The sequence below is a fragment of the Pongo pygmaeus genome, chromosome 4, assembly GCF_028885625.2.
Source record: "Pongo pygmaeus isolate AG05252 chromosome 4, NHGRI_mPonPyg2-v2.0_pri, whole genome shotgun sequence".
In the NCBI taxonomy this organism is placed as follows: Eukaryota; Metazoa; Chordata; class Mammalia; order Primates; family Hominidae; genus Pongo; species Pongo pygmaeus.
The window spans coordinates 142,774,158-143,052,654 of NC_072377.2; the positions used below are offsets into that span (position 1 = coordinate 142,774,158).

General features: G+C 46.3%; 7 protein-coding genes, 1 long non-coding RNA gene and 2 pseudogenes across 23 annotated transcripts; 7 read left to right on the top strand and 3 right to left on the bottom strand.

The window, feature by feature from the left end:
• Positions 1–13,177: 13,177 nt before the first annotated feature.
• LOC129037031 (uncharacterized) lies at positions 13,178–17,987 on the top strand. Its single transcript, XR_008502721.1, has 4 exons — positions 13,178–13,401; positions 16,776–16,909; positions 17,028–17,181; positions 17,734–17,987. It is a non-coding gene; the product is annotated as an uncharacterized LOC129037031 (long non-coding RNA).
• A 5,272-nt stretch (positions 17,988–23,259) lies between these two features.
• Positions 23,260–45,125, bottom strand: GFRA3 (GDNF family receptor alpha 3). Its single transcript, XM_054488827.2, has 8 exons — positions 44,835–45,125; positions 34,736–35,023; positions 30,064–30,156; positions 28,167–28,479; positions 24,949–25,052; positions 24,653–24,787; positions 24,174–24,262; positions 23,260–23,944 (listed from the first exon to the last, which is right to left on the bottom strand). Exons 1-8 carry the CDS (start codon positions 45,013–45,015, stop codon positions 23,855–23,857), a joined length of 1,293 nt encoding a protein of 430 aa, XP_054344802.1. The 5' UTR covers positions 45,016–45,125; the 3' UTR covers positions 23,260–23,854.
• LOC129037033 (ubiquitin-ribosomal protein eS31 fusion protein-like) lies at positions 37,450–38,235 on the bottom strand (annotated as a pseudogene).
• A 10,384-nt stretch (positions 45,126–55,509) lies between the features above and the next one.
• On the bottom strand, positions 55,510–109,729 carry CDC25C (cell division cycle 25C). Of its 10 annotated transcripts, none has more exons than XM_054488831.2 (15): positions 109,197–109,729; positions 102,202–102,429; positions 100,767–100,861; positions 99,699–99,744; positions 97,268–97,301; positions 97,063–97,152; positions 95,361–95,459; positions 89,091–89,246; positions 62,226–62,372; positions 60,896–60,997; positions 59,757–59,819; positions 57,415–57,513; positions 56,743–56,876; positions 56,272–56,383; positions 55,510–56,093 (listed from the first exon to the last, which is right to left on the bottom strand). In XM_054488831.2, the coding sequence occupies exons 1-15, from the start codon at positions 109,394–109,396 to the stop codon at positions 55,944–55,946; spliced, it is 1,755 nt and encodes a 584-aa protein (XP_054344806.1). In that variant the 5' UTR covers positions 109,397–109,729; the 3' UTR covers positions 55,510–55,943. The 10 variants fall into 10 exon arrangements, with proteins under 10 accessions (XP_054344806.1, XP_054344809.1, XP_063521591.1 ...); XM_054488834.2 differs by lacking the exon at positions 109,197–109,729 and adding an exon at positions 102,814–103,304 and having other exon boundaries at positions 102,202–102,612; XM_063665521.1 differs by lacking the exon at positions 109,197–109,729 and adding an exon at positions 102,814–103,037.
• LOC134739635 (oocyte-specific histone RNA stem-loop-binding protein 2-like) lies at positions 103,357–108,381 on the top strand. Of its 2 annotated transcripts, XR_010126483.1 has the most exons (5): positions 103,357–103,570; positions 104,649–104,744; positions 104,855–104,959; positions 106,312–106,464; positions 106,609–108,179. XR_010126483.1 is itself a non-coding variant. In XM_063665523.1 (4 exons), the coding sequence occupies exons 1-4, from the start codon at positions 103,525–103,527 to the stop codon at positions 108,228–108,230; spliced, it is 357 nt and encodes a 118-aa protein (XP_063521593.1). In that variant the 5' UTR covers positions 103,357–103,524; the 3' UTR covers positions 108,231–108,381. The 2 variants fall into 2 exon arrangements, 1 of the variants encoding a protein (XP_063521593.1); XM_063665523.1 differs by lacking the exon at positions 106,312–106,464 and having other exon boundaries at positions 103,357–103,568; positions 108,119–108,381.
• Positions 109,314–120,971, top strand: FAM53C (family with sequence similarity 53 member C). 3 transcript variants are annotated; one of them, XM_054488840.2, is made up of 6 exons: positions 109,570–110,086; positions 110,173–110,240; positions 112,424–112,653; positions 113,049–113,106; positions 116,052–116,836; positions 117,941–120,971. In XM_054488840.2, the coding sequence occupies exons 3-6, from the start codon at positions 112,576–112,578 to the stop codon at positions 118,196–118,198; spliced, it is 1,179 nt and encodes a 392-aa protein (XP_054344815.1). In that variant the 5' UTR covers positions 109,570–110,086; positions 110,173–110,240; positions 112,424–112,575; the 3' UTR covers positions 118,199–120,971. The 3 variants fall into 3 exon arrangements, with proteins under 3 accessions (XP_054344814.1, XP_054344816.1, XP_054344815.1); XM_054488841.2 differs by lacking the exons at positions 109,570–110,086; positions 110,173–110,240 and adding an exon at positions 109,410–109,548; XM_054488839.2 differs by lacking the exons at positions 109,570–110,086; positions 110,173–110,240; positions 112,424–112,653; positions 113,049–113,106 and adding an exon at positions 109,314–109,548.
• Positions 120,972–123,930: 2,959 nt separating this feature from the next.
• On the top strand, positions 123,931–208,096 carry KDM3B (lysine demethylase 3B). Of its 3 annotated transcripts, none has more exons than XM_054488828.1 (24): positions 123,931–124,233; positions 143,449–143,616; positions 145,857–145,970; positions 148,469–148,574; positions 150,334–150,458; positions 152,273–152,347; positions 156,779–157,378; positions 161,791–163,039; positions 163,949–164,150; positions 168,918–169,132; positions 170,605–170,757; positions 186,338–186,445; positions 188,635–188,762; positions 190,113–190,392; positions 191,757–192,013; positions 195,138–195,404; positions 196,474–196,645; positions 198,022–198,112; positions 198,236–198,366; positions 199,011–199,130; positions 200,832–200,971; positions 201,255–201,431; positions 202,426–202,560; positions 206,692–208,096. In XM_054488828.1, exons 1-24 carry the CDS (start codon positions 124,042–124,044, stop codon positions 206,770–206,772), a joined length of 5,286 nt encoding a protein of 1,761 aa, XP_054344803.1. In that variant the 5' UTR covers positions 123,931–124,041; the 3' UTR covers positions 206,773–208,096. The 3 variants fall into 3 exon arrangements, with proteins under 3 accessions (XP_054344803.1, XP_054344805.1, XP_063521590.1); XM_054488830.2 differs by lacking the exon at positions 123,931–124,233 and adding an exon at positions 132,832–132,870; XM_063665520.1 differs by lacking the exon at positions 123,931–124,233 and adding an exon at positions 139,159–139,300.
• A 1,921-nt stretch (positions 208,097–210,017) lies between these two features.
• Positions 210,018–218,006, top strand: REEP2 (receptor accessory protein 2). 2 transcript variants are annotated; one of them, XM_054488843.2, is made up of 8 exons: positions 210,018–210,310; positions 212,088–212,160; positions 212,457–212,533; positions 215,467–215,587; positions 215,806–215,919; positions 216,278–216,425; positions 216,518–216,648; positions 216,733–218,006. In XM_054488843.2, exons 1-8 carry the CDS (start codon positions 210,279–210,281, stop codon positions 216,799–216,801), a joined length of 765 nt encoding a protein of 254 aa, XP_054344818.1. In that variant the 5' UTR covers positions 210,018–210,278; the 3' UTR covers positions 216,802–218,006. The 2 variants fall into 2 exon arrangements, with proteins under 2 accessions (XP_054344818.1, XP_054344819.1); XM_054488844.2 differs by having other exon boundaries at positions 216,284–216,425.
• An 18,520-nt stretch (positions 218,007–236,526) lies between these two features.
• On the top strand, positions 236,527–240,475 carry EGR1 (early growth response 1). The gene is made up of 2 exons (XM_054488845.2): positions 236,527–237,235; positions 237,924–240,475. The coding sequence occupies exons 1-2, from the start codon at positions 236,929–236,931 to the stop codon at positions 239,246–239,248; spliced, it is 1,632 nt and encodes a 543-aa protein (XP_054344820.1). The 5' UTR covers positions 236,527–236,928; the 3' UTR covers positions 239,249–240,475.
• Positions 240,476–244,925: 4,450 nt separating this feature from the next.
• LOC129037041 (large ribosomal subunit protein uL30-like) lies at positions 244,926–245,537 on the top strand (annotated as a pseudogene).
• Positions 245,538–278,497: the final 32,960 nt, after the last annotated feature.

Below are 278,497 nucleotides of genomic sequence, written 5' to 3' on the forward strand. Positions count from 1 at the left end.
GGTGACAGAGGGAGACCCTGTATCTTTTTTTTTTTTTTTTTTTTTTTTGAGACGAAGTTTTGCTCTTGTTGCCCAGGCTGGAGTGCAATGGTGCGATCTTGGCTCACTGCAACCTCCGCCTCCCGGGTTCAAGCAATTCTCCTGCCTCAGCCTCCTGAGTAGCTGGGATTACAGGCGTGCGCCGCCACGCCTGGCTTATTTTTTGTACTTTTAGTAGAGACAGGGTTTCACTATGTTGGCCAGGCTGGTCTCCAACTCCTGACCTCAGGTGATCCACCTGCCTCAGCCTCCTAAAGTGCTGGGATTACAGGCGTGAGCCACCGTGGCTGGCCTTGACCCTGTCTCTTAAAAAAAAAAAAAAAAAAAAAAAAAGGAAAATGTTCTATATCTTGATTTGGGTGATTATATGGGTGTGCATATGTAAAAAAAAAATTGAAGTATACATGTAAGATCACTGTACTTTTCACATCTTACTATATGTATCTTACACCTTGACCAAAAAAAAAAAAAGATAAAATTAAGCTCTTTTATTGTGTGTGTGTGTGTGTGTTTGTTTGCTTGTTTGTTTGTTTGTTTGTTTGTTTTGAGATAGAATCTTGCTCTGTGGCCCAGACTGGAGTGCAGTGGCATGATCTTGGCTCACTGCAGCCTCTGCCTCTTGGGTTCAAGTGATTCTCGTGACTCAGCCATCCAAGTACCTGGAATTACAGGCGCCCAGCTATTTTTTGTATTTTTAATAGAGATGGGGTTTCACCATGTTGCCCAGGCTGGTCTTTAACTCCTGGCCTCAGGTAAGCCATCGCCTTGGCCTTCCAAAGTGCTGGGACTACAGGTGTGAGCCACCACGCTCAGACAAAAGGAAGCCCTTGTAAGCCAGTGTTGGTAAAGTGAAAGAGTTCAAATAAAAAAAAAAAATGCAGCCTAAAATATAGGGGAAAAAATGTATAAATGAATTGTAAAAGTTTATTAGGCAGGTTTTTTTTTTTTTTTTTTTGAGGAGTTTCTCTCCGGTTGCCCAGGCTGGAGTGCAATGGCGTGATCTTGGCTCACTGCAACCTCCATCTCCTGGGTTCAAGTGATTCTCCTGCCTCAGCCTCCCCAGTAGCTGGGATTACAGGCGCCCGACACCACACCTGGCTAATTTTTATATTTTTAGTAGAGACAGGGTTTCACCACACTGGCCAGGCTGATCTTGAACTCCTGACCTCAAGTGATCCGCCTGTCTCAGCCTCCCAAAGTTCTGGGATTACAGACGTGAGCTACCGCATCCAGGCCCCTCTTTTTCCCTCCCTCCTGTTCTGCCCTCCAAGCTGAGGCTGGTCCCAGGCTGACCCAGGTCCTATAAACACATCTCCACAATACTGACCATGGCTTCCTGACCTTCCTGAGGGGTCAGTTAATGGCAGATGACCACCTCATCCATACTGCCCTAAGAAGAAAAATCATGAGTTCCCATTTATTTTTTATTTTTTAGAGACAGAGGCTCACTTTGTCATCCAGGCTGAAGTGCAGAGGTGCAATCATTGCTCACTGCAGCCTCCGATTCCTGGGCTCAAGCAAGCCTCCAGCCTCAGCATCCTAAGTAGCTGGAGTTCCCATTTATTGAGCAACATTAGGAATGTGTGTGCACGTGCAGGTAAGCACTAACTGCTTTACATGCCTGGTTTCTCTAACCCTTACAACAACACCAGGAGGGAGGGAAATATTATCTCCTCTTTTTCATACAATAGGAAACTGAGGATTTGAGAAGTTAACAACAACAGGCCAGATGCGGTGGCTCATGCCTATAATCTCAACACTTTGGGAGGCCAAGGGGGGGCAGATCACTTGAGGCCAGAAGTTCAAGACCAGCCTGGCCAACACGGTGAAACCTCGCCTCTACTAAAAATACAAAAATTAGCTGGGCTCGCTGACATGCACCTGTAATCCCAGCTACTCAGGAGGCTGAGGCAGGAGAATCACTTGAACCCGGGAGACGGAGGTTACAGTGAACCAAGATTGCGCCAGTGCACTCCAGCCTGGGCAACAGAGCGAGACTCTGTCTCAAAAAATAAAAAAAGAAAAAGTTAACAGCAATGGCACAAAGCCAGTGGGTGATCAAGCCAGGTTTATCCCTAAAACTTTGTTGTTTTAGCCAGCACATTTTCATTTAAATTAACACTTTGTAGTAAATGTTAATGTTCCAAGCTCATAGATGAAGAAACTGAGGCTCAGAGAAATTCAGCAGCTACCCTCAAATTAACCACACAGTTATTCCTTTGCCCCATTAACTCTCTGTTTACTGATCTTTCACATCCCTGTGGACTGCCTTCATGGAGCCTGTCATTTGCTGCCTCAGATAGGAGCTGACTGGGTAAATATCTGGGCCTCCCTATTTCCTATGGTACCTAGTGTGTGCCTGGCTGTGGACATGCTTAGTCAGAGCTTGCTAATTGAAACTAATCCCAGTGACTGCCAGAGCCTCTCCCCAGCCCCTGCCTCTGAAGGCCCCTTGGGCCCAAAGAAGTGTGATGACCTCAGATTGGGCCAAAGGCAATAACCAGAAGCTGCCAGCATCCAGCCTGGGGTGGCAGCCAGAAGCCCCTAGAGCAAGTCTGATTTAATCCCATAATGGAATGTCACTCAGATAAGGCTTTTATCAGCCCTTCCTAGGCTGTGGGAAAAAAGGATCATCCCAGAGTCATGGAGGGATGCTTTCCACTGTCCTGGGGCTTCCCAGAGGTCCCAGAAAGCATGACCCCACTGGAAGGTCTAGAATAAAGTGAAAGTATCAAGGGGCATTTGACCCAAATTTTCAGGACTAAGGTAACAGAAGCGGGAGGAGGAGCCTAGGGATTCCACACATTCAGGCAGAGAGGACATCAAACCCTAATAACACTTAAAATAATAACAGTAATAATGGCTATTATTTATTAGGCATTATGCTAAGCACTTGAATGCATTATCTGACAAAATGCCTGTAGAGCATGTGCCATTTATCAATCTTATTACAAAAGAGGAAATCAGACTCAGATAGGTAAGTTACCTGGCCAAGGTCACGCAATCGCTAAAGTGGGAGAGCCGGAATTTATACCTAAACCTGCCTCTTTCTACTGCCCTCCAGCCTTACCATGGTGCTGATTGCCGGTACGCAATTGCTATGGCTCGCACACTGCTCAACTCCTGAATCTTTGTTTGCCAGGACCTCACACGCTTCCCCTCTTCCTGGAAGAATTCCAGAAAGCTTTATGTAACCACAAGCTGCAGCCACCCCATCACCCCAAAAGGGAGGAAATAAAGGATAAAGCAAGGTGACCTGACCAATTAGGAGTAGAGGGGCCATCCACCCCACTCCTCCCAATTCCCAGGGGCAGCCACACCAAAGGCAAAGTGGAGTCTGGCCTTCTGCCAATTGCTTTCTCTTTCTCATTCCCCCTCCCCCAGCCCAAACCTCTCCTCCCTTACTTCTCATTTTTCCCTAGATCAACTTTTCTTTCCAGGCTCCCACCCCACTGGTCTTGTTCATTCTAAGTACCCACTGTTAGCAATAGTCTGGGAATTCACGTCCCTTGCCAGACAGGAACATATACAATGCAATATTAATAGTAATAACAGCTAACACTTACTGAGCACTTACTATGTGCCAGTCACTTTTCTTTCATCTTGAGCTGGAAAATGCAGGCAGAATGTACAGGAGCTTTTATGTCAATTACAACAAGACTAAGTCAGACAAGGGTAGGAATCTAATATTCCATGAGCTTTCTCTGCATTAGGCGCAGTACCCTCTCAGGAGGCAGAAGAGCTTAGTAACAAAGAACGTGGACTCTGGGCTCAGGCAGACTAGGATCTCCATTACGAACTAGCTGTGCCTTTATACACAAGCTAATTCTCTGAGTCTCAGTTTCTTCATCTATGAAATTTAAATAATAACAGTTCTTATCTCCTAGGGTTGATTAAAGAAATGATGTGTGTAAGGTGCTTAGCAGCTGGCGAGATGGCTCACGCCTATAATCTCAGCACTTTGGAAGGCCAAGGCGGGTGGATCACCTGAGGTCGGGAGTTCGAGACCAGCCTGACCAACATGGAGAAACCCTGTCTCTAATAAAAAAATACAAAATTAGCTGGGCGTGGTGGTGGGCACTTGTAGTCCCAGCTACTCAGGAGGCTGAGGCAGGAGAATGGCGTGAACCCGGGAGGCGGAGCTTGCAGTGAGCCAAGATGTGCCACTGCACTCCAGCCTGGGTGACAGAGCAAGACTCTGTCTCAAAAAATAAAATAAAATAAAATAAAAGATAAATAAATAAATAACTTTAGGGTGAAATAGCTAAATAATTCCAAACTTTATTTAAAGCTCTCCAGACATAAGCAGGAATTATTTTTAATTACATGGTTGTAGTTGATTGGACTTAAAGCTACTGTGCTTGTTGGGACTGATAGGTGAAGGGCTTTCCACACTGTTCTACCCACTCTTGGAAGGATAGTTGGTGGGAGCTGTTAAAATAGAAATGGTTGGATGCAAGCACTTATAGACGTGAATATCTGGGCTTGGGCATGAATGACCACTGGAAGAGCCAGAAGGGGAGCATTTTTAGATTTGTTTGTTTCATGTATTAGTTTGCTAAGGCTGCCATGACAGTACAACAAACTAGGTGGCGAAACAGCAGAAATTTATTGTCTCACAGTTCTGGAGGCTAGAAGACCAAAATCAAGGTGGCAGCATGGTTGCTTCTTTCTGAGGGCTGTGAAGGAGAATCTGTTCCATGCCTCTCCCCATGCTTCTCACAGTTTGCTGGCAATCCTTGGCTTATAGAAGCACCACCACGACCTCTGTCTTAATCTTCACATAACATTGTCTGTGTGTGTGTGTGTGTGTGTGTGTGTGTGTGTGTGTGTGTGTCCCATTCTCCCCCTCCTTTTTTTTTTTTTATAAGGATGCCAGTTTTATTGAATTAGCAGTCCACCCTACTCCAGTATGAACCTCATCTTAACTAATTACTATTATTGGGTTTTTGTTTTTGAGGCAGATTCTGGCTCTGTCACCCAGGCTGGAGTGCAGTGGTGCAATCTCAGCTCACTGCAACTTCCACCTTCCCCAACTCAAGCCATCCTCAGCCTTCCGAGTAGCTGGGACTACTCGGACATGCCACCATGCCCAGCTAATTTTTCTTTTCTTTTTTTTCTTTTTTCTTTTTCCTTTTCTTTTTCTTTTCTTTTTTTTTTTTTTTTGAGACAGAGTCTCACTCTATAGCCAGGCTGGAGTGCAGTGGTGCGATCTCAGCTCACTGCAACCTCTGCCTCCTCGGTTCAAGCGATTCTCCTGCCTCAGCCTCCTAGGTAGCTGGGATTACAGGTACGCGCCACCACACCCAGCTAATTGTTTTATTTTTAGTAGAGATGGGGTTTCACCATCTTGGCCAGGATGGTCTTGATCCCTTAACCTCTGAGGTGATCTGCCCACCTCTGTCTCCCAAAGTGCTGGGATTACAGGCGTGAGCCACCACGCCCGGCCATGCCCAGCTAATTTTTCATGTTTTGTAGAGACAGGGTTTCACCATGTTACCCAGACTGTTCTCAATCTCCTGGACTCAAGTGATTCTCCCACCTCAGCCTCCCAAAGTTCTGGGATTATAGGCATGAGCCACTGTGCCCAGCCCATCTTAACTAATTACATCTGCAATGACTATTTCCAAATAAGGTCACATTCTGAAGTACTGGGTATTAATACTTCCATATATGGATTTTTTGGGGGGACACAATTCAACCCATAATACTTCAGGACTTCCTAAGCTCATAATATTAAACTTTAAAAAAATTAGAATTCAGGCCAGGTGTGGTTGTTCACGCCTATAATCTCAGCACTGTGGGAGGCCAATGAGGATGGATCACTTGAGGTCAGGAGTCCAAGACCAGCCTGGCTAACTTTGTGAAACCCCATCTCTACTAAAAAAATACACACACACACACAAATATCCAGGCATGGTGGCAGGCGCCCGTAATCCTAGCTACTCAGGAGGCTGAGGTGGGAGTATTGTTTGAGCCCAGGAGGCGGAGGCTGCAGTGAGCCGACGGAGGCTGCAGTGAGCCAAGATCGTGCCACTGCACTCCAGCCTTGGGGACAGAGTGAGACTCCATTTCAAAAAAAAAAAAATTTAGAATCCGAAGATGTTTCTTCCTGTGGCCATGTTGAGTTTCTATGTCCATGAACCCCTCCACTCCATCCTTCTCAAAAAATTACCATTTTACTTTCCATCGCTTTCTGGGTTTTTCTGTTTTGTTTTATTTTGTTTTGTTTTGTTAGAGATGGGGTCTTGCTCTATTGCCGAAGCTGGAGAGCACTGGCATAATCATAGTTCACTGCAACCTTGAACTCCTGGGCCCAGGCAACCCTCTCACCTCAGCCTTACAAGTAGCTGGGACTCTGGGCATGCACTACTATGCCTGGCTAATTAAAAAAAGTATTTTTTTGTAGAGACAGGGTCTTGCTCTGTTGACCAGGCTGGTCTTGAACTCCTGGGCTCAAGCAATCTACCTTCCTTGGCCTCTCAAAGTGCTGGGATTATAGGCATCCATCATGCCCAGCCTTTCCAAAGCTTTCAAAATGCTTTTAAGTCCTGTGATAAACATATTGAGAGCTCAACATTTATTCAAAAAATTATTTGTTGATAATTTACAATGGCACTAAGCTTTAAGAAAACCATAAGTGGCCAAGACACAGTCTCTATCCTCAAGAAGCTAGTCAAGTCAATGTCAGAGCATTTACTTTAATTTAAATTTGAGCATTTAAAAAATATTCAGCTTCAGCCGGGTGCGGTGGCTCAAGCCTGTAATCCCAGCACTTTGGGAGGCCGAGGCGGGCGGATCACGAGGTCAGGAGATTGAGACCATCCTGGCGAACACGGTGAAACCCTGTCTCTACGAAAAAATAGAAAAAATTAGCCGGGCGTGGTGGCGGCCGCCTGTAGTCCCAGCTACTTGGGAGGGTGAGGCAGGAGAATGGCGTGAACCCGGGAGGCGGAGCTTGCAGTGAGCTGAGATCGCGCCACTGCACTCCAGCCTGGGTGACAGAGCGAGACTCTGTCTCAAAAATAAATAAATAAATAAATAAATACTCAGCTTCAGCAGCAAACTTTGTTACATTTTCCTGGTCATAGTAACTAGTAAAACATTTACAGACTACATCCAGGTGCTGGGGAAAGAACTTTACATGCACTATTTTATTTAATACTCAGATCAACCACATGATAAAAAGTATTGAGATTTACAATCATAGACTCTCAGAGAGATCGCCTTTTCCCCCTTGTCCCTAGTTTGTTTGTTGAGATGGAGTCTCACTCTGTTGCCTAGGCTGGAGTGCAGTGGCACAATCTTGGCTCACTGCAACCTCTGCCTCTCAGGTTCAAGTGATTCTCCTGCCTCAGCCTCCCGAGTAGCTGGGATTATAGGTGCACACCACCATGCCAGGCTAATTTTTTGTATTTTTTAGTAGAGATGGGGTTTCACCATGTTGGCCAGGCTCGTCTCAACTCCTGACCTCAAATAATCTGCCCGCCTTGGCCTCCCAAAGTGCTGGGATTATAGGCATGAGTCATTGCACCTGACCAGTTTGTTTTTATTTTTTATTTTATTTTATTTTTGAGACAGAGTTTCACTCTGTCGTCGAGGCTGGAGTGCAGTGGCATGATCATAGCTCACTGCAGTCTCATCCTCCCCAGGCTCTGGTGATCCTCCCACCTCAGCCTCCTGGGCAGCTGGGACTACAGGCACATGCCATCACACCTTGCTAATATTTTGTATTTTTGGTAGAGAAAGGGTTTTGCCATGTTGTCCAAGCTCCAAGCTGGTCTCCAACTCCTGGGCTCAGGTGATCCACCCACCTTGGACTCCTAAAGTGCTGGGATTAGAGGCATGAGCCACTGTGCTTGGCTGTTTGTTTTTAAATTTGGAGTACTTTCAGCATAAATCTTCCAACCCCATCCATCCCTAGGTCCTCAGCATCATTTTAGAAATTACATGACTATGTAATGCAACTTTTTGAGAACTTCCAGGTGCTGTTGCAAATCAAACACTTTGGGACTTCCATTATAATGACAAAATATCCAGGAAAACATGAAATGAAAAAGGTTTCTCAACTAGTTTTTGTTCAACACTTTGCTTAATAATTGGTCTGATCAATTCATCAATTTACTGAAGTAAGGGCATGTTTTTGGTATATAAGCTCATTTCAAAGAAGACCAACTGAGTTATTTAAGAAACATTTTTAGGTCTGGTGCAGTGCTGCACACCTGTAATCCCAACTACTTGGGAGGCAGAGGCAGGAGCTCAGGTTTGAGAACAGTCTGGGCTATTAAATACAGTGAGACCCTGACTCAAACAAACAAACAAAAAAGTTGGTTTTGTTTTTTGTTTTTGAGATGGAGTCTCACTCTGTCGCCCAGGCTGGAGTGCAGTGGCATGATCTCAGCTCACTGCAGCCTCTGCCTCCTGGGTTCAAGTGGTTCTCGTGCCTCAGCCTCCCAGGTAGCTGGGATTACAGGCACCTGCCACCACACCTGGCTAATTTTTTTGTACTTTTAGTCGAGACAGGGTTTCTTGGCCAGGCTAGTCTCAAATTCCTGGCCTCAGGTGATCCACCCGCCTTGGCCTCCCAAAGTGCTAGGATTACAAACGTGAGCCACTGCACCTGGCCAAAAAAAAGAAAAAAAAATTTAAGAAGCATTTTTTTGCCAGGCACAGTGGCTCACACCTGTAATCCCAGCACTTTGGGAGGCTGAGGCGGGTGGATCGCCTGAGGTCAGGAGTTAGAGACCAGACTGACCAACATGGAGAAACCCCATCTCTACTAAAAATACAAAATTAACCAGGCGTGGTGGTGCATGCCTGTAATCCCAGCTACCGGGAGGCTGAGGCGGGAGAATCGCTTGAACCCAGGAGGCAGGAGGTTGTGGTGAGCTGAGATCGTGTCATTGCACTCCAGCCTGGGCAACAAGAGCGAAATTCTGTCTCAAAAAAAAAAAAAAAGAAGAAGAAGAAGAAGCAGCATTTTTTTTTTACCTCATAAAGGGTCAAACCACTGCCTCTATTCTAGTCTTGTCTCTTTTGCTTGCAAAGGCACTTATGCTAGCACAGGAAAAGGTGGATACTAGTGGCTGGATGCAGACTACATAGACTCCAAGGACAGGAATTAGCATAGCTAGGCCTCTTAGAACTGAAAAATCACAGAGGTCAAAGTTAGATGGTCTCTCACTTGCATTTCTCTCTGCACATTTCCATATCAGTTTCCCCAGCTTGTCCATCAACCGTGTGCACCAAAATGGCAGTATTAGTTCTGGAGTCTATGTGACTCACCACAGTTGACTGGTTCAGCTCCCAGGAGAGGAATATTGTTTGTCCAGCTTAGGTTAAGTATTCACCCTTGGTCCAATCAATAGTGGCCAAGAAGTCAGGGTCATATATTACAAACATGGCTCCCCAGGTCTAACTTTCTGGCAGGGACAACCATTCTCGGAGAAGTGGACCCTGGGTGACAAACCAAAGCATTATACTAGAGGTTTCTGAGAATATAATGACCTAGTTGACCAGATTGCCTATTTTGTTCCAAAATATTAGTTGGCAGATAAATTTGTGAACTTTTTTATTATTATTATTATTATTTTTTGTTGAGACAGAGTCTCACTCTGTAACCCAGGCTGGAGTCAGTGACACAATCTCAGCTCACTGCAACCTCCGCCTCCCAGGTTCAAGTGATTCTCCTGCCTCAGCCTCCCAAGTAGCTGGGATTACAGGCATGTGCCACCACACCTGGTTAATTTTTTTTTTTTTTTTTTTGAGACAGAGTCTTGCTCTGTCGCCCAGGCTGGAGTGCAGTGGTGCAGTCTCGGCTCACCACAACCTCTGCTTCCCTGATTCAAGCGATTGTCCTGCCTCAGCCTCCAGAGTAGCTGGGTTTACGGGCACCCACCACCATGTTGGCTAATTTTTGTATTTTTAGTAGAGATGGGGTTTCACCACGTTGGCCAGGCTGGTCTTGAACTCCTGACCTCAGGTGATCTGCCCACCTCAGCCTCCCAAAGTGTTGGGATTACAGGTGTGAGCTACCGCGCCTGGCCAACAATTTCAATAATGATTGCTATTTCTTAAACTCCCACTCTAGTGTCTAATTTAATCTTCACAACAACTCTTCCAAGTAGGTACTATTATTTCTGCCTTACAGATGACTTACATCAGCAGCCCCGGGCGGCCGCTGATGAACCTGAGGTTCAGAAAGGTTAAGTAAGAAGTAGTCAGCAGTGAGCTGAGATCGGAACCTGGGTCTGTTTGCTCCAAACCCTGTGCTATTAAGCTCTAGGGGTAGGAGGCTTATACTATTGTGGTAAAGAGCTGCCAAACTAGTTTAAAACCATAATGTCAAATATATTTGTATGGTCTACTAACTTCTTTAAATTGCAGACATCAGTGACTCATATGAGCCCACAGCAACTTGCAGCAGTCAGGGTAGGCTCAAACGAAAAACCTTGTCCCACGGCACAGGTGGGACTCCCAGCCCCAGATTCTAGGCTGTGATAGCTAAAGACCTAATCTGTTATCTGCAGTTGTTCATTCATCAAGGACAGTTTCCTGACCTCCACAGATTCTCTAGTCTTCAGGTTCTCCCAAGTCATTGGGGATTGTGTGAGTTGAGCTCCTATCCCTAACTCCTCCACCTTTGTACCTTCTCCCAGCAAACTTTGGTCTCTGTAACCCCTTTTCAGGTAATAAGAAATGGTAACCCCCAAGTTCAGAAAGGAAAGCACGGCAAGGATTTCTGGTTCAGGGAGAAAATTACCTCCTTTAGACTTGGCTTATTTTCCATTAAGATGGAAAGTTGCAAATCAATCAGGAGAAAATTGCCCTCGGGACTGTCAAGCAGACATCTTTGCTCAAATCAGGCCTTGAATGCATGTGTCAAAAGCACCTCACACTCTCATTCATTGCCAGCCAAGTCTCTGGGGGCAGTCCAGTTGATTTGGGAGCATTCAGTCAGATCTAACATTCATTGCACACATCTTCTGTGTATTGTAGCTGTCAGGCTGGCCATCTGATTACTACTTCCCATTCACGGGTCCAATGAGCAAGGTGAATCTACAATGCAATAAGGAGAATACTTGGAAATGAAAGGCAGAGGCTGGGTGCGGTGGCTCACGCCTGTAATCCCAGAACTTTGGGAGGCCCAGGTGGGCGGATCACTTGAGGTCAGGAGTTCGAGACCACCTGACCAACATGGAGAAACCCGGTCTCTACTAAAAATACAAAAAAAAAAATTAGCCAGGCATGGTGGCGCATGCCTGTAATCCCAGCTACTTGGGAGGCTGAGGCAGGAGAATCGCTTGAACCTGGGAGGCGGAGGTTGCAGTAAGCCGAGATCACAACATTGCACTCCAGCCTGGGCAACAAGAGCAAAAGTCCGTCTAAAAAAAAAAAAGAAATGAAAGGTAGAGCTGCCATCCTCCACACTCCAGGATTCCTGACCTGAGAAGACTGAAGGCAATAAAATTTCCCCAGGTTTTAAAGGAATCGAGGAAGGAACTGTCAGTGAACAGCTACCTCATGCAGGTGTTTGGCATAGATTAGCTGATTTTGTCTTCACAGCATCTCTACCAGGTAGATGCTATGATTACCTTCATTTACAGGTGTAAACAATATTTTAGCTATGGAAAGTAGAATTTTAAAAACATAAATTATAAATAGGCTTTATGGGTGAGCCATTATATTTAAAATGAATTTCTCCTACAGAAGCTACCTAGGAAGAGTTTTCTGGGCAGGGTGGTTTGTGGTTATCTTTTTTTTTACTGCTTTGCCCTACTGTCCTCTGAGATAAACTTTAAGCATGAGAAATTCTAAGCATGTAGATTTTGTGGTCAGACAGATCTGGATACAAATCATGATTCTTTGGGTAATCAGGAAAATGAACTCACTAAGTATTTCAAACAGTGAGAATTTAATACTGTGGCTATGTAGGTGATGGAAGAACTGAGAAGCCAAACAGGGGAAACTGGGGCAACCCAGAGATTAGCAAGAGCAGGAAACCACTGCCATCCCTAGTGTGGGGCCAGATGAAGGAGATGGAGCCAGAAGCTGCCAAGGTTGTGGGTCTCCTAGCTTCTCCTGTCCTCCCACCCTCAATCTGTGCCTGTGGCTCCCATTGTCCAAACCCAGCCAAAAGCCAGCTGACAAGGGAGCCTGGGAAATGCAGCCTGCCTGGGGATGGGATGGGGATGGAGTGTAGGGGTAGCCCACATGTGACACAGAGTATTAGAAGGAGAGCAATGGATCTGAAGGCAGACAAATGATGAGCCCAGCTCTTGCTGGTTTCAAGTTCCTCCTTTTATAACACGATTTCTATCTCACAGGGTTGTTGTGAGAATTAAATGAGTAAATGTAAGTAAAATGTTAGCACAGTTCCTGGCACCTAGTATGGAGGCAGCTACAACTAACTTTCCCCTAGATGGGAAAACCAAGGTTCAGACAGATTAATTTGTGCAAGGAAAAAGCATAGGAAGCTGGGAGATCAGTGTGATCTTGGGCAAGTCATTTCTTTGAGCCTCAGTTTCCCCACCCTACCAACTCCCTGGGCTGCTAAGGGGATTCATTCCTTGGGCAGATATGTACTGAGCACTTGCATCTTCCAGGCACTTTGGGTGCAGGTACACAAGGCAGATCCACTAAGTCCCGCTCTTCTGGGGTTTACAGTCTGGTCGGGAGAAAGATACTGTAGAGAACCTTCTATAGATCACTATATAGTGTCACTGTGATAAATGCCATGAAGCGCTGTGAGGGTGGGTGACACGGTGGTCTGGCCTGGTCTAGGGAGGTCAGGGCGGCTTCCTGTGACTTCGGCTGGACCTGCAGCATGAGCTGGCTGAGCGTGTTGCAGAGCTTGGGCCGAGAGCGCTGGGAACAGCACTAGGGACTCTGGAATGTTTAAACGTTAACCCAGCCATCGGCATCGAGCCCCTGGCCTACCCTAAGCCAGGCCGCGATGCTCGCGCCTCTGAGGGCCTCCCGCAGTCAAGCCGGGACCTCGCCCAGCAAGGACTCTGGGGTTGCCCAGGCAGGGGCGCCCGTCCGGCACCGGCCTCCCGCCCCGGGCCCAGCTCGGGCGCTCGGCCAGCCCCGTGCCCCGGGCGGCCGCTGATAGTCGGCTAATGCGTATCGAATTTTTGTGGAGTTCGGCCCGCGCAGAGAGCGCGCGGAGGCGCTGCCCGAGCCTCTTAACTCCCTTTGCATCGATCCTGCCGTTAATGACATAACCTTCTCCCCTAATTAACTGACAACTGCATTAGGCGGCGCGCCTCCTCCACACGCCGCCCACAGCTTCCCCCACGCAGTTCCGCCCGCGCCGGTGCGGGGCCGGGGCGCAGCAGCTCCACCTGGACTCAACTCAGGGTACGGCTGCCGTGGTGGAGGGGAGGGGATAGTGTTTCAGGATCGGGATGCCCCTGCCATCCATATCAGCTCGATAAACATTTGCCGTTATTTATATTGTTGTTGTTTACCTCTTTGCCACTTAACATACTGTAGCTGTTTCATTACAAAGACCCAAGAGGCAGAGAGTGGAAATTGGGGCTTGGAGAGGTGGAGGGACTTCGGCAATAACCACGAATGTGCAGCAAGCTACTGGGGGAGGCGGGACTCCCACCGTCCTAAGCAGCCTGGGACTCCAAGTTTGTACTGTTAAGCCCTAGGCTACCCTCCAACGTGTAATTTAGACCCCACTAAAGCTATTACATGCGAAGTGCTTAGCAGAGTACCTGGCAGATAATGAGCACTCAATAAATTTTAGTACGTCAGGCTAATTTACGGAAATACTAATTTGTGTTTATTCTCCTTTGCCTCCCCTTTTCTGGATGGCCAGTTCCGTCAAGTGGCCAGGTTTTCTAATTACTTGGGCAGCAGAGAAAGCAGAGGCAGTGGGCTTGGTCTCTTGCCAATTCAAACACAGGAGTCCCAAATTTTGTGTAATTTAAAGGATCATTTATCTCTTACACACACACACATACGTGCTATATGCTGGAACCAGGTCAGGACTTAACCTCAATTTCATTTGTAAAATACAAACACTTCGCCAGCCACAGTAGCTCACACCTGTAATCCCAGCACTTTGGGAGGCCGAGGCCAGTGGACCACCTGAGGCCAGGAATTTGAGGCCAGGAATTTGAGGCCAGCCCGGCCAACATGGCAAAACCCCATTTCTACTAAAAATACAAAAATTAACTGGACCTGGTAGCATCTGCCTGTAATCCTAGCTACTTGGGAGGGGGAAGCACTAGAATCACTTGAACCTGGGTGGCGGAGGTTGCAGTGAGCTGAGATAGCGCCACTGCACTCCAGCCTGGGCAACTGAGTGAGACTCTGTCTCAATAAATAGATGAAATAGCAATTCAAGTGTCCTGCCACTATTCATGAAGCAGAATTGGCATTTGAAGGTGAAGAAACTGAGGCTCAAAGAGGTTCATGGGATTGTTCCCTCATGGTACTAAGACTTCAGGACTGGAAACTCTCTCTCCATGCTTCACCCACCACCTTTTCTTTTTCCCTTTACTTGCTGGGAGTCACCTTTCCACCCAAGTTCCTGAGCTCACATACTGTCTACTTCCTACCCGAGAAATCCAGATTTGACAAGTCCCTAACACCCAGCACTGAAGGAAATATTAGATTAATATATCCCTCAGCCAGCCATTTCCTCTTCCTCTCTGACAAACCCATGAGGCACCACTCTTTAGCAAAAAGGCTCATCATTTTCTAGATCCAAAGACTGAAGCTCAAGATTAAGCAGCTTGCCTGAATTCACCCAGCTGATGGTTTTGCTGAGACTCAAACGCAGATCAAGCTGGATCTGCTTTCCATTGTGTCCTTTAGACTACAATATGCTTTCTTTGACCAGCTAGAGGGCTGCATTCCCTAAGACAATCTTGACATGTAATTCCTGAGGAATTGAGCATATGGTATTTTGTTGGGGAGTTCATTGCTGGGCTCCTTCACCACAGACCTCCCTCTCTTCCCCTATGGAGGGGAGCCAGCCTGAGTCAAAAGGTCTCTTTCAGAAGACACAAGGAGGCTTTGTGATGGAGGCTGTTAAAAGGGCACAGGCAGAATCTCCCTGCGGCAAAGTTGGGAAATAAGGCAAGTCTCCTAAGTGTCAGGCTCACCCCGTTGTGTGGGGTAGTGCTGAGATCACTCCTCTCTGACATCCCACTATCTGATATGCTTATCCCTTGGGCCTCCCTCCCACCCTTCCTGAGAAACATATCGCCCATCTCTGCCTATTGAGAGCTTCTCCTCATCCTTTGATGCCCTACTCCAATATTTCCTCCTCCATGAAGCCTAAGTGATCCCCCCATGCTGAATTACTTGGCCCCTTCTCAGGGGTCTCAGAGCCCCTGGATCACATAAGTACTTCACAGTAGGCACAGAACCTGCTTCAAATCCACCTGCCAATGATTAGCTTTGTGAGCTTGGTCAAGATTTAACCTCTAAACATCTGTTTCTCCAACTAAAATGGAAACAATAGTGCCTGCCTTCACAGGGCTGTGAAGAAGTTTAAATTGGATTAGGTATGAGTAAAGAAAAAATGTTATCTATATATATTCATGGCCTTAATTTCTCCTCTGGGGGAGCTTGGAGGGGAAGAAAGGGTTGTGATGAGGGGCTGCTTTGTGTATACAATACAGAGAGACAGATGGAAAAGTGTTTTTTGTTTTGTTGTTGTTGTTTTTGAGACAGTCTTGCTCTGTCGCCCAGGCTGAGATACAGTTGCTCCATCATGGCTCACTGAAGCCTCAAACTCTTGAGCTCAGGCAGTCCTCCCACCTAGCCTCCTAAGTAGCTAGGACTACTACCACCATTCCTGGCTAGTTCTTTGTTTTTGGTTGTTTTTTTGTTTTTTTTTTTTGAGATGGAGTCTCACTCTGTTGCCTAGGCTAGAGTGCAGTGGTGCATCTCGGCTCACTGCAACCTTCACCTCCTGGATTCAAGCGATTCTCCTGCCTCAGCCTCTTGAGCAGCTGGGACTACAGGCGTGTGCCATCAAGCCTGGCTAATTTTTGTATTTTTAAGTAGAGACGGGGTTTCGTCATATTGGCCAGGCTAGTCTCGAACTCCTGACCTCATGATCCGCCTACCTTGGCCTCCCAAAGTGCTGGGATTATAGGCGTGAGCCACCACATTCAGCCTCCTGGCTAATTTTTAAATTTTTTTGTAGAGACAGGGTCTCAATATGTTGCCTTGGCTGGTGTCAAACTCCCAGCCTCATGTAATCCTCCAGCCTCAGGAAAAGAGGATTTAAGTTTTGCTGTGTATATTTTTCAAAAGAATGTGCAACCATTATTCAAATATTTTTTTTCAAATATTATGGATGCCAGATTGATACCATGTGGAGACAAGACCGTGAAGAGGCTCAGCTTTTAATTTTTTGAGATGGCGTCTCACTCTGTCACCCTGGCTAGAGTCCAGTGGCATAATCAGGGCTCACTGCAGCCTCTACCTCCCTGACTCAAGCAATCCTCCCACCTCAACCTCTCAAGTAGCTGGGTGACTGGGACCACAGGCACAGGCCACCACGTCTGGCTAATTTTTGTATTTTTTGCAGGGACAAGGTCTCACTATGTTGCCCAGGCTGGAAGGCTCATCTTTTGAAAGGATACACATGTAAAGCTCTTAGCACAGTATTTTATAGCTACCAAGTACTCAAATAATGATGTCTCTCACTATTATTTGTTTATGCATCTCTACGATAAAACTTGTCTTCATCTCTACTACAGGTGCCAACCTGTCTTCTGCCCTACTCTGCCAACAGTAGGTGCTCAGCAGGAAGAAACCAAAAGCCAACCAAAGTCTGGGATGACCAGAAACAAATGCCCTAACACTTCAGCTGACCATAGCAACTGGGAGCAGGGTCAGCACTAGGGAGGGGCTATTTGCAGGCATTCTTCTGTGGGGGATGGGCTCTAACATCCTGCTTGTCACTGTTCCCAGCCCAGACACAGGCTCACTTCATCCTCTCACCCACACAGACTGACCTCTGCCCTGGGATGTCACTAAGGGGTGAAGGGGCCATGGATGGCCAGGGATATCAAGCATGCCAAGCCAGAATTCTGCACACCAGCTCCCTGGGACTTCTGCCTGTTCCACAGGGCCTGGCTTGCACACCAGCAGCCCTGTAGTTGGGTGTGTACTCAAAGGTTAACCCTCCCCCCAGGACAGCAGGGTGGGAAGATGAATGACAAGAAGACCTGGGAGTACCTCCGCTCACAGAACTCCGGTTACAGCTGGCTGGGTACAGTGGCTCACGCCTGTAATCTCAGCACTTTGGGAGGCCAAGCTGGTTGGATCACTTGAGGTCAGGAGTTCGAGACCAGCTTGGCCAACATGGTGAAACCCCACCTCTACTAAAAATTCAAAAATTGGCCAGTGTCATGGCAAACGCCTGTAGTCCCAGCTACTTCTGAGGTTGAGGCAGGAGAATCACCTGAACCCAGGAGGCGGAGATTGCAGTGAGCTGAGATCATGCCATTGCACTCCAACCTGGGTGACAGAGCGAGACTCTATGTCAAAAAAAAAGAGAACTTCAGTCACAGTCGACTACTTGTTCTCCCTGCAACACTGCCCTTTCCAGTCCCTGTATTTGCTCACTCTGATCTCTGAAGTGCCCTCCCCCAATATCTGCCTAATAAACTCTACTCATTCTTCAAGGCCTAATCCAAATAACTTCTCTTCCAGGAAACCATCCCTGCAGTCTGAAAGAGCTCCCTCTGACCCTGCAGCCCTTATCCTGGCTTCTGTTGTTATTTAGGATATGGGGTCTCACCTAACATTGGACAAATGCAACGTGGATCAGAGATTGTGCTCGGGAGTCAGGGAGATTGAAGTTTCCTTCCTGGATCAGCTGCTTGTTAGCCCTATCACCTTGCTTGGCCTCACTAAGCCTCACTGTAAAACCGGGAAAATAAAATAGGATAGTTATGAAAATTAAATGAGATAACGCTCATTAAGCCATTAGCATGGTGCCTTGTACACATTAAGCTCTCATGTTAGCTATTATTATTATTGTCTCTGTCTCTCTTCCACCTCCACACCCACCCACAGTATCTCAGATAAGGCCTTGACTAGCTCAATATCTGAAGGTGGAATTTTATTGAATCAAGTCTCTCAGGTTCTAGATATGAGAAGGCTTTCTCCAGAAAGAAGTGGAGATGCTAAAAAGAGGCTGAAGTTTCTAAGAACAAGAGATCCCAGCTGGGCATGATGGCTCACGCCTGTAATCCCAGCATTTTGGGAGGCTGAGGCAGGTGAATTTGCTTAAGCCCAGAAGTTCGAGACCAGCCTGGGCAACATGGTGAAACTCGTCTCTACTAAAAATACAACAATTAGCCAGGTGTGGTGGCCCAGGGTTCGAGTCCAGCCTGGGCAATCCCATCTGGCTTTAGACAGTAAGACCCTGTCTCTATTTAAAAAAAAAAAAAAAAAAAAAAAAGGCCAGGCACAGTGGCTCACGCCTGTAATCCCAGCATTTTGGGAGGCTGAGGCAGGTGAATTTGCTTAAGCCCAGAAGTTCGAGACCAGCCTGGGCAACATGGTGAAACTCGTCTCTACTAAAAATACAACAATTAGCCAGGTGTGGTGGCCCAGGGTTCGAGTCCAGCCTGGGCAATCCCATCTGGCTTTAGACAGTAAGACCCTGTCTCTATTTAAAAAAAAAAAAAAAAAAAAAAAAAAGGCCAGGCACAGTGGCTCACACCTGTAATCCCAGCACTTTGGGAGGCCGAGGCGGGTGGATCACGAGGCCAGGAGATCAAGACCATCCTGGTTAACACAGTGAAACCCCGTCTCTACTAAAAATACAAAAAATTGGCCGGGCATGCTGGTGGGCATCTGTAGTCCCAGCTACTTGGGAGGCTGAGGCAGGAGAATGGCATGAACCTGGGAGGCGGAGGTTGCAGTAAGCCGAGATCGTGCCACTGCACTCCAGCCTGGGCGATAGAGTGAGACTCCATCTCAAAAAAAAAAAAAAAAAAAAGACTCAGTCTGCCTTCATGATTTGTACAAAGTCCTTCAGGGCCTATGCAATAGACCCAGAGCTGCAGCTTCTAGCCTGGAGTTCAGACCTTGAATAGAAAGTCTCCCAGGGGCAGCATCACCCAGAATTGAGCCCACAATTGGAGAGGGAATCAGCCCTATCATCTCACCACTGTTTCAGGCCAGAGAACAGAATACATGGTACCTACAGGTCCCCTCTCAGATGTATGTAATAATGATAGCTGCTATTTACTGTGTGTCCATCCTGTATCAGGCACCATGCTGAGTGTCATGATAATTTCCAGTCTTCAAAACAAACTGGCTGGGTAAGGTGGCTTATGCCTGTAATCTCAGCACTTTGGGAGGCCAAGGTGGGCGGATCACCTGAGGTCAGGAGTTCGAGACCAGCCTGGCCAACGTGGTGAAACCCCGTCTCTACTAAAAATACAAAAAAATCAGCCAGGCATTGTGGCCTGTGTCTGTAATCCCAGCTACCTGGGAGGCTGAGGCAGGAAAATCATTTGAACCTGCAAGGCAGAGGTTGCAGTAAGCCAAGATCATACCACTGCACTCCAACCTGGGCGACACAGTAAGACTGTCAAAAAAGAAAAAAAAAAAAAAGTCGGGCGCAGTGGGCTCACACCCATAATCCCAGCACTTTGGGAGGCTGAGGTGGGTGGATCATGAGGTCACGAGTTTGAGACCAGCCTGGCCAATATGGTGAAACCTCATCTCTACTAAGAATACAAAAATTAGCTGGGCATGGTGGCACATGCCTGTAGTCCCAGCTGCTTGGGAGGCTGAAGCAGAATTGCTTGAACCTGGGAGGCAGAGGTTGCAGCGAGCCGAGATCACGCCACTGCACTCCAGCCTGGGCAACAAGAGTGAAACTCCGTCTCAAAAAAAAAAAAAAACAAACAACAAAAAAAACCTGAGTTAGTATTTTTACTAATATCTAAATTAAATATACATGGAAATCAAAATAAGCACAAATGACTCATGCTTATAAGCTTTTAGAGAAATAGGAAGCCAAAAAATTGCCAACCCAAACTATTACAACTGATATCAGCATTATTTCATACTGCCAATTAGTCTTTTGGCTGAAATTAATTTGCTTTACTAAAAACAAAGCAAAACAAAGACTGCAACTTGTTAAGTTATGTATTCTATTGGCATCCCCACTTTAGATGAGGAAATAGTGGCTCAGAAATGTGAACAACGTTTCCTGAGGTTAAATAGCTGAGTGTGATAATCAGCCAGGCTAACTGAAGAATCCCAACAGCCCAAACTTAGGGTCCAGTTGCCAGACCCGGGCTGCTTCTTCATTAAAACGATGGCTCATGACTTGACAGGGACAGATCTTTTTTTTTTTTTTTGAGATGGAGTCTCGCTCTGTCGCCCAGGCTGGAATGCAATGGAGCAATCTTGGCTCACTGTAAACTCCGCCTCCCGGGTTCAAGCGATTCTCCTGCCTCAGCCTCCTGAGTAGCTGGGACTACAGGTGCCCGCCACCACACCCACCTAATATTTCTATTTTTAATAGAGACAGGGTTTCACCGTGTTGACCAGGCTTGTCTCAAACTCTTGACTTCAGGTGATCCACCTGCCTTGGCCTCCCAAAGTGTGGGATTACAGGCATGAGCCACCATGCCCGGCCCAGATCTTATCTCCTGTAAAAATACTCAAGACCTGGGACAAGACAAGTGCTTGTTAAAGGTTTGTTGAATGAATGAATGAATGAATGATTGGGTGAATTTGGAGATAGTTGTTTAGGAGATAGTCTGCTCCACCCCAACCATGGAGAGACCCGTAATTTAGCACTCTCCATTTACCACTGCTGCCAAAAGTCCTTCCCACCTTGTTGCCCAGAAGTTAGTTTAATGGCATTAACCATCCCAGACAGCCATGACACCATTAAAAGCTTCAGTTCAGCCACTGCATCCTGACCCAGGGTCTTGGCTCTGGGCCCTGGGCTGGAAGAGTGGTCTGGTTGTTTACCAGAAATTTGGACCTTCTTCAGAGAAAAGCATACATGACCTATTAGTCTAATTCAAGTACTTAGCAAGAAATGACTGTACCATTCACACCCCCAGCCCTAGGTTAACGGAGCCAGGGCAAATGGAGAGGACTTGACTGCTTAGAGATCTTCCTGGGAGGGGAAGAAGGAAGGAGGAAGGTCAACTCAGTGTCCCATTGGAGTTTTCAGGGAGGCAGCCTGGCTGAGCATTTCCTGGGGCTGTGGAGGCTACGAGGATACAAGAATGTATATAGAGACTTACAGATTCCACCCACCACTCTGGCAGCTTTGTGTACATCCTAACCACAGTCACCTCCCTCACTGTCTTAAACTTGGCTCAGAGAAGAATGGGGAGACAACCAAATATCCATCAACACAGAACTGGTTAAATAAACTATGCATGTATGAATATGCATTCATATAAGTTCATGTCATACAGCTGATAAATAGAATGATATAGCTCAACTCTACTCATGGATGCTGAACGGTGTCTGTGTCTTGCACTTTGCTATCCAGTGTGTGACCCCACTTATGTAACATTACACATGCCCATAGATTCTCAAGGTCACAGACATGCAGGGAACAGTTTGGACACTTGAGAGTGCGAGCTTAAAGATTTTTCTTTCTTCTTTAGAATTGTCTGTAATGTCCAAATTCTCTACAAAAACACACAATTGTTAACTTTTGTGAGTTTTTACTGTGTGTCAGCCACAATGCTTTTACATGGATTATCTCATTCCTCATGAGGTGGGTGCCATGGTTTTCCATGTTACAGATATGGATAGTAAGGCCCAGTGAGGTTAAGACCAAGGTCACATATTAATAGCTTGTGATTAACAAACTCAAATGTTGCTGGAGGATTAAATGAATTAATGCATGTATTTGCACACAGTTAATGCACAGTAGTACTTGGCACACAGTATGGGCTCCATAAATGAGGATCATCATAATTAGGGCCAGGCACGGTGGCTCATGCCTGTAATCCCAGCACTTTGGGAGGCTGAGGCGGGTGGATCACCTGAGGTCAGGAGTTCAAACCAGCCTGGCCAACATGATGAAACCACGTCTCTACTAAAAATATAAAAAATTAGCCTGGCGTGGTGACGTGAGCCTGTAATCCCAGTTGCTTGAGAGGCTGAGGCAGGAGAATCGCTTGAACCTGGAAGACAGAGGTTGCAGTGAGCCAAGATCATGCCACTGCACTCCAGCCTGGGTGACAGAGCAAGACTCTGTCTCAAAAAAAAAAAAAAGGATTATCATAATTATTATATATCACTTGTCATACTGCACTGCTCTTATGGACTGTTGTTGTCTGCTTCCCTCCTCTGGTGTGTAAAAGGTTTGAACATAGGATCTGAGTCCTTTTATCCCAGAATCTCTTGCACACAAAACAGTGTCTTGCAGAGTCAGCATTCATCAGATGCTTATTGAAAGAGTGAGTGAATCAATTAATAGGCAGATGTCCAGAGCTCTATAAATACATTCTTCCAACTATTATACTTTGCTTGGGTGGGTGTGTCCTTATCCCAATAGGATTACAAATTCCCTGAGATCAAGAACAATCTCTGGGCCAGGCATGGTGGCTCACACCTGTAATCCCAGCACTTTGGCAGGCTGAGGCGGGCAGATCACCTGAAGTCAGGAGTTCAAGACCAGCCTGGCCAATATGGTGAAACCCGTCTCTAATAAAAATACAAAAATTTGCTGGGCATGGTGACACATGCCTGTAGTCCCAGCTGCTTGGGAGGCTGGGGCAGCAGAATTGCTTGAACCTGGGAGGTGGAGGTTGCCGTGAGCCAAGATCGTGCCACTGCACTCCAGACTGGGCGACAGACAGAGACTCCGAGTCAAAAAAAAAGAACCACTCTCTCTTTTCCTCTGGCCCCCATTATGATCTGGAGCAGGCCAATAACCCAAGCAGGTGCTCAATAAATGGTGTGGTTGACTAAGGATCCCCATCTCAGCTGCTGTGGCAGATCCCAGGCAGTATCTGAGAAATGGCTGGAGCTGGGACAGATCCCGGGTCCACAGCCTCATATAAGCTATTTTTTCTTCCAACTCCATGTCAAGAACACAAAGAGGCTAGGAGACATACCTGAAGTCATATAGCAGTTGGTGGTAGGGTTGCTGTGTCTCATCACCTGGCCTGTGTTCTTTCATCTATAACACCCTAGTTCTACAGATATTCAAAATTTGAGAAAATGGAAAAAGAGCAAAGTCTTAAGTCAAAGGTTTAATCATGATCCAAGAGCCCAGAGGGACTTTAGGACAATAATAGGAATAAAGCAAGGCCCACAGGCTCCAGCTCCTGATGCCCAGATGTTCTGCAGGATCCGGGGACAGGGCAGTGCAGGCAGTAGGTTTCCATCCTCCATTCAGAGGAGGAGACAAGGGGGCAGGAGCCTTCTTCACAAAGGAGAATGACTTTCTAGGCTGCCTCAGAACACCCAGTCCTGCCTACCCTAACCCTAATCTGCAATGCAATAGAGAATGGCTAACTTATTAGATTCTGGTGATACTGGTAGTCAAGAGGAAGGGCTCAGAAAGGGGCTTGGTGGAGCTGGTCACCACCAGACGATATGGCTAAATTGTGGTCACCAAGGAGGGGCAGCATGAATCAGAAGTGGAGACGGGGTGGAGGGAATGAGGACTGGATCAATAAGGATCTGGAGGTCATAACCCTTAGCTTCTCCTGTGCCCTCATCTGCGCGCTGCACCTCCTTCCTGCTGCTGTCCTTTCCTCACCCCTTGTGGGCTGCAAGTCCAGCTGGGTGTGGTGGAGGGGAAGAGGGCCCTGGGGAAGTCCAGCTACCATAGGCTCAGGAGCAGAATCAAGGGAAGCGTGCAGGAGAAAAGAGAGGGTACCCAGGGCTGTGGCCTCACAGCAGGGTTTTCATTCTGTGGAAGAAATGGAATGGAGTTAGCTCAGGGGATTTTTTTCAGCCCCTTCACTACCTCAGCCTCAGTCAAGAAGTATTCCCCTTCCCCTGAGGTACCCATTAGAGGTCTCTAGTATTCATGGCAATGAGGAGGTCAGCCCCTCGCCTCTATCCCTTTGTCTGCCTAGTTTGGGTTTTCCCCAGCCGGCCCAGTAAAGGTCTGAGGGGTGTAACAGAGGGGGCCCTACCTGGTGTGCCGTCACAGCAAAGGTAGGGTGTGGCCAGTCCTGGGAGAAGAGGTGGCTGTGAAAACGCATCTTAGCAGCAATGGCCTCCGCTGAAGAGAGGAGAGAAGGCTCATTGGAAGGTTATGGGGGCAGGAGATTTCTCAGGCTCCCAAGGAAGGAAAGGGAATGCCACAGGGACCCTGGGCTATAGGGGAGCAAGTGGGTGGGAGGTGGAAGTGGGATACTCTCTCATTCTGCTTGTTTCTTGAGCTGGAGATGTCCCTGGGTTCCAGACAGGTTGAACAGGTAGCATGGGAGGTTTCTCAGGGAGTGGGAGACAGAAGAAAGGCCTGGGCTGTGGCAATGAAAGCCTATGCTAGGAAATGCTCTGTCTGGTGGAGATGGATGGAACCAGCCTGGGCCACAGAGTTGACCCTTTTCCTTCCCTTGAGTCCAGGTGACTCAGCCCCAGGGGCTGGGAGCAAGTACAGCACACTCACTGAGGCAGGGGTTGTGGGAGAAGAACCCTTCCAGCTGTTCACACTCCTCCTGCAGGTTGCCACTGCCTCGGCAAGTGCAGCTTAAGGCAACACTGGTGTTGACATTGCTGACAAAGTTGGGGGTCATGGCAGTCCCTGTGGAGTGAAGAGGGAAAGGGTAGTCAGGGCCTAGGCTAACCCTGACTTTAGCTCCCACCTTCTTCCACCCATGTCAGGATCACATCCTTTATCTCCAGAGCATTCTGACCCTCAGGCCTAGCCAACATGGGGTTCCCTACACATGCCCCCAGCCTCACCAATCAGCCCCAGGTATGCTCGTAGACATCTGGACTGCTCTGTTGCACAAGTTCCTAGGATGTCCATGGGATGGCAGTGGGTCTGGAAATCCACCAGGCGTGATCTGTAAGAAGCAAAATTTCTTTTTTCCTTTTTTTTTTTTTTTTTTTGAGATGATGTCTCGCTCTCTCTTGCCCAGCCTGGAGTGCAGTGGCTCAATCTTGGCTCACTGCAACCTCTGCCTCCCAGGTTCAAGCAATTCTCCTGCCTCAGCCTCCTGAGTAGTGGGGACTACAGGCATGTGCCACCACACCTGGCTAATTTTATATTTTTAGTAGAGATGGGGTTTCACCATGTCGGCCAGGCTGGTCTCAAACTCCTGACCTCAGGTGATCCACCTGCCTCGGCCTCTCAAAGTGCTGGGATTACAGGTATGAGCCACTGCACTCGGCCAGAAAAATTTCAAGAGTCACTCCTGAGGGTCTGGCCTGCAGCCTTCTCCCGCATGCCCCCTTAGCTTGGCATGCCCATTGTCATGCCAAATCCTCCTCTGCCTTCAGAGCCTGGCCCAGAGCCTCTTCCTCTGTGAAGTGTGCCCCTGTCACAGTTAAATGTACCATACCTTGGAAGCCACAGCATTTCACTCTGAGTTTGGGCTCCACGATCCCTACTTATGAGATCTTGGATAGCTTCTTTAACCTCAGTTTCCTCAACTATAAAATAGAGATGACAGCAGCACTACCTCATGGATTTTTGTGAGGATGAAATAAGAGAATGCATAAGCCAGGCATAGCGGCTCACGCCTGTAATCCCAGCTACTTGGGAGGCTGAGGTGGGAGAATCAGTTGAGCTCAGGAGTTGGAGACCACCCTGAGCAACATAGCAAGACCCCATCTCAGAAAGAAAGAAAGAGAAAGAGAGACAGAGAGAGAAAGAAAGAAAGAAAAAGAAAGAAAGAAAAAGAAGGAAAGAAAGAAAGAAAAAGAAAGAAAGAAAGAAAAGAAAGAGAAGAGGAGAGGAAGGAAGGAAGGAGAGAAAGAGAGAGAGAGGAAGGAAGGAAGGAAGGAGAGAAGCATCGATTTACCTTATTGGGGTTCTTGTGAGGTTTAGATGAGTTAATACATGTTAAGTACTTAAAACAGTATCTAGCCCATAGTAAGTATTTAGTTATTCAGTAAATGTTAGTATTATGATTATTAAGAGCCCTGACTATAAGATAGTTTACCAATGAGGAAAGTGGTAGTCTCAGAGGTTAAGTAACTTGCCCAAGGTTACAAAGAACTAAATAGGAGAACCAAGTTGCAAACCAAGGTTATTGTCAACAAATGTCACTTGAATGAATGATAGCTTCAATTCTGTGAGTGTTTTGTCCTAAGAAGACACAGGAAGGCAGATCAGAATTTCAAATTTCTTGAAGAGAATATTTATCAAATCTATCAAATACCTTACAAATTTCCCATGTCCTTTGATCTGGCAATGGTACTAGTAGCAGCACATCCTAAGTAATAATTACATTAGTGCACAAAGATTAAAGAGTAAGAGTTGGGCAAGCATGGTGTCTCATGCCTATAATCCCACCATTTTGGGAGGCTGAAGTGGGCTGATCACTTGAGCTCAGGAGTTCAACACTGGCCTGACCAACATGGCAAAACCCCATCTCGACTAAAAATACAAAAATTAGCTGGGCACTGTGGTATGCACTTATAGTCCCAGGCTACTCAGGAGGCTGAGGCAGGAGAATTGCTTGAACCCAGGAGCTGGAGGTTGCAGTGAGCCGAGATCACAACACTGCCCTCCAGCCTGGGTGACAGAGCAAGACTCTGTCTCAAAAAAAAAAAAAAAAAAAAGAAGAAGAAAAAAAAAGCAACCTGGCTGGGCACGGTGGATCACACCTGTAATACCACTACTTTAGGAGGCCAAGGCGGGCAGATCAACTGAGGCCAGGAGTTCAAGACTAGCCTGGCCAAAACAGCGAAACCCATCTCTACTGAAAATACAAAAAAAATTAGCTGGGCATGGTGGCGGGCACCTGTAATCCCAGCTACTTGGGAGGCTGAGGGGGAGTATCCCTTGAACCCAGGAGGTGGAGGCTGCAGTGAGCCAAGATCGCACCACTGCACTGACTCCGTCTTAAAAAAAAAAATCAACCTAAATATCTAGCAATAGAGGAATGGTTAAATAAAGTGTAGGGCATCCATACATGGAATATAAAGCAGGCATTTAAAAATCAAATTGTTGGCTGGGCATGGTGGCTCACACCTGTAATCCTAGCACTTTGGGAGGCCGAGGCAGGCGAATCACAGGGTCAGGAGTTCAAGACCAGCCTGGCCAACATAGTGAAACCCCATCCCTACTAAAAATACAAAAGTTAGCTGGGCATGGTGGCACAAGCCTGTAGTCCTAGCTACTCGAGAGGCTGAGGCCGGAGAATCGCTTGAACCTGGGAGACAGAGGTTGCAGTGAGCTGAGGTCGTGTCACTGCACTCCAGCCTGGGTGACAGAGGAGGACTCTGTCTCAAAAAAAAAAAAAAAAGAAAAGAAAGAAAAAAAAGAAAAAAAGAAAAAAGTTCTTAAAGGACAGTAAGTGAAAAAATAAGCACTACCATTTATTGAGCACTTACTCTTCACCGGTACTCTACACCACTCTATATAAATTATGTAATTTAACTCTCACCAGAATCCCATGAGGTCTGCATTATTATCCCAGTTTTTACAGGGGACTAAACGGAAACTTAGGTTTAGTGATGGAATTTTTAGGTTAAGTGATGTGCTCAAGATTGCAGAGACCCAGGATTTAAATTCAAACCCGTCTGACTTCAGATCCTGTCTTACCACTACTCCACACCACCTCCACGGAAAAATGCTCATGAAATATGTGCCGTAAGAGAAAAAAAGTAAGACACAAATATATTCTCAGAATGTTTACTTTGTTATCTGGACAGAAAATGACTGGAAGGAAATGCTTCTCAAAGTATGATAGATTATCTTCAGGTGATAGAATTTTGAATGATTTTTTAAAATACATTTTTATATTTCCTGAGGTTTTATAGCAAAGAAAAAAATATATATCCTTTTTGAGAAAATACTTTCACAAAATATCCAAGGTAGCTTCTTCGTGAAGCAGCTAGTGGGTCCACGGTTCCCTGGGAGGGTCAGACCCTGCTCAGCACACAAACATGGCCACGAAGGAGTGGCGTGTGCCACATCCCTGCCCACCCTGTCCTCCCAAACTACACACCTGCAAAGCGGGTCGGAGAAGCAGAGGCGCCGCAGCTCCAGGCAGTTGGGGGCCACAGGCGGCAGCGCGCAGCTGGGGGCGATGGTGTTGCGCCGGCGCTCCCCGCAGCCCCGGTCGTTGGGGGCGCATGGGCACAGTAGCAGGCCCTGCGCGTGGGGCTCGGCGGCCTTCTCGAAGAAAGTGAGCAGCTGCCTGAGGCAGACGTGGCGCTGGCAGTGGGGCCCAGAGCACGCCTCCCCGTAGGCCTTGCGCAGCCGGTCACACTTGTCATTGAGAGTACACAGCATGGCAAACTTGAGGCAGAGGTCTGAGTCTGGGGGGAAAGGGCATGGAGTCAGTCGGCTAGGCCCTCTGCACGCCTGCAGCCCAGGCTCCACAGGAACCCCGCAAAACCCCTGATTTGACAAGAAGGTAGTGGATATAGTAGGAAAAGAAGGCCTGTCCTGAATAAACCCACTCCTAATCCAGGGCTTCCCCTCTCCCCACAAAATCTACCTGCTGTTCTGAAGCCTTCCCTATCCTACTCCTCTTTTTTTTTTTTTTTTTGAGACGGAGTTTTGCTCTTGTTGCCCAAGCCGGAGTGCAATGGCGTGATCTTGGCTCACTGCAACCTCCGCTTCCTGGGTTCAAGCAATTCTCCTGCCTCAGCCTCCCGAGTAGCTGGGATTACAGGCACGCACCACTATGCCCGGCTAATTTTTTGTATTTTTAGTAGAAATGGGGTTTCATCATGTTAGCCAGGCTGGTCTTGAACTCCCGACCTCAGGTAATCCGCCCATCTCGGCCTCCCAAAGTGCTGGGATTACAGGCATGAACCGCCGCGCCAGGCACAACTCCTCATCTTGACTAGGTAAAATAATAAGAATAATCACTATCATCATCTATATGTATCAAACACCCATTTATCTAGAATTCAGGCAACCAGAAAGCTCAAATAACCATACCTCTTTCCTCAATGCTATGCTGTGAGATCTGATGGTAGAAATCATAACCTAGAGTACCTGCAACATTCTAAAGCACTTTCAGAACTGTCCAAAACAGATGCAGCCAAATTCTATTTTAGGTTTCTGGTTTGGTTTTGGCTTTGTCTGCACCTATCCTGTTCCATTTTAATGTCACCTGCCCATCTTTCATCAATTGATTCATGTATACTCTGTTCCCCATACTCTGAATCTTGGGAAATTATGGTGATATTTCTATTAACAGAATATTCCAGCAGCCACAGCAATCAAGTAATTGCAACAGGTTATTTGCTGATCTTGTCACTAAGAGTTTTTCATGCATGAAACTCTATGCCTTTTTCTCAAAATTCTAATTCTAAAGCTCACATCTTTCTCAAAAAGAGAGTGCATGTGTGTATGTTTTTCCTCAATTAACTCATAGCCTCACTTTCCTGAAAAACATGCATCACAGTCCTTGCCAGACTGATGGCTCCCCACCGAGTCACCCCATGCAGAGTCACACTCTCTTTTCCTGCCCAATACCTCGCCCATCCCATTAGAATGGTTGAAAACAAGCAATTTCCTAGTCTTCAGGGACAAAAAGGCTACTTTCCCAGCTGCCTTGAATGCAAGTAAATACTGCATTTCAGCACAATTTTTCCTGGGGCTGCTGCCACTCCCACCACGCCCTTTGCAGGGGCCTGCCTTGTGGAAACAGGGAGCCCTAATGGGCCCTCTTCAAATGCCTCCCTAATAACTGCTGTCCTTTGGAGACCCCTGTGAGACCAGATCATGCCCCAGAGCTCACACTTCCAGCCTGATACAGTCTTCCTTAGTCACCTGGTAGGCTAGAAACATTCCCCTTATAAGCCCCCCAACTTGTGCCCCTCCCCAGCCACCCTTCCTCCAGGATCCAGCCCCAGCCTCTGGTTCCCAAGCCTAGTTGCCCTCCACACCTGGTTTGAGCATGTTGAGTTTGCTGAGATTCATTTTCCAGGGTTTGCTGGTCACTGTGTCTTCATAGGGGGAGACATTCAGCTCATAGTTACCTAGAGACAAGGTGGGGAGCACCAGAATGCTGAGGACCAGGTTGGGGTAGGCTGGAGGGGCTGAAGTTGCTGGCTCAGACCTCAAAGCCCTGTGGAGAAAAGGAAAAGCACAGCCTCTACCTAACCAGCTGCAAGCTGTGCAAAGATGAGAAAAATGCAGGGCCATAAGGTATAGGCTGGGCTCCACCAATAAGCTGGAAGAATAATAAGAGCTACCATTTGTTAAGCACACTGTGCTGAGCACCACGCTATAAGTGAGATAAATAAATATGCTGAGCACCATCACACTTATGCGATGGTGCTCAGCACACAGTGTAGGGAGGCAAGAGGATTCAGGGAGAAGCCTCTGAGGAAGTTTGGAAAGAGAAGTGATTAGGATGAGGAGTAGAAAACAGGGAACAAGGAGTGTGGTAAACTGTATTATTGTTTCCAATTATTTGTTCCCCACCCCTTGGGAGGATTATACTTCCCCACCTGTTGCCATGTAACTTCCTCACCCCACTGATGGCAAGATTGGCCACGTGACTTGCTTTGGCCAGTGGATTGTGAGCTGAAGTGATGTAAATCACATCTGAGCAGACTTAAGAATCCTCACATGGTTCTGCTGCTACTCTTTCTCCTCTACCAGCCTGGATCTTCCAGTGAAGAAGACAAGTAGAACAGAGACAAGGCCAACTCATAGAAGCCTCCAGCAGATGTGTAACATGAGCAAGAAATACATTTTTGTTGTTGAAAGCCAGAGATTTGGGAATTGGTTGTTACAATAGCATAACCTAGCAAATTCTTACTAAAAATGCAATGGAGTGCTGGGCGCGGTGGCTCACACCTGTAATCCTAGCACTTTGGGAGGCCTAGGCGGGTGGATCACCTGAGGTCAGGAGTTCAAGACCAGCCTGGCCAATGTGGTGAAACCCCATCTCTACTAAAAATACAAAAATTAGTTGAGCGTGGTGGCCCATGCCTGTAATCCCAGCTACCTGGGAGGCTGAGGTGGGAGAATCACTTGAACCCAGGAGGCAGTGGCTGCAGTGAGCCAAGACCACGCCACTGCACTCCAGCCTAGGCGACAGAGTGAGTCTCCATCTAAAAAAAAAAAAAAATGCAACTGGGAGGCTGAGGCGGGAATATTCCTTGAGCCCAGGAGCTCGAGACCAGCCTGGGGAACACAGCAGGACTTCATCTCTACAAAAAATTTTAAAATTAGCTGGGTCCGGTGGCACACACATGTAGTCCCAGCTACTCAGAAGGCTGAGGTGGGAGGATCACTTGAGCTCAGGAGGTTGAGGCTGCAGTGAGCTATGATTGTGCCACTGCACTCCAGCCTGGGTGACAAGTGAGACTCCGACTAAAAAAACAGCAAAAATAAAATGCAATTGGTACCTAGAAGTGGAGTGCTACAGTAATAAAATAATATAATGTATGTCATTGGCTTTGGTACTGGGCAGTGGGTGGTAAGGAAGCTGTTACTGGGGGCTGGAAAGATGGCCGTCTTCATTATGCAGTGGCAAAGCATCTGGTAAAATTGTTGCGTGTGATAACTGGGAAGATTATATGCTGAATGAGTTTGTACTGTTAGGGGAAGCTGAGAAGCAGAAGTTTACTAGTATGTCTTGATTGCTATTGGCTGCATTTGGCAAGGTACTACAAGATATACGTTCAGAAAAGAATTGGCCAGTTCCCAAATGTGGAGGAAAAGATAATCTAGAAATTTCAGGACTTGCAGGATTAAGAAATGCAACTGTGCTGGGCGCAGTGGCTCACGCCTGTAATCCCAGCATTTCGGGAAGCTGAGGCGGGCAGATCACGAGTTCAGGAGTTCGAGACCAGCCTGACCAACATGGTGAAACCCCATCTCTACTAAAAATACAAAAATTAGCTGGGCATGGTGGCAGGCGCCTGTAATCCCAGCTACTCAGGAGGCTGAGGTAGGAGAATCGCTTGAACTCGGGAGGCAAAGTTTGCAGTGAGCCGAGATCACGCCACTGCACTCCAGCCAGGGCAACAGAGCAAGACTCTGTCTCAAAAAAAAAAAAAAAAAAAAAGAAGAAGAAGAAGAAATGCCACTGTTTCTCGTATTCATAAGGTAAAAGATAAAACTTAAAAAAAAATGCTTTGAGTGATAAGGTTGATTACAACTCAGCCTTGGGGAAAAGACCAAATGAGGTATGTGGCTATCATACTGTTTGTGGATATCTCTCAGTTGATTAAGATGGTACCCAATAAGTCCTGCCAGTTGGACAAATGTACTCAGGGAAAAAAGACTAAAGTAGTGGCTCTTTCACAGAAGCCTGATAAAGGCTAGGTGCTTCTAATTAGGTGTAGAAAAAGAGGCATGTCTTGAATTGTGGGAAAGGCCACAGGCACAAGAGATGATAGAAATCAAAGATATAAACAGCAATTATGTTTTCAGAGAGTTGTACTACAAAGAGCTACCAGCGTAGATTAAAAGAGACTATGACTATTTGAGACTTAAAATGCCCCAACATTTCTCAGGCAGGATGCAGGCTGAGAATGCGGCTCAGTCCTCAGGGAGATTGTAGTCCCTAATACCCTTTTCAAATGTGGCCAAAGAGAAAACTGAAAGAGGAAGGACCTTTCCAGAGGGCTGGGCCAAGAGCTCTGGAAAACAATGGATAGGGCAACTACTCCCGTAGAGTAAAAACAGGGCCTTATTAAAGAACAATCCCTATTCCCAGGGAAGAGGACCCTTACATTTGTCTAGCAGGATTTCAGAATTGCTATGAATCAATGTCTGCTGTGTGTCTCCCATTCGTTCATTCATTCATTTATTTATCTGAGACAGGGTCTTGCTCTGTCACCCAGGCTGGAGCGCAGTGGTGTGATCATGGCTTACTGCAGCCTCAACCTCTTGGACTCAAGCTATACTCCCACTTCAGCCTCCCGAGTAGCTGGGACCACAGGTGTGCACCACCACACTCAGCTAATTTATTTATTTTTTTGTAGTGATGGGAGCTCGCTATGTTGTCCAGGCTGGTCTTGAACTCCTGGGCTTTAGGGATACTCCGCCTTGGCCTCCCAAGGTGCTGAAGTTACGGTGTGAGCCACCACACCTAGATGCCCATTCCTCCCCTTTCTGAGAATGTTTGTTGTGGTTATCCTGACCCTGTTCCGTTATTGTATGCTGAGTACGTATAGGAAGCAGATGACTTGTCTTTTTAGTTCGTAAGTTTTTAGATTAAGAGGAGCCACATCCAGACCCAATTTGGAAACTATCATGAGATCCTAGACTTGAAGCCTGATGTCATGTTTGTTTGTTTGTTTGCTTGTTTTTTCGAGACAGAGTCTCACTCTGTCGCCCAGGCTAGAGTGCAGTGGCGCAATCTCGACTCACTGCAACCTCTGGTTCCTAGGTTCAAGTGATTCTCCTGCCTCAGCTTCCCAAGTAGCCTGGGTTTACAGGCACCCACCACCAAGCCCAGCTAATTTTTTGTATTTTTAGTAGAGATGAGGTTTCACCATGTTGGCCAGGCTGGTCTTGAACTCCTGAACTCAAGTGATCCGCCTGCCTTGGCCTCCCAAAGTGCTGGGATTACAGGTGTGCTTGTGAGCCACCGCGCCCGGCTTGATGTCATGTTTGAACAGAGCTTTTAGGGCATCTTCCATAGAAAATAGGTGGGTGTATTTTACTTGCAGAAGGGAGAGAAATGAATACTTTGACAATGGTAGATTGTATTATTGTTTCCAATCATTCTTTGCCTTCCCTGTAAGATTATATATCCTCACTTATTGCCATGTGATTTTTGGTATCTACCTGTGGGGGAAGTATAATTCTCAATCCAGTGATGTCAGGCTTGGCCATGTGACTTGCTCTCTCAATGAAATGTAAGCAGACGTAGTGTATATAAGATCTGAGCAGAAACTTTAAAAATCATCATGTGGTTCTGCCAATGCTCATTTCCTTCTGCCACGAGAAGGGAACATCCCAGACAGAGGCTGCACCTTGAGCCTGGATCACAGAATGAAGAAGACCCATGAAAGAGCCAATACAGAACATGAGCAAGAATTAAACCTTTGTTTTGCAAGTCACTGTTTTGTTACAGCAACAGAGTCCCAGTAAAAGCTGACTAATAAGGGGCCTATGGAAAGAGTGACAGGCAGCTCCCCTTTGGCTCTTTCTGTGCCTTCTCTCTCTTACATCTCCTGGCTGGTTAATGCGTATTCTTTCTGTTAAAGGCTGGACCAAGATGTTACCTCCCCATCTCTCTGAACTTGGTATTTGGAGCCTATTTATGGGTTAAGACTTTTTTCTCCCATCTCCTGTCCATACCCTCTGTTCCAGAAACTCCGCAGGTTGGGCCTCAGCCTGGTTCACAGCTCTGCTAAGTGGGAACTGACATGTTGCCAGGTAAGAAAGGGGGAAGTAGGGAGAAGAGAGGGCAGTGTTATGGGGCCCCAAGGAGATCCCAGCATTATCCCTCCACCTTTCCTGATGTCAAATGCAGAGCTTCATTATCCTCCTCATCAGAATCTACCATGTGGCCCATATCCTGCAGGATTAAAAAACAACCCCCAAGAGCCAGCTTCCCCAGCTTAGTCTACTCTATAATGGGAGCCTCACCAAGGCTGCGGGCACGGTGAACGGTCCAATAGATGTCCAAGCAGGCAACCTGGTTCTTCATGCGCCGGTGGCACATGCAGCCTATCAGAGAGCTGTTCCTGAGTTGCTGTGCTGCCTCTAGGCAGTCGGCAGGGACTGAAGGCTCCTCTGAGGGCAGTGGGGTGCTTACGCTAGAGGTGCAGGAATCCAGGTGGTGGTAGGCAGCACTGCAAGTGGGATCAGCCTGGCACTTCCTCCTGGCCTGGAGACAGCTGTTCATGAGTCGGCTTTCTGTGGGATGGGGGTCTCCTGTAAAGGGAGATACCAGGTGAGGCTCACATAAGATTAGAATAGCTGTCTGGGAATACCAAGTCATGAGGCTGGGAGAGGGATATTCCTGACGAAACTTTGTGAAAGTCTTAGGGTAGCACAAAAGGCCTTTAAGAATAAGTGTGGAGAGACAGAGAAGCCCAGCAGGACTGGATAGTCTGCAGCTGCCACAGTCTGGACAGAACAGACCAGGCCCAACAAGAAATAGGGGTTTGCAGAGAGGCTGCTCAGCCTTCAGGGAGGCGAACGGGATAGTTGTTTGAAGGCGAGCCTGATGACCCTGACAGGCACAGAGGAAGGGGGCCCCAGGCAGAGCCATGCCATGGGCAGGGCAGGGCTAGTATCAGAACCAGAGAGTTGAGAATGGACAAGGGAGTGCTAAATGGGAGTCAGCAATAACTTTGAGTCTCCCATTAAAAATCATTTAAAAATACCTGAAGGTGGAACTGGCTGGGGTTGGGGTAGAGAGCTAATTCCAGAAGGAAAGAAAGGGTAATCTGACCCTGTCTCTTACTCAGAAATACCAAGATTCCTCCACAGCCTGGAAGGAAGCCCCTGCATCCTAGGATTTAGGGTGCTCAACATGGGGTAATAGAACATCATCATCTCCCTAGCTGTTCAAAGATAAAAATCTAGGAGAACTTTTTTTTTTTTTTTTTTTTTGAGACAGAGTTTTGCTCTTGTTGCCCAGGTTGGAGTGCAATGGCATGATCTTGGCTCAACGTGACCTCCGCCTCCCGGGTTCAAGCGATTCTCCTGCCTCAGCCTCCAAAGTAGCTGGGATTACAGGCATGTGCCATCCCACGCCCAGCTAATTTTATATTTTTAGAAGAGACGGGGTTTCTCCATGTTTGTCAGGCTGGTCTCAAACTCCTGACCTCCGGTAATCCGCCCACCTTAGCCTCCCAAAGTGCTGGGATTACAGGCGTGAACCACTGCACCTTAATTCATCTCTTCCTTTCACAGCCTGTGTTCAATCCAACAAGTTCTGTCAACTCCATAACACATCCGGAATCTGCCCACTTTTCTCCATGTGTGTCACGACTTCCTTAGATCAAACACCATCAACTCTTCTCCTTCTTCCCTCTTCTTTCTTCCTTCTCCTTCTCTTCTGCTTCTTCTCCTTTTTCTTTTTTAGATAGGGTCTTGCTCTATCTCCCAGGCTGGAGTGCAGTGGCGCGATCACAGCTCACTGCAGGCTTGACCTCCTGGGTTCAAGCTATCCTCCTACCTCAACCTCCTGAGTAGTTGGGACTACAGGCACACGCCACCACACCTGGCTAATTTTTGTATTTTTAGTAGAGATGGGTTTTCATCACATTGGCCACACTTGTCTTGAACTTCTGATCTCAGATGATCTGCCTGCCTTGGCCTCCCAAAGTGCTGGGATTACAGGCATGAGCCACCACACCCAGCCAGTACCTCATTGTTCTTTATGGATGACTAACATTTCATTATATCGATATGCTACATTTTGTTTATCCATTCTTCAGTTAATGGACATTTGGGTTGCTTCCACCTTTTGGTTATTGTGAATAGCGCTTTGATGAACATTTCATGTACAAGTATTTGTTTGAACACCTGTTTTTTGTTCTTTGGGATACATACCTAGGGGTGGAATTGCTGGGTCATACGGTAATTCTATGTTTAACTTTTTGAGGAACCGCCAAATTGTTTTGCACAGCAGCTGCACCATTTTACATTCCCATCAGCAATGTACGAGGAGTCTAGTTTCTATACATACTGCCAACTCTTGTTATTTTCCATTAAAAAAGATTATAACCATCCTTGTGAGCATGAAGTGGTATCTCACTGAGGTTTTCATTTGCATTTCCCTAATGACTAAGGATGTTGAGCATATTTTTATGTGCTTGTTAGCCATTTGTACATCTTCCTTGGTAATAAACTTTTTGTTGAGGTGTAACACAGAAAAGTACATGAATCAAAAATGTATAGCTCAATGAATTTCACAAATTGAATATACTTGTGTAGCCAGAATCCAGATAAAGGAATAGAACATTATCAGTAACCCTGAAGCCCTCTTCCAGTCACTGTGCTCCCAAATAAACCAGTATCTTCATTTCTTTTTTTTTTCTTTCCTTTTCTTTTTTTTTTTTTTTTTTTTTTTTTTTGAGACAGAGTCAGGCTGGAGTGCAATGATACAATCTCAGCTCACTGCAACCTTGCAACCTCTGCCTCCTGGGCTCAAGCGATTCTCCTGCCTCAGCCTCCCGAGTAGCTGAGACTACAGGCACCCGCCACAATGCCCAGCTAATTTTTGTATTTTTAGTAGAGAAAGGGTTTCACCATGTTGCCCAGGCTGGTCTTGAACTCCTAACCTCAAGTGATCCACCCACCTTGGCCTTCCAAAGTGCTAGGATTACAAGTGTGAGCCACTGCGCCTGTCTTCATTTCTGTTACTTGTCTTCTGGTTTGTTGAAGCAATAGGTCAGATGTTTGCCACAATAATGTCTGTCAGAGTGGCTGGCCATAAACACTCCAGCACCACATTCATCTGAAGGGCACTCCTGACGAAGGTGACTATTTTTGCTATTCTCATCCGCCTTATGGTATTTTAGGACAGCCAGCTTCACCTTCTTTCTTTTATGCTTTTTTTTTCCTTTTTTTTTTTTTTTTTTTTTTTGAGACCAGGTCTTGCTCTGTTGCCCAGGTTGGAGTGCAGCGGCATGACCTCAGCCCTCTGCAATCTCCGCCTCCTGGGTTCAAGTGATTGACCTGCCTCAGCCACCCAAGTAGCTGGGATTACAGGCATGTGCCACCACACCGAGCTGGGTTTTGTAATTTTAGTAGAGAGGTGGTTTCACCATGTTGGCCAGGCTGGTCTCGAACTCCTGGCCTCAAGCGATCCATCCGCCTTGGCCTCCCAAAGTGCTGGGATTACAGGCATGAGCCACAGTGCCTGGCCTATTCTTTTTGGGAGTAGTGTAAGACTTCTTCCTTTTCTTAGGACCACCACGAAGTCTCAACACAAGAAGGGTGGACGCCTTTTGAATGTTGTAGTCAGACAAAGCACATCCGTCTTCCAGTTGCTTGCCAGCAAAGATCAGTCTTTACTGGTCAGGAGGAATTCCTTCCTTATCCTGGATCTTGGGTTTTACATTTCCTTGTATCCAAGGTTCAACCTCAAGAGTGATGGCTTTCTCCATAAAGGTTGTTATGAAAATCTGCATTTTGGTGGTGGCTCCACTGCAGATGGTGGATCGAAAAGGCAGTATCTTTGTCTCTAACATCAGAGATTAGTTTTGCCCCAGTACAGCCAACTGATCTTGGCAACAAAGCAAACAAAAACATAAAGTGGGGAAAGAACAGCCTTTTCAACAAACAGTGCTGGGGTAATTGGCCAGCCACATGTAGGAGAATGAAACTGGGTCCTTATCTCTCACCTTATACAAAAATCAACTCAACATGGATTAAGAACTTAAATCTGGCCACCACGCCTGTAATCTCAGCACTTTGGGAGGCCAAGGCGGGTGGATTACCTAAGGTCAGGAGTTCGAGACCAGCCTGATCAGCATGGTGAAACCCTGTCTCTACTAAAAATACAAAAATTAGCTGGGTGTGGTGGCGGGCGCCTGTAATCCCAGCTACTCAGGAGGCTGAGGCAGGAGAATCACTTGAACCCAGGAGGCAGAGATTGCAGTGAGCAGAGATCGTGCCACTGCACTCCAGCCTGGGCAACAGGGTGAGACTCCATCTGAAAAAAAAAAAAAAGAAGAACTTAAATCTAAGAACTGAAACTATAAAAAGTATAGAAGATAACATTGAAAAAATCCTTCTAGACCTTGACTTAGGCAAGGATTTCATGACCAAGAACCCAAAAGCAAATGCAAAAAAAAAAAAAAAAAGATAAATAGCTGGTACTTAATTAAACTAAAGAGCTTTTGCACAGCAAAAGGAACAGTCAGCAGAGTAAACAGACAACGCACAGAGTGGGAGAAAATTTTCACAATCTATACATCTGACAAAGGACTAATATTCAGAATCTACAACAAACTCAAACAAATCAGCCAGAAAAAAACAAACAATTGGCTGGGCGCAGTGGCTCATGCCCATAATTGCAGCACTTTGGGAGGCCGAGGTGGGCAGATCACAAGGTCAGGAGATTGAGACCATCCTGACTAACACGATGAAACCTCATCTCTATTAAAAATACAGAAAATTAGCCAGGTGTGGTGGCGAGCGCCTGCAGTCCCAGCTACTCAGGATGGTGGTGAGTGCCTATAGTCCCAGCTACTCGGGAGGCTGAGGCAGGAGAATGGTGTGAACCCGGGAGGCGGAGCTTGCAGTGAGCCAAGATCATGCCACTGCACTCCAGCCTGGGTGACAGAGCAACACTCCATCTCAAAAAAAAAAAAGAAAAAGAAAAAAACAAACAATCCCATCAAAAAGTGGGCCAAGGACATGAATAGACAATTCTCAAAAGAAGATCTACAAATAGCCAACATATGAAAAATTTCTCAGCATCACTCATGATCAGTAAAATGCAAATCAAAACCACAATGTGATACCACCTTACTCCTTCAAGAATGGCCATAATCAAAAAATCAAAAAACAGTAGATGTTGGCATGGATGCGGTGATCAGGGAACACTTCTACACTGCTGGTGGGAATGTAAACTAGTACAGCCACTGAGGAAAACAGTCTGGAGATTCCTTAAAGCCTTAAAGAGCTAAAAGTAGGCTGGGCATGGTGGCTCACCCCTGTAATCCCAGCACTTTGGGAGGCTGAGGTGGGCAGATCACCTGAGGTCAGGAGTTTGAGACCAGCCTGGCCAACACTGCAAAATCCCGTCTCTACTAAAAATACAAAAATTAGCCAGGTGTGGTGGTGGGCACCTGTTATCCCAGCTACTCGAGAGGCTGAGGCAGGAGAATCACTTGAACCTGGGAGGCGGAGGTTGCAGTGAGCCGAGATCAAGCCACTGCACTGAAGCCTGGGGGACAAGAGCGAAACTCTGGGGGAAAAAAAAAAAAGCCAGACGCAGTGGCTCACACCTGTAATCCCAGCACTTTGGGAAGCCGAGGTAGGCAGATCATGAGGTCAAGAGATTGAGACTATCCTGGCCAACATGGTGAAACCCCATCTCTACTACAAATACAAAAAATTAGCTGGGCGTGGTGGCGTGTGCCTATAGTCCCAGCTACTCAGGAGGCTGAGGCAGGAGAATCGCTTGAACCTGGGAGGCGGAGGTTGCAGTGAGCCGAGATCATGCCATTGCACTCCATCCTGGTGACACAGCAAGACTCCATCTCAAAAAAAAAAAAAAAAAAAAAAAAAAAGTAGAACTATCATTTGATCCAGCAAATCCCACTACTGAGTGTCTACCCAGAGGAAAAGAAGTCATTATACCAAAAAGATACTTGCACACTCATGTTTATAGCAGCACAATTTGCAATTGCAGAATCATGGAACCAACCCAAATGCCCATCAATCAATGAGTGGATACAGAAATTGTGATAGAATAGAATACTACTCAGCCATAAAAAGGAATGAATTGGCCAGGCATGGTGGCTCACGCCTGTAATCCCAGCACTTTGGGAGGCTGAGACAGTCGGATCACGAGGTCAGGAGATTGAGACCATCCCAGCTAATACGGTGAAACCCCGTCTCCACTAAAAATACAAAAAAAAAAAAAAAAAAAATTAACCGGGCGTGCTGGCGGGCGTGTGTAGTCCCAGCTACTTGGAGGCTGAGGCAGGAGAATGGCGCGAACCCGGAAGGTGGAGCTTGCAGTGAGCCGAGATCATGCCACTGCACTCCAGCCCGGGCGACAGAGCCAGACTCCATCTCAAAAAAAAAAAAAAAAAAAGGAATGAATTAACAGCATTTGCAGCAACCTAGATGAAATTGGAGACTATTATTCTAAGTGAAGTAACTCAGGAATGGAAAAGCAAACATCGTATATTCTCACTGATATGTGGGAGCTAAGCTATGAGGATACAAAGGCATAAGAATGATACAATGGACTTGGGGACTTGGGGGGAAGTGTGGGAGCGGGGGAAGGGATAAAAGACTACAAATAGGGTGCAGTGTATACTTCTCAGGTGATGGGTACACCAAAATCTCATAAATCAGCACTAAAGAACTTACTCATGTAACCAAACTTACCACCTGTATGTACCCCAATAACCTATGGAAAAGAAAAACTATGTCAGAATTTCTCTAGGAAATATGTATTTCCAAAAAGCATATTTGATAATTTTACATGTACAAGATGAAAAAAAAAGCTTTTGAGATTTCAAAAAGTATTTAAGGAAGGTATGAGATTTTATATATTTACCAAAAGGGGAACATGGATTTAAAAAGATTGAGGAATTTCTACAAGTTTACGATGTTACTTCTGGTAGGTACTGAATAAGTGGTAAGTACACAAAGAAAAGTAGCAGATTCAAGTCCTATTGCTGTAACTGGACTAAAAATAATTTTTTTCTTTTTGAGATGGAGTTTTGCTCTTGTTACCCAGGTTGGAGTGCAGTGGCGCGATCTCGGCTCACTGCAACCTCCGCCTCCCAGGGTCAAGCAATTCTCCTGCCTCAGCCTCCCAACTAGCTGGTATTACAGGTATGCCCCACCATGCCCGGCTAATTTTGTTTTTTTTTAGTAGAGATGGGATTTCTCCATGTTCGTCAGGCTAGTCTCGAACTCCCAACCTCAGGTGATCTGCCCGCCTTGGCCTCAACAAAGTGCTGGGATTACAGGCATGAGCCACTGTGCCCGGCCATAAATATTTAACTGTACTAACTATTGAGTTGTAAACATTTTGAAAAGAAAACAATTTCTTAGTTGACACTTTATCAAGTTTGAGCAGTGATGGATTTAGGGGCATTCATCTCAACAAAGAACTTGGGGGCCACGTTAAATTTCATCTCAACAAGGTAGAACCTGTGTTTCCTGGATTGTGAAACACAGGACTTGATCCAGGGCAAAGGTCATAATTTGATCCAGTGTACAAATGTGTTTTTTTTAGTCAGCATAGTTCTGTTCCTTTCTTTTTCTTCCTCCTTTCTCCTTTCCTCTTTTCTTCTTTCTTTTAATCTCTGTCACCCAGACTGCAGTGTACAATCGCCACTCACTGCACTCACTGGAGTGCAGTGGTACAATCGCCACTCACTGCAGCCTACAGTCTCGACCTCCCAGGCTCAGGTGAATTCTCCCACCTCAGCCTCCCAAGTAGCTGGGACTGCATGCATGCACTACCACGCCCAGCTAATTTTTGTATCTTTTGTAGAGATGGGTTTTCACCATGTTGCCCGGGCTGGTCTCGAACTCCTGAGCTCAAGCAATCCACCTCCCTTGGCCTCCCAAAATGCTGGGATTATACGTGTGAGCCACCATGCCCGTCAGTATTTTCTTTTTCTGTTTTTGTGTGTGTGTGTGTGTGTGTGGTTTGGTTTTTTGTTGTTGTCGTTGTTTGTTTGTTTGTTTTTGCACGTTCACAGTATTTTCTTTTTTTTTTTTTTTTTTGAGACGGAGTCTCACTCTGTCACCCAGGCTGGAGTGCAGTGGCGCGATCTCGGCTCACTGCAAGCTCCACCTCCCGGGTTCACCCCATTCTCCTGCCTCAGCCTCCCAGGTAGTTGGGACTACAGGCGTCCACCACCACACCTGGCTAATTTTTTCTATTTTTTAGTAGAGACGGGTATTTACCGTGTTAGCCAGGATGGTCTCAATCTCCTGACCTCGTGATCTGCCCGTCTCAGCCTCCCAAAGTGCTGGGATTACAGGCGTGAGCCACTGCACCCAGCCAGTATTTTCTTAAAGTTGTAATTAGTGGCCAACATTTAAAAATCAGATTTTAGGCCGGGTGTGGTGACGCATACCTATAATTCCAGCACTTTGGGAGGCCAAGGTGGGCAGACTGTTTGACCCCAGGATTCAAGATCAGCCTGGGCATCAGAGATGGCAAAAATCCGTCTCTACGAAAAATACAAAAATTAACCAGGTGTGGTGGCACACTACTACAGTCCCAGCTACTGGGGAGGCTAAGGCAGAAGGATTACTTGAGTATGGGAGGTTGAGGCTGCAGTGAACTGGAATCACACCACTGAACTCCAGCCTGGGTGACAGATTGATACCCTGTCTCAAAAAAAATCAGATTTCAAATAAAACTATTAATTTCCAATTTGTCTTGAAAAATGGAAACACTTGGACCCACATGTAACGGGTGGAGTTGAGTAATGACTGCCCCCTTTTGACAAGTCATGCCTTTTCCAGCTTGTTATAGTCCATACCGCTATTACTTGCCCCACCTCCTCATTTATGCAGCCACTGCCATGTCTATTTCATATTGATTTGTTAGCAACCTGGTTTTGTAACTTCATTTTCTGCTTTTTGGCTCATCAGAGAATGAGTAGCTACAGAATGGGTCAGATCAGGCTATGCCTCAGGGCACAAGATCCTCATTTGTTTCTCATCAATGAGGCCCACAACCCAGGTACCCATTTTATAGTTGGATGAACAAAGAAAAGTAATGTACACCAGGGGATGTAGCAAGTCAAGACCGAGTCAAGGCTAGAACCCAGGTCTCCAGCCTCCTATTCACTTCAGAATGATTTTCAGTACATTGACACCACTTCCCTATGAATCGGAGGTCTCCTATATGCTTGGCTTTAGCAGGCCCTGAGCAGTGATATTTTCCACCCCCAAAGCCCTCTGTTGGTCTGTGCTCTTGAAGAGCACTTGGCTCTACATGGCACCTCCTAGATGACTGTTTTATGGATTTTCAATGAGGCCACTTAACCAGAAGTCATTGCTGTCAAGCATTACTGTGGAAAATAGATCTGTCACCATCACTGCTTCATTAAACCATTTAATGAGAAAGGTGTTTAATGTTTTCCCCTGATCCTGACATGCAGCCATAACCTTTAGGATTAGTGAAATTTCCTGGGCAGTCAAATCAGACTGGTGATGTCTTGCTGCCCTGACTTACTGATGTTGGCAGGTGGACAGACCAGGGTTTTTCCTCCTTCCTTCTATATTTGTCTCAAGGCAGCATTTCTACAGCACTGCCTTGTGGACTGAGGTCTCAGGGCAGTGTGGTGGTCTCTCTGTCTCAGGAGTCCCTCCATTCAGTCTCTGGGCAGGAGCCGCATAGTAAGATTCCACACACCCATACCACTCACGAAGGCCATGGGCCTTCCAGGGATCTCGGATCCCAGGCTGTTCTTCCTTGGCGGAGTGGCCTGGTTCTAAAACCAGGCCTTGAACTACATCTACAAAACATCTATTGTGGATTATTTTTTATCCAACAGGCAAGCCACTGTGCTAGACGGCTTGCAAGGCCTGCAATTACAGAAGGTCATGAAACAAGTCAGTTCTAACAAACTTCTTTTTCTTCACCTGTATCTAGTTTCTTCCTCAGTCCTTAAAGCAGATGGAAGAGTTAAAGCCCACGTGGAGCAAATGACACTCTGTTTCTGATCTGATTCTCCCCGCCTCTTAGAGACGCGGTCTTGGTAGTGACCTGGCTGTGGGTTGTCCTGTGACTGTGTAGACCTACCTCAAAAGAGGGAAGAGGGGGGAAAACGGGGCGAGGAGATGCTGGGGTGGCCAGGCCATTGCTGGCACTCAGTCTACCTCAGTTCGTACACTGTTAGGTGTGACCGCAGCCTCTTGCAGGCACCCTGGGCTTCCTGTTCCAGTTCCCCTGGCTCGGCTCGGATGCACCGGGAGGCTGCTGCGCCCTCTCCGGACAGGTGCCCCGGGCCTCGCCTACACCTCACCTCCCCCTCCCACTGTACCCCCGGCCGGTGCGCGCTCCGACACTCACCGGCTGCGAGAGGCAGCGGCGACGGCGGCAGCAGCAGCAGCAGCAACATCAGGACTACAGGCGGCAGCGGTCGCGGGCTCAGGGGGCGCACCATGGCGAGCTGTGGGAGTCGGGCTCCGCGCTCCCCTCGCTCCTCCCCTGGAGCTCTGCGAGCGGGGCTCCCTCGACCGGCACCTCCCATCCCCGCCTCCCGCCCTCCCGCGCGACGCACACACTCTCCCACCAGGGTCCTGGGCGCCGCCCTCCAACTCCGAAGCGCGCGTCCGCACCACGCGCCTCCAGCGCCGGACCGAGGGACGGCGGGGGTGGGGGCGAGGGAGGGCCGGCGCCCCGGGAGCCGCCGGGCTTGGCGCGGAAGAGGTTGCTCTTCCCGAGGCGGCCCACCTGCTGTCTGACAACTTCGCCTAGCAAGACATTGTGGAAGCTGCCGCTGGAAACTCGCCATCTAGGAGAACCAAGTATTTCTCCAAGAAAAGCACCCTTTCTCACTTTCCGGATCCCACTCACCCACACATCAAAGAACAGACACCACCACAAAAGAGATTTTGTAACAAAACTTGAACAAGCCAACACAAGGACACTTGCATTTCTAGTATTTGTTTTTCTTAGAATTTGCACATCTATGATCTCGTTTTTTTCCCCTCCTAAGTGTCTTCTAGGGTAAGACTGGGTGGTTATTAAGCTCAAGATTCTGCAAAGATGGGTTGCAGACAGGTGGAATGGCTTTGCTGGGGGAGCAGACCTGGGGCATTAGATTCCAAAATTCAGCCCCGATGGTGTCATGAGGGAAGATGGAAGATTAAACTCTCCACTAAATAGCAGAGATTTCCTTGGACTAAAGCTCACTGAGGAAGGTGCCTGGAGAGACCATTTAGGAGCCCATCCTTTTCACGTGATGAGAGTTTCAGAGAGCAAGCTATTCTATCAGGATTAAACAACTAGGTAGAAACACATCTGTGCCCAGAACACAGGACGTCTACCCATAAGCATAAGGGTATTTATTGGGCCTGGGCCTGATTCCCACAAGATCCCAGGATAAAGCCAGAAGCAGAATGGCTTGGAAGAATGAGAACTAAGCAGTGCATAGAAAGAGAGAAGAAGAAGAGGGTGATGAAAGGAAGTGGAGGGTTTCATCCCCTAACCCTCTAACTTGACCCCCTCCTTACTTCCACAGCCAGCCTGGCAGAGGGCCAGCAGGGAGTACTGAGAATCGCAATATAAACCTCTGAGATTTATTGGCTGCTGCTTCTGAATATGGCCATCCTGCTGTGGCCTCTGGGGGGCATTTGCCGATGTAATCAGCCCAGAAAGAGAGTCATTCCAGCTGGGGGTGTAAATCACCCTTGGCAAAGCTAGGAGAGAGACATGTGGCCCTAGATAAGGAAGGAGACTGATGTGGCCTCTGTGCCCTTCCCTCCCTTCTCCTGCCCAGGGGGTGCTGGTTCCTGAGCTGTAATGCACTTTAAATGGAGTTTGTCCTTCGTTTTAATCTATATCTGCCCTGCCAGTTTTACAGAAGAGCTGTAAAAGTGAACATCTGGCTACTCAGCTTTTGTACAAGGCCTGTTTTCCCCCAGCTCCACCCTATCTTCATGTGCCTTTCCCAAGCCCTTCTCTCCAGAAAGGTTAGAGAACATGAAGCTGGGGGGCTACAATTAAAGGCCCCATGGTGTCAGGCCCTCTACCCCATTGTCAGAGAGAAATATGCTCCAGGCACCTCATTTTCTCTCACATCTGCTATTACAGGCAGACAATAGTTTTTTGGGTTTTTTTTTTTTTTTTTTTTTGAAACTGACAATACTTTAAAAAAGGAATTCATAAAGCAAAATGTAACAATTTCAGGCTGTTTGGGATGATAGGAAAGGGCTGAGACCCATGAACCAACAAAGATGTGAGGTGGTCAAGGGGTGTCTCCTTTGCTTTCCCCCTCCTCCAGCCACCAAGCCAAATCAGGTTAGGGGCAGGAAGAGGGTTTGGGAAAGGAAGTTTGCTCAGGGTACCTACTCTGATAGATACTCAGTGTCTATTCCAGGGCTGTCCCCACAGAACAGACCAAGAATGCAGTGTCAAACTGATGGGCTGGGAGCAATGACCAATCCCTCCTGTAACAGGCCAGCCTTTTCATGACAGAAAATAAAGTGCCTAGTGCATATTTCTGTCTGGGTACAGGGGTGGAGAGCCTGATATCATTGGGCCTTTAATGAGGATTGGAGAAGCCTCTGCAAATAAATATGACTCCAAGACTAATATTGACAGCCCTCCAGCACACCTTCTCCACCAACCATGTCCTCTGTGACTGCCAACACCTGCTAGATAAGCAGCATTGCCCCTTGTGGACAATGACAAATGAGCCAGTCCTTTCTACAGAGATGATGTTACTCAGCCATCATTCAGTTCAATAATGGCTTTTGAGACTGATTACCAGCCCAGCTTTATGCTAGGTGCAAAATGATTAAGACACAAATCCTACTCGGGGAGGGTGTTACAATCCACTGATTGCACCTCAAATGCCCAAAGACCCTGTATCTTATTCCACTTTCACTTGTAATCTCAATTTTCTGCTCTTATGGTCAGATTACGTGGATTCTACCTTCTCTCAAGTCCTCTCTCTCTCCGTTGAGCTTTAATTCCTGCTGCTATCCTAATCCAGGATGTTAGCAGTATAATAAATAGTTAAGACCACAGGCTTTACAGACTGCCTAGATTTAAATGCCGACACTAGCTGGATGACCTTGGGCAAGTCACTTAATTTTTCTGTGCTTCCATTTCTTCACCTGTAAAATTAAGGATAATAGTATCTATTTCACATAACAGTTGTGAGGATTAAGTGAGTATAGTATTTAAATGAAGGTGTAGGCTGGGCGTGGTGGCTCACGCCTGTAATCCCAGCACTTTGGGAGGCCAAGGTGGGCGGATCACGAGGTCAGGAGTTCGAGACCAGCCTGGCCAATATGATGAAACCCCATCTCTACTAAAAATACAAAGATTAGCCAGGCATGGTGGCACACGCCTATATTCCCAGCTACTCGGGAGGCTCAGTGGGGCAGGAGAATTGCTTGAACCCAGGAGGTGGAGGTTGCAGTGAGCCGAGATCATGCTACTGCACTCCAGCCTGGGCAGCAGAGTGAGACTCCGACTCAAAAAAAAAAAAAAAGAAAAGTTGTAGCATTATACCTGGCATATAGCAAGCATCGAATAAATATCATCCCAGGTAGCATGCAGGAGTTAATTATTCTGTGTGTGAACTTGGCCAGACCCCACCACCTGACCTGCTGATTTGGAGATGGAAGTGGCACTTTTTGCTCCTTTTGCTGAATATACTACTAGACCAGAGTGCTTGTAGGGATGGAAACAAAAAGAACCATTTTTTATTTTTTCTACCTTGTCAATTTCTCGAGGGCAGGGACTGTGTCATATTTTAGTAACTGTGATACTCAGAATTGACAACTCCAGATGCATACGTTTAAAGGAATTGGTGTTTCCTTAACCTATGCCTGAACAGAACAGGGAGAGAATCCCCCACGCCTCCTACTTTATACTCCCGATAAAGAAAGGGAAATATTCCTCCTTAATATAGTTTGGATATTTGTCCCCACCCAAATCTCATGATGAAATGTAATCCCTAATGTTGGCGGTGAGGCCTGGTGGGAGGTGTCTGGATCATGGGGGTGGATCCATCATGAATGGCTTCGGCCATTCTCTTGGGGATAAGTGAGCTGTCACTGAGTTCACAAGAGATCCAGTCATTTAAAAGCGTGTGGCACCTCCTCCCATAACTCCCTCCCTCTCTTGCTCCTGCTCTGGATGTGTGACATGTCTGCTTCTCCTTCACCTTCTGACATGATTGTAAGCTTCCAGAGGCCTACCCAGGAGCTGAGCAGATGCCAACACCATGCTTCCCATAAAGCCTGCAGAACCATGAGCTAATTAAGCTTATTTTCCTTATAAATTGTTCAGTCTCCCAGGCAAGCATGGTGGTCAGCCAGGCATGGTGGTGTGGGCCTGTAGTCCCAGCTACTTGGGAGGCTAAGGCAGAGGCTGCAGTGAGCCAAGATCATGCCACCACACTATAGCCTGGGTGACAGAGTGAGACCCTGTCTCCAAAAAAAGAAAAAAAAGCTGGGCGCGGTGGCTCACGCCTGTAATCCCAGCACTTTGGGAGGCCGAGACGGGCAGATCATGAGGTCAGGAGATTGAGACCATCCTGGCTAACACGGTGAAACCCCATCTTTACTAAAAATGAAAAAAAAAAATTAGCCTGGCGTGGTGGCGGGCACCTGTAGTCCCAGCTACCTGGGAGGCTGAGGCAGGAGAATGGTGTGAACCTGGGAGGCAGAGCTTGCAGTGAGCCAAGATCGCGCCACTGCACTCCAGCCTGGGTGACAGAGCAAGACTCTGTCTCAAAAAAAAAAAAAAAAAAAAAAAGATTACCCAGTTTCAGTATTTTTTTTCTTTTTCTTTTTTTTTTTTTTTTTTTTTGAGACAGGGTCTCACTCTATTGCCGAGGCTGGAGCACAGTGGTCCAATCATGGCTCACCACAGCCTCAACTTCACATGCTGTAGTGATCCTCCCACTTCAGCCTCTCAAGTAGGTGGGACTACAGGTGCACACCACCACACCTGGCTAATTTTTAAAAATTATTCGTAGAAGTCCAGATGCAGTGGCTCATGCCTGTAATCCCAGCACTTTGAGAAGCCGAGGCAGGTGGATCACCTGAGGTCAGGAGTTTGGGACTAGCTTGACCAACATGGTGAAATCCTGTCTCTACTAAAAATACAAAAAAATTAGCCAGGCATGGTGGCAGGCACCTGTAATCCCAGTAACTTGGGAGGCTGAGACAGGAGAATCACTTGAACACGGGAGGCGGAGGTTGCAGTGAGCCAAGATTGTGCCATTGCACTCCAGTCTGGGCAACAAGAGCAAAACTCCATTTTTTTTTTTTTTTTTTTTGAGACAGAGTTTCACTCTTGTTGCCCAGGCTGGAGTGCAATGGCGTGATCTCGGCTCACTGCAACCTCCGCCTCCCAGCTCCCGGGTTCAAGCGATTCTCCTGTCTCAGCCTCCCAGGTAGCTGGGATTACAGGCACATGGCCCTATGCCCGGCTAATTTTTGTATTGTTAGTAGAGATGAGTTTCATCATATTGGTCAGGCTGGTCTCAAACTCCTGACCTCAGGTGAGCCGCCCGCCTCAGCCTCCCAAAGTGCTGGGATTACAGGCGTGAGCCACTGCACCCGGCGAAACTCCATCTTAAAAAAAAAAAATTTTTCGTAGAGACAGGGTTTCACCATGTTGCCCAGATGGTCTCGAACTCCTAGGCTCAAGTGATCCTCCAGCCTCGGTCTCCCAGTGTTAGGATTACAGGGTATTTCTTTATAGCAAAGGAAGAATGGCTTAATACATTCCCTTCTCTATGGCAGAGGTCACCCAGGTCCTGGGCTGAGACTGACAAGAAGCAATTTCAAAAAAAATTTTTTATGTATATTTTTTGAGACAGGGTCTCCCTCTGTCACTCAGGTTGGAGTGCAGTGGTGCAATCTCAGCTCACTGCAACCTCCACCTCCTGGGTTCAAGCAATCCTCCCACCTCAGCCTCCTGAGTAACTGGGACTACAGACACGCACCACTGCACCTGGTTAATTCTTAAATTTTCTGTAGAGACAGAGGTCTCACTATATTGCCCAGGCTGGTCTCAAACTCCTGGACTCAAGCAATCCTCCCACCTCAGCCTCCCAAAGTACTGGGATTATAGGCTTAAGCCACCACACCCAGCCCAAGAAGCAGGTTTTTTGTTTGTTTGTTTTTGATACAGTCTCGCTGTTGTCACCCAGGCTGGAGTACAATGGTGTGATCTTAGCTCACTGCAACCTCCACCTCCCAGGTTCAAGTGATTCTCCTGCCTCAGCCTCCTGGTAGCTGGAATTACAAGTGCCTGCCACCACTCCTGGCTGTTTTTTGTTTGTTTTTGTTTTTGTTTTTGAGACAGAGTCTCTGTCACCAGGCTGGAGTACAGTGGCCCAATCTTGGCTCACTGCAACCTCCACTTCCTGGGTTCAAGCAATTCTCCTGCCTCAGCCTCCTGAGTAGCTGGGTATTTTTAGTAAAGACAGGGTTTCACCATGTTGGCCAGGATGGTCTCGATCTCCTGACCTCGTGATCCGCCCACCTTGGCCTCCCAAAGTGCTGGGATTACAGGTGTGAGCCATTGCGCCTAGTCTGTTTGTATTTTTAGTAGAGACAGGGTTTCACCACATTGGCCAGGCTCCCCTCAAACTCTTGACCTCAGGTGATCCACCCTTCTCAGGCTCCCAAAGTGTTGGGATTATAGGCATGAGCCACAGCGCCCAGCCTTGAGAAGCAGTTTTTAGCTCAAAAGATTTCTGTTCAATATTAGTTTACCTCCTGATGAATAAATACCAGTGCAAGGACACCAATGCTGAGCACATCTCCTGCATAGCCTCATATTGAGGTCTCTGGGCTGGGGTTTTAGTGCCTGCTCATATCCTTATCTCTCAAGCCAAAGCAAACCTTATGGCCCTAAATTCTCAAGAGCTTACCATTGAGGCTCTTATAGATTTAACACCCAATACAGGGCCAACTCTGGAAAGGCACACTGGTTTTTTTTTTTTTTTAGACAGGGTCTTGTTGTCATCCAGGCTAGAGTATAGTGGATGGATCATAGCTCAATGCAATCTCAACCTCCTGGGCTGAAGCCATCCTCCTGCCTGACCCTCCCCAGTAGCTATGACTATGACTACAAGTGTGCACCACCATGCCCAGCTAAGTTGATTTTTATTCTATAGAGATGGGGTCTTGCTATGTTGCCCAGGCTGGTCTTAAACTCCTGGTCTCAAGGGATCCTCCCACTTTGGCCTCTTAAAGTGCTAGGATTACAGATGTGAGCCACTGCACCTGGCCAGGCACACTGTTCTTTGATGAAGGTTTGGTAACAGCAAAATGAATGAAGTGGACAGGCTCTGGAGCCATACTGTCTTGGGTCAAATCCCTACTCCACCGTTAATTAGCTTTGTGATCTTATTACTTGACCGGGTGCAGTGGCTCACGCCTGTAATCTCAGCACTTTGGGAGGCTGAGGCGGATGGATCACGAGGTCAGGAGTTCGAGACCAGCCTGGCGAACATGGTGAAACCCCTTCTCTACTAAAGATGCAAAAAATTAGCCGGGCGTGGTGGCACACGCCTGTAGTCCCAGCTACTCAGGAGGCTGAGGCAGGAGAATCACTTGAACCTGGGAGGCAGAGGTTGCAGTAAGCCGAGATCGTGCCGCTATACTCCAGGTTGTTAACAGAGCGAGACTCCGTCTCAAAAAAAAAAAAAAAAAAAAAAAAAAAAAAAAAAAAAAAAAAAAAATCGAATCAGAAAAAACAATACAAAAATTATCCAGGTGTGGTGGCAGATGCCTGTAGTCCCAGCTTCTCGGGAAGCTGAGTTGAGAGGATTGCTTGAGCCTGGGAGGTGGAAGCTTCAGTGAGCTGAGATCGTACCACTGCACTCCAGCCTGGGCAACAAGTGAGACCCTGTCTCAAAAAAATAAGATAAAATAAAATAAAAAAGAGTTAATCCCTCTGTTCCTCAATTTCTTTATCTTCATAAAGAAATGCACATAATAATGAATACTTGTCTCACAGGCTTGTAAAAATTAAATTAGTGTATTAAATTAGTGTGTGTATATATATATACTATATATATACACTTATATATATGAGTTTAGAGATAGATATATCTCATACATATGAGATATATATATATGAGTTTAGATAGATAGATAGATAGATAGATAGATAGATATGAGTTTAGAGATAGTCTTGTATGCAGTAAGCACCTGAAAGATGTTAGCTACTATTGTTATTCCTGAAAATAACATGAATCAAATCATACAGTCCCCATACAATGAGAGGATATTACAAGAAATCAGTGGGCTTATATTAGGCCAGGCGTGGTGGCTCACGCCTATAATCCCAGCACTTTGGAAGGCCGAGGCGGGTGGATCACAAGGTCAGGAGTTCGAGACCAGCCTGACCAACACGGTGAAACCCCTTCTCTACTAAAAATACAAAAATTAGCCAGGCATGGTGGTGCGTGCCTGTAATCCCAGCTACTTGGGAGGCTGAGGCAGGAGAATCGCTTGAACCCGGGAGGTAGAGGTTGCAGTGAGCTGAGATCGCGCTACTGCACTTCAGCCTGGTGACAGAGCAAGACTCTATCTCAAATAAAATAAAAAATACCAAAAAATGTTGACTTTGGCGAAAATACAATTTTCCATAAGGAAGATAATTAAGCCTTAGCTTTTTGTTTTGCAACTCAGAATTTCCACTTAAGACTACTGACTAGTGGGCACATGTACATCAATCTCTATCCATGTTGGGACTTGGTTCTACCCTTCTGGGGAGAATTACCAGGAAATGGAAATGACCCACTAGGGTAGGCAGTGAGTTAAGGACCTCTCCTCACACTTCGAAGAGGTGCTTCAAGCAGTTTTCTCTTCTGGCTACTAGGAATTCCTATAGGGGCACGTGTGTGGGTGGGGTGGAGGAGCAGCATCTTTCCTTTGGCCATCTCCACCTAACGTAGCAGCAGCTTTTCTCTTTCCCCTAGACCTTTTGGGCTTTGAGTTCAAGGGATTAATGAGAAGGCCACAGAGGCAGCTTCCTTTTTGACAGACAGGCAGTAGCTAGGAATGGAAGCTACAGACTTCAGCAGAATGGCTTGGAGAAAACAGCAGTGCCCTCTGCTGTGAAGCATGCATGTGACACTCTAGGGCAAGAGCATGTGCAAACCTTGTCAAATAAAAAAATTAAAAGCCAGTCCAACCACTCAGGCACGTGCATGGGCTGCCCTATGGCTACAACCCCCCTTCCCTCCCATTCACTTTAAAAAAGTGTCTCTGTTCCAGAGCCTGGGAAGAGGGTATGTTTGTCTCTATTCTATCTCAGCCTAGGCTGTAGAGGGCTTCGTCCTGTTCCGTCCTGGGCTATCAGTTCTACTAGGTTAATACCAGAGAATGACAATGTTCAGTCAATTCTACTGCCACCCAAGACCAAGTAGGGCCATACCTTACTACAGATAGAGTCCTATTCATATTAAAAAGCTCCAAGAAAGGAAACCCTGGCATACTGCAAAAGAATACAGTTTAAAAATCTTCCTAAAGTCTAATGGATCTTGCTTTTATTCCTATCTTCATATATCACAAATCTCTACTTCCAACCATCCTAAATCCTAAAACTTTTCTTTGTGAGATGTGAAATGGAGTAGAGAAAAGACTTAAAAGTCAAAACGCCCCTGAGGCTATAGATAGGAAACTTTTTTTTTTTTTTTTCTTGAGATGGAGTCTCGCTTTGCCACCCAGGCTGGAGTGCAGTGGCACAATCTTGTTCACTGCAACATCTGCCTCCCAAGTTGAAGTGATTATCCTGCCTCAGTCTCCCGAGTAGCTGGGATTACAGGCAGCCACCACCACGCCTGGCTAATTTTTGTATTTTTGGTAGAGACGGAGTTTTGCCATGTTAGCCAGGGTGGTCTTGAACTCCTGACCTCAGGTGTTCCACCAGCCTCAGCCTCCCAAAGTGCTGGGACTACAGGTGTGAGCTACTGCCAAGAGGGAAACTTTGAGCCCAGCTGAGATCTGTCATTTGCCTTAGAGAATGTCTAGATACCACATGCTGCTAAGTCTGTGGTGCACTTTTAGTAACTCATACCATGGAATGATCTAGGAAAGGAAAGCCTAGGACATTGCTGAAGAAAACTGTTTGAAAGGCTTACCTTAATTCCAGAGCATTGGTTCTTTTTTTTTTTTTTTTTGAGATGGAGTCTTACTCTGTTGCCCAGGCTAGAGTGCAGTGGATTTTGGCTCACTGCAACCTCCACCTCCCGAGTTCAAGCAATTCTCCTGCCTCAGCCACCCTAGTAGCTGGGATTACAGGTGTGTGCCACCATGCCTGGCTAATTTTTGTATTTTTTTTAGTAGAGATGGGGTTTCACCATGTTGGTCTGGCTGGTCTCGAACTTCTGACCTCAAGTGATCTGCCCGCCTTGGCCTCCCAAAGTGCTGGGATTACCAGAGCACTGGTTCTTAAGCCTTACCATGTATTAGAATTAACTGAAAAGGGAGATTTTTAAAACCCAGATTTCTGAGCCCTAACCTCAGAAGTTCTGATTTAAGAGGTCTGGGGTGAGGCCTGAACATCTGTATTTCAAACAAGTTCAGATGATGTTGATGATCTAGGGCCCAAACTTTGAGAATTACTGGTTTTTTGTTTTGTCTTTGTTTTTTGAGACAGAGTTTCTCTCTGTTGCTCAGGCTGGAGTGCAGTGGCACGATCTCATTGCAACCTTCACCTCCTGAGTTTAAGCGATTCTCCTGCGTCAGCTTCCTGAGTAGCTGGGACTACAGGCACATGCCACCATGCCTGGCTAATTTTTGTATTTTTAGTAGAGATGGGGTCTCACCATGTTGGCCAGGTTGGCCTCGAACCCCTGACCTCAAGTGATCCACCCGCCTTGGCCTCCCAAAGTGCCAGGATTACAGGTGTGAGCCACGGCCTAAGAATTACTGGTTTAGTGAAAAGCATGTTGGCCTCAGCTATGAATAAAGATAGTATGTCTGAAGTAGTCTGACTTGGTGATCTCTGTAGACAGATCTAGGAGCAGGCTAGGCTCACAATCACACCTCTCATTCTGTAGTGTTTATTTTTCCATTTTTAAAAAAGAAAGAGGGGGAAACAAAGAAGGAAAATATGAAGAAAGAAGGTAGACAATGCTCTTGCATAGCCAGAAGCCCAGAGAGAAAGAGTTGGCTGGCTTGTGAGAAGACATGAGGACTTGGGAAGAGGAATGCCAGAGTTCCCTGAATCAACACAAATCCCTATGCAACTCAAGGCTGCCTTATAGAGCCAGCTCCAGGACTCTGCCACCAGCTTTCAGCTCTGCTGAAACCTAATCCATTCCCAGGCCTGGATACAAGTTGGCAGCCTGTTGGTTTGCAGAGACATCTTTTAATAATCTTGGGTTTGGCCATCCAGAAGGCCTCTTTCTGCTCAGGGTTTCTGCAATGTCTTTTGGTGACTCGTTAGCAACCAGTGGCTGGAATGTTATCATGGGCTCACGTCCTTCACCAGAAGGGCAATTTGCTCCCGCAGCTGCCGCTCCCCTTCCTGCACTTTGCTCTGGCTTCGACACCTCAGCAACTCAGTCTGGTGGTCCTGATGATGCATGGGGCAGTAGCTCTGTGGTTCACACAGCTCCTGAAAAGTAAGGAACACAGTAAGGGATTCTCTAGACTCCTGAACTCTACCTACAAAGGATAATAGAGATGCTGCTGCTGGCAGTGGCTAAGGAGGAGCAGCAGTTTCTTCTCTGAAGGCTTTGCAGGCCCTGGGAGTTGCGTGTTAAAGTTGGCTCCCTGCATGCCCCACCCTTTACCATATATTCTGGAAAGAAGTCTCTGTAGCCGCCTTTAAGGATATATAGCTCTGGGTAGTACAATGCAGGATACTGGTTCAGAGACCTGTCCTCTTCACGCAGAGAGCGGCACCTTTAGAGAGAACCCAGAGATGGGTGGGGTGGAAAGAAACAAGGTCAGGATCCCAGGGGCCATTCACTGGGGAGCGGGGAGAGGAATAGACTATTGCCAACCTCAAAAAGGACCTTCCAATCTCACTGTGTTTGCAAAAAAACAAGTAGTACCACCCTTCCTCCTTTCCTCCACTGTGGCCTCATTCTCAATCCCTTTTCCTTTATTGTTTCAAACTTTTCAATTTTAGAAATGTCTTCCTTCAACCTCCCTAACATTCTTCAAACTGTAGAATCCAGTCAGTCTCTGTCTGAACTGGTGTGGGAAGTCCAACTCAAAATCCATTTCCATCACCCGCCAGACCCCATTTAGACACTCACATTCGGGGGCCCCTCTCTGAGGAGAATTCACAGTGGAACACGATGATTATTCTCTTCTGGGTGTCCAAAGGGATAATGGGCTTCTTCAGAAAGAAGTTAAACAGTTCTTCCTGACTATACAAGTTTAAGGCTCCCTGTAGAAGAAGAATTTTAATAAGTATTTCCTCAGGGGCTTATAGACAGTGCCAATACTTAGAAATGACTGAGATGCCAACCTGGGATAATGTGGACCAGAAAAGCTGGACTATAAGCACCTTTAGGGCAGGGGTCTAAGTATATCTCTGTATATACCCTGAACGCCTGGCATAGAGCTTGTAGATGGTCAATAAATGTTCATAGACCTGAACCACTAGAAGTATAGGGATCACTGCGAGGAATGTTCATGAATAGTAAGTGTTTGCAAAGTGCTTCAGTCCTTGGATTAATGTTTTTATTTCTAGGTAGGACCCCTTGGCTCCTACAGAAAAGAGGGAGATAGATCTAGGTGGGAAAGGGAAAGTAAGCTGCTTAAGGTATACAGAATTAAAACAATGAGGACCTCAGCCTTGAGGTGCTTCAAATATGTAATCTTTGTCCTGACTCTAGAGTTCATAGGCCCCTTTGTCCACAGACTTTTCTCAGTAAAGAGTTATCTCCAGCCCTCCCCTACTAATGGCCACAATGTCGTCTCACCTGGATGTGTCCTCCCAGGTACTCATATGGATAGCGACAATCAATGACATAAAACTTCTCAATCAGACCCTGGAACTTCCCCGACAGTAAGGCAGCCACCTGGACAGAAACAATGCCTGAATATTCTGCTCACTGCCACTCTGAGGGAGAGAAGGGTCAATGACACAGTTCCTTACAAGCATACTCCTGTTATGTCCACTGTATGTCCAGCCTCCAAAGTCACCCCATATTTGATATGTGGCAATGATTCAGCCCCACTCCACAAAAGAGAATGAAACAGGAAGTGGCCCTTTTAGAGAACCAAAATAGCTGGCATTGACAAGATACCAAGGAAAACCATATTCAGGCTACCCATCTGGGGACAGACATGGCTGGAATCAGGAGATGCCCAAGGACTTCTGCAGTGGCAGAGGCAGCAGCTAGAGATCTTGAAATTGCAGAAAGAAATGCAAAATGGTTCCCTACCCACCATCAAAAAGGAAGAAAGTAAGTCTTTCAGGAAAGGATATGGAAGGGAAAGGTTGATACCTAAAGGAAGGAAGAAACTGAAGTTACTTGTAGGAGTGCAAATTGGTTCAGTCTTTCTGAAGGGAACTTTGTAAATACATATACATAAATGTAATCACACTTTGACTCAGCAATTTCTAACATCTTGAGTAAACAGGAAAAGTACACAAAGATGTAGGCACAATTATATTCATCTCAGCATTGTTTTATATTATCAATATATTAGAAATAACTTCAATATTCAATAATAGGGGTTTGGTAAAATAAATTGTACAGGTCAGTAGAATAGAGCAGCATTATATAGCCATTAAAGTGATAATATAGATACCTTATTGATATAGAAAGATGTCTATAATGTCTTACTAAGCAAATTGCAATACTATACGTTCATCATGATCCTTTTTTTTGTTTTTTGAGATGGAATTTCACTCTTGTTGCCCAGGCTGGAGTACAATGGTGCCATCTCAGCTCACCGCAACCTCTGCCTCCTGGGTTCAAGCAATTCTCCTGCCTCAGCCTCCTGAGTAGCTGGGATTACAGGCATGTGCTACCACACCCAGCTAATTTTATATTTTTAGTAGAGACAGGGTTTCTCCATGTTGGTCAGACTGGTCTCGAACTCCCGACCTCAGATGATTCGCCTGCCTCGGCCTCCAAAAGTGCTGGGATTACAGGTGTGAGCCACTGTGCTAGGCCCATGATTCCATTTCTATAAAACATATGCTAGAATAAAATCTGGGGCTGGGCGCAGCAGCTCACACCTGTAATCCCAGCACTTTGGGAGGCTGAGGAGAGTGGATCACCTGAGGACAGGAGTTTGAAACCAGCCTGACCAACATAGTAAAACCCCGTCTCTACTAAAAATACAAAAATTAGTCAGGTGTGATGGCCGGCACCTGTAATCCCAGCTACTTGGGAGACTGAGGTAGGAGAATCACCTCCGGGAGGCAGAGGTTGCAGTAAGCCGAGATTTTGCCATTGCACTCCAGCCTGGGCAACAAGAGCAAAACTCCGTGTCTAAAAATAAAATAAAATAAAATAAAATCTGGAAGGCCACAGGAAAATATTAATAGTGGTTATCTCTGGTGATGAGATTGTGGATATGGTGACCAAATAATTTTTGTACAAACTGGGAGACTTTTGAGAATGAAAGCAAACACTATTAATAATTACCCTCACTAGTAGATGAAAATGGGATTGTAAAATATAAATGAGGGTGCATGGTCACCCTAATTGAGACCTTAATTGAGACCATTTTTTGTGTGTGATTTTGTATTTTCCTTTCTTTCTCCCTTTTTCTTAAGTAATTATTATTTTTTGAGACAGAGTCTTGCTGTGCCGCCCAGGCTGGAGTACAGTGGCACGATCTCTGCTCACTGCAACCTCCCCAACTGGGGTTCAAGCAATTCTTGCGCTTCAGCCTCCCAAGTAGCTGGGATTACAGGCACACACTACCACGCCTGGTTAATTTTTTTGTATTTTTATTAGAGATGGGGTTTCGCCATGTTGGCCAGGGTGGTCTCAAACTCCCTGCCTCAAGTGCCTGAGATCTGCCTGCCTCAGCCTCCCAAAATGCTAGGATTACAGGCGTGAGCCACCATGCCTGACCCCTCCCTTTTGCCCTTTTACAACAACTATGTATCATTTGTTTAACTAAAAACGAACGAGAGAGAAGAATGGGGGAAAATGAGTCCTTCAATATAGCTTCAGTTGAATAAGGAGCCTATGTGAGTGAACACAGTGAAAGAAATACAAATGGAAATGGGGATTTTAGGGACAGAAGAGACCAGATGGTAGCTTATGTAACCAGTTACCATCTCCAGAAATCTGCTTACTGTTTCTGGGTCGACATACTTCAGATCTTGGTGTTTCCCTGACACGGTTGGCAGCGCACATACCTAGAAATACACAAGAGCTGAAATAACAGCAAGTATTCCACACCCAAGTTTGAGATCAAAGACCCTTATTTTGTCCTTCTTTTCAAGTGACCCTTAAAACCCCAGAGGCCTTCAAAAAAAATCAGTGTCTCTATAAAGTGCATATACATCAAGTCCATTTCTAAGAACTGATCCTAAAGAAAAAATCAAGGATGTGTACGAAGTTTTAGATTTCTCTACAAATATATTCATCTTGGTATCATTCATAAGAAAAAATTGTAAAACTAAATATCTTACAAGAAGGGATTTATGAAGAAATTATGAGCAGCCAAAAAAAAAGAGAAATAACATGGAGCTATTAAAATGAAATGGGCTGGGCATGGTGGCTCATGCCTGTAACCTCAGTGCTTTGGGAAGCCAAGGAGAGAGAGGATTTCTTGAGGCCAGGAGCTCGAGGCTGAAGTGAGCTATGATCATGCCAATGTACTCCAGCCTGGGCAACAGAGCAAGACCTTGAATCTTAAAAAAAGAAAGAAAGAATGAAGCATAACTGCTTATTAATATGAAAAAAGATGCTCCTGATATAATGATTAAATGAGAGGAAAAACAACAGATAACAAAACAATATAAACTATTTTTGTAGAAAAGTAAAAACTGTATTTGTGTGTTTGTGAAAACACAGAAAAAAAATCTGTAAGAATATGTACCTTCTGCAATTACACAGACAGTAGGGGGAAAAAAAAGAGTATATACTAAGCAATATTATACCCTGGTTAATAAAGTTTGGGATAAATTTCTTCATTTTCTACTTTTTCTGTAACAACCAAGTATTATTTACATAATTTTAAAATATGTTTTTAAACAGAAAAAAGGTAAAAAGTGTCATATTTTCCCCTCTGTTCTGGATCTTCCCAGAAGAATAAGAAATACTTTCTCTCTGGAAAGGCTTAGGGCCTGGATCTACCACTAGAGCACTGTCAGGTTATCAAAGAGTACTTGGTGAAGTTGCATATTTACACCAGGCATTCTCTACAAACAGAGAAGATTCAGATCCAAAATGACTCACTGAAATACAGGATGGGTGTAGCCAAACTCACCTTGGAAAAATCACCAATCAGGTGCCCATGGTTAGAATCTTCCTCCAGCATCTGAGTGATATTAATGTCACACAGAGAGACTGTCTTCTTTAAACGTAAGCCCTGAAGATGACAAGATTCCCACCCCACACCCAATCCTCATGTTAAAGGTTTAAAAACCAGTGGATGGAGTGGGCCATGGTGGCGCACACCTGTAATCCTAGCTACTTGGGAGGCTGAGGTAGGAGGATCGCTTGAGCCCAGAAGGCCAAGGCTATAGTGAGCTACAATTGCACCACTGCACTCCAGCATGGGAGACAGAGTGAGACTCCATTTATTTATTTATTATTTTTAATAATAAATAAATATTGAGGCTGCAGTGAGTCAAGATCATGCTACTGCAATCCAGCCTGGGTGACAGAGTGACACCCCAACTCAGGGGAAAATAAATAAATAAATAAATAAGTTGATTTTGTAAAATATCCAAAGATATTTAGAATTTTAATTTTTTCTTTTATTATTATTTTTTATTAGAGATGGGGTCATGCTATATTGACCAGGCTGGTCTTGAACTTCTGGCCTTAAGTGATCCTCCCGTCTATTTAGAATTTTTTTAAAGTTGGGGAGGGTAAAGGACAAAGGCTAAGTTTTTCAGAAGTTGCTTTCCACAAAACCAACCTGCTATATGATGTTGTTTCTGTCAGACTGCATGTAAAACAGCAGTAAAATATCCATACCAAAGTTCCCTTGTATTCTTTCAGATCTTAAGAAAAAGGGTTGGGAAGACAGTATGATGATAACATTTCCCTTTTTTTTTTGAGACGGAGTCTTGCTCTATCACCCAGGCTGGAGTGCAGTGGCGCAATCTTGGCTCACTGCAACCTCCGCCTTCCGGGTTCAAGCGATTCTCCTGTCTCAGCCTCCTGAGTAGCCGGGACTACAGGCACGTGCTGCCATGCCCAGCTGATTTCTTGTATTTTAGTAGAGACGGGGTTTCACCGTGTTGCCCAGTCTGGTCTTGAACTCCTGAGCTCAGGCAATCCGCCCACCTCGGCCTCCCAAAGTGCTAGGATTATAGGCATGAGCCACTGCACTTGGCCTATGACAACATTTCTAAAAGTACAATATAGATATACTTTATATATCAATGTTATATAAATATTTTATATTTATATATATTTCACATGTGGATACAGATGTAGAAAAGACAGAAAGATGGAAAGAACAAAGAGGAAAAAGTAAAAGTAAAGAGGAAGAAGACAAAAAAGGCATAATAAAGCAATCCTCATACCAGAAAAGCAAAGACATGAGATAGAAGATGAACAAGATTTTCATCTTAAAAAGTTCTTACCTTCCTGAGCTTTCCTTGGCCAGAAAAATACTTTTTTTTAACTTTATCTGGTATTGTGTTGTCCTTGAATTTTTCCACCTGCTTCAGTCTTGGCCTGTTCAAGTTCTCTGGCATCGAGGGGGAGCGATATAGGCCGCTTCTGCTCACCTGTTTGGGAATATTAAACCCCCTAGTTCTTACTCCTCCAGGTGTGTCTGCAGACCTGCAGCAACATCTCCTGGGAGCTTCTTTGAAATGCAGATTTCCAGATGTTAGGCCACACCCCAAACCTACTGAATTAAAATCTGCATTTTAACAAGATGCCCAGGTGATTTCTCAAGTTTGAGAAGCCTTGGGTAGGCAACCTGTCTTCATAGGCCCGTTAACATCTTTCTACCTGGACTGCATGATATTCCATCTCCATGGACGTCTTAACTAGCCAAACCAAATTCTGCAGCTGACTGTCTTAGATGCACCAGTTCTTCTAACAGAAAGCAAACACAAGCTCAGGGCCTCCAGTTATGTGACCAAAAAAAAAAACCCAAAAAACGTAAGTCCATTTTGTCTCTGGGATCCTAGGACATTGACAATCAGGATTTAAGGACCTCAACAAACCTAAAGATGAAAAGCCAAGAAGAAAAATAGCAAAAGAAGCATCATGCAAGAAAAAAGGACACACTAAAATCAAATAGCATGCTGACCATTATAGGATGGATACTATGAAACCCATCAGGGAAAAAAAAATGGCTCAAATGTCATGAAGAACTAGCCTTGAGAATTGCTTACACAGGAACAGATTAAAGTATAAGAGGATAGACTGTTGTTTATTTGAAAGGCAAGGTTTGGGTGCTATATTCAGAGTTGAGGGTCTATCAAATGACCTCTGATAACACCTTCCAACTAATCCACAATTCTATCCTCTGTTGCCACATACTTTGAGATCTCTACCTCTCACCTAGAGAATAGGCAAAAGCTCCTTCTCTAAACACTTATCGCACTACCTGTTATGGACTGACTTAGGAGGGGGGCTATACAATAAGAGAGCCATAACTGGAAGGCAGCTTGATGATCAATGGTTTCTGGAAGAAGAAAATAAGAATAACAACATTTTGCTTTATGACAGCTATGGATATTATGTTGTTTATCACACACATGGTCCTATCCCTTGTTCGTGGTACCAGCTGATGGTACAGTCCACATTATACGTACCAATATTCTATACCTTTCCCCTTAGACTCCTTCCAAACATCGCTCTATGTCCCCATCCACCCTACTCCCAGACACTGATGACTGGACCATATTGCTGGTTGAACACATCTATTTAGTGGTCTAGAATAAGCAAAAATAATCTAGGCCAATCAGGTTCCCTCTCTTGGTAGCCTAACTTGGAAGATGGAGAAATAATTAGGCAGTAGCAGGAGCCAAAGCCCAAAAGGAAGAAGCCAAGAGATACAGTCAAGGCCACGAAGCCAGTGATGCATGAATGGATCAACCAAAGGTAGGGTAGGAAAGGAGATATGGTGAGGCACTGAGGAGTAGGGTGCCTTGTCTCCATGACAGACAGGACTTCATATAACTTCAATTTTCCCCTGAGAAGGCAGGGGAAAGCTAGATGAGGATTTCAAAAGGGGCTTCTCTAGAACACACCATAATAACTATGCTAAGAGCCATATTACTAAGAGTTTGGAATTAATTAGCTAATTGAAACTTATCTTTTTTTTTTTTTTGAGATAGGGTCTCGCTGTCACTCTGGTTGGAGTGCAGTGGCACAATCTTAGCTCACTGCAACCTCTGCCTCTCAGGCTCAAGCGATCCTCCCAACTCAGCCTCCTGAGTAACTGGGACTACAGGTGTGCATCATCATGCCCAGCCAATTTCTGTATTTTTTATAGAGAGGGGGTTTTACCATGTTGCCCAGGCTGCTCTCGAACTCCCGGGCTTAAGTGATCCATCCACCTTGGCCTACCAAAATGCTGGGTTTACAGGCATGAGCCACCACGCCCAGTCTGTATCCATTTTTAAGCATTGTATCTAATAAATTTTTGCCCAACTCAAGGTCACAAAAATTGTCTCTGTTTTCTTTGGATTTTTTTTTTTTTTTTTGAGACAGAGTCTCACCCTGTCACCCAGGCTGGGGTGCAGTGGCATGATCTTGGCTCACTGCAACCTCCGCCTCCCAGGTTCAAGTGATTCTCCTTGCCTCAGCCTCTGGAGTAGCTGGCATTACAGGTGCTGACCACCATGCTCAGCTAATTTTTTTTTTTTTTTTTTTGAGATGGAGTCTAGCTCTGTCACCCAGGCTGGAGTGCAGTGGCACAATCTCAGTTCATTGCAACCTCCACCTCCCAGGTTTCAGAGATTCTCCTGCCCCAGCCTCCCGAGTAGCTGGGATTACAGGTGCCCGCCACCATGCCCAGCTAATTTTTGTATTTTTAGTAAAGACGAGGTTTCACCATGTTGGTCAGGCTGGTGTTGAACTCCTGACCTCGTGATCCATCCGCCTCAGCCTCCCAAAGTTCTGGGATTATAAGTGTGAGCCACTGTGCCCAACCACTCAGCTAATTTTTTTTTTTTTTTTTTTTGAGACAGAGTCTTGCTCTGTCACCCAGGCTGGAGTGCAGTGGCGCAACCTCGGTTCATGCCATTCTCCTGCCTCAGCCTCCCGAGTAGCTGGGACTACAGGCACCTGCCACCACGCCCAGCTAATTTTTTGTATTTTTAGTAGAGATGGGGTTTCACCATCTTAGCCAGGATGGTCTCGAACTCCTGACCTCATGATCTGCCCGCCTCGGCCCTCCAAAGTGCTGGGATTACAGGCATGAGCCACTGTGCCTGGTCCCGCTCAGCTAATTTTCATATTTTTAGTAGAGATGGGGTTTCACCATGTTGGTCAGGCTGATCTCGAACTCCTGACCTCAGGTGATCCACCAGCCTCAGCCTCCCAAAGTGCTGGGATTACAGGCATGAGCCACTGTGCCAGGCCTTTCTTCGGATGCTTTATGGTTTAAAGTTTTAGATTTGGAGCTATGATCCATTTTGTGTTAATTTTAATATATGATGTAGGGTATGGGTTAAAGTACTTTTATCTTTTAACATATGGATTTCCAATTGCTCCAGCACAATTTGTTAAAAAGACTGTACTTTCTCCATTTGATTATTTTGTATCTTGGCTGAATTACCAATTACATATATGCATAGGTCTATTTCTCAAATCTCTATTCCCTTGTTTCAATGTTTTAGGTTTCTGGTAGCTAATATAGTGATAATTAAGGTGATTAACATCTTCATATAGTCCAAGGACAAGATGTCAAAAATAAATGATAGCAGAAAACTACTTTCACAAACAGAAACAGCTACTTCAGCGGCCAGGCATGGTAGCTCACACCCGTAATCCCAACACTTTGAGAGGCCAAGGTGATTCCAAGTCGCTTGAGTCTAGTAGTTCAAAACCAGCTTGAGCAACGTGGTGAAACCTTGTCTCTACAAAAAAATACAATAATTAGCCAGATGTGATAGCGTGCACCTGTAGTCCCAGCTACTTGGGAGGCTGAAGTGGAAGGATCGATTGAGCCCAGGAGGTTGAGGCTGCAGTGAGCTGTGATCATGCCACTGCATTCCAGCCTGGGTGATAGTGCAAGACCCTGTCTTCTCTTAAAAAAAAAAAAAAAAAAGGAAAGAGCAAGCTACTTCCTTCCTATACACTTATATGAAAATAAATGTCAACTGATGGCAAGGAATATAAGTGTTAGGCCATGGAGAGATGATGAAGATGGTACTTTAGTTCTGTCTAGCTAGTTAGAAGTTTCCCAGTTCCCAGTAGCTGGTGTGGGAAGATCCTAGGATCATCTGGCTTAGATAGCATTCAACATCTACCCATTTTCAATCTTTAAGGAATCACTAGAGAGTTTCCAAATATGGGAGTTTTTAAACACTGAGAAAGCCAAAAAGAAGGGAGGGAAATTTACTAGATTCAACCTGCAGATTCTATTAAAAGGCTTAATTAAATAATTATTATTTTATAAACTGAATTGAATAATTATTATTTATAAACTGGCCTACACACTCTTGAGTACACATAAGCCAGCCTGGCTTCTGTCTGCACCACTCTTCTGCTCTTGTCAAGGCTATCAACAGCCTTCATGTTGCAGCATCTGACAGTCACTTCTCTAGCCACATTATCTTTCTGAACCTCATGTCGGCTTCCGTTAAGTTAGCTACTCCATTTTTGATGGCTTTAATGGCACCTCCTACTATTTTAGTGATTTTTATTTATTTATTTATTTATTTATTTATGTATTTATTTTTGAGATGGAGTCTCCCTCTGGAACCCAGGCTGGAGTGCAGTGACACGATCTCAGCTCACTGCAACCTCTACCTCCTGAGTTCAAGCGATTCCCCTGCCTCAGCCTCTCAAGTAGTTGGGATTACAGGCGTGCACCACCACCCCCGGCTAATTTTTGTATTTTTATTTATTTTATTTTTTTGAGACAGAGTCTGGCTGTGTTGCCCAGTCTAGAGCGAAATGGCATGATCTCAGCTCACTGCAACCTCTGCCTGCTAGGTTCAAGTGATTCTCCTGTCTCAGCCTCCTGAATAGCTGGGATCACAAACATGCGCCATTATGCCTGGCTAATTTTGTATTTTTATTTTATTATTATTATTATTATTTTTATTATTATTTTTTTTGAGATGCAGTCTCGCTCTGTCACACAGGGTGGAGTGCAGTGGCGCGATCTCGGCTCACTGCAAGCTCTGCCTCCTGGGTTCACGCCATTCTTCTGCCTTAGCCTCCCAAGTAGCTGGGACTACAGGCGTCCGCCACCACGCCAGGCTAATTTTTTTGTATTTTTAGTAGAGACGGGGTTTCACCACATTAGCCAGGATGGTCTTGATCTCCTGACCTCGTGATTCGCCTGCTTTGGCCTGCCAAAGTGCTGGGATTACAGGCATGAGCCACCGCACCCGGCCATTATTATTATTTTTTAATTTTGTATTTTTAGTAGAGACAGGGTTCACCATATTGGCCACGCTGGTCTCGAACTCCTGACCTCAAGTGATCGGCCCACCTCGGCCTCCCAAAGTGCTAGGATTATAGGCATGAGCCACTGCGCCCGGCCTAGTTCTTTATTTCTAGTACAGGCAGCCCCTACACTAGAAGAACTATGATGCTTCTACCTCTGTGCCCTCTCCTCTGCTCCTTCTCAATTTTCTTTGTTAGGCCTCCTTACCTATCAAACCTCTAACAGATGCTGGATTCATCAGGGCTAGGCCCTGGCCCTTTTCTCTTTTATCTCCTCTCTCTACCCATAGGTAATTTCTTCTACCTATGAATTTAAATTTTCACTCGAAGCTAATGATTCCCAAATTTCTATCTTTAGTCAAGTCCTCTGCTCTGACTTCAGAACTTCCAAATTCACATTTGGAAGCCTGATACGTTTTGAGTACCTACTAGGTGACAAAGCAATGAACAAAAGAGTAAAAGAAACAAAGAAGTAGACTAATAAATATACTCTGTACTTTTTCACATAGTGATAAATGGCATAAATCAAAACAAAGAAGGATGAAAAGAAAAACACAGGGGTTGGGAAGTCTGTCAGGAAAGGTCCTTATAAGACATATGCAGAGATGAGACTGAAATGAGGAAGAAAATCATGCATTGCCTTGGGGAAGAAAGTTCTAGGATGAAGGAACAACAAATGCAATGGCCCTGGGTGAGAATAACAAGGCAGCCAGTGAGACAGCCACATTTCGTATGGTACCTTTTTTTTTTTTTTCCTTGAGACAGGGTCTCATTCTCTCATCCAGGCTGAAGTGCAGTGGCATGATCACAGCTCACTGCAACCTCGACATCCCAGGCTCAAGTGATCCTTCCACCTCAGCCTCCCAAGTAGCTGGAACTACAGGCTTGCACCACCACACCTTGAATTTTTTTTTTTTTTGTAGAGACAAGGTCTCTCTTTGTTGCCTAGGCTGGTTGTGAACTCCTGGGCTCGAATGTCCTCTTGCCTTAGCCTCCCAAATTGCTGGGATTACAGATGTGAGCCACCACACCCAGTGATACCATTTTTAGAAACCTCAAAAACTAAACAATACTATAAATCAACCAGACCTAACAGACACCTAGAGAACACTCTACCCAACAACCGTAGAATACACATTCTTCTCCAGTACACATGGCACATTCTCAAAATAGACAATATGCTTGAACATAAAATAAGCCTCGCCAGGCGCAGTGGCTCACACCTGTAATCCTAGCACTTTGGGAGGCTGAGGCGAGCAGATCACAAGGTCAAGAGATCGAGACCATCCTGGCCAACATGGTGAAATCCTGTCTCTACTAAAATACAAAAATTAGCTGGGCGTGGTGGCACATGCCTGTAGTCCCAGCTACTCAGGAGGCTGAGGCAGGAGAATCACTTGAACCTGGGGGGCGGAAGTTGCAGTGAGCTTAGATCGTGCCACTGCACTCCAGCCTGGTGACACAGCGAGACCCCACCTCAAAAATAAAATAAAATAAAAATAAAAATAAAATAAAATAAGCCTCAATAAATTTAAAAGGATTGAAATCACACAAAATATGTTCTCTGACCACAACAGAATAAAATTAGAAATCGGTTAACAGAAAAAATCTGGAAAATTTGCAAATTTATGACAATTAAATAGGCCAGGTATGGTGGCTCACGCCTGTAATCCCAGCACTTTGGGAGGCTGAGGCGGGTGGATCACCTGAGGTTAGGAGTTCAAGACCAGCCTGGCTATCACGGTGACACCCCATCTCTACTAAAAATACAAAAATTAGCTGGATGTGGTGGCGGGTGCCTGTAGTCCCAGCTACTCGGGAGGCTGAGGCAGGAGAATCGCCTGAACTTGGGAGGCGCAGGTTGCAGTGAGCCAAGATCGCACCACTGCACTCCAGCCTAGGTTACAGAGGGAGACTCTGTCTGGAAAAAAAAAAAAAAAAAAAAGTCTGGGCGCAGTGGCTCATGCCTGTAATTCCAGCACTTTGGGAGGCTGAGGTGGGTGGATCACTTAAGGTTAGGAGTTCGAGACCAGCCTGGCCAACAGAGTGAAACCCCATCTCCACTAAAAATACAAAAATTAGCCAGGCGTGGTAGCATACGCCTGTAATCCCAACTACTTAGGAGGCTGAGGCAGGAGAAATGCTTGAACCCAGGGGGCAGAGGTTGCAGTGAGCCAAGATCACACCACTGCCCTCCAGCCTGGGGGACAGAGCAAGACTCCATCTCAAAAAAAAAAAAAAAAAAAAAAAAAAAGAAAGGAAAGAAAAAGAAAATTAAATAACACACTTGTTAATAACCAATGGGTCAATGAAGAAATCATAGGAAAATCAGAAAATACTTTGAGATGAATGAAAATGAAGATACAACATACCAAAGCTTATGGGATGCAGCTAAAGTAATGTTTAGAGAAAAATTTATAGCTATAAATGCCTATAATAAAAAAGAAGATCTCAAATCAATTACCTAAACTCCCACCTAAGAGGAAACTAAATCCAAAGCAAGCAGAAGGAAGGAAATAAAAAAGATTAGAGCAGAACTTAAGAGAACAGAAAAACAACAGAACCAAAAGTTGGTTCTTTGAAAAGATCAGCAAAAATCGACAAACTTTTAGCCTGAACAATTAAAAAAAAGTCTCAAGTTAACAAAATCGAGAATGGAAAGTGGGACATTACTACCAACCTTACAGAAATAAAAAGGATCATGAAGAAATATTAGTGAATAAACTGTGTGCCAACAAATGAGACCACTTAGATGAAATGGACTAATTCCTAACAAGACAAAAACTACTGAAACTAGCCAGATGCACTGGTGTGCACCTGTAGTCTTAGCTTCTCAGGAGGCGAAGGTGGAAGGATTGCTAGAGCACACAGGAGTTCAAGGCGACATAGTGAGGCACCACCCCAACTCTAATTAACAAAACAAAACAAAAGACTGAAACCATGACCAGGTAGGATGTATCCTAGAAATGCAAGGTTGATTTAACATCTGAAAGTCAGCCACCGTACCCCACCATATCAATAAAATAAAGGATAAAAACCATATGATTACTCATCTCTGCACGTTGTGAGGCTAAGACGGGTGGGTTGCTTGAGCTCAGGAGTCTAAGACCAGCCTGGGCAACATGGTAAAACCCTGTCTCTACAAAAATACAAAAATTAGCTGGGTACGGTGGTGCATGCCTGTAGCCCCAGCTACTTGGGAGGCTGAGGCAGGAGGATTGTTTGTGCTCAGGAGGTTGAGGCTGCAGTGAGCCGTGATTGTGCTACTGCAGTCCATTCTGGGCAACAGAGTGAGACTCTGTCTCAAAAAAAAAAAATTGATAGATTAATAGACAGAAAACTAATAAGCATATAGATGTGTTCAACAATATAAATAAACCGGACCTACTTGACATATATAGAATATTCTACTCAAGAATAGAGACTATACATTTTCTAAGTTACATTAAACATTTACCAAGATGTTCTGAGTCATATTCTGGACCATAAAAACCAATCTTAATGCACCTAAAAGGATTTAAGTCATATAAAATATATTCTTGACAATCGAATTAAATTAGAAATCAATAACAGAAAGGTCCTCAAATATGAGGTCCTCAAAAAGTCCTCAAATATTTGCAAATAACTAAATAACAAGCTTCTAAGTAACCCCTACATCAGAAAAGAAACCAAAAAAGGAAATTGGAAAGTATTTTGAACTGAATAAAACTGAAAATGCAACATATCAAAATTTGTGAGATGCAGCTAAAGTACTAAATATCCTTATTTAAAAAGGTCTCAAATCAATGATCTTAGCTCCAACCTTAACTAAAACATGAAGATCAAATTAAACTTAAAGTATCCAAAGATTAGAGTGCAAAATCAATGGAATAGAAAACAGAAAAACAATGGAGAAAGTCAATAAAACCAAAAGATGATTTTTTAGAAAGATCAGTATTGATAAATCTCTACCCAGACTTATCAGGAATAAGACAGAGGACACATATAACCAATATCAGGAATGAGAGACAACACTATAGATTCTACAGACACTAAAACGCTAATAAGGAAGTATTTTTAACAACTTTATGCCACCATATTTGACAACCTAATTAAAATGGACAAATTCCTTCAAAGACACAAACTACCAAACTCACTCAAAAAGAAACAGATAACCTGAGTAGTTCCTATCTGTAAAGTAAGTTGAATTTGTTAAAAACATTCCCACAAAGAAAACTCTAGGCCCAGGTGGCTTCACTGGTGAATCGTGCCAAACATCTAAAACAGAAATAAAACTAATTCTATATAAACTCTTCCAGAAAATTGAAAAAAACAGGGAATTATTTGCAAATCATTTCATGATGCTAGCATTACACTGATACCAATACCAAAACATTACCATGAAAAGCTAAAACACTGAAGATCAGTATCTCTCATGAACATAGAGGTAAAAAAAAAAAAAAAAAATTTTTTTTTTTTCAGATGGAGTCTCGCTCTGTCGCCCAGGCTTGAGTGCAGTGGTGCTATCTCAGCTCACTGCAACCTCTGCCTCCTGGGTTCAAGCGTTTCTCCTGCCTCAGTATCCCAAGTAGCTGGAATTACAGGTGTGCATCACCACGCCTGGCTAATTTTTGTATTTTTAGTACAGATGGGGTCTCATCATGTTGGCCAAGCTAGCCTCGAGCTCCTGACCTCAGGTGATCCACCTGCCTTGGCCTCCCAAAGTGCTGGGAATTACAGGTGTGAGTCACTGTGACCGGCCTTTTTATTGAGACGGAGTCCCGCTCTGTCTCCCAGGATGGAGTGCAGTGGCACGATCTCAGCTCACCGCAACCTCTGCCTCTCTGATTCAAGCGATTCTCCTGCCTCAGCCTCTCGAGTAGCTGGTACTACAGGTGTGTGCCACCATGCCCAGCTAGTTTTTGTATTTTTTTGTAGAGACGGGGGTTCCACCATGTTGGCCAGGCTGGTCTCGATCTCCTGACCTCGAGTGATCCACCTGCCTCAGCCTCCCAAAGGGCTGGGATTACAGGCATGAGCCACCGTGCTCGGCCGATGTAAAAATTATCAACAAAATGTTAGCAATGAAATCCAACAACATATAAGAAGGATCATATGTCACAACCAAGTGAGGTTATCACAGGAATGCAAGGTTGTTTAACATTCAAAAATGTATGCCAGGTATGGTGGCTCATGCCTGTAATCCCACCACTTTGCAAGGCCAAGGCAGGTGGATCACCTAAGGTCGGGAGTTTGAGACCAGACTAACCAACATAGAGAAACCCTGTCTCTACTAAAAATACAAAATTAGCAAGGCGTGGTGGCACATGCCTGTAATCCCAGTTACTCGGGAGGCTGGGGCAGGAGAATCGCTTGAACCCAGGAGGCGTAGGTTGTGGTGAGCTGAGATCGCACCATCACACTCCAGCCTGAGCAACAAGAGCGAAACTCCATCTCAAAAAAAAAAAAAAAAAAAAAAGTAATTAATCACATTAACAGATTTTAAAAAAACCTCATTTGATTATCTCAATAGATACAGAGAAAAGGGCTAGGTAGGGTAGCTTATGCCTGTAATCCCAGCACTTTGGGAGGCTGAGGCAGGGGGGTTGCCTGAGCCCAGGAGTTCAAGACCAGCCTGGACAAAATGGTGAGATCCCCATCTCTACAGGGAAAAAAAAAAAAAAAAAAAAAGAATTAGCCAGGGGTGACGGTGTTTGCCTGTAGTCCCAGCTACTTGGGGAGGCATAGGCAAGAGGATCTCTTGAGCCCAGGAGTTTGAGGATGCAGTGAGCTGTGATTCTGCCACTGCACTCCAGCCCGGGCAAGAGAGTGAGACCATGTCTCTTTAAAAACAAAAACAAAAACAAGAAACCTGTTCCTGCTAAAATCTCCCGGCAAACTAGGAATAGAAGGGAACTTCCTCAACCTGATGATGGGCTTCTCAAGAAATGTATAGCTAACATCATACCCAATGTATAAAAAGCTGAATGCTTTTCTCTAAGCTCAGGTGTAAGGCAAGGGATTGTAAGTAATTTTTAAGATCACAAAGGAGTCCTAAGACCAAAAAATTTGAGAACTCTTATTCTAGGAGAAGGCAAAATTGATAATATAGGAGTGGGGAAATACTGCAGTAGTACATATGACGGAGATGCTTCCATCTGACTCGGTTTTTGCAGTCTTTACAAATGCCTACAAGGCCCTACACGATCTGTCCTTCTGCTAACTCCTCTCTGCCCTCATTTTCTACCCTTCTCCACTTGGTCCCTCCGCTTCAGCCACACTGGCCTTCTTGCTGTCCCATAAACATGCCAAGCATACTCACCTCAGGGGCATTGCACTTGCTTTGCCTTCTGCTGGGAATGACTCATTCCTCCTGACATCTGCTTGTTGGCTTCCTTGCTCTTTCAGATGTCTGCTCAAACGTCACTCTCAAAGAAGTCTCCTCTGACCTATGCAACCTATCAAAAATAACAACTCTCACCCTGCCCCACTCCAATCCAGGGACTCCCTATAGTCTCCCTTTGCTTTTTCACCATAGTATTTTTACCATCTGCCATATTACAAATGTATTTGTCTGTCTGTTTCCTCATGACTAGAATGTAAGCTCAGATACTACTGTATCTCTGCATTAGTGAATGAATGAATGAATGAATGAATAGGACACAGTGTGAAGGGAGGGCTTTAGATAGGAGCAGGGACACTTCATGCTCTGTGGCAAGAGCAACTGCAGATTATATGGGTATAAAAGGAGATTGGTTGCTGTATCTGGTGAGAAAAGAATGCAGTTTTCTTCTGACAGCATCTGTTTTCTCTTCACAATGAAACACTTCAAACTGCATATGACTAAAGTCATCCTTGATCTCATCCTTCCTTCACAGCCTGCACCCAACCCTTCAAGTCCTGTTGATTCTCTATCCAAGATATATATATCTATGTATCTTTTTACTTTTTTAATTTTTTTGAGATGGGGTCTTGCTCTGTCTCCCAGGCTGGAGAGCACTGGTGTGATTGTGGTTCACTGCAGCCTCAAACCCCTGGGCTCATCCTCCCACCTCAGCCTCCTGAGTAGCTGGGACTACAGGCATACACACCATGCCTGGCTTTTTTTTTTTTTTTTTTTTGTAGAGACGTTGCTGAGGCAGGCAGGCAAAATATATTTTGAATGCATCCATTTCTCTGTCTCCATAGTCAACACCTTAGTTCAGGCTACCACCAACTGTAGCTAGGACTAACACAATGGCTCCTACTCTTACCTGCTTCCAACTCTTTTTTTTTTTTTTGAGGCAGGGTCTCCCTTTGTTGCCCAGGCTGGAATGTAGTGGCACAACCATGGCTCACTGCAGCCTTGACCTCCTGGGCTCAAGCAATCCTACTGCCTCTGCCTCCCAAGTGGCTGGGACTACAGGCATGCACCACCACATGCAACTAACATTTTTTTATTTTTAGTAAAGATGAGGTTTCGCTATGTTGCCTAGACTGGTCTCAAACTACTGAGCTCAAGCAACTCTCCTGCCTCAGCCTCTCAAATTGACGGGATTACAGGTGTGAGCCAAGCCACCCGTTGACTTCCAACTCTTAATCCCTTCTAATCTGTTCCCCATCCATCAACGAGAGTGGTCTTCACAAAACAAATCAGACCATATTATTCCCCTGCCTAAAGCCCTCCCTTCAGTAGCAACTCATTGTACTTAGAATAGAATCCAAACACTCACCATAGCCTAAAGACCCTGCGTGATCTACCTCCTGACTACTTATTCTTTCCCAGCTCACATAACACTCCTCTCATTCACACTGACTTCTCAGTCCCTCCAACATGTGAAGACCTTTTCCACCTGGGGCCTCTGTACCTGCAACATTCCTTCTTCATGAAATGCTCCTGCCTCTACTCTTGTCATGTATGATTCCTTCACAATTAGAGTGGCCCTAACTTAATCCCAGCTTGTCCGGGACTTTCCCAGCTTTAGTGATGGAAGCCCCACATCCTAGAACATTCCAGTCCCAGGCAAACTGAGAAAGTTCATCACCCAATTCTTAACCAAATATCTCCCACTTGTGGAGGTCTTCCCTTATTATTCTCCATTTAAAGATTTCCTTTTGTTAGCCTCTATTTCAGACCCCATTTTGTTTCCAACATTACACTTGGACTATTTGCAATTACTAAATTATTATTATTATTATTATTAGAAATGGGGTCTTGCTCTGTCACTCAGGCTAGATTGCCCAGGCACAATCATGGCTCACTGTAGCCTTGAACTGCTGTACTCAAACAGTCCTCCCACCTCAGCCTCTGGAGTAGCTAGGACTACAGGGGCATACCACCGTGCCTGGCTAATTTTTATTTTTTTGTAGCAATGGGGGCTTACTATGTTGCCTAGGCTGGTCTCAAACTTGTCGACTCAAACTATCCTTCTGCCTCATCCTCCCAAAATGTTGGGATTACAAGTGTGAGCCACCATACCCAGCCAAAAGCTAAATTATTTTGTCTGTTATGGCAGACATTTACAATTTGGCTGCCTAACATACTGTTTCAGTAAAATCTCAAGTTAGAGAGGCAGTCCTGCCTCCTGATGAGGAGGCCAACAGGGGACAGATATTCCCTTTTGCATGCCCTTGTGACCAACTAGATATTCCTGCCTGGGATTTTCAACCTTAAAGAAGCTCAAAAAGCAAAGGGTTGGTCCAGACTTTTTATGGTGGCTGCATCACAGTAGAGAATATACTAGGTGGTAGCAAATATCCATGAGCAGCACAGTCTATCTAGCAGCAAGCCTGATCATGTTCCATGGCAGGGTGCCAGTAACGGTGGCATTGAGTGTCTAGCCAGTAAGTGGTGGCATCCTGAGCACAATGTTCCCGGAATAGTATTTTGGCTGGGCCTTACTTTGTTTTCCAGCCTTCCTTGTAATTCTGAGTTCCTCAATACCCTCCAGAAAAATCCTTTTGCTTGAGGAAACTAGAATCAGTTTCTATTATTTGCAACCAAGAACTCTAACTAGAATATCTATTAACTTGATAAAAATTTTTGTTGTTTTGATGCATCCCTGACAAGAATATAAATTCTAGTCTGTTTTGTTCACCATCGTATCACCAGTGCCTACCATACTTCCCAACATGTAACAGGTACTCAATAAATATTTTTAAAATAAACAAATGAATGAAAAATCACTAAGGTTACAACAATCTCCAAGGAGGTCACTGCTTTATACAAGTATCTATTTCCGTTTATTATTATTATTATATTTTGAGACAGGGTCTCACTCTGTCACCCAGGCAGGAGTGCAGTGGCACAATCTCGGCTCCCTGCAACCTCCACCTCCCGGGTTCAAGCAATTCTCCTGCCTCAGCCTCCCAAGTAGCTGAGATTACAGGCGCATAGCACCATGCCCAGCTAATTTGTGTATTTTTAGTAGAGACGGGGTTTCATCACGTTGGCCAGGCTGGTCTCAAATTCCTGATCTCAGGTGATCCGCCCACCTCAGCCTCTCAAAGTGCTGGGATTACAGGCGTGAGCCAACATGCCTGGCCTATTTTTTTTCTTCCATTTAACATCAAAGAGGTAAAACAGTAACAAAAAAAAAATCCCTATCCCTTTTCTTTTTTTTTTCCTTTTTGAGACAGAGTCTCGCTCTGTTGCCCATGCTGGAGTGCAGTGGCATGATCTCGGCTCACTGCAATCTCTGCCTCCCAGGTTCAAGTGATTTTCCTTCCTTGGGCTCTTTAGTAGCTGGGATTACAGGTGCATGCCACCATGCCCGGCTAATTTTTGTATTTTTAGTAGAGACGGGGTTTCGCCATGTTGGCCAGGCTGTTCTCGAACTCCTGACTTCAAGTGATCTGCCTGCCTCAGCCTCCCAAAGTGGGATTACAGGCATGAGCCACCGTGCCCAGCCCCGTATCCCTTTTCTAACCTAAAACCTACTGCTATGCATATTCTTATAGGGTGGGCCATCAATCAAAAATGACTTTATGGCCATGCATGGTGGCTCACACCTGTAACCCTAGCACTTTGGGAGGGTGAGGCAGGCAGATCACTTGAGCCCAGGAGTTAAGACCAGACTGGGCAACAAGGTGAAATTGTCTCTACAAAAATTAGCTGGGCATGGTAGCATGTGCCTGTAGTCCCGCTACTCGGGAGGCTGAGATGGAAGAATCACCTGAGCCCAGGAGGTTGTGACCTGCAGTGAGCCCTGATCACGCCCCTACACTCCAGCCTGGAAGACAGAGTGAGACTGTCTCAAAAAAAAAAAAAAGAAAAAGAAAAAGAAGGAAAAAAAGAAAGAGAAAATGACTGCATAAGAGTTACAATCTAAGAAAATGAGCCCATAAAGGGACAATTTTTAAAAATTTTTTTATTTAATTATTTAAATTTTCTGTCAAGGCTCTATTGTCCAAATATTTTTCAAAGACCATCGAAATGCTCTTTGGGAGGCCAAGACAGGGGGAACACTTGAGCTCAAGAGTTTGAGATCAGCCTGGACAACATAGAAGACCCTGTCTCTTAAAAAAAAAAATCAAATAAATACTCATAGCCCTATGCCACTCTTTCACCTAAACAAAACTTTCAGAGCAGTGGTCCCCAGCCTTTTTGATACTGGGGACAAGTTTTGTGGAAGACATTTTTTTCCATGGATCTGGGTGGGGATATGGTTTCAGGATGAAACTTTTTCACCTCAGATCATCAGGCATTAGTTAGATTCTCAGATTCTCATAAGGAACGGGCAACCTAGACCCCTCGCATGCGCAGTTCACAAAAGAGTTTGCCTCCTATGAGAATCTAATGCTGCCACTGATCTGACAGGAGGCAGAGCTTAGGTGTTAATGCTCGCTGGCCTGGCCCACCCCTCACTTCCTACTGTGTGGCCCGATTCCTAACAGGCCATGGACCTGTACTGATACATGGCCCAGGGGTTGGGAAAACCTGTTCCAGAATATTTCCTGGGGTCAATCTATTTTAAGTCCATGCTTCTATACTGTCTATATTATGCAATTCAAAATGATATTTCTGAGACTATGAAAGATCTTCAATCACCAGAGAAAGATTCAATTATGTTCACTGTACTGTACTAAATTTCATAAAAGCAGATCAACATAACTTAGACAAGTTTTCAACAATGAAGTAGAAAATAAAAGGATTTTTAAAATTAACATTAAATTCAATTTGCTAAGTTAATACCAGCTGAGACTTAACTATATTAATGACAACATTCTGCAAATGTGAAGACTAACATATTTGTAAAAATGATCCTAAATGTTCATTTTACATTGCTCTTTTTTTCGGCAGCCCTAGAAACCTTTTCCCCATGCCAACTATTCCTAACTCACTGTTTTTCTATAGATCTACTGTCCATTATCAGCAAGTCCTCAAAACTGTTTTATGTTTTAGAAGGTCACTGTCAATTCTCCCAACACCCATCCTGCCTTCTTCAGATTGTATCTTGGTTTTGTTTTCCCACAAACCAATGAAATTAAAAATAAAATAGAATTTAATACTATGTTATAGAACATAACTCTCAAAATTTAGTGTATATCAGAATTACCTGGGAAAATTGCTAAAAACAGCTCCGGGGTCAGGTAGATCTTAGTTTAAACCCTGGCTCTGCTGCTTCTAACTATGTAACCATGGGTATCATACCTTATCTCATGACCCAATGGGCTCCCCTCAAAGGGAGACAACAGTCATCTTTCAGGGTTGATATGAGAATGAAATGTGAGTATGGATGTATACTGCTTAGCACACGGTGCCTAGTATACTCTAAGTAGTCAATAAATGGGAGCTCTTGTTATTGCTTGGCTCTCATTTTTCCTTTCCATTCTAGTCTCTGTACTATCTTCAATACTAAAACCCTTTGTATTTTCCACATTCTTACAATGTCCACTGACAACACTTTGGAGAGCATGACTTCACAATACTTCCACTAAGCTTCTCTAGAACTCCACATCAAGCTCTCAACAAACTGGTATTAAAAAAAAAAAAAAAACAACAACTTCATTCTTAAAATAGGAAATTTGGCTGGGCACAGTGGCTCACGCCTGTAATCCCCGCACTTTGGGAGGCCAAGGCAGGTGGATCACCTGAGGTCAGGAGTTCAAGACCAGCCTGGCCAACATGGTGAAACCCTATCTCTACTAAAAATACAAAAAATTAGCCAGGGGTGGTGGTGGGCATCTGTAATCCTACCTACCCGGGAGGTTGAGGCAGGAGAATCTCTTGAACCCTGGAGGCGGAAGTTGCAGTGAGCCGAGATCACACCATCGCACTCCAGCCTGGGCAACAAGAGCGAAACTCCGTCTCAAAATAAAAGGGCGGTGGGGGGAGGTGAGGGGAATTTAAGAAAACAAAATAAAACAATAAAAATAAAAACAACTGCAATCATCATCTATTATTATACTATCCAGAGCTCAAACATGGCATGACCTCAAACTGACTAAAACCTCCCCTAGCTCTCAAACTTTTTTTTTTTTTTTTTGAGATGGAGTCTCGCTCTGTCACCCAGGCTGGAGTGCAGTGGTGTGATCTGCAAGCTCCACCTCTCAGGTTCAAGTGATTCCCCTGCCTCAGCCTCCCGAGTAGCTGGGATTACAGGCGCCTGCCATCAAGCCCGGCTAATTTTTGTATTTTTAGTAGAGATGAGGTTTCACCATGTTGGCCAGGCTGGTCTCGAACTCCTGACTTCCAGTGATCCACCTGTCTTGGCCTCCCAAAGTGTTAGGATTACAGGCGTGAGCCACTGCGCCCGGCCTAGCTCTAAAAACTTTCTAAACCAGCCACTTTATACCTTCTCAGCAACTTTCAATCACATTACTGCTCTTACTTTACTGAGTCCACCTAATGATATCTGGCTTTATAGCCAGGCTTTGAATCATCATTGACTTTTCTGCTGACTTCACCATACCTATTCTTCCTCAACCCCTTGTTCATCCACCATTGGCAATCTTCAACCCTTACTATCATCCCAGGAGTTCCAAAGTCTCCAATCTCACTTCCAGGCCCGAACATTCTTGTAGGAAGATACTTCCAACAAGTGCCATGCATGTCTACCTGATAATGCCCTCATAGGACCTTACAAATATCATCTTACTAGCCTTTTAGTAATTCTACAGTCTCCAAAAGTCAATTATAACCTTCTTCACACACTTTCAAGACTCTCACCTCACACTCTCCTCTGAATCATCAGATTACTTCAATTTTTACTTTGCGGAGGACATCAAGGCCATTAAGCATCCCCTAACCTATCAGCCTTCTTCATAACTCCACATAGTTTAGTCGTATACAATAATTAAGCACTTACACTACACAAGAATAGTTAAGTACTATTAATTAATAAGTATTGCTCTACATGTTTTATGTGTAATTAACTCATTCAATCCTGACAACAACCCAAGAAATTGAACACAAGGAGATCATATGACTCACCTACAGTCATATATCTAAAAGTGGCAGAGTCAAGCTATGAATCCAGGCAGTCTGGCTCCAGAGGCTACTTCTCAGACCACTGCGCTCCACCGACTCTCATGCTCTTAACTTTTCCCACTGAGCCCTTTCCTTCAATAGGGACTTCGAATGGTGGTCAGATAGGGTTAGTTATCCTTGGCTGTTATGTTTTAACTTTTCTATAAAGGAGAATATATTATTTGTGAAATTAAAAATTTATAAAATGACTTACTACAAAGCTGCAGTAAACAGTGTGGCATTGGCATAAAGACAGACACATAGACCAATGGAATGGAACATAGCCAAGAAATAAACTCTTGCATATATAGTTAAATGATTTTCAAAAAGGGTGCCAAGACCATTCAATGAAGAAAGGAGAGTTTTTTCAACAATTAGTGGTGGGACAACTGGATTTTACATTCCCACCAGCAATGCACAAGGGTCCCAATTTCTCCATATTGTAGCCAACACTGCTTTGTTCTTTGTCCCAAAGAGCAAAGTTAAAGCCTTCTCTTATACCATATACACACATTAACTCGAAATGAATCAAAGACCTAAACTTAAGAGCTGTAACTATAAAACTCTTTAAAGAAAACATAGGGAGCTGAGCCCAATGGCTCACACCTGTAATCGCAGCACCTTGGGAGGCTGAAGCAAGAGGATCGCTTGAGGCCAGAATTTTGAGACCAGAAGAGTAACATAGCAAGACCCTCATCTCTACAAAAAATAAATTAGCCAGGTGTGGTGGTGCATGCCTGTAGTACTAGCTACTATGGACACTGAGGTGGGAGGATCCTTGAGGGCAGGAGTTTGAAGTTACAGTGAGCTATGTGATCGCATCACTATACTCCAGCCCGGGTGAGACCCTGTCCCTACTATTTTCTTTTAAAAAGGGGAGGGGGTTGGGGGAGGCACATGACATTGAATCTGGCAATGATTTCTCAGATATGACACCAAAAGCACAAGCAACAAAAAAAGTGGATAAATTAGACTTCATCAAAATTTAAAACTTTTTTGCAACAAAGGGCACAATCAACAGAGTGAATAGGCAACCAACAGAATAGGAAAAAATATTTGCAAATTATTTATCTGATAAGGGATTGATATCCAGAATATATAAAGAACTACAACTCAACAACAACAAAAGAAACAACTCAATTAAAAAATGGGCAAAGGACTTGAATAGACACTTCTCCAAAGAAGATATACAAATGGCCAGGAAGCATATGAAAAGGTGCTCAACATCCCTAATCATTAGGGTAATGCAAATTAAAATTACGATGAGATACCATTTCATAGTCATCAGGATGGATAGTATCAAAATCAGAAAATAACAAGTGTTGGCTATGATATGGGGAAACTGAGACCCTTGTGCATCGCTGGTGGGAATGTAAAATGGAACAGTTGCTGTGAAAACAGTATGAGAGTTCCTTAAAAAATTAAACACAGAATAACCATATGACCCAGCAATTTTACTTCTGGGTATATACCCTAAAAAACTGAAAGCAGGGCCAGGCGTGGTGGCTCACACCTGTAATCTCAGTTACTTGGGAGGCTGAGATGGGAGGACTGCTTGAGCCAAAGAGTTCAAGGCTGCAGTGAGCCATGATCACATCACTGCACTGCAGCCTGGGCAACTGAGTGAGACCTGTCTCCAAAAAAGTAAAAGAACTGAAAGCAAGGACACAAACAGATATTTGTAAACAAATATTCATAGCAACAATATTCACAATTGCCAAAAGGTGGAAACCCAAATGTCACAAAATGTGATATATACATACAATGGAATATTATTCTGCCATAAAAAGGAATGAAATTATGATACATGCTACAACATAGATAAAGCTTGAGGACATTATGCTAATTGAAATAAGCCAGTTACAAAACAAAAAAAACCCTGTATCATTCCACTTATCAGAGATATCTAGAATAATCAAATTTATAGAAAGTAGAATGGTGGTTGCCAGAGGCTGGGAGAAGGGGAAAATGGGAAGTTGTTTTATGGGCACAGAGTGTCAGTTTTCCAAGATTAAAAGAGTTCTGGAGATTGTTTACACAACAATGGGAATGTATGTAATACTACTGAACTATACGCTTGAAAATGGTTATGATGATAAAGGTTATGTGCATTTTACAATTTAACATAAAACTGATTTTTTTTAAGCGAATGAAATTCTGATACATGCTACAACACTGATTACCAACAAAAACATTACACTATGAGATATATGCCAGAGACAAAAGGACGAATATTGTATGCTTCCATTTATATGAGGTATCTAGAGCAAATTCATAGAGGGCAGAAAATAGAATAGTGGCTACTAGGGGCTGGGGAAGGGGGAGAAGATGGGGAGTTATTGTTTACTGGGTACAACATTTCTGCTTGGGGGCCAGGCGCAGTGGCTCACCTGTAATCTCAGCACTTTGGGAGGCTGAGGAGGGCAGATGACCTGAGGTCAGGTATTCAAGACCAGCCTGGCCAACATGGTGAAACCTTGTCTCTACTAAAAATACAAAAAAATTAGCCAGCCATGGTGGGGCATGCCTGGAATCACAGCTACGCAGGAGGCTGAGGCAGGAGAATCACTTGAACCCAGGAGGTGGAGGTGCAGTGAGCCAACATTGCGCCACTTCACTCCAGCTTGGGTGACAGAGCAAGACTACATCTCAAAAAAAAAAAAAAAAAAAGAGAATTTCTGCTTGGGGTAATAAAAAAATCCTAGAGATGGGTAAGTACACTCACAATAAAATGAAGGCACTTAATACCACTAAACTGTATGCTTAAAAATGATTAAAATTGTAAACTTTATGTTTACCATAACAAAAAATGTATAAAAAGAAATAATATATAAATGTGCCCCCTGTATTTGTGTCCTAGATCTCTCTTTTCTGATTCCTGGTTAATATTATTCCTACATGTCTCTACTTCATTATCAGTCCCACAGTGGCTACTGCTCTTTCTTTCCAGCCTTTCTCTTCACTTTAAACTTAGAGTCATTAGCTTTCATTTTCTCCTCTATACAGCTGCCCCAGAAATGTACATTTCTCATCCTGATAGCTTCAACTCCTCATTTAATATTTCCATCTAAATTTCCTCCTTAGCATCTATAACTCAATGTCCAAAACAGAACACATCTATTCCTGCTGAATCCACCCTTCTTTTCAAATTCATTATAGTGTTGTCACCATTTCTCCAGTTACTGAGGGTAAAGTCAAAAATAATATCCTCCCAAACACCTATGTCCCTTTTTCTTTCTTTCTTTTTTATTTTTTATTTTTGAGACGGAGTCTTGCTCTGTCACACCCAGGCTGGAGGGCAGCGGCGCAATCTCAGCTTACTGCAACCTCTGCCTCCTGGGTTCAAGCGATTCTCCTGCGTCAGCCTCCTGAGTAGCTGGGATTACAGGTGCCCAACACCATGCCCAGCTAAATTTTTGTATTTTTAATAGAGACGAGGTTTCAACATGTTGGTCAGGCTGGTCTCAAACTCCTGACCTCAGGTGATCCACCTGCCTTGGCCTCCCAAAGTGCTGTCCTTTATTCAAATCGTCCTGTCATTCATAGCACCTTTTTTTTTTTTTTTTTTTTTTTTTTTTTTTTTTTTTTTTGAGATAGAGTCTCATTCTGTTGCCCAGGCTAGAGTGCAGTGGCGTGATCTTGGCTCAATGCAACCTCCACCTCCTGGGTTCAAGTGATTCTCCTGCCTAAGCCTCCCAAGTAGCTGGCATTACAGGCACCCACCACCACACCCAGCTAATTTTTGTATTTTTAGTAGAGCCAAGGTTTCATACTGTTGGCCAGGCTGCTCTAGAACTCCTGACCTCAGGTGATCCACCCACCTCAACCTCCCAAAGTTCTGGGATTATAGGTGTGAGTCACCGCTCCCAGCCTATAGCACTTTTTTTGTTTTTTGAGACAAGAGTTTCACTCTTGTTGCCCAGGCTGGAGTGCAATGGAGCGATCTTGGCTCACTGTAATCTCTGCCTCCTAGGTTCAAGCGATTCTCCTGCCTCAGGCTCCTGGGTAGCTGGGATTACAGGTGCCCGCCACCATACCTGGCTAATTTTTTTTTTTTTTTTTTGTATTTTTAATAGAGACGGGGTTTCACCATGTTGGCCAAGCTGGTCTCAAACTCCTGGCTTCAGGTGATCTGCCCATCTCAACCTCCTAAAGTGCTCGGATTACAGGCGTGACTCACCATGCCCAGCCAGCACTTTTTTTTTTTTTTGAGTAAGAGTCTCACTCTGTTGCCCAGGCTGGAGTGCAGTGGTGCGATCTCGGCTCACTGCAGCCTCTGCCACCTGGGTTTAAGTTCAAGCAATTCTACTGTCTCAGCCAGCCCAGTAGCTGGGGTTACAGATGCTCACCACCACGCCCGGCTAATTTTTGTATTTTTAGTAGAGATGGGGTTTCACCATGTTGGCCAGGCAGCTCTCAAACTCCTGACCACCCGCTTCAGCCTCCCAGTGTGCTGGGATTACAGGCATAAGCCACTGCATAAGCCAGCCTCCTGTAATTTTTATTACAGTATGTTGTTGTAATTGTTCTATTTTATTATTAGTTATTATTGTTAATCTCTTACTATGCCTAAGTAAAAAACTCCATCACAGGTACATATGCATAGGGAAAAGCATGGTATATATAGGGTTCAGTACTGTCTGCAATTTTAGGCATCCACTGGGGGTCTCAGAATGTATTCCCTGTGGATAACGGGGGACTACTGTATTACAAACTGCTCTTTAAATTTTTTTTTCTATTTTATTGAGGTATAAATGATAAAATTTGTATATACTTAAGGAGTACAATATAATGATTTACGTATATATTATGTAAGGATTACCACAATGAAATTCATTAACACATCCTTCATCACATAGTTACCATTCGTGTGTATGTGATGAGGACACAAACTGCTTTTAATATTTTATTTACAACAAGCCTATTAAGGAGGTAGTTGTTTTATCATGCTCTCCATTTTATAAATTAAAAACTGAGGTCAAGTGGTTGTCTTGTGAACAGTCATACCACCAAGTAAATAAAAGAATGAGGCTGGATACAGTGGCTCACACTTGTAATTCCAGCACTTTGAGAGGCCAAGGTGTTGGCAGCTGCGACTCCAGAGGGCTTGCTGCTGTCATCAAGCTGACTGCAGCAGAGAGGCATGGATAGGGCTGCATGATCCATGGAGCTAGTGGGTGCCCTTCTCCTTCTGAGTTGGGGCAGGAGCTCCCCTGGGTGCTGCTGGAGCTACACAAACTGCAGCTGTTAACCTGGGCCTCCTGTTCCATGGAGCAGGCAGAAGCCCTGCCCTTCTGGGTGGGCTTGCAGCCGCCCAAGTTGTGGCTGCAGATCCCAGCCTCCCTGTGCTCTTGTGGGGGCCGGGAGCAGGCAGGGTCCCTGCCCTCCTGGGTGCAGCTGCAGCCGCCCTCCCAGGTGCAGGACCTAATAGTCTCTGCAGCCTGCCCCCCACCCCCATCCCCGCTTCTCTGCTCTTGGCACCCACTCCAATCTCAGAGTGGGGTTGGGGCAAGTTCAGGTGCTGTTACAGTCCGGGGGCGGATGTGTGTGCGCACCCTCAGGGCAGCACCCTGCCACCTTGGCCCCCTTTAGAATTTGGGCACAGAGAAGCAAAAGAGGGGAAGCCAAGTAGGGACTGAGGGTGGTCAGTGCTGGCCTTTAGGGGCACCTTGGTGTGAGCAGCCTGGTGCCATGGACTGCTGAGAGAGACAGAGGCTCCTGTGTGGAAGGGAGGTTCCTGTACGTCCCCACCTTCAGGACAGGGAGGGCTTAAAGGCTGGGGACTGGGCTGCCAGTCCCGCCCACTGGATGGGGATTTTCTTGCTGCCTTTTCTTGCGGTCGATGAACCAATCAGGAAACACTTTCTCCCCTCTGAGGTCCATAAAATCTCCAGGCTCAGCCAGAGCAGGGTAGAGGATGGAGAAAAGATCAGACAACCAGAGAGGAGAGAAGAGCTATGCTGTCTGCTGAAAGCTGGGAAATCAACAAGTAGGACCTGCCTGCAGAGAGGAGCCACCCACTCCAGGGCCTCCTCTCTGCTAAGAGCTGAATACGGGATAAGACAAACTGCCTACAGAGAGGAGCTGCCCCCTGTGGGTCTCCTCTGAACTGTTCTAACACTCAATAAAGCTTCTCTTCGTCTTGCTCCCCCTCCACTTGTCTGCGTACCTTGACACAGGACAACAACTCGGGCAAAGGCACCACTGGGCACAAAGGTTTCTGGCCAGAAAAGCAACACCCTAAAGATCCCGCAACAAAGGCAAGAGGATTGCTGGAGTGCAGGAGTTCCAAACCAGCTTGGGCAACACACCAAGACCCCATCTCTACAAAAAATTTTAAAAATTAGCTGGGCATGGTGGTATGCACCTATAGTCCTAGCTACTCAGGAGACTGAGGTGGGAGGATTACTTGAGCCCAGGAGTTCAACACTGCACTGCAGTCTGGGTGACAGAGCAGAGCAAGACCCTATCTAATTAATTAAATAATTAAAAAAAAAAAAGCATGAGGACTAGAATGCAACTGTTCTAACTCCACTATACCATATTGACCTTGTGAAATGAATAAATTTTAAAGACAAACCCATAGCCCTACTTGTTTCAAAGCAAAAAAGTTGATTTAGAAATGCTAAATGTAGGCCAGGCATGGTAGCTCACGCCTGTAATCCCAGGACTTTGGGAGGCCAAGGTGTGTGAATCACTTGAGTCCAGGAGTTTGAGACTAACCTGGGTAATATTGTGAAACCACATCTCTACAAAAAATACAAAAAATCAGCCAGGTATGATGGCATGTGCCTATAGTCCCAACTACTTGGAGGCTGAGGTGGGAGGACTGCTGGAGCCTGGGGAGATTGAGGCTGCAGTGAACTTTAATTGTGCCACGTACCCCAGCCTGGGCTACAGAGCAAGACCCTGTCTATCTCAAACAAAAAAAACAAAAAAAACAAAAAACAAAAAACAAAAAAAGCTAAATGCCTCAGAAACTATCTTTGGCATATCAGCATATAGGCTATAACCGACACACTTCAGGTATATCTATCAGTGATATGGGAAAGATAAAAGGAAACAAAAGACTGTATTATAAAATACCTGAAAAGTCATGTTAGGTATATTCTATACATTACCATTATCCTGGAGACATTACTTATCCTAGCTTACTTTGATGGTGATCCACTCAAACTATTGACTGGAACCTGTTCACCAGCAGTAAGAAGATTCCTGTAGTGACCTGATAACCTATCAGTCAGGTAACCCTACAGTCTAAAGATAGGTTAGGCCAGGCGTGGTGGCTCATGCCTGTAATCCCAGCTCTTTGGGAGGCCAAGGCAGGCAGATCACTTGAGGTCAGGAGTTCGAGACCAGTCTGGCCAACTTGGCAAAGCCCCGTCTCTACTAAAATTACAAAAAATTAGCCAGGCATGATGGCGTGCTTTGGGAGGCTGAGGCAAGAGAATCACTTAAACCCAGGAAACGGAGGTTGCAGTGAGCCGAGATACCACCACTGCACTCCAGCCTAGGTGACACAGCAAGACTCCATCTCAAAAATAAATAAATAAATAAAGATAGGTTATCACATCTTGTTGATCTCTGTAGCTCTAGCATTTAGTAGAGTGACTCATACATATTAGGCATAAAATGTTTATTCAAGAATGGTTGGCTGGGCATGGTGGCTCATGCTTGTAATCCCAGCACTTTGGAAAGCTGAGGGGGGTAGATCACCTGAGGCCAGGAGTTTAAGACCAGCCTGGCCAACATGGTGAAACCCTGTCTCTACTAAAAATACTAAAAATTACCCGGGTGTGGTGGTGTGCACCTGTAATCCCAGCTACTCGAGAGGCTGAGGCAGGAGAATCGCTTGAACCTGGGAAGAGGAGGTTGCAGTGAGCCAAGATGGCGCCACTGCACTCCAGCCTAGGTGACAGAGCGAGAATCTTACCAAAAAAAAAAAAAAAAAAAAAAAGAAGAATGAATTGTCAATTATACTAAATTTGGCCTGAGGATGCCTCTGTACTTGAGTCTTTATATACCAAGTTGCAACCTAACTTAGTACTTAAACTAACTGAAAGCCTAATTTAGAAGTATACTCTTGTATCAAAAAGCTGAGTCTCAGGAAAGCACAGCAGCTGAGCTTCAGTCAACCACAAGCAATCGACTGTTTAAACTATGTTCAAATAAGGCAAACTCAAGGCTGTAACCAACTGGGCTGTCTCTGTACCTCACTTCTGTTTTCTGTACTTCATTTCCATTTTCTGTCCATAATACTGACTGACCACGTGGCAAACTGGAGTTTTACTGAACATGTTCTGGCTATGAGGGTTGCTGGATTCACTAGTTATTTTTTTGCTCAAATAAACTCTCCTAAGTTTAATTTGTCTAGTTTTTCTTTTAACAGAATGAAGGAATATGAAGAATGCAAAGATACTACCACAGAACACTTTACCTTTGCTTCTTGATCTTCCAGGGAAAACTCCATTAATTCATCTGAAATCTCTTCTGCCTGGTCTTCTCCTAGGTTTGGATTTTTATCCAATTTTGGAACAGTAGTAATAGGACTGCCCAGATATTTCATTTCGCTGTCCACCAAGTTTCCATTGTCCTATCAAGCATATTGACAACATTAAAAACTATTCAAAATATATCAAAGTTCTAAATGTAAGAGCTAAAACTATAAAACTCTTAGAAGAAAACATAAGGGAAAAAATTCATGACATTGGATTTGGATAATGCCCCCAAAAGCACAGGTAATGAAAGAAAAAAATAGATAAATTGGTCTTCATCAAAATGAAAAACTTTTGTGCATCAAAGAACACCATTAAGGGAATGAAAAGGCAACCCACAAAATGGGAGAAAACATTTGCAAGTCTTATATTTGACAAGAGATTAATATCAGAATATATAAGGAACTCCTACAACTCAATAACAACAACAATAACAATCAAAAGTGACCTGAATAGACATTTCTCCAAAGAAGATATACAAATGGCCTATAAGCACATCAAAAGATGCTCAACATAAGTAATCATTATGGAAATGCATATCAAAATTGCAAGAGATACTGCTTTATACCCATTAGGATAGCCATTATAAGAAATAACAAGTGTTTGTGCATTGCTGGTGGGAGTGTAAAAGGGTGCAGAGGCATTCTATGGATACTAGCATGGCAGTTCCTCAAAAAATTAAACGTAGAATTATCATATAATCAAGCAATTCTACTTCTGAATATATACCCAAAAGAATTAAAAGCAGGGGCTGGGTGCGGTAGCTCACGCCTGTAATCCCAGTACTTTGGGAGGCCGAGGCCAGCATATCACGAGGTCAGGAGTTCGAGAGCAGCCTGGCCAACATGTTGAAACCCCATCTCTACTAAAAATACAAAAATTAGCCGGGCATGGTAGCACGTGCCTGTAATCCCAGCTACTTGGGAGGCTGAGGCAGGAGAACTGCTTGAACCAGGGAGGTGGAAGTTGCAGTGAGCTGTGATCGCTCCACTGAACTCCAGCCTGGGTGACAGGGCAAAGACTCCATCTTGGAAAAAAAAGTACATTAAAATAAAAGCAAGGACTCAAGCAGATATTTGTACACCTATGTTCATGGCAGCATTACTCACAATGGCCAAAAGGTTGGAAACAACTCAAAATGTCCATCAAAAGATGAATGGATAAACGTAATATGATATATACATACAAAAGAAATGAAATTCTAATACATGCTATGACATAGATGAACTTTGAAGACATTATGCTAAATGAAAATATAGGCTGGACGCAGTGGCTCACACCTGTAACCCCAGCACTATGGGAGGCTGAAGCAGATGGATCTCTTGAACCCAGGAGTTTGAGACCAGCCTGGGCAACATGGCAAAACCCTGTTTCTACAAAATATACAAAAAAATTAGGTTGAGGTGGGCAGATCACATGAGGCCAGGAGTTTAAGGCCAGCCTGGCTAACATGGTGAAACTCTGTCTCTACTAAAACTACAAAAAATTCACCAGGCATGGTAGCACATGTCTGTACTCCCAGCTACTAGGGAGGTTGAGGCATGAGAATCACCTGAACCTGGGAGATAAAGGTTGTAGTGAGCCAAGATTGCACCACTACACTCCAGCCTGGGTGACAGAGTGAGACTCCGTCTCAAAAAAAAAAAAAAAAAAAAATTAGCCAGGCATAGTAGCGCAAACTTGCAGTCCCACCTACTTGGTAGACTGAGGTGGGAGAATAATCAGAGCCCAGGAGTTTGAGGCTGCAGTGAGTTTTGATTGTGCCACTGTATTCCAGCAGAGGTGACAGAGTGAGACCTCACACACACACATGAAAGGACAAAATATTATATTATTCTACTTATATGAGGTATCTAGAATAGTCAAATTCACCGAGACAGAAAATAGAGGTTATCATTGGCTGGGCAGAAACAGGGATGGGGAGTTACCACTTAAGGGTATAGGGCTTCTGTTTTGAATAATGAAAAAATTCTGGAAATGAGTTCTGGTAATAGTCTCACATTATTAATATACTTACTGTCACTAGACTGCACACTCAAAAATAGTTAAAATTGTAAATATTATGTACATTTTACTGCAATTAAAAAAAATCACACATAAAACTATCCAATAATTGAACATACTCCAGGTCTTCCCTCCATCCTAGAAACCAAAAACCTAAATAAAACATGATCAACTTAGTGGCCAGGCACGGTGGCTCATCCCTGTAATCCCAGCACTTTTGGAGGCCAAGGCAGGTGGATCACGAGGTCAGGAGATGGAGAGCATCCTGGCCAACATGGTGAAACCCCGTCTCTACTAAAATACAAAAAATTAGCCGGGTGTGGTGGTGCATGCCTGTAGTCCCAGCTACTGGGGAGGCTGAGGCAGTGGAATCGCTTGAACCCAGGAGGCAGAGGTTGCAGTGAGCTGAGATTGCACCACTGCACTCCAGCCTGGTGACAGAGCAAGGCTCTGTCTCAAAACAAACAAACAAACAAAAAATCATGATCAACTTTACCTTCGTAGGATAGAATATGTTAAAATAGCTTTCCCTCAGGGTTGAGATTAGAAATAATAATCCAAATCTCTGGAGTCCATGGTCTATGAAAGGCAAGTCAATGCCTGGGTAAGTTAAGACCCCAGTATTATAAGAGCACAAAAGACACTAGAGAAATTACGCATGGATAATAATCACATGAAATCACTACTAATTATTATTATTTTTATTTTATTTTATTTTTTGATACGGAGACATGCTTTGTCCCCCAGGCTGGAGTGCAGTGGTGCGATCTCGGCTCACTGCAAGCTCCGCCTCCCGGGTTCACGCCATTCTCCTGCCTCAGCCTCCGGAGTAGCTGGGACTACAGGCGCCTGCCACCACGCCCGGCTAATTTTTTGTACTTTATAGAGACTGGGTTTCACCGTGTTAGCCAGGACGGTCTCGATCTCCTGACCTCGTGATCCGCCCACCTTGGCCTCCCAAAGTGATGGGATTACAGGCGTGAGCCACCGCGCCCGGCCCTGGCTAATTTTCATATTTTTTTTTCAGTAGAGATGGGGTTTCGCCATGTTGTCCAGGCTACTCTGGAACTCCTGACCTCAAGTGATCAGCCTGCCTCAGCTTCCCAAAGTGCTGAGATTACAGGTGTGAGCCACTGCACCCAGCCACTACTAATTATTTTTATTTTATTTTATTTTTTACTTTTTTTTTTCAGACAGTCTCACTTTGTCACCTGTCCACTCACTGCACTGGAGTGCAGTGGTGTGATCTCAGCTCATTGCAACCTCCGCCTCCCAGGTTCAAGCCATTCTTGTTTCTCAGCCAGCTGCCACCATGCCTGGCTAATTTTTGTATTTTTAGTAGAGACAGGCTTGCACCATGTTGGCCAGGCTGGTCTCAAATCCTGGCCTCAGGTGATCCACCCGCCTCAGCCTCCCAAAGTGGTGGGATTACAGGCATGAGCCACCATGCCTGGCCTGCTAATTATTTTTAATATAAAATAAACTATTTTACCATGTATGTATGTGTGTGTGTATTATTTATTTGAGACTGAGTCTCCATCTCAGCCGACTGCAGCCTCAGACTCCTGTGCTCAAGCAATCTTCCCAATTATAACTCACTGGAGCCTCAGGCTCTTGGGCCGAGGCGATCCTCTTACCTTGGCCTCCAGAGTACCTGAGACTACAGGCATGCACCACCAAGTCCCAGCCATTCTTTTTTTGGTTGGGGGGTGGGGTAGAGATGTGGTCTTGCTGTGTTCCCCAGCTAGGGAACTCAAAGTCCTGGACTCAAGCAATCCTCTCGCCTCGGCCTCCCAGAGTGCTGGGATTACAGGGATGAGCCACAACATCTCGCCTAATTAGCATTTTCCCTCACCCCAGACTGCTCAGCAGAAAGTAATTTTTTAAAAAATTCCATGAGAAGGCCAGGCGTGGTGGCTCATGCCTGTAATCCCAGCACTTTGGGAGGCCCAGGTGGGTGGATCGCAAGGTCAGGAGTTCGAATCAGCCTGGCCAATATGGTGAAACCCTGTCTCTACTAAAAATACAAAAATTAGCTGGGCGTGGTGCCACACGCCTGTAGTCCCAGCTGCTCAGGAGGCTGAGGCAGGAGAATCTCTTGAACCTGGGAGGCAGAGGTTGCAGTGAGCTGAGATTGTCCCACTGCACTCCAGCCTGGACGACAGAGCAAGACTCCATCTCAAAAAAAAAAAAAAAAATCCACGAGAAGGCTGGGCAGGGTGGCTCACACCTGTAATCCTAGCATTTTGGGAGGCTGAGGCAAGTGGATTGCCTGAGCTCAGAAGTTCAAGACCAGCCTGGGCAAGATGGTGAAACCCCATCTCTACTAAAATACAAAAAATTAGCTGGGCGTGGCAGCATGCTCCTGTAGTTCCAGCTACTCGGGAGGCTGAAACAGGAGAATTGCTTGAACCAGGGAGGCAGCGGTTGCAGTGAGCTGAGATCTCGCCACTGCATCCAGCCTGGGCGACAGAGTGAGACTCTGTCTCAAAATAAATAAATAAATAAATAAATTCTATGAGATATGGATTGCTAATGAAAATGTAAATTCTTATAACTTTTTTAGAAATAAATTGGAGAAAGTATCAAACCTTAAGGCTTAAGCCCAGGAGTTCGAGATTTGCGTAGGCAACATAGTGAGACCCCTATTTCTAGAGAGAGGAAAAAAAAAAAACTTTAAAAATACTGATGCTGTCGGGCATGGTGGCTCACGGCTGTAATCCCAGCACTTTGGGAGGCAGAGGCCAGCAGACTACGAGGTCAGGAGATCAAGACCATCCTGGCCAACATGGTGAAACCCTGTCTCTACTAAAAATACAAAAATTAGCTGGGTGTGGTGGCATGCACCTGTAATCCCAGCTACTTGGGAGGCTGAGGCAAGAGAATCACTTGAACCCGGGAGGCAGATATTGCAGTGAGCTGAGATCACACCACTGCACTCCAGCCTCGTGACACAGCAAGAATCCATCTCAAAAATAAAATAAAATAAAATAAAAAATTTATGCCATACCAACAAGATGAGCAGATTAAAAATTTATACCTATGCCAGATGCAGTGGCTCGCGCCTGCAATCCCAGCACTTTGGGAGGCTGAGGCAAGCAGACTGCTTGAGATCAGGAGTTTGAAGACCAGCTTGGCCAACATGGTGAAACCCCATCTCTACTAAAAATAAAAAAATTAGCCGGGGTATGGTGGCACATACCTGCAGTCCCAGCTACTCGGGACCCTGAGACAGGAGAATTGCCTGCACTTGGGAGGCAGAGGTTGTAGTGAGCTGACATTTTACCACTGCACTCCAGCCTGGGCAACAGAGAGAGACTTCATCTCAAAAAAAAAAAAAATTTATACCTTCAATCCAGCACTGAAGAGAAAAGTCTGAAATGCAGTCAAATATTTATGCTTGAGAACTTACATCATATAATTATTTGTAAAAGGAAAATCTGGATACCACTAAGTATCTAACAATATGGAAGTCCTTTTATAAATTAGGGTCCATTTATTAGAGAAAAGCATCCAGAGCCGGGCACAGATCCGTGAGCCTGTAGTCCTAGCTACCCAGTAGGCCAAAGTGGTAAGATTGCTTGAGCCCAAGAGTTCAAGTCTAGCCTGGGGAACATAGCAAGACCTTGTGTCTAAAAAAATAAAAATAAAAAAGCAATCTTTAAAGAAGGAAAAAAGAAGCCTGGCCGGGCGCAGTGGCTCACACCTGTAATCCCAGCACTTTAGGAGGCTGAGGCAGGTGGATCACCTGAAGTCAGGAGTTTGAAACCAGCCTGGCCAACATGGTAAAACCCCGTCTCTACTAAAAATATAAAAATTAGCCGGGCACGGTGGTGGGCACCTATGATCCCAGCTACTTGGGAGGCTGAGGCAGGAGAATCGCTTGAACCTGGGAGGCAGAGGTTGCAGTGAGCCAAGATCGCGCCATTGCACTCCAGCCTGGGCAACAGAGCAACACTCCATCTCAAAAAAAAAAAAAGAAGCCCAAGACATATTTTTTCCTCCTTAAACTTAAACAAGAAGATCATAGGACATATTGCTCCTCTCTTTTCCTGCTCAAACTTTACTTCTCCAACCCCCTTTTTCTCATCTAAATTTGGCTTGATGATGCCAGTTTAGAAAAATTCAAAGGTTCATAAATCCAGAGCTGCCATCCTATAGCCTATAACACTTCAACTGACCCTTAATAATGATGTTCAATGACTTACCAGCAGAGAAAGAGGAGACACATAAGGCTTTCCTGGTCTCTTTTGAAACCTCAGATTCCTGGGTGCCTGCCACTCCAAGGGCTTCAAAGTGCTGTTTTCCTGCATAAGAAAAACTGCATTAGTTGGGGAAGAGAAGTGTCAGCTGGCCCTGATAAAAACATTTCATCTGATGAAGCCATGAATAACCCTCACAATACACATTTCGCATAATCAAAGTTGACCCTATATCCTGACCCTATATAACCTTGCATTTGAAGATGCAAATTATGATGTGGATTTGATATATGGCATGTAGATTTGCTTTGGAAGATACTAATTTTTGGTTACAAGTAAAAGGAATGGGGTAGGAGTAGGGAGCCTGCCTGGGGAGGGAATAGTGAAATTTTAAAAAGTGATTATTGGCCGGGCGTGATGGCTCACGCCTGTAATCTCAGCACTGTGGGAGGCTGAGGTGGGTAGATCATCAGAGGTCAGGAGTTCAAGGCCAGCCTGGCCAACTTGGTGACACACTGTCACTATTAAAAATACAAAAATTAGCCAGGCGTGATGGCACACGCCTGTAATCCCAGCTATTCAGGAGGCTGAGACAGGAAAATCGCTTGAACCCAGGAGGCAGAGGTTGCAGTGAGCTGAGATTGCACCATTGCACTCCACCCTGGGGAATAAGAGCAAAACTCTGTCTCACCAAAAAAAAAAAAAAAAAAAGTGATTATAGGCCAGGCAGTGGCTCACACCTGTAATCTCAGCCCTTTGAGAGGCCAAGGTGGGTGGATCACTTGAGGTCAGGAGTTTGAGACCAGCTTGGCCAATAAGGCAAAACCCCGTCTCTACTAAAAATACAAAAATTAGCTGGGCCGTGGTGGCACGTGCCTACAGTCCCAGCTATTTGGCAGGCTGAGGAATAAGAATCACTTGAACCCAGGAGGCAGAGGTTGTAGTGAGCTGAGATTGCACCACTGCACTCCAGCCTGGCTGATGGAGTGAGACTCAGTTTCAAAAATAAATGAATAAAAAGTGATTATAAATGGAGATTAGAAGGACAGTATTAAATCAAGAAAAAACTGATAAGAACAGTCAAAAACATGAGTTTATCTTAAGTCAATGTAAGAAAAGAACAGCAGCTATCTTTCATGGTAATGATTTGGGGAAAGGGATGGGAGGCAGGGAAGAAAAAAAGATGTCTAGAAAAGAGGCTTAGATGAAGGGATTAGATACAGAATTATCTTAGTGATGAGGTGGCTCTGGAGACGCTAGTTTTAACTTGGAACGACGGATGGCCTAAGGTTTAGATAAAAAGTACCATGGCCTCCTCGGAATAAGGGCTTAAAAGCTAGACTAAGGGGGAAATAAGAAATTAATCTACACTTGCATGTAAAGTGGTGAAAAAAAAATCCGTGAACAAGTTATGCAAGTTATCCCTACCTGTTAAAACAAACAAACAAAAAACTTCTAAATCCCTTACACTACAGTAAGGGTAATTTTTGTCCTCAAAATGATCAACTGAACATGAGAAATAATGATGACCTACGGCCAAACTTTAATGAGAAAAAACAAAAACAAAGAATTTTTCTCCCCTATAGTAATACAGTTTGCTTGTCTAGCATACGAGGTATAAACAGTTCTGTCTCACTATGATACCAACAAGTTTCTTCACTCAAAAAATTAAACTGCCAATATATCTAGGTTTCCATTAAACACTCACATTTTCTTTATTTGCAGATGAACTACACATTGCATCTCTCTTTCTATGGCCACGGTCCAAACCATTCGGAGTGCTACAAAGAAGCTGTGCCTAAAAAAGAGAGTTTGCTGAGAACATCCAGCATCCTCAAGCCACAGGTGCAATGGAAACCCTCTGCCTCCCACCTGAAAAGCAAAACAAAACCCAAAAAAGAGAGGCTACTCACTGGGCTACATTTCATTAGGTGCTGGTGATGATTCCTGCAAATTAAAACAAACTGCCTGTCAGGTTAGCCCCAAATACTGTTTGATTATTCTTCAGTGGATTGGTGCATCCCAACATTTTTTTTATTTCATTCTAGGAGCCCTATTCCTAGTTGATATGTCTCTTCCAACAACAATACATAGGGTATTCTCTGTGGTAAATATCAAGACTCAAGTGACATCCTGGGGATAAGACCCTCATTTTGCCTGCATAACCACATAACATGTTCCAAAGATGAACGAGTTTTATACAATTTACTAATTTTCCAGCACAGTGTATTGGGGCTAATTTTTTTTTTTTTTTTTTTTTTTCGAGACGGAATCTGGTTCTGTCACCCAGGCTGGAGTGGCGCGACCTCGGCTCACAGCAAGCTCCGCCTCCCGGTTTCACGCCATTCTCCTGCCTCAGCCTCCTGATTAGCTGGGACTACAGGCGCCCGCAACCACATTCAGCTAATTTTTTGTATTTTTAGTAGAGACGGGGTTTCACCGTGTTAGCCAGCACGGTCTTGATCTCCTGACCTCGTGATCCGCCCGCCTCGGCCTCCCAAAGTGCTGGGATTACCGACATGAGCCACCGCGCCCGGCCGGGCTAATTTTTTAAAAAAATTTAATTTCTGGCCGGGCGCTGCGGCTCACACCTGTAATTCCAGCACTTTGGGGGGCCGAGGCGGGCGGATCACCTGAGGTTGGGAGTTCGCAACCAGCCTGACCAACACAGAGAAACCCGTCTCTACTAAAAATACAAAATTAGCCGGGCGTGGTGGTGCATGCCTGTAATCCTAGCTGCTTGGGAGCCTGAGGCAGGAGAATCGCTTGAACCCGGGAGGCAGAGGTTGTGGTGCGCCGAGATCGCACCATTGCACTCACTCAAGCCTAGGCAACAAGAGCAAAACTCCATCTCAAAAAAAAAAAAAAAAAAGGCCGGGAGTGGGGGCTCACGCTTGTAATCCCAGGTCAAGAGATAGAGACCATCCTGGCCAACATGGTGAAACCCCGTCTCTACTAAAAATACAAAAATTAGCTGGGCGTCGTGGCATGTGCCTGTAGTCCCAGCCTCTCAGGAGGCTGAGGCAAGAGAATCACTTGAATCCGGGAGGTGGAGGTTGCAGTGAGCCGAAATCGCACCACTGCACTCCATCCTGGCAACAGAGCGAGACTCATCTCAAAAAAAAAAATAAAATAAAATAATTTCTATCCTCCCTGCATGGATTTCATTATCTATCTGGGTTAGAGCATTTAAAGCAATTCAGCCTGGGCCCAGTGACTCACATCTGTAATCCCAGGACTTTGGGAGGCCAGAGGTGGGGGCTGATCACTTGAGGTCAGGAGTTCAAGACCAGCCTGGCCAACATGTTGAAGCCTCCATTTTTGTATTACTAAAAATACAAAAATTAGCCGGGTGTGGTGGTGGACGCCTGTAATCCCAGCTACTCGGGAGGCTGAGGCAGGAGAATCGCTTGAACCCAGGGAGGCAGAGGTTGCAGTGAGTCAAGATGGCACCACTGCACTCCATCCCTGGCAACAGAGCCAGACTCCATCTCAAAAATAAAAATAAATACATAAATAAAATGCTTGGTATGTGCTAGATACACAGTTTATTTAATCCTTACAATAGGTACTTTATGAGAAGTGCTATTATTGTCTCCACGTTACAAATAAAAAAAATTAAGGTCCAATGAAGTTAAAAAAAAACTTGTCAGAGTCACAACTGGTGAATGAAGTAGTAAGCCAGGAACCCAGACACTGATTCCAGAGCTTACACTCTGTACTTTCTTTCTTTTTTTTTTTTTTTTGAGACGGAGTCTCACTCTGTCGCCCAGGCTGGAGGGCAGTGGCACGGTCTCGGCTCACTGCAACCTCCACCTCCTGGGCTCAAGCAATTCTCCTACCTCAACTCCCAAGTAGCTGCGATTATAGGCATGTGCCACCACACCCGGCTACTTTTTGTATTTTTAGTAGAGACAGGGTTTCACCATGTTGGGCAGGCTGGTCTTGAACTCCTGACCTCAACTGATCCGCCTGCCTTGGCCTCCCAAAGTGCTGGGATTACAGATGTAAGCCACCGTGCCCGGCCACTCTGTACTTTCAATTACTAAGATACAGCACCTTTCACATACAAATAAAAGCCTATACATAAGTGTAGTATACCATTTTCCTTCATTTCCTTATAGATACTTCTGATTATGATAGTTAAAATGAATAGCCTTCATTTTCACAACACTATTTAGATCTGGAAAACTTAAAAACTGTTCAAGGTAAGGAACTAGGCCTCAAAGCCCACTTATACCCAGTATGAAAGGTTTTGTACTCTGCAGAGTCTGCACAGGATAAAATCTCTATGACCAGTGCTAAAAGGCTTTTGCGTGGGGTTCATTTAGCAACAGAACTTACATCCCAGCTAAATGCACTTCCTGAAGTCCTGAAGAATCCAGGTGACCTGCAATCAAATATAAAGAATCAGTAAAAGGAGTTATTCTTGTCCATTCATCCTGTTTTTCCTTCAGATTTTCTTCATTACCAGTAAGCCATATTAATTTCAAGGACTGAGCTTTTGAATACAAAGCCTCTTGATTGGTACCTATTTCATCATACAAGGTACAATTTCACAGAAACTTAAGAATTTGTATGTGTCACTAAAAGAAAAAGTGTTGGGAAACACTACACTGTGCTACCTATGGAGCTTTTTTTTTTCTTATGAGTAGAAAAGAAAGGTTATCACTCAGAAAATCTGAAATTGGAATTCTGGAAGGTTAACTTATGAAACATCCCTTTTGGAATATTTCATATAAAACATATAAAAATTAGTTGACAACATATTTCTTTTTTTTTTGAGATGCAGTCTCGCTCTGTCGCCAGGCGGGAGTGCATTGGTGCTATCTCAGCTCACTGCAACCTCCGCCTCCCGGGTTCAAGAGATTCTCCTGCCTCAGCCTCCCCAGTAGCTGGGACTACAGGCACGTGCCACCACGCCAAGCTAATTTTTGTATTTTTAGTAGAGATGGGGTTTCACTATGTTGGCCAGGATGGTCTCGATCTCTTGACCTCGTGATCCACCCACCTTGGTCTCCCAAAGTGCTGGGATTACAGGCATGAGCCACTGTACCTGGCCAACAACATATTTCTTTATGCTGGTTTCTTTGCCTCTGCTGAGATTAGACTGAGGCACAAAACTTCTCATATCCTAATGACTATACTTTCATTCCCACCATTAATCAGTCAACAAAATATATTCCTACTTGTCTAACATTTTCAAATGCAAAGTAGCTCCTATTAGTGTTATTATCTTTCTCTTCCCATTGGCTTAATCATTCTCAAAAATCCTCTAGTTACCCACAAAATTCCATCTCTCTAGGCAGATTCTTTTTATACTTTCACCACCTTCCGTCTCTATCCTACTTCCCTGTTTTCTCCCTTAAAAGTTATTCTTCCCTTTGGGGCGTTTATCTCCCTTCTCCCTACCAGTTTCATCAAGGTCTGCAGAAATGGTAAGCTGAGTGGCAGTTATCTCCACACTGCTAAGATTCGAAAGATCGAGGCAACGTTTTGGGGTTCCTCTGTTGAGACATAATAGTACATCGAAATTCCCATTAGATTGTTATATCCTTAAAAGTCAAAGATCATGTCATCTTCTTCTTTTTTTTTTTTTTTTTTTTGCGATGGAGTCTTGCTCTGTCCCCCCAGCTCAAGTGCAGTGGCACGATCTTGGCTCACTGCAACCTCTGCCTCCCGGGTTCAAGCGATTCTCCTGCCTCAGCCTCCCAAATAGCTGCGATCACAGGCGCCTGCCACCACGCCCAGCTAATTTTTGTATTTGTAGTAGAGATGGGGCTTCACCATGTCAGCCAGGCTGGTCTTGAACTCCTAACCTCAGGTGATCCGCCCACCTCGGCCTTCCAAAGTGCTGGGATTACAGGTGTGAGTCACAACGCCTGGCCAATCCTGTTCATTTGAAACACCGCTTAATGACTATCAGATCATCTGAACAGTGTCCAAATAAATCTAATTGGTTTTTGGAAATATCTCAGACTGGGCTGAGAAAAATCTCCCACTACCAAAATCTGTACCTTATTTTCTCCTTACCATCATACTGAAACAGATAATTTTTTTTTTTTAATGAGGCCCAGAGTTTATTGGCCGAGGAGGATCTTGACTCCACATTCCCTGTCCTGAGCACCATGAACACAGGCTTGATTTCTCCCTGGCGTCCCTAGTTTTTCTCAGGTACTACTTCTCTTTGTTTGCTAGTTGAGACATGGTATGATCAGAATTCAAAGTACAACTGCAATAACACTAATATTAATACTAATAAAGTGACCGCCTCGTAATGCAGCAGTTTTCAAAGACTTTTCCCAGTTATCACATCATTTGATTCTCACAAGATCCTAGTAAGATAGGAAGAGATTATTATTTCTTTTTTGTCTTTTCTTTTCTTTTTGAGATAGTCTCACTCTGTTTCCCAGGCTGAAGTGCAGTGAGGCGATCTTGGCTAACTGCAGCCTCCACCTCCCAGGCTCAAGCAATCCTCCCACCTCAGCCTCCCGAGTAGCTGGGACTATAGGTGCACACCACCACACTCAGCTAACTTTTAATATTTTTTGTAGCGACGGCGTCTTGTCATGTTGCTCAGGCTGGTCTTGAACTCCTAGACTCAGGCGATCCGCCCTCCTTGGCCTCCCAAAGTGCGGAGATTACAGGCATGAGCCACCTCGCCTGGCTGAGATTATTTCTTGTCACAGAAAAGAAGGTGAGACTCAAAAGGGTTACACAGTCAAGGGCAGAGCCGAGACTTAAAGCCTGACCTTTGAGCCGGGATAACTGAAAACAAACCAACAAACAAACCCAACTGTTTGGAAATAGCAAAGGCAATACAGTGTAAAAATAAAAGTATATTTACCCAGACAAAATGCTTAGGTTTGCAGAATCACCAAGAAATTTGCCCACTGGAGTTCTAGGGACATCTGGACAGACAGTAAAGGAAGTGTCTCTCTCCAGGAGCAGGTTTAACATTTTCCTTTGATTAGACCTAAAACTGGGTCCTGAGCCAGAGCTTCCTTCCTCTCTTGTGGATGAGAAGAGTTCCGTAGACATAGTCTTCGAATTCTCACCAGGAGAAAAACAAAACCTAGCTAGGAGGAAAACGTCATCTATATCGGTACATCACAGTTCCCTCAACTTTTCTAAACTCCTCCATCCTTTCCAGCCAGGCAGATCAGCACTGGAAGAGGGGCAACCCCGAAGGGTGATTCACAGCCTGGCTTCAGGTTGGAACCTGATCTTCTTCACCGACGAGAGGCAACCTTAGGACCTTAAAGATGGAATGAAGAGAGGATTTTGACTTGTTCCACGCCACACAGCTCGAGACTCCTGACTAGAAAGAACCCGGGTCTCGTAACTCGCGATACTCCCCATTCGGCCCTCCCAACCTCTGTCTGTGGGGGCCCGACTGGACCCTAAGGGGGACAATGGGGTCTCCGTGATTCCGTGGCGGAGACGGCTGCGGACTTACCTCAAGCCTGGAGTCTGAGGCTTGCCTACGAGAGGAGGGAAAGTGGATAGGGATCGGACACAGGCGAAGACTCGAGCAGAATTAAAGGAAATCTAGGGGAAAGGAGGCAGTTAACCAGATTGCAGCTCTGCCTTCCGACTGGGTAGGCCAACGTCGGACTCTGCGTCTTCCCTGCGCAGAAGGCCAAAGTTATAGCCTCTGAGCAAGACTATCAACAGCCGCAGGCGTTTGACCATTCAAACCTTCCGCCCGCCCAGTAACCTATCCCCGCTCGCCTCTAAGCTCCGTCAGCCAATCTCCGCGCGCGCGCCCAGGCCCTCATGGCCTATCGTTGGGCTCGCACATCACCCGGGGGCGTGTGCTTGCTCTGGAAATGGTAAGGCTTGCCCCGCCCCATATCCAGAGCAGGATAGTGATTGGCCCACCCGCGTTAGGCAGGCTGCGGATAAGCTCCGCCTCACGGGGAGCCTGGCGCATCATTGGCTCTCCCTCTCACGAATCGCCACACCCTTTCTGTTTTCTTCGTTCCCTCAGCCCCACGAACCCCGGGAGATTTAAACCGCGCCTTACTAGTGATGTACATTCGCTCGGATAATACCAGGAGAGATTATTTTGGGGGGAGGGTGTTGTAAGCGTTTCATTTTCCTCGCTTCTTTCTCGTGCCGTTTTCGCGGACGTTTTCTTCTAAGTTTTGCTGGCCTTCCACGGGAGATGGAGCGTTTGCTGCCGGTGTGGCAAGTGTTGGGGCGAGACGGGTGTGTGTGTTTATGCTGAGAGGCATTAGCCCCTTCCAAGAGCTTTGTTTAGTGTTTCTTTTAGTGTGCAGCATCTTAGAGACGCTAGCTTACGTGGGTAAAAAGAAATTCCGTTGCAGGGAAAGTGGAGGAATTAAATCATCTTGGTATAATCCTTATCGCAATCCAGAGGACCTCAAAGATTGGTTATTAATGAAAATTTGAACATTGACGAGGTGATATTTATAAATGATTGGCCGGGCGCGTTGGCCCACACCTGTAATCCCAGCACTTTGGGAGGCCAAGGCGGGCAGATTACATGAGGTCAGGGGTTCAAAACCAGCCTGGCCAACATGATGAAACCCCGTCTCTACTAAAAATACAAAAATTAGCCGGTTGTGGTGGCACACACCTGTAATCCCAGCTACTTGGGAGGCTGAGGCATGAGAATTGCTTGAACCCGGGAGACAGAGGTTGCGCCACTGCACTCCAGCCTGGGCATTAGAGTGAAACAAAAAGACACTCCTAATGTTAGGGATTTGCTTTTAAATAATCCCGTGCTGGGGGAGGGTATTGATGATACAAGATTGACCCTGAGTGTTGAGTGATAGGGGGCAGGAGGGTCCATCATATCTGTGCTTCTCAAGGTTTAATTTGCACACTAACCACCTGAGGACCTGCTAAATGCAGATTCTGATTCGGGAGGTCTGGGTTGCGGTTGCGGCCCAAGATTCTGCCCTTCTAACAAGCCCTCAGCTGATGGTGAGGTAGCTGGTCCTACGACCATACTTTGAGTGGTAAGGTATTACCCCATACTCCTTACTTCAGTGTATATTTGAAAATTTCCATAATAAAAATGTTCAAAATAACCTTAGAAGCTCTTTAAGATGTAGGCTCCAAAAACGATAATTCAATAGATCTAAAGTGGGGTCATTATCAAGGCCCCCTGGTGCTACCCATGCAGACGGCTTGCAGATCATGCTTTGAGAAACAAAAGTCAAAATGCAACTTGTGTCTGATGTCAGGATCTTGGTGGTTGTAGTGGCTGAGAGGCACAGTGTAGCCAGCTGGTTTTTATCCTAATACCCTTTTCATCTGCAGAACCTGCTTCCCCAGAAAGGAGATGTGTGAAAATTCTTTGTCCTCTAGGATACAGACAGTGAGTGTGGGAGTTAGCACAGAACCTTGCTATGCCAGGTGAGTTTGAAAATCAGGCTGGGGATTAAGGGAGTGTGGGATGAGTTGTTATCTGCTTTGACGACTACAGTATAATCACACTTTGTGGGAAACTGTATACTTCCCTGCAGGTGGGAAGTAGAGACAGACGAAGTTATTCTCCAGCGGTGGCAAAAGCAGATAGATTATGGCAAGTGCACACCTGGCTACCAGTGCTTTCTGCACCAGGTCCTCAAGTAAGTGCAGTTGTGGGTTGTCACAACAAAAGTGTCAACCAAGTGGCTTTAGTTCAATGTCAGGTGATGGAAATATACTAAAATCTGAGCACTCTGACAAAGTTGCAGCATTCCTAAAACAAATTCTCTAAAAATCTAGCCCCAAAAATAAGTTTCTGAGACTTTTCTCAAACGGAACTTATACACCTAGCTCTTAAGCGTATTTTTTTTTTTTTTTTTGGGACGGAGTCTCGCTCTCTCCCAGGCTGGAGTACAGTGGCGCAATCTTGGCCCACTGCAACCTCTGCCTCCTGGGTTCAAGTTATTCTCCTGCCTCAGCCTCCCGAGTAGCTGGGACTACAGGTGCCCGCCACCACGCCTGGCTGATTTTTGTATTTTTAATAGAGGTAGGGTTTCACCATATTGTCCAGGCTGGTCTGGAACTCCTGACCTCAAATGATCCACCCACCTCGGCCTCCCAAAGTGCTGAGATTACAGGCATAAGCCACTGCACCTGGCCACCCTTAAGACTTTTTACAGATGCAGTGGTGTGCCTGTAGTCCCAGCTACTTGGGAGGATCACTTGAGCCCAGGAGTTTGAGGCCAGCCTGGGCAACATAGTGAGACTGTCTCCTAAAAACAACAACAAAAAAACTTTTTTTTTTGAGACAGTTTCTCTCTTGTTGCCTAGGCTGGAGTGCAATGGCGCAATCTCAGCTCACTGCAACCTCTGTTAAAGTGATTCTCCTGCCTCAGCCTCCTGAGTAGCTGGGATTACAGGCATGCGCCACCACACCCGGCTAATTTTTGTATTTTTAGTTGAGACGGGGTTTCGCCATGTTGGCCAGGCTGATCTCAAACTCCTGACCTGAGGTAATCCACCCACCTCAGCCTCCCAAAGTGCTGGGATTACAGGCGTGAGCCACCATGCCCAGCCAACAAAACTCTTAAAAGCTCTACGTTTGTTAATGAGGTTGTTTTCCTAACAAACATTTTCACTGTCTCCTCATGATTCCAGCTGCCTTAGCTAATTGCAACATACTTAGCTAATTACATGTAAGTTTACATGCATACATACAAACTGTGAAGTGATAGAATTATTTTAAAGGGAAGTCAAATATTGTCTTTTATATCTTGATTTATGAGGGTGTTGGAATATATCTAAGTTATCCTTCCCAGAAGAAAGAATATTAGGGAGGTGGGAAGTTTGGTGTTTAATCTGATTTGAAGATTTACTTTTTCTGTTGGATTGAGGGCATTGATCCTATGTCATCCTTGGGGAATCCCTATCTAGGCTCATGATTCACTGTGATAAGCAGTGAGCTGTGTTCCTTCACCTTGACCTCAGTCTGACCCATACATGTTGTTGCCAGGGCACAGTGACAGCCTGGGCTTCACCCTGAAACACTAAACAAGAACAGGAGGTACAGCCATCACTCCTGGGATGCCCAGATCAGACAGTGGAGAAGAGCCCCACATTCCTGGGATCCTCCCAGCTAGCCTCTGCAGGGCAGAGGGGCTGAGGGGTATGTTTTCTATTCCTGGTTCTTTTTATGACTGATAGGCTTAGCCCTACTTCTCCCCACTTTGCAGAGGTTTAGCTTTCACTGGGTGAAAAGGGAAGGTCTGAATCGAGTGCATGTTCCTCCAACTCGGCTGTTCCTTCCTAGGCAGGGAATGAAGAGTCTCTTAGAGCCAATGGATTCCACTCCTTTGGATGACCGGCTCCAGGCCCTGGAGCCCTCAGAATATGGATGGAGAGTATCCTTTGCTGAAACCCATTGGAGCAGGGTCACAAATGGGGTTTGGCTCATGAGGGCACAATTAAGATGCAGTTCAAAGCAGTGGCCCAAGAACAAAAGACTAAAAAGGGGGCAGCAGGGAAAGAGCAGGACATGAGTAAAAAATCCTTGGGAACTAAAAGTGGAATAAGGAGATTTAATTATGGGTAGGAGTGTTGGGCTGCACTGGGAGGCCATTTTATAGATGATGAAAGGGGATGTAAACTTCCTTTGAAATGAGGCCTGAAACTTGACTTGCAGGGTTGTTGTTTTGTTGTTGTTGTTTTGTTTTGTTTTGTTTTGGGTCTCAGTTTCTTTCAATGTTTTGCAAATAAGCCAATGCCTACTTTTAACTCAACCATTTTAAAATAATTAAATTATTAATTTAATTATTAATTAAATTAATAATTTAATTAATAATAAAAAGGTGAACAGCTTAGTGGCGAAAAGCAAGGGCTTTTAGACTGCTTTTTGAGAGTACCTTTGCCTACCATGTGGGCAGTCACTTAACTTCTTGGGCTGTTTCATTTGTCAAAGAGAAGGTTTGTTTCATTTGATGATTGTAAGAAAAAATGAGAATATATATCAAAGTATGTAGGTCAAGTGTGGTGGTTCACACCTGGAATCCCAGCACTTCGTTTTTTGTTCATTTGTTTGTTTTTTTTGAGACAGAGTCTCATTCTGTTGCCTAGGCTGGAGTGCAGTGGCACAATCTCGGCTCACTGCAATCTCTGCCTCCCCGGTTCAAGCGATTCTCCTGCCTCAGCTTCCCGAGTAGCTGGGATTACAGGTGGGCGCCACAATGCCCAGCTAATTTTTGTATTTTTTAGTAGAGATGGGGGTTTCACCATGTTGCCAGGCTGGTCTCGAACACCTGACCTCAGTTGATCCATCTGCCTCAGCCTCCCAAAGTGCTAGGATTACAGGTGTGAGACACCACGCCAATCCCAGCACTTTGTGAGGCCAAGATGGGAAGATTGTTTGAGGCCAGGAGTTTGAGACTACGCTGGGCAACATAGCAAGACGCCTCTCTCTACAAAAATAGAAATAAATATGCTGGGCATGGTGGCACACCCCTGTAGTTCTAGCTATTCAGGAGGCTGAGATGGAAAGGATTGCTTGAGCCCAGAAGTTCAAGGCTGCAGTGAGCTATGATCGCCTCACTGCACTCCAGCCTGAGCAACAGCAAGACCCTGTTTTTTTTAAAAAAAAAAAAAAAAAAAAAAAGTAGCATGGTGTCTGGCACATAAGAGCAATTGTTGGAAACCATGTGTCCCCTACTTCATGGCCCCTAACTCTGCTCCTTTTGCCAAGGGGAAATAGGCAGTGCAAGGTAAATCTCTCCACCCCTATTTTCTCAGTTAGTACTGTACCTCACTTTTCCTCTACTCTTTTTCAGTTTGCAGACTTGGTGGCTCCTGCCTCCTCCCCTCCCTGGCTCAGTGAGGAAGAACCCCGCCACTGGCTCTACTTTCCAGCTGATCACAGCTATTTACCTGTCCCAGTCTTGAGTAAGGCACAAAATATGTACAGAAAACAGATGTCTTTCAGAGGACTTGCTGCTAAGTGTAATAGTGAAGATTACTTGCATTACTGCTACTTTCCAATCAATTAAAAAAAAAAGAAATAGAAAACTTTGTATTACAAAGAGATCACAACACGAACGCATTGTTTAAAGCCTCTCCTTTATCCACTTTTTTGCTTGTCTCCCTAAACCATCTGTGATGCTAGCTGAGACTCGAATTTACATAAGAGCCAGAAACCATCAACCCAACCTCTTCACACACTAACGTCTACATTCAGTCTCTTTAAGAAAGACTTAAACTTTGGCTCATGTGGGAGGTGGTGGTAGTGGTGGAGACTTAATAAAAGGTGGTTTCGTCTTCCTGAAGTGGAAATATAGCGCCGTCAACATCTTTTCCCCATCTGCCTGTTTCCTCCTTCGCTTTCTGTTTAAGGAAAGTGTAACCACCGTACTCTTCTCCACCTCCCCGCACCTCCCCCTCCAAACGCAAGCAACTGAACCGCCTATGATGTCATAATCACAATCCCATTACCTCATCCTGCTGAGGGGGGGCGGAGAGAGAGGAGAGGGAGTGAACAGCCCTGGGCTATCCTGAGCTTTACAAAGTGTTCTGGGTGAGGGCAAATTACAGAACCAAGTGGAAACGTCCCCGCAACCGTTATAAGTCCTGGGTTTTTAAGGTTCAGGCCGATCCGGCAGCTGCAAGAGGGGCTCCTGGGACTCTGAGCAGGCCCTGATCAGCGCTTGGACCACACTTCCCAGTAGCCTTCACGCCGCGGACGGGTCCTTTGCTGGGGGAAGGGGGATTCCTTCGAAGAGGTGGTCGTGGAGGGCGGGGCAGCAGAGCAGGTGAGGGGCACTGTGGCTAATTGCGTGACGCGGCCCGAACCGAGTGGGAGGCTGCAGTTGGATCGATGGAGGGAGGGAGGGCAGGGGCGATGCCTTTGTTTACCTTCTTCCGACATGGCCTCCCCCACGGGTTTCAAGATGTTCCTCCAACTGGGGCCGTCCACTTTCTGCGATATTTTGGAGGGGGTGACTCGTTAGTGAGGAAACCACCCCCATCCCTAAATCAAAGCGCGAGGCTGGTTCCCAACAGCGCTGTCCGAGAGACACTTTGAGAGAGACACGACACGGAGCTGCGCCCTCCATGGGTGGCTTGGGGGGATTCTGCGAGCCGGAGCTGTCCCCCTACTCTCCTCAGGGATTCGTTGGTTCGCGCCAGCGCCTTTTAAGGGCACCGTGGGGCGAACGGAGCGCTCAGAGCTGCTCCGGCCGCGGCCCTAGGAGCTGGAGGAGCCGCGGTAGGTGGCGGAGGGCAGGTGGCGCTGGGGCCTCGGGGCGGGCACCTCAACCGTCCCTCCCTCCTTCCCTCTTTCCCCTCCCCCAGCCCGACCGCCCGCGCGGCCTGGCCTCGCTGGCCGCCTCTGCGGGGAGAGCACGGGACCCGGTGGGGGAGGGGGTGGCGGAGTGCTAAGTCCCAGACCCTCCCCATCCCCTGCGTCTTGAGTTCGCTTCCCGCGGCCAGATGATGGAACCTAGTGGGAAGAAGCGAACGACAGCCCCCCTGAGCGAGCCCTGGAGCGCCCCCCCACCCCCGCCCCGGGGACCAGCGGACGCCCCATGCCCCACCCCGCGGGGACAGGCAGGGCAACAGAGGGAGAGGTTGAAGATTGGAGGGGCCTAGCCTTTTGCTTCTTCAAGGGGGTGGGGGGAGGGGTGTTCCCCACTTGTCACCCCTTTCCCCACCAGAACCATATGGAAGAAGAGCAGGCAGGTCTCCACCTACCTGTTCATGCGCCTCACTGCCTTCCTCATGTTTTCCTTCAGTCTCCCCAGGAGGTGTGGGACTGGGACCTGGGGGGAAGGTCCCCAAGGGGTTTGTGACTCTCCTTCCTGTTGGCCTGACCTGATCCTACCTTGTCTAGGTTCAGCACAACCTCAGCATCCCTGAAACAGGAGTGTCAGGGGTTACTGCCATCCAATAGGAGATGGGGTAGGGGTCTGATCTTTATTTTTGGGGGCTGCTGGTGGAGGGAAAGCCTGGACTGAGAGTTAGGCCTGGTGGGGTTGCTGAGAGGGCCTAGCGGCCTGCTGCTCTGTGAAGGGCTGAGCCCCGTGCCAGTTGTTAAACTGAGAAGTTTTAACTTGTTTAGTGAACATTCAGGGCTGTCTCTACCCTTCAGATACACAAAATGGAAGGGGAAGGAAGGCGGCAAGAGAGGGCTTCTTACACTTTTTTCAATGCCTGCTTGAGAAAGAGGAGGCCCCTCGCGGAGCTGGTTTGCCTTCTTTTGTGTCCTGGTTTGATTCCTTATGGCTTCCGTTCTGTTCCCCCTCTCAGCCTGGCCTGTTTTAGGAAACTCAGGCTGAGAGTATCAGTTGCGTGGTGGTAGTTGCATTGTTCCAATTACCGCTGTGTGTGGCCACATCCCAACAATTAAAATGCAGAAAAACACAAATTCACTGTCTTGACTTGATCCTAGAGATGGCTGGGAGTTTGCTGTTTGTCCAAATGCCTCATGAAAAGCTAGAGAGTTTGCTTCACTCCCTGCTCCTCATAGCTGGTTAGCCTGAGGCCTAGGGTCTCTAGGGTAAAATCCTGCACTTAGGTTCCCTCTCTGGTTGATCTTTGAGGGCAGCAGAGTTAAGAAACCAAGAGCAGAAGTGATATAAGCTTTAGCTTCTCCCGTAAGAATATAGGGGAAGCAGCTGAAGAGAGCTCCCTGGAAGCTAGAATTTTGTTCAGGGTGGTAATAATTATGCATGAAAATGATAGTTAACTATAATGATGATTGACTTCTCTTGCACCTTTCTTCCAGAGAACTCCAAGTACATCCAGGTTTATCTCTTTGCTTTTCCTTGTGGCCTCCTTCTGAGGTGTGAGTGGGGTAGAGATAATTTCCTTTTTTTTGTAGAGTGATCTGCCCCCAAGGTCACAGAAGGAAGAGCCCTCTTGGGCTTTTCTTAGTGTGCAGGTGAGGGAGTATGGTATTCAGCCAGAGAGATGGACCCTATTGTCTTCTTCATCTTATTGATTTCATTACTTCTGACATTCTGAGGCCTTGAAGATTCACAAACTGGAACGAGAAATGGTAGTCTATGTGGACTCCTGATTTTTATAGGCCAGATGGTACATTTTGTACATTTTAATATGTTATATTGTTCTTGTGACAGGTTAAGATTATTCTGCCCACTTTACATATGGGTAAACTGAGGCCAAGAAGTATTAAATGATTTGTCAAAACTCTTAGCAAATTGGATTAATAGTTAGATTTCTTGATGATTTGTTCTCTTGACTAGCTAATGCTACACACATTCTCTGGTAAGCTGTCAGCTTGCTGCTCATTTCCGGGAATAGATAGAACAAAATCAAGACACTGGCTTAACCTCCCCTTTTCCCTTGAGCAAGGCCCCTCAGGTAATTGTGTGGGCTTGAAGCCTGTTCTCTGATACAGTTAGTTTGCTTCTATCAGAAGTTGACCATGAGAAAGAATCTTGGTTAACTGTATCCATGGACTTTGCATCAGATCAAGCTAAAAACTTAGTTGAATAGTCATGGAATTGTTGTTTATAACGTCTGTAGAGTTGAAATGTATTGGAATTACCCTGACCATTTATCTTCCCATTTAATAAGAAAACAAACACTGTATCTATTGGAAAACAATAATATATCAGATGTTTAGGCTGTGGGAGGACATAAAATCCTATGTACTCAGGTCTGAAGCAGAAAGTGTTGCCTACAACCACTGTTCTTCCTTGTTCTCTTATTACTATTTCTGTAGTTTAGGAGAAGGGTACCTCTTTTCACTTCTGACTGGAAGATAAAATACTGGGCTGATCTTGATGGAAATAATCATTTGGGCATCACTCTCTCTCACTTGAGCAGCTGTTTTCTAAGTGGTGCTGGTATTCCAGTTAGAAACAACAGAGCATGAACCAGGTTAAGGGTGGCAAATAAGTTTCAACTTGATTGCCAACTCTATTTTATTTGATATCTGGACTGCCAAGTTCGTAATTTCTGAAGCTGTGTTTAGGCTTAGCTGGAAAGAGCTGTGATCAATTGATGTCTGCCAGAGGCCTGGCTTAAGGGTGCTGTGGTATGTGTGCCATGCATTTTCCATCTCTGGACCAGGTGCATCTCTAATATCACTTGGGGCTGGTCCCTCTAATTGGCAGACTCAGCAGGCATGACTGGAGAGGGAAGTCCCAATGGTGCTAGAATGGTGCTGCAGTGGCAGAAGACGGCTCACGAGTGAGGTCTGGAAGAACAACAGGGAAGACATCCATCATTTGCTCCAAAGTGTGCAAGTCAAATCCTGGGGAGAATCATGATAACCCTGATCACTGAGCAGCTACAGAAGCAGACTCTGGATGAGCTGAAATGCACACGCTTCAGCATCAGTCTGGTAAAAGACCAGTCTTCCTGCTTCTCCACGACCCCCTCCCCCTTTTTTCTGAGGCTGATTGTTGCTATTACTTTACTCTTGTCCTGTGCTGTATGAATCATGGTACTTAACCTGGAAGAGCCCACTAATGGCTCAAAACCCAGCCCAAAAGGAAGGGGGCAGGGATTTTTCCACCGATAGAGAAGGGACAGCAAAACTTGGGTGGAGAAGGGTTTGAGATGTTGGAAGATGTAGATTGTTTGACTTACTAACTTTGGAAAGACAAGAGGAAGAACACTTAATGTCCCTAACATCCCTGTAGCTCATGAATCGCAGAGGAGAACTGAAGAGGGCTTCCTAGAAATGTGTCAGAGTGTCCTGAATCCAAATCATGATGGGTATTCTCTCTTTCTTAGCCTTTGCCTGATCATGCAGACATCTCCAACTGTGGGAACCCTTTCCAGCTTGTGTCTGGTAAGGCATCGTGTGTGTTTGTGTACGTGTGTGTACCCATTCCTCTCTCCACACATTTCTATCATTGGTTTCCAGTGACCAGGGCTAGCGAGCCTACCTCTAGAAATTTCTTGCCAGGGTCAACTTCTGAGATTGGCAGTTGTCTTTCATGTTCTAGCATGAAAGTTATCTGGTTGGTTTGCTCTTATTCTAGCTTTGTGGGGACTTGTATAATCTAATTTTTTGAATAGGTAATACATTCACATGTCAAAATTTTAAAAATAACAACAAAAAGGTTATGCTGAAAAAAGTCTCTCTTACTCTCCTGTTCCCTATCTACCCAGCTTCTACCACCTCCCTAAAAGTATTAGTTTCTTATACAGTATATGTGACTAGAATTTCTTTATATAAAAAGAAGCAAATGTATATATTTATTTCCTTTCTTTTTTAAGTTCTGGGATACATGTGCAGAACGTGCAGGTTTGTTACATAGGTGTACTTGTGCCATGGTGGTTAGCTGCACCTATTTTATTTCCACATTTTTAACACAAAAGGTTGCATACTATGTATTATTTTGTACCTTTAAAAAAAAAAAATGGAACCGGGTCTGGTGGGTCACACCTATAATCCCAGCACTTTGGGAGGCCGAGGCGGGCAGATCACCTGAGGTCGGGAGTTTGAGACCAGCCTGACCAACACGGAGAAACCCCATCTCTACTAAAAATATAAAATTAGCCAGGCGTGGTGGCGCATGCCTGTAATCCCAGCTACTCGGGAGGCTGAGGCAGGAGAATTGCTTGAACCCAGGAGGTGGAGTTTGCGGTAAGCCAAGATTGCGCCATTGCACTCCAGCCTGGATAACAAGAGCAAAACTCCGTCTCAAAAAAAAAAAAAAAAAAATCGCTGGACACAGTGGCTCACGCCTGTAATCCTAGCACTTTGGGAGGCCGAGGTGGGCGGATCATGAGGTCAGGAGTTCGAGACCAGCCTGGCCAACACAGTGAAACCCTGTCTCTACTAAAAATACAAAAATTAGCCTGGCATGGTGGTGCACACCTGTAATCCCAGCTACTCGGGAGGGCAAGGCAGGAGAATCACTTGAACCCAGGAGGCGGAGGTTGTGGTGAGCCCAGATCATGCCACTGCACTCCAGCCTGCGCAACAAAGCAAGACTCCATATCAAAACAAAAAACAAAAAAGGACTTTAATATAGCTAGGAGATCTTTCCCTATCAGAATGCTGAGCATTCCCTTGTTATATATAGCTGCATATTATTACACTGCATAGATGTACAGTGGCTTATTTAATGAGTTTTCTATTGATGTGCATTTAGGTTATTTCCAATCTTGTTTGGATACATAAAACTGTAGTGGGCCAGACATGGTGACTCATGCCTGTAATCCCAGCACTTTGGGAGGCCGAGGTGGGCAGATAGCATGAGGCTAGGAGTTCGAGACCAGCCTGGCCAGCATGGTGAAACCCCGTCTCTACTAAAAATACAAAAATTAGCCGGGCATGGTGGCAGGCGCCTATAATCCCAGCTACTCGGGAGGCTGAGGCAGGAGAATCGCTGGAATCCAGGAGGCGGAGGTTGCAGTGAGCCGAGATCGTGCCCACCGCACTCCAGCCTGGGCAACAGAGCGAGATGCCATCTCAAAAAAAAAAAAAAAAAAAAGAAAAACTGTAGTGAATAACCTTGTAAATATGTCATTTTTTCACATGTGAAAATATATCTGAGGTATAAATTCCTAGATTATTAATTCCTCAGTTAAAGGGCCCCTGATCGTAGGGACATTTAGATGGAGGCATCACTGGTGGACAATCAGAACTCCCTAACTCATGCTGCTCAGCTGTTCTGCATCTCATTTTCTTTTCTGGGATACCTAGCAAGGGAAGTGAGTTGGCAAAAACGTGTTCATTCAGTCTCTTCCTCCTGTTTCTTAAAGACTTGCTGAAAGCCAGGTATTGTGTCATAAGTATAGAGCAGGAACTCATGGTCTCTGCCCTCATAGTGGTTAGTAGAGGGAAGAACTATAGACCAAATACACTCAGTATGAATTTTGCCACCATCAAGTCTGACTTCATATACTTGTCATTTGCCCCAAATATCCAGCCCCTGCAGAATTCCAGCCAGCTAGCCAGAGGAGTTTGGACTAGGCCCTTTGTCCCTTAATGAGCCGTCTCCCAAAAGTCACAATTTTGGTTGGAATACAGTGAGTGAGGATTGTTTCTTTTAGTTCATTTTCCCTTCCTTCTCTTGGTCCCTCCATCTGTTTGGATTTAATAGAAGGCCTAGGGGAAGGGAATCGGAATATGTGGGTGACCAGACACAAAGGAAGATGAGCAGCACAAAGTCAGGGTTTCCCAAGCCCAGGTTTCACTGTCAAAGGCCTTCCCCACCCTGTTTGCCCTCCCTAGGAATAAAAGTGATCTCTTACCTGCCTGATTACTTCTTACTTCTTGGCATTCCTAACTCCTGACTTGGTGCTGTTGACACATGAGGAGAGGAAAGGCCGAGGAAGGAGAGCATAGGCCTGCTTTTCAGCATCCAGGGCAAGCGTGGGGGAGGAGCGGGGGAGAGATGAGCAGGACACTCACAAACGTGTTTGTTTCTCTTGACTTCTTTTACCTTTGAGAGGGAGTGGCAGGCAGTAGATGAAATGTTTTTGATTCCAGGTAGTTGGTCACAATGGAGGCAATAGAGCATAGTGGTTTAAAAACCTAGCCTTTGCATCAGACAGACCTGAATTTGAATCCTCCTTTGGTCTTTTGATTGCTATGTGATTTTGGGAAAGTTATTGAATTTCTCTTATCTGTGAAATGGGGATAATGATAATGATACTACCTACCTCATAAGGTTTTTGGAAATTTTCACATAAAATGCTCCATACATTATGTGGCAAATGGTAAGTTCTTAAAAAATGTAAGCTATCATTAATATTATTCTTATTATAAATGCTTTCCAGAAGGTGCTTCCTGGAGGGGCCTGCCCCACTGTTCCTGTGCTGAGTTCCAGGACAGCCTCAACTTCAGCTACCATCCCTCAGGCCTGAGCCTGCACCTCAGACCACCCAGTCGGGGAAGCTCCCCCAAGGAGCAGCCCCTCTCCCAAGTCCTAAGACCTGAGCCCCCAGATCCAGAGAAGCTTCCTGTGCCCCCTGCCCCTCCATCCAAGAGGCACTGCCGCTCACTCTCAGTGCCCGTGGACCTGTCTCGCTGGCAGCCGGTGTGGCGGCCCGCCCCCTCCAAGCTGTGGACTCCCATCAAGCACCGGGGCAGTGGTGGAGGGGGTGGGCCGCAGGTGCCTCACCAGAGCCCCCCGAAGCGGGTCTCCAGCCTCAGGTTCCTCCAAGCTCCCAGTGCCTCTTCTCAATGTGCCCCAGCCCACAGACCCTACAGCCCTCCTTTCTTCAGCCTGGCCCTGGCCCAAGATTCCTCTCGACCCTGCGCCACCTCCCCTCAAAGTGGCTCCTGGGAGAGTGATGCTGAGTCCTTGTCACCTTGCCCACCTCAGCGCCGCTTCTCCCTGTCACCCAGTCTGGGCCCGCAGGCAAGCCGCTTCTTGCCCTCTGCCCGGAGCTCTCCCGCATCCTCCCCAGAGCTGCCCTGGCGACCTCGAGGTCTCCGCAACCTTCCCCGAAGCCGCTCACAGCCTTGTGATCTGGATGCCCGCAAAACTGGGGTCAAGCGGCGCCACGAGGAAGACCCCCGGCGTCTGCGGCCTTCCTTGGACTTTGACAAGATGAATCAGGTGGGACCAGCAAGACTAGGGGAGCTTAGATGGGAGTGTGGGGGGACTGTTCTGTTTCCACTTTTGAGCTAGCCCCTAGCTTCATTACCCTGCCGCCCCTGCCACCAACAGCACCTCCTTTAGCTCTTAGCTAGGGTGACCTACCATCCCAGCTTGCCTGGGACTGTCCCGGTTTTAGCACTGAAAGTCCCCCCATCCTGTGAAATGCCTTAATCCTGGGAGTTAGAGAAACTGGGGTGAGACCCATGTTAAACCTTCCAACAGGGATCCCAAATTTTCCTGCAAAAGGTACTTTCCCTCCTTTCCAAGAATGCATAAGCTGCAAAAAATTGCATCAGTACCTACTCCTTGTGCCCAAAGCTGGTTTTGCCACTTGCCTGTCACTGCTTCAAAGTGGGTCTGTGAGGGCTGAAGCAAGATGGGCTGCTACAGTGTATTCATCTGTTAGACAAATGTTTTTTGACTTCCTGGTATGAGTACAATTATTGTATGTATGCACTTTGCTCACTTTTTTCATATTATTCTTTCTAAACCACTGGGTTACAAACCTCTTTAAGAATTAATTAATTTTTTCATACAGTCGTCCATCCCATCTGCAAACATTTACTGACTCTGACTAGGCACTGGCAGTACAAAGTAATGAAACACTGCAGATGATGTTCCTGCCCTCATGGAGCTTCTGTTCTTGAATCCAGTGGAAACAATGGGCTCCAAATTTTGTCAGAAAGTTTACAAACGCCGGGCATGGTGGCTCACGCCTGTAATCCCAGCACTTTGGGAGGCCGAGGCAGGCGGATCATGAGGTCAGGAGATTGAGACCATCCTGGCTAACACAGTGAAACCCCGTCTCTACTAAAAATATAAAAAATTAGCCGGGTGTGGTGCCGGGCACCTGTAGTCCCAGCTACTGGGGAGGCTGAGGCAGGAGAATGGCGTGAACCCGGGAGGCAGAGCTTAGAGTGAGCCAGGATCATGCCACTGCACTCCAGCCTGGATGACAGAGTGAGACTCTGTCTCAAAAAAAAAAAAAAAAGAAAGTTTACAAACCTCACCCTAAAGAATTCTTGCCTTCAGGTGTAACTGTCTTCTTTGTTTGTTTGACAGAAACCATACTCAGGAGGTCTTTGTCTCCAAGAAACAGCCCGGGAAGGCAGCAGCATCTCTCCACCATGGTTCATGGCCTGTAGCCCCCCACCCCTCTCTGCTTCCTGCAGCCCCACTGGGGGTTCCTCCCAGGTGCTGAGTGAAAGCGAAGAGGAGGAGGAGGGGGCTGTGCGGTGGGGTCGGCAGGCGCTGAGCAAGCGGACACTGTGCCAGCAGGACTTTGGGGACCTGGACTTGAATTTGATTGAGGAAAACTAAAACTGAGAGGCTACTTCCTGGGGCCACACAGACTGACTCTCTCATGGCTACTAACAAGTGTCGAGGCCCCAAGGCTGGGGGCCGAGCCTGGGAATGGGGGTGAGTGGAGGGCTCCGACTCAGGGCAGCCGGAAATCTTCTCGCTCCAGCAAGCTCGACCATGCCAAGAGACTGGCCGGGACAAGATAAACGGAGCTGGTGGCGGGAGGGACAGCCCCAGAGCAGACCCTTCCCATGGCGGCCCTGAGTGTGAGTATCCCTGCCACCAAGAGAGCAATGGGCAGGGAAGGAAGGGGTCTGCCGACCCCAGCTCGGGGAATTTCACTAGCCCCTTTGCTTCAAAGGGCACTTGTGTCTTAGAATTTGGCCAGGGTGGGGGGTTGAGTCAGCCCTCTCAGAGAAACTGCGTGAGAGTGTGTGCGTGCATGGGAGTGTATTTGTGGAAAGGTGTGTTTGCGTAGCCTTAGGGAAGGAAGGCAATTGCTCCTTAACAGCAGAGTATCATGATACCCCAGGATCTTGAGTTTTTTACAGGATGTTGGGTTTGCTCAAGGAGTCAAGAGGAGGGCACCAAGTTTTCCTTTTTTCTAAATAGCTCTGGAACCAGGCTTGTAATCCATAGCATCACCGACTCTGCAAAGGATTTCATTTTGGGGCACAGCAGGGTGTTTTAAGTGCTGTGACTTCAGCTAATGATCTTTGCTTCAGCCCCACCCCCTCCCCACTAGCTCGATCTAGTATATTGGGGAATGCAGGTGGGGGGTGTCACCATATTTTTTCTGAGCTGGCCTTTTTTTCTCATCAGATTGTCTAGGCTATATTCCACCTGCCTCTTTTGCCCTCTTGAGTAGAGTTGCACACAGCACATGGGCAACTGAAGCAGGGTTGAGGGGCTCTATCTCTCTCTCTCCTCTGCTGATGGGATCCTTTTCCCCTCACCCTCTGCCCTTCTAGGTCATAGACTAGGTAGGAAGGCCCTATATTGGTCCCCAGCATCTACTGAGGCAGACCTGCAGCGGAAGTGGCATTCAGTCCCCAGCAGACATGGGTGAGCTCACCCCAGCACTGCTGTTGGGAAGGTGACTGCAGGAAACCAATTCTTACAAGATCCAGGCCCAGCCTTTTCAACCTGCTTGAGAAGGAAGAAGGGGTGTTTAGCATTTAATAGTTTGCTTGTCTTCCACTCCTGCCAGGAAGTGTTTATTTGCCTCTAATTGGCCCTGAGAGACCATAGGGAGGTTGGGGCTCACTGAGGGATTGGCTGAGGATGTATAAAGCAAAGGCTGTGAGAAGCAGTTGGGAGTTTGGTTGTCATTGGATTGAATTTACTTTTTTGTTTCTCACCCGCAACTTGAGCCAGGACAGCTGGTCCCAGTGGCCGCAGTGATGGGTTTAAGTACCTTGGTAGGGCTGGCACCAGTGGAAACACATACTGAAGCTGCCACCACAATAGCTTGTGAGGTTTTATCCAGCTTTGGTTAGACCCTGCATGACCAAATTTGACCTGCCCTTCTTGTTTATGGCAAGAAGGGCATTTTTCTCTTCAATTTCCAGGGTTTCCTTGGACCCAGTTCCTCATGTAAGGGAAGAAGACCAAGGTCTTTGTGTTTTCTTCCTCATGGAATTGAACCTGACATTTTCTGGATCTCATGCATGTCAGGAGCATCAGTGAGGCTTCAGCCTCCTCGTCTCCACTCCAGAGAGGAGGTGGCCATGTCTTCTTAAGCCTCTGGCCCTCAGAGGCTCCTCCCTATCTCTGGCTAGTTACCACTAGGCTACCAGGTCTCTAGGGGTCTGAGAGAGGCCCTCTAGAGAATCCAGGGAAACTGTGAGCCCAGGAGTTGCCCATCTATGGTTTCATTCCTCGCCTGGCCCTTCTCCCTCTTCAGGCCATAATTTCCCTGGTGCCAACTTCTTTTCCTCCTGGGGCATCCTCATCCCAGGGCTCTCTGCTGCAGATTGGCTGTGCCAGCTTCCAACAGGTCACTGGCAATGCCAGTGAGTTTCTGCAGGCCCTAAGCTGAAGAAGTGAGGCAGTGATTTTGCCTCCATCCTGGTTTCCCCAAAGCCCCAGAGCAGCATCCTTAGGGGAGAAGGTCTACAGTTATCATTATTTTAATTCCATTACTTTCAGTCTGGAAAACTAAGCTAGTCAGAACTGTCATCTTGCTTCCCAATCTAAGAACCTGTGGCCCTGGAACACTTTTCAAGAAGTGGTTCATTTTGCTTTACACAGTAGATCTGTTCCAACAGTTCTGTGTAAACCAAATGCTATTTTTCAATGCATTTGGACTGCTGACCATTTAAAAGCAGCCTATGATTGCTTCTTTTTGTAAAGCAAGCAACCTCCCTCCACTTTAGCTGTTTTGACTATTTGAATTTTCACATATTGGGCTTACCCAGAGTGGAGCACACCTCCAGGACATGTGGCTGACACTGGGTAGATGTCTGCATCTGTGCTGTGTGTGTGGTGTGGTTGGCCAGTAGGTGAGTATCCCTGTGTGTGTGAGTGAAGCCACTCCCCAGGCTGGTGCTCTGCTCCTGTGCCCAGTGACTGCCCAGTGGCAGCCCAGCTGCCCTTCACTCCCACCTGCTGCCAAAGTCCCTGTGCTAATGGGATTACGAATACAAAAAGTGGAAAAAAATTTTCGTAAACTTTGTTTTATATTAAAAAAAAAATCCATAAGTCTGTGTGTGTTAAACATGAGATTCTGCCTCTGTGGCTGTGTTTGAAAAAATAAAGTTTTATTAGAATAATCCATTTTCCCAAGCAACCTTGTGTACTACAGTGTCTTCTTCCCTTCCCCACAAAGACAAGGAAGAAGCAAGGTAGAAGGCCACCTAACTGTTCCAGCCCCTTCCTCTAAGATGTGGGTCAACCTTTCAAAAAGGGGCAGTATTTGGACGCTAGGCCCTTTGCTGGCCATGGCAGGATGTTATACTGTGGCCCAGGCTTCTGCTAAGGCCTTGGTTATTTTTGGCAGTCTGGTTTGGTCTCTCTTTCCCTGGCAGTTATACTTGTCTCCTCCTGCCTGCTGTCACTCTCACTTCCAGCAAGTTGAAGTCAAGTATGAATGCATTCCAGCTCCCTGAGAAATGGTTTATGGTACAGTCAGGAACTTGTCTAGATTGGTTTGTAGGCTTTGGGAAGTAGGGAGAAGGCAGGGTGGGAGACGGCCAGGGATCTTTCTTAAGTTTTCACATGTTACATCCTGGAGAGATAGAGGTTTAGTCATCAGAATTCAGATTCCATAGACCTAGGCAATTTTTCCATCCTAAAAATACTGCTTTTGGAAAATTATCCTAGCTGCAAAGCTTCTCTTTTGTTGTAGAAGACAGTATTTTCCCTAATGTTTCCTTTGGGAGTGTTGGTTTGCCGAAAGAAGCTATGTGGCTCACTCTTTAGACCTTTCTATTCCACCCTTTCTTTCTATGTTGACATTCTTCCAGTGTGTGTGGGTGAAGTGTAGTTGCTTAGAGATCCAGGCAGGAGCCTCTGTCCCTAAGGTTTAGCCTTTCTTTACCAGTTGCGGTGCTAATTTGCCAGGCAGCAAGAAGAGTCAAGTTGCTTAGCTTATGTCCTGGTTTCCTGCTTCAAATTGGTGGCACTCATCATTGAATACCAATGAAGTGTGTGCAGGAGGACAGGATTGACTTGACTACCTGGAGCAGGAATCTTTGCAGGGGTGCAAATACACCCTAGAAAAAGTGAGGGTTGTCACCTGCCCTGGAAACAAAGGAAGGGCTTTGGGGAAGTGGTGGGCAGTGGCATGTGGTTAAAGAAGCTTAGAATTACAGGGGTTTTTTTTCTTTAAAACTGATGTTTCATTTCACCTACTGCTTGAGCAGGGGTAAAGTTTGAACATCTAAAATGACTTTGTCTCCCCCTTTTTTTCTTTTGAGTTTATTTTTGTTGGATTTTTCTGCTATTTTCTGTGAGGCCAAGTGTGATTTTATTTTTCATTCCTGAAGTCTTGTTAATATAGGAAAGAATGTAAACTCCATGAGGGCAAGAGTTTTGTTTTATTCAATATTGTGTCCCCAACACTTTGGGAAGTTCCTGGCACATGAAAAGTGCCGGCCACATTTGTTGAATGCATTTCCCTTTTGCCTTTCCTTCCCATCCCTGAACTTAGGTACGTTTCTGTCTCTCTGCTGTGAGAAACCAGCCTTGGACATTGAGGCAGTAGTTAAATCTCTGTATGGGAGAAAATCCCAGCAGATAATTTTGATAGAAAAATTGCAAGGCAGATAGATCTTGTATGGATTCACCCTTGTTCTCCTCCTACCAACTACAGCTTATGGGCCATGTGCTTTAAGAGGTGGCTCTCAGCCCAGAAAAACATTCTGAGTCAGGCCTCAGGTTGGCTGTGGGAGATGAAAGTTAAAAAGAAGAGGAGGGAGGAATGTTTCCTTGGTGCTCCACAGAGTTGGTTCTAGAATGATTTTCCTATATGTTTTATACTTTAGTAAAAGTATAAAGTCAATAGTTGGTTACCCCTCTCCCCAAGCCTTTGTTACAAGAAAAGTAGGTTAAGGGTGTAGACAAGGTTATGGACAAGAGATAGCTGGGGTAGGCATAGAAGCCTTGGAGAAAGAACCAGCTACCACTCTTTCCTGTCTGTAGGGAAAATCAAAAAGTCACTTTTAGAGCAACATTCATGGGTTATTACTATACCCTTTATCTTTTGTATCCATTTTGTGTATACTCAGTCTCTGCATCCATGAGACCATGGAATGTGCTAGTCCCTGATATTGCCAACTTTAAATGATTGAGGCAATTTCCTGTTGCTTATTGTGGGTAACAATCTAGCCAAAAATCTCAGCATCTCACTTTCTCTGCAGGCTCCTTTTCTAATCAGGAGCTATCAGTCTCCCACACCTGTATTAAATGCATTCAGATAAGAGTTACAGAATTTTCTTTGCCCCCAGCCCCACTAATTCCATGGTAAGATGGAGTGCTACTAAGAGAACCCCTTTACTGCTGGTCTATTTCCAGTTCCCCTAAGAGTTGAATGGAGAAACACGTAGACTTAATAACACTGGCAGACTAGGAAGGGGAAGAAGTTAGGTCGGTTTTAGGAAAAACACCAAGATGTTGGGGGGCACGTTGGCCTTCAGTCAGTGGAAAGAGTGGCATTATACATCCAATGGAAGTAATACATTGGCCAATTGGAAAGGAACCTAAGAAGTGCTGGCAGTATAGAATGGGATGGTGCTGTTATGGGCCATTGAGAAGGAAGACATTGTGTCTCATGGACCAATGGGGAGAACATTTCCTACAAGACAGCAGGTAGGAGCTCATATTTTCAGGACAGGAAATCCTGGGGGTATTGGAGACACTAAATAGCTCAAAACATCCACTCTCTAGGTACCTTGCCCCTCACCCCCTTACCCCGTAAATGTCTTTGGCATCCGAGGAGAGCAAGCTAAAGCCCTCTCATATATACGACTCCCTGAAGGAAGATTGAGACCAGGGATGATGCCATGGGGAAGCTGAAGGACCCGCTCACTTCCCTACCCCGGCCGAACCTGCAATTCCCCTCCCGACCGCAGGGGGCACTGCAGGCCCCGGGGAGATTGGGGCGGAGCGCTGCGAGGGGCCAGGAGCTGCCGCCCCGCTCCAGAGCGCGGGGGGCGCTGTGCGGGGCCCAGGCTGCGGCTCCGCTCCCGGCCACGGGGGGCGCTGCGCGGCGCCGGTGGTTGGTGGTGGCTGTTGGGGGGGGTGGGGGGGAACGGCGGCCGCGGGTGGTGCGGAGGGAGGCCTTGCGGGCGGATCGGGCGCTTGGCGGCGGAGGTGGTGGGAGGCGGCGGGCGGGAGCGCGGGTCAGGCCGGCCCCGGCGATGGCGGACGCGGCGGCCTCCCCGGTGGGCAAGCGGCTGCTGCTTCTGTTCGCGGACACTGCGGCCTCAGCCTCGGCCTCGGCCCCCGCGGCGGCGGCGGCGAGTGGAGATCAGGGGCCTGCGCTGCGCACTCGAGCCTGGCGGGCCGGCACGGTGCGGGCCATGAGCGGGGCGGTGCCCCAGGACCTAGCGGTGAGTGGCGGCCGAATCGGGCACTCGAGGCCGGGGCTGCGGGGCCTGCGGGCGGCCTCCCCGGGGGCCTTTGTGAGGGGGCGGTGGGATGGGGGTGACCCATTTCCGTGCCCCCGGGTCTCCTTAGCGCCCCCCGCCGGCACCTCGGCACCCCGAGCTCTTGCCGGCATGGCTTCCGCGTCGGGTGTGCGCCCCGGTTTCCCCCGGGGGGCGGCCAGGGCGCCCGGAGCTGCTGCTTGCAGCCAGCAGGCCCCGCCTCCTGGGCGACCCTTTTCTCGGCGTTCCCCCCAACACGCCTTCGGAGCAGGCTCTCGAATCTTGAGCTCCCGGGAGCCTCAGAGTTCGGCCAGTGTTGCCGCTGCCCTCTCGAAGACGCGGACCTGTGGTCCCCAGCCTCTCCCAGGAAACCTGCGCCCTGTTCCTTTTCTCCCAGAGCCCCAAGTGGGGCGGGAATGTGGGCAGTTATGGGAGGCACGGAGGCTGCAGTTGGAGCTGGTCGGGGCTTTTTTATCTGGCAGTTACTTCCTCGTCTGAGCTGGGCTCGGCCTGGCGGTCTCCAGAAAGGCCAGCTCTCGGCACTGTCTCGAGCTCTCCTCTCCTTACGCTTCTGGGTGACAGGAGCTGCAGTTGTGGCTGTTTTTGTTAAGTTTGAGATCTTAGTGGCCGAACGGGGCTGCTGGGTAGTGCTTTTTGCTCCCAGCTCAGCTACTCCCCCAACCTTGGGAGAGGTTTTGTTTTGAAACTTTGTGTTTGGGCTTGGCCCTTTTTGAATGCCTTGGTGTGTTTTGTGATTAAAGTTGAAGTTGTTAAGTCATACAACTTAACTAGCATTCGGGATCATGATGTGTTATTCTCGTTAATGTGGCGGTAAAATACAGTGTTTGAGTTTTGGCAAGCCACTTAATTTTCTCATTTTAATAGGGGCCCTAGCTTCTCTGGTGAGATAAGGCTATGAAAAATGGTGTGGGGGGGGGGGCAGGGGGTGGTCTTTTGGAATGTAATAGATCAGCAAGCAGAAAGTAAATTCTCTTGATGAACTTGTTTCTGCAGATATAAACGGGAACGCAGTTTGTGAGATTTGGAAGTAATGTAGGCTTCCGATGTTCATTTTTCTTCCTATTGATCAACGGTGTTAGACTCCTTTTTCACTAATATGCAAGCTTTATGGATTTTTTTGTGGATGGCTTAGGCTTTGCTTCTGCTACTTGGGTTCATTTGCTTTGATCTTTCTTCATGCTGTATAAGAAACGCTACTAGGACATTTTTGAGGCCTCAGTGGGGCAAATTTGCAAAAAGATACTAAAAATATAAGGGGATGGAATGATGATTAAGACTGGGATTTGGATCTCTATTCCTCTGCGCTTTCTTTAATAGATGGCTGTGATGGGAAAAGAAGTGTCCATTTCAGATTCCTTCTACCCCCTTGGAGGCAAAACATACTTAAGATCGACTGTTATATGCATACTTTGACCTAAGGCCTAGTTTGCCCTAGGTATTATTCATTGGCATTTTTTTCTGGTTCTTGCAATGGTCGTCTCGTTTCCTCCATCAGATGAATTGCTAATGAGCTCTGCACCTGAAATGGCTCCCCATTCACTTTGTTGTTTGCTTTGCTCCCTAAGGGCAGAGGATTTTGGAGCTCGGTTCCTTGCTGGACACCCACTAAGCTAAATACTGAATAATTTTACCACTGATCCCACGGAACTGGGTTCTCAAACCAAGTAAAAAGTTGCAGTGATTCTTGGAAATTAAAGCGAAGAACATTACAACTGTGTTGAGGTCTTGCATGGGGCTGTGTGAATGTAGAAGCAAAGGCAGGTTGGTATTTTGAGAATACATTTATGCTTGTCTTACATATATATCCAGGGACATAGATGAGAAAACAGCCAGACCAAAACTCAGAGCCTTTAGATTTTTTCACCAGCTTGCAAAATTGTTCAAGAATTGGTGTTTTGTTGAGGTTCTATTAATGACAATGACCAGTGTAGGATGAGAACGGGCCGTTTTGTTTTTTTCTCATTAAGAGAGATTTCCTTTGGACTGTAGGCATGTGGACCTTTCCAATTTGCACCACACACGGTAGTAAACACAACTGTCTTCCAATCAAAAGTGTTCTTCCCGTACTCAAGGGTGGAGTTTGCAAGCAGCTGGCCTGTGATTGGGCAGATTTTCATTCAGTTATGTTTAAGATGTTTTCAGGCATGCTTGGTTTTGAGTAATGCCTAGCAGGGCGCCCCCTTTTAAGGATGAGTAATTGAGGGTTTGATGAATGAGTTTCTGAAGTGATTGAAAACACATTTCTTAATTTTAGACTCCACGAATATACTCTTTCTAAATACTTTTTGATTCAGATATCCTATAAAATATAGTACTGATCCATTTAATGAAACCTTTTTTGGAAAACAGTAACAAAGCCAAGTGCTACCTTAAGGTGAGATGTGAAAAAAAGGAGTCAGGATCCTGTTGATTGAGAGTTTTGTTGGTAAGGTTCTCATAGGTGGACATCTTCACCAGCAAAAGCCATGCTGACAAATTACTCAGATGTTTAGCCAAGGCATGAAAACAGCTTTTCCCCCCCTTTCTCATGGAATAGTAGTTTTATTTGTGTTTTAAAATGGGCCTTTTTTTTTTTAGAATTAGTTTATGGGTTTTTATGCATTTATCTCTGGCTTTTCTTTCCTAATCTGGTGTCCTCTTTGTGTTCCTAAATCATTATTGGCTCATGTAAGTTGCAGAGACCTTGGGACCGTCACATATATGGGTATTGTAGATAAAATAGACCAAAAAAAGAAACCCATGGATTTTCCTTTTTTTGGTTATAAAAGCAAAGCTTGTAATTTGCAAAATGTCAAACAAAGGTTTACACAAGAAAAACCAGCAATCTCCTTGCTCATCTTTCTTAATACTAGTACAAAAAACATGAAAACATTCAACCGTATGCAAAGAGTTTCCTTTTTTTAGCAAATGGTGTCCTACTGCACAATATTTGCACCCTGCCATTTTTTCTTTCATTTGACAGTATACCATGGGGATCAGTACTTACAGATTTTACTCATCATTTTTGGTAACTACCTTATATTCCATAGAATGGATGTACCATAATTTATTCAGTTATTCCTACTGTTAATGGACATTCAGGTTATCTAAAGTTTTTTTGGCAGTATAGACAATGCTGTCATTAATATACTTGTATACATATTTTTATGTAATCCAGGTTTTATTTCTGTAGTTTAGCAATCCAGGATTGAAATTGTTTGGTTAAGAAGTATATGTATTTTTTATTTTATTACATAATGCCAGGTTATTTTCCAGTAGGTGTATAGCATTTCCTACTCCCACCAACAGTACTCAGAGTGCTTGTTTCTCTTTACCCTTGCCTTCACTGGTATCATCAGTCTTTCTCATTTTTGCCAATCTGATGGGTGAAAAATAATATCCATAATTTTCATGATTATATTTCCTTTTTTTCTGTGTGTACTGGCTTTTTCATTTCTTTTATTTGTTACTTATGGATATCTTTTGCTCATTTGAGAAAAATAGGAGTTGTCTTATCACTCTTTGCAAGTTCTGTGCATGGATATTAACTCCTTCACCTGCGTAGTGGGTTGTATTTTGTTTCATTTGTTTCTTGACTTGTTTTTTTTTTTTTTTTTTGAGACAGAGTCTCGCTGTGTCACCCAGGCTGGAGTGCAGTGGCTCTATCTCAGCTCACTGCAACCTCTGCCTCCTGGGTTCAAGCGATTCTCCTGCCTCAGCCTCCCGAGTAGTTGGGACTACAGGCGTGTGCCACCACGCCCAGATAATTTTTTGTATTTTTAGTAGAGTCAGGGTTTCACCATATTGGCCAGGATGGTCTCGATCTCCTGACCTCGTGATCTATGCCCACCTCGACCTCCCAAAGTGCTGGGATTACAGGCGTGAGCCACCGGGCCCAGCCTCTTGACTTTTTATATGGGTTGCTTTGCTATACAGAAAAATAAGAATTTTATGGTATCAGAATTATCGGGCCTCTTTTTGTTTGTTTTGTTTTTGAGACAGAGTCTTGCTCTGTCTCCCAGGCTGGAGTGCAGGGGCATAATTACAGCTTACTGCTGGGCTCAAGCAATCCTCCCAGGGACTACAGGCGTGCGCCACCAGGCCTGGCTAGTTTTTGTATTTGTTGTAGAGATGGGGTTTCGCCCTGTTGCCCAGGCTGGTCTGAAACTCCTGGGCTCAAGCAGTTGCCTGCCTCAGCCTCCCAAAGTGCTGGGATTACAAACATGAGCCACTGTGCCTGGCCTGACTTTTCTTAATAGTTTAGGATTACTTGACTGGGAAGGAATCCCCATCTTGAACCTATATAAATATACATTAAAAAACTTTGTTTTTTTTTTTTGAGACAGGGTCTCACTCTGTCGCCCAAGCTGGAGTGCAATGACACAATCACAACACACTGCAGCTTCGACCTCCCTGGGCTCAGGTGATCCTCCCGCCTCAGCCTCCCAAGTAGCTGGAACCACAGATGCACACTACCACGTCTGGCAAATGTTTGTATTTTGTATAGAGATAGGTTTTGCCATATTGCCCAGGCAGGTCTTGAACTCCAGGGTTCAAGCAATCTGCCTGACTTGGCCTCCCAGAGTGTTGGGATTACAGGCGTGAGCCACCATGCCCAGCCAACATTTTTGTTTATTTTTACCTTTAGATTTTTGGTCCATCTGGAATTTATTTTTTTATTTTTATTTATTTATTTTTTTTGAGACAGAGTCTCACTCTTGCCCAGGCTGGAGTGCAGTGGCGCGATATTGGCTCACTGCAACCTCTGCCTCCTAGGTTCAACCAATTCTTCTGCCTCAGCCTCCCAAGTAGCTGGGACTACAGGCATGCACGAGATTCGGTTTCGCCATGTTGGCCAGGCTGGTCTGGAACTCCTGACCTCAGGTGATCCACCCACCTCGGCCTCCCAAAGTGCTGGGATTACAGGTGTGAGCCACCGTGCCTGACGTGGAATTATTATTTATTTATTTATTTAGAGACAGAGTTTCACTCTTGTTACCCAGGCTGGAGTGTAATGGTGTGATCTTGGCTCACTGCAACCTCTGTGTCCTGGGTTCAAGCGATTCTCCTGCCTCAGCCTCCCAAGTAGTTGGGATTACAGGCGCCCACCACCATGTAGTTTTAGTAGAGATGGGGTTTCACCATGTTGGCCAGGCTGGTCTTGAGCTCCTGACCTCAGGTGATCTGCCTGCCTCGGCCTTCCAAGTGCTGGGATTACAGGCCTGAGCCACCGCGCTCGTCGGGAATTTTTTTTTTTGTTTTTTGAGATGGAGTCTTGTTCTGTTGCCCAGGCTGGAGTGCAGTGGCACGATCTCAGCTCACTGCAACCTCTGTCTCCCAGATTCAAGCGATTCTCCTGCCTCCAGTCCCAGTAGCTGGGATTACAGGCGTGTACCACCACACCCAGCTAATTTTTTTTTATTTATTAGTAGAGACGGGGTTTCGCCATGTTGGCCAGGCTGGTCTTGAACCCCTGACTTCAGGTGATCCACCCGCTTTGGCCTCCCAAACTGCTGGGATTACAGTCATGAGCCACCGCACCCAGCCTTTTTTTTTTTGAATGGTTTTATCTGTCACCCAGGCTGGAGTACAGTGGTGCAGTCATAGCTCACTGCAGCCTCAAATTCCTGGGCTCAGTTGGTCCTCCTGCCTCAGCTTCCTGATTAGCTGGGACTACGGGTGTACAGCACCATTCTCAGGTTGTTTTTTTTTTTTTTTTGAGACAGTCTTACTGTGTCACCCAAGCTGGAGTGCAGTGGTGCGGTCTTGGCTCACTGCAACCTCCACCTCCAGAGTTCAAGTGATTCTCCTGGCTTAGTCTCCTGCGTAGTTGGGATTACAGGCGTGTGCCACCATTCCCAGCTAATGTTTGTATTTTTAGTAGAGACTGGGTTTCGCCATGTTGGCCAGGCTGGTCTTGAACTCCTGACCTCAGCTGATCTGCCTATCTCAGCCTCCCAAAGTGCTGGGATTACAGGTGTGAACCACCGTGCCACCCCACCTTTTTTTTTTTTTAAGAGATTGGGTCTCACAATTTTGCCCAGGCTGGTTTCAAACCCCTGGCCTTAAGTGATCCACTCAGCTCGGCCTCCCGAAGTGCTAGGATTACAGTCATGAGCCACTGCACTTGGCCTGGAATATTTTTGTAATTGGCAAGTGAGATGAGGGACCTAATTTTTTTTCTGCTGAGTGACCAGTTGTGGCAACACTAATTTTTTTAGGTAAACCGTTCTTTTCTTTCTGTAGGTATAATTAAATGATGCTATAAACGTAGTATCACTTGGTTTTGAGTGTGTATCATAGTTATCTCATGTATCCAGAAGTTACCAGAGAAGTGAAAGCATATCTGCCCTATTTTTTTATCCCTTAATCTTTCATCTGTATTTCAAGGAAAGACGGATTCTAAAATACTCCTTTCCTTTGATTAGAGATAATGTAATAATTGTAGCAATGTCTAGGCTAGTACTATGTTTCTTCTATCTGAGAGTCTTCCACGAGGAGTGAAAGTGTATACCTCCCCACCCAACCTTTCCTCTCTCTCAGGGTAGGGTAGGTAGACTCTAAAATACCTCTCTGTTTTGTTTCTAAATAATGTAATAATTACAGTCAGGTCCAGGATAGTACTATATTTACCATATTTCCAGTGTACAATTCGCTACCTATGGTCAAACATAGAATTTCAGCCCTAGTTGAAATGGGAGTTTGTGGTTTTTAAAATGTTTGTGTCCTTTTATTACTTACAATTCCAAAAGTTAAAACTCTGAGTGATACCTTGATACTTATGCTCTATTTATTAATGTAAATAGAATATGTTTTTGTGATTCTGTGTATGGTTAGAGAACTTTAAATAAAAATGACATTGTACTTTTTGACATTAAGACTATATACTGTTTAATTGTGAGCCCCTCTAAGCACACTCATCATCTTAACTCTCCCCTTACAGCATCAGGTCTGTTTTTGAAACACTGAGCCATGGTTGAGTTTTTCAGACACTCAAGCACTTGGTATAGTTGATTTTTTTAAAAAAGATTGTCTGCGTGTGTGTGTGTGTGTGTGTGAATTTTAATAGTTCTATTTCTTTTCTTTTTTTTTTTTTTTGAGACGGAGTCTCACTTTCACCCAGGCTGGAGTGCAGTGGCACAGTGTAGGCTCGCTGCAACCTCCGCCTCCCGGGTTCAAGTGATTCTCCTGCCTCAGCCTCTTGAGTAGCTGGGATTACAGGCGAGTAGCTGGGATTACAGGCGCCTGCCACCATGCCTGGCTAATTTTTGTAGTTTTAATAGAGACAGGGTTTCACCATGTTGGCCAGGCTGGTCTCGAACTCCTGACCGCAAGTGATCTGTCTGCCTTGGCCTCCCAAAGTGCTGGGATTACAGGCGTGAGCCACCACTCCCGGCCATTAATTTCCCATTTGTTTCTAAGGGACTTGCTTCACTAACTCCCCACCTGCCAAGGGTTCATTCTCTTTTTTTTAATACACAGCTTCCTGGGTCTCTTCTCTAACTTGTTCTAGTTTATTTATTTAGTTCCCCCTCCACCAACAAACTCAAGAAACTCAACAAACTCAAGAAACATGGCATTCTCTGTTGTGATTTTCTTTGCAACAGCTGGGGTGAGTTCTATAGGCTTTGCTTCCACAAGGCCTGGGAGATGCAACACCTGTTGTTGCTTCTCAGTTTTCCACTGCCTTTGACAGGTTGGTGGTTTTTAAGCCCTTTCCACTGTACCATCCCTACTGCCCCTGGTGCGAAAGCATCATCTTTTGCTCTTGATCTCTAGGTGGGTAAAACCTGCCTGATTAGTAGTGACTCGGATAGTGTGACCTCCTTCAGTTTTCTAAGGGCTGAAACTCCTTTTTTTTTTTTCCTTTTTTCATGACTTCAGAGGTAATCAGGCTCTCGGGGACTGATTCTCTCTAACCAAACTCTGGAGACTGAATTGTAAATCCACATGCAAGGTTATTAATTTACAGTGGGAGGTATACCTATCCAGAGATCTGCATAGAGCCCCTTCCTGCTCTGCTCTAGAGACTAAATTACTATAAGAAGGGTCCTCGATGTGCAAAGAATTGGACAAGGGAAATTGGGTGTTGCCAAAAGGCTGTTTAAAGCAAGCAGCCTTGATTTTGGTGATCCTCCACTTTTCTAGTATTTTCTGGCTTCCGTTGCTTTGTTCCTTCTTTAAACTTTTCTTTTAATGCTGTCATCCATTGAAATCCTATACAGAGAAAAGAAAGCCTGCTCATCCTTCAGGCCCATGCATCCTAGGAGCTACAAACCCTATAAAGCCTTTCTGATTACCCAGCATGTTGTTTTTATTCTTTGTTCCTTTAGCACTTTGTGGATACCACTTTCTGGAATATTTATTGTAGTTTTTCTTGTTATAGATATGTGTAGCAAGACGTATAGCTTGTGAAGAAGTTCAGGAAACGCCACCCTAAAATATGCTGCATTGGATCTCAAACTGAAGGCACTTGGGGAGCAGCAGATGGAGGGCTGTCTCTGAACTTACTTCATCTACCTAAAGACATATCTTCCAAAAGGAACTCTAGGCCGGGCGCTGTGGCTCACGCCTGTAATGCCAGCACTTTGGGAGGCTGAGGTGGGCAGATCACTTGAGGCTAGGAGTTCGAGACCGGTCTGGCCGACATGACAAAACCCCGTCTCTACTAAAAAATACAAAAATTAGCCGGGCATAGTGGCGCACGTAATCCCTGCTACTCGGGAGGCTGAGGCACAAGAATGGCTTGAACCTGGGAGGCAGAGGTTGCAGAGAGCCAAGATTGCACCACTGTACTCCAGCCTGAAAAAAAAAAAAAACAACAACAACAAAAAAGAAGGAACTCTTATTGTCATGAATCCCTTCCCTGCTAACCTTATCGACCAGGGAAGATTAATTCCTATCACAGGAGATGAGACTGGAGGTCTATACCACATGCAGACAGACAGCCTTAGCTGTCACCTGTTCTTCTGACGGCTCATTCATTTTTTTTCCCAAAAATCATTAAGTCAGGTGCAGTGGTGTGCACCTATAGGGAGGATCACTTGAGCCCAGGATATATATATACATATGTGTACATACACACACACACACACACACACAATATCTTAAGTGAATAATGTATGTGGTTTACTCTCCCCTAAGTTGCCTATAAGAAATATAGAAATATAATTATTTCTATGATTTTATATTATATAATTATTTCTATAATTTTATTATATAATTATTTCTATAATTTTATAATTATATAATTTTTTTATATACTTTAAGTTTTAGGGTACATGTGTACAACGTGCAGGTTTGTTACATATGTATACATGTGCCATGTTGGTGTGCTGCACCCATTAACTCGTCATTTACATTAGGTATATCTCCTAATGCTATCCCTCCCCTCTCCCCCCAATAATTATTTCTATAATTTTATATTATAATTATATAATTATATAAAAATTATTTCTATAATTTCTATAGAAATATAAGAAAACTTCTCAGTCTCACTGGGTTCTGGGTATTTACTTTTCCTTGTTGTGATGCCCCTTACATGTAACAAATTTGTATTATTTTTCTCTCCTTAAACTGCTGACTGTTTATTTCAATCACCTAACCCTCAGAAGGTAGAGGGAAAGTCTTCCATCCTCCACACTTGCTTATCTATTCTACTAGATGGTAAATTGATGGAGGTCAGGAAACACGGATTTTTCTGTTTTTTCTCTTCTATTCCCTGACCACTCTGTCTAAAAAAAGTAGAACATTTTGAAGCCCCTATTAGGCTGATGTTCGCTTCTGATTTATTACGGAATTTCTACTCCGTGGCCCTGTTATCTTTATAATCTTTAAATTTTTTCTTTTACATGTTTTTATTGATATGGACTCACTGTTAATTTTTTCATCTTGGTATTGGAGTCACATTTGGGACTCCAATCCAAGGTACACTGGCCCTTAGTTTTGTGATTTGCGTATGGGTTGTTTTCTTAGATTTGAAGCATTTGGTGTTTTCTTTCTCTGATTCTAAAGTAATACATGCCTATTATACAAAGTGTAGAAATTATTCTAATAATTTTTTTTTCTTTTTTGAGACGGAGTCTCGCTCTGTCTCCCAGTCTGGAGTGCAATGGTGCGATCTCGGCTCACTGCAACCTCCGCCTCCCGGGTTCAAGTGATTCTCCTGCCTCAGCCTCCTGAGTAGCTGGGATTACAGGCTCCTGCCACCACACCCGGATAATTTTTTGTATTTTTAGTAAAGACGGGGTTTTACCTTGTTAGCCAGGATGGTCTCGATCTCCTGACCTGGTGATCCGCCCCCTTTGGCCTCCCAAAGTGCTGGGATTACAGGCATGAGCCATCGCGCCTGGCCTCATACTGCATTTTTAATTTTGAGTTTTGCTTTTTCATTTAATATGGCAGTTATTCTATTTATTTGTTCTTTTTCTTTTTTTTTTTTTTTTTTTGAGACGGAGTCTCACTCTGTCGCCTAGGCTGGAGTGTAGTGGCACGATCTGTGCTCACTGCAACCTCTGCCTCCTGACTTCAAGTCATTCTCCTCCCTCAGCCTCCCAAGTAGCTGGGATTACAGGTGCCGCGCCACCATGCCTGGCTAATTTGTGTATTTTTAGTAGAGATGGTGTTTCGCCACGTTGACCAGGTTGTTCTCAAACTCCTGGCCATAAGTGATCTGCCTGCCTCAGCCTCCCAGAGTGCTGGGATTACAGGTTGTAAGCCACTGCACCCAGCCTGTTATTTTCCTTTTTTACTAAAAATTATTCATTTTATGGGTGATTTTGATTTTCTTGGTGCTTTTCTCTATTTTCCACAGGTAATTCATGTATTGCTTTTATAACCCAAAAGAAAATAATAAATGCTTTGCAAGGAATTTGAACATAATCTTATGAACGTAATTTTTTTGGCTGAGTAATTTAACTCTTCCCTTTTCGTTGGCTGTTAAAGTTGTTTCAGATTTTAGGCTTCATCTATAATGCCATGGTGAGCATTTTTGTGAATAAAACCTTTTCACTGTTTAGGGTTATTTGTTAGGATTATGGTCCGGAGTGGTATGATAGACACTGAGTATGTACATGTTTAAGATTCTTGATATATAGCAATTAAAAAAAAAAAAAGTCATGCCAGTTTTTACTCTGACCTGAGTTTGCTTATGGAATAAGCATTTATCTGGAGCCCATATTCTGCTACGCATTTAAAGTCTTTATTTCATATAATCCTACAGGCAATCCTTTGAGGTCTTTATTGTCCCTATTTATAGGCAAAGGAAGTGAGGCTCAAAGAGGCTGAAGTGACTTGCTCCAGGCTGCACAGTTAAGAAATGGGAGAGGTGGGATGCAAATCCGTATCTGTCATTCCACAACCCCTGAAAGCACTATATGTGCTGGAGTTTTTATTCAGGTTATTTCCGTTGTTCCATGTACTTCACATTTAATTTATTCAGGATGTTAGAAAGTAGAAAAATTTGGGGATAATTGGTAGAAAGCTATCTCTTGAGAATCAAAGAAACTGTAAAGAGAAAATTATTTTTTATTTGAAAACAGAGGTATTCAACTCATGCATCTTCGCCCACCTTGACAAGATATCCCACAGTTGTGTAACATAATTTTTAACAGAGTTTACGTTTTGTTTGGAGTATAGGAAAATTGGAAAATTTAGGAGCCTTGGAAAGTTATCTTTGATTTCCTTTACCATCTCACAATCATCACCATATCCTGTTATTTTTATCTCTAATTTCTCAAATATACTTTACATTCATACAGTATTCTTTTTTTTCTTTCTTTCTTTCTTTTTTTGAGACAAAGTTTCGCTCTTGCCCCCCAGCCTGGAGTACAATGGGGTGATCTCTACTCACTGCAACCTCTGCCTCCCGGGTTCAAGCGATTCTCCTGCCTCAGCCTCTTGAGTAGCTGGGATTATGGGTGCCTGCCACCATGCCCGGCTAATTTTTGTATTTTTAGTAGAGATGGGGTTTCACCCTGTTGGCCAGGCTGGTCTCAAACTCCTGACCTCAGGTGATCTGCCCGCCTCGGCCTCCCAGACTGCTGGGATTACAGTCATGAGCCATGGCGCATGGCTTATACAGTATTCTTATTGGCTTAGGTCTTTTAACTGGGTTATTACTGCTTCGTAATTGGTCTCCCTGCTTCCAGTTTCTTCCATCCATATCTTCCAACCTGACCCTAAAGGTAATTCTTTCCTCTTTTTTAAAAAAAAAAAATTATAAATACATTATTTTAGGCCAGGTGCAGTGGTTTACACCTGTAATCCCAGCACTTTGGGAGGCCAAGGCGGCCGGATCACTTGAGGTCAAGAGTTCAAGACCAGCCTGGCCAACATGGTGAAACCCCGTCTCTACTAAAAATACAAAAATTAGCCAGGCATGGTGGTGCTTGCCTATAATCCCAGCTACTCGAGAGGCTGAGGCACAGAATCGTTTGAACCCGGGAGGCGGAGATTGCAGTCAGCTTAGATTGCGTCATTGTACTCTAGCCTGGGTGACAGAGTGATACTGTCTCAAATAAATAAATAAGTAAATTCTTTTTAAAAAAGGAAACATCTACTGATGAGGCTAAAATACTGTTCACTCTCTCATCCCAACCCTCCCACTCACAATCCCCTCCCCTCAAATAATCTGCAACTTGCTTTTTTCCCTCACATAATATATCTCAGTGATCTTTCCACATTAGTCTATTAGATAGATCTCATTTTTAAAAGCTCCTATTATTTATTACATAGTATAAGTTGTATTTTAGTTATTCACCTAAGTATAAAATGCTTTATAATTTCCATTTTGATTTCCTATTTAAACTGAGTTTTGAGAACTTCCCCTCATTGTCTTTCTTTTTTCTTTCCTTCTTTCTTTTTTGAGACAGGGTCTCACTGTTGTCCAGGCTGGAGTGCAGTGGCGTGATCATAGTTCACTGTAGCCCTGACTTCCTGGGCTCAAGCAGTCCTCCCACCTCAGCCTCCCATGTAGTTGAGACTTATAGGTGCACACCACTATGCCCAGCTAATTTTTTATTTTTGTAGAGACAAGGTCTCACCTATGTTACCCAGGATGGTCTCAAACTCCTAGGCTCAAGTGATCCTCCCACCTCAGCCTCCCAAAGTGTTGGGGATTACAGGCATCAGCCACCATGCCTGGCCCCCATTATCTTTCTATAGTTTACTAGGTCTCCCCACCACCTTTAAAACTGTCAGTGCTCCTTCAAGGCCTATAGAGGTAACATAAACTCAGATAGGTCTAGGGAGGAACTAGACTTGTGAGAAACAGCTGGGTGACAGACCAAAAGGTGTAGTGGGCATTGGCAGCTGCTGGAGAGTGCACACGCTGCATAAAGATATTCAAATGCACAATATAAACAAACGAAAGAACACTCCTGGCCAAACAACATCTTTGTCGACAGGTTTCAATTTTTCAACCATTAATATACCAGTCGGAGCTCTTTACAGCTTACTTACTATCCTCCTCCTCCTCCTACTCCCAGAACACTTGATCTGCTTTTATTTTTCTCTGCCTTTGTACCTGCTGGAAAGTCTTTCCTTCTGTTTTCTGCCAGAAGGATGCAGCTTGTCCTTTAAGACCCAGTTTGTATACTACTACCTCTTCTGTGAAACTGTTCTGGTTTCCCAAGGCAGATGACTTGTCTAATCTAACATAGCCTATTCAGATCTTTATTATTACCCTGATTACTTCGCACTGTAATAGTTTCTGTACCTCTGTGTTGGGCTCATCTAGGGTGTGAGTCCCTACTGTCAAGTTGCTACCTTATTTACCTTGATATTCTTGGCCCTGTCAAGTGCTTCACTTATAAGAGGCATTGCATTTTTGTTAAGAGTGTGAATAAATGAATAATGTTATTAATTATAGTAAGAATGGCCTTGATAACAGCCAGAATCCAAACTGATGATTACATGACAAACATGAAGCCCCATATCACTTAGATTACTACCATCTGATTTTGTCAAACTTAGGATAATTTATTTTTAAAAAACTTATTTATATGTCACTAAAATGAATATAAATCACATGTAGACCACAAAGAGAAATGAAAGCAAGAGTTTTAACACTAACTTTTCTTAACTAATAAAATACTTGTAATCCTTGGGTCCTAACTGAAGCATGTGTTGTACCATTTGCTACTTTTACTCTGATAGTAGAAATTTAATCAGATTTTTTTTTTAATTTCTTAGCTGATCATGGTTTGTATTAATCAGGCTTTTAAAAAATTATCTCAGTGGGGCATGATGGCTCACTCCTGTAATCCCAGCGATTTGGGAGGCCGAGCCAGGTGGATCACGAGGTCAGGAGTTCGAGACCAGCCTGACCAACATGGTGAAACCCTGTCTCTACTAAAAATACAAAAATTAGCCGGGCGTGGTGGCAGGCACCTGTAGTCCCAGCTACTCAGAAGGCTGAGGCAGGAGAATCACTTGAACCCGGGAGGCGGAGGTTGCAGTGAGCTGAGATCGTGCCACTGCACTTCATCCTGGGCAACAGAGTGAGACTCCATCTCAAAAAGAAGAAAAAATCTCAAACTGTTTAACTGTTTTAGTCCTCCCCTACTAAGATTATCAACCTCCCTTGGTCATCTTTGACTCAATCCAATCACTACCCTTATTTTTGCTAGTTTCTGTCCCTTCTGGTCCTGTGGCCTGGCCACTACCATTAAGAGTATGTGTTCTATGTACTTAGATTTAAAATAGTTCTTATTCTTTTTCTTTCTTTCTTTCTTTTTTTTTTTTTTTTTTTTTTTTGTGGAGACAGGGTCTCACTCTGTTGCCCAGGCTGGAGTGCAGGGGCATGATCGTAGCTCACTGTAGCCTTGAACTCCTTGGCCCAAGCTGTCCTCCCATCTCAGCCTCCTGAGTAGTGGGGACTACAGATGTACCCCACCATGCCTGGTTATTTTTTTCTATTTTTTTGGTAGAGACAGGATCTTGCTATGTTGCCAGGGCTGGTTTTGAACTCTTGAACTGCTGGGCTCAAGTGATCCTCCCGCCTCAGCCTCCCACAGTGCTGGGATTACAGGTATGGGCCACTGCGTCCCACTTGAAATGATTCTTTACTTTGTATGCTCTAACTCTTTCATTTTTGTAGCTAGGAAGCCAAGTACAGTCCTGGGCCAGAAATAAGCTTCACTCTTGGGGGAATATGTTTACATATATCCATAGTCCATATTTACATATATCTACATTCCATATTGCTCTCAAAACAAATTCATATTATCAGATTGGGGCTGTCGTTTGATCCCGGAATGTGTAGTACAGGGTTGTTTCAGATTTAACACTTTATTCCATGTCCTTTGCTCAAGTAAGGTAAGAGATAATTACCCTTAAATTAGGTAAAATGTAACTCCCAAATATTTTAGCTTTTTCCTAATGTTTTTAGGTATGCGATAATAGTATTGAATTCTTGAATATTAACTTTTTAAATATTCAAGTTCTTATGTACAAAGAATAAAAATCATTACAGCTTTAGCCCAGTGACTTATTTTAGTGTTGTTCTTGTATTTGTGTGTTGCTATAACTTAGAATGTTATGATTCCTATGTTGATTTTTAAAGTGGTTGGCAGTTTAGAACTATACATCACGGCACCTAGCCATTGGTTACCATGGAGCCTCAGCCTCTGGTTTTCTGAGGACACCTGGTAGAGTACTGTGTCACTCAGGGTCAGATCCAGTCTGGGCATTGAACATTCCAGACTGCTTTTCATGATTTGCAAGGTCTTGTCTGTCCTCCAGCCATCGTTTCCTCCTGACATCAGTTCATCTTTGTGATGGTAGCACTTCTTTTCTCTGGTTCAAAATTGAAGTCATTTTTTAATTCTCCCGTACTTCTACATTCAGCCAGTCATCAAGCTTTGTGATAGGGCTCTTGGATTCTCATAAGCGCAAGTCACTTCCTTCCTCATGTTATTACCCCCGACTCTGGGGTCATGTAAGAACACTCCCTACTACTCCCCCACCGTATACACACACAAAAAACCTTTTAATGATAGTTGCACGCACACACCCACACCTCCCATTGACAGCTGGATGAAGCCCCAATCTTTTATCCAAGTGTTCAAGATCTTCCACATCTACTCCTAGCCTTTTTAGCCTCATTGGCTACTGCTTCCTTCCCACAGCGTGTTAAATAGGTCCTGACCATCCCAGAGCTTAACTGGGGCTTTTGTTGTCCTCAGCCTCTATCAGTTCCTCTGCACATCTGAAGTGATCTTATGCCTCTGAATACCCACCATACTTTATTTTACCCTATTTCTGTTTATCCTGTGACATACTGTTGCCCAAATAGTGCTTTATAATCAGCCAAAGTGCTTAGAATCTGTTCCTTTATTTAATTTTCACAACCAGTCCATGAGGTGAGAAAGATGTGCCATATCACAAAAGAGGAAACTAAGATTTGAGGAAGGAAAAGTAAGTTGTCTAAGTTTTGCAAGAGAGTGGAACTGAGACACTAATCCAGGCCTCCTGGAACATGAGCTCCAAGCTTTGTACGTTATGCTGCCTTTCTTGGTGCTGGAGTCTGCACTTAAATGTAAGTTTGAATATATCTCTCTCTTTCCAGTTGTCTGTAAGTTACTTGAAGGCAGGGGCTATGTCTTATTCCCCTACAACATGTATGTATGAATGAGCCTATTTATATATTAAATATAGTACAGTTCAGTGTTCTGTCCTTTTTCTTTGTAAACATCATTCTTCTCCTCTCTGAGCCTTGCATCGCCATCTTTTTATTAAGTAGAAATGAAGCTTACTTTTCTCATTGCTAATTTCTTTGTTGGAGTATTACAGATAATAGAACTAGAACTTTATAATGAATTTAACTTCTGGGATAACTTTTTAGCAATGCAGTTCACAAGTATTTGTTGCCTGTGAAGAGATTAAACCAATAGCTAGGCTACTGAGCTATGGTTCCATACTTTCCAAGTATAAATTTCCTGAATTTTCATATCATTAGGATTTTTATGTTGGTTACTTGAGAACATATATACCAACCAAAAAAAAGCCATTGTGAATTCAGTAATATTTTTCTTCAAATTTTTTCCACTGTGGTAAAATACACATAAAATTTTATTAAGTTTTTAATGGATTTGAATTTTATTAATTACATTATCTACATGTATTTGAAACATGATAGTACATACATCTGCAAGACCTGGCATTCACTCTACAGGAAATGCTTGGTGCCCATAGTACTTACAGATCCTCCTGGTAACTCCACAGTTGCCAGTTGGGAGTCACATCTATGGGGATTCTAATATTGTCCTGCGTCACTTAGTGTTGCCTTAAGAAGTTTCATGTGAGATTTTTTTTTTTTTTTTTTCGAGACAGAGTTTTGCTCTTGTTGCCCAGGCTGGAGTACAATGGCACGATCTCAGCTCACTGCAACCTCCGCCTCCTGGGTTCAAGTGATTCATCTGCCTCAGCCTCCTGAGTAGCTGGAATTATAGGTGCCCACCATCATACCCAGCTAATTTTTGTATTTTTAGTAGAGACAGGGTTTCACCATCTTGGCCAGGTTGGTCGTGAACTCCCGACCTTGTGATCCACCTGCCTCGGCCTCCCAAAGTTCTGGGATTGCAGGCATGAGCCACTGCACCTGGCCTCATATTTAGTTTTTGATGCTGTGTTGACTCATCTTCAGAAGTCAATTTGTATAGAAAGTCAAAGCTGGGACCAGCCAGGGTAGCTCACGCCTGTAATCCCAGCACTTTGTGAGGCTGAGGCAGGAAGATTGCTTGACTCCAGGAGTTCGAGACCAGCCTGGGCAACATAGTGAGACCCTGTCTCTACAAATAATCAAAAATTACCTGGACATGGTAGTGTGTGCCTATAGTCTCAGCTACCCAGGAGGCTGAGGGAGAATTGCTTGAGCCTAGGAAGTCGAGGCTGTAGTGAGCCATGATTGTGCCACAACACTCAGTTTGGGCAACAAAGTGAGACCCTGTCTCAAAAACAAACAAACAAAAAAGTCAAATCTAAGCATAATATTTATTAGAAAAATATAGCTTCATTTAATGTAATCTGCTTTCAGAACTGTATAAATACAGTGCCTGCTTAAGTATATCTCAAGAAGTGGAGTATCTGTTCAGGGAAGAAGAAAGCATTGTTGTGACTACAGCAAGTCTCTGCTAACAGATGTGAGATTACTGCTGATAGTTGCACTTAAGACTCCACATGCAGCTGGGTGTGGTGGCTCATACCTGTAATCCCAACACTTTGGGAGGCCAAGGTAGGAGGATCACTTGAGCCCAGGAGTTCAAGACTGGCCTGGGTAACACAGCAAGACCCTATCTCTACCGAAATAATTAATTTTAATTTAATTTTAAATTTTAAAAAAGGCTGGGCACGGTGGCTCATGCCTGCAATCCCAGACTTTGTGAGGCCGAGGTGGGCAGATCCCTTGTTCAGGAGTTCAAGGCCAGCCTGGGCAACATGGTGAAACTGCGTCTCTGCAAAAAAATAAGCCGGGCATGGTGGCACATGCTAGTGGTTCCAGCTACTTGGGAGACTGAGGCAGGAGGATCATTTGAGCCCAGGATGCGGAGGTTGCAGTGAGCTGAGATCACGCCATTTCACTCCAGCTTGGGCGACAGAGTGAGACCCTGTCTCAATCGATCAATCAGTCAATAGAATCCACACGCAGGAATGGGAGAGCAATGATTGTCAGCATTTTATCTTTTTGAATTTTTGCCATATACATACATCACCTATTCAAAAAATAATTAAAAGTTCACAGTCATTTCAATAGAAGTATTAAAAATTTCTTCCTATTGGATTATGAGCTTTTTGAGACCAAGAAGTATGCCAGATTCTTTTCTGTATTCCTGAACCTAGTATAGTACCTTATATATGGTAAGCTCTCAGCTAGTATGTGTAGATATGAATTAGAAACTAAAAGTTGCAAATTTCAGTAGGGACATGACTAAAAATTACTGAATGACTGTGAATAGTTCATGCCTCCTTAACTCTGTTCCTCCTTTTCAGAATGGGGCTGAGACCAGCTTCCTGGCTCTGAAGATCAGCTTTTATTGACACCCATTAAAATAACTTAAACACAAGTTAGAATTATTCCTAGTCAGTTGTTCAAAACATTGGGGTTTATGTTCATTTATAAGTATAGTGTGAGATTTTTCCAAGTGTGACTTCCAAACTGCTTTTTATCTCTTTTTGCAGATCTTTGTAGAATTTGATGGCTGTAACTGGAAGCAACACTCCTGGGTAAAAGTTCATGCTGAGGAAGTTATTGTGCTTCTGCTGGAAGGATCTCTTGTATGGGCGCCCCGTGAGGACCCAGTCCTTCTCCAGGGCACTCGAGTCTCCATTGCACAATGGCCAGCCCTGGTGAGTGGCTTTTACTGGGTGGGAACATATTTGAGCTTTACTCCTATAATATAACTATGACATGTTAGGGACAGAGTATGTGTAAGAACTACATACTTTGTCCTTAACGTACATTTATTCTGAAGTTACTAATGCAAAAATTAGGAGCAGTCTTTTCTCCTTTGTCCTCCAAAATGTTTTATATTAGGTGATATTTGATATGAAAATTTTTTTGGCCGGACACGGTGGCTCATGCCTTGTAATCCCAGCACTTTGGGAGGCTGAGGCAGGTAGATCCCTTAAGCTCAGGAGTTTGAGATCATCCTGGGTAACATGCCAAAACCCCATCTCTACAAAAAATACAAAAATTAGCTAGGTCTGGTAGCACATGTCTGTGGTCCCAGCTACTTGTGGGGCTGAGGTGGGAGGATGGCTTGAGCCCAGGAGGTTGAGGCTACAGTGAGCCATGATTGTGCCACTGCATCCAGCCTGGGTGACAGAGTGAGACCCCTGTCTCAAAAACAAAAAAAACAACAATGAAAAGAATTTTTTCACCTTTAGTCTTTTCTCAGAGCAAGGTTTTAAAACATGATTTGTAACCTTTAAAGTTTTTTTTCAATTATGGAGTGAAACAAAATAGCATTATAAAATTTATTTTATTTTTTTGAGACAGGGTCTGACTCTGTCACTCAGGCTGGAATGCAGTGGTGCAATCAGAGCTCACTGCAACCTCTGACCCCCAGGCTTAAGCCATCCTCCCACCTCAACCTCCCAAGTAGCTGGGAGTACAGATGCACAGCACTGCACCCAGCCTAATTTTTGTATTTTTTTGTAGGGATGGTTGCTCATCATGTTGCCTAGGCTGGTCTTGAACTCCTGGTCTCAAGCAGTCCACCTGCTTCAGCCTCCCAAAGTGCTGGGATTATAGGCATGAGCCACTGTACCTGGCTATGTGTTATAAAATTTAATTGTGAGAGTATCCATTTGTTTCTGTCTTATTAGCAAAGTATAGGTATAAATGGTAACTTCTAAAAAATCCTGATTCTCATGTGGCTAACCAAATTAAATAAATAATATTCAAAACAATTTTTTTAACCTATTAATGGTATATATCATCACTTACTAAACTGTCTTTTCTTATTTTTTTTGTCTTTTGTTTTTTTTTTTTTTTTTTTTTGAGACACAGTCTCACCCTGTCACCCAAGCTGGAGTGCAGTGGCACGATCTAGGCTCACTGCAACCTCCGCTTCCCGGGTTCAAGTGATTCTCTTGCCTCAGCCTCCCATGTAGCTGGGATTATAGGCACGTGCCACCATGCCCAGCTAATTTTTGTATTTTTAGTAGAGACAGGGTTTCACCATGTTGTCCAGGCTGGTCTTGAACTCCTAACCTCAGGTGAGCCACTACGCCCAGCGCTTTCATTTGTTTTTTTTTGTTGTTGTTGTTGAGACGGAGTTTCGTTCTTGTTGCCCAGGCTGGAGTGCAATGGCATGATCTCGGCTCACCACAACCCCCGCCTCACAGGTTCAAGTGGTTCTCCTGCCTCAGCCTCCCAAGTAACTGGGATTACAGGCACCCACCACCATGTCCAGCTTATTTTTTGTATTTTTAGTAGATACAGGGTTTCACCGCATTAGCCAAGATGGTCTTGATCTCCTGACCTTGTGATCCACCCACCTCGGCCTCCCAAAGTGCTGGGATTACAGGCGTGAGCCACTGTGCCCGGCCTCTCATTTGTTTTTAAGGCCACTTTCCAGTTGAACTTTTACGAGAAGCTCTTGTATAAGTGCATGTGGGGTCTCTTCATGACTTTTTTGTAGGCTATTTATTTATGAAATGGTAATATGAATTAACCATGCATATTTATGCTGTTAATTATTTCATAAATTTCACAAAGATTTCAAGAGTTCTGAGATGATAACAGTATAACTCTTTATTCTGGGAATTTACTATAATTTAGCTCCCTTGAAGCCTAATAAGATTAGCCCGATCCCTAGGCAGAATTAGGAGAATTTCTGATTCCTCTTGTCCTTTTTAGCCAATAAGAGTATTGAGCTGACTTTCTGCATTAGTTAGCTTCCCATGACTATTTGAGGGGTAGATGCTAGGTTGAGAATGTTTCCAAGGACTTATGCTTTAGCTTATCTGTATTTACTGGGATGAAAGATATAATAGTTCTTTCTTTGAAGTTAGAGATTTGTTTGAATTGCTATTTTTTAATTCCCAAGTTCTAATCAATTTCTTGTCATTGTACTTCACAGACTTTTACTCCCCTTGTAGATAAACTGGGTTTGGGTTCTGTGGTTCCAGTGGAATATCTTCTGGATAGAGAGCTTCGGTTCCTGTCAGATGCCAATGGGTTGCATCTGTTTCAGGTATTTAACACTTGCTCTAGTCTTGAGCCTATTATTTTTTTCGTTGCTAATTTCTTTGTTGATATAAATATAGGTGTTTCCCCTTTTACTGGGTGGGAACATATTAGCATTTCTTTTATTACTTCCTCCAATAAATATGCTGTGCCTTTTTTATTTTTTATTTTATTTTATTTATTTTATTTTATTTTTTGAGACAGAGTCTCAATCTGTACCCCAGGCTGGAGTGCAGTGGTGCAATCTCGACTCACTGCAACCTCCGCCTCTCGGGTTCACTCCATTCTCCTGCCTCAGCCTCCCAAGTAGCGCCTGCCACAACGCCCGGCTAATTTTTTGTATTTTTGGTAGAGACGGGGTTTCACCATGTTAGCCAGGATGGTCTTGATCTCCTGACCTCGTGATCCGCCCGCCTCGGCCTCCCAAAGTGCTGGGATTACAGGCGTGAGCCACCGCGCCCAGCCTATTTTATTTTTTTGAGACAGAGAGTTTTGCTCTTGTTGCCCAGGCTGGAGTGCAATGGTGTGATCTTGGCTCACTGAAACCTCTGCTTCCTGGATTCAAGCAATTCTCCTGCCTCAGCCTCCCAAGTAGCTGGGATTACAGGCATGTGCCACCACACCTGGATAATTTTTGTATTATTAGTAGAGATGGGGTTTCACCATGTTGGTCAGGCTAGTCTCGAACTTCTGACTTCAGGCGATCCACCTGCCTTGGCTTCCCAAAGTGCTGGGATTACAGGTGTGATCAACTACGCCTGGCATTTTTAAATTTTTATTTATTTATTTATTTTGAGAAAGTCACCTTGGCTAGAGTGCAGTGGCTCCATCTCACCTCACTGCAACCTCCACCTCCCGGTTTCAAGTGATTCTTGTGCCTCAGCCTCCCAACTAGCTTGGGATCAAAGGCACATGCCATCACACCTGGCTAATTTTTGTAGTCTTAGTAGAGACGGGGATTCACCATGTTGCCCAGGCTGGTCTCAAACTCCTGGCCTCAAGTGATCCACCCGCCTTGCCCTCCCAAAGTGCTGGGATTACAGGCGTGAGCCACCATACCCAACCTCCCTGTGCATTTTAAAGTCTTTCTGCTCCCTTGCAAAGTACTTTTGGTGGCTGAGGCTTGTTTCTTCTACACAGCCTCACCCTACCTTAAAACCACCCAAGACTTAAGACCACAATTCTGAGTCCCTTCAGAAGAGGTGGCTTCATCCAGGCGCGGTGGCCCACGCCTGTAATCCCAGCACTTTGGGAGGCTGAGACGGGCGGATCATGAGGTCAGGAGATCGAGACCATCCTGGCTAAAACAGTGAAACCCCGTCTCTACTAAAATACAAAAAAATTAGCCGGGCGTGGTGGTGGACGCCTGTAGTCCCAGCTAATCGGGAGGCTGAGGCAGGAGAATGGCGTGAACCTGGGAGGCAGAGCTTGCAGTGAACCAAGATCGCGCCACTGCACTCCAGCCTGGGCGACTGAGTGAGACTCCATCTCAAGAAAAAAAGAAGAAAAAAAAAAGGCAGAGGTGGCTTCTCTGAGGTGGCTGTTTCTGTAACTTGAGTCCGAGGGGGCCTATTCATTATTGACATCCAGGAGTTTGGACTGGTTCCAAGCAGCATGAAGTATCGTAGTTACAAAGAAAAGGGACAAGTTAATAGTTAAAACAAACCAGTGTCTGAGTTATAGTTTCAGAATTTAGGGAAATATATTTATTTCTCACTTGTAAGAGTTGCTGTCTGCAGGAAGAAAATTAGGAGACTCCTAAGAGTTTTACTGTCTTACTGAGACAGACCAGAGCAGTTATTTCCTAAACTGTCTTCTGTGAGATGTTAATTATGATTTCTTTGTTGATATGTCTTCCCCGCTTGTTAGGTTAATGATGATTTCTTTGTTGATATGTCTTCCTCGCTCGTTAGGCCTCATTCCCTCTCAGCAGCCTTGCTTTATTCATATTTATAATCCTAGTGCTTTATGAGATAGCACTTAGTAAATGTTGGATAAATAATGAAATAAGCAAAAAGATTTGCAAGGAATAAAATGTTTTATGGTCAGATAAGTATGAGAAACACTGGCCTAAATAAGTTTCTTTCCTGTATGACTTCTCAGAGCCTTTAATAGGCTATTGTATGTAGAAAGATATATAATATTTCCTAATCCTAATTGATCCTAGCATTCTTAATTTTTGCAGAACATCTCATGAGACTAGAGTTCTCTTTTTTTGTTGTTCAAGAGACAGGGTCTTGTTCTGTCACCTAGGCTGGAATGCAGTGGCGCAGCCATAGCTCACTGCAGCCTCAAATTCCTGGGTTCAAGCGATACTCCTGCCTTGGCCTCCCAAAGTACTAAGATTACAGGCATGATCACCACGTCTAGCCTGAGACTAAGGTTCTACAGATATTGTTTGGCAAATGTTGATATACAGCTCCTTAGGATATGATTTTTCTCAGCTGATTAGGTGTTTGCTATTCATTTTAACATTCAGTTGTTTTCTTCTTTTATCTTTACCAGATGGGAACGGATAGCCAAAACCAGATTCTTTTGGAACATGCTGCACTGAGAGAAACAGTTAATGCTTTGATCAGTGACCAAAAGCTACAAGAGATATTCAGCCGAGGTAAGAACGGATAGTATTCTGTCCCTGAACTCTGATTCGGGTGAATGATCACTGTTGAGTGATAGTATGGAATCCCATGCAACCTTAAACATTTGTACTTATCTCCTTTTTGTGGGCAGAGTCAGATGCCACATGAAAGATAATAATTATTATTTATTAAAAAATAATAAAAATAAAGAGTATCTCCAGTTAGCTGGATCTCTGGAATAGAGATCTCATTCTCGCTCCATCACTCACTCGTCTTATGGAGGTGTCTGTAACAGAGGTGAGACTCTGTGTTATTCTGTCTAAGGTCCATCCATCCCCTTAAAGATGCTCTTAGAACAAAAACAGGATCTCATTCAGACCAGTGTTTCTGGTTCATTCTGCATTTCATAATATACAGTTTTATTGTGAGTTGAGTTTTAGTTTTTTTTATTTCTTAAATATTGCCATGTACTAGACAGTGTTAAGGCATTGGGGATATAGCAATGAATTAGAAAATCTTTGCTTTTTTAACTTAAAATCTGCAAGTTTCTCAAGAACTAAAAACTTAACACCAACAAATAACACCTTGGTGTGCAAGGTATAAAATAATGTGTTCACAGACTCATTCCCATTAAAAGCATGTTGTTTTTAATAATGAAAAAAATTATTAGCTTTCAAGTTCAGATACAAGTTTTGCCCAAGATTCTACACAAAAGGTAAACTATTGGCTTCATTTATGTCATACATTCACTCCCCTTCCTTTCTTGATCTCATAATAATCATTATTTTCAGGGAAATAGTTTCCTTGTTTCTCTTTTGTCAAAATAAATCTAAACAGGTAAAGGTAGAAAAACTGACCTATTGGGGAAGGAAGGTGTCAGGATAAAATGATGTTAAATAATCAAGGAAAGATACGGCAGAAGAAAGAATATGAGGAAAATTGATAGCAGAAAAGAAAATTGAGTGGACAGGAGAGGTAGGGAGATATATATATATAGAGAGAGAGATATATATCAATATATCTATATATATATAATGTATAGAAAAGTTACGGAAGCTTAATTTTAGCTCTGAGAGAGAATAATCTTAAATTGGTAATGATTTAGCTATATAGTCTCAAATGTACAAGGATATGTGGGAGAGAGAAACTGTCCTTAGAGGATAGCTTAAATTGCAGGGTAACATTACCTGCTGATAAAGTAATATATTTGAAACTCTGTGTTCCTAGGAAGACAGGTGCTATATTTATATTTGTTCAGCCTATTATTAGTGCAGAAGACTGGAAACTTCATAAATTGAACTCTTCACCCACTGTTATTGAAAGTCAGATACCAGAATGTAAACGGTCATATATAAACATAACATAACATAACATAACAGCACTTTCAACTTAGTGGCCTCCCACTTTTTTCATGTACATGTAGTTAGATACATGTCAGGTATCTAACTACATTTTCATACTACCGTAGTTTTTTATTTGGAAGTTTCCTTTTCCTTCCTATAATACTTGCAGAACTGGAAGATTGAGGCAAGGGGGAGTTGGAGGGCTGGGAAATTCTAAGGAATTTCCAAATAAATGAAGAATTTACAAAGACCACTGGAAGAAACCATTCAGGTTTTGTTTTTAAATTGCTCAGTATGGTAAATCTGGAATTGCTCATTTGTTCAGTTCTATAAAAGGGGACCAAAAGTGCCAAATATTTACATTATCTAATTTTCCTTTGGCTTTTAGAAACAATTATGAAATATAGCTTAGCTAAAAATATTCAATACTGACTGATCTCCCTTTTAGGTCCCTACAGTGTTCAAGGTCACAGGGTCAAAGTATATCAGCCAGAGGGGGAAGAAGGGTGGCTCTATGGTGTTGTGAGCCATCAAGACTCCATCACTCGTCTTATGGAGGTGTCTGTAACTGAGGTGAGACTCTGTGTTATTCTGTCTAAGGTCCATCCATCCCCTTAAAGAGGATGGTTTAGATAGGTGAGCACTTCATTATGTGTAAGATGACTTGGGTTTCATCCCTGGCTCTATTACTTAATAGTTGTATAACCCCTAGAAAGGCTATTGAATTTTCTTAACTTCAGTGTTCTCATGTATAAACTAGAGGTAAATATGTAAACCCCCACTGACCTTACAACACTGTTTTGGGTCCTGAGATAAAGTATCTGAAAGTGCTTTGAAATCTGTAAAACAATATATAAATGTATGATAGTAGTATTATTATATTCATAAAGGTTAGTAGTTGGAGTGCAGTGGTGCGATCACAGCTCACTGCAACCTTTGCCTCTCGGGCTCAAGCAGTTCTCCCACCTCACCCTCTGGAGTAGCTGGCACTACAGGCGTGTGCCACCACACCTAGCTAATTTTTCTATTTTTTGTAGAGAAGGAGTCTTGCTATGTTGCCTGGCTGGTCTCAAACTCCTGAGCTCAAGTGATCCGCCCATCTCAGCCTCCCAAAGTGTTGGGATTACAGGCATGAACCATTGCACCCAGCCAGAATATTCATATATTATATTTATTTATATGATATATATGAGTTATATGATATATAATTTATATGATATATATGATATAATTTATATGCTCTATAATTATATAAGTCACACTTTAGTAACAAATAGGATCATATAGTTCATATAGTTATATAATGTACCTTTTTTACTTAATTGTATATAATGAGCATTTTTGTATGTAAATGTAAATATCTGTCACATCCTTTAAAATAGATGCGTTCTTTTCCACTACATGGATATATCATGACTAATGTAAAATTGATAGACATTTAAATCATTGCCAATATTTTCACTAATACATATGTCACAGTGAACATCCTTGAACGTCTTTTTACATTATTTATTGGAATAAATTTATATGTATAATTGCTAGGTCAAAGAATATGCACAATAAATTTGACATTTTCTATCAAATTGCCCCCCACTGAGTTTTTATTCTTTAATAGTAGAATGATTCTTTTTTAAGCAGAGTCTCGCTGTGTTGCCCAGGCTGGTCTCGAACTCCTGGTCCTCTTGCCTCAGCCTCCCAAAGTGCTGGGGTTACATACATGATCCACCATGCCCAGCCTGGAGTGATTTTTTTTTTTTTTTGAGACAGAGTTTTGCTTTTGTTGCCCAAGCTGGAGTGCAATAGCACGATCTCGGCTCACTGCAACCTCCGCCTCCCAGGTTCAAGCAATTCTCCTGCCTCAGCCTCCTGAGTCGCTGAGATTACAGACATGCCACCACACCCGACTAATTTTTTGTATTTTTAGTAGAAACAGGGTTTCACCATGTTGGCCAGGCTGGTCTTGAACTGCTGACCTCAGGTGATCCACCCACCTTGGCCTCCCAAAATGCTGAGATTACAGACGTGAACCCCCGCACCCAGCCCTAGAGTGATTCTTTTGATGATTATTGGTTCTGAAGGTTTTTTGTTTCATACTATACAGAATAGGACGGTTTTAGAGATACAGGATTCAGAATTAACATTGCTAAAAGACACACTTGGACATGAATTCACTTCTTTCATTCATTCACTTAACAAATATTTGAATGCTTACCATATTCTAGACCTGTTGTAGCAGTAAATGAGACAGTAGAGATCTCTGCTGTCATGGAGCTTTCATTTTAGTAGGTGAGTCGAATCAATAAAGAGATAATTACATTGATTAGGAAATTACATAATTATGTCTTTATGGACAAGGCATTAAATATCTTTTTCCCCTCCTACTGTAGAGTGGTGAGATCAAGTCGGTAGATCCCAGACTAATCCATGTGATGCTGATGGATAATTCAACGCCTCAAAGCGAGGTACAGTAATGGACTGCGTTCCTGAGCAGACTCATGAGCTTGCATTATCTTGCTGTGTGTAGATCCCTTATATATGTGTTTTCCATGGATGCCTTTTGAGTTGTTCAGCTTTAGCCACTGTACATTTTTTTGCTCTCTCCACAGTCTGTCTAATTAAGGGGGGATATTCTCAAGAAAGAGACCTAGTTTGAGCAAACCCTTTTAAGCATGACTGTGTTCCCTAGTTCTTTTAAAGTGCAAGGCTGGTTTCTTCCTATATTCTGTCAGGACAGGTATATTTGAAAGATATAGTAATGTCAGTTAAAAGTGCAATAAGCAGTAGTAATACTCGTGGTCTACCAAGTAACAAGAAGCGAAGGATAAACTACATCCACTTTTTTTTTTTTCCATTCGGTGGCAGTGAGCTCCAAGGGAGTCTGAAATTCTGTACTCCCAAGTAGAATCAATTCAGGCTGGTACCTAGTTCAGTGCTCAGCCCACAGTGGATTGGTTACTCCATAATTGTTATGAAACAGCCCAACTCTTGGTTTATTCAGAATTAATATAGCCCAAAAAAAGATACATTAAAGCTCTCTGGGCCAGGCGCAGTGGCTCACGCCTGTAATCCCAGCACTTTGGGAGGCCGAGGCAGGCGGATCACCTGAGGTCAGGAGTTCAAGACCAGCCTGGCCAACGTGATGAAACCCTGTCTCTACAAAAATACAAAAAAAAATTAGCCAGGCCTGATGGTGGGTGCCTGTAATCCCAGCTAGTCGGGAGGCCGAGGTGGGAGAATCCCTAGAACCTGGGACGTGGAGGTTGCAATGAGCTGAGATCGCACCATTGCACTCCAGCCTGGGCGATAGAGCAAGACTCCGTCTCAAAAACATAAGTAAATAAATAAAAATCTGCCTGACCCAATCGAGTAATTCTGTGTGAATTTCCTTCAGTTGGCCAGCTGTCCACATATTCCTCACAGTATCTTAGCACCTCTGTAATATTGCTGTCTTTGCCACTCCTGCTAAGTATATAGTCTTTCCTCATCTTTATCCAGTCATTCTTGACTTCCTAAAACAAGATCAGAATAGGAAAAGAAAAAAAAATTTTTTTTTTTTTGAGACAGGGTCTTGCTATCTTGCCCAGTGTGGTCTCAAACTCTCACCTAAGCCTCCCAAAGTGCTGGGATGACAGGCATGAGCCACTGTACCTGGCCAGGGTTAAATTTAAAAACTGTTTACTACATGTAATATTACCACAAACAGGGTAAGTCTCTTGACTGTGTTTGCATGCCGAAAACACCTGCTACTTTGATCGTGTATTGGTCCCCTTTTTTGTTCCTTTCCTTATTTTATTCCTTCATTAAGCATATATTGTATGCCAGGTACTGTTCAGCTGGCCAAATAGAACTGGGGAGTACTGGTCTCAATGTTGTAGGCTGCTTACTCACATATGAGTAGCTCACTGTAAGTAGAACTTACATAAAAGTTGTTTAGGGACTGGTAGTAGGTTGCTGTGAGCCAGGCTCTGCAAGTTGGCTGGATGACTTATAGGTGGGATGTTTGTTTTTGTATTTTTTTTTTTTTTTTGAGACAGAGTCCTGCTCTGTCGCTCATGCTGGAGTGCAGTGGGGTGATCTTGGCTCACTGCAACCTCCGCCTCCCGGGTTCAAGTGATTCTTCTGTCTCAGCCTCCTGAGTAGCTGGGACTACAGGCGTGCACCACCATGCCCAGCTAATTTTTGTATTTTTAGTAGAGACAAGGTTTCACCATATTGACCAGGCTGGTGTCAAACTCCTGATCTCGCGATCCGCCCACCTTGGCTGGGTTTACAGGCGCAAACCACCACGCCTGGTGATCTTTAGTTTTTAGCAGCAGATGTTGGTTCTTCCTTTTTTGGTATTAACATGATATTACTGTTTTCTTTGCTAGCAAAGTCCAATTATTTTTTATAGTTCTGCCAAGTTTTATAGTAACCCTTTTTAGAGATCCATGATCACCTCATCTCCTTTAAGTATGGGTGAATGAACAAGAAAGAACAGAGTTCACTGATTGTGATTTACAACAGTGAAAACTGGGTGGTGATAGAGATTGAAGAAAGAATTTAAAAGCTTTTAAAAATCAAAAGAGGCCGAGGCAGGTGGATCACCTGAGGTCAGAGTTTGAGAACAGCCTGGCGAACATGATGAAACCCTGTCTCTACTAAAAAATACAAAAATTAGCTGGGCGTAGTGGTGGGCACCTGTAATTCCAGCTACTTGGGAGGCTGAGGCAAGAAAATCGCTTGAACACAGGAGGCGGAGGTTGCAGTGAGCCGAGATTGTGCTATTGCACTCCAGCCTGGGTGACAAGAGCAAAACTCCGTCTCAAAAATAAATCAAAGAAGAAAAATATCAAGGCTGGGCGTGGTGGCTCACGCCTGTAATCCCAACGCTTTGGGAGGCCGAGGCGGGTGGATCACGAGGTCAGGAGATCGAGACTACGGTGAAGCCCCGCCTCTACTAAAAACACAAAAAAAATTAGCCGGGCGTGGTGGCGGGCACCTGTAGTCCCAGCTACTCTGGAGGCTGAGGTAGGAGAATGGCGTGAACCCGGGAGGTGGAGCTTGCAGTGAGCCGAGATCGTGCCACTGCACTCCAGCCTGGGCAACAGAGCAAGACTCCGTCTTAAAAAAAAAAAAAAAAAAACAAAAAAGTCAAAAGAAAACAACACTTAGCAAACAGATAAAGTTCTTGAATGAAGGGTTTAAAGGCTGGGTGTGGTGGCTCATACCTGTAATCCCAGCACTTTGGGAGGCTGAGGTGGGCAGATCACCTGAGGTCAGGAGTTCGAGACCAGCCTGGCCAACATGGCGAAACCTCGTCTCTACTAAAAAAATAGAAAAATTAGTCCAGGCGCGGTGGCTCACACTTGTAATTCCAGCACTTTGGGAGGCTGAGGTGGGTAGATTACCTGAGGTCAGGAGTTCGAGACCAACCTGGCCAGCATGGTGAAACCCTGTCTCTACTAAAAATACAAAAAATTAGCCGGGCATGGTGGCAGGTGCCTGTAGTCCCAGCTACTCGGGAGGCTGAGGCAGGTGAATCGCTTGAGCCCAGGAGGCGGAGGTTGTCGTCAGCTGAAATCACGCCATTGCACTCCAGCCTGCACGACAAGAGCGAAACTCTGTCTCAAAAAAAAAAAAAAAAAAAAAATTAGCCGGGTGTGATGGCACATGCCTGTAGTCCCAGCTACTGGGGAGGCTGAGGCAAGACAATCACTTGAACCCATTAGGTGGAGGTTGCAGTGAGCCAGGATTGTGCCACTGCACTCCAACCTGGGCAACAGAGAAGGACTCTATCTCAGGAAAAAAAAAAAAAAAGGAAAGAAAGGTTTAGAAACTTAGATAATATTACCAAAAGTATAAGGAAACAAAAGTTAATCTTGAGCTTTGCTTAACAGTTTTTTGTCTTGTTTTGTTTTGTTTTTTTGACAAGGAGTTTCCTTCTTGTTGCCCAGGCTGGAGTGCAGTGGCGCAATCTCGGCTCACTGCAACCTTCCTCTCCCGGGTTCAAGCGATTCTCCTGCATCAGCCTCCCCAGTAGCTGGGATTACAGGCATGCACCACCATGCCTGGCTGATTTTGTATTTTTCATAGAGACAGGGTTTCACCATGTTGGCCAGGCTGGTCTGGAACTCCTGACCTCAGGTAGATCCACCCACCTCAGTCTCCCAAAGTGCTGGGATTACAGGCATGAGCCAACACGCCAGGCCTCCCGGGTTCAGGCGATTCCCTTGCCTCGGTCTCCTGAGTTGCTGGGAGTACAGGCATATGCCACCACACCTGGCTAATTTTTTATATTTTAGTAGAGATGGGGTTTCACCATGTTGGCCAGGATGGTCTCAATCTCCTGACCTTGTGATCTGCCCGCCTCGGCCTCCCAAACTGCTGGGAATACAGGCGTGAGCCACTGTGCCCAGCCCAGGTTCACTTTTCCTTTGGTCACAGACTCACAAACGTTGGTTTAGTGACTTCTGGTTAGAGAAGATTTCCTATTTCAGTACTTAAAATGCAAGTTTCTTTCAAACAAGGAGGTAAATATGTAATAAAGTGAATTATTTCATCAAGGGGTAAATGAGCTCCCAGCCTAGCTTTAGCACTCTATTTTGTAAAAGAAACTCAACAAATTGTTAAAATCCTCAAAGAAGTCCATTTAAGGCTGTGTAATATGTTTTATTTAAGAGAAAGTTTGCCAAGTGAGTTAACCTCTAGTAACTATTATCTTGAATGTGTGTGTATAAATTGAGTCACAGAAAGATTAGAGCTTTTAACAAAGGGGATGTTTTAGAACTGGCATTGGAACTTGGCAGTCTATGCCTGCTTTGTCTGCTTCTAGAGATGGGAAAGAGCTAATGGTGTGTGGTATTCACAGGATGAAAGTTTCCTTGTAATCTTTTTTGAATTTTGTTTTGTAGGGGGGTACGTTAAAAGCAGTAAAATCTTCCAAAGGAAAGAAGAAGAGAGAAAGCATAGAGGGGAAAGATGGCCGGAGGAGGAAAAGTGCTTCGGACTCTGGGTGTGACCCTGCATCAAAGAAATTAAAAGGAGACAGGGGTGAAGTAGACAGTAATGGGAGCGATGGAGGTGAGGCAAGCCGAGGGCCCTGGAAAGGAGGGAATGCCAGTGGAGAGCCAGGGCTGGATCAGAGAGCCAAGCAGCCACCGTCTACATTTGTCCCCCAGATTAACCGCAACATTCGCTTTGCCACTTACACCAAAGAAAACGGCAGGACTCTGGTGGTGCAGGACGAGCCTGTAGGTGGGGACACACCTGCATCTTTCACTCCGTATTCTACAGCCACAGGTCAGACACCTTTGGCCCCAGAGGTGGGTGGAGCCGAAAACAAAGAGGCAGGAAAAACACTGGAACAAGTTGGCCAGGGCATAGTGGCTTCCGCAGCTGTGGTCACTACTGCCAGCTCCACCCCAAACACAGTGAGGATCTCAGACACTGGCCTTGCAGCAGGGACTGTGCCAGAAAAACAGAAAGGCAGCCGGTCGCAGGCCTCGGGAGAGGTGAGTTACTTCACGGGCAGATTTGCAAGATTTGGGTTTACTCTTTCGCCCTCCTTTATTGCTAACATTAAAAAACATCCAAGTGCCTCAGGGAAGGAGTATTTCTGAGATGTGCTTAAATTATACTCTGTGGAAGGCCTTTACTGCTCATTGGGCAAATGTGTATATTTTAATAACTTTATCAGCTCTTAAAAGGCACCAGAACAATTGGGTGAATCAAAAACTGATGATACAACCTAATTTAAAGACATGTTAAAGTAGATCTGGTGGGGAATGTTTTAAATTCAAATATCTATTTAGTTCACGTAGTGGTCAAGCCTCTGCTAGGCCTATAAGAGGTGAGGTTAATGAATTACAGTATTGGTAATAGTGAATACTATAATTAAGGCTATGTGTGCAAGCTACCATTACCCTGTTTTCAATTCATCATTTTCTATGATATTTTCCCTTGAGGCTGAGTTAATTTCCATCATTTGATATGGCCATGAAAGGTTTTTTCTCCCTAACTTCATCTTTTTAAGCCTTACCTGGAAAATTTGATGGATTTCATCACAACAGTATCTGATTTCCTTTGTTCTTTATCTGATATGCATATATTGTTGCTAAAATGGAACCTCTGTTAAATGTAAGTTAACATCAAGTTGTCTCCCTAATCCAAAATATCAAAATCAATATAATATATTCTTTTTGACTAATTTTGGTCACCAAAATATGATTTATGGTGCTAGTCATCTTTTTTTCCCAAACAGCTATTAACTCAAGCTAAAATATGAAATACAGAGATGAAATGCTTAATGATTTTTAAAAATTATATATAGGAAACTACTGTGTGCTGAGTACTGTATATTATATATAAGGAATTGAAACTCCTATTTGAAGGAGCTCACATCCTAAAACGGAATCATTTCAGATGTAACAATGCCAGACAAAACATGACAAACATGACTTCTTTCCCTCCCCAACAAGTGCAGATTGTTAATCCCTAGTGTGCAGGGATAGGGAGGGAGATGAAATGTCCACACAGAAGAGGAGAAGGCCTGTAAATGCAAATTTCACACTGTTGATGGTTTGTCCTGTTAGTTGACCAGCATTCCCAAGATAACCAGGTGAGGATCTTATATGGATTTCCAGTGTAAATCATCATAGTGTCTGAATTATTTAAAAACAACTCCATGTTGGCCAGGCACAGTGGCTCACGCCTGTAATCCCAGCAGTTCGGGAGGCTGAGGCGGGCGGATCACAAGGTCAGGAGATCAAGACCATCCTGGCTAACACGGTGAAACCCCGTCTCTACTAAAAATACAAAAAATTAGCCGGGCGTGGTGGCGTGCACCTGTAGTCCCAGCTACTCAGGAGGCTGAGGCAGGAGGATGGCATGAACCCAGGAGGTGGAGTTTGCAGTGAGCCGAGATTGCGCCACTGCACTCCAGCCTGGGTGACAGAGCAAGACTCTGTCTCAAAAAAACAAAACAAAAACAACTCCATGTCAAAGGCAGTGTGAATGTAAATGGAGCTTACAAAATAGACCAGGTTTTACATGCTATAAAAGAGATCCATTGAATGCTGCTACTCTTAGAGTAGCAAAGCTGAATATATGAAATTCAGATTCAAAGAGTATTTTCTTTTAAACAGGTTGGGGAAATTTCTGTGACTGTAACAGTCATGTTGCTGTGTTTCTGTTTGGTTCTTCTTCTAGGATATGATTTAAAAGTATAGAAATGAGCAGGCATAGTACAGCTCATGCCTATAATCCCAGCACTTTGGGAGGCCGAGGCGGGTGGATCACGAGGTCAGGAGATTGAGGCCATCCTGGCTAACACGGTGAAACCCCGTCTCTACTAAAAATACAAAAAATTAGCTGGGCATGGTGGCAGGCGCCTGTAGTCTCAGCTACTCAGGAGGCTGAGGCAGGAGAATGGCGTGAACCCGGGAGGCAGAGCTTGCAGTGAGCCAAGATTGTGCCACTGCACTCTAGCCTGGGCAACAGAGCGAGACTCCGTCTTAAAAAAAAAAACAAAACAAAACAAAAATAAGCTGTGCTTGGTGGCATGTGTCCGTAATCCTAGCTACCCGGGAGGCTGAGGCAGGAGAATCACTTGAACCCAGGAGGCGGAGGTTGCAATGAGCCAAGATTGTGTCACTGCAGTCCAGCTTGGGTGACAGAGCGAGACTCCGTCTCAAAAAATAAATAAATAAATGTGTAGAAATGAAGGTTTTCATTACAATGCCTGATCTAAAATAAAGACAGAGCCAACAGGAAACTTCTTGCCCTAAAAACTGGCTTGAGATGAGTTTCTCGTCACCTTTTTATAAGAAAAGGATTTGGAATTTAGTCATTTGAAGGAAAATGAAAGACCATCCAAATTATTTTTCATTCATGTGTGTATTTATTTTTAAAGGGTAACTTCAGGAGTGAAACATGAGCTACCCATGCTAGTTCCTTGCAGTCATGCAGGTATCAAGGCTCCTGGCCAAATCCTGCCTGTGAAGCAACAGCAGCACCTCAGGGCTGTGTCTGTTCTCTTTTTCTCTATTGTGGGGAGGAAGTTTAAGTCAGTGCTTACTGGTTAGTAGGAAGATAAAGAAAAAAGAAAAGGAGCTTTAATTTTTTAACTCTAAAATACCCTGAAGTAGTCTCTGTAGCAGAGACAGAGGCAAGCCTAGGTGGCCTGCTTGATTCGTATGTCTCTATGCTACTCCTCAAGGAAAGCCTGAATGTTAACTCCTCTTGTGTATTTAAAGAATAGTTTAATTAAAACTATCTCCCCTCTTTATAAGAGAATAGCCCTTTTGTTTATCGGGAATCACTTTTTTTAAAATTATAGTAAAATACACATCATGTAAAACTTACGACTTTAAAATGTACAATTCTGTGGCATTTAGTACATTTATAGTGTTGCGAAACTATGAAGACTATCTAGATCCAGAAATTTCATCACCCCAAAAGGAAAACTCCGTATCCATTAAGTGGCGATGGAATAATTTTTATTTCCAGTGTTTTAAAGTGAATATTAAGGTATATCATCCTCTACTACTTGAAAGTAATCTGTGGTTTCCAAGTCAAGTACTAGGATCTGGGTTTTATTAAATTAATAAATACTAAGTTAGGGCTCATACCTACCTATGAGTCTCTTCTCTGTCTCTCTCTCTCTCTCTCTCTGTGTGTGTGTGTGTGTGTGTGTGTGTGTGTGTGTGTGTGTGTGTGTGTGTCCCTTTCTCTTGTCTGTATCTGGGTACATTAATATATAGGAAAGTCCTTCCTTTTTTTTTTTTTTTTTTGGTGACAGAATCTTAATCTGTTGCCAGGCTGGAGTGCAGTGGCGCGATCTGGGCTCACTGCAACCTCCGCCTCCTGGGTTCAAGCAATTCTCCCGCCTCAGCCTCCCAAGTAGCTGGGACTACAGGCACGTGCCACCATGCCTGGCTCATTTTTTGTATTTTTAGTAGAGACAGGGTTTCACCGTGTTGGCCAGGATGGTCTTGAACTCCAGACCTCGTGATCTGCCCACGTCAGCCTCCCAAAGTGCTGGGATTACAGGCATGAGCCACTGTGCCAGGCCCCATCCTCCTTTATACAGTCATTCACAAGCAGAAGTTAACATTTTGAAGGTAAAAGAAGGAAAGGGGAGTGTTCTATTATTTCATTCTTCAGTTATGCTGAAGGCTTTTTTTGGGATATTGTCAGTATATACATTTATCCTCTTCGGATTCTTATTAGATTCTAATTATAACAAAGGTCTTGGTAAATAGCTTGCTTTCTTTAACTTAGCATCTTTACGTCTAACATTAATTGAAGTAGATATTCAACTTGTAGGTTGACTTGAACCCATAAATAGATGCCGAAATCCAAAAGGGTCCATGTTGTGGACTTTCAGATTAATAAGGAAAACACTTTTCTTTAATGTGCAGTAGGCTTGTCCTAGGATTAAAGCCACTTTTTGTAAAATGGGCAATTTTATAGTAGCCTAAATAAATCAAAACTTTAACAATAGCTCCCAAGGTCATTGAGTTATATTAATATTACAGGGGTCACTGTAAAAGCTGATGTCTATTCAGGAACCCTTTTCTCCAGTTCCTTAGAGGAGCTCTTCACTTCCAAATAGATACCAAAAAGCCTACAAGGCCTTCTAGCACTGTGACGACCAATTGGATAACAACCAAGGGAATTGCAGGATGAATGACATCCTGCTATCTCTGGTTCACCTTGCTAAAGATGCCCTCAGTGTAGTCTGGCAGATTTCTTCCCCACTGCTGGTGAACTCCAGTTATAAGAGCAGATCCATGGAATTGTAAAAGAGAAAAGTTGATGGACCCCTAAGAAATGTTGATCTGGTGATAGTGAGGTCCAAGAAAGAGATCATTAGATTGTCATGAGAAGCCAGCATCACTAATTCAGGCTATCTTCCTTTCAGAATTCAAGAAATTCTATTCTGGCCTCTTCTGGATTTGGAGCACCTCTCCCTAGTTCATCGCAACCTTTGACTTTTGGAAGTGGAAGGAGCCAGTCCAATGGTGTTCTAGCCACAGAGAACAAACCTTTGGGCTTCTCTTTTGGCTGTAGCTCTGCACAAGAGGCACAGAAAGACACTGATCTCTCCAAAAACTTGTTTTTTCAATGCATGTCCCAAACTTTACCTACCAGTAACTACTTCACTACTGTTTCAGAGAGTTTGGCTGATGATTCTTCTAGTCGGGACTCATTCAAACAAAGCCTTGAGAGCCTGAGCTCAGGCCTGTGTAAAGGCAGATCCGTTCTTGGAACAGACACTAAGCCAGGCTCTAAGGCTGGCAGCTCTGTGGACCGGAAAGTGCCTGCAGAGTCCATGCCCACCCTCACTCCAGCCTTCCCACGGAGCCTCCTAAATGCCCGTACCCCAGAGAATCATGAAAATCTATTTTTACAGCCCCCCAAATTGTCCCGAGAAGAGCCTTCCAATCCTTTCCTGGCATTTGTGGAGAAAGTTGAACACAGCCCTTTCAGCAGTTTTGCATCTCAGGCATCAGGTAGCTCCTCTTCTGCTACCACTGTCACCTCCAAGGTGGCACCCAGCTGGCCCGAGTCTCACTCCTCTGCAGATTCGGCATCTTTAGCAAAGAAGAAACCCCTCTTCATTACAACTGACTCCTCCAAGCTAGTATCTGGTGTTCTGGGCTCAGCTCTTACCACTGGGGGCCCAAGCCTCTCTGCCATGGGGAATGGCCGCTCCAGCTCGCCCACCAGCAGCCTCACTCAGCCCATTGAGATGCCAACTCTCTCCTCCAGCCCCACAGAGGAGAGGCCAACTGTGGGGCCTGGGCAGCAGGACAATCCCCTCCTCAAAACCTTTAGTAACGTCTTTGGCAGGCACTCAGGCGGCTTTCTGTCCTCCCCGGCAGATTTTTCACAGGAGAACAAAGCTCCTTTTGAAGCTGTGAAAAGGTTCTCACTGGATGAACGAAGCTTGGCTTGCAGACAAGACTCAGACTCCAGCACCAACAGTGACCTGTCAGATTTGAGTGACTCTGAGGAGCAGCTGCAGGCTAAGACAGGCCTGAAGGGAATTCCAGAGCACCTGATGGGGAAGCTGGGCCCCAATGGGGAGCGCAGTGCTGAGCTGTTGCTGGGCAAAAGCAAAGGGAAGCAGGCCCCCAAGGGCCGGCCTCGGACTGCCCCCCTGAAAGGTGATCCTGCTGGGGCTATATTTGGGCTTTGCTCTGGCACTGGGCTCAAATGCCTGTTGTGTTCTTGTGCAGCAGAGGCACTCACTTTGATGGAGAGTTCTGTAATCTCATAGAATTACAGAGCCAAGAGGACCTGGCAGAGGCCTCTCGTCAGGCCTGGTTCAGGGCAGGATTTCATCTAAACCAGCACTGTAGGAGGGGTATCTGTCCCAAATAATGATAATCCCCCAAAGGAGGACTCTTGATCTTCCTTGGCGGTCAGTTATTTTTGGTCAGGAACTATTTCTTTGCGTTTGTCTCATCCCTTTTTACTTCACTTTGGCCCATCCTCTTTACTTCAGAGGGGTTACTGGGAACTGGTATCCATTCCCACATAGCAGACATTTGTAGACTTGATGAAGCAGAGAGAATCACCGCTCAGTTTGCTCCTCTCTGAAACCTACGTAAGGATTTTAACAGCTCTATCAAAATCCATTAACTTGTGTGGTATGAGGTTATGGTCCAGAAGCGGGTAAAACAAAGTCTCATGGTAAAAGCGGCTGTTCTCAATAGGAATTGCTATGTTGTGGGAGCTCAAGAGGTCCTGATGAACAGAATAGCCATATCGTGAGAGACTAGAGGCAGGTGATGGCTGCATTCTGCCTTCTTGTGTTTTTCACACCCATATTCAAAGTTGTTTTGCCATAGTGGGGCACTTCCCACAAGTTCTGCATGGTTCTTAGCTCCCAATGGAAGCTTCTTTGCTCCTTGCTTTCCCTTCCTGTCAAGGATGGACATAATGGGTACTTGCCTAAGCAGGGAAAGGAGTAGCAACCCAGGTCAGGACAAATGTCTGTCCCCAAAAGAATCATGCTGTTGGTTCCTGTTTACACTTCATGACAAACTTTTCTTCTCTCCCCCTTGCCACAGTTGGCCAGTCAGTGCTGAAAGATGTAAGCAAAGTGAAGAAGCTGAAGCAATCTGGAGAGCCCTTCCTGCAGGATGGGTCATGCATCAATGTGGCACCTCATCTGCACAAGTGTCGTGAATGCCGCCTGGAGCGGTACCGGAAGTTTAAGGAACAGGAGCAAGATGATTCTACTGTAGCCTGCCGTTTCTTTCACTTCCGGAGGTACCCAAACTCCTGTTTTCCTCCTTTACTAGTTTTCATTAGTGACACATAACTTCCACTCTTTCTCTGAGTCTATAAACATGTTTCATCATCTTGGTCTTTGCTTTCCTCAACTCCTTTGCTCTCAGCGTCTGTGAAGAGGCTCTGGCACAGTAGTCACTTAGTTGTTTGGATGGTAAAATGACATGTGGTTTTGTCCTTGGAGAATTAAAATTGAGCAGTGTTAGCTGCAGCTCTGTGCTATTCCCTGAGTAATTCCTACTTGGGTCGGTTCTATTTGAAACCACTATTATAAGCAGAAGGACTGCATTTCATATTATGGATCTACCTGACTGCTTATTCCTCCTCAGTGCTAGGGTAACTTGAGTCATGTTAAAAAGACGGGGAAGTAAGATTTGAAGATAATGTGAAGCATCTTTGAAATAGATATAACTGATGGAAATCTGGGACTATTGTCTGCTTTTACCAAACAATATCTCTTTAGTTACTTTTCTTCTGCTTGATAAACTTAGAAGGGGAGTTTCTTCTGAGTGACCTTTCAAGAATCTTTAATTTTTAAAGTAAATCCAAATGGTTTACCAATATGGTGTGGATTCACTTAGCAAATGTTTATTGAGCATTTAATGTGTGCCAACCCTTGTTCTGGCCATTGAATATTCAGCAGTGAACAACAAAAAAATCAAATTTCAGCCCTCAGAAGGTTTGGGGAGGCAGACAGTAAATAAGGAAAAAAGGCCAAGCATGATTACATGCCTTTAATTCCAGCACTTTGGGAGGCCGAAGCAGAAGGATCACTTGAGACCAGCATGGGCAACATAGTGAGACCTTGTCTCTACAAAAAATTTTAAAAATTAGCCGACTGTGGTGGCACACACTTGTAATTCCAGCTACTCAGGAGGCTGAGATGGGAGGATCACTTGAGTCCAGGAGGTGAAAGCTGCATTGAGCCTTGATCGTACCACTGCACTCCAGCCTTAGAAGCAAAGCGAGGCTCTCTCTAAAAGAAAAAGAAAAAATAATAAATGATATGTCAGCTGATAATAACTATGAGAAAAATAAGGAAAGAGGATTGAAGTGTGAGGATGCTAGAGAGGCTACAGTTTTAAACAGGATGATCTGAGAAAGTGAGAGTTGACGAACAGCCTGCAGGAGGTGAAGGAATACACCACACTGTGACAGGTATTCCAGACAGGTGCAAGCATCCCAAAGCTGGAGTATTTCTGGTGTGTCTATAAATAGAATAAGCAAAGAAGGAAAAGGAGTTGAGGTGAATGAGTTAATAATGGGTCCACATTTTAAAGGGCTATTCCAAAGGCCTTGGTTTTTACTCTGATGAGAAGTCATTGGAGGCTTTGAGCTGACGAGTGACACTGATTAATGTTTTAAAAGGCCAGTTTGGCCACCTTTTTGAGAATAAGCTATGTAGAGGCAAGGGCAGAAGCAGAGAAGTTAGGAGGCTGTTGGAATTATCCAAGTGAGAAATGATGGGGCTTGGACCAGGGAGATGGTGATGGACATGATGAGAAGTAGTTGAAGATAGAGCAGACATAATTTTCTGATGAATTAGATGTGAAGTATGAAAGAAAGGACTTAAGGATGATTCTGTGTCTGGTTCTAGATATGTCTTTTGGCCTAAAAACAGGAAGAATGAGATTGCCATTTACTGATAAAGAGATTCTTTAGGGAAAAGCAGATTTGGGGAGGAAAAGGGGGAGTTTTAACTTGGCCGTGTTAAATTTGAGATGCTTGTTAGATTTTCAAAGGAAGATACTGAGAAGGCAGCTGGGGATGCAGCTCTAGAGTTAAGGGAAGGGGTCATACCTGGAGATATAAATTTGGATATCACCAGGTATTTAAAGCTGTCAGTCTAAGTGAGATCAGAGCATAGATAAAGAAGAATAGCAGTCCAGGGACCAAACTCTGGTACTCTCCAATGTTTAGAGGTGAGAAAGATGGAAGCAACTAGTAAAGGAGACTGAGAAAGAACAGCTAGTGAAGTAGCCGGAAAACTAGGCAGTGAGGTATCCCAGAAGACAACTAAAGAAAGTATTTCCAGGAAAGAATAATGAACTGTTTCAAATGTTGCTGACTTGGATCAGGGCGGTAGCTCACGCTTGTAATCCCAGGACTTTGGGAAGCTAAGGTTGAAGGATCTCTTGAGGCCAGCAGCTTGAGACCACCCTGAACAACGTAGTGAGACCCTGTCTCTACAGAAAATAATAATAATAATAATAATTTTTTTTTTTTGGGACGGAGTCTTGCCCTGTTGCCCAGGCTGGAGTACAATGGCATGGTCTTGGCTCACTGCAGCCTCCACCTCCTGGGTTCAAGCGATTCTCCTGCCTCAGTCTCCTGAGTAGCTGGGATTATAGGTGCGCGCCACCACGCTCGGCTAATTTTTTGTATTTTTGGTAGAGACAGGGTTTCACCACATTGGCCAGGCTGGTCTTGAACTCCTAACCTGAGGTGATCTGCTTGTCTCAGCCTCCCAAAGTGCAGGGCTTATAGGTGTGAGCCACTGCACCCAGCACAAAACAATTTTTAATAAAAAAGTAAAAATGTTGCTGACAGGTCGTGTTATATATGGACTAGAAGTGACTGACTTAGCAAGGTAGAATTACCTTATCAAAATAGTTTTGCTAGATTGGTAGAGGAAGTGCCTGATTGTAGGGAAGAAAATAAAAGGGAAAGGAACCTATGGCAATGAGTATAGACAACTCTTTTTTTTTTTTAGACGGAGTCTTGCTTTGTCGCCCAGGCTGGAGTGCAGTGGTGCAATCTTGGCTCACTGCAAGCTCCACCTCCTGGGTTCACGCCATTTTCCTGCCTCAGCCTACCGAGTAGCTGGACTACAGGTGCCCGCCACCACACCCAGCTAATTTTTTGTATTTTTAGTAGAGACAGGGTTTCACCGTGTTAGCCAGGATGGTCTTGATCTCCTGACCTCATGGTCCGCCTGCCTCAGCCTCCCAAAGTGCTGGGATTACAGGCGTGAGTCACCGTGCCCAGCCAAGTATAGACAACTCTTTAGAGGAACCTTGCTCAAGCGGATAAATGGAGGGAGGGTATGGCTTGAGAAGATTTTTGTGGTAGAAATTGGAGCAAATTTATATGCTGGCAACAGTGATCTGATAGAGAAGAAAATAGATGATGTTGAGAAGAGAGGAGAGATTTCGTGGAGAAATGTCTTTGGGTTGGGGAAAAATGATAGGATGTAGCAGGAGATACTGGCCTTTGCTGGTTCAGAGCAGCAGGAACTCATATGGAATACGTGGGCCAAGTTGCAGGGAAGTGTGGTAGTATCGTGGTGGGAGCTTGTGGCGGTTGTCTTCTGGCTCCTCTTTTCTCAGTGGAATAGAAAACAAGGTCCTCACAGGGGAAGTAATATTGGAGGTATGAATAGAAGGAAGGTATGAAAATAGGCATCTAGAAGAGGGAGTGTACCAAGAAACTGTATTGTGACTGTCAGGCAATATTAAGGACTCACCTGATGTAGGTAGACATGAATTTAAAGTATTAAAAGGCCAGGCACAGTGGCTCATGCCTATAATCCGGACACTTCAGAAGGCCGAGGTGGGTGGATCGCTTAAGCCCAGGTGTTTGAAATTGGCCTGGGCAACATGGCAAGACCCTGTCTCTACAAACAGTTTTAAAAAATGAAAAATTAGGCCAGGCCCAGTGGCTCAGGCCTGTAATCCCAGCACTTTGGGAGGCCGAGGCAGGCGGATCACAAAGTTGGGAGATCGAGACCATCCTGGCTTAACATGGTAAAACCCCGTCTCTACTAAAAATACAAAAACAAAATCAGCTGGGCGTGGTGGCAGGCGCCTGTAGTCCCAGCTACTGGGGAGGCTGAGGCGGGAGAATGGCGTGAACCCCGGAGGAGGCGTTTGCGGTGAGCCAAGATTGCACCACTGCACTCTATCCTGGGTGGCAGAGCGAGACTCTGTCTCAAAAAAAATTAAAAAATAAAAAATTAGCTGGATGTGGTGGCATATCCCTGTAGTCCCAGCTACTTGAGAAGCTGAGGTGAAAGGATTGTTTGAGCCCAGGAGGTCAAGGCTATAGTGAGCTGTGATGGCACCACTGTGCTCCAGCCTGGGTAACAGAACGCAGCTTTGTCTCCAAAAAATAAATAAATTGTTACAGTAAAAGTGGCTCTGTGTTGGCCGGGAGTGGTGTGGTTCATGCCTGTAATCCCAGCACTTTGGAAGACTGAGGCAGGCGGATCTCTTGAGGTCAGTAGTTCAAGACCAGCCTGGGCAACATGGCGAAACCCTGTCTCTACTAAAAATACAAAAATTAGCTGGGCATGGTGGCGTGCACCTATAGTCCTAGCTACTCAAGAGGCTGAGGCAGGAGAATTAATTCAACCCGGGAGGCAGAGGTTGCAGTGAGCCGAGATCATGCCACGGCACTCCAGCCTGCGTGACAGAGCAAGATTCTGTCTTAAAAAAAAAAAAATTGGAAAGTGGGTCTGTGTTTTTCTCTGGTCACATTCAGCAGTATGGGTGCAGGTGTAGAACAGGTGAATGGAAAAACTAAGAGCAACTCTGGGACAGCTTTTTAAAGAATCTAGACCTACTAAATGTTATGTTAACAAGCTTTACTATTAGCAGAGAATGCATACTGTTTTGGTCAACTGTGGTGAAAATTCTTAGTCTGATTCCTGTTGTCTCATTTTACTTCTGTTTAGGTCCCAGGAGTTTAGGTGTGTGTTAGTTTGCATTGCTACTGCGATTTACCATGTATTTGATCATGTCTCAGGTTGATCTTCACTCGAAAGGGGGTACTCCGTGTGGAGGGGTTTCTAAGCCCCCAGCAAAGTGACCCTGATGCCATGAACCTGTGGATTCCCTCTTCCTCCCTAGCAGAAGGGATAGATCTAGAGACCTCAAAATACATCCTGGCCAATGTTGGGGACCAGTTCTGCCAGCTCGTAATGTCTGAGAAGGAGGCCATGATGATGGTGGAGCCACACCGTAAGTCACCTTCTCACTTGTCTTCCAGGTGCTCCTAGTGAAAAACTTTTATTTTCTTTCACTTAACGGGAAGATTGGGGACAGTGGCAGATGGCATTTTCTGTGAATGAATTAAGACCGATAAGACTTCACTTTGTAGCAACCTGTCGTTGAGACCTTAACTATATCCAGCAGACCTCATTCTTTCAGTCTTTGGCAATTAACAAACCAAAAACTCCTTCTCTGCTTGCCTTTCATTTTTGTAGCACAGCAGCCATAACATCCATTTAAATTCCCATTTGGGTTTGCCTCACTCTGAATATTTTCAGTTTGCTTTAAACCAATTTGTATTAATAAACTCTATGGTTTGTACATAGATGGTGTGCTACTAGGTGCCATGTTTCATACCTAGAACCCACATTATTCATACATTTCAAATATTTCCATGTCTGTAAGATACTATGCCCTATTTTCCAGACTAAGAAAAATTATACTGTGAATTTATATCCTAAATTTCTTTTTTTTTTTTTTTTTTTGAGATGGAGTCTCGCTCTGTTGCCCAGGCTGGAGTGCAGTGGCGTAATCTCGGCTCACTCTAACCTCCACCTCCCAGGTTCACGCCATTCTCCTGCCTCAGCCTCCTGAGTAGCTGGGACTACAGGCGCCCGCCACCAAGCCCGGCTAATTTTTTGTGTTTTTAGTAGGGGCAGGGTTTCGCCGTGTTAGCCAGGATGGTCTCGATCTCCTGACCTCGTGATTCGCCTGCCTCAGCCTTCCAAAGTGCTGGGGTTACAGGCGTGAGCCACCGCGCCCGGCCCTATATCCTAAATTTCAAGACAGGAATCCTCTTATTTTTAAACTCCCCCAGTTAAAAATTTTTCAATTCCGGCTGGGCGCAGTGGCTCACACCTGTAATCCCAGCACTTTGGGAGGCAGAGGCAGGCAGATCATGATGTCAGGAGTTCGAGACCAGCCTGGCCAATATGGTGAAACCCTGTCTCTACTAAAAATACAAAAATTAGCTGGGCTTGGTGGCAGGTGCCTGTAATCCCAGCTACTCGGGAGGCTGAGGCAGGAGAATGGTGTGAACCCGGGAGGCGGAGCTTGCAGTGAGCCGAGATCGCCACTGCACTCCAGCCTGGGTGACAAAGCGAGACTCCATCTCAAAAAAAATATATATATATATATATATATTTTACAATTCCTTAAGTGACAACATGTGGCAGTAATTCCTTTTTGACAATAGGTTATATCCTGGTATTACCATGAGCTCTTGAAATACCATTATGTTATAAATAAGTTATACCGTCAGTCTGTTCAGAAATACTAGAAATTATTGTATTTAGTTTCTCCTACAATTATAGAAACACAGACTTTATGAATCTTTGAGTTTTATTGCTGAACAAAATAGCTTGAGTAGGGATCAGTGGGTCTGGGGTCTTTTGCTATTGGTCAGGATGATCAATGCCAATTCTGTTTCGTCTTTCCACCAGAGAAAGTGGCATGGAAGCGAGCTGTGCGTGGTGTACGGGAGATGTGTGATGTGTGTGAAACAACTCTCTTCAACATCCACTGGGTTTGTCGCAAATGTGGATTTGGGGTCTGCCTTGACTGTTACCGGCTTAGGAAAAGCCGGCCACGCAGTGGTAAGTAAACATTGTCCTGTGTAGCTCAAAAGGTAACCTGGAGGTATGTCCATGGTGTTGTGGGATTTGAAAATTGAGGCAGGAATGGGCTTATGCCTCTCTTTAGCTACTTGGCTTCATTCAACTTTGTTGTATTTTAAGACCTTAAAATGGCAAATACTTAGCCTAAGAAGGCTGAAACAAGACAAGAAGGATTATTCTTAATTTTTCCTTGTTTTTTTTTTGTTTTTTTTAAGGCAGGTTCTCGCTCTGTCACCCAGGTTGGAGTGCAGCAGCACAGTCATGGCTTACTGCTCCCTTGACCTCCTAGGCTCAAGTGATCCTCCTCGACCTCTCAGAGTGCTGGGAATCACAGGCGTGAGCCACCGTACCTGTGTTTTTTTTTAAATAACATCTTTATTGAGATATAATTCACGTGCCATAAAATTCACCCCTTTTAATGTGTACAAGGCTTAGCATGGTGGCTCATGCCTGTAATTCCAGCACTTTGAGAGGAAGACAGGAGGATCACTTGAGGCTAGGGGTTTGAGACCAGTCTGGGTAACATAGCAAGACCCCATCTCTACAAAATAAAATAAAATTAGCTAGCTAGATATGGTGGCACATGCTTGTAGTCACAGCTACTCAGGAGGCTGAGGCAGGAGGATCACCTGAGCTCAGAGTTTGAGGTTATAGTGAGCTTTGATCATACCACTGCACTCCAGCCTGGGCAACAGAGTGAGACCTGTCTAAAAATCAGTTAATTAAAGTAAATCTACAAGGTTGTACAGCCATTATCTAATTCCATTTTCATCACCCCACACCCCACCTGACAACCCATACCTAGTATCAGTCACTGCTGATTCCTCCTCAGCCCTCGGCATCCACTAGTCCACTTTTTTCTCTTTTTTTTTAGACTAATGCTATTTTAACAAGTAGTCTGCTTTTTGTCTCTGTAGATTTGCCTATTCTGGACATGTCATAAAAATAGAATCGGCCAGGCACCATGGCTTACGCCTGTAATCCCAGCACTTTGGGAGGCCAAGGCGGGCAGATCACGAGGTCAGGAGTTCGAGACCAGCCTGGCCAATATGGTGAAACCCTGTCTGTACTAAAAATAAAAAATTAGCCGGGCATGGTGGTGCGTGCCTGTAATCCCAGCTACTCAAGAGGCTGAGGCAGGAGAATCGCTTGAACCCGGGAGACGGAGGTTGCCGTGAGCTGAGATCACGCCGCTGCACTCCAACCTGGGCAACAGAGCAAGACTTCATCTCAAAAAAAAAAAAAAAAAAAGCAAAACATACACTATTGTGTCTAGTCTAGTGCATAGCTAAGTAACTTGCTAAACAGTTTGATTCTTCCAAGGCTTGCTTTACACTTTATTATGCCTTCTGTGACTAGCCCTTTTCACTTAGTGTAATGTTTTAAAGTTTCATCTGTGTTTTAGCACATGCGAACCATTCATTCCTTTGCATTGCCAAATAATACTCCTTTTTTGGATATACTTCATTTTGTTTATTCACCAGTTGATGGACTTTTGGGTTGCCTCCGCATTTGGCTATTATGAATAGTGCTGCTGTGAACATTTGTGTACAGTTTTTTGTGTGAACGTATGGTTCCATTTCTCTTGAGTGTATATATATATATATATATATATATATGTAGGAGTGGAATTGGCTAGGGCATATGACAATTCTACTTTTAACCTTTTGAGGAACTGCCAGACTGTATTCTAAAGTAGCTGCACTATGTTACAATCCCACCACTAATGTATGAGGGAATTTTCCACATTCTTGCCAACACTTGTCCTTTGTCTTTTTTGTTATAGCCATCACAGTGGCTGTGAAGTAGTATCTGATTGTGTCATTTTGATTTGCTTTCCCCTGGTGACTAACAATGTTGAGTATCTTTCCATGTCCTTTTTTTACTTTTCTATTCTTTTTTGTTGTTGTTGTTTTTAAGAAAGGGTCTCGCTTTGTCCCTCAGGCTGGAGTGCAGTGGCATCATCATGGCTCATTGCAGCCTCAACCTCCTGGGCCCAAGCAGTTCTCCCACCTAAGCCTCCTGCGTAGCTGGGACTGCAGGCATGTGCTACCATGCCCAGCTAATTTTTTTTGGTAGAGATGGAGTCTCGCTACATTGCCCAGTCTGGTTGCTAATTCCCAGGCTCAAGTGGTCCTCCTGCCTTGGCCTCCCAAACTGCTGGAATTATAGGTGTGAATCACTGTGCCCAGCCATTTGTTTATTTTCTTAGGAAAAAATGTCTATTCAAATTATTTGCTGACTTTGGTTCTTCCTTTATCTTATTACATGCCAAAAATCCTCCTTGCCCCTTGACTTTTTCATTCTTCCCTCTTCGGAGGTATAGTATAACCATTGTACAGTGGTTTAGAGTTTAGGCTACTGTGATGTGACACCTATTTCTACCTCTTATTTTACCAACTATTGTATCTTGGGCTAGTTACTTAATCTTGCAGAGCCTCAGTTTTCTTGTCTGTAAAACAAAGATATCAGTACTTCCCTCACAGCTTTGTTGTTTTGAATGAGATGTTGTATGTAACGTGGTTAGAATGGGACCTGACACCCACCAGGTATTCCATAAATGTTAGCTGCTAGAGTATTCTGCTCCTGCCCATGAAAGATTAACTGCCACAGGAATTGCCCTCCTGCCATAAACAATGAGAAAACTAGATAAAATATATGAAACCACAGTTTTTGACATTGAACAACAGGCAACATGGTACTGTTATCTCTAAGAGAAGGGAAAAAAACAAGGTGATCCCTACAGTTGCCCTGGCTTACTGCTTAGGCACAGTTTCTAGGCTATAGCAAGGGAAAGAGAACCATAACTGAAACTGGCAACCTTACTGACTAGAGACAGCGATGACAGTCTGAGAAGAGTAAGGCAAAGTGCTGAAAAGGCTGGAACTCTCTATAGAGACAGCCCCTCGGTTTTTTGCATATGTAGTAATCTGTGCATGAATGAGATGAAACTCCTCAAAGCCCAAGATGGAACCTTCAGAAAGCAGTTGACTGAATAATTCACAAAATTCATGATTTGTGTTCCCACCAGCCAGTGTGAAGAGTAGTGGGACTAATTTTGTCTCAAAATAAAAGCTATTCTGGAGCCTCCATAACAAAGTATAAAGCAAGCCTTGGAAGAAGCAAACTGATTAGCAAGTTACTTAATTGTGCACCACACTAACACCAAATACCCTTTAAAGGAATATTTAAAGGAGCAACATTCAAACAAAACCCACTACCCAGAAAAGTCACAAAACCTTGCATTTAATCAGTAATTATCAAGTGTGCAAAAATACCAACTTACATGACCAGTAAGCTGAGGAGGGATAATCAATCAATAGGAAAAAACCCCAGAATGATGGTGATAATAGAATAGAAAAGAACCGGCCTGGCACAGTGGCTCATGCCTGTAATCTCAGCACTTTGGGAGGCCCAGGCAGGTGGACCGCCTGAGGTCAGGAGTTCGAGACCAGCCTGGCCAACATGTTGAAACCCTGTCTGCACGAAAAATAGAAAAAATTAGCCAGGCATGGTGGCGGGTGCTTGTAATCCCAGCTACTCGGGAGGCTGAGGCAGGAGAATCACTTGAACCCGGGAGGCAGAGGTTGCAGCGAGCCAAGATCGTGCCATTGCACTCCAGCCTGGGCAACAAGAGCGAAACTCTGTCAGAAAAAAAAAAAAAAGTAGAAAAGAACCTTAAGCCAGGTATGGTGGCTCACACCTGCAATCCCAGCACTTTGGGAGGCTGAGGCGGGAGGATCACTTAAGCCCAGGAGTTCAATTCCAGCCTAGGCAATATGGCAAGACCCCATCTCAACCAAAAAAAAAAAAAAAAGAACTTTAATGTAGCTATTATACATCTTATAAATATGATTAAGGATTTAAAGAAATACATGATGTGATGAGGAGACAAAAAGAAGATATATAAAAGCCCAAATGAAAACTTCTAGAGATGAAAAATATCTCAGGTATTTACACCAGATGAGATTAACAGCAGATTAGATAATGTAGAAGAAAAAAAAAAGACTAAACTTGCAGACATGACAAAAGAAGCTATCTAAAACAAAGCACAGAGAAAAATGACCTACATTTATTAATTGAAGAATGCCTTGTAGAACTGCAGGAAATATCAGGTGGTCTGCCAGACACAAGTAGAGTTTCAGAAAAAGTGGGAGAGCAGAGGCAGAAAAAATATTTAAATAAAACCAAAAAATTTCCAGATTTGGTGAAAATTATGTAAACACAAAATTAACAAACTCCAAACAGTAGAAACATTAAGAAAACCACACCAAAGCACATTTTGTGTAGAGTAACAAAGATAAGAATGACAGCCTGGCTGGGTGCCGTGGCTCGTGCCTGTAATCCCAGCACTTTGGGAGGCCGAGGTGGGCGGATCACCTGAGGTCGGGAGTTCGAGACCAACCTGGCCAACATGGTGAAATCCTGTCTCTACTAAAAATACAAAATTAGCTGGGTGTGGTGGCACACGCCTGTGGTCCCAGCTACTCGGGAGGCTGAGGCAGGAGAATCACTTGAACCTGGGAAGCCGAGGTTGTGGTGAGCCAAGGTCATGCCATTGCACTTCAGCCTGGGCAGCAAGAACAAAACTCCATCTAAAAAAAAAGAAAAAGAATGACAGCCAATTTATCAGAAGTCCTGTAGGCCAGAAGACAACAGAAAACAATGGAATGAACTTTCTTGTTTTGTTTTGTTTTTTCCTTTTTTTTCTTGAGATGGAATCTGACTGTCTCCCAGGCTGGAGTGCAGGGGCGCGAACTCTGCTCACTACAACCTCCTCTTCCCGAATTCAAGCTATTCTCCTGCCTCAGCCCCTTCAAGTAGCTGGGATTACAGGCATGTGCCACCATGCCCTGCTAATTTTTGTGGGTTTTTTTGTATTTTTAGTAGAGACAGGGTTTCGCCATGTTAATTAATCAGGCTGGTCTCAAACTCCTGACCTCAGGTGATCTGCCCATCTCAACCTCCCAAATTGCTGGGATTACAGGCATGAGCCACCGTGCCCGGCCTACAAATTTTTTTTTTTTTTTTTTGAGACGGAGTGTCGCACTGTCGACCAGGCTGGAGTGCGGTGGTGTGATCTCGGCTCACTGCAACCTCTGTCTCCCAGGTTCAAGTGATTCTCCTGCCTCAGCCTCCCAAGTAGCTGGGATTACAGGTTCCTGCCACCACGCCTGGCTAATTTTTGTACTTTTAGTAGAGATAGGGTTTCACTATGTTGGCAGGCTGGTCTTGAACTCCCGATCTCGTGATCCACCCGCCCCAGCCTCCCAAAGTGCTGGGATTACAGGCGTGAGCCACCACGCCCCGCCACAGATATTTTTAAAAAGTAGCCGGGCATGGTGACACATGCCTGTGGTCGCAGCTACTTGGGAGGTTGAGGTGGGAGGATCACTTGAGCTGAGAGGTTGAGGCCGCAGTGAGCCATCATCACTTCACTGCACTCTAGCGTAGGCAACAGATTTGGAACCAACCGAAATGTCCAACAATGATAGACTGGATTAAGAAAATGTGGCACATATACACCATGGAATACTATGCAGCCATAAAAAATGATGAGTTCATGTCCTTTGTAGGGACATGGATGAAATTGGAAATCATCATTCTCAGTAAACTATCCGAAGGACAAAAAACCAAACACCGCATGTTCTCACTCATAGATGGGAATTGAACAATGAGAACACATGGACACAGGAAGGGGAACATCACACTCTGGGGACCATTGTGGGGTGGGGGGACGGAGGAGGGATAGCATTAGGAGATATACCTAATGCTAAATGACGAGTTAATGGGTGCAGCACACCAGCATGGCACATGTATACGTATGTAACTAACCTGCACATTGTGCACATGTACCCTAAAACTTAAAGTATAATAATAAAAAATAAAAAAAAACAAGTGACCATTCTACCAGCTTTTCTCAAACCAAGAAAAGCTGATGGAATGCACCACCAGCAGATCCACATGATAATAAAGTTAAAGGCAGTTATTCAGGCAGAAGAAAATGATACGGAAATCAGAACTTACACAAAGTAACGAAGAACATCCTACATGGTATATATGAGTATATATAAAAGATCTCTTTTTCTCATTAATAATCTTTTTAAAAGTTAATTGTTTAAAAGCAAAAATAGTAACAATATATTTTGGGGTTTATATTATGTAAAATTCAAATATATAATAGCACAGAGGAAAAGAGGGAAAAATGGAAGTATAGTTTTATAAGGATCTTACACTTTATGTAAAGTGAAATTAATATTTGAAGATAGACTCTGATAAGTTGAAGATTAATACTGAAAATGCTGAAGCAACCACTTAAAAACAAAGAAATATAGCTAATAAGTCCAAAATGGAAAACAAAATCAAATCACAAAAAATATGTAAGTGGTTCAAAAGAAGGCAGGAAAAATGAAACCAAAAAGAAATGGGTCTGGCTAGGTTTGGTGGCTCACACCTGCAATCCCAACACTTTGAGAAGTCAAGATGGGGATTACTTGAGGCCAGGAGTTCAAGACCAGCCTGGGCAACATAGCAAGACTCCCATCTCTACAAAAAATTTAACAATTAGCTGGGCGTGGTGGCACACACCTGTGGTCCCAACTATACTCAGAGGCTGATGGGAGAGGATCACCTGAGCCCAGAAGGTTGAGGCTGTAGTGAGCCATGATTGCACCACTGCATTCCAGCCTGGGTGACAGAGTGCAACCCTGTCTCAAAAAAAGAAAAGTTAAGGTCAGGCACAGTGGCTCACGCCTGTAATCCCAGTACTTTGGGAGGCTGAGGCAGGTGGATCACCTGAGGTCAGGAGTTTGAGACCAGCCTGGCCAACACAGTGAAACCCTGTCTCTACTAAAAATACAAACAAAATTAGCTGAGCGTGGTGGCGGGCACCTGTAGACCTAGCTACTCAGGAGGCTGAGGCAGGAGAATCACTTAGGTGGAGGTTGCAGTGAGCTGAGGTCGCGACATTGCACTCTAGCCTAGGCAACAAGAGTGAAACTCCGTCTCAATAAAAAAAAAAAAAAGAAAAGTTAAACAATTAACTTTTTAAAAGAGTATAAATGAGAAAAAGATATTTTATATGTGCTAATCTTCTGCCTACATGAAGAAAAAGAGAAGGTATAGTTTACCAATGAGAGAATGAGAGATGCAGGCACCGTGGCGTGTGCCTATACTCTCATCTACTTGAGAGTCTTAGGTGGGAGGATCACTTGAATCCAGGAGTTTGAGACCAGCAGGGGAACATAGTAACACCGTATCTGTTTAATAATAAAAAAAAAAAAGAATGTGAGGACCTCAATACATATCTTTTAGACATTAAAAGGATAAGTAAAATTATGAACGTTATTATGCCAATAATTTTTTTTTTTTTTTTTTTTTTTTAAGACATCGTCTATCTCTGTCGCCTGGGCTGGAGTGCAGTGGCACGATCTTAGCCCACTGCAACCTCCATCTCCCGGGTTCAAGCGATTCTCCTGCCCCAGCCTCCCAAGTGGCTGGGATTACAGGTGCATGCCACCAAACCTAGCTAATTTCTGTATTTTTAGTAGAGACGGGGTTTTGGCATGTTGGTCAGGCAGGTTTCGAACTCCTGACCTCAGGCAGCCTGCCTGCCTCAGCCTCCCAAAGTGCTGGGATTACAGGTGTGAGCCACCACGCCCAGCCTATGCCAATAACTTTTAGAGCTTATTAGATATAATGGACAAATTCCATGAAAAACACAAACCATCAAAATTCCCTTGAGAACAAATAGAGAACCTAAATAACTTTACATTAAGAACTTGGTCTTTTCCTCTTGGAAGCCCCCTCTCTCTCACTAGAGAGAGAGCTGTTTTCCTTTCTTTATCTTTCTCTCTTTTGCCTGTTAAACCTCCACTCCTAAATTCCTCATGTGTGTCCGTGTCCAAAATTTTCCTGGCACGAGATGATGAACCTCAGGTATTTACCCTAGACAACGTAGCTGCTTCATACTGGGGACCTGGTCCCAGATATCAAGGTACAGCATTCATCAAAACGCAACATCTGGTGGAGGCAAACCAGTGTTACAACCTATCGGAATGGCTAACAGCAATCAAACTCCAAATGGTGCTGCAGACAGAACCACACATGGGCGTGCCTTTCTTCGGAGGACTCTTAGATCAGCCCCAGGAGGAGCCCTACCTGCTGTTCCCCACACAACACCTCTTTTCAGCAGGAAGTAGCCAGAAAGAGTCCTCATCCAACAGCCCCTAATAGTAGTTAGGATTACCACTCCAGAGGGGGGAATGATACAGGTGTTAAGAAGAAATTACTTAGGTGGATACTGAGGGTACAGAAGTCCTTGGTAAGGTTTTCCATTTAATGAAAAGCAGCCCCAAATTATTTTCTTTCTAACAAAGAGCAGCCTGTAAAATTCAGTTGCAGACATAGATGTTAGCAGTTATGAAATCATGTTGAAGATGGGAGCTTCATCTTCCCTTCTCTTTGTCAACCACATGTACAGTAAGGAGCAGACAAGATAGCATCAGCCAAGGAGAAAGTTCATTTGCATAACAACATTAGGGTGGGGTAGCCAGCCTTCCCCTAAAGCTATATAAACATCATACCTGATTGAACCAATCTGGAATCCATATGTAAATCAGACACCGCCTCCTCAAACCTGAGTAAAATCCAGCACATCTGCCACCAGCTGGTCTTTTCCTCTCGGGAGTCCCGTCTCTCACTAGAGAGAGAGCTGTTTTACTTTCTCTGTCTTTTTTTTTTTTTTTTTTTTTTTTTTTGCCTATTAAACCTTTGCTCCTACACTCCTTAAAAAAAAAAAAAGAAAAATTGAATTTATAATTTAAAAAATCTTTCAACAAAGAAAACTTAAGGTCTAGATGGTGGCCTTACTAGTAAATTATAGCAAACATTTAAGGAGGAAATAATATCAATTATACACACAGTCTTTCAGAAAATAGGAGGAAACACTTAACAGCTTGTTTTATGAAGCCAGCATTGTACTAATATCAAAACCAAATAAAGACATGAGAAGCATAGAAAGTTACATCCCCAGTATCTGTCATGAACATAGATGTAAAAATATTTTATAAAACTTAAGCAAGTTTAAGTCAAGAGATACATAAAAAGAATAATACATCATGAACAAATGGGGTTCACGTGAAAATCAGTGCAGTCCACTATATTAGTAGACTAAAAAATAACCACATGATCTCAAGACATAGCAGAAAAATCATTTGTCTAAATTATCAAAAACCTAGGCTATGCATTCTCATCAGGTGAAAACTGGCTCTTGCTTGGGAGGGAGAATCTAAAATGTTAACAATTTTTTGTGCCCTTTCAGGGGACCATAATACATAAACAGATATAGTATATCTGGTATTAAAATTTCTTGGGTGGAGAGCACAATGACCACAAAACAAAGTCTGAAAAGGCTCTTTGGAGAATGATAATGAAATAATGTTTGAAAAACACAACTATGTATAAGTAGAATATCATATGTAATATGAAAGATTGACTTCTTCCTCTTAGGTTCAGGAACAAAGCAAGGATGTCTGCTTTTGTAACTTCTATTCAGTATTTTACTGGAGTTAGTGGTCAGTATGAAGAAATAAAAGGGAAAAAGGGGGAAAGGAAAACAAAAAAAGATTCAGATTGGAAAGAAGTGAAATGATTTTTATTCTCAGACAACATGATCATCTATGTAGAAATCCAGAGATCTACAAGAAAGCTAATATTATAATGAGTTTTTTTCAATATTACATGATACAAAGTCAACATACAGAGATCAATTATTTTTCTGTATGATAGCAATGAACAATTAGAAATTGAAATGTAATGGGAGGTTGAAGCAGGAGAATTCCTTGAACCTGGGAGGCAGAAGCTTCAGTGAGCCAAGATTGCACTGCGGTGTTATTTACAATAGCATCATAAAATCATGAAGTGCTTAGGGACAAATTTAGCCAATACCTACAAGACACATACACTGAAGACTACAACATATTACTGAGAGAAAGAATACCTAAATAAATGAAAAGATATACCATATCTGCAGATCCAAAGATTGAATATGGGCTGCGTGTGGTGGCTCATGTCTGTAATCCTAGCACTTTGGGAAGCTGAAGTGGGAGAATCAGTTGAGGCCAGGAGTTTGAGACCAGCCTGGGCAACACAGCAAGATCCCATCTCTACAAAAAAATTGTTAAAAGATAAAGAAAAAATAATAATAATGAAAAATAGGCCAGGCGCCGTGGCTCACTCACGCCTGTAATCCCAGCGCTTTGGGAGGCCGAGGCAGGCAGATCACCTGAGGTCGAGAGTTCGAGACCAGCCTGACCAACATGGAGAAACCCTGTCTCTACTAAAAATACAAAATTAGCCAGGCATGGTGGCACATGCCTGTAATCCCAGCTTCTTGGGAGGCTGAGGCAGGAGAATCGCTTGAACCCGGGAGGCAGAGGTTGCGGTGAGCTGAGATCATACCATTGTACTCTAGCCTGGGCAATGAGTGAAACTCCGTCTTAAAAGAAAAAAAAAAAGAAAAGAAAAGAAAAATAGAGGGTTGAATACTAAGATGTCACTTCTTCTAAATTGATATGTAATTAAATGCAATTCCAAATCAAAGTCTCAGTAGGCCATTTTGTAGAAATTGACAAGATGGTTCTGAAATGTATATGAAATACAGAGGATCTAGAATACCCATAACAATTTTGAAATAGATTCAAGTTGAAGGACTTGTACTATATTTCAAGAATTAATATTAAAGCTACAGTAATTAAGACACTGTGGTAAGGGAACAGAAAACAATCTAGAAGTAAACCCACACATACATAATCAATTGTGACAAAGGTGCCAGGGTAGTTCAGTGAGGGAAAGATAGCCCTTTCAACAAATGGTACTGGAACAATTGTATATCCATGTTCCAAAAAAAAAAGAGGAACCTCTGCAGGGACCAGCCCCACAGGGTCGGTGGGTCTCTCCCCGTGTGCGGCGACGAGAGAGTGTAGAAATAAAGACACAAGACAAAGAGATAAAAGAAAAGACAGCTGGGCCCGGGGGACCACTACCACCAATGTGCGGAGACCGGTAGTGGCCCCGAATGTCTGGCTGTGCTGTTATTTATTGGATACAAAGCAAAAGGGGCAGGGTAAAGAGTGTGGGTCATCTCCAATGATAGGTAAGGTCACGTGGGTCACGTGTCCACTGGACAGGGGGCCCTTCCCTGCCTGACAGCTGAGGCAGAGAGAGAGAGGAGACAAAGAGAAAGACAGCTTACGCCATTATTTCTGCATATCAGAGACTTTTAGTACTTTCACTAATTTTCTACTGCTATTTAGAAGGCAGAGCCAGGTGTACAGGATGGAACATGAAGGCAGACTAGGAGTGTGACCACTGAAGCATAGCATCACAGGGAGACGGTTAGGCCTCCGGATAACTGTGGGCAAGCCTGACTAATGTCAGGCCGTCCACAAGAGGTGGAGGAGCAGAGTTTTCTCTAAACTCTCCCAGGGAAAAGGAGACTCCCTTTCACGGTCTGCTAAGTAGTGGGTGTTGTTCCTTGACACTTTTCGCTACCGCTAGACCACGGTCCGCCTGGCAACGGGCGTCTTCCCAGACGCTGGCATCACCACTAGACCAAGGAGCCCTCTGGTGGCCCTGTCCAGGCATAACTGAAGGCTAGCACTCTTGTCTTCTGGTCACACCTCACTATGTTCCCTCAGCTCCTATCTCTGTATGGCCTGGTTTTTCCTAGGTTATGATTATAGAGCGAGGATTATTATAATATTGGGATAAAGAGTAATTACTACCAACTAATGATTAATGATATTCATATATAATCATATCTAAGATCTATATCTGGTATAACTATTCTTGTTTTATATTTTATTATACTGGAACAGCTTGTGTCCTTGGTCTCTTGCCTCGGCGCCTGGGTGGCTTGCCGCCCACAAACCTCTGTCTTTACTTCCCACCATATATAAAATACTAACTCTAAGTGGACCATAGGCCTAAACATAAAAGCTAAAACTAAAACTTCTAGAAATAAATAAAATATTTGTATCCTTGCACTAAAGAAATATTTCTTAGAACACAATGCAAATGAAAAATATAAAAGTTTATTTTTTATTCTTTTAATTTTTTTTTTTTTTTCTGAGACGAGGTCTCGTCCTGTCGCCCAGGCTGGAGTGCAGTGGTGCAATCTTAGCTCACTGCAGCTTCCACCTCCCAGGATCAAGCGATCCGCCTGCCTCAGCCTCCTGAGCAGCCAGGATTACAGGTGCCCGCCACCACCCCCAGCCAATTTTTTTGTATTTTTAGTAGAGACAGGGTTTCACCATTTCACCATGCTGGCCAGGCTGGTCTTGAACTCCTGATCTCAGGTGATCCACCTGCCTCGACCTCCCAAAGTGCTGGGATTACAGGCACAAGCCATTGTGCTCGGCCTAATATAAAAGTTTAAAACTTTACTTTTTCAGAAGACACGTAAAGTCTGGGCACAGTGGCTCATGCCTGTAATCCCAGCACTTTGGGAGGCCAAGGCAGGTGGATCACATGAGGTCAGGAGTTCGAGACCAGCCTGGCCAACATGGTGAAACCCTGTCTCTACTAAAAATACAAGGAATTAGCCGGGCGTGGTGGCGGGCACCTGTAATCCCAGCTGCTTGGGAGGCTGAGGCAGGAGGATCGCTTGAACCCAGGAAGCAGAGGTTGCAGTGAGCCGAGATTACACCACTGCACTCCAGCCTGGGCAAAAGAGTGAGACCCCGTCTCCAAAAAAAAAGGACACATTTAAGAAAATGAAAATAGCCCAGGCACAGTGGCCTATAACCTGTAATCCCAACAATTACGGAGGCCAAGGCAGTGGGATTGCTTGAGCCCAGGAGTTCAAGACCAGCCTAGGCAACATGGAGACCTCATCTCTACAAAAAAATTTAAAAATTAGCGAGACGTGGTGGCTTTCACCTGTGGTCCCAGCTACTCAGGAGGCTGAGGTGGGAGAATTATTTAACCCTGGGAGGTTGAGGCTGCAGTGAGCCATGATCGTGCCATTACACTCCAGCCTGGGTGACAGAGTGAGACCCTGTCTCCAAAAAAAGAGAAAATGAAAAGCTGCTGTGCACAGTGGTGTACACCTATAATACCAGCTACCTGGGAGGCTGAGACAGAAGGATCGCCAGAGTCCAGCAGGAGTTTGACACCAGCCTGAGCAAACAAGCCCATTTTTTTGTTATTGTTGTTGTTTTGGTTTGGTTTTGTAGAAATGGGGTCTCACTGTGTTGCCCATCTTGGTCTTTAACTTTTACGCTCAAGCGATTCTTCCACATTGGCCTCCCAAAGTGCTACAGGTGTGAGCCACCATGCCAGCCCAAGCTAGTTTTAAAAAGGTTTGAACAGATACGTCACCAAAAAAGATAGATCGATGGCAGGTAAGTACATGGGAAAAATTGTAATTAATTTGGGAAATACAAATTAAAACCATAATGAGAAATTATTATGTCCACTAGAATGGCTAAAATTCTTAAAACTGACAGTATTGGCCAGGCGTGGTGGCTCATACCTGTAATCCCAGCAGTTTGGGAGGCCGACGCGGGTGGATCACGAGGTCAGAAGATTGAGACCATCCTGGCTAGCATTGAACCCCTGTCTCTATGAAAAACACAAAAAATTAGTTGGGCATAGTGGCACGCACCTGTAGTCTCAGCTACTCGGGAGACGGAGGCAGGAGAATTGCTTGAACCGGGGGGCAGAGGTTGCAGTGAGCCGAGATCATGCCACTGCACTTCAGCCTGGGCGACAAAGCGAGACTCCATCTCAAAAAAAAAAAAAAAAGAAAAAGAAAACCGGACAGTATCAAGTATTATCAAGGATGTAGAAGTAGACCTCTTAAATATTGCTGGTAGGAATGCAGATTGGTACCATCACTTTGGAAAGCAATAAGGTCATTTCTTACAAAGTTATAAAGCTAAAATGTACCATATGACCTGGCATCCCACTGCTAGGTATTTACAAGAGAAATAAAAACATTTCCACAGAAAGACCTATACATGAATGTTTATAGCTGCTTTATTTATTTATTTATTTATTTTTTGTTTTTTGTTTTTGAGACAGGGTCTCTGTTGCCCAGGCTGGAGTGCAGTGGAGCGATCTCTGCTTACTGCAGCCTCCACCTCCCAGGCTCAAACAATCCTCCTACCTCAGCCTCCCAAGTAGCTGGGACCACAGGCATGTACCACCATGCTTGGCTAATTTTTTTTTTTTTTTTTTTTTGCCATGTTGCCCAGGCTGGTCTCAAACTCCTGGGCTCAAGTTCCTGAGCCCATCTCGGCCTCCCAAAGTGTTGGTATTACAGGTGTGAGCCACTGCACCCAGCCGTGTAGCAGCTTTATTTATAATAGCCAAAAATTGGAAACACTGCAAATGTTCACCAGCTGATGAATAGATAAACAAGTTATGGTACATTCCTGTCATGGAATACTACTCAGCTATACAAAGGAATGAATTACTAATACACACAACAATATAGATGACTCAAAAGCATTATGCTAAGTGAAAGAAACCCAACACAAAGACTGCATCCTACATGCTTCCATTTATATGAAATTTTTGAAAAGCAAAACTTATTTTTTTTTTTTTGAGATGGAGTCTCGCTCTGTCGCCCAGGCTGGAGTGCAGTGGTGTGGTCTCAGCTCACTGCAAGCTCCACCTCCCGGGTTCACTCCATTCTCCTGCCTCAGCCTCCCGAGTAGCTGGGACCACAGGCGCCCGCCACCACACCTGGCTAATTTTTTGTATTTTTAGTAGAGACAGGGTTTCACCGTGTTAGCCAGGATGGTCTCAATCTCCTGACCTCATGATCTGCCCGCCTCGGCCTCCCAAAGTGCTGGGATTACAGGCTTGAGCCACTGCGCCCAGCCAAGAGCAAAACTTTAGTATTATAAAGTTGATCACTGATGGCCAGGGCTTGAGGGAAGAGAATTGACTGCAAAGAGCCTGAGAGAACTTTTGGAGATGGAATATAGAGGTTCGATGGCATGATTGTGGTAGTTCATTCAGTTTCTCTAAACTCACTGAAGTAAACACTTTAAATTGCTGGATTTATTCTTTATAAATTATACCTTAGGTTGGGCACAGTGACTCATGCCTGTAATCCCAGCACTTTGGGAAGCCAAGGCAGGCCCAGGAACTTGAGCCCAGGAGTTGGAGACCAGCCTGGGCAACATGGCGAAACTCCATCTCTACAAAAAAATACAAACATTAGTCGGGGGTGATGGTGCACTCCTGTAGTCCCAGCTACTCTGCAGGCTAGGGTGGGAGGATGGCTTGAGCCGGAGAGGCGGAGGTTGCGGTGAGCCATGATCAAGCCACTAGACTCCAGCATGGATGATAGAGCCAAACCTTGTCTCAAAAATAAATAAATAAATAAAATCTCAGTAAAGCAGGGGCTTTTTGTTTTTTTAAGTTAGCTGTTATCTCCTTCGGCCATGAGAAAATTGGCCTTTGGGGTTCTGATACTCCCATTCACTGAGAAGGATCCATTTTTGTGACCCTTATAAAATAAGTGAAATCATTTCTATTTCAGAGACAGAAGAGATGGGTGATGAAGAAGTTTTCTCCTGGTTGAAGTGTGCAAAGGGACAGTCCCACGAGCCAGAGAATCTCATGCCCACACAAATTATTCCTGGCACAGGTAAGGAAATTCCTTTTTTAGATTTGGTGGAAGAAATGTTTTTAGTTGAGATAGCCATACACCATAAAATTTTTTGAAATGATTTAGCCTCATTTTTTTCTTTTAAGCATCATCAGATTTCTCCGAGAATTTGCATCTTTATTATTATTATTATCATTATTATTATTATTATTGAAGAAACTATCTGCTCTGTCACCCAGGCTGGAGTGCAGTGCTGTGGTCATAGCTTACTGCAGCCTTGAACTCCTGACCTCAACTGATCCTCCCACCTCAGCCTGCCAAATAGCTAGGACTACAGGCATGCACCACCACACCTGGCTTATTATTTAATTTAATTTTTTTTTTTTTTTCAGAGATGGGGTCCCAATATGTTGCACAGGCTGGTCTTGAACTCCTGGCCTCAAATGACCCTCCCACCTCAGCCTCCCAAAGTACTGGGAGTATAACTGTGAGCCACCATGCTCAGCCAAATTTGGATCTTTAGATATGTGTTAGTGTGCACGTGGCCACTGCACACTCTGCTCCCCATTTCTGATCAGAGGACCTGGTCTTGTTTCCAGATATCATTTCACATTCCTGTGGTTGGCTGGACCAGAATGAAAAAGCCAGTGCCTAGGCTTTCAGAAAGACTTCTGGTTTTAGGCTTGTAAAACAGCTAAAATGGTCAGGTATGGTAGCTCATGCCTGTAATCCCAGCACTTTGGGAGGCCAAGATTGGAGGATCAGTTGAAGCCAGGAGTTCAAAACCAGACTGGTCAACATAGCAAGACCCCATCTCATATAATTAAAAAATAAAATAAATCCAGCTGAAGATAATAAGATATCTTGAATCTATGAGGAAGACAGCTTGCTCAGCAGTAGGAATGAATGGTTATGTTTGTGTCACAATCCCAGTTTACTTCAGTGATTCTTCCAGAATTTCTGTATGCCTAGCTTCTGTACTTCCATTAACATACATCCATTGAAGATGATGACTCTGCCAAACTACTGCCTATATTATCCTCCACTTAAGAAAACTTTGCCACAGGCCAGGCATGGTGGCTCACACCTGTAATCCCAGCACTTTGGGAGGTTGAGGCGGGTGAATCACTTGAGGTCAGGAGTTCGAGACCAGCCTGGCCAACATGATGAAACTCCGCCTCTACTAAAAATATAAAATTAGCCAGGCATGGTGGTAGGCACCTGTAATCCCAACTACTAGGGAGGCTGAGGCGGGAGAATTGCTTGAACCCAGGAGGCGGAGGTTGCAGTGAGCCAAGATCACGCCACTGTACTACAGCCTAGGCGATATGGTGAGACTCTGTCTCAAAAAAAAAAAAAAAAAAAACAAAGAAAACTTTGCTGGAGCATCCCCCTGGATCCCTTATACCCCACTGCTTCTAAGCCAAAGGGTTTCCTGAGTGCAGTGGTAGGATGCCTGCTCCCTGCAGCTCTTAGTATAGTTAAATATTTACCCATATAAAGTTTACATTGATCTATTAGTTTTTACCTTTTTTTTTAAGGTATAACTTACAGTAAAGTATACAATTCCAAATGTTTACACTCTTTGGGATGGAGTCTCACCCTGCTGCCCAGGCTGGAGTACAGTGGCACAATCTCAGCTCATTGCAACCTCTACGTCCTAGAATCAAGCGATTCTCATGCCTCAGCCTCCCAAGTAGCTAGAATTACAGGCATGCACCATCATGCCCAGCTAATTTTTGTATTTTTAGTAGAGATGGGGTTTCACCATGTTGGCCAGGTTGGCCTCAAACTCCTGACCTCAAAGCAATTCTTCCGCCTTGGCCTCCCATGTGCTGGGATTAGAGGCGTGAGCCACCACACCTGGCCAATATTTATAATTTTGGACACTAGAGAATCTACCCCTAGAGTTTCTCCTGGAGGATACCGTGTTAATGTTTACTAGAAGAGGGAAAGGGGTGTAGCTTAGTGCTTAAAAGTAACAGAACTTTAGGGGTAGATATACCTGGGCTAAAGTCTTAATGCTTCCGTTTACCAGCTTTATATACTTGAGCAAATGGCCTAACTTCTCTCAGTCTCAGTTTGATCATCAAAAATTGAAGATAAAAGCAGTTACGTTATTGAAATGTGGTAAGGATTGAGGGAGATAATGTAAAGAACACTCTTAGCATAATATGTGGCATATATGAGTATTCTGGTGTTATTTTTATTGTTACCTTTTTTCTCAGCTCTTTATAATATTGGAGACATGGTACATGCTGCCCGGGGCAAGTGGGGAATTAAAGCAAACTGCCCTTGTATCAGTCGACAGAACAAATCTGTATTGAGACCTGCCGTCACCAATGGGATGTCACAGGTAAACTGGTGTGTGTGGGTATAACTAAGTGAAGCTTAAATTTTTTTGTACCAGGAAATGCCCCCTTTTCAACTCTGTTATGCCAGGCTACTGTAGGATTCCTGAGGAATCAGGAGATAGAGAAGCCTTTCTAGAGAGAGCTTAAATAACTTTACTCAAAGGATTTTAATTACCCCTGATTGGTACAGTTTCTCTTCATCTTAAAACCAGTTCATGGTTGACTGGTAGCACAAAGAGATTCTTAGCATCTTGTCAAGATACATACCTCAGGGTCTTTGTATGGCTAAAGAATATAGAAAAGATTGCTAAGAATACTGCTGGTCTTCTTGAGTCTTATCTGAGAAGGTACATGGTCCCTATCACTGGATTCATCTCAGGTGCAGAAGACAGAAATATGAAGATTGGCTCACTGAGTTGGGTTCAGAGGCAGTGGTTTTCACATTGCTTTGTCAGTTTTGGTTTTGGTTTTTTTTTTTTTTTTTTTTTTTGAGACAGAGTCTTGCTCTGTTGCCCATACTGGAGTGCAGTGGCATGATCTCGGCTCACTGCAACCTCTGCCTCCCAGATTCAAGTGATTCTCATGCCTCAGCCTCCCAAGTTGCTGGGACTACAGGCATGCGCCACCACACCTGGGTAATTTTTTTATTTGTAGTAGAGACGGTTTCACCATGTTGCTCAGGCTGGTCTCAAACTCCTGACATCAAGTGATCCACCCACCTTGGACTCCCAAGATTCTGAGATTACAGGCATGAGCCACTGCACCTGGCCTGGTTTTCTTTTCGGACATGCACAACCAACTGCTTACATTCCATGGCCTTTCTGGCAACACTGCTACAACACATCGTTGATGATAAGAGGCACAGGGATTAATGCTGAGGGGTCTTGAGATATATTTTCAGTAGAGTTGACTATATAGAGTATGTAAATAGATAGAGCAAATTATTTAGAAAAATCAATAAGAGTAATAAACATTTATTTAGCATTTATCTGTGTCGGAACTATGCTAAGCCCTTTGCATATGCTATTTTATGTAATCCTAAGAACAGCACTACGAGGTCATTTAAATTACCAATTCACCATTGCAGAAATTGTGTCAGGCATGCTAACTCTTTATTTTAGATTACAAACTTCAAGCCTTGTTCACTGATCTTTCCACAGAACCTAGCCTGGTTTCTGGCATGTTGTAGGACTCAATAAATACATGTTGAATTAAATAATGTATGAAATGCCAGTTTACATGACAGATTATTCTTCCCAGACCAATTTAGTATGTGAAGCCATTACTAGTTGTGTTGTATTTTTTTATACCCAAGCACAGCACTCTAATTATGTTGTCCTTCTGCATTTTAGCTTCCTAGCATAAACCCTAGTGCCTCTTCTGGAAACGAAACTACCTTCTCTGGCGGAGGAGGACCGGCGCCAGTAACAACTGCAGAGCCGGACCATGTTCCCAAAGCCGACAGCACTGACATCAGATCTGAAGAGCCTCTGAAAACAGACAGTTCGGCATCAAATAGCAATAGTGAACTGAAAGCCATCAGGCCTCCTTGCCCTGACACGGCCCCACCCTCCTCCGCCCTGCACTGGTTGGCAGATTTAGCAACTCAGAAGGCTAAAGAAGAAACAAAAGGTGAGATGCACCAAACCTCTGCCTGTGGTAGAAATCATGAGTTTTTTCCAGGATTCTTTGAACTCACACATTACCATCCACATTTATGAAACATGCTACTTGCTTTCTCTGGCTAATCACATAAAAATGAGGGACTGCTGGGGCCGGGCGTGGTGGCTCACGCCTGTAATCCCAGCACTTTGGGAGGCGAGGCGGGCGGATCACGAGGTCAGGAGATCGAGACCATCCTGGCTAACACGGTGAAACCCCGTCTCTACTAAAAATACAAAAAAATTAGCCGGGCGAGGTGGCGGGCGCCTGTAGTCCCAGCTACTCGGGAGGCTGAGGCAGGAGAATGGCATGAACCCGGGGGGCAGAGCCTGCAGTGAGCCAAGATCGTGCCACTGCACTCCAGCCTGGGCAACAGCGAGACTCCGTCTCAAAAAAAAAAAAAAATGTGGGACTGCCTTTCAACTTCTTTCTAGAAGTGGAACTTCTCTAAAAAGGCAGATGCCTGGGCCCTACCCTGGATCTCATTAGTCAGAATTTATGCAAGGGGTTTTTTTTGTTTGTTTGTTTGTTTTGAGTTTCGCTCTTGTTGCCTGGAGTTCCGGCTGGAGTGCAATGCGCTATCTTGGCTGACTGCAGCCTCTGTCTCCCAGGTTCAAGTGATTCTCCTGCCTCAGCCTCCCAAGTAGCTGGGATTACAGGCATGCGCCACCACGCCCAGCTAATTTTTTTGTATTTTTAATAGAGATGAGGTTTCTCCATATTGGTCAGGCTGGTCTCAAACTCCCGACCTCAGGTGATACACCTGCCTCGGCCTCCCAAAGTGCTGGGATTACAGGCGTGAGCCACCGTTCCCAGTCATATACAAGACTTAACAAGCTTCTCAGATGGTTCTGTTATGCAGCCAGGGTTGAGAGCTAGACTTAGAGCAGAAGTTTTCACTGGGCACAAGAATCAGCTGGGGAATGGTTAAAAATGCAGATTCCTGTGTCCCACCCAGAACTATGAAATCAGAATCTCTGGGGGTAAAGATCTCCATTTTTAACAAGCACTCCAAGTGACTTCAGTACAGGTATTCTGAAGATACACTTGAAACACTGTCTTAGGAAGTGAGGGAAATGAAAGATGGATGACGACAAAAGGGAGTTTGAAATTCAGATCTGGTAAAGAAGTAGTAGGAGAGTTTCTCCTTGGCTGTGAGACCTCCCATAATTATAGCTTGTAAGGCTTGACCCAAACAAACCATACACAGTTTGGGGGGTACAGGGGAAAGGAGAGAATCTTTCCTCCTTCCCATGTGACTGATTTTTAGGAGTCAGTTGTGTGCCGATTATTCCTTTTTGTACCTAATGCTATTCCCGGTTATGTTCTTACAGAAGCAGGGTCCCTGAGGTCGGTGCTCAATAAAGAGTCTCATTCACCCTTTGGGCTGGACTCGTTCAACTCCACTGCAAAGGTCTCTCCGCTGACTCCAAAGCTTTTTAACAGTCTGTTGCTGGGTCCCACTGCCTCCAACAACAAAACCGAAGGGTCTAGCCTTCGAGACCTCCTTCACTCCGGGCCGGGAAAACTTCCTCAAACCCCCTTGGACACAGGCATACCCTTTCCCCCGGTCTTCTCTACATCCTCAGCAGTAAGTGTCCTCTCTGCAACTCTAGCCTTTGCAGCTTTTCCATGAAAGAACCATCAGAGATCAGATAATTGGGTTAGAGGGTACACGGGTGATTTGTGTTCTCTACATTGTCAAGTCGACAAGGTCTCTCTTTAAAGTTTTGGGAATCTTTTTAAGTAGTGAACCTTTTGTACCATGTTAGGAAGTCTGTAAAAGTTGAGATTTTGAAGTTTTTCAGTCATCAGCAGAAAAGTTAATACATTGATTGCTTGTTTTTCTTGATAATAGCAGGCATTAATTTTTTTTTAACCTGGACAGTATATTTGTATTGTATTCTCTTGGATATCTAATAGATGTCTCAAACCTTTAATGCATCTAAGCCTGAACTCCTGATCTTCTGACCATAAGCTTGCTTCTCCTTAGTTTTCCCCTACTGGTTGGTGGCATCTCTGCCCTTGTGATTGCTTGCACCAGAAATCTTAGAATCATTTGGGACTCGCCTGTCTTACCTTTCATATCTAATTTGGTAGCACATCCTTTCAAATTTGATCTTCAAACTATATTCAGAATGCACTCATATTTCATCAGCTCTATTGCTTCCTCTCTGTTCTGAGCCAACATCTTGCCTAAGTTTTTGCAATAAATTCCTTACAGGTCCCCTTGTTTCTGCCCTTTACAATCTACAGTGTATTTTCAACACAGTAGCTAGAGAGGTTCTTTTAAAATATGTCATCCCATGGGAGGCTTTTTATTAAGAAATAAAGAAAAATAAAAAAAGAAATGAAAAGGAGAAAAATAATAAAATATAAGTCAGATCATATCTTAACCTCTGCCCGAAATCCTTCAAGGGCTTCCTCTTTCTCTCATAAGATTAGCAGAGTCCTTACAGTGCTTACAGATGAGTAGAGTCACACACCTGGACTATGAGGCCATAGCCCTATCTGTTCATCTTCCTGTCACTTCTCTGTCTTCAACTACCATTCTCTGTCCTGTTCACTCCGTTCCAGCCACACCCACCTTCTTGCTGTTCTTTGAACATGGCCTGGCATGCTCCCTCTTCAGGGCCTTTTCACTTGTTATTTCCTCCACCTAGAATTTCTTTCCCATATAACTAACTCACTTGCTTCATCATCAGCTCCCTCACCTAAACCTTCAGTAACCCTTTCTTCATACATCACCCTTTTTAAAATTCCATCACACTGTCAGTTCTGCACATACCGATTTTCCCTGCTTTTTTTTTTTTTCACAGCACTCATTACCATCTGACCTATTACATGTTTGATTTTCTGTTTCTTGCCTCTCCTAAAGGCATTTTTGACTATTCTGTAGTATATCCCTAGTGCCATGGTGTTTGATCCAGTCATGTTTAGTAAGCATTTATTGAATGAATGAATTCACAAGGTACAATATCTAAAAGATAAAAAAGAGGCTGGGCACGGTGGCTCACACCTGTAATCCCAGCACTTTGGGAGGCTGAGGCGGACAGATCACTTGAGGTCAGGAGTTCGAGACTAACCTGACCAACATGGCGAAATCCTGACTCTACTAAAAAAACTACAAAAATTAGCCAGGCCTGATGGCACATGCTTGTAATCCCAGCTACTCGGGAGGCTGAGGCAGGAGAATCGCCTGAACCTGGGAGGCAGAAGTTGCAGTGAGCCAAGATCGCACCACCGCACTCCAGCCTGGGTGACAGAGGGAGATCCATCTCAAAAAAATAAAATAAAAAAGGTTTTGACCGAAAAGTTTCCTTTGCACCCTTGTCTCCCAGCCACCTGTTTCCCTTTCTAGAAGTCTCCAGTGTTTCTCGAGATATTATCATGTGTATGTTTTTCCCCTAAATGTTCTACACCTTGCTTTTCTGATTTTTAGTTTATATGTCCTGCAGATCATTTCAAGCGAATACATAAATATGTTTCTTCTTCTGTTTTATGACTAATGGCTGAAATGTGATGAATTGTGGGTGACTGAGCCCTCTATACAATTTGGGTTATTTGTTTCTCTTTTGGATAAGTAACTTTTTTTTTTTTTTGAGACAGTCTCACTCTGTTGCCCAAGCTGGAGTGCAGTGGCACGATCTCAGCTCACTGCAGCCTCCACTTCCCAGGTTCAAGCAAATCTCCTGCTTAGCCTCCTGAGCGAGTAGCTGGGACTACAGGCATGTGCCACCACACTGGGATAATTTTTGTATTTTCAGTAGAGACAGGGTTGGCCACCATGTTGGCCAGCCTGGTCTCGAACTCCTGACCTCAAGTAATCCACCTGCCTCGGCCTCCCAAAGTGCTGGGATTAACAGGCGTGAGCCACCGTGCCCAGCCGGGATAAGTAAATTTTAAAAAGCAAACAAAACAATTACTTTGGGTACCGTTTTATGTATACTTGCTCATCATACCGCCAGTTCTTTTTCTAATTCTCCCATGATGTTACATAATTATACATACTTTATAGAGATAGGGATTAGTAATACTGTAAGCATAGGATTATCCAGTTTATAAAGCTTCCCTACCTTCAGTTCTGTGACCTTAGGTGTGTCACTTTCATCTCTGGGCCTGAGCTTTCCCATCAGCTGAAACAGGTGAGTGATTCTCAGTGGGATAGTAGTGAGGAAAAAATTGGAGAGTAGGAGACTGCTTTCAAAATGTACTTCCTCTTGGACACTCTGCTACACCCTTCATTGAGGTACTCCCTGGTAGCAAACCATTGCCTTGATAAGTCACTTCCGTTACTTAATTGAAGTATTGTATCCCTTGGGCATGCTGGTTAGGAAAAATTTAGAACCCTCAAACTAAGTGACCTTTTTCCACTCAGTTACAGCATTTGATGATCCCTACAGTCTACATGCATATGTGCTTTGTATACTGAATGGCTGATGCCAAAGGTATTTCTTAGGTCTCAGATCTCTCGAGGCAGAAGGGATCTTTCTATACTCTTCTTTCCTAAATGTTAAGGTAAAATATGAAGGATAAAAGAATTTAAGATGTTGACTTATTATCCCCCTTCCCGTTGTAAAAGACATTTTAATAACTTTTGTAGAATTTAATCAGATAGGTCAGAACTCCTTGTGAATACGATTGTGAGACAGTTTTTTGAATGCCGTTCTCATGGTGCCTCAGTCAAGCTTACCTGGTGGATTTGTGTCTGGCAGGGAGTGAAGAGCAAGGCCAGCCTACCCAACTTTCTTGACCACATCATTGCCTCAGTGGTAGAAAATAAGAAAACCTCAGATGCTTCAAAGCGGGCCTGCAACTTGACTGATACCCAGAAGGAAGTGAAGGAGATGGTGATGGGGTTAAATGTGCTAGATCCGCATACTTCTCACTCCTGGCTTTGTGATGGGAGGCTTCTGTGTCTCCATGACCCCAGCAACAAAAACAATTGGAAGATCTTCCGGGAGTGTTGGAAGCAAGGTCAGGTAAGCAAGAATAAGTCGTTCCAAGGGTCACCTCTCTGCCTGCCTACCACAGCTACCTGGACAATTCCAGGTCTCTCTTTTTGCCAGGGAGATTTAGACATAGTGAGGTTATTGTAATAGCCTTGCTACTTCGAGTTGTCTTGGGTTTTTAAAAGCAAGGAGATGGCCAGGCACTGTGACTCACGCCTGTAATAGCACTTTGGGAGGCCAAGGCAGGCGCATCATCTGAGGTCAGGAGTTTGGCCAAGATGGTGAAATCCCGTCTCTACTAAAAATACAAAAAAAATTAGCTGGGCATGGTGGTGGGTGCCTGTAATCCCAGCTGCTTGGGTGGGTGAGGCAGGAGAATCACTTTACCCGGGAAGCAGTGGGTGCGGTGAGCCAAGATCATGCCACTACATTCCAGCCTGGGTGACAGAGCAAGATTCCACCTCAAAAATAAATAAATAATAAATAAATAAAAGCAAGGAGATTACTAAAAACACACTTTGCATCCTCTTGTTTCTAAGCTGTATAGTTCTGTGTTCTTAAAAAGGCAGTTGAAATTTCTGTTAGGTGGTGATCTGGCATTGATGACATCTTTAGAGAAAAATCCTTAAGTGTGATTTTAAGATGGGGCAGAGGAGGGGTTGGAGGTAGGCAGTACTTTTCTAGGCAAATGTTTTAAGGCCACACAAGGTTTTTGATAGTGTGATAACACTCCCTAGTTTAAAAAGTTTAGCAGGTGCTTGAGGAAGGGGAGCTCATGGCATTGTCATTTTCAATATGAGGAAGTGTTCTCAAAGTTGGACTTGTCAGATTTTTGTCCTCTCACCTCAAAACAGTGGTAGGTATTAGGGCAGCAGAAGTGATTTCCCTAGGGTGAGAATCAAGCATAACAATGGAGAAGAAGTATTTCCTTTCACTTTAGTTGACATGTGGAAATCCATGGATTATACAACTGGGAAAGAACAGTAGAGCTTCCTGGAGAAGAGGAGGCCCTCCTCAGGAAACCCTCCTATTCTGTCTCAGCCCTAGAGCTGGAAGTTTTTCCTAGATTGCTCTGATTGGGATATTTTTGTTTCCACAGCCAGTGCTGGTTTCAGGGGTACATAAAAAGCTCAAGTCTGAGCTCTGGAAGCCAGAAGCCTTTAGCCAGGAATTTGGAGACCAGGATGTAGACTTGGTGAACTGCAGGAACTGTGCTATAATTTCTGATGTGAAAGTTCGGGATTTCTGGGATGGTTTCGAGATCATATGCAGTAAGTAGCTTTCATATCTAGTTCAGTAATAGCAGACTGGAAAATAAGCATCTATATGCCCAGCTCTGCCCTTGAATAATAAATTATATTCTGGGGCATAATGGGGACTTGAAAAAATAAATAAATAAAAAATTAAAAACAGCGGGGCGTGGTCACTCACTGCTATAATTTCAGTCCTTTTGGAGGCTGAGGCGTGGATCACTTGGGGTCAGGAGTTCAAGACCAGCCTGGCCAACTTAGTGAAACCCCATCTCTACTAAAAATACAAAAATTAGCTGGGCATGGTGGTGTGTGCCTATAATCCCAGCTACTCAGGAGGCTGAGGCAGGACAGTCACTTGAACCCAGGAGGCAGAGGTTGCAGTGAGCCAAGATGGCACCACTGCTCTCCAGCCTGGGTGATGGAGTGAGACTGTCTCAAAAATAAATAAATAAATAAATCCAAATTATACCCACTTGGTGGGGGAACATTCTGCCCTGGTGCCAACTGTGTAGCTTACATGGCAATCACATGACTCCCAGAGCATGCCTGGACTTAATCATGTGATTCCATGGGCTGTGCAGAGCACTTTCACTCTGAGGAAGAGGGATAGAATCCCCGTAAGATGGAAAAATAAGACACACACTAAAGTAGCAAGTGAGGAAAACAAAGCCCACCTTGTCCATTATGGGGGTTTACAAGTCTGAAATTAAAGGTTAATCTCCCAGGGCCGGGTACGGTGGCTCACACCTGTAATCCCAGCACTTTGGGAGGCCGAGGCGGGCAGATCACAAGGTAAGGAGATCGAGACCATCTTGGCTAACGTAGTGAAACCCTGTCTCTCCTAAAAATACAAAAAAATTAGCGGGGCATGGTGGCGGACACCTGTAGTCCCAGCTACTCGGGAGGCTGAGCCAGGAGAATGGCATGAACCTTGGAGGCGGAGCTTGCAGTGAGCCGAGATTGGGCCACTGCACTCCAGCCTGGGCGACAGAGCGAGACTCCATCTAAAAAAAAAAAAAAGATTAGTCTCCTAGTCTGGGCGCAGTGCCTTACGCCTGTAATCCCAGCACTTTGGGAGGCCAAGGCAGATCATCTGAGGTCAGGAGTTCGAGACCAGCCTGGCCAACATGGCAAAACCCCATCTCTACTAAAAATACAAAAATTAGCCTGGCGTGGTGGTGGTCACCTGTAATCCCAGGTACTCAGGGAGAATTGCTTGAACCCGGGAGGCCAAGATCATGCCACTGCACTCCAGCCCGGGTGACAGAGCAAGACTCTGTCTCAAAAAAAAAAAAGAAAAAAAAAGAGGTTAGTCTCCTAAAACTTAGTTACTGTTGAAAATGGGACACCAGCCAAACCAGCAGATGTTTGTGGGAGTATTCTCTGTCTTCCAGAACGACTACGGTCAGAAGATGGGCAGCCAATGGTGCTCAAACTCAAGGACTGGCCTCCTGGGGAAGATTTTCGAGACATGATGCCAACCAGGTTAGTGACCTGCGGTGGTGTCATCTTCAGAAGCCATCACAAAGTAATCACAGAAAAGTGAACTTTGTCTATTGGCTTTCTTCCCCTATAACAAGCTAAGTCATCTTTCCTGCACTTTTATAGGTTTGAAGATCTGATGGAGAACCTTCCTCTGCCAGAATATACCAAACGAGATGGCAGGCTCAATCTGGCCTCTAGGCTACCTAGCTACTTTGTAAGACCTGATCTGGGCCCCAAGATGTACAATGCCTATGGTATGAAGGAGAGGCTAAAATTGCTCTTTTGGGGGACTGTTGTTCTTATTTCAACTATAGAGGGATGTCTGTGGTCAATGTCGGGTGTAGAGATGATTGCAGGCAAGTGCTGGAGAAGTGAATAGTATCCAAGATGGTCTTGAATATGTTTGCTTTTGTCATATTGGTTTTCATAACATCCATGTGGGCGCAGACCATAAGCTTACATGTCTCCAGTAGTGAGGAAGTTTCCTGTCAAGAACTCTACCCAAGGAGCCATATTCTTGAGTCTAAGAGACTTGACAGAATAATAATGAAGAGGTCTGGGTGCCATGCTACCCAGCCAGTGCTTTGTGAAGGCCAGTGATGACCTAAATCACAGTGAAAGCTCAGCTTTATCTGAATACTCCTAATGCCCATATCTGTTTTGTTTTTCATGGAGAGATCGTTTTTTGGAGGTAGATTTGTTCCGTGGCCATTGTCAATGAGAAATCAGTCTTAAAACAGTATAAAAGAGATGAAAGTGATTTCTTCATAAACAAATAGACTTCACTCCTAATTTTACTCATTTAAGAACACCCTTGAGCATGTTTTCAGATGTAGTGTCGATGTGGATTCTTCCAAATATTGGCCCTTCACCTTGCATATTTTCCTTTCTTCTTTAGGGTTGATAACAGCAGAAGATAGAAGAGTTGGTACAACAAATCTTCACTTAGATGTGTCTGATGCTGTTAATGTGATGGTGTATGTTGGTATTCCCATCGGGGAGGGTGCTCATGATGAAGGTATGCTTTCTAGAATCCACTGCTTTAGGATGGTGAGGCTTTGTCTTGGGAATACAGTTGGGTGTTTTCATCCTTAGGGCCAGTGGCTTTTCCTTTTTTTTTTTCTTTTTGTTTTTTTTTGGGGGGCGGGGAGGCAGAGTCTCGCTCTATCCCCCAGGCTAGAGTACAGAGGTGCGATCTTGGCTCACCGCAACCTCCGCTGCCTCCCGGGTTCAAGCGATTCTCCTGCCTCAGCCTCCCAAGTAGCTGGGATTACAGGTGCCTGCCATCACGCCTGGCTAATTTTTGTATTCTTAGTAGAGGCGGGTTTCGCCATGTTGGCCAGGCTGGTCTCAAACTCCTGACCTCAGGTAATCCGTCTGCCTCAGCCTCCCAAAGTGTTGGGATTACAGGCGTCAGCCACTGCACCCGGCTTCTTTTTTCTTTTCTTATTCCCCTAGTGGCTTTTTCTTGTTTCTTCCAGGTCTGATGGGAAGTGGGTGCCCAGTGGATGTTGCTAGATAAAGGGGGAGATTCTAATAGAGAAGAGTACTACTTTGCGTATCTTTGACTAGAGTCTCTTTCTAGAAATGCTACCCTTTTCCACTTTGTAGCCTCACAAAGAGAAATGAAGAAAGGGCAGAGTTCTGACCTGACCTATCAGCCAGTTCAGCTGTGGAGTGACAGATGATAAAGCCAGGACCTTCATAAAGATGAAGCATAAAAGTGATATTTTGCTGTATTTATACTTCCTGCCATCTCAGTGTTAAAATTAGTACATGTTCATTATGGAAATTTCAGAAAAAGGGATACTTTTTTAAAAGAAAATAAGTGACGCAAAATCTCAAGGTTCAGGGATAATTTCTTTTTTTTTTTTTTTTTTTTTGAGATAGAGTCTCAGTATGTTGCCCAGACTGGCTTCAAACTCCTGGGCTCTGGCATTCCTCCCACCTCGGCCTCCCAAGTTACTGGGCCTACAGGCAAGGCCACTGTGCCTCGCTTTACATTTTTTGTCTTTTCTTTTTTCTGCAACCTCCGCCTCCTGGGTTCAAGCAATTCTCATGCCTCAGCCTCCCAAGTAGCTGGGATTACAGACATGTGCCACCATACTCGGCTAATTTTTGTATTTTTAGTAGAGATGGGGTGTCACCATGTTGGCCAGGCTGGGCTCGAACTCCCAATCTAAGGTGATCCGCCCACCTCAGCCTCTCAAAGTGCTGGGATTATAGACATGAGCCACCATGCCCAGGCTACATTTGCCTTGGATTTTGCACACCTGCAGCATTCATTATGGTGTAGGTCATTGTAATAGACAAGCATTAAAAGCCAACCCTCTTCACTTGCCAGTGATGCTTTATGCTTTGTAGGCTTAAATCCAAAATCCTAGTGTTTGAGGGGGTTTTGAGAAAATACACAGACTCCATACACTTGTAGCGGGAAATAACCTGCAAAACATAAGATATGGCAACACAGTTTAAGCAAAAAATATGTTTTAAGGGGAAATTATACCTCCAAAAATGCTGAATCTCTAATAAGTAAGGAAGGTTTAATGTTTTTCTGTGTGTAGGGAGCTTAGACCAGTATGAATTTTCTGATTCTGCCTTACATTATTCCAGAGATGGAGAAGAGTAAAAACTCAATTTGTTTAAATTGGACATTTCGTTTCACTCAGTGGTACTGAAATGGCTGACTACATTGAAAGTGTCATTTTGCTCTTTTCAGAGGTACTCAAGACAATTGACGAGGGAGATGCCGATGAGGTGACGAAGCAGAGGATTCATGATGGAAAAGAGAAGCCAGGTGCTTTATGGCACATCTATGCAGCCAAGGATGCAGAGAAGATCAGGGAGCTGCTCCGAAAGGTACGCCCCTGGGTGGGCTGTGCTCCCAGCTCACATAGCAAGAGTCTGGTTGCTGAGACACCCTATCTAGGGTTTCTCATGTAGAGTCCCTTGGCATTAAAGTCCTGTTGGTCATGGTACCTCTGGTGGAAAAGCCCAAAGGCTTGAATCCACACCTAGAGGATGTTGACTAGAATAAAATTTTGCCATCCCCACCCCATCTTAGGACATTGCTGCAGCAAGTTGGATTTATGCTGTTAATAATTTTTAATTTTCCCATCTTTGGATTTGATTATGGCTTCAGGTTGGAGAAGAACAAGGCCAAGAGAACCCCCCTGATCATGACCCAATTCATGACCAAAGTTGGTACCTGGACCAGACCCTCCGTAAGCGGCTCTATGAGGAGTATGGCGTGCAAGGCTGGGCTATTGTGCAGTTCCTAGGTGATGCTGTTTTCATACCTGCTGGAGCCCCACACCAGGTGGGTTCCTGCTTGGGGGTTGGGCTGAACAGTTCCATGGGCTTTCTTATTTCTGCTTTTCTTGCTAATCTACCAAGAGATTTAACTAGCTGGATTAGACTGATCTCTCTTATGCTGCAACTTATTTTATGCTTTTATTTTCTTCCTTGTAACGTTAAGGCTCATTTAAAAAATTTTAAACAGGGCTGGTCCTGGTGGCTCACGCCTGTAATCCCAGCACTTTGGGAGGCCGAGGCGGGTGGATCACCTGAGGTTGGGAGTTCAAGATCAGCCTGACCAACATGGTGAAACCCCATCTCTACTAAAAATACAAAATTAGGCGGGCGTGATAGCACATGCCTATAATCCCAGCTACTCAGGAGGCTAAGGCAGGAGAATCGCTTGAACCCAGGAGGTGGAGGTTGTGGTGAGCCAAGATCGCACCATTGCACTCCAGCCTGGGCAATAAGAGCGAAACTCAGTCCCCAAAAAAAAAATTTAAACAATGCAAGCTATTAAAGAAAAAGTGACGAGTCCTAGCTCAGCTACTTGTAGCATACTCTTATCAATCCCCTTATCCTACCTTCCCAATCTAGTTTTTCCTCAGAGGTAGCCTACTGTTAACAGTTTGGTGTATATTTTTCCAGAACATTTTCTGTGCAAATACTAATATTTTTATGTATTTCTTTTTTCCTTTTTCTTTGTTTTTGTTTTTTTGGTAGAGACGGGGTTTCGCCATATCGCTGTATTGCCCAGGCTGGTCTTGAACTCCTGAGCTCAAGTGATCAACCTGCCTCGGCCTCCCAAAGTGCTGGGATTACAGGCATGAGCCACTGCACCTGGCCATTGCTTTTATTTATACATTTGCACTTACAGCTTTTCTGTGTTGTTATAAAAATGGAAATATTATACCTATTTCTCAAGGGTTTTTTTTTTAACTATATCATGGACATTTTCCATATATTATTGAATCTCTAATGTCTGATATTTCTCCTCTGCACTTTGCCCTTCTCAGGTTCACAATCTATACAGTTGCATAAAAGTAGCAGAAGACTTTGTATCTCCAGAACATGTAAAGCACTGTTTCCGCCTGACTCAGGAATTCAGGCATCTCTCTAACACTCATACAAATCATGAGGATAAACTGCAGGTAAATAACTCCTCCCTCTACCCCACTCTGTTTTCTCATTGCATACTCACATACATTACACAGAAAGCACATTCTCCTTTCTGAAGGTATTCTCCGAAGGTCTAATTGTGGAGGAGAAATGACGCAGGGAAGAAGTTTGGGGATATGGAGTCCTTTTAGGAAGCATTTAATTTTTTTTTAAGTTTTTTTTTTTTTTTACAAAAATCAGCAGGGCATGATGGCGCATGCCTGTAGTCCCAGCTACTCAGGAAACTGAGGCAGGAGAATTGCTTGAACTGGGAGGCGGAGGTTGCAGTGAGCTGAGATCATGCCACTGCACTCCAGCCTGGGCAACAGAGCAAGACTCCCATCTCAAAAAAAAAAAAAAAAAAGTTTTTCTTCTTTTTAATAGAACGGGGTCTATGTTGCCCAGGCTGCTCTCAAACTACTGGGCTCAAGAGATCCTCTCACCTCAGCTTCACAAAGTACTGGGAATACAGGTGTGAGCCACTGCTTAACCTAATCATTTCTGTTGTGACAGTCCTCATTTCTCTCCCTTTCAGAGTTATAGTATTACAAGTGTTAGTAACTAACTAGACTGACCTCCCCAAACAGGTGGGAAAAGCACTGTGGCAGTGTGTTCTAAGCATGTTTCTGAGAAGAAATATTGCACTGAAGCTGCTTCTCATAGCAGATTTCTGTGCAGACTCAATTTCTTAGAGCTCTGCTAGGGATTACAGTTCATGTCCCTAAGAACTGTATCCCCTTGTAGAGCAGAGCTGAACAATCAGATTAGGTTTCCTCTGCTCTTGAAATGGATTGGAATTTTAAGGGCAGAATTTCATCATTAATACACTTAGGTACTTTAGTTGCATAAAAAGAACAAAGAGGGCTGGGCGGGTGGATCACGAGGTCAGGAGATCAAGACCATCCTGGCTAACATGTTGATACCCCATCTTTACTAAAAATACAAAAAATTAGCTGGGTGTGGTGGCACGCACCTATAGTCCCACCTACTTAAGAGGCTGAAGCAGGAGAATTGCTTGAACCTGGGAGGCAGAGGTTGCAGTGAGCTGAGATCGTGTCACTGCACTCCAGCCTGGGCGACAGAGCGAGACACCGTCTCAAAAAAAAAAAAAAGAATAAACGAAGCAGAATTCTCTAGGCTTTCACTGTGGCCTCTTTTCTTCTGGCATGCCTGTGGCTCAAGTGTATCTTTTTTGGTTGTTGATAGATCAGATTGAAGAGGTTTTGGAGTGCAGTGGCGTGATCTCGGCTCACTGCAAGCTCCACCTCCTGGGTTCACGCCATTCTCTTGCCTCAGCCTCCCGAGTAGCTGGGACTACAGGCGTCCACCACCATGCCCGGCTATTTTTTTGTATTTTTAGTAGAGACGGGGTTTCACCGTGTTAGCCAGGATGGTCTTGATCACCGGACCTCGTGATCCACTCGCCTCGACCTCCCAAAGTGCTAGGATTACAGGCGTGAGCCACTGCGCCCAGCCTGAAGAGGTTTTTCTTAATTGCTGGTAGATTCAATCACCTTCAACTCTGAGTCTGATGTGCTTTTCCTTTTTATTTTCTTTTTTTCTTTTTTTTTTTGAGACACATTCTCAGTCTGTCACCCACACTGGAGTGCAGTGGCATGATCCACGCTGGAGTGCAGTGGCATGATCTCGGCTCACTGCAACCTCCGCCATCTGGGTTCAAGCAGTTCTCCTGCCTCAGCCTCTCGAGTAGCTGGGATTACAGGCACCTGCCATTGTGCTCGGCTAATTTTTGTAGTTTTTTAATAGAGACGGGGTTTCACCATCTTGGCCAGGCTGGTCTTGAACTCCTGACCTCATGATCCACCCTCCTCGGCCTCCCAAAGTGCTGGGATTACAGATGTGAGCCACCGCGGCTGTTTTTTTTTTTGTTTGTTTGTTTTTTTGAGACAGAGTCTCACTCTGTCACCCAAATGAAAGTGCAATGGTGTGATCTTGGCTCACTGCATCCTTCATCTCCTGGGTTTAAGTGATTCTCCTGCCTCAGCCTCCCATGTAGCTGGGATTGCAGGCATGCACCACCATACCCAGATAATTTCTGTATTTTTTGGTAGAGATATGGTTTCACCATTCTGGCTAGGCTGGTCTCAAACTCCTGACCTCAGGTGATCTGCCCGCCTCTGCCTCCCAAACCGCTGGAATTATAGGAGTGAGACACTGCACCCAGCCAACCATAAAGTTTTTATACAAAGTATAATCAACGTTGGTGTTTGTTTGTTTGTTTGTTTGTTTATTGAGATGGAGTCCTGCTCCGTTGCCCAGGCTGGAGGGCAGTGGCGTGATCTTGCCTCACTGCAATCTCTGCCTCCTGGGTTCAAGCGATTCTCCTGCCTCAGCCTCCCGAGTATCTGGGGATTACAGGCACGTGTCATCACACTGAGCTAATTTTTGTATTTTTAGTAGAGACAGGGTTTCACTATGTTGGCCAGGCTGGTCTTGAACTCCCGACCTCAGGTGATCCACCTGCCTCGGCTTCCCAAAATGCTGAGATTACAGGCGTGAGTCACCGTGCCCGTCCAACATTGATGTTTAGATAGAATGAGAATATAAAGGTAACATGTCACCTTATCCATAACACCTTTCCTGAGCTAGGGATGTTGGGTGTGTTTCTGCAGTCCCAGCCACTCAGGAGGCTGAGATGGGAGGATTACTTGAGCCCAGGAGTTTTGAAGCTCTCGTGACCTATGATCGCCCCACTACACTCCAGCCTGGGCAACAGACTCTGTCTCTTTATTTAAAAACAACAGGCTTGGCGCGGTGGCTCACGCCCGTAATCCCAACACTTTGGGAGGCTGAGGCGGGCAGATCACAAGGTCAGGAGTTCGAGACCGGCCTGGCCAATATGGTGAAACCCCGTCTCTACTAAAAATACAAAAATTAGCCAGGCATGGTGGCGGGCGCCTGTAGTCCCAGCTACTTGGGAGGCTGAGGCAGGAGAATCGCTTGAACCCAGAAGGCGGAGGTTGCAGTGAGCTGAGATGGCGCCACTGCACTCCAGCGTGGGCAACAGTGTTAGACTCCATCAAAAAAAAAAAAACCAAAAAAACAAAGACCTTTCCTGACTACCCTGTTTAGAGTAACAACTCCTGCTCCAGCACTACCAGTCCCACTTTCACTACTTTATTTTTCCTGTAGTATTTTCACCATCTGAGATATAGATATAGATACAGATATAGATTTTTTTTTAATCTGTTACTTAACCCTACTAGAATGTAAGCTATTTAAGCTCTGTGAAGGCAGGAATTTGACTATTTTACTCACTGCTTTTCCTTAGCACAATGTCTGACACATAGTAGGTATTCATAAATCTTTGTTGAAGCAATGCAAAAAAATTAATGGAGAATAGTAAAAGAGGGACTTGGATGCCCATGACCCAGCTTAAGAAATTATAGCACACATACATATACAGCAACTACATGGTTGAAGCCCCCATGTACCCTTCCCCTTTGCATTTCCCCACTTTTCCTCCCCAGAAATAACCTCAATTTTCTTGTCAGCCCTTTAAAAGAAAACTGTCTTTATTCTCTTCACTTTAATATGCCTGTTCACTTTTTTCAATAACTTTTATTGTGTGTTCCAATTTCACAGGTAATATATCTAAATCAGAAAACATATAAGCATGAAGGGAAAAAATAGGCCATAATCCTGCTTTCCCCTCTTGTTTTAATGCATCCTTATTAGCTGTAGAACCTTAAGGAAGCCTCTTAACCATATAAGGAAGCAAAGTTCTCCAGGTGTTCACTGTGGCCTTAGTTTCCGCAGTTTCTCCTCTGTAAGTTGGGCTTGATAATAATAGAACCTACCTCATAGGGTTCTGGCAAGGATTAAGCGAAGGTCCACATGAAGAGCTCAGCAGCAGCGCCTGCCCAGGACATAGTAAGCACATAAATGATGGTGATCAGACAGCCTTTCATATAACTTCATTATTCTTATTTTGAGTACAGACCTTATGCCCTATGCGATTTGTAAATGACTGTGGGGATTGATATAGGAACGCACAGTCGTTGTTGGGAGTTTCCCCACTAAACCAGTAGGCTTACAGTCAAGGTAGAATGTACATTTGCATGGGGCTGCTGTGAACTGACTTTGCTGTACACCCTCTCTAGGTGAAGAACATCATTTACCATGCAGTGAAAGATGCGGTTGGCACCCTCAAGGCTCATGAATCCAAACTGGCAAGGTCCTAGGCATGGAGAAACTCCAAGCTCCCCTGTGAAGCAGGTCTTTCACTCACAACACTTAACAGGGAACGGCAGGGCTCTTTGCTGGAGCAGAGGCCCTTCACCCGGAGCCAGTGTGGTCAGTATTCCAAACTCTCCAGCCACTCTCTTCTACGCTGCCTCAACACCGAAGGTTGACACAGGAAAGTCGTACTGTTCACACACACAGTTTGAGACTCCAAGCCAAGAGTGCCACATCCCTATCCTGTGGCCTTTTGGAAATCCAAATTGCCTGAACATGGCGGGGCTTTCCTGCACATTCTCCTGATTTGAGATTCACGGGCACACCTTTCTTTTCTTTTCCTCTTGTGCCTAGTTAAGTGGGAATGTGTTTGGAGGTAAGGGAAATCACATAACTGGTACAAGTAAGGGGTAATTGCTTAAACATGCCTGGTGGAAGTCTGATAGCGTCTCTGCACGTGACCTCTGACAAAGCCCATCCCAGGAGACGGGGTGAAGCCATTCCCCACACTCTCCTGTGAACACTGGAGTCTTGCAAGACCCAGGGAGAACCCACTGCTTTTCCCAGGAGGCTCCAGGATTAGGAAATGTGTGTATTTAGTGAAAAATAGGTTTGTAGTGAAATAGTTACTATTTCATGAAAGTAGATATTTTTAGAATTTTTGAAATACCACAGTTGTTTTCCTGGATTATGAGGAAAGGCACATTACATTTAGTCTTCCTTTCGATATAAAACTCTTTGAAGAAATATGATTTTTAGAAATCAGCTACCCATTATAGCACAAAATCAGCCAAAGCAGAATTTTTTAAAATTGGCTTTTTTAGGATTCTTTTTCTCCCCCTCTCATCTTAGTCTTACCTTGAGGGAACAGTCATATGAGAAGGAACTTTGTCACGTCTAAGCTGTGGTGTGTTCCCCATGTGTGTGTACAACACTGGTGACTCCAGGAACCATTTTCACCTATTACCAGTGTTCCCTGGGGACTCCTCTTAACGTTTCCAAATGGGAAGGACAGTTGATTTCCAACATGAGGTTTTTTGTTTTTTATCCAGAAATATTTTCAGCAAAACTTTCCAACTGAGTGGAGTCTGATTAAGGATTTATTTGAAAATGGTGGAATTCATTGGCCCATAGGTACATTGGAAAATGTATCTCTCTCCAGCTGTACTGTAGTGCCCTGCAGGCTGTTTATATGTTCACAGTTACTTTTTTTTTTTTTTAATAAAAGTCATTTAATGTAGAATACTTTTAATTTCACTTTCTGTATTTTAATTTTGTTGAAGGGCTGATTGGGATTTCCATGTTCTTATTAAAAATCTAACAAATCTGTTTGGAGTGGACTAAATTATTCGTGTACCAACCCTTCTAAAATCAACATCAGATTGGGAGTTGGGTTGGAGGTGGGGGATTCATTTCCAGGTCTTCATGACTGTGCTACACCCAGATATTTTTCTTTGCTTGTTGAGACTGTGCCATGTTAGGAGAAAGGAAAGTGCCAGGGTGAGGTCAGTATGGTTTGGGGAATTGGGGGTAAGGGGAAGGGGCCACATGAATTAGAGGGTGGGAAGAGAGACATGTTTCCCCATACTTCATGCTTTGTGAATGGAGTGGGAAAGGTGGGGTCCTCCCTTCCTGTGGCAGAGTCTGGGGGGAAGGGTCATGGTGTGTGGCCTCAGCAAAGCTGGACAGTCTGTGATGGGATTCTTAAGCAGGCGGCCTGGCTGCCCACATGAAACGTGTGGCCATAGATCCACCTTAGAGATGGTGGGAGACACTCATGTGGGATTTATCAAGCAGTAATTAAAGTGTTTCATTGTGGGGTGAGAACAGACTGCATTCCAATTAGGAGAGGCTTTCTGGAGAGGAAGTTGTAAAGAATAGCAAGAGGGGTTATCAGAGGCTGCTTCTCTGGAACGTTTTGGGAAACATCTTCCAACGTGTTTGAACCTGCAAATATAATTTACCAGGTTAGAAATAGACCATTGTGTGGTTCAGGGATACTGAGCTTGAATAAGACCATGACTCTTTGAAATACACAGTTCTGAATGTGTCCTTTCAGCCCAGATGGGCACAGGTTGATGCTGTGGTCATCCGAAGGATTACACCTCAACATAAAGGGTAGAGGAATGCAGAAGCTTTAAAATGGGACAGGAAAGGAGAGCAATAGGGCTGGGGGGTTGGTGGATGGTTGGAGGTTGGTTGCTTTCCTGAAGATCAGGAGGCAGGCTAGCCTACATTCTGGATATAAATGTCTTTAGAATCAGGACATTCACTGCCACTAGCGCTTGCTGATGGGGGTGGAACTGGAGCCCCAGGACCCTCTCGCAGCCCCTCTGTTTGAAAAGAAGGTTGACCCTTTGTTGTCAGTAACCACATTGAGAGCATAAAGCTCTGTTCCCCTGCAAAGCTTAGGAGCTGACAACCTAAAAAAGCAGCCCAGCAGCCCAGTGGCTCACACCTGTGATTCCAGCACTTTGGGAGGCTGAGGCGGGTGGATCGCTTGAACTTAGGAGTTTGAGACCAGCCTGGGCAATATTGCAAAACCCCATCTTGGCAAAAAAAAAAAAAAAAAAATTAGCTGGTGGTGTTTTGGGCCTGTAGTCCCAGCTACTCGGGAGGCTGAGGCAGGAGGATCATTCAAGCCCAGAAGGTGTGCTGAGATTGTGCCACTGCACTCCAGCCTGAGCGACAGAGTGAGACCCTGTCTCAAAAAAACCAAACAGATCATCTGGTCAGGGGAGATCCTCTTTCAACGGGGGTGAGAAGGAGTGGGGTGGACAGGTGTGGCTGTACCTGTGACTCAGGTACATCCACCTGGACATCCACCTGGAGCTCAGGTGGATGTCTCCAGGGCCTGTGATAAGGAGAGTTTGCTAGTCAGCAGTTGGGGGATGTAACCTGTTTAAAGTAGGCTTCCTGGGGTCATCTTAGCAGCATGACTTGGTGGCTTTGTGACTCTCAACAGATTATTGAGCCTTAAGCTTCTCATTCCCTTATCTTCAAAATGAGGGCATTTATAGCGCCTGCCTTATAGGGTGGTCAAGAGGATTCACTGGCAACGCAGTGAAGCTCTTAGCACAGGGGCTGGCACACAGCGCTTGATGTGGGCAGGGCAGGAGGTGGGCAGGGGTCGATTTCAGGATGTAACCATGGAGACCTCCACTAACAGCCTAGGGCTTGAAACCCAAGAAAGATCAACAAGCGATTCGAGGAAGGCAGGGCACTGAGGGTCGGAGGCGCATGCCCGGTCACAGCAGGTGCCGGGGCGGGGGCGCGCCGCCGCCGCCGCGGCCTCCCGGCCTCCCCTTTAAGAGCCGCCACCGCCCACGGCCCGCCGCTGCGGCAGGGACCTCCCCTTTAACGGCGGCGCTGGGCGCTCCGCTGCCCCCGCGGCGGCTGCTGCAGCGGCTGCTGCTGCTACTGCGGCTCCTGCTGCCGCCGCCGCTCGGCCTCAGGCAGCTGCATCCTCGGCCGGGCCGGGTCCCCGCCCCGCGCCGCGCCCGGCCCCGCCATGGTGTCCTGGATCATCTCTCGCCTGGTGGTGTGAGTGCGGCGGCGGCGGGGGGTGATGCGGGCTACGATGGAGGGCGGGGGTGTTAAAGCCCGGGTGGACTTCTCCGAAGCTTCGTGCAGCAGAGTCACCTAAAGGCGCTGCGTCCTTATTTGGGGTCCCCAGAGACATGGAGATGTGGCACCCAGGACTGGAAGGGGGAATATTAGGGGAGCGTGGCAGGCCTGGCTTCCCAGGGACCTCACCCCCATTCTTTATTAATAACCTATTTTATTTCTACCGTCCTTGCTCCTGCGCCCATCCTAGAGGCTGAGCAGCACGGCTTGATTTAAAAGGGGAGGCAGGCGCGTCCCCTCCCCCACCTAGCAGGTCTGGGCTGGAGGAGGTCCTCAGACCCGGGCCCTGTCCCTCTGGGGGAGATAACAGGGTGATGGAAGAGAGTGGAGCAAGGCAGGGCCTCATCATCATTCCGCAGCTCACAGCCATCACCAGGCCCCTTGGCCTCTCCCTTCCACTCACTGTCAGGAGACTGGGGACGAGGGCACATGCCCTTAGGCCCCCTAGGGAGGAAGTCTGGGTATCGGGAAGCAGAAATGCTCGGAGGACAAAGTGTGAGGTAACTGGGAGAGGGGATGTGTGTGCTCAGCCTGGGATTGTGGACCCCGCTGGGGGAGGGCGCTCGGTGGCCTTCATTCCAGGCTGCCAGCCACACTGTGGAGCTGTGTCTCTGGCACCTCCCCGGGCCCCAGGAGGGAACACACACCATTCCCCACGACCCCAGACTTTGTCCTTGAGGATTCTGCTCCGCACTCCACTTGCACCAGCCGGTTTGGAAGTATCCCGCCTGTCCATGTGGAAACAGGCGGCACCCACACATTGTCAAGGGGCTGAGCCTGACAGGGGCTCCTCGTGGGCCTCGGAGCTATCCGCTGCCCTAATGAGAACACTGCCCCTCGGCCTCCAGCGTTGGGGACTGACACCGGCAGCCCCACCCTGCTCCCTTCTTCCCATTCGGTGCAGCCCGGCCGGCCAAGTGCTTCTGTCCTGGTTTCCTCGAGACTCCTTCTCTTCCCCCACCCACCCCAGGGGGAATGGAGGGGCCTCACGCCTCCATGTGGCCTTCAGGGTGGCTGCTTCTCTTTTGCCTGGGCAAGCCCCAAAGAGCATCGGTCCTCTTCTTTCCCGGCCTGTGTCTTGTCTGCATTCTGTACTTGGATCACCAGCGGGGCCCTCCCCTGAGCCCTGTCCCTTGTGGTGTTTATATGGGGGGAATAAGCCTCTTTGCCTCTCTCAGGGCCTCCTGCCCCTGTGCCCTCTGTTCCCTAGGGCCCCAGGGCCACAGTGGTACCTCTGCCTGCCAGGTAGGGTGCCCTGTTAGGTGGTATCAGGTTCCCTCGCAGAGCCTGGCTCTGAGACAGGGAGGTGGAGGGTAAGGGCAGATGGGTGTGAATGGGCATGAGGTCAAGAAGGAAGACACCCTGTGGCAGTGACCTGACTCCCAGTCCCCATGACATATTTGTGTGTAACCAAGGATCATGGCGCAAGGGACCACATTGGACCCTCTGGCCTCTGGGCCTTTCCCTGCCTTCAGGGCTAGAGAAAAACTGAACAGTGGAGTGGGGAGGGGGCATCACCCTACTTGGCTGAGCATGTTCCATGCTGCTTTGACCTTAACCTGACCTGAGTTCATCAGTCCAGTGGGGAGTTCTCTCCCTCTTCCCATTACTTACCCAGGGGCTGATGCAGAGCTGGGAGGGAGAGGCCACTGCCCTTGGCTGAGGGGCCCAGTAACCATGCCTGCCTCCCTAGGCTCATCTTTGGCACCCTGTACCCAGCCTATTCTTCCTACAAGGCCGTGAAGACAAAAAACGTGAAGGAATATGTGAGTGGATGACCCTTCACCCCCTACCCAACTCACATGGCAGAGAGAGGGGAGGGCATTGGATCCTATTACAGATGGGGGTGACTTTGCACCAACGCTGTCAGCCACTAACAAGACCCACCAGCAAAGGAGGGCCCAGGGTGTCCCGCACAGCGCCTCCAACATGGCTGGCAGGCAGAAGTGGGGTCCTGGGTGTTCTCCCCAGCCCAGGCATGTTCGACAGGCAGAGTTGGGGTCCTGGGTGTCCCTGGCCCCTCAGCCCTGTGCCCCAGCCTGCGCTTCCCTCTGTCCCTCAGGTGAAATGGATGATGTACTGGATTGTCTTTGCCTTCTTCACCACGGCCGAGACGCTCACGGATATAGTGCTCTCCTGGTGAGGTCCAGCGTCCCCTCCTGCATCTCAGGGCCCACGGCCTCTGCCTTTCTCTACCCAGCCAGCCAAACAAAAGACTGGGCCTGGGGGTGAAGCTCCTCCCATTCCTGACAATTTCATAGGGTCCTTGATATCTCCCCTCTCATGCCTAACTTGGCCTGCAGAAGAACAGACATAGTAGTGCCAGGCAAGGGGGCTCACACCTGTAATCCCAGCACTTTGGGAGGCCTAGGTGGGTGGATCATTTGAGGTCAGGAGTTTGAGACCAGCCTGGCCAACATGGTGAAACCCCGTCTTCACTAAAAATACAAAAAAAAATTAGCTGGGCGTGGTGGCGCCCCTGTAATCCCAGCTACTAGGGAGGCCGAGGCAAGAGAATTGCTTGAACCCAGGAGGTGGAGGTTGCAGTGAGCTGAGATCGTGCCATTGCACTCCAGCCTGGGCAACAGAGTGAGACTCCGTCTCAAAAAACAAAAACAAAAAAGGAGTAAGAACAAACATAATCCCTATGTTTCTTTCTGGTGGCAGCCAGAGCACCTCAGTGGAATTCAGGAAACCTGCTTCTTCCATGCTGCCTGTGACCTGCCTAAGGTCACAGTTTCCTTATTTGTAAAATAGGCATATGATTCACTCCTATAAACACTGGATACTTATTTCCAAGGCATTTTCCAGGCTGTACTAGACTACGTATGTATGAGCACTTTGAGGACAGGGAATATGTCTTAATCATCTGTATATTCACAGCAGGAACTCAAAAAGGTTTACTGAATGATCAGATACCTCTTGGAAGAGGGGACTAATAACACAGTTCATCGGAACTCAAGAAGAGAATTTTACCAAGGGGGAGAGGACAAGAGATCATTACATTTATAGATAAGACCCTTGCATTTGAGAAAAATAGTTTTAGGAGAGGAAAGAGATGGAGAGATGGGTTAAAAATTGAGGGTAAAGGCCGGGCGTGGTGGCTCACGCCTGTAATCCCAGCACGTTGGGAGGCCGAGGCAGGCAGATCACGAGGTTAGCAGATCGAGACCATCCTGGCCAACATGGTGAAACCCCGTCTCTACTAAAAATACAAAAATTAGCTAGGCATGGCCGGGCGAGGTGGCTCACACCTGTAATCCCAGCACTTTGGGAGGCTGAGGCGGGCAGATGACGAGGTCAGGAGATCGAGACCATCCTGACCAACACGGTGAAACCCCATCTCTACTAAAAAACAAAATACAAAAAATTAGCCGGGCGTGGTGGCGGGCGCCTGTAGTCCCAGCTACTCGGGAGGCTGAGGCAGGAGAATGGCGTGAACCCAGGAGGTGGAGCTTGCAGTGAGTTGAGATCGAGCCACTGCACTCCAGTCTGGGCAACAAGGTGAGACTCCATCTCAAAAAAAGAAAAAAAAATTAACTATTATGGCACCTGCTTGTAATCCCACCTACTTGGGAGGCTGAGACAGGAGAATCGCTTGAACCCAGGAGGCAGAGGTTGCAGTGAGCCGAGATTGTGCCACTGCACTCCAGCCTGGCAACAGAGCAAGACTCAGTCTCAAAAAAAAAAAAAAAAAAAAAAAGTGAGAGTAAAGGCCGGGCATGGTGGCTCCTGCTTGTAATCCTGGCACTTTGGGAAGCCAAGGCAGGAGGATCACTTGAGCCTAGGAGTTTGAGATCAGCCTGGGCAACATAGCAAGACCCGCCTATTAAAAAAAAATTGGCCAGGTGCGGTGGCTCATGCCCATAATCACAGCACTTTGGGAGGCCGAGGGGGGCAGATCACCTGAGGTCAGGAGTTCAAGACCAGCCTGACCAACATGGTGAAACCCCATCTCTACTAAAAATACAAAATTAGCCAAGCGTGGTGGCGCATGCCTGTAATCCCAGCTACTCAGGAGGCTGAGGCAGAAGAATTGCTTGAACCCAGGAGGCGGAGGTTGCAGTGAGCCAAGATTGCGCCACTGCACTCCAGCCTGGGCAACAAGAACGAAACTCTGTCTCAAAAAAAATTAAAAAGTTGAGAGTAGGGCAAGGGTGGTGAAGTGAAAAACAAAATTGAGGGCAGTGAATATAGATGCCTTTTTTTTCTTTTTCTGAGATAGAATCTCACTCTGTCATTCAGGTTGGAGTGCAGTGGTATGATCTCGGCTCACTGCAGCCTCGACCTCCTGGGCTCAAGTGATCCTCCCACCTCAACCTCCTGAGTAGCTGGGACCACAGGCACACGCCACCACACCTGGCTTATTTTTTATTTTTTGTAGAGATGGGGTTTTGCTGTGTTGCCAGGCTGGTCTTGAACTCCTGGGCTCAGATGATCCTCCCACATTGGCTCCCAAAGTGCTGGGAGATTACAGGCCACTGTGCCAGGCCTATACATGTGTCTTGACACAGCAAAAGAGAGAGCTTTGATGAGGGCTTTGTGAGGACATAGGTGACCTGAAGGAGCTTGTGACCAGAGGAGAAGGCACTATGGGGACTGAAGGGCAATCCTGAAAAGTGAGGGGCGTGTCACGGCGGGGCAGGAGGGTACGGAGCAAGCTAGAGAAGTCCCAGGCCTCTCGATGATAGGGAGGACAGGAAAGGAAGGGGTGAAGACCCAGGTGTGGGCCTGCACAGTCAAGAGTTTCCCTTGGTGTTGACCCTAGGGCAGAGGAAGGGGGGTTTTCTCTAGGAGTGAGAGGGCTGGGGCTTGGGGAGAGGATGAGGCAAGGAGAGTTGCTGCTGGGGGAAATTCCTTCTAGTGTCACTGCTTATCTTCCTGTCTGGAGCCTCAGCTGAGCTCTCCAGACCCTTTCGAATTAGAAAGGAGCAGTCCCATGAGCCCCATGGGGACCCCAGCGCACTAAGAGTGAGGGGCTGCGCAGGGTCACACACGGGGCCGGTGCTGCTGGACACAGGGCACCTCCCGACTCCCTGCCCTGTACTCTGCGCTTGCCCCTGTCCCAACAGGTTCCCCTTCTACTTTGAACTGAAGATCGCCTTCGTGATATGGCTGCTGTCCCCTTACACCAAGGGCTCCAGCGTGCTCTACCGCAAGTTTGTGCACCCAACGCTGTCCAACAAGGAGAAGGTTTGCCCCCACTCTCAGCTCACCTCCCAGCCTGCCCCCAGCCAAGGCAGTCCAGAGCCTGCAGCCTCATACAGACTGGCCCTCCCTGTGGGGCCCAGAGCCCAAAGTGACCTGGCAGAGCTGCCGTGGCCTCCTGGAGCAGGCAGGGGCCTCTGTCCAGGGGTGAACAAGGGTAGGGCAGGACCTCTCCTCTTCTCCCTTCCCCTCCAATCCCATAGGAGATCGACGAGTACATCACACAGGCCCGAGACAAGAGCTATGAGACCATGATGAGGGTGGGCAAGAGGGGCCTGAACCTTGCCGCCAATGCTGCAGTCACAGCTGCCGCCAAGGTGAGATGGGGGCCGGCTCGGACTCTTAGGGCCCCTGCCTTGTACAAAGGGCCCTGGCCAGGCCCCTTTGCATCTACCCTGTACTCGGGGCTGTAGAGACTCTGGGCTCATGCAGCTGGAGGCTCCAGTCCAGGCTCTACCGCTATCTGTCCGAGTCACTTTCATTGTCCGGCCATTTCCCCAACTGTCCAGAGGCGAAGTGTGGCCCTGCCCCAGTCCTCAGCTCTGTCTGTGTGGGACTGGGTGAGGACAGTGTGGGGAGGGCACCGAGCCTGGGGCTGCTGCCAGCACCATGGTGACCACTATCTCCACCCCGCCCCTTCCCCCCGGCTCTCCCGGTGCGTGGTGGTGACCCTAGGGCCAGGGGGTGCTGTCAGAGAAGCTCCGCAGCTTCAGCATGCAGGACCTGACCCTGATCCGGGATGAGGATGCACTGCCCCTGCAGAGGCCTGACGGCCGCCTCCGACCCAGCCCTGGAAGCCTCCTGGACACCATCGAGGACTTAGGTACAGGCAGGGCCTGGGGTTGGGGTGGGGCCCCAAGGGCAAGGAGCCCAGATGGGAAAGATTCCCCCACCTCCTTTTCTCCCTGCGCCCAGGAGATGACCCTGCCCTGAGTCTAAGGTCCAGCACAAACCCGGCAGATTCCCGGACAGAGGCCTCTGAGGATGACATGGGAGACAAAGCTCCCAAGAGGGCCAAACCCATCAAAAAAGCGCCCAAAGCTGAGGTGAGGGCATTGGCCAGAGCTTGGGGAAACAGGCAGGGGGTGGTGGCTCCAGGCTGAGCCCCATCTTCCTCCTTCTTTCCACAGCCACTGGCTTCCAAGACACTGAAGACCCGGCCCAAGAAGAAGACCTCTGGCGGGGGCGACTCAGCTTGAGCCCCTCCACCCCCGAAGGCTGCACAGCAAGGATGAAGCCTCAGGAGGGGCCTCAGACCCAGCCCCTGCTCCACACTGTGCCAGTAGCCTAGGTGTCTCAGGCCCCTGGGCCCCTCAGATGGCCATTTCCGGTGCCTGCCCAGTGGCCACTCTTCTGGAAGGGGCTTGGAAAAGAGGAAGGAGGCCCAGCTGTGGGGGTTGAGGGTAGAGGGTGGACCAGAGGCTGAGGACTGAGCCACCCAAGGAGGTGGGGACTGCTCGGCTTCCACCGCTGTTCCGCTGCAGCCCCGCCCTGCCCCGCCCACCCAGTGCCTTGCTGAAGCGCACAGCCATCTGCTTCTCAGAGGTCCTGCCGTGTCTCCACTGCTCACCTTGGTTGGGGAGCAGGGAGGGGGAAGTCCTAGCCCAGATGGACCAAGGACGGGCCTGAAGGCACATGGGGGAAAGGGAGCACACGGGGAGGACGTCGGGGACCCTGGGTGGGGCCTCCAGGTGCAGCTGTGGATGGAAGACGGGTTGGCGTGTGCTTCAGCGACGAGGATGGCCAGGCCAGAGCTGCAGCTGGGGGCTCTTTTCCTGGTCATTGGGTGGGGCTGAGTGCCACATGTTCCCACATTAAAAAGGAGGGGTCCAGGGCTGTGTGTGTCTTTCTGGGTCTAGGGCTCAGGGGAGTTTGGGTCAAGGACTGTCCCTCCAGCAGTCACCTCCTTCCACCCTGAGCCCCACAGTCATCTGGCCCTTTCCCTGCTCAACCCTCCCTCCTAGGCTCTGAGCCTCAGAGGACCCAGCCCATGAGAGAACGGGGATCTGGGGGGCCCCTCACCTGCTCCTATGACCTTGCTCCCTTTCAGGTCACCCCATTACCACCGTGCCCCTGGGCTGGACTCCCATGCTCCTCAGGGCCCACCCCTGCTCTGATACAGGCCCCTGTTGAGTGGGCCTCTCTCCTCTGCCCCTGGGGTCCATCCCCTCTTGCCCAGGGTCCCCATCCTGTACCAAGCAGACTGGGCCCTAAGACCCCTGGCAGAACCCAGCCTCCGCTCACACCCGCCCCAGCTTCTGCCACGGCTTCAGTCAGGGCCAGGAGGAACACGTGAAGGAGAAAGAGAAATGCAGGAGCCGCAGGGCTCCCGGTTCCTTGGGAAGAGGGTGCCCATTGGACCTTTGGCACTGGATGAGCCAATAAACCAAACTCTGGCACCTCATTTTATTTGGCCTCTGTACTTTGTTCTTGCCACACCAGCTGACAGGTGGGAAGGACCTCAAGTGAGAAGCAGGGTTCAGCTGGGGGAGTGGGGAGGCCAGCCTGTGACCCACAGGAGCTCTGGTCCCCAGCTAAGAGATGGGCTTGAGGGGGCTCAGTCTGGGAAAATGGTTTTGGGACTCAAGATAAAACCAGAGGCCTGGGCTGGGCACAGTGGCTTATGCCTGTAATCCCAGCACTTTGGGAGGCCAAGGCGGGCAGATCACGAGGTCAGGAGATCAAGACCATCCTGGCCAACATGGTGAAACCCCGTCTCTACTAAAATACAGAAAAAAATTAGCCGGGCGTTGTGGTGTGCGCCTGTAGTCCCAGCTACTTGGGAGGCTGAGGCAGGGGAATCGCTTGAACGTGGGAGGCAGAGATTGCAGTGAGCCAAGATCGTGCCACTGCACTCCAGCCTGGCGACAGAGCAAGACTCCATCTCAAACAAACAGAAAACAAAAAATAAACAAACAAAAACCACAAAGGCTTAGCTGGGTGTGGTGGCTCACACCTGTAATCCCAGCACTTTGGGAGGCAGAGGCAGGAGGATCCTTGAACCCAGGATTTTGAGACCAGCCTGGGCAATATGAGAAAATCACATCTGTATTTTTTTTGAGTGGGTGGGGGGACTGAGTCTCTATTGCCAAGGCTAGAGTGCAGTGGCGTGATCTTGGCTCACTGCAACCTCTGCCTCCCGGGTTCAAACGATTCTCATGCCTCAGCCTCCCAAGTAGCTGGAATTACAGGCATGCGCCACCATGCCCAGCTAATTTTTGTATTTTTAGTAGAGACTGGGTTTCACCATGTTGGCGAGGCTGGTCTCGAACTCCTGACCTCAAGTGATCTGCCCGCCTCGGCCTCCCAAAGTGCTGGGATTACAGGCGTGAGACACCGCACCCGGCCGCCACGTCTCTATTTAAAAAATAATAATAATTAATAAATAAAAACCAGAGGCCTAAGAAGGGCCAGGGACTGGCCCCAACCCCAAGGACTGTCTTCTCCCTCAGAATCTTACCCCAAGTCTTCAGTGGACCTTCTGGTTTCCAACAGAAAGTGCTAGGTGTAGGCTCTGGGGAACAAAGATCCCAGTGAGGCTCTCAGGGGACAGAGAATAGGATATGGAGCTGTGGGGCAGGCCTCGGGGAATGTGCCTAGAAAGGCCAAAAATGCCAAATGGGGTTGAGCCAGAGACGTTGAGTGAAGAAGCAGAGATGGGGAAGCCAGGACAAGGGCTTGTGGAAAAACCAGCCCTGGGGACAGAGAGGGAACCAAGGGCTGAGACAAAGAGGCACAGCCTGTGTGGCACCAGGAAAGGCAGGGGTCCAGCCCTGACTACTGGGCTAGGTTGGAGGAAAGGAGGAGAAGGGAGCTGCAGGGCATGGGGTCCGAGCTCTGGGATGCAGAGCCAGAGCTCCAGGGGCCAAGAAGCACAACCGACTGGGGATGAGCCCCCGGGAAGCTGGAACCCAGGGGGAGGGAAAGGCTGGCAGAGGAGCAGAGGCAGGTACGGAGGAGAGACTGACAAAAGAAAAGAGCCCTGAGGGAGGAAAAAGGGATCAGAGAAATAGCTCAGCCTGCGGAAGGAAAATGAAGGAAGCAGACCATGGGGTGTGTAGGGGGAATGAATAGGACTCAGACCCAGGCTCTGGACCCCAAGTTTGGCAAGGCGCCCCTACACTGGGCTTTCCTTCTCCTTCCCTGGCATCACAGGGCATGTGCGCCTTCCACACTTGAGCCAAGCTAGCCAAGAACCCCCTGAAGTGAGGTCACAGTGGGGGATGTGAGGTGTCCCTTTTGTCTTTCCTTGGAATCCTCCAGTCAACCAGCCCTCTGAAGGGCATCACCTTCACCATCAGCCTCTGAGCAATTTTGGCCCATTTTTCCATCGGAAAGGAGAGGAAGCTACCACGGTAAAATTTAGGGGAGGGATTCATTCTAGAAAGATCCCCAGAGAGTAAGATGCTGCAGTCCCACGCTAACAGCTACCATATGCCCAGGAAACCAGGTTAGGCGCTCTTTAACCTAAATCTCATTTGCTGCATGTCACACACACACACACACACACACACACACACACACGCTGGCTCACACTCAGGAGCACTCTCACATCCACAGTGACTGGTGGCTAGGCAGGTCACATCCAGATTCTGCATTGTCAAGCTCTCTGTGCACATCAGGGGTTCCCTGTGTCCACAGGAACATGCTCAGATTTCCAAGCTCATTGGTTTGTTGCTATGGAAACATTCAGGCTTCTAGAACTCTGGGCACAGGGCCTGCCCCCTGTGGTGCAGAGGAGAGGAGAGATGGAGGGTGACAAGAAGAATGGGTGGAAAGGCTCCTGGGAAACAGGCTGGCTGGTGGCACACATCTGGGCCTAGGTGACCCCTTGCTGTCCCCTCATTCCCTGGGACAATCTCCCCTCTCCCCTCTCCCCTCTCCCCTCTGCCTCCGTAGATCTCTCCAAGCCAGGGTAGTGGGAAAGAGATGTCAGAAATAGGTGGATGGCCAGCGCTATGTGGAGGGTGCTCGATCACTGCCTGGGTCTCCAGGAGCCTTTGAGAGGTACTAGCTTTGGGTAGGGACTGGGGCAGGCTAGCGCTGTCCCATGCCCAGTCCTCCTTGGGATCGCTGGGCAGCCCTCCAGGCCTGAGGTACCTGACTATAACAGCCTCAGGTATCTAGCTTCTTCAGCTGGCTCCCCCTCCCTTTCTTGTGGGTGCCCTACACCCGGAGAACCTGCTTAAAATGGGATTTCCAGGCTGTGACGTCAGAGGAAAGCCAGCAGCTCCATCCAGCCGCTGCCAGCTCTCCCTTGATCGGCAGAGCTGAGCCCAGCTTTGCTTGGCCTGGAGGGAGGCAGGGCGGGAGCAGGAGGGAGGGGCCTTGGGGGCTCTGAACCATGGTCCCCATATCTGTGGCATCCAGAATGACAGCGAGAGGCTGTTTGCAGGCCCAAAGCCCCCTCCTGGCTTCCCCACTATCTTCAATTTCCCCCAGTACATGATCACCCCCCTCCCACATCCCCCCAATTTCTCCCTCTCTGAGCTGGGTCAGGTCTGTCTGGAGCAAGAGGGCATCTCCTGTCCTTACCGGACAGCGGCTTTTGTATGTGTCCTGCCTGAAACTGTGCCATATCCAGGCTGGAGGCGGCGAGGCGTGGGACGGATGCCTGCGAGGATGGAAAAGCCCACTAGGTGGCGCAGCTGCCTCCCTATGTGGGATTCCCCGGCCCCGCGGACAATCTTCTCCCACCGCCAATCTTCTCCCGCCGCCAGTAGGCTCCAGGTTTGGTGAGCTGAGTGCCTCATCCTCCGCTCCCTGGAGCTGGAGGTTCATGAAGAAAGCATCCTTGTGGGCGAACAGGACAGCTGTGGGTTCTCCAGCAGTCTCCCCCTAAGCCCAGTCTGTGTGCACACCTACTGCCCCAGGAGATGGTCAGACCTAGAAGAAGACCCCCAACTTGCAGTGAGGTTCCAGCACTCTCCCCCGAACAAAGAAATTGCCAAGCTCCCTGGGATGATTTTTTTTTTTTTTTGAGTCAGAGTCTCGGAGCTCTGTCGCCCAGGTTGGAGTGCAGTGGCGCGATCTCGGCTCACTACAACCTCCGCCTCCCGAGTTCAAGAGATTCTCCTGCCTCAGTCTCCCAAGTAGCTGGGATTACAGGCACAGGCCACCATGCCTGGCTAATTTTTTGCATTTTTTTTCCTTTTTTTTTTTTTGAGATGGAGTCTCGCTCTGTCGCCCAGGCTGGAGTGCAGTGGCGCGATCTCGGCTCGCTGCAAGCTCCGCCTCCCGGGTTCACGCCGTTCTCCTGCTTCAGCCTCCGGAGTAGCTGGGACTACAGGCGCCCGCCACAACGTCCGGAGAATTTTTTGTATTTTTAGTGAAGACGGGGTTTCACTGTGTTAGCCAGGATGGTCTCGATCTCCTGACCTCGTGATCCGCCCGCCTCGGCCTCCCAAAGTGCTGGGATTACAGGCGTGAGCCACCGCGCCCGGACTTTTTTTCCTTTTTAATAGAGATGGGGTTTTGCCATGTTGGCCAGGCTGGTCTCGAACTCCTGGCCTCAAGTGATCCGCCCGCCTCCCAAAGTGCTGGGATTAAAGGCGTGAGCCACCGCACCTGACCCCAACCTGGGCTTCTGAAATGGCATCTAGAGAGGCTGCTGGAGCTGATTTCAGGGTCAAGAGGGGAGAGGGACCCCTGAGGCAGCAAGGGATGGGGAACTGGGGTGGGGAGGTAGGAAGAAGTTGGGTCCAGAGGCAGGGAAGCTCACAGAGCTGCGGCATTACCTGGATGTGGTCTCCCTGATAGCCACAGTGGCAGTCCCAGGCCTGCTCCAGGTGCCCCCTGCCCCTTCCTGTATTTTCATTCTGGGGTACTGTGGAGTTGAAAAAGACAAAGTCAGGCCAGGCGTGGCACGGTGGCAGACGCCTGTCATCCCAGCTACTTGGAGGCTGAGGCAGGAGAATCGCTTGAACCCGGGAGGCGGAGGTTGCAGTGAGCTGAGATTGCGCCATTATACTCCAGCCCGGGCGACGATGTGAGACTCCATCTCAAAAAAAAAAAAAAAAAAAAGTAAAAAAGTAAAAAATAAAAGAAAAAGACAAAGTCCCTAGTCTCCACATCCTGGAATCCCATAGTATTCTTGCAGGGGCTGGGGGTGAGGCTCCTCAATGACCTACCTTTCCCTGACCTTTTTCCCAAGTTGACCCCACCAGCCCTGCATGCCCTATGAATTACCCTCTCCTTTTGTCCCAGCCAGAAAAGTGATCAATAAATAATGCTGCTTGAAATATTAATGGTGAGTTTTACACCAGCATCCCTTAACTGTCTGCCTGTCGTTTTCCTGACAGGGAAACGCATGGTCCTCGAGACAGCTCATTCCTGTCTTGGCCAACAGAGGGTCTTTCTTTGCGAAGACTTCACCCCATTCCCATCTTAGCCAGAATCATGATTCAGTCCCATCAACTAAGAAAAGGAAGGGTCCTCCAGAGATCAACTCAGTTAGCACCTCCAACCCAGGAAGGGTGGAGTAAGCTAAGCCAGGTAGAAGCCTTCCTGATACCTTGATTTCCCACGGTGTGATTGAGATCCCATTTCCTCTGTTCCATGTCCATCCTGGGCCTGCCAGGTCCAGCTTTCTGGGTGGCCAACTCAGAATAAGACAGCAGCCTCCCTGCCCACTCTTGGATTATTTGGAGTCTGAGCAGAGGACATTCGTGTGCTCCTAGACTCCTCGAGCCCAGGTCACTCTCAACTGGTTTTGTTCTCCTGGAAGAAGGGGAGGAGTGGGAAGGACAAGGAGGTGGAGAGGAGGAGCATTGAAACTCTGGAGCCCAACTTACCCAGTACCAGTTCCCTGCTCTGCAGAAGCCATGACCACTCAAATCTATTTTTTTTTTTTTTTTTTTTTTGAGACAGAGTCTTGCTCTGTCACCCAGGCTGGAGTGCAATGGCATGATCTCAGCTCACTGCAACCTCCACCTCCTGGGTTCAAGAGATTCTCCTGCCTCAGCCTTCCGAGTAGCTGGAACTACAGGTGCGCGCCACCATGCCTGGCTAATCTTTGTATTTTTAGTAGAGTCAGGGTTTCCCCATGTTGGCCAGGCTGGTCTCAATCTCCTGACCTCAAATGATCTGCCTGCCTCGGCCTCCCAAAGTGCTGGGATTACAGATGTGAGCCACCGTGCCTGGCCTCAAATCTTTTTTTTTTTTTTTCCTGGAGACACAGGGTCTTTCTTGCTTCATTGCCCACACTTGAGTGCAATGACACAATCATGGCTTACTGCAGCCTCAACCTCCTGGGTTCAAGCAATCCTCCCACCTTAGCCTCCCAAGTATCTGGGACCACAGGCGCACACCACCAAGCCTGGCCAATTTTTTTTTTTTTTTTTTTTTTTGAGGGAAGATGGCCTTTATTGCAGCACGAACCAAGTGAGGAGGACTGCATGTCAACAGCTCTCCAGGAGCCACCAAAGGTGATGGCCCGCCCTGCCCCTGCCACAGGCCCCCCAGGGGCTAGAGCGCAGCTCCCCCCAGGAAGGGCGAGGCGTGCTTGTAAATAGGGGCCCAGACAACACAGACAGGGGAGGCAGCATCATCAGGTGCAGCTTTGCTACAGGAACGATTGTTCTTAATTTCAAAGAGGAGACACAGCCATGCCTAGCCCTGCCCTTCCGCACGCTGGAAGGCTCTGGAAGCAGCTCCTGCCTGCCTGGGGAGTTAGGTCCACCCACTGCCCATGAGCCTGGCTCAGGCACACTGCAGCCATACAAGAAACGCTGGCAGCTGACTCCAAATTATTCAGAAACACAATTAGAAAAGAACTAGGCCAGGCGTGGTGGCTCACGCCTGTAATCCCAGCACTTTGGGAGACCGAGGCTGGCAGATCACGAGGTGAGGAGTTCGAGACCAGCCTGACCAACATGGTGAAACCCGTCTCTACTAAAAATACAAAAATTAGCTGGATGTGGTGATGCGTGCCTGTAATCCCAGCTACTCAGGAGGCTGAGGCAGGAGAATCACTTGAACCCAGAAGGCAGAGGTTGCAGTGAGCCGAGATTGCGCCACTGCACCACTGCACTCCAGCCTGGGCAACAGAGTGGGACTCTGTCTCAAAAAAAAAAAAAAAAAAGAAAGAAAAAAGAAAACCGGAATGTTACATTTTTCTCCCATACATTAAAAAATAAGAAAAAACGAACATTTTGACTGTAGACCCTGGTAGGTGGCATCTGACTTCAACCTGAAGTTCTCCTTGGAATCCTTTTCTGCCTGGCACTCTGCCCTCCACAGTCAGCCCCAGCCCCAGGCCCCCCTCACCGGAAGATCCTGGCCCATCTCAGAGGAGGGCGGGACCCTGCGGAGTGCCTGGCGAACAGGGCAACCACTGGGAAGACACGGACTGACTTCCCTGTTGGGGTCTGTGACCTTCAGCAAATGGAAAAGGAAACGATAATGGAAGACAGTGGCCTCCTGCCGGGACCTCAGCGGGAGGTTTGCTGCTGAAGGTTCTGGGTGAGCTGGAGATGGGTGATAAGGTGGGCTTGCTGGGCAGTGGCCTCAGGCTGTTCCTGGGCACCTGTCACATACAGCCCTGTGGGCACAGTGTGGAGCCCCACACCCGTCCCCGGGTCGTCCTGATATATAAGAGCAGGGACCCTGGAAGAGAAACCCGCTTGCCCCATGAGACACAGGGCTCCCAAACGCTTCCCTGTGGAATTCTGCTCCCGAGGACACCTTGTCTAGCTCCACGGAACCCTTTCCCCAGCATCCCCTGGAAACACAGCAGCCGGGAACAAACTCTCCATGCCAGGAACGAAGCCCTTGGCTAAGCCAGAGACTCATCAGTGCACGGACAGTGGTGAGGGGTGAGAACAGGCCCTGGGGCGGTGCTCAGTCCTGGGGACACCATCACTGTCCTGCTCTGACCCACAGGAGGGAGGAGGATGCTGTTCTCCCACAGTGTGAGGCCAGGAGGATGGCTCAGGAGGACAGAGGCCTAGGGCTGAGGCTGTGCCCAGAGCCAGTGTGGGGAGGGGCGTGGGGGCCTTTGCAGAAGCAGCTCAGAGAACTGAGGTTGGAATCCTGCCCCAAGCATAGGTTTTGGTGACGGCAAGCGCCTAGACAAGACAGATGACATTTCAGTCACTGGGCTGGTCCAGAAACAAGGTGCTGAAGACGTCGTTGAAGAAGGAGAGGTGGTACCTGCAGGCTCGCTTGTAGTCAGGGTTGAAGTTCACCTCCAGGATCTGCAGCGGCATCACCCGCTTTCCATCTGGACGGTTGTCCCACTTCAGCATGAGGTCGATGGCATACATCTGGCCAATTTTTAAAAATGATTTTTTGCAGAGACGGGGGTTGCCCTGTGTTGTCCAGGCTGGTCTCAAACTCCTGAGCTCAAGGGATCCTCCTGCCTCGGCCTCCCAAAGTGTTGGGATTACAGGCGTGAGCCACCGCGCCCGCCCCACTCAAATCTTTGCATGCACATTTCCTTCTGCCTGAAGCACCCTTGTTCACCTGCTTCACCTGGTCAGCTCCTGTGTGTGCTTCGAGTCTCAGCTCAGAGTGACTCCCCCACCCCACCTCCAAGTTGTCAGATGCCCCTCCAGGCCCCTAACACACCTGTCCTTTCCCCCTGACAGCACACATTGCCCTGTGTGCCCATTGCCTGCTTCCCAGTCTGTTTACCCACCAGCCTGAAAGCTGGGGCATAGACAATGAACCCAGCTGGCTCCCCACTGTTTGCCCAGCATCTCCAGCACGGGGCCTGGCACACGATAAACACTTGGCACATTTGTGTGGAATGTTAGAAGGATGCCTCTGCAGCAATCTTCCCCTCCTGGAAAAACAGCAACCTTCAAACTTCAGTGTCTCTCAGCTGAGCAGTTGCCTACGCCCGAGGATGAGTGTCTGCGCTAAACAGGAGCTGTCCGGATCGGCTGCCCTTGCCCTGGCTGCCCCAGCGTGTGCCCACGCTCACTTGTGCTCCTTTTCTCTCTCACACACACAGATGGGAGTCAGCTTTCCAGCCACATTCAGTTCTCACTTTAATTCAAATGCTAAATTGGGAAGAAGAGCAGCTTCACACTCTCGATTTAGCCTGGGAGAGAAAAAGTGAGACAGCCTGGATGTTGCCAGGGAAAGGAGAAAGAGAAAGCAGGGTCTGGGGTTGGAGGGTGGTGGCAAATGTACCAGAGCCCAAGGGAAAACAATGAAAGCCCCACCACCCAGCTCCTAAAAGTAAACCACCCAGAGCTCTGATCCCAGGGTGGCCCTTAAAGCCTCTTTCCTACAGCAGGGCAACCCTTCCCGGCATTATCTCCATCTGGAGAGGGTGTGATGAGGGGGAGCAGTGGAGTCTCTGAATATTAAAGCTACCCAGAGAGGGAGATGCTGCTACTTTGGTCACTGGTAGTAGGAAACCATGAGGTCTTTCTTAAATCTGACTTTGATTCCCCTTGTGAGAGCTACAGGTTATGATGAATTAGAACCCTGAGTCCACAAACAGATACTTCCACATCAATGTTCACAGCAGCATTATTTCCAGTCACCAAGAGGTGGAAACAACCTCTGTTCATCAGTCGGTAAGTGGATAAACAAAATGTGGTATATACATACAATGGAACATTATAGAGCCTTAAGAAGGAATGGGATTTCGACACATGCTACAACATGGATAAGCCCTGAAAACATTATGGCAGGTGAAATAAACCAAGCACAAAAGGACAAATACTGTATGATTGCGCTTACATGAATACCTAGAATAGTGAAATCCATAGAGACGGGAACTGTAATAGAGACTAGCAGGCAGCCGGGCATGATAGCTCATACCTTTAATCCCAGCACCTTGGGAGGCCAAGGCGGGCGGATCACTTGAGGCCAGGAGTTTGAGACCAGCCTGGCCAACATGGCAAAACCCTATCTCTACTAAAAATACAAAAATTAGCTGGGCGTTGTGGTGCACACCTGTAGACTCAGCTACTCGGGAGGCTGAGGCAGGAGAATCGCTTGAGCCTGGGAGGCAGAGATTGAAGTGAGCAGAGATCGTGCCATTGCACTCCAGCCTGGGCGACAGAGTGAGACTCCATCTCAAAAAAAAAAAAAAAAAGCAGGGATTGCAGGGAGAAAGGAACACGGAGTTATTTAAAGGGTGCAGAGTTTCTGTTTGGGATGATGAGAAAGTTCTGAAAAGGACAGTGGTGATAGTTGTACAACAGTGTGAATGTACTTAATGCCACTGAATTGTACACTTAAAATGGTTCAAATTGTATATTTTTGGTATTTTACAATAAAATATAAACATTAATAATTAAAATTTTAGGCCAGGCACTGTGGCTCACGCCTGTAATCCCAACACTTTGGGAGGCCAATGTGGGTGGATCACCTGAGGTCGGGAGTTCGAGACCAGCCTGACCAACATGGAGAAACCCTGTCTCTACTAAAAATACAAAATTAGCCGTGCGCGGTGGCGCATGCCTGTAGTCCCAGCTACTCGGGAGGCTGAGGCAGGAGAATGGTGTGAACCCGGGAGGCGGAGTTTACAGTGAGCTAAGATCACGCCATTGTACTCCAGCTTAGATGACAGAGCGAGACTCTGTCTCAAAAAAAAAAAAAAGTACTATTGTGTCCTGCCACGATGGCCCTCTCTGCAACTGAACCAGAGGAAAACTGGATCCTGTAAGTTCCAGACCCCTTCCTGTGCCTGCTTTTAGGAAAAGAAGTGCTGCCTCTGCCGGGAGTACAGCTGAGACCTTTCTGAGGATGTTCCTAGGGACAGGAGCAGACCCTCCTGCCCTCATGGCTGTTTGTCAGCATGATCATGGATGGAAGCTCTCTCTCTCCTGTGCTGGGCGCCAGCTTCCTTCTCACTCACGCATGTTGACTTTGGCTTAAAATGGGTTCCCATATGGAGGGAGTTGATAGGAAGATGGTTGGAGGAAGGAAAAATGACAGGGCCCTTCCATCAGCCTCCCAACCACCCTACTGCCACTGTACCCGGGGAGATGGATGCTCCTTTGGGCTGGGCAGCTTGTCAGTCGGTGTGGGTGTCAGTTTTTCTGGCTGTCTGGCTGTCTCTACCTAGGAGGCCACTGCAGGAGCCCCTGTGATAGCCGGTGCTGATGCATCCAGACCCCACCCTCTCTCCTGGACCATTGCATGGGTGCCTGCCGGTCTCACCATCTGCCCTCCCCGTGCCCCGCACAGCCTCCTGCGATGATTTTTTAAATGACAAGTTGGCTGTCTGACTGCCTGGGAAGCACTTCAGGGGGTGGGAGCTGGATCAGGGCCCCCGCATTCACTGTGCTTCCCCCATGACAGCGTGTGTCACACTGCTGCAAGTGCTTCCTAACGTCTGTCTCCCCCACTGGGCTGTGAGCTGCCAATGAGGGGGACCCTCCTTACCACTCTCTGCATCTTTAATGCCTAGAGCAGAAATGATGTTTGATAAGTACTTGTTGAATGGATGAATTTAAGTGACTCGTTCCTATGTCTGTCTCCCCTACCCGACTTGACTCAAGAACCATGCAGGGTGAAAGTGAAAGCTTCATCTGATTCATTCCGGGGTTCCAGAGAAGAGTTCTTGGTAGGAGCTGGGGTTCAGCCAGAGGGCTCTGAAGCCAGGCTGTCTGGATTGGAATCCTGGCTCCACCAGTGTGCAGCTCTGTGCCCTGGAGCAAATTGCCTGCCCTCATTGAGTACGTTTCCTCATCAGTGAGATGGGGGTGAGGATGGCACCTGCTTCATAAGGCACTGTGAGGACAAATGCCCGTGAAGTGTTTAGCACAGAGTCTGTCACATGGTTAACGTGTATCGGGGTGAGGGCAGGGATAGAGAATGTATCCAGAGATTAAGGAAAATCAGAGGAAACAAGCAGCACAGATATTATTATTGCTGTTTTTCCTGCATCCTGGTGTTTGTTGGAGTGGAAGTTGGGGGTGAAGCCAGTGCCAGAGTGGGGTGACCCCAGGGGCTGCCTGCCCCCTCCCTCCCCATCCCCCGCACCAAGGCCTGCAGAACCCAAGCTCACCCACCAAGAAGCTGAGCAGCCCCGGCGCTGGGCGGTGGTGAGGGGCCAGAAATAACCGCTGTTGCTATTCCTGCCTTTCTGGGCTGGGTGGAAACGCTGCCTTTCTAATCTAAAGGCTGCTCTCAACTTCCTGCACATCAGTGGGCTCTTATGTAATGCTCCCCTCCCTCTCCTGCCCAACGAGCTTCCAGAGATTTCTGCAGCCGGCTGGCTTTACTGCACACTCAGCTGGGGGTAGGGGGAGCAAAGAAACCACCAGAGGCTGGATTGTCCTCCGAGCCCAGGGTCCTGCCAGCCTCAGGCCTGGGAGAGAGACTGGCCAGCACAGAGCAGAGGGACGGATGTCCAAGGGCAGCAGCCTTGTTCTGCATCTGCAGGGCACTGCGAGTTAGAGGAGACCCACTTCCACCCACTCCCTCTTCCCTTTACAGACCCCCGCCCCCGAGTACAGACTGTGCCCCTCCCAAGTGCTGATGCCCCAAGGTCTTCCATTTTGGGCCTAACCTGACTCTGCCTGGTGCATCACTCCCCAGGCAGCCTCTGGGGACAGTAGCCCAGACCCCAACTCTCCCAGGCAGGAACCCCCCACCCCCGTCACCAGGGGCTCAATCCTCTGTGATCTGTTCCCTGCAGCCCCTAGATCCTGTCCAGAGCACGCCAGGCACCCTCTTCAGACGCCCTGTGCCTCAGACCTCAGCATCACACTGCACGGCCCTTCACCTAGCACGAGACCCAGGGCTGTCCTCTGGCATCTTGAAAGAGTAGATGAGACGGCTCACACTTCAGCACTCTAGGACGATCCTCCCTCTCTCTCCCTTGTCTTCCTCATGCTGCCCCCTCTCACCTGCCCCCTCAGGGCACCTTCTGTTCCACCTCATGCCTGGCCTCCTCAGGTTTCTTCTCACCCCTCAAAGCCCTCCCTGGGGTAGGAGCAGAACTGCCCCAGACCCATTCAAGGCCCATCAGCCTTCGGTTGGAAAGTCGGTTGGAAAGTGTGACAGGTGCCCCAGACAAACCCCAAGAGAGCCACTTCCTGAGCCCCGGGCTGGCCACGTGCAAACCACGGCCTAAACAGTGCACTTGGGTGCTGATGTAGCCCAGGGCTGGGGAGGAGGAAGCAGCAATGGAAAAAGGGGCTTGTTTTCCTCTGAGAGCTGCAGCCGGCTCAGCCCTGAGTCGGGTGTTGGAGATGGGATGGTTTCACTGGCTTTCTCCTGGAGCCTCAGCGGCCTTGGGCAAGCTCAGTTCTCTCTCCCCTCTGCCTCCTCCTCCTCTCCTGTTTGCAAGGAAAGGTCTAAGTGCAGATATCAGCTGAGGGCCTCTCACCTTTTCCCTCGCTTCTGGTATCAGTCACTTGGCCAGCAAGGTCTGAGAGCCCCAGGTCATCCCTAAGCACCCTTGAGGCCCAGTAGGCCCCCAGGCCAGGGTGCAGAGTGACTCGGAGCCTTCCTTACCTCCAACATGGTTTCCTGCAGGCCCCAGGCCGGTTGTTTCATCTGGGCTGTTGGTCACAAGTGGGGTGCTCACTAGCCCCAACTGAGATTTGGCTCCTCGGGAGGGGCCAACTTTTTCACCGTCTCCTCGCTTTCCTGTCCCCCCAATCACAGCAAACAGAAGTGTGCCATTGGCTAAAAGATAGACCAGAGGGTAGTGAGGTGACTCAGATGCCCCAGCCTTGCAGCTGAGAAGCCAGGTCAGCAGCAAAACCCTATCTAGGGAGGTGACTTTCAGCCCTTTTCATGACAGGCTAAGGCCTGGGCAGCATGCAGGGTTCTGAGCTCAGCTCTTCCCACCGTTCCTGGGTGGAAGCTGCCTTCCAGGGGCTCACACCACAGGGGCTGGGCAGGGTTGGGAAGGGCCACCTTCTGCTCTGTATGAGCTGTGAGGACAGAACAAGGGAGAGTGGGGGTGGACTGGTACGTTTGGCTCTGCACAATTCTTCCTGTCCACACCTTCACCTGAGGCCCCAGAAAGATCACAGCCGGACTCCCTTCCCTCCTGAGGCCTTTGCAAGGCTGGCCATCTGCCTGCAATGCTCTCCCCACCACACCCCTCTATGCAGTCAGTTTCCTCTCCTCTTTTTTATCTTTTATCGCTGCATAAATGCCACCTCCTCCAATATGCCTTTCCCTCACCTTCCTAGTATATCAGCCACACTCACCATGATCTGAAATTATCCTTTTTATTTGCATAACTGTTTATTTCTGTCTATCCCACTAAATGGTATTTTCCATGAGAGCAAAGCCTCACTGCAGAATCTCTAAGACTCAGCACTGCACCCAATACACACAGTGGGCAATAAACCCTTTCAAAAGAATGAATGTTTTATTTAACTTTACCTTCTGCTACTTCCCAAGAGGAAATCTCTCTACTCCAGCCCATTTCCTCACCTTCCAGCCTCATTTTCCCCAGACAGACCACACATGGGCGCTCCTGGCCAACCCACCCCCAAGCCTGGCCTGAAACAGCTTCTCACCTCCCCACCACAAAGTTTGGGCCTTCTCACGTTCCTTCTCCTCCAAAATCTCTTCATTGTCCCTGACCGTCTCCCAGCCCCTTGGAATCTCTCCCTCCTCTTATCTCCTATGTCCCTTAATGTCACTGAGTTTTGCTGGCTAACAGGGCTGCTTCCTTCCTATTCTTTATTCTCTTGTAACATAGAATTCAGGCTCCCTTCTACCCAGCTGTAAGCTCCTTAGAGGCAAAGGCCTATGCCATGGGTCTTGTTCCCAAACCTTGACTGCAGTTAGTCCTCAGGGAAGTTTTTATTGTTGTTGATAATGGGTGTTCAACTGGTTAGGTTGTGAGTAAGAGAAACTAACTGAGGATGTTTTCTTTTATTCAATAAAAAAGGAATTCATTGGCCTGCATAACTAAAAAGCTCAGACTGAGTGCAGGGAACTTCTGTATGTCTGTCTCTCTCTTCTGTATGTCTGTCTCTCTCTTCTGTATGTCTCTCTTCTCTCTGACTTCCCCTGCATTGGCTTCATCCTCAGGCAGGCTCTCCAGGCCTGTGGGCGAGACGGCCTCCAGGCTTACATCCTATTGGCTTAGTACCATCAGGGAAAGGGAATTTCCCTTTCCCAAGAGTTCTGGAAAAAGTGATTCTCATTGGCCTGGTTTGGGTCATGTGCCCATCCTGACTCAATCACTACAGCTAGGGAAATGAACACTCCTAGGCTAGGCCACCCCTGGGTGGATGGCCAGGCCCAGGGAACATACCTACTTATAGATGTAGGGTGGGGGCTATCTGCCCCCAACCACATGGATTAGGGTGGCTCCCCAAAGGAAACTGCTGGCTGGGGAATAGCAATAAAAAGGGGAATTGATGTTGGTCATGCAAAACAAAAGATGTAGACGTAGACGATGAGAATTTCCCGTGCTGAGCTTCAGCAAGAACCTGACAATACCTTAGGTGAGCTGCACAGGAGAATCATCAGGGAACTGGTTTGCCCTGGCTGGGGCAAAGGATGTTCTCTCCCAGTCTGGGTGGCTCTCCAGTGACAGCACAGGAATCCCAGGCCGATACCTCGGCTCAGTGCTGCCACTTGCAAGCTCAGGAAGATTGTGATGCAGCTGGTCCAGGGTAAAACCTGCCTTTTTCAGACCTCCACAGGCGATTCTGCTGCACAGTCAAGGTTGAAAAATTCTGCTCTAGTAAACGTTCTACTGCAGCAAGATGGATTCAGATCAACTTATGTCCCCTGTGATAGGATTGGTATGTTTTTCCCCATCTGCACAGCTTTCCAGAAAAGGGTCACTGGAGTTTTCTTGGAGGCTGAGGATGGGTGGGTGAACTGTGGATGACCCTATGGATCCAAAGCCCCTGAAAAGAACAATAGCCACTGTTTGTCGAATGCCAATTGCAAGGCAGGTACTGTGCATTGGGACTTGACATATGGCAGCCTGCATAAATTTCAGTCCTCACAACAATACTCCCATGTGGGTATTATTACTATCATTTATTTATTTGAGACAGAGTCTCGCTCTGTCGCCCAGGCTTGAGTGCAGTGTTGTGATCTTGGCTCACTGCAAGCTCCACCTCCCGGGTTCGCGCCATTCTCCTGCCTCAGCCTCCCGAGTAGCTGGGACTACAGGCGCCCACCACCATGCCCGGCTAATTTATTTGTATTTTTAGTAGAGACGGGGTTTCACCGTGTTAGCCAGGATGGTCTCGATCTCCTGACCTCATGATCCGCCCACCTCGGCCTCCCAAAGTGCTGGGATTACAGGCATGAGCCACTGCGCCCGGCCCCATGTGGGTATTATTAACATTAGCCCCATTTTACAGTTGAAGAAAGTGAGATACAAAAAGCGTGGCTGGCTGGGCACGGTGGCTCACACCTGTAATCCCAGCACTTTGGGAGGCTGAGGCAGGTGGATCACCTGAGGTCAGGAGTTCAAGACCAGGCTGGCCAACATGGTGAAACCTCATCTCTACTAAAAATACAAGAATTAGCCAGGTGTGGTGGGGTGCACCTGTGGTCCCAGCTACTAGGGAGGCTAAGGCAGGAGAATAGCTTGAACCCAGGAGGCAGAGGTTGCAGTGAGCCAAAATTGCCCCATTGCACTCCAGCCTGGGTGACACAGGGAGACTCTGTCTCAAAAAAGGCAAAAACAAACAAGCAAACAAAAAGCTTGGCTGGCTGGGTGCTGTGGCTCACACCTGGAATCCCAGCACTTTGTGAGGCTGAAGTGGGTGAATCGCCTGAGCTCAGGAGTTCAAGACCAGCCTGGGCAACACGGTGAAACCCCCTCTACGAAAACACACACACACACAGACAAAGTAAAAGCCAGGCGTGGTGGTAGGCACCTGTAGTCCAAGCTACTCGAGAGGCGGAGGCTGGAGGATCACTTGAGCCTGGGAGGCGGAGGTTGCAGTGAGCTCGCGCCACTGCACTCCAACCTGGGTACCAGCGTGAGACCCCGTCTCAGAAAGAACAAAAACATAAAAAAATAAATTTGGCTAAGGTACCCTTACCCTACCAGGGAGTGGCAAAATGAACATTCAGACACAAGACCATCTGCGCTGCAACAGCCTGGCTTTCCTGCCCTTGCGGCAGCAGTTCTCTGAGAGGCGCATCACTCCTGCCCCAATGGACAACTCGGTAGACAGTGGGAGTGAGCACCCCACCTCCCCAGCGGACTTGAGACGGCAAGCTCCGAGACGAGCGAGTCCTGGTTCATTGCTGGATTCCTTAAGTTGATTTTTATAAGAAAACATGTTTGGAGGGGGCACAGCCACAGAGGGATTAAGTCCAAGAAAGTTACACCCTCCCCCACCTAATCCCCCTGACCCCGACCTCCAGAGGCTGTTGGGGTTCACAGAGGCCCTCACCTCCTCCCTTCCCTCTAGGTGTCGTCAAGCACCCTCCTTCCCCACATTCACTTTCTGCTTTCTTTTTAAATCCAGAAAAACAGCACTTCCTCTGGATTCAGAGCTAAAGCAGGAGGAGCCTTCCCTTCCTGGAATCCCTGATCCCTTTGGGGTGCGCAGTTGACTGCGTCGTGGGGGCGGGGAGGGCTTCCCTGTTCGCGTTCGGCCCCAGGGAGACCTGCGGGAATCGTTCTCCCCCGCCACCATCCACCCCCCGCTTCCTTCTCCCCCTCGCCTTGGCCAGGCTCGGGGTGAGGAGTGTTAACCCGGAGCCTGGGCGCCTCGGCAGTGGCGGCTCCCCAAGGACTGCAGGGGGAGCCCGGGCTGCAGCGCCTGCTCAGTTCGCGCTCACTGCGTCGAAGGCTCCCCCGGCCTGGCTCCGCGCCCAGCGCCGCATCCGGGAGGGGGAGCGAGGAGGCGGCGGAAGAGCCCGCGCGGCCGGAGTCCGGAGCTGGGAGTGGAGAGGGAACCTCCAGGGGGCAGCACCAGCACCGAGCCGCCAAGCCGGTCCTCTCTTCGCGCCCAGCCAGGGGTCCCCAAATAGCCCATAGGGAAGTCCCCCTTTCGGATTCCCGCAGGGTCGGCCGGCCCTCCACCTGGACTGGATAAAAGGGGGGAAGTGACCCCTCACCACAAGGACCATTATCTCCTGGTGAGAACAGGAATCAGGTCTCTTTTGGGGCAATCAGCTTCCTCACTTCGGTCCCCCAAAGGTGGGCTCTTTGCCGGCGGAGACTAGGGAAGAGCCTTTCGGTTCCGGGGGAGCACAGGGGACCCCAGGCACCAGCAGCCCCATCCCACCGACAGGTGGCAGAGGCAAGGCAGCTCACTGCTATACAGTGTCCCAAGAACCAAGTGGCCGTGACTTCCTATCCTCAGTTTTCCAGCGACACCCGGAAAGACACCGTGCCATAGGTCGAGGCCCGGGGTCAAGGCCCCGCCTCTCCTGGGCGGCCCCTGCCCAGGCTGGCCCAGCCGCTCCTCCCCCGCACTCCCGGCTAGCTCTCACGGTCCCTGAGGTGGGCGGGCGGGCCCTGGATGACAGCGGTAGAACCCCGGCCCGACTCGCCCTCGCCCCCGCTCTGGGTCTGGGCTTCCCCAGCCTAGTTCACGCCTAGGAGCCGTCTGAGCAGCCGCGCGCCCAGCGCCTCACGCCCCGAGCCCTCCCCGCCTGGGCGTCCCCGGCTCCCGCGAGCGCTCGGGCTCCCGGCTTGGAACCAGGGAGGAGGGAGGGAGCGAGGGAGCAACTAGCTGCGACCCGGAAATGCCATATAAGGAGCAGGAAGGATCCCCCGCCGGAACAACCCTTATTTGGGCAGCGCCTTATTTGGAGTGGCCCGATATGGCCCGGCCGCTTCCGGCTCTGGGAGGAGGGAAGAAGGCGGAGGGAGGGGCGGGGGCAACGCGGGAACTCCGGAGCTGCGCGGGTCCGGGAGGCCCTGGCGGCGGCTAGAGCTCTAGGCTTCCCCGAAGCCTGGGCGCCTGGGATGCGGGCGCGGGCGCGGGCCCTAGGGTGCAGGATGGAGGTGCCGGGCGCTGTCGGATGGGGGGCTTCACGTCACTCCGGGTCCTCCCGGCCGGTCCTGCCATATTAGGGCTTCCTGCTTCCCATATATGGCCATGTACGTCACGACGGAGGCGGGCCCGTGAGGTTCCAGACCCTTCAAATAGAGGCGGATCCGGGGAGTCGCGAGAGATCCCAGCGCGCAGAACTTGGGGAGCCGCCGCCGCCATCCGCCGCCGCAGCCAGCTTCCGCCGCCGCAGGACCGGCCCCTGCCCCAGCCTCCGCAGCCGCGGCACGTCCACGCCTGCCCGCGCCTAGGGCGAGTCGGGGTCCCCGCCTGCGCGCTCCTCAGTGTTCCCCGCGCCCCGCATGTAACCCGGCCAGGCCCCTGCAACTGTGTCCCCCGCAGCTCCAGCCCCGGGCTGCGCCCACCCGCCCCGACACCAGCTCTCCAGTCTGCTCGTCCAGGATGGCCGCGGCCAAGGCCGAGATGCAGCTGATGTCCCCGCTGCAGATCTCTGACCCATTCGGATCCTTTCCTCACTCGCCCACCATGGACAACTATCCTAAGCTGGAGGAGATGATGCTGCTGAGCAACGGGGCTCCCCAGTTCCTCGGCGCCGCCGGGGCCCCAGAGGGCAGCGGCAGCAACAGCAGCAGCAGCAGCAGCGGGGGCGGTGGAGGCGGCGGGGGCGGCAGCAACAGCAGCAGCAGCAGCAGCACCTTCAACCCTCAGGCGGACACGGGCGAGCAGCCCTACGAGCACCTGACCGCAGGTAAGCAGTGGCCTACGCCGAGGGGGAACCCTTTCGCCACCATCCTGGCGTCCTGTCCTTCACCGCAGGAGTGCTCCTGGACCTTAGGATGAGAGCCGGGTTTCCTTTTCATTCCTCGCATCCCCAGAGTCATGTGTTAGAGGGATGCCAAGGGACCCCACACAGCCCACCCCCTGCCCTCATCCCTAGCGGAGCGCAGAGGACCGAGCTTTTGTTTTGGATGGAGAGCTCTGGAGCTGCGTGGGTGGGTGGAGGGGGAGGGCTTGTTTTGATGAGCGGGGCTGCGCCCCCCACCTCCAGAAAGGCTTGCTTTGCCTTGCTTGCCGCCTGTCCCCAAGGAAGGACCGTGATTCTTGGCCGTGGATGTCCCGGCAGCCCGGGTTTGGGGGCGCGCACTAGCCGCGGCCGTGGGGGTGCTGGCGGGAATCCCTCGCCCGCGCAGCCGCCGCTGCGGAGCGCTGCGAGCTGCAGTGGAGGGGGATTCTCCGTATTTGCGTCAGCTGTTGTTGAAATGGGTTCTGCCACTGGAGCGGGTCCAGGAACATTGCAATCTGCTGCTATCAATTATTAACTACCTCGGGAGTCAATGGTAGCCGGCCCGACCTCTTGCCTGGCAGCTCGGGTCGTCCACGTCCTCCAGTGATTGCTTTCCAGTAACCAGGCCTCCCGCTTTTCTCTCTCCTGCCAGAGTCTTTTCCTGACATCTCTCTGAACAACGAGAAGGTGCTGGTGGAGACAAGTTACCCCAGCCAAACCACTCGGCTGCCCCCCATCACCTATACTGGCCGCTTTTCCCTGGAGCCTGCACCCAACAGTGGCAACACCTTGTGGCCCGAGCCCCTCTTCAGCCTGGTCAGTGGCCTCGTGAGCATGACCAACCCACCGGCCTCCTCGTCCTCAGCACCATCTCCAGCGGCCTCCTCCTCCTCCGCCTCCCAGAGCCCACCCCTGAGCTGCGCAGTGCCATCCAACGACAGCAGTCCCATTTACTCAGCGGCACCCACCTTCCCTACGCCGAACACTGACATTTTCCCTGAGCCACAAAGCCAGGCCTTCCCGGGCTCGGCAGGGACAGCGCTCCAGTACCCGCCTCCTGCCTACCCTGCCGCCAAGGGTGGCTTCCAGGTTCCCATGATCCCCGACTACCTGTTTCCACAGCAGCAGGGGGATCTGGGCCTGGGCACCCCAGACCAGAAGCCCTTCCAGGGCCTGGAGAGCCGCACCCAGCAGCCTTCGCTCACCCCGCTGTCTACTATCAAGGCCTTTGCCACTCAGTCGGGCTCCCAGGACCTGAAGGCCCTCAATACCAGCTACCAGTCCCAGCTCATCAAACCCAGCCGCATGCGCAAGTACCCCAACCGGCCCAGCAAGACGCCCCCCCACGAACGCCCTTATGCTTGCCCAGTGGAGTCCTGTGATCGCCGCTTCTCCCGCTCCGACGAGCTCACCCGCCACATCCGCATCCACACAGGCCAGAAGCCCTTCCAGTGCCGCATCTGCATGCGCAACTTCAGCCGCAGCGACCACCTCACCACCCACATCCGCACCCACACAGGCGAAAAGCCCTTCGCCTGCGACATCTGTGGGAGAAAGTTTGCCAGGAGCGATGAACGCAAGAGGCATACCAAGATCCACTTGCGGCAGAAGGACAAGAAAGCAGACAAAAGTGTTGTGGCCTCTTCGGCCACCTCCTCTCTCTCTTCCTACCCATCCCCGGTTGCTACCTCTTACCCGTCCCCGGTTACTACCTCTTATCCATCCCCGGCCACCACCTCATACCCATCCCCTGTGCCCACCTCCTTCTCCTCTCCCGGCTCCTCGACCTACCCATCCCCTGTGCACAGTGGCTTCCCCTCCCCGTCGGTGGCCACCACGTACTCCTCCGTTCCCCCTGCTTTCCCGGCCCAGGTCAGCAGCTTCCCTTCCTCAGCTGTCACCAACTCCTTCAGCGCCTCCACAGGGCTTTCGGACATGACAGCAACCTTTTCTCCCAGGACAATTGAAATTTGCTGAAGGGAAAGGGGAAAGAAAGGGAAAAGGGAGAAAAAGAAACACAAGAGACTTAAAGGACAGGAGGAGGAGATGGCCATAGGAGAGGAGGGTTCCTCTTAGGTCAGATGGAGGTTCTCAGAGCCAAATCCTCCCTCTCTACTGGAGTGGAAGGTCTATTGGCCAACAATCCTTTTTGCCCACCCCCTTCCCCAGTTCCTATTCCCTTTGACTTCAGCTGCCTGAAACAGCCATGTCCAAGTTCTTCACCTCTATCCAAAGAACTTGATTTGCATGGATTTTGGATAAATCATTTCAGTATCATCTCCATCATATGCCTGACCCCTTGCTCCCTTCAATGCTAGAAAATCGAGTTGGCAAAATGGGGTTTGGGCCCCTCAGAGCCCTGCCCTGCACCCTTGTACAGTGTCTGTGCCATGGATTTTGTTTTTCTTGGGGTACTCTTGATGTGAAGATAATTTGCATATTCTATTGTATTATTTGGAGTTAGGTCCTCACTTGGGGAAAAAAAAAAAAAAAAAAGAAAAGCCAAGCAAACCAATGGTGATCCTCTATTTTGTGGTGATGCTGTGACAATAAGTTTGAACCTTTTTTTTGAAACAGCAGTCCCAGTATTCTCAGAGCATGTGTCAGAGTGTTGTTCCGTTAACCTTTTTGTAAATACTGCTCGACTGTACTCTCACATGTGGCAAAATATGGTTTGGTTTTTCTTTCTTTTTTTTTTTTTTTGAAAGTGTTTTTCTTCGTCGTTTTGGTTTAAAAAGTTTCACGTCTTGGTGCCTTTTGTGTGATGCGCCTTGCTGATGGCTTGACATGTGCAATTGTGAGGGACATGCTCACCTCTAGCCTTAAGGGGGGTAGGGAGTGATGATTTGGAGGAGGCTTTGGGAGCAAAATAAGGAAGAGGGCTGAGCTGAGCTTCAGTTCTCCAGAATGTAAGAAAACAAAATCTAAAACAAAATCTGAACTCTCAAAAGTCTATTTTTTTAACTGAAAATGTAAATTTATAAATATATTCAGGAGTTGGAATGTTGTAGTTACCTACTGAGTAGGCGGCGATTTTTGTATGTTACGAACATGCAGTTCATTATTTTGTGGTTCTATTTTACTTTGTACTTGTGTTTGCTTAAACAAAGTGACTGTTTGGCTTATAAACACATTGAATGCGCTTTATTGCCCATGGGATATGTGGTGTATATCCTTCCAAAAAATTAAAAGGAAAATAAAGTAGCTGCGATCGGGTATGTGTTTCCTGGGTTAGGGGAAGGACTCTGCCCTGTTGAGGGCTGTGAGGTTTTCTGAAGACTTGGCCTTTAGAGATACAAGGATCCTCCAGCCAGAGTCAGGCTCACTGTGTGAAACTGGAGTTCGTTATTTATGAGGACTGAGTATGGGTCTTCAAACAGGGTCTCGCTCTATCCACCCAGGCTGGAGTGCAGTAGCGTAATCACAGCTCACTGCAGCCTTGACGTCCCAGGCTCAAGTGATCCTCCCACCTCAGCCTCCTGAGTAGCTGGGACTATAGGCACGTGCCACCACACTGGGTTAATGTTTATAGAGACAGGGTTTTGTCATGTTGCCCAAGCTGGGGTTCTCTTCTTGATAATGGGCCTGTTCCTCTTCAGTCTGTTGGGCTGAAGCTTTACTTTGGTTAGCTAAAGCCAAGAAAGGCAAGAGTGAGGGCTGTGACATGTGTGGCCAGAGGCAGTGTTACTCTCCTGGCATCAAATGTTGGGCCAGTCCCGTCCCCCACCTCTACTCAGGGTTGGAAAATCCATGATCTTGGGAATCCCTGCCATGTACAGTTAGGGGAGGTAAGAAGTGGGCATAAGGGCTTTGGGGAAACAGTAACAATGCTGGGGCCAACTCACCCTCTCCCTCCCATTCCCCATGTCCCCAGCAACTTGAGGGCATCAAAGAAGCCTAGAAGAGGTAAAGGCCAGTTCTCAAGCCAAGAATCCTTCCAGGAAGAAATTCTTATTACTTGCCAGCTGGAACTGCCATCCTTGGCAGCTTCGTGGGACAAAGGATAGAGTGGGCAGAAGGCTGGCCTGGTGTCTAAAGTTCCCATCCAGGCCAAATCTATTCCCACTGTGTAGGAGGCCTGAGGTTCTAGGTTCTTTTGGCCCCAGTACCCTGAGGGACCACTCCCGCTGCTGGGGCAATCCCTGTGGGCACGTGAGCATTTGCCTACTCTGTGAGAGGCCTTGACCTGGCCACGACAGACACCATGGGAGGAATGTGGATTGTTGGTTGGGGAGACAGATATAAGACACAAATCACAACATGGCATTGTGTTATACAATATGGGCAAGAATGGAGCTCTTTGGGAGCACAGTGAAGGGCACCCAACCCACCCAGGGGTTTAGGAAAGGTGGAAAAATTGAGTTAGGAAGCACAAGCAGGAGTCAACCTGATTGACTTGGTTTGTGGGTGAGGCAGGGAGGACACTGGCTAAGTCTACTCAGCAGTGTGGATGAGATGGATTACTGAGTGGAAGCACTACCTCCAACCCCGATATCTAAGTCTTTTGTGAATTGGTCAGACTCCACCATTCACTGGGTGGATGGGTACAAGAGATTTGATGTACTGGAATTCCCAAGCCTTGGATCCTCTCCCAACTTCTGACCCCTAAAATCAGAGGGACAATGAGGTATCCCTTTGACGTGGTATGGTTATCAGGCCCTGAGTGAAGTGAAAGTCTAATTTGCTTCTGCCTCTTCTCCTTCCTCTAAGGGTCTCCCAGGTGGTTCTCAACCCACACTTCCTGGAGCCAGAGGAATTCCAATAAACCCCTGACATTGGCCCAATTCTTTCTTGTGCAGTCTAGCCTTCCCTGACCAACACTGTTGACCTCTGCCCTTTCCCATGGCACCAGACTCCTCAGCCTTGAGCAGGGGGAACAGGACACCTTCTCTAACAAGGGGCACATCCCTGTGAGCCTCCTGGCAAAATTGCCAGGTCCTGATGGGACAATATTTGTACTGGCACACCTCTTCCCAGCCCCACCTACCCCTCCCCATCTCACTCTAGGCTCAGGAACACAAGTCCATGCCTGTTACACATTCTTAAGAGTTTCTCACTCCAGACTCCCAAGAAATAAAACATGGCAAGAATAAAATATGAAAGAAGGAGCATTGAGACTCTCTTTCTTTAAAGCAGAGGGTCTTGTATGTTACAAGTGCACCAGAATGAGATTCCCAGGCCCCATGAACAGAGCAGGTGACTGATACCTTACATTTGGGTTAGGGTCCTGGAACTGGCCTTGATAACAAGGTCATTCTGATGCAGATGGCTTGTTGCTAGCTAATATTTATTTTATTTTATTTTTGAGACAGGGTTTCATTGTCACTCAGGCTGGAGTGCAGTGGTGCGATTATAGCCCATTGCAACCTTGAACTCCTGGGCTCAAAGTCTCCTCCAGCCTCCCAAGTAGCTGAGAATACAGATGCACTACAGGTGGCTAATTTTTTTAAAAAAATTTTAATTTATTTTTTGCGACAGAGTCTGGCTCTGTCGCCCAGGCTGGAGTGCAATGGCACGATCTCGGCTCACTGCAACCTCCACCTCCTGGGTTCAAGTGATTCTCCTGCCTCAGCCTCCCAAGTAGCTGGGATTACAGGCACCCACCACCACGCCTGGCTAATTTTTGTATTTTTAGTAGACATGGTTTCACCATGTTTGCCAGTCTGGTCTTGAACTCCTGACCTCAGGTGATCTGCCTGCCTTGGCCTCCCAAAGTGCTGGGATTACAGGCGTGAGCTACCACGCTCAGCCTTTAATTTTTTTTTTTTTTTTTTTTTAAGAGATGGGAGGGCCATACTTTGTTGCCCAGGATGGTCTCGAACTCCTGAGCTGGAGTAGTCCCTCCCGTCTTGGCCTTTCAAGGTGCTGGGATTACAGGCGTGAGCCAACACATTTGGCTACTAGCTAATTTTTATTAGTCCATCACCAGGGTTTCTTTAGGTTCTGACAGTCCAAACTTAAGTTTCTTTTCATGGCTGAAATAGGGAATGGGGCAAAAAGCTGCTCCGTTTTACAGTCCTATAGTATAATGAATGTGTCGGCTGATATAAAATAAAAATATAAGAATAATAAGTGTTTATTTAAATTCCTACTCCTGCTAGGGAAACAGAAAACCAAGGGCACGAGGCAGTGCTGATAAGAGCTCTCATCATTATAAAGGTTAAGGTTGGAGAAGGGTCCCGGGGAGTGTTGAACAATTGATTGCTACCTGGGAACATTGTCTAGGGCCTCAGGAATGTGAGGAAGGACAGGGAGGATTAGGGTAGAAGGGAGTTGGGGGTGGGGGACTGGGCTAAGGACAAGGACAGGTTTTGATTCTGAAGTGAAAGAACCAGGTCCTAAAGACCCTTGACCCTTCCTCCTCCTACCTGAAAGGTACTCTTTTTGCTTGAATTTCAGGAATGTTCAGCCTCGTTCTCACCTGTTTTGAAAGATTCCAAGCACTCGGGAAGGCGGAGCTTGGCCCAGGATTTGCAGCACGCTGGAGTTTTCAGTGTGTTTCCTTCCACCTTCCCCCTATTCAGAACCGCCCCTATCCCCCAGGTATGGAACTGGAGCCAGGTAAGAGTACTATAGGGTCAAAGGTATTCCCTGCCAGTCCCCCTCCCTGCATCCATACTGTTTTCACTGTTTCAGGACACACTTAATGCAGTTGGAGAGGGGAAGCCATTGGGCAGAGCGATATCCCGGAGTCCTAAGGGAAATGAGGCCAAGTTTAAAGGAATAAGATGTCAAGCAAATAACATTTCAATATTTTACCCAGAAACCTTTGGGTGCTAATAAGATTTTTGCACCCAAATAGCAAATCTAACCCTCTACTTCAGTAATTTTTCTCTCAGTCTCCTTATCTCCGTTACTAGGACCTAGGAGACCCTCTGTGGCTAAGCTTACTTCAGATGACCTCTTAGGTCAGATCGATGGCCCAGCAACTCAGATGCAGTAAAATCTCATTTCCCTTTCCAGGGAGTTCTCTCCATCAAGCCCATTCTCCTTAGCACTTAGGGTTTTAAAAATTATTATTACAACTCTATTGAGGGCTGTGTATGGTGGCTCACACCTATAATTACTGCATTTTGGGAGGCCGAGGCTAGAGATTGCTTGAGCCCAGGAGTTCAAGACCAGCCTGGGCAACATAGGGAGATCCCATCTCTACAAAAAAATAAAATAAACCGGGCATGGTGGCCCATGCCTGTAGTTCCAGATGCTCGGGACACTGAGGTAGGAGGATTGCTTGAGCCTGGGACATCAAGGCTGCAGTGAGCTGAGATTGTGCCTCTTCACTCCAGCTTGGGCAGCAGAGCAAGACCTGGTTTCAAAAAAAATTTTTTTTAACTATTTTTGTATTTTTTAGGCCAGATGCGGTAGCTCATGATTGTAATCCCAGCACTTTGGGAGGCCGAGGCGGGTGGATCATCTGAGGTCAGGAGTTCAAGACCCGCCTGGCCAACATGGTGAAACCCGGTCTCTACAAAAATACAAAAATTAGCCAGGCACCATGGCAGGCACCTGTAGTCCCAGCTACCTGGGAGGCTGAAGCAGGAGAACCGCTTGAACCCGGGAGGCGGAGGTTGCAGTGAGCCGAGATTGCGCCACTGTACTCCAGCTTGGGCAACAAGAGTGAAACTCCATCTCAAAAAAAAAAAAAGAAAGAAAGGCAAGGAGGAAGCTTATCTGTGAAAAAGAAAAGCACTATCACAAGGAATATAGGCAGATGTACAGAACTGAAATTCGAATGGCGAGGATGGCAAGAAAAGCTGGCAACTTCTACGTACCTGCAGAACCCAAATTGGCATTTGTCATCAGGATCGGAGGCATCAATGGTGTGAGCCCAAAGGTCCGAAAGGTGTTGCAGCTTCTTTGCCTTTGTCAAACTTCAATGGAAACTTTGTGAAGCTCAACAGCCTTCAGTTAACATGCTGAGGATTGTAGACCCATATATTGCATGGGGATACCCACATCTGAAGTCAGTAAATGAACTAATTTACAAGTGTGGTTATGGCAAAATCAATAAGAAGCGAATTGCTTTGATACATAACACTTTGATTGCTTGATTAATTGGTAATATGGCATCATCTGCCTGGAGGATCTGATTCATGAGATCTACACTATTGGAAAATGCTTCAAAGAAGCAAATAACTACCTGTGGCCCTTCAAATTATCTTCTCCACGAGGCAGAATGAAGAAAAAGACCACCCATTTTGTAGAAGGTAGAGATGCTAGCAATAGGGAGGACCAGATCAACAGGCTTATTAGAAGAATGAACTAAGGTGTCTATCATGATTATTTTTCTAAGGTGGTCGGTTAATAAACAGTACCTACTCTTGGCCGGGCGTGGTGGCTCATGCCTGTAATCCCAGCACTTTGGGAGGCCGAGGCAGGTAGATCACAAGGTCAGGAGTTCGAGACCATCCTGCCTAACACGGTGAAACCCCGTCTCTACTAAAAATACAAAAAAATTAGCTGAGTGTGATGGTGGGCGCCTGTAGTCCCAGCTACTCGGGAGGCTGAGGCAGGAGAATGGCGTGAACCCGGGAGGCGGAGCTTGCAGTGAGCCGAGATCGCACCACTACACTCCAGCCTGGGTGACAGAGCGAGACTCCATCTCAAAAAAAAGACAAAATAAATAAATAAATAAATAAATAAATAAAACAGTACCTACTCTCAAATTGGAAAAAAAAAAACCACGCCCGGCCTCCTCCTTGCCTTTTGAAGCATCTTTTGGGCAAACTTCTTTCTCAGGTGCTTGATTTTCAGCTCTTCGAAATTCCTTTTCTTTTCTTTTCTTTTTTTTTTTTTTTTTGAGACGGAGTTTCGCTCTTGTTGCCCAGGCTGGAGTGCAGTGGCGCAGTCTTGGCTCACTGCAACCTCTGCCTCCCGGGTTCAAGCGATTCTCCTGCCTCAGCCTCCCGAGTAGCTGGGATTACAGGCATGTGCCACCACGCCCAGCTGATTTTGTAATTTTAGTAGAGAGGGGTTTCTCCATATTGGTCAGGCTGCTCTCAAACTCCCAACTTCAGGTGATCCGCCCGCCTCAGCCTCCCAAAGTGTTGGGATTACAGGCGTGAGCCGCCACGCCCGGACTCCTTCGCTTTTTCTTAAGGGTTTCTGGCACAGCAGGAACCTTCTTCTTCTTCTCTTCTACACCTTTCATGATTCCAGCCGGAAAAAGAGGATAGAGTGTCTTATATATGGACTCATTCCATATGTCCTTGATTTGATCTGGCTTCCTTCACTTAGCATCACTGTTCAGGATTCACTGATGTTGCTGTGTGTACACTGCAAATAGTTCACTCCTTTTCATTGCCAAGTAGCATTCTGCTATATGGCTATGCCCCAGTTGTTCATCCTTTCCCCTGTGGAGGGACATCTGGGCTGGTTCCTTTGGTGCTATTACAGATAAAGCTGCTGTGATCATTGGAGCACAAGTCCTTGTGTGGATGTGTCCGCATTTACTCCAAAGTTTCCCCCCATCTGTTCTGGCTCCTTCTTCCCACCATATCCACATTTTTTCACATCCCTGGTGCTTAAAACAAGCACCCATCTTCTCCCACACTCACAGTCAAAGTCTCCTAAAAGATTTGCTTCCTTTAATCATTGCTCAAGTAAACAGAGCCAGCCCCTTTGTCTTTTTTTTTTTTTTTTTTTTTTTTGAGACAGAGTCTTGCTCTGTCACCAGGCTGGAGTGCAGTGGCAGGATCTTGGGTCACTGCAACCTCTGCCTCCCGGGTTCAAGTGATTCTTGTGCCTCAGCCTCCCAAGTAGCTGGGATACCAGGCATGTGCCACCACACCCAGCTAATTTTTGTATTTTTAGTAGAGACAGGGTTCCCCATTTTGGCCAGGCTGTTCTTGAACTCCTGACCTCATGATCCACCTGCCTCGGCCTCCCAAAGTGCTGGGATTATAGGCGTGAGCCACCGCCCCGGCCCCTTGGTCATTTTTATTGCTCTACTGCAAGCTCTCTCCTATTTGTTTCTATCTTTTTTTTTTTTTTTTTGAGACAGAATCTCACTCTGTCGCCCAGGCTGGAGTGCAATGGCGCCATCTTGGCTCTCTGCAACTGCCACCTCCTGGGTTCAAGCAGTTCTTCTGCCTCAGCCTCCCGAGTAGCTGGGACTACAGCCGCATGCCACCGCGCCTGGCTAATTTTTGTACTTTTAGTAGAAGTCTCGAACTCCTGACCTCAAGTGATCTGCCTGTCCCGGCCTCCCAAAGTGCTGGGATTACATGCATGAGCCACCACGCTCGGCCCCATTTGTTTCTATCTTTCTGGTAATGAGGTGTCTGGGCTAAGTAAGGTAGATTGTCATTATTTAGTCAGCTCGGCAAATGGACAAAAGTCCACGGTGATAGTTTTCTAAAGAGGAGAGGTGCCTGGGAGAGGGTGAGCCTGGGATTGATCAGATACTCCTATCTCAAAAACAGGAAGAGGCTAAGGGTCAGGTGATGTGGGACGCTGCCCCTGGGGGACTAGTCCCGAGAGGTTATCTGTACACTTTGCCTTTATCACCATCTCCTGTGGGCAGTTCCTGATGGGTTTTCTGGAACATGGGCCGCATTCACCCACTGGTTGTCACAGACTCTAATCTACCACATTTTCACCTCTCGGACTGGGGTTAGTACTGTAACTAAAACTTCTCTTTCCTCTTTGGACATCAGGAGTGTGGGGCTATGGAGCCACCAGAGGACAGAAGGACAGCGGAGGCTGGAACACAGGTCTGGGTCTGTGCTCGAAACTCTGATAAACTGACACTTGCTGATGACCTGGCATGTGTAGTAGCTATCTTTCACAGTTATTCTTTCCAGACAGACAATAACAAGTATCAGTGAGGATGTGAACAAACCGGAACCCTCACATATTGCTGGTGGGGATGTAAAAAGATGCAGCCACTTTGGAAAATGGTTTAGTTATTTCTTATAAAGTTAAACATACACTTACCATATGACCCAGCAATTCCACTCCTGGGTATCTACCTAACAGAAATAAAAATATGTTCATGCAAAGACTTGCATGCAAATGTTCATAGCAGCATTATTCATAATAGCCGGAATGGAAACAATCCAAGTGTCTATTCAACCAGTGCATAGATAAGCAAAATGTGGTGTATCCAAACGATGAAATAGACCTCAGCAACAAAAAGGAACAAAATACAGATGTGTGCCGCAACATGCGTAAACCTCAAAACATTTTGATAAAGAAGTTAGGTGTATGACTGAGTTTATATGAAGTGTTCAGAAAAGGCAAAAGTCTTATAGAGACAGAGAGCAGATTAGTAGTTGTCTGGGGCTGGGTGTAAGAGAGTTATTGACGGCCAATGAGTTTGCTGTTTGGGGGATCATGGAGATATTCTAAAACTGGATTGTTATGTTTGAACAATTGTTTACATTACTGAAAGTTATTGAATTATACACAAAGATGGGTGAAATTTATGATATGTAAATTATAACTTAGGAAGAATTTTTTATTTTTTGAGACAGAATTTTTGCTGTGTCACTCAGGCTGGAGTGCAGTGGTACGATCTTGGCTTACTGCAACCTCCACCTCCCGGGTTCAAGCGATTCTCCTACCTCAGCCTCCCGAGTAGTTGGGACAATAGGCATGTGCCACCACGCCGGGCTAATTTTTGTATTTTTAGTAGAGACGGGGTTGTGCCATGTTGCCCAGGCTGGTCTCAAACTCCTGACCTCAACTGATCTGCCTGCCACGGCCTCCCAAAGTGCTGGGATTACAGGTGTGAACCACCACGCCCAGCTGGAATATTTAAAACATTATCCTTGCTTGCTGGGCGAGGTGGCTCACGTCTGTAATCCTAGCACTTTGGGAGGTGGAGGTGGGCAGATCACCGAGGTCAAGAGTTCAAGACCAGCCTGGCCAACATGGCGAAACCCCATCTCTACTAAAAATACAAAAATTAGCCAGGCATGGTGACGGGCGCCTGTAACCCCAGCTACTTGGGAGGCTGAGGTGGGAGAATCACTTGAACCCAGGAGGTGGAGGTTGCAGTGAGCTGAGATTGCGCCACTGCACTCCAGCTTGGGAGACAGAGTGAGACTCCCTCTCAACAAACAAATGAAACAAAAACAAAAGAACAGGCTGCCCACCTGGGCCAGACTGGCTCCTCAACTGCCAGATAAATCTAGAAGTCACCATTTCCACAGAACCAGCAGTGGGTGCCGTACTCAGAGAAAACCAACTCAGCCTCCCAGGAAGCTCATTTCTCCTCAGAACCAACTTCACTTCCTAACCTTTTCAGATCCAGTGACCAGAAGACTGAGAACCAAACTAGGCCTCATTTGTTGAACAAATTAACAGAGCACCTATGGTGGGAGAGTTGGTTCTGAGGATTTGGAGGGGCTCTGGGAGAAGGAGAAACTCAACCACCCCAGCCTTGCCAACCACCTTTGAATCTCATTAGAACCAGCTTTGAATTCCCTGAAACTGGCTTCTCACAAACAGTGCATCCCCTCCAGCTGCCTTATTAGAACCAATTTTCAGTCACCTCAACACCAACTGTCCATCTGAAACTATCCTCTCAGAACCACCCATTTAATAGTCTCAGATCCACCTGACTGGGTCCATTTGTAAGCCTTCACTGGTCAGCTATGGCAGTGTTCTCAATCTTCTGTTAATGATACTAACACAATTTCTATTGCCCTCAAGTCCCCATAAAACAGGGACTCTCCAGTGGTGACTGCTTCCAGTCGCATTACAGCAGCCTCAGAACCAATTTTGTCACCAGATTTGTGATGACTCCCCTGCATTGTCTCCTCAGAATCATCGTTCATTCTCTTCAGAGCCAGATTTCATTTTTGACTAATCAAATTGTCAAGGTCCTTACAACATTCTCTTCAGAAGTATCTTGGTTCTGGCCGGGTGCAGTGGCTCACACCTGTAATCCCAGCACTTTGGGAGGCCGAAGTGGGCGGATCACAAGGTCAGGAGATCGAGACCATCCTGGCTAACATGGTAAAACCCCATCTCTACAAAAATACAGAAAATTAGCCGGGCGTGGTGGCGGGTGCCTGTAGTCCCAGCTACTCGGGAGGCTGAGGCAGGAGAATGGCGTGAACCCGGGAGGCGGAGCTTGCAGTGAGCCGAGATCGCGCCACTGCACTCCAGCCTGGGTGACAGAGCGAGACTCCATCTAAAAAAAAAATCAAGAATTATCTTGGTTCTACTCGGAAACATTTTTTCCATCTCCTCAGGTCCAGCTGTCAGCCTTCGTAAAGCAAGTCTTTAGGTTATTCATCCATGGGCTTCAGTTTCCCCATCTACTTCATGCGGGAAATAATGTTTATTTTTTTTTCTTCTTTGAAAAGGTGATGTTGGCCGGGCGCAGTGGCTTATGCCTGTAATCTCAGCACTTTGGGAGGCCGAGGCAGGTGGACTGCTTGAGCCCAGGAGTTCGAGACCAGCCTGGGCAACATGGTGAAACCCCATCTCTACAAAAAATACAAAAATTAGAGGAGTATGATGGCGCATCTGTTGTCCCAGCTACTTGGGAGGCTGAGGTGGGAGAACTGCTCGATCTTGGGATGTGGAGGTTGCAGTGAGCCGAGATCTCATCACCGTACTCCAGCCTGGCTGAAAGAGCAATACCCTGTCTCAAAAATAAATAAATAAATAAATAAAAAACAGAACAAAAAAACAAAGAGTAATGTGAATTTTTTTCTTATTATGAGATATATATTCATTGTGAAAAATATAAAAGCATACCTTTTTCGCACATGTTGAAAGAAGAGAAAGCCTTTGACACATGAAACTCACATGCTGATGGAGGGAGAATGAATTGGGCCCAGTTTTCCTGAGGGCTACAAGCACGTACTCAGAGCCTTATAAAAGTTCATGCCACCTGGGAGGTGGAGGTTGCAGTGAGCCGAGGTCTAGCCACTGCACTCCAGCCTGGAGACAGAGCGAGACTCCGTCTCAAAAAAAAAAAGTTCATGCCTTCTTTCCTAGCAATTCTGCCATGACTGCTTTTAATCACAGTATTATGTGTAATGGAGAAAAATGGCAACAGCATACATGTCTGACGGGTGTTGGCTGAAATAAACTGTTATATCATATGATGAATTACTAGGCAGTCATTATAAATCATGTTATAAAATAACTATTGACCTGAAAATGCTCACAATATAATACTAAGGAATGAAAGTAAGATATAAAACTTTACATGGTACGATTCCAATTTTATAAAATACATGCACATATAACATCATTATTATACATCAAATGCTAGTGGTTGTCATTCTAGGTAGTGTAACTTTTCTTTTTTTTTCTTATTTCCTTCCTTCCTTCCTTTTTTTTTTTTTTTTTTTTTTGAGACAGGGTCTCGCTCTGTCACCCAGGCTGGAGTGCAGTGGCGTGATCTTGGCTCACTGCAACCTCCGCCTCCTGGGTTCACGCCATTCCCGAGTAGCTGGGACTACAGGCACCCGCCACCACGCCCGGCTAATTTTTTATATTTTTGGTAGAGATGGGGTTTCACCGTGTTAGCCAGGATGGTCTTGATCTCCTGTCCTCATGATCCACCGGCCTCCCAAAGGGCTGGGATTACAGGCGTGAGCCACCGTGCCCGGTCTCTTTCTTTTTCTTTTCTCTCTTTTTTTTTTTTTTTTTTTTGAGACGGAGTTTTGCTCTTGCCCGCGCTGGGGTGCAGTGGCGCAATCTCGGCTCACCACAACCTCCGCCTCACGGATTCAAGCGATTCTCCTGCCTCAGCCTCCCGAGTAGCTGGGATTTCAGGCATGCGCTACTACATCTGGCTAATTTTATATTTTTAGTAGAGACAGGGTTTCTCCATATTGGTCAGGCTGGTCTCAAACTCCCGACCTCAGGTGATCCTTCCTCCTTGGCCTCCCAAAGTGCTGGGATTACAGGTGTGAGCCACCGTGCCCGGCCTAACTTTTATTTTCTATACTTTTCTGTGTTTTCCAAATGAGCTGATTTTTGTTGTTGTTGTTGTTTGTTTCTGAGACGGAGTCTTGCTCTGTCGCCCAGGCTAGAGTGCAGTGGCACGATCTTGGCTCACTACAACCTCCACCTCCCGAGTTAAAGCGATTCTCCTGCCTCAGCCTCCTGAGTAGCTAGTGCTGTGCCACCACGCCTGGCTAATTTTTGTATTTTTAGTAGAGATGGGGTTTCGCCATGTTAGCCAGGCTGGTCTTGAACTCCTGACCTCAGGTGATCTGCCCTCCTCGGCCTCCCAAAGTGCTGGGATTACAGGTGTGAGCCACTGTGGCTGGTGAGCAGATGTTTTTATCATTGGAAGAAAATCGTTCTATTTAAGAAAGCAAAAGAAAAAGACTAGATAAGCAAGTAAATATTTTCTAGAATCTGGTTTATTATAAAGGTCCTCTGATGGACTATTTTCTTGCATTGCAGGAGTATGCCCCTTTGATAATAAGCTGTTAAAGACTGGTAAAAAATAAAGATGGGTCCAGGTGGAATGGCTGATACCTGTAATCCCAGCACTTTGGGAGGCTGAGGCAGAAGGATGGTTTGAGACCAAAAGTTCAAGACCAGCCTGGGCAACACAGAGAGACCCTGTCTCTACAAAAAGTACAAAAAATTAGCTGGGTGTGGTGGCACACACCTGTAGTCCCAGCTACTCGGGAGGCTGAGGTCAGAGGATCGCCTGAGCCCAGGAGTTTGAGGCTGCAGTGAGCTATGATCTTCACTGCACTGCAGCCTGGGCAACTAAGCGAAACCTGGCCTCAAAACAAAACAAAAGAAAACAGGCCTGGCACGGTGGCTGATGCCTGTAATCCCAGCACTTTGGGAGGCCGAGGCGGGTGGATCACTTGAGGTCAGGAGTTCAAGACCAGCCTGGCCAACGTGGTGAAACCCCATCTCTACTTAAAAAAAATACAAAAATTAGCCAGGCATGGTGGCAGGTGCCTGTAATCCCAGCTACTCAGGAGACAGAGGCATGAGAATTGCTTGAACCGGGCAGGCGGAGGTTGCAATAAGCTGAGATCGCACCACTGCACTCCAGCCTGGGTGACAGAGCGAGACTCTGTCTCAAACAAAACAAACAAACAAACAAAGATGGGAAAGATTTCCTAGTGTCTCAGGCCTCTAGGCTTTTGCTGAGCGGATGCAAGTTGTTTAACATTCCCCGTAAGTGGATGGTCTGTCTGTTAGAGGCTGGCGGGATAGAAGCACCAGACAACTGCTGTTGGCTTCTAAATTTGGGGGCTGCAGGTTTTTTAAAAACCAGAAAGTGTTATTTTATTAGTTCACCAAGCTCCCTCAACTATTTCTTAGAGAACTCGTGAGATCTCGCCCCCATCACTGAATTCTCTTTCCATCTTCATTCCCCATATACAACTCACACAAAGCACTAGGCTCAAAGCCTTTCTCTTAAATTTCTTTCTTTTGCTTATTACTGAATTGGTGTTAGCCAGGTGTTCCTGTTGGTTATTCTTGGGTCAGACTTTGTTTTTATTGTTCTACAATTTCGTAGGCACCCCTTAGAAAGAAGAGCTCAAGTCTGGGTGACTCTCTTGGGGTCATCCTCAGTACTAGTTCATCCAGAGTCTATGTGGCTCCTTTGCTCTATCATGAATAGGTCAAAATTTATCCAAAATGTATTATCAAATATCTACTTTATGTCAGGCCCTGAGCACATACAGATAAACAGGATAGAGTCTGGGGCAGCACCACATTGCGTGCAGAAAGATTCAGAAAGAAATAATTACCATAGTGTGATATATGAGAGGTGTGTACAGAGCAGGGAGTGACTAGTTCTGTCAAGGAGGAGAGATGGAGGAATGGGGTGTAGAAGGAAGACCAGGAGTTCACAGGAGGACATGCAGACAAGGGAACAGCAAGTGCAAAGCCAGGGAGGTGTGTTCAGGAACCAGCAAATTAATGGTGGGGCGGCAGGAAGCACGGAGGGGAGAGGCAGGGAATGTGGCTGGAAAGGCAGGTTGGGGCCAGATTTGGAAGGCGCTCAGTGACAGTCCAAGGGGTTGTACTTTTCCTGAAGGCAACAGGGACTGAGACGGCATTAGTGTGTTGGCACGCCACTACTTTTGATCGTGTTTCTGGGTGTCTGAAAAGCTACACTGCTTCCTGTCTCCTCAGGAGAGTCCTCTACTTCTGATGTAGCAATAATAACAATAATTTAGATGGATCACTTCGGGTTGTATGCATGCTTTTTAATTTCAGCTTTCAATAAGGTCTGGGCTACCTGAAACTCAACTATTCAATCTTTTCTTTTTTTTCTTTTTTGAGACAGAGTCTCGCTCTGTCACCCAGGCTGGAGTGCAGTGGCGTGATCTCGGCTCACTGCAAGCTCTGCCTTCCAGGTTCACGCCATTCTCTCGCCTCAGCCTCCCAAGTAGCTGGGACTACAGGCGCCCACCACCACACCCGGTTAATTTTTTGTATTTTTAGTAGAGACGGGGTTTCACCATGTTAGCCAGGATGGTCTCGATCTCCTGATCTCGTGATCCGCCCACCTCGGCCTCCCAAAGTGCTGGGATTATAGGCGTGAGCCACTGCGCCCTGCCCACATATATATAAATTCTAAAAATAAATTCTAAATATCAATTTTGTGGCTAGATCAAGCTTCATAATTTTTATTGTAGAAAATCTTAAATATCCTCAAAAGTAGGGGGAAATGATGTAATAACCTCCCTGCATCTATCAACCAGTTCAACAATGATCAATTCACAGCAGTCTTGTTTCTTCTATAACACCCTCTTCCCTACCCTCACCCCCACACACTGGATTATTTTGAAGCAAATCCCAGACATTATATAATTTCATCTGTAAATACTTCAGTGTATATCTTCATAAGTATTTTTAAGTTCTTTTGCTGGAATCAGAACCCAAAAAAGACCACACTTTGCATTTGGTCGATGTCTTTAAAGTTTCTTTTCAGCCACAATAGTTCCTTTTGCTATCTATTTGTTGAAGAAAACAGGTTATTTGTCTTGAAGAAAACAGGTTATTTGTCCTGAAGAATTTCCCACTTTTTGAATTGTACACATTGCCTTGTTTCCCCCCTTGTAATTCTGTTCAATATGTCCTTTTATCCCATCAATTTCACATAAACTGGTTGTTACACCCAGAGGCTGGATGCGACTCGGATTCACTTTTTAGGTGATGCTATACACTTGGTATTGCAACATAACAAGAAGCACATAATTTTTAGGGTTTTATTTTTTTTCTCTCTCTCTAGTTTCCTATATGGGATTTCTAAATGGTGAAATATAATTCACATAACATAAAATTCTCCATTTAAAGTGTACAGGCTGGGCGCGCTGGCTCAAGCCTGTAATCCCAGCACTATGGGAGGCCTAGGCGGGTGGATCACGAGGTCAGGAGATCGAGACCATCCTGGCTAACACGGTGAAACCCCATCCATACTAAAAATACAAAAATTAGCCAGGCTTGGTGGTGGGCGCCTGTGGTCCCAGCTACAGGAGAATGGTGTGAACCCGGGAGGCAGAGCTTGCAGTGAGCCGAGACCGCACCACTGCACTCCAGCCTGGGCGACAGAGTGAGACTCCATCTCAAAAAAATAAATAAATAAATAAATAAAAAATAAAGTCTACAATTCAATGAATTTTAGTATATTTGTAGTGTTGCACAACCATTGCCACTAATTCCAGAACATTACAAGTATCCCCAAAATAAACCCTGCACCTGTTAGCAGACAGTCTCTATTCCTTACCACCCCCCTACCCCCAAATCACTGACAACTACTAATCTACTTTCTGTCTCTACCAGTTTGCCTGTTCTGGATATTTCATATACATAGAATTAAGTAATATATGGCCTTTTGTGTCTGGCTCCATTCACTGAACAACATGTTTTCAAGGTTCATCCATTTTGTAGCATGTCTCAGTACTTCACTCCTCTTTATATCTGAATCATATTCCATTATATGGACATATCACATTTTATTTATCCATTCATCAGTTGATGGAAATTTGGATTGTTTCCATTTTTTAGCTATTTGAATAATACTTGTTGCTGTGAACATTATGTACAGGTTTCTGTACAAACATATGTTTTCAGTTCTCTTGGGTAGTTCTCTTTTTGTGTGCGTGATGTTAAAATGAATTAATCAGCCAGGTGCCTGTAGTCCCAGCTAATCAAGAGGCTAAGGCAGGAAGATCCTTTGAGCCCAGGAGTTTGAGGCTATAGTGAGCTATGATTGCACCTGTGAATAGCCACTGCACTCCAGCCTAAGCAACATAGGAGATCCTGTCTCTGAAAAAAACCCAGATTGATTGATGGGTCCAAGTATCATTGGCATTACAAAGTTTCTCTATACCTTTCATGCAATGGTTACAGAAATCTCTGATGATTAATGATCCTTATCTAAATCTATTATCTCATTGGGGTTAAAAGGGTGATTTTATTTATTTTTTTGTTTTTCTATTTTTTTGAGATGGAGTTTCACTCTTGTCACCCAGACTGAGTACAATGATGTGATCTCAGCTCACTGCAACCGCCACCTCCTAGGTTCAAGCGATTCTCCTGCTTTAGCCTCCTGAGTAGCTGGGACTACAGGTGCACGCCATGATAACCGGCTAATTTTTGTATTTTGGTAGAGATGGGGTTTCACCATGTTGGCCAGGCTAGTCTCGAACTTCTGACCTCAAGTGATCTGCTCGCCTTGGCCTCCCAATGTGCTGGGTTTACAGGCATGAGTCAATGCACTCGGCCAAAGGGTGATTTTATAATTCTATCATTCCGTTTGCATTTGTTAGCCAGAATTTTTCTAGACTAAATCATAATTGTAAAGAAAGCACAATAAATACTCAAGTCTCTTCTTTCATTTGTCAGATGACAATATTTTGTACTTTCCTGTATGGAACCCCAAAGACATTCTGAATGTCAGTTGGGCGCAGTGGCTGACGCATGTAATCCCAGCACTTTGGGAGGCTGAGGCGGGCGGATCACGAGGTCAGGAGATCGAGACCATCCCGGCTAACATGGTGAAAACCCGTCTCTACTAAAAATACAAAAAATTAGCTGAGCATGGTGGCAAGCGCCTGTAGTCCCAGCTACTCGGGAGGCTGAGGCAAGAGAATGGCGTGAACCCGGGAGAAGGAGGTTGCAGTGAGCCGAGATCGCATCACTGCACTCCAGCCTGGGCGACAGAGCGAGATTCCGTCTCAAAAAAAGAAGAAGAAGAAAAAAAAAAAGAAATTCTGCATGTCCACATGGTCAAGGCTCTCCATGGAGTCGCAAATAAAAAATTATGATCCTGGCCTGGTGCGGTGGCTCACGGTTGTAATCCCAGCACTTTGGGAGGCCGAGGTGGGAGGATCACCTGAGGTTGGAAGTTCAAGACCAGCCTGACCAACATGGAGAAACCCTGTCTCTATCAAAAATACAAAATTAGCCAGACGTCCTGGCGCATGTCTGTAATGCCAGCTACTCAGGAGGTTGAGGCAGGAGAATTGCTTGAACCCAGGAGGTTCAAGCACCACAACCAGAGGTTGTGGTGAGCCGAGATCGCGCTATTGCACTCCAACCTAGGCAACAAGAGCGAAACTCCGTCTCAAACAAAAAAAAAGAATTATGATACTGGAGACAGAAAACAGAAATAAATCCAATCTTGACTTGGAAAACTACAGGGTGTCTACTTAATGCCTCAGAGCAATACTGTACTCTATAAAATTCCTCCTAACCTTTCCTTTCTACCCCCTCTCTTTCCCTTCTCTCTTCCCCTTCCTTGTTCTTTATTGTATAGGTGGATTTAGCCTCTCTGCCTAAGTCCTTCTTTCTCCCAGCCTCTCTAGCTCTCCATCTCCTTCTGTCTCTAACCAGCACCCTCACCCACTCATTTTGATTCTGTATCACAAAAGATGCTGGACTGGGGATGGCTGAGAGCATACTCTTGGAGCTGGGAGTGGGCATGAATTCTGAGCTGGAAACCTTTTGTGGATGGGTGAGAGGAGAGAAAACAGGGAGAAATGCTCAAACTAATGAAGCTTATTTCCATCACATGTATTTTCTGCAATGAGCATGAATCACATATGGTGGAATAAAAAATAAATAAATAAAATGTTTTAAAAATAAGAGATGGTAGGGAAGGAAGTAAGCACTATTCTTTCTCACTTTCCAGTTCCCCTTCTTCTCCATACAGACTGCTGCATCCTTGGCTTTCTGTTCCAGGGAAAGTGAAGTGGAACCTTTCCTCTGACTCAGGATTTAAAGTGTTTCCCACCCACTCAGGCCTGCAGCGTGGGTGGGAGCCTTGGAGTCATGCTCCTGTCACCATGCAGAGGAGCTCTGTGAGCTATGGGAGCCAGGCTGGCTAAAGGCCTTCAGTGATAGATGAGAGGTCTCCCTGATTTTTATTTTTTATTTTATTTTATTTTATTTATTTATTTATTTTTTTGAGATGGAGTCGCGCTCTGTCGCCCAGGCTGGAGTGCAGTGGCGTGATCTCGGCTCACTGCAACCTCCACCTCCCGGGTTCACGCCATTCTCCTGCCTCAGCCGCCCCAGTAGCTGAGACTACAGGCACTCGCCATCACGTCCGGCTAATTTTTTTGTTTTGTTTTGTTTTTTTGAGACTGAGTTTCGCTCCTGTTGCCCAGGCTGGAGTGCAATGGTGTGATCTCGGCTCACTGCAACCTCCACCTTCCAGGTTCAAGCGATTCTCCTGTCTCAGCCTCCCAAGTAGCCGGGATTACAGTCGCATGCCACCAACGCCTGGCTAATTTTTGCATTTTTAGTAGAGACGGGGTTTCATCATACTGGTCAGGCTGGTCTCGAGCTCCTGACCTCAGGTGATCCGCCCGCCTCAGCCTCCCAAAGGGCTGGGATTACAGACGTGAGCCACCTCGCCTGGCCTACGCCTGGCTAATTTTTTGTATTTTTAGTAGAGATGGGGTTTCACCATGTTAGCCAGGATGGTCTCGTTCTCCTGACCTCGTGATCCACCCGCCTCGGCCTCCCAAAATGCTGGGATTACAGGCGTGAGCCACCGCGCCCGGCCGAGGTCTCCCTGATTAAAACTGCTGGGTTTGGCTGGGCCCGGTGGCTCATGCCTGTAATGCCAACTCTTTGGGAGGCTGAGGCAGGTGGATCACTTGAGGTCAGGAGTTCGAGACTAGCCTGGCCAACATGGTGAAACCCCATCTCTACTAAAAATACAAAGATTAGTGACCATTTGGGTGGTGCAGTCAGTTGGTGTGCTTGCCTCCAACTCTGGAGATGGGTGGTTTGAGCCCATTCTGGGGAGTTTCTCTTGCATTTTGGCCAAGCACGGTGGCTCACGCCTATAATCTCAGCACTTTGGGAGGCCAAGGTGGATGGATCACGAGGTCAGGAGTTCGAGACCAGCATGGCCAACATGGTGAAACCCTGTCTCTACTAAAATACAAAAATTAGCCGAGAATGGTGGTGCGCACCTGTAGTCCCAGCTGCAGGCTAAGGCAGGAGAATCACTTGAACCCCAGAGACAGAGATTGCAGTGAGCCGAGATCACGCCACTGCACTCCAGCCTGGCATGGTGGCACGTGCCTGTAGTCCCAGCTACTCAGGAGGCTAAGGCAGAAAAATCACTTGAACCTGGGAGGTGGAGGTTGCAGTGAGTGAAGATGGTACCACTGCACTCCAGCCTGGGCAACAGAGCAAGACATGGTCTCAAACAAACAAACTGCTGGGCTCTCCAGCCTTTTCTCCAAGAAGCACCTCCTTGGGTCTTCAGGAGATCTCCCGAGGCTGTTCAATTGAGATATCTTGGTCTCTTAGGAAAATTTCAAGGCTTAGGAAGGGTAGTGGAGACCTCTCAAGTCTCCTCCTGCTTCTGGAGTCCAGGTTGGGAGAGAGAGGCCAGTTGACAGCCAGAGTCCCAAGACACGGGGCCCCGTATCACCCATGCCTATCTGTCCACGCCCCATACACGCTCTGGTGGCAAGTGTGAACAAAACAAAGTGAACAGCAGCCAAGTTTTCATCTGTGTGTGGAGCACTAGGGAAATGTAGGTGTGGGCAGATTTTTGTGGTCTCAGCCTATCTGAGCAGGAGCCCTAGGGGCAGTGAAGAAGCCTTGGTGTGTCAGGAGACAGCAGGGCAAAAAGGACAAGCACACTGCTCTGGAGTCACGCAGACCCAAATTCTGAGCCCTTGGTCTGCCATTTACATACTTCATGATCACAGGCAAGTTCCCCACTTCTCTGAACCTCAGTTTTCACCTGTAGAAAATGGGAGTAATTATCATTCTAGTAGGTGTTAAAAAATAAGAAATTTTAAATAATTAAAGTTTAAAAAAAAAGCAAAATAAAATGGCCATAATGGTTTCATCTCATTGGTTTATGCGGGTTAAATGAGGCAATGTCTACAGAGTGCTGGGCCGGCTCTCTTTTTTTTAGAGACAGAGTCTCACTCTGTCACCTAGGCTGGAGTGCAGTGGTGCGATCTTGGCTCACCGAAGCCTCGACCTCCCAGGCTCAAGCAATCCTCCCCTACCTCAGCCTCCTGAGTAGCTGGGACTACAGGCATGCACCACCACGCCTGGCTAATTTTTGTATTTTTGGTAGCGAGGGGGTCTCGCCATATTCCCCAAGCTGGCCAACTCTCTCATAAATTGGGAGTTGTTATTGAGGAGTCATATGCCTCAATTTCCTTATCTCTAAAACAGAGATAACAGTAGGATTACCTGAAGGGGGATTAAATGAGATAATAAATGAAGAGTGGTTGACACACTGTGGGTAAATGTTAACTATTAACACTATCAACACCTCCCCTGTTTTGCTCAAGGTCAAAACCCGATAGTTCCCTCCTCCTCTTGCTTTCTCCCTGACCCTGTTCCATTTGCCAGGAAATGACCCTTCTTATCTTTTTGGACAGAAGAATGCACTCAGAAGAGAGCACGTGGGAAAGCAGGAGGAGATCCAGGGGTCTCTGTCCTTGCTGAGACCTGCCTCTCCCCTCCCACCGCACTCAGACCCAGGGGTTTCCCAAGAGCATCTCTCTTGGACAAAGCTCTGCCCAAGGGTTCATTTTAGAGACTTCTGTAATCTCAAGAGGATCAGTATTAATCCTCCCCACCTACAAGATGAGTGGCAGCCCAAACCCAAGTGCTTCCCAGACAGGGAGAGAAAGACATGGAAGTTCCCTTTTTTTCTGTGTCTCTCCCTGCCTCCTTTTTGCGGGGGAGCTGAATGTGCTCCTCTGGAGGGACTGAGGGAAGCCAGGGCTGGCTCGAAAGTGATTTTGCCTAGATGAAGCTGGCAGCTGGGAACCACTTTCCCTCCGCTTGCCCTCTGCCGGGGAAACTCCATGACGGAGACAAAGCAGCTGGCAAGGAGAAGCCTCTGGATTGGGGCTGCTGGGGCTGCTGCTGTGCCAGGCAGGGCCACACAGGAACACACGAGCCCAGAGGCAGACGCTGATGCCACCTTTCCTTGCTGAGGACTCCCTAGAAAGGCAGTACCTTGGGGCCTGCGGGGAAGACTATCTTTACCTGTAGCACAGAAGCAAATATAAAGGAACATAGAACTAGTGGAAAAGGTATGGGGCTGGGCTCTGAAGAATGGGGTCCCAGCCCTGGTGCTGCCACTCCACGGCCGTGCGATTTTTGGTCAAGGTGCTTAAGATCTTTCCCCAAATTCTAGTTTCCCTATTTGCAAAATGAATGTTGTAATACGTCCCTCATAGGAACTGTGCAGAGAATTAGTTGAAATGATGTATGGGAAGCTGGGACATGGGAGATGGCTAATAAATATTCATTTATTCCACAGTGGAACCGAAGAGAAAGGAAATCGCTGGATTTTGGAGGCTTTATGATTTATCAGCTTATTCTATGGAATTAAGCCCTGGGCATCATGCCATTTGTCAGGGGCCTGGTTCTAGCGAAGATATGTGTTTATCTTTCACCATGAGATCCCAAGAGTCTCTTGAAATATTCTGGGCCTCAGAACTGGTTTCTCTGGGTGGCAGAGGATCAGCACACAGGGCAGAAGTAACCTGTTCCTCAGAGATCCAATCGACATCTCCCTTAAGCCTTTTGCTGCCCTCCACGAACCCATCCTTTTGTGCTGCCAGCTCCATGTCCCCGTTCCAGGGGAGGCCAGAATGACACAGCTACATGTCACCCCGTAGTCTACAATGGGGGGAAGAAGCTGTGTCCCTGCTGGAATTGAAAAACATCCTTGAGGGCTGCAACTTTTACAGGGAAGGTTACCATGCCAACGACAGCCTCCTTGCCTGACAGGGATGAAAGGAAACAAGGCCGTGGGTGACATGCATCTATTGTGTGTCCACAAACTTGCCTGGAATCTATCAGGGGCTGCGGACTGCTGCTCAGCATGATGGAACAGGAGGATTCAGGTTAGATTTCAGTGGGACTCCGGGATGGGCAGGACTGATAAGGGCAGGGCAGGGCAGGGCCAGCAAGCGAGGATTGGGAAATGCTTCTCTGAGATTGATACCCATCTCTTGGTGAAATGTGTGGGTGTGGTACTGACAGCAGGCGTGGGAGGGGACGGTGTCCTAGATACCAGTTTCTGACTGTGACGGGAACCTCGACTTCCTCCAGGTTCTTTCTGCCTTCACAGGATGGTCTAGGAGGTTACCTATGCTCTGGGGTAGATAGAGGAGGGCAGCAGGCAGGGATGGCAGATCACTGGGGCAGTGGGGCCACAGGCATGCCTATGGAGAAGGCCCAGTCTTGGCGAGGAAGCCCCAAGATGCCTAAGGAGAAGCGTCTCCCTCAAGGGGCAGGGCTTCCAGGGAGAATGGCCCCCACTCCCGAACAGGGAAAGGGCACAGAGGACTGAGGAGCTGGCACTGCCGAAGCACCTACGCCACATCAGGCACTTGACACAGCCCCCATTTCATTTAATTATCTCCACAAACCTGCACAGCAGGAACTCTCACTCCCATTTCACGGAGGAGATGAGGACACAGGCTCAGGAGAAGGTGAGTACCCGTCCCAGCATCACCTGGCTGGCAAGGGGAGACGCTGGGGCTGGAACCTCGCTGTCTGAACTGGAAAGGAAAACTCCAGATTCAGGGTGCCCTGTTTTCTTCTGGAAAGATCTCTCCCGAAGCCGTCCGCTCCTCGTTCTGCCCTTCGTACAGGCTTTCCGGGCCTGAGACGGCTGGGAAGAGGCTAAAGGGGCACGACCAGCCGGCGTCTGGGAAACCGCTCCTGCAGCCTGCAACTGCGAGGGCCCGGAGCCGCCATGCGGGCCTCCCCCGCAGCCTCTCGTTTCACCCCAGCCTCGGGAGAGGGCCCGAGGCTCAGAAACGAAGGCATTGGACCCAAGGCCACAGATCGTGGGCGGCCTTGCTGGAATTCCCACCGGGCCCGCAGGCGTCGAGGCCGCGTAGAACCCCGGAGCCCCTGCGCCCCTGCGCCCCGCCCGCGGCTGCAAGGCTCGGGGCCGGGAGAGGCCCCGGCGGAAACGGCTCCATCCCGGGCGGGCTCCCGCCCCCGGCCCGCCCCCGCCCGCCCCGCGCCATGTATGGCGCTTCCTCCCCGAGCCCTACAAGGCGCTTCCTCCCGGCCCCAGGCCCATACAAGGCGCTTCCTTCCCGGCGCGGCTGGCTGGCGGCCCGCGGGCTGGGAGCCCGGTCCGCTGGGCCCGCCCAACCCCGGAGCCCGCGGCCAGGGGACCTGCTGCCAAGGAGGGGGCGGCGGCGGCGGGAGGGACGGGAACGCGGGGCCTGGCCCGGCGCGGGAGGCGCGGGACGGGCCGACTTGGGTGGGGGTCCCGCTGGTCCCCGCTGGTTTCGTATTTTGCCTCGCTTTTCTCCCCCAGCCCGGAGCACAGCACGCCCTGCCGGAGGTCGTTCAGCGGCCCTAGCCCGGGACCTCCAGCCACACGGGCCTCCGAGCCTCGCCGGCAGCTCTCCCCTGACAGTTGACAAGTGGGTCTTCCCTGACATCTCCGTTCCTCCCCGCTTGCGCTTCTCGTACCTCCCTGGCTTCAGCCGAGCTGCCCCCTCCGCCTGGAATGCCCTTCCCACACTATTCTGGCAGAAAGAACTGCTACGCATCCTTTACTTGGTTCAGACTTCTGGCCTCCTGGAAATCCTTCCCACCCCCACCCACAGGTCACCAGCCTCTGCTGAGCTGATTTAGGATCATAGGATCTTAACAAAGTGTCGTTATCTGAGTGATCCTGTTTCAGGCCTGCCGCAGTCCCTTTTCACCTTGGACAGTCATCTTTGACTTTAGGTCTGGTCCCCAACGTCTCCACCTGCTATGGTTCCCCGTGGTCTGAGGCTCATGACCTCACAACCCTACTTGAGTAGTTTGACTCTGCCGGAGAAAGCTGGAGGTAGGGTGAGGGGAGTCACAGCTGGGGCAAGTGTACACCCGGAGTGAGTTGGGGCTGAGCACTGCCCCTGGGTGCCCCCATCACCCAGAAGGGCCTCTTCTGCTCAGCCTGACAGCTCTGGTTTATCCACCACTGAAAGAACCAGCAAGCCCCTACAGGCCCTCCCGACAGCGCCTCCAGAAACAAACCTGGCCCAGCCATGTGGTTACCCTGATCTGATCTGCCATGAGAAAGGTCACAAACAGGGACTGGATCTCAGCACAGAGGGAGCCAGCAGCAGTTCCAGATCCCCCTCCCCCCATGTTCCAGCAGGACAGCTGTCACAAAGTCCAGCTTTCTGCTAGGGAGGAGACAAGCAAGTCCCCATGTGGCCAGCTACACCCGCCTGTGAGCCTGTGATTGTTGTGCCACAGGTAAGGCAGGGAAAGAAAAGCTCAGAGCTTGGGGCTGAGTGGGTGAATATGTCCGAGAAGGGGCTTTTAGGGCCAAGCAGCCTCTGGGCTTGATCCAGAATAAAATCACACAGGCTTCCAGGCGCAACACACACACACACACACACACACACACACACACACAGTGGCTGCAAATCCAAAACTTAAGGAGCCTTGTGGGTCTCCCAGCTCCAGGTCAGGTGCAACACACACACACACACACACACACACACACACACGCTGCAAATCCAAAACTTAAGGAGACTTGTGGGTCTCCACAGCCCCAGGTCGGCTGAATGCCTGTGAATAGGGTGCATAAAGAGAATCAACACACACACACACACACACGCTGCAAATCCAAAACTTAAGGAGCCTTGTGGGTCTCCACAGCCCCAGGTCGGCTGAATGCCTGTGAATAGGGTGCATAGAGAGAATCTCAAAGGTCCAGGAGGTAGGTTTGGGAAAAAACTGGGTCTCAGAATCTGGGCTGCACACTTAGAGCCTAGGATACTTCTTGCCTTGTTTTCCCACTTAGGGCTGCAGGCCTCCAGCAGCCTTCTCTGCAGAGCTATGCTCTAGGATTGTGGGTAATGCAGTCCACAGAGGCCAGGCTCCTAGTGATGCTGCTTCCTGCCCTTTCCTCCCCTCCTCTCAGGCCCTGACAGCCACCCGCCTTCCTGCTCCAGGAGGAGGGCAAGTCAGAGTGAGGAGGTGGGCTCCTTGCAGGGATGGGAGATCCCAGGCTGGAAACCAGTGAGCTATTTATGATTCAGCTTAGCCAAGGGGCAAGGTGTGAGGGGAGCTCCTGCAGGCTGCTAAAGAATTTGCAGGAACCCCAGGCCTCTGCTTGGGTAGGGCTTTTATTCTCTTCTGGGTGCAGGGGCCTTGATCCTTTTTTTTTGAGACGGAGTCTCACTCTCTCGCCCAGGCTGGAGTGCAGTGGTGTGATCTTGGCTCACTGCAACCTCTGCCTCCCGGTTTCAAGCAATTCTCCTGCCTCAGCCTCCCGAGTAGCTGGGATTACAGGAATGCGCCACCATGTCCGGCTAATTTTTTTGTATTTTTAGTAGAGAAGGGGTTTCACCATATGGGCCAGGCTGCTCTTGAACTCCTGACCTTGTGATCCTCTCGCCTCGGCCTCCCAAAGTGCTGGGATTACAGGCGTGAGCCACCGCGCCCGTGCGGGGCCTTGATTCTTTGAAAGCCCTATAAAACAGTAGGGGTCCTGGGCTATTCCCTGCATTAAGAGAAGACCTATGCTTTAGTGGTCCCGGGGCTGACTTTCGGGCCTGTTAGGAATACTGGAGCCTGGGATTGATAATCTTTCAACAACTGCCAATGTGACACCCAATAATACCACAGCCGCCTGTTATTTCCTGCATTTTTCTTCTCATTGTTTTCCTGTGCTTGCTTTCTCCACAAAATGAGATTTCCAGACAGAAACCAAACCTTCTCAGGCCGGGCGCGGTGGCTCACGCCTGACAATCCCAGCACTTTGGGAGGCCGAGATGGGCGGATCACAAGGTCAGGAGATCGAGACCATCCTGGCTAACACGGTGAAACCCTGTCTCTAAAAAAAAATACAAAAATTAGCCTGGGTGACAGAGCAAGACTCCATCTAAAGAAAGAAACAAGACACCAAACCTTCTCTTGCCAGTGGATTGGGTGCCACTTTTGTCTCCCTGCCCCACAAAACCCTCTGTGCTTTTAACCACCAAACCAGGGCTTTTTTTTTCTTTTTTTTTTTTTTGAGATGGAGTTTCGCTCTTGTTGCCCAGGCTGGAGTGCAGTGGTGCCATCTTGGCTCACTGCAACCTCCACCTCCTGGGTTCAACAATTCTCCTGCCTCAGCCTCCCAAGTAGCTGGGATTACAGGTGCCCGCTACCACACCCAGCTAATTTTTAAATTCTTTTTAGTAGAGACGGGGTTTCACCATGTTGGCCAGGCTGGTCTAGAACTCCTCACCTCAGGTGATCTTCCCATCTCAGCCTCCCAAAGTGCTGGGATTACAGGCGTGAGCCATGGCGCCCGGCCCATGGCATTTTTTCTTTGGCTGGGTTTTCCACTAGATTGAGCGCTCTTTATTGACACGGACTGTGTCTGCCTTGTTGACTACAGGTCCTCAAAAAACGTCATTTTATTCAATTCAATGTCCTTTCCTTATAACGTTGATGAGAAAAAGATCAGTTTTTGGCTGGAGTTGTTTGGGTGGAGTTGGTACGTTCTCCCCATGTCTGCATGGGCTTTCTCTGGGAACTCTGATCTTCTTACACATCTCAAAGATGTACTCATTAGATGAATCAGCATGTCTAAATGGTCGCAGGATGAATGAGTGTGGGTGTGTTTGTGAGTGTGCCCTGCCATGGAATGGCATCTTGTCTAGGGTTAGTGTTTTCCTTGTGCCCTGAAAGCTACTGGGATGGGCTTCTGCCACCTGAGACCCGCAACTGGAAGAAGTGGGGTGGAAAATGAATGAATGAATACAAATTATTGTCAAATAAAAATCTGTAAATATCCAATAATCATATGATGCACAATGATAAACAATGCCATATGAAAGTGCTCAGCAAGCCTTCCATATTTGTGATTGTTTTTGAACTCAGGCAGGTGAAGCAGTAGGAGGTGCTCTTTGCAATTTTTGTTTTGCAAACATTTATTTCTTCATTTAACCCACCACCACAACCTCCCTGATTCACCAAAAATTGAGTAAATAATCCTTGTTTTTTTTTTTGAGACAGTTTTGCTCTTGTTGCCCAGGCTGGAGTGCAATGGAGTGATCTTGGCTCACCACAACCTACGCCTCCCAGGTTCAAGCAATTCTCCTGCCTCAGCCTCCCGAATAGCTGGGATTACAGGCATGCGCCACCATGCCTGGCTAATTTTGTATTTTTAGTAGAGACGGGGTTTCTCCATGTTGGCCAGGCTGGTCTCGAACTCCCGACCTCAGGTGATCCGCCCGCCTCGGCCTCCCAAAGTACTGGGATTACAGGCATAAGCCACCACGCCTGGCCAATCCTTGTTCTTATGAATCTTTCTTAAATGTGTATATAGCTAACATTTATTTTTATTATTTATTTATTTATTTATTTATTTTTTGAGATGGAGTCTTGCTCTGTCATCCAGGCTGGAGTGCAGTGGCGCAATCTCGGCTCACTGCAAGCTCCACCTCCTGGGTTCATGCCATTCTCCTGCCTCAGCCTCCAGAGTAGCTGGGACTACAGGTGCCCGCCACCATGCCTGGCTAATTTTTTGTATTTTTAGTAGAGGTGGGGTTTCACCATGTTGGGCAGGATGTGAGCGCCCGGCCAGCTCACATTTATTTCGTTTTGAGACAGAGTCTTGCTCCATCACCCAGGCTGGAGTGCAGGTGTGGTCTCAGCTCACTGCAACCTCCACCTCCCAGGTTCAAGAGATTCTCCTGCCTCAGCTTCTGGGATTATAGCTGTGTGCCACCACGCCCGGCTAATTTTTGTATTTTTGTAGAGAAAGGGCTTCGCCATGTTGGCCAGGCTGGTCTCGAACTCCTGACCTCAAGCAATCCACCTGCCTCAGCCTCCCAAAGTGCTGGGATTACAGGCACAAGCCACTGCACCCAGCTTCACTTTATTTTAATGTTTAATATTAGAAGTTGGTAGGGCATGGTGGTTCATGCCTGTAATCCTGGTGTTTTGCGGGGCCAAGGCAGGAGGATCGCTTGAGCCCAGGAGTTCAAAACCAGTCTGGGCAACAGTGAGACCCCATCTCTATTAAAAATTTAAAAAAAAATTAGCTGGGCATGGTGACACACACCTATAGTACAGGCTACTCAGGAGGCTGAGGTGGGAGGTTTGCTTGAGCCCAGTAGGTAGAGTATGCAGTGAGCCATGATCCTGCCACTGTATGCCAGCCTGGGCAACAGAAAGAGACTCTGTCTCAAAAAAAGATCAAACAAACAAACATACTACAAAGTAACATAAATCGAAACAATGTGGTACTGGTATAATAAAGTTAGAAATACAAACCTATATATCTATATCAGTTGTATATGGGATTATTATACCATACCCAGTTGGCCATAGGTATATGGGATTATTTCTGAGTTCAGAAGTAATTCAGAGAGTTCAGAGTTCAGAAATAATCCCATATACCTATGGCCAACTGATTTTCTCCAAGGGAGCAAAGAGCATTAAATGGGGGAAATAATAGTTTCATCAACAAAATGGTGCTTGCACAACTTTTTTTTTTTTTTTTTTTGAGACAGGGTCTTGCTCTGTCACTCAGGCTGGAGTGCAGTGGCAGCACCATGGCTCACTACAGCCTTGACTTCCTAAGCTTAAGTGATCTTCCCACAACAGCCTCCCCAGTAGCTGGGACCACAGGTGAGTGCCACCAGGTCCAGCTAACTTTTTTGTACAGATGGGGTCTCCCTATGTTGTCCAGGCTGGTCTTGAACTCCTGGGCTCAAGTGATCCTTCTGCCTTGGGCTCTCAATGTGTTGGGATTATAGGTGTGAGCCACAATGCCCAACCCCACAACAACTATATTCACATGCAAAAGTATGAAGTCAGACCCCCGACCTCATACCATATGCAAAAACTAACTCAAAATGGGCCAATGACACATAACAGATAGGGTCTTGCTCTGTCATCCATGCTGGAGTGAGATGGCACAGTCATAGCTTATTGCAACCTCAAACTCATGGGCTCAAACGATCCTCCTGCTTCAGCCTCCCAAGCAGCTATGACTACAGGTGTGCACCACCACACCCAGCTAATTTTTAAATTTTTTGTAGAGTTGAGGTCTTGCTGTGTTGCCCAGGCTGGCCTTGAACTCCTGGCTTCAAACCATCTTCCTGCCTTGGCCTATCAGCGTGCTGGGATTACAGGCAGAAGCCACTGTGCCTGGGCTAAAACTCTAAGAGAAGAAAACATGGGTAAATCATGACTTTGGATTTGGCAAAGGATTCTTAGATATGGCAACAACAGAAAAACAGATAAATTGAACTTCACCAAAATTAGTTTTGTGCATCAGAAGACATTATCAAGAAAGTGAAAATACTTGCAAATAATATATCTCATAAGGGTTTGGTATCTAGAATATAAAGAACTGTTATAACTCAACAAGATAAACCAATTCAAGATAGGCAAAGGAGTTCAATAGACATTTCTCCAAAGATATACAGTATCAACCCACGAGAAACAGAAAACATATATTCACACAAAGACTAGTACGTGAATGTTCATAGCAGCATTATTCAAACAGCTAAAAACTGGACACCGTCCAAATATCCACCAGTGGAAGAGATAAACAAAATGTGGTATATTCATACAATGGAATACTACTTTTGTGCTGTTTTACCCACAACACTTCTGACATCAAATGTGTGGAGTTTTGTTCCCACATCAACCTATTCTCCAACTCTCCAGACACAACTGGGTGTCCTACAATTCAACTCAATTCTGACACTAATACCTAAGTTAGCAGACCCCACAGATTAAGGGTTCAGTTCCATAAGACTGCCCCAATATTAGATGCCAGTCACAAGTTACCACCTGTACTTCTGACTAACTGGCTATAAGGGGTTCCCATGACCCCCTCTTCAAGTTTGATAATTTGCTAGAACAGCTCACAGAACTCAGGAAAAATCTACACATTATGGTAGGTTATTTATTATAAAGGATACAACTCAGAGACAGTCAACAGAACAGATGCATAGGGCAAGGTATGGGTGCAGAGCTTTCATCCCCTCTCTGTGCATGCTACCCTCCCAGCACTTCAATGTGTTCACCAATCTGGAAGCTTCCTGAACCCCGTCATTTAGGGGGTTTTATGGAGGTCTCATTATATAGGGATGATTGATGAAATCATTGGGCATCAGTGATTAATTCAACCTCCAGCCCCTTTCTCCTCTCTGGAGGTGGGAGGCAGGTGCTGAAAGCTCCACTTTTTTTTTTTTTTTGAGACAGGTCTAGCTCTGTTGCCCAGGCTGGAATGCAGTGGAGAGATCTTGGCTCACTGCAACCTCTGCCTCCTGGGTTTAAGCGATTCTCCTGCCTCAGCCTCCTGAGTAGCTGGGATTACAGGCATATGCCACCAGGCCCAGCTAATGTAGAGACAGGATTTCACCATGTTAGTCAGGCTGGTCTTGAACTCCTAACCTCAAATGATCTGCCCGCCTTGGCCTCCCAAAGTGCTGGGATTACAGGCATGAGCCACTGCGCCTGGTCTAAAAGCTCTACTTTCTAATCATGTTTTGGTCTTTCTGGTGACCAGTCCCCATCCTGAAGCTACCTAGGGGCCCCCGGTCATCAGTAATCTTATTAGTATAGAAAAGACACTCTCATCACTCTGGAGATTCCATGGGTTTTAGGAGCTGCATGCCAGGAAAGGGGTGGAGCAAAGACCTGTATATGTATTTCTTATTGTGTCATACTACTCAACAATAAAAATGAACATGCAACAGGCTGGGCATGGTGACTGACACCTGTAATCCCAGCACTGGGAGGCTGAGGCGGGAGGATCACTTAGAGCTAGGAGTTTAAGACCAGCCTGAGCAACATAAGGAGACCCCATCTCTATAAAAAAATATATATATACAAAAAAATAGCCTGACATGGTGGTGTAATCCCAGCTACTTGGGAGGCTGAGGCGAGAGAATCACTTGAGCTCAGGAGATCAAGGCTGCAGTGAGCTGTTATTGAGACACTGCACTCCAGCCTAGGTGACAGAGTGAGACTCCATCTCAAAAAAAAAAAAAAAAAGAAAGATAGGATAGATGTATCTCAAAAATTTATCTAAATGAAAGAAGCTTCACATAAAAGACTACGTGTTGTGCTTTTCCATTAATATAAAAATTTCTAGGAAGGCCAGAACTGTAGAGGTAGAAAGCAGATCAGTAGCAGCCGGGCGTGGTGGCTAATGCCTATAATCTCAGCACTTTGGGAGGCTGAGGTGGGCAGATAACGTGAGGCCAGGAGTTTGAGACCAGCCTGGCCAACGTGGTGAAACCGTGTCTCTACTAAAAATAGCAAAATTAGCTGGGCGTGGTGGCAGGCACCTGTAGTCCTAGTTACTCAGGAGGCTGAGGCATAAGAATTGCTTGAACCTGGGTGGTGGAGGTTTCAGTGAGCTGAGATCGCGCCACTGCACTCCAGCCTGGGCGACAGAGCAAGGCTCTGTCTCCAAAAATAAAAAAAAAAAACAAAGCAAGTAGATTGATCAGTAGTTGCCCAGGGTTGGACGTGGGAACAGAGATTGACTGCAAAACAGCACAAATAATCTTTTTGGGATGCTGAACATTGAGTTGTGAGTTGTGGGATGTTTACATAACTATACAAATTTACTTTTTTTTTTTTTTGAGACAGAGTCTCACTGTCACCCAGGCTGGAGTGCAGTGGTGGGATCTTGGCTCACTGCAGCCTCCACCTTCCAGGATCAAGATATCAGAGGCCAGGCGTGTAGGCCTGGCCTACACACATTTACTTTTAAAAATAAATAGCCAAACTATACCTACAGTGGGTTAATTTTATAGTTTGTAAATTATACCTCAATAAAATTGTTAATAAACAAACCACAGAAATGATAGCAGGATGAAAAAACCAGTGTCCTAGCCGGGCGCGGTGGCTCACGCCTGTAATCTCAGCACTTTAGGAGGCCAGGGTGGGCGGATCACGAGGTCAGGGATCGAGACCATCCTGGCCAACATGGTGAAACCCTGTCTCTACTAAAAATACAAAAATTAGCCAGGTGTGATGGCGCACGCCTGTAGTCCCAGCTACTTGGGAGGCTGAGGCAGGAGAATCACTTGAACCCAGAAGGTGGAGGTTGCAGTGAGCCAAGAGCACGCCATTGCATTCCAGCATGGCGACAGAGCGAGACTCCGTCTCAAAAAAAAAAAAAAAAGAAAAAAAGAGAAAAAGAAAAAACACTGTCCTGAAATCTGAATGTCTTCCTGGCCTTTGGATCCAGTCAGGACTGATCCACGTGCCTCTCCAAACTCACCCTCTCATCTCTCCAGCTAACCCAGGTCCCCACATAGACCTAGCCCCTCCAGAGAAGGAAGGAGCCACCCTGCACTCCCCTTGTCCTTTAACATTCATTGTCATTCCTTGTTCAGAGTCTCCACTGCTGGACCTTCAACACCGAAGGGCAGGGTGTGCACCTGCACTGTTTGCCACTGAATCTTGCACAGGACGTAGCACACGGGACATGTCTAAGTGCTTGCTGAGTCAAGGAATGAGACTGGCTTAACCCAAGTCTCATTTAAGGAATAGAGGTGGCCGTGGAGTGCGTCTGTGGAGAAGGCTGGAGGAGACTGGGGTAGAACTCCTTCCATGTTACCTTTCAGAATCAGAGCCCGACAGGGGTACTAGGGAGGGGCTCTAGCCCTGAGCACAGAAATTGTCTTTATCTGGAGGAACAACTCTCTCCCAGGCAACATCCTGCCTTATTACAGAGTCCCCCTCTGCAGGCCCTCCAGGCCCACCCCAGCTGGCTCATCTTGCCTCCCCTTTCCCCACCAGGGAGCCTAGGCTGGGCATGTCTTTGGGTCTGGACAGTAATATAACATGGGGCAGAGGGTCCTGGCATCATCAAGCCCTGATTTCTCCTCATGCCTTCTCCCAGGAATCGGAATATCTCTGCATCTTTGCCTCTCAGAAGATCCTTGCCATTCCTGCTCAGAGCCTTTCTCTCGTTTCCACCCTCCTTCCTTATTCTCCTGGCTTCCTTGGAAATGGGTTTGCCCTCTAGCTTTCCTTTGAGTGGGGATGGAGAGGCAAATAGAAGGGGCTAAGCCTAGGTATAGTATCTCAGCAGAGTGGGAGGAGCTCGAAGTCTATGGCAGTCAGGGACAGCTAGATGGGGCTAATTTGGAAGGCCGGGGGCTGAAGAAACAAGTTGATCTACACACTCAAGCCAACCTTGACTCACAGGGAAGTGACTTCAAACAACTTTCATAACTCTATCTGGATGTTGGCCACCTTTTCTCTCCTAGCTCTTTGGTTTCAGGCCACGTGCTCCCTCCAATTGTCCCTTCTCTCATTTATAACATTGGAGAGAACAGGGCCTGGATGAAGAATAACAAGATCATCCAGCTGTTAAGAGCACCGAATCTGGAGTTGCAGCAAGTGTTCATGTCGGCTCTGCTAATTTGCTGCATGAGCCTGACAGGTCACTATGTTGCTCTCTGGCCTCAGCTTTCTCCTGTCTTCAATGAGGGGATTGGAATAGGTAAGGTGCAAGACCCTTTCTAGTGCTAAAATTAAGGGGCCCGGCACAGTGGCACACATCTGGAATTCCAACACTTTGGGAGACAGAGGCGGGCCAATCACTTGAGCTCAGGAGTTCAAGACCAGCCTGGGGAGGCCGGGCGCAGTGGCTCACGCTTGTAATCCCAGCACTTTGGGAGGCCGAGGCGGGCGGATCACGAGGTCGGGAGATCAAGACCATCCTGGCTAACACGGTGAAACCCCGCCTCTACTAAAAAAAAATACAAAAAATTAGCCGGGCGTGGTGGCGGGTGCCTGTGGTCCCAGCTACTCAGGAGGCTGAGGCAGGAGAATAGCATGAACCTGGGAGGCAGAGCTTGCAGTGAGCCGAGATCGCGCCACTGCACTCCAGTCTGGGTGACAGAGCAAGACTCCGTCTCAAAAAAAAAAAAAAAAAAAAAAAGTCCAGCCTGGCCAACATGGCGAAACCTCATCTCTACAAAAACAACAACAAAAAACCAAAAATTAGCCAGGTGTGGTGGCGTGTGCCTGCAGTCCCAGCTACTTGGGAGGCTGAGGTGGGAGGATCGCTTGATCCTGGGAGGTTGAGGCTGTAGTGAGCCAAGACTGCACCACTGCATTCCAGCCTGGGTGACAGAGTAAGACCCTGAAAAAAAAAAAAAAAAAAAAATTAGGTGCTAAAATTATAATTCCGTAAGAAGTCTAAGTATTGGGTATTGTGGAGAAAAGCTATATAAAGGTATGGTCGTAGACTAAGGACTAGAGTCGAATGAGACTCTAGTCCTTTCTGAGAATGGGCTTGACATTCCCAGGTACAGCTTTGCCTTCTTCTCATCACTTCCAGGATTGCTCACCTACTTGGGGCCAAGGGCCCCCCAAGAAGCCCTTCTTCATGCTGTTTTATTTCACTCTGTAGGGATGACCTGCATTTGCACTGGCTTTGGAACCAAATAGATCTGACTTTGAGTCCCAGATTTTGCCACTTAGTAGAACGTGGATGGGAAGATATAAACAGCATCTCCCTCACTACGTTTTTCTAAGGATTACATAACTGTTCAACAAATGTCAGTGACTATAGTTACTTCACAGACGGATAGCTCAAAGCCCAGAATGAGGAGTAAGAAAACTGGGCAGAGCTGGATTGAGACTCCTGGGCTCTCCTCTCCGTTCACTCATCCCTACTCCTTTGTTAAACTGCCCTCTCCACTTTCCCAAAATTTAAGGGCAAAGCAAGCTGTCCCAGGCACCTCTTAATGCTTGTCAGAAATCCCCCCCACTTCAGATGAAGCAAATTTCTTCCAGTCAGCGTCCTTAACTCTATACCACCACCTTGTGGTCACCAGCACAAACTTTCCCTGGCCACTTCAGAGGACCAAGGTTGGGAGTGGAGGAACCATGAGTAGCTGCCATCCCAGTCCTTGCTAAGTGCCTTCATGTGCCTTACTCCATTCAATCCTTATGAAGTAGGGGAATCCTTATTACAGGCAGTGAAACTGCTACTCAAAGACATGGAATAATTTGCTAGCCTCTCAGGTGGAGCCAGGGTTTCTACCTCAGACCTCAGAGATCCTGCTTCCTACTGTGCTCTCCTGATAGCTTCCTGGGAAGCTGGCTGGCATGGCACTTCAGATTCAGGGACTGCCTGATACTGTGAAGTCACAAACCCAGTTAACTGAAGAGCCAGAGCCTTTTTTTCTTTTTTTTGAGACAGTCTCGCTGTCGCCCAGGCTGGAGTGCAGTAGTGCCATCTCGTCTCACTGCAACCTCTGCCTCCCAGGTTCAAGCAATTCTTGTGCCTCAGCCTCCTGAGTAGCTGGGATTACAGGTGCCCACCACCTGTTTGGCTAGTTTTTGTAATTTCAGTAGAGACGGGGTTTCACCATGTTGGTCAGGCTGGTCTTGAACTCCTGACCTCGGGTGATCCACCTGCCTTGGCCTCCCAAAGTGTTGGGTTTACAGGCGTGAGCCATGGTGCCCAGCAGAACCAGAGCTTTTCTTGACTCCCTTGTTTGCTTCTGGGCTCTTAGCTAAGCTCCAGGTAAGCCTGCCAGTTTCAGGGAAGGACTCCTGGAGATGGCTGTATCTGAAACAGAATTCACCAGACAGGGTTTTAGACTTGATTTACAGAGAACCCTTTAGGTGGTGAATTGTTTTCACCTGTATTTCTAGTTACTGCTATACAGCCACATCTTCAGCAACTTGCAGCACCCAAACTGCCACAAAACAAGCAAGTAACCGTGCCCTGCTTCCCTAGCTCTAATCGGATGCTCCCACACCACTTGGCTGTTCAATTCCTAGGTCCCCTGAGACCCAGTCCCATCAGGACTGGACTTGGCAGACAGGAATTCCAGCTGGCATTCACTCAAGCTGGCAACAAAGGAGAAACTGGAATGAAACTTAAATTCCACCTTGGCTCTCAGCCCTGAATCCACTGTGCCTGTCTGTGAGTGTCATGGCATGCGTCTTGGAGCCAGAGAACAAAAGATGGCAAGTGCTGCAGGCCCAGACAGGCAAGCACCACAGTCCATACATCCTGCACCACTGTGCTGCCTTCCAACAATTTTGTCTTCAAGAACAGCACCTAGACACGCATTAGGAGGGAAAATTACACTTCCACCAGCACAGGCATGTTCGCCCCTTCCCAGCTGTTAATTGAGTTTCGTCGTCAGAGCTATCACCTAGATCACGTAAGAAAATGGGTGAAAAGTATGCCAAGTGCCATTACTGGTCAATTTTACTTACAACAGTTTTCTCAAACCTGGAGAAAGCAAACCATGCACCACCTTGGCTCCTCAACTACGCTTCCTAAACTACCAAAGAGGCTCTTTAAGCACCTCAACCTTGGGGGAAAACAAAGAAAACAAATCCTCTTCTGCTCTGAACCTGGCCTAGGAGCCCTGCTCCCTGACCTGCTCTTGGATGGGCTACTACTCTCCTACCCAGTGTAAGGTATGTAAGATGAAGGAGCGTGGGAGGGAGAGGGCCCAGGCCTAGTTTCTGCTATTCCATCTGGACCATTCTATTATAGGACTCAAAGACAGATACAGAGAGAACTTTGGAATAAGACTTGGGATAAAATTTTGGTGTTATCACTAAAGAGCTGCTACTTAACCTTCTTTTGTTCTGTTTCATCACCTGTAAAATTGGGTACACCATCTACCTCCATGGGATGCTGGTTATGGGATAATATACTTAACATACCTTAAAAAAAAAAAAAAGCAGGATTCCCTTTGGCATCCATGTAGAATGGGGGAGAATACAAATTAGTTTGGCCCCAGCAACCTGAACCTTCTTCTTCTAGCATAACTCTGGGATCATGACCTCAGAAAAACTTTGCATATACCTTTCCATAGACAAATGTAGTAAACACAACTCAAACCCAAGGCTGAAATGCTATTGGCCGTGACTAATCTGAGGTATGCCTTGGAGAACTCACTGTCTCCACAGTTCAGGCCTTTCTAGACCAGTCCTAAAAAATCTCAAGCACACAAAGTATATTCTTAAATATGGTTTAATACTCTTCTCCATTTCTGTACATCACAACACCAAGATTTTGCTGCTTAGGATCTCTCTGCAGAGGCTATAGAGAATGCAAAGGCTACGGTTTTCACCCCCTCTTATATGTGTTTGTATGTGTAACTGTAATACATATCAATATATATTGATACACACATCAATATATAATGCAATATATATCACCGAAGAGAACACATTGATTAAAGAAATACAAAAATTTGGCATCATTTCCAAACTTAAATAGTAAAAATAAAAACTACAAAAGGAGCTGCATACCCTAAATGTATCATGTGAAACAACAAGCATATTCAAAAATGTAAATTTACATCCAATTTCTCTGGTCTTGTCATATCACATCAGACCCATTTACAATGGCAAAACCCTAAGGTACTGCTGTGAAGAGAGCATGTTTGCTCGCTCTTGGGTGTTCTGCAAACAAATAGCAGAGCCCAAAGCAAAAAAGCCTGTTCCGGTGAAGTCTCCCACGTTGGTGAACACCAAATAATGGACTCTTCTCACTGGGGGTTGAGACATCAGGTTACACATTGACAGACAGTATTTGGACCTCAGAGTACAGTGTGAGAACCAGAAACTTTACATTTAAGACATACTCCCTTCATTCAAGTGAAACAGGATTATTGGAACGATAGGCAGGTCTGTAACCTGGGAACAAGGAGCTGGTTCAGACCAATAAAGCTACGAGTGACTGAATCAAGTCAGTAAAGAACAGCAGTCAGGCACTAAAGTGTTAAAAGTACCCAATTTGAAAACCAAATGTATCCCACTACCCTAGTCAGT

What these genes read in the sequence shown, in the direction of transcription:
- GFRA3 (XM_054488827.2), bottom strand. Translation starts at nt 45,015, where the DNA reads ATGGGAGGTGCCGGTCGAGGGAGCCCCGCTCGCAGAGCTCCAGGGGAG. An exon ending in TCACCGTGCCCGCAGCCTTG is followed by an intron (nt 30,157 to 34,735) that starts GTGAGGCTCCCA and finishes CCTTGTCTCTAG; the next exon opens with GTAACTATGAGCTGAATGTC. An exon ending in TTCTCCGACCCGCTTTGCAG is followed by an intron (nt 25,053 to 28,166) that starts GTGTGTAGTTTG and finishes TGCTTCTTACAG; the next exon opens with ATCACGCCTGGTGGATTTCC.
- REEP2 (XM_054488843.2), top strand. Translation starts at nt 210,279, where the DNA reads ATGGTGTCCTGGATCATCTCTCGCCTGGTGGT. An exon ending in CAAAAAACGTGAAGGAATAT is followed by an intron (nt 212,161 to 212,456) that starts GTGAGTGGATGA and finishes TCTGTCCCTCAG; the next exon opens with GTGAAATGGATGATGTACTG. An exon ending in GGACACCATCGAGGACTTAG is followed by an intron (nt 216,426 to 216,517) that starts GTACAGGCAGGG and finishes CCCTGCGCCCAG; the next exon opens with GAGATGACCCTGCCCTGAGT.
- FAM53C (XM_054488839.2), top strand. Translation starts at nt 109,395, where the DNA reads ATGGGTGGCTTGGGGGGATTCTGCGAGCCGGAGCTGTCCCCCTACTCT. An exon ending in TAGGAGCTGGAGGAGCCGCG is followed by an intron (nt 109,549 to 116,051) that starts GTAGGTGGCGGA and finishes AATGCTTTCCAG; the next exon opens with AAGGTGCTTCCTGGAGGGGC. An exon ending in ACTTTGACAAGATGAATCAG is followed by an intron (nt 116,837 to 117,940) that starts GTGGGACCAGCA and finishes TTTGTTTGACAG; the next exon opens with AAACCATACTCAGGAGGTCT.
- KDM3B (XM_054488828.1), top strand. Translation starts at nt 124,042, where the DNA reads ATGGCGGACGCGGCGGCCTCCCCGGTGGGCAAGCGGCTGCTGCTTCTG. An exon ending in ATTCAACGCCTCAAAGCGAG is followed by an intron (nt 152,348 to 156,778) that starts GTACAGTAATGG and finishes TTTGTTTTGTAG; the next exon opens with GGGGGTACGTTAAAAGCAGT. An exon ending in AGTGTTGGAAGCAAGGTCAG is followed by an intron (nt 195,405 to 196,473) that starts GTAAGCAAGAAT and finishes TTGTTTCCACAG; the next exon opens with CCAGTGCTGGTTTCAGGGGT.
- CDC25C (XM_054488831.2), bottom strand. Translation starts at nt 109,396, where the DNA reads ATGGAGGGCGCAGCTCCGTGTCGTGTCTCTCTCAAAGTGTCTCTCGGA. An exon ending in TGCAGACCTTGATGAAACTG is followed by an intron (nt 99,745 to 100,766) that starts GTAGGGAGAAGG and finishes ATTTGATTGCAG; the next exon opens with GTCACCTGGATTCTTCAGGA. An exon ending in GCCAAGGAAAGCTCAGGAAG is followed by an intron (nt 60,998 to 62,225) that starts GTAAGAACTTTT and finishes TGTCATCTTCAG; the next exon opens with GGCTTACGTTTAAAGAAGAC.
- EGR1 (XM_054488845.2), top strand. Translation starts at nt 236,929, where the DNA reads ATGGCCGCGGCCAAGGCCGAGATGCAGCTGATGTCCCCGCTGCAGATC. An exon ending in CTACGAGCACCTGACCGCAG is followed by an intron (nt 237,236 to 237,923) that starts GTAAGCAGTGGC and finishes CTCTCCTGCCAG; the next exon opens with AGTCTTTTCCTGACATCTCT.
- LOC134739635 (XM_063665523.1), top strand. Translation starts at nt 103,525, where the DNA reads ATGGAGCGTTTGCTGCCGGTGTGGCAAGTGTTGGGGCGAGACGG. An exon ending in ACAGAACCTTGCTATGCCAG is followed by an intron (nt 104,745 to 104,854) that starts GTGAGTTTGAAA and finishes ACTTCCCTGCAG; the next exon opens with GTGGGAAGTAGAGACAGACG. An exon ending in TTTCTGCACCAGGTCCTCAA is followed by an intron (nt 104,960 to 108,118) that starts GTAAGTGCAGTT and finishes ACTCTTTTTCAG; the next exon opens with TTTGCAGACTTGGTGGCTCC.